At 40.0% G+C, this 264,230-nt stretch overlaps 16 protein-coding genes, 2 long non-coding RNA genes and 1 other non-coding gene across 34 annotated transcripts in view; 11 read left to right on the forward strand and 8 right to left on the reverse strand.

The window, feature by feature from the left end:
- The window catches only part of pof1b (POF1B actin binding protein), a 12,754-nt gene extending 5,578 nt beyond the window's left edge, over positions 1-7,176 (reverse strand). The window contains exons 1-9 of the mRNA XM_056397374.1: positions 6,957-7,176; positions 5,317-5,347; positions 4,908-4,988; positions 3,870-3,962; positions 2,835-2,948; positions 2,353-2,505; positions 1,504-1,623; positions 1,221-1,352; positions 473-546 (exon numbers count right to left, since the gene is read on the reverse strand). Coding sequence (XP_056253349.1) covers positions 473-546; positions 1,221-1,352; positions 1,504-1,623; positions 2,353-2,505; positions 2,835-2,948; positions 3,870-3,962; positions 4,908-4,988; positions 5,317-5,347; positions 6,957-7,057 — 899 coding nt within the window. The 5' untranslated portion in view covers positions 7,058-7,176. The remainder of the gene's footprint in view (positions 1-472; positions 547-1,220; positions 1,353-1,503; positions 1,624-2,352; positions 2,506-2,834; positions 2,949-3,869; positions 3,963-4,907; positions 4,989-5,316; positions 5,348-6,956) is intronic.
- A 16,698-nt stretch (positions 7,177-23,874) lies between these two features.
- LOC130182263 (putative monooxygenase p33MONOX) lies at positions 23,875-32,310 on the forward strand. 3 transcript variants are annotated; one of them, XM_056397043.1, is made up of 9 exons: positions 23,875-24,034; positions 25,770-25,893; positions 26,061-26,126; positions 27,337-27,512; positions 27,624-27,738; positions 27,887-28,014; positions 28,953-29,056; positions 29,252-29,445; positions 30,848-32,310. In XM_056397043.1, the coding sequence occupies exons 3-9, from the start codon at positions 26,102-26,104 to the stop codon at positions 31,060-31,062; spliced, it is 957 nt and encodes a 318-aa protein (XP_056253018.1). In that variant the 5' UTR covers positions 23,875-24,034; positions 25,770-25,893; positions 26,061-26,101; the 3' UTR covers positions 31,063-32,310. The 3 variants fall into 3 exon arrangements, with proteins under 3 accessions (XP_056253018.1, XP_056253021.1, XP_056253020.1); XM_056397046.1 differs by having other exon boundaries at positions 30,851-32,310; XM_056397045.1 differs by lacking the exon at positions 25,770-25,893 and having other exon boundaries at positions 23,879-24,034.
- A 1,220-nt stretch (positions 32,311-33,530) lies between these two features.
- Positions 33,531-46,888, reverse strand: LOC130182260 (rho GTPase-activating protein 24-like). Of its 4 annotated transcripts, XM_056397034.1 has the most exons (11): positions 46,757-46,888; positions 46,058-46,153; positions 45,673-45,758; positions 39,777-39,890; positions 39,405-39,612; positions 39,167-39,299; positions 38,907-38,980; positions 38,516-38,637; positions 37,923-38,157; positions 36,774-37,706; positions 33,531-35,959 (listed from the first exon to the last, which is right to left on the reverse strand). In XM_056397034.1, exons 3-11 carry the CDS (start codon positions 45,689-45,691, stop codon positions 35,719-35,721), a joined length of 2,079 nt encoding a protein of 692 aa, XP_056253009.1. In that variant the 5' UTR covers positions 45,692-45,758; positions 46,058-46,153; positions 46,757-46,888; the 3' UTR covers positions 33,531-35,718. The 4 variants fall into 4 exon arrangements, with proteins under 4 accessions (XP_056253009.1, XP_056253007.1, XP_056253006.1 ...); XM_056397032.1 differs by lacking the exons at positions 45,673-45,758; positions 46,058-46,153; positions 46,757-46,888 and adding an exon at positions 45,333-45,657 and having other exon boundaries at positions 39,167-39,296; XM_056397031.1 differs by lacking the exons at positions 45,673-45,758; positions 46,058-46,153; positions 46,757-46,888 and adding an exon at positions 45,333-45,657.
- LOC130182261 (dual specificity protein kinase CLK4-like) lies at positions 46,885-58,048 on the forward strand. Of its 8 annotated transcripts, none has more exons than XM_056397035.1 (14): positions 46,885-46,988; positions 47,624-47,785; positions 53,232-53,346; positions 53,521-53,650; positions 53,974-54,133; positions 54,622-54,688; positions 54,863-54,979; positions 55,198-55,364; positions 56,158-56,252; positions 56,424-56,544; positions 56,684-56,766; positions 56,857-56,936; positions 57,400-57,490; positions 57,580-58,048. In XM_056397035.1, the coding sequence occupies exons 2-14, from the start codon at positions 47,695-47,697 to the stop codon at positions 57,733-57,735; spliced, it is 1,473 nt and encodes a 490-aa protein (XP_056253010.1). In that variant the 5' UTR covers positions 46,885-46,988; positions 47,624-47,694; the 3' UTR covers positions 57,736-58,048. The 8 variants fall into 8 exon arrangements, with proteins under 8 accessions (XP_056253010.1, XP_056253012.1, XP_056253011.1 ...); XM_056397037.1 differs by having other exon boundaries at positions 57,583-58,048; XM_056397036.1 differs by having other exon boundaries at positions 54,866-54,979.
- A 3,536-nt stretch (positions 58,049-61,584) lies between these two features.
- On the reverse strand, positions 61,585-64,082 carry LOC130182848 (glucose-dependent insulinotropic receptor). The gene is made up of 2 exons (XM_056398022.1): positions 63,417-64,082; positions 61,585-62,488 (listed from the first exon to the last, which is right to left on the reverse strand). The coding sequence occupies exons 1-2, from the start codon at positions 63,979-63,981 to the stop codon at positions 61,800-61,802; spliced, it is 1,254 nt and encodes a 417-aa protein (XP_056253997.1). The 5' UTR covers positions 63,982-64,082; the 3' UTR covers positions 61,585-61,799.
- A 3,360-nt stretch (positions 64,083-67,442) lies between these two features.
- On the forward strand, positions 67,443-72,380 carry LOC130182815 (uncharacterized). The gene is made up of 3 exons (XR_008829751.1): positions 67,443-67,581; positions 68,722-68,838; positions 69,962-72,380. It is a non-coding gene; the product is annotated as an uncharacterized LOC130182815 (long non-coding RNA).
- A 715-nt stretch (positions 72,381-73,095) lies between these two features.
- slc25a14 (solute carrier family 25 member 14) lies at positions 73,096-90,274 on the forward strand. Of its 2 annotated transcripts, XM_056396846.1 has the most exons (9): positions 73,096-73,275; positions 73,857-73,961; positions 75,254-75,392; positions 76,434-76,528; positions 81,178-81,263; positions 81,883-81,978; positions 82,829-82,953; positions 83,182-83,395; positions 83,701-90,274. In XM_056396846.1, the coding sequence occupies exons 2-9, from the start codon at positions 73,898-73,900 to the stop codon at positions 83,740-83,742; spliced, it is 861 nt and encodes a 286-aa protein (XP_056252821.1). In that variant the 5' UTR covers positions 73,096-73,275; positions 73,857-73,897; the 3' UTR covers positions 83,743-90,274. The 2 variants fall into 2 exon arrangements, with proteins under 2 accessions (XP_056252821.1, XP_056252820.1); XM_056396845.1 differs by lacking the exon at positions 73,096-73,275 and having other exon boundaries at positions 73,293-73,961.
- A 4,489-nt stretch (positions 90,275-94,763) lies between these two features.
- On the forward strand, positions 94,764-98,700 carry btg4 (B-cell translocation gene 4). Its single transcript, XM_056397657.1, has 4 exons — positions 94,764-95,107; positions 95,933-96,070; positions 96,827-97,100; positions 98,164-98,700. The coding sequence occupies exons 1-4, from the start codon at positions 94,935-94,937 to the stop codon at positions 98,374-98,376; spliced, it is 798 nt and encodes a 265-aa protein (XP_056253632.1). The 5' UTR covers positions 94,764-94,934; the 3' UTR covers positions 98,377-98,700.
- A 2,670-nt stretch (positions 98,701-101,370) lies between these two features.
- Positions 101,371-107,841, forward strand: LOC130183051 (heterogeneous nuclear ribonucleoprotein A/B-like). Its single transcript, XM_056398364.1, has 9 exons — positions 101,371-101,459; positions 102,595-102,785; positions 103,049-103,217; positions 104,074-104,232; positions 104,413-104,544; positions 104,860-104,962; positions 105,255-105,404; positions 105,730-105,823; positions 106,773-107,841. The coding sequence occupies exons 2-8, from the start codon at positions 102,619-102,621 to the stop codon at positions 105,801-105,803; spliced, it is 954 nt and encodes a 317-aa protein (XP_056254339.1). The 5' UTR covers positions 101,371-101,459; positions 102,595-102,618; the 3' UTR covers positions 105,804-105,823; positions 106,773-107,841.
- A 665-nt stretch (positions 107,842-108,506) lies between these two features.
- On the forward strand, positions 108,507-108,579 carry trnav-cac (transfer RNA valine (anticodon CAC)). Its single transcript has one exon. It is a non-coding gene; the product is annotated as a tRNA-Val (tRNA).
- Positions 108,580-109,743: 1,164 nt separating this feature from the next.
- On the forward strand, positions 109,744-116,244 carry orai2 (ORAI calcium release-activated calcium modulator 2). Of its 2 annotated transcripts, none has more exons than XM_056398229.1 (3): positions 109,744-109,928; positions 112,143-112,378; positions 113,544-116,244. In XM_056398229.1, the coding sequence occupies exons 2-3, from the start codon at positions 112,148-112,150 to the stop codon at positions 114,117-114,119; spliced, it is 807 nt and encodes a 268-aa protein (XP_056254204.1). In that variant the 5' UTR covers positions 109,744-109,928; positions 112,143-112,147; the 3' UTR covers positions 114,120-116,244. The 2 variants fall into 2 exon arrangements, with proteins under 2 accessions (XP_056254204.1, XP_056254203.1); XM_056398228.1 differs by having other exon boundaries at positions 109,761-110,151.
- Positions 116,245-134,016: 17,772 nt separating this feature from the next.
- bckdk (branched chain ketoacid dehydrogenase kinase) lies at positions 134,017-149,180 on the reverse strand. Its single transcript, XM_056396978.1, has 11 exons — positions 147,836-149,180; positions 145,717-145,785; positions 145,491-145,601; positions 143,376-143,423; positions 141,485-141,604; positions 141,085-141,183; positions 140,551-140,624; positions 139,758-139,886; positions 138,678-138,767; positions 138,305-138,460; positions 134,017-137,404 (listed from the first exon to the last, which is right to left on the reverse strand). The coding sequence occupies exons 1-11, from the start codon at positions 148,079-148,081 to the stop codon at positions 137,260-137,262; spliced, it is 1,287 nt and encodes a 428-aa protein (XP_056252953.1). The 5' UTR covers positions 148,082-149,180; the 3' UTR covers positions 134,017-137,259.
- Positions 139,853-144,112, forward strand: LOC130182234 (uncharacterized). Its single transcript, XR_008829693.1, has 3 exons — positions 139,853-139,975; positions 141,446-141,651; positions 143,363-144,112. It is a non-coding gene; the product is annotated as an uncharacterized LOC130182234 (long non-coding RNA).
- A 671-nt stretch (positions 149,181-149,851) lies between the features above and the next one.
- On the reverse strand, positions 149,852-159,740 carry lrwd1 (leucine-rich repeats and WD repeat domain containing 1). Its single transcript, XM_056396977.1, has 16 exons — positions 159,693-159,740; positions 158,461-158,582; positions 157,982-158,216; positions 157,246-157,365; positions 156,954-157,100; positions 156,770-156,862; positions 156,071-156,448; positions 155,411-155,525; positions 155,143-155,243; positions 154,613-154,823; positions 154,064-154,136; positions 153,496-153,639; positions 152,825-152,931; positions 152,518-152,679; positions 152,035-152,144; positions 149,852-151,795 (listed from the first exon to the last, which is right to left on the reverse strand). The coding sequence occupies exons 2-16, from the start codon at positions 158,538-158,540 to the stop codon at positions 151,643-151,645; spliced, it is 2,229 nt and encodes a 742-aa protein (XP_056252952.1). The 5' UTR covers positions 158,541-158,582; positions 159,693-159,740; the 3' UTR covers positions 149,852-151,642.
- Positions 159,741-160,532: 792 nt separating this feature from the next.
- On the forward strand, positions 160,533-164,061 carry alkbh4 (alkB homolog 4, lysine demthylase). Its single transcript, XM_056397388.1, has 3 exons — positions 160,533-160,659; positions 161,922-162,110; positions 162,517-164,061. The coding sequence occupies exons 1-3, from the start codon at positions 160,543-160,545 to the stop codon at positions 163,036-163,038; spliced, it is 828 nt and encodes a 275-aa protein (XP_056253363.1). The 5' UTR covers positions 160,533-160,542; the 3' UTR covers positions 163,039-164,061.
- Positions 164,062-165,047: 986 nt separating this feature from the next.
- On the forward strand, positions 165,048-182,139 carry LOC130182184 (E3 ubiquitin-protein ligase CBL-like). Its single transcript, XM_056396864.1, has 15 exons — positions 165,048-165,681; positions 167,627-167,874; positions 169,710-169,856; positions 170,214-170,370; positions 171,435-171,556; positions 171,750-171,887; positions 172,597-172,684; positions 172,974-173,105; positions 173,869-174,078; positions 174,355-174,471; positions 174,820-175,109; positions 175,681-175,848; positions 176,632-176,738; positions 177,129-177,314; positions 177,603-182,139. The coding sequence occupies exons 1-15, from the start codon at positions 165,538-165,540 to the stop codon at positions 177,962-177,964; spliced, it is 2,616 nt and encodes an 871-aa protein (XP_056252839.1). The 5' UTR covers positions 165,048-165,537; the 3' UTR covers positions 177,965-182,139.
- An 832-nt stretch (positions 182,140-182,971) lies between these two features.
- Positions 182,972-242,549, reverse strand: mcama (melanoma cell adhesion molecule a). Its single transcript, XM_056396865.1, has 18 exons — positions 242,480-242,549; positions 233,131-233,211; positions 230,553-230,705; positions 200,868-201,001; positions 199,557-199,782; positions 199,381-199,451; positions 199,163-199,250; positions 198,533-198,712; positions 196,929-197,056; positions 194,634-194,778; positions 194,255-194,370; positions 193,979-194,120; positions 193,017-193,147; positions 192,247-192,388; positions 191,442-191,477; positions 187,068-187,197; positions 186,310-186,427; positions 182,972-185,567 (listed from the first exon to the last, which is right to left on the reverse strand). Exons 2-18 carry the CDS (start codon positions 233,195-233,197, stop codon positions 185,565-185,567), a joined length of 2,010 nt encoding a protein of 669 aa, XP_056252840.1. The 5' UTR covers positions 233,198-233,211; positions 242,480-242,549; the 3' UTR covers positions 182,972-185,564.
- Positions 242,550-249,958: 7,409 nt separating this feature from the next.
- Positions 249,959-257,482, reverse strand: LOC130182331 (ion channel TACAN-like). Of its 2 annotated transcripts, none has more exons than XM_056397174.1 (12): positions 257,314-257,482; positions 256,009-256,127; positions 255,258-255,389; positions 255,011-255,070; positions 254,826-254,921; positions 254,019-254,108; positions 253,747-253,812; positions 252,530-252,591; positions 252,075-252,167; positions 250,922-250,986; positions 250,703-250,771; positions 249,959-250,518 (listed from the first exon to the last, which is right to left on the reverse strand). In XM_056397174.1, the coding sequence occupies exons 1-12, from the start codon at positions 257,389-257,391 to the stop codon at positions 250,405-250,407; spliced, it is 1,044 nt and encodes a 347-aa protein (XP_056253149.1). In that variant the 5' UTR covers positions 257,392-257,482; the 3' UTR covers positions 249,959-250,404. The 2 variants fall into 2 exon arrangements, with proteins under 2 accessions (XP_056253149.1, XP_056253148.1); XM_056397173.1 differs by having other exon boundaries at positions 252,075-252,170.
- Positions 257,483-257,584: 102 nt separating this feature from the next.
- styxl1 (serine/threonine/tyrosine interacting-like 1) overlaps positions 257,585-264,230 on the reverse strand; it is a 9,766-nt gene continuing 3,120 nt past the window's right edge. The window contains exons 3-8 of the mRNA XM_056397175.1: positions 263,128-263,227; positions 262,739-262,872; positions 262,222-262,367; positions 262,017-262,120; positions 261,363-261,475; positions 257,585-260,296 (exon numbers count right to left, since the gene is read on the reverse strand). Coding sequence (XP_056253150.1) covers positions 260,165-260,296; positions 261,363-261,475; positions 262,017-262,120; positions 262,222-262,367; positions 262,739-262,872; positions 263,128-263,227 — 729 coding nt within the window. The 3' untranslated portion in view covers positions 257,585-260,164. The remainder of the gene's footprint in view (positions 260,297-261,362; positions 261,476-262,016; positions 262,121-262,221; positions 262,368-262,738; positions 262,873-263,127; positions 263,228-264,230) is intronic.

A 264,230-nucleotide genomic window follows, 5' to 3' on the forward strand; every position in this document is an offset into this window, starting at 1 on the left:
CACACACACGCACACGCACACGCACACACACACACACACACACACACACACGCACACGCACACACACACACGTTCAGGTATGTCTCGAACTAACATTTTGTTTATTTCCTTACAGTAATTTCAGCCTGAAATATCTTGAATATAGGAATTCAACTTTGACTACCAGCAACTACCTAATGAAAGTTTTATTTTTTTTATCTTTTATAATTTATAGTTTATTGTTTTCACTCATTTTTTTCCCATTATTAATCAGTCTTTTAAAATTTATAAAAACTTCAGGAAACACTGAAAAGTGTTGCAATTTCTAAATTTCTAAAATTTACTATGACGTTAAGACAAGCAAACGCAGCTACATTTCACTCTTACTTAAACAGTTATTGATCATCAGAATAGCTAACTAATAGATTCAGTTCAGCTCTATAGTACAGTGTAGAACATGTAATCTGGTCATGTGTAATCTGACAGTTTGTACCTCTTGGTGATGATGGTCTTGGTGACTTGGTTCTTGGCGCTCTCGTTCTTCTCGAGCATCAGCCTCCTGATCTCCTGAGGGTCACAAGAGGTCAAAGGTCAACAGATGGGACAAGTACAGTGTGACTAAAACAACTACTACTCACTAAAACTTTACATCCACATTTATTTCCTTTGTCATTTTGTATTATCTCGTTATCTTGGTACCAGAGAAGCCGACTTATTTTTCCTCTCACATTTTTCCCTTCGGCTTCCCCTCTCCGCATAAATGCAAATTAACTTCATCTTAAAACCATCGCCGCTTCCCTTTGTGTGTGTGTGAGAAACTGTAACCTAGGTATTTGACGCCGGCACCCTGAGGTGAAAAAACATTCCTGAGGTTGAATTAACTGACAATCTGCTTCTGCAGAGACGCTGCTCAAACAACGGTCAGAATGCGGTTGGACCTGAAAACCGACCAGTGACATAAATTAAATCATGACACAAGCCTGGATCAGGTGCACAAGTATTTCTGTAACAGCAAACCTGGTGGCTTGGTTTTTATTTACACGCTTCATTCCAGGTAGGTCACGTGTTTCTTTCTGCATGACCACACACACACACACACACACACGTTCATTCAGAGTTTAGTAAGCGATACCTTTATGGTTATTATATTTTCATATTCAACTTAATTCTCTCCCTGAGCCTCTGTGAATTAGTCGACTGTAACAACAAGAGAGACAGTGTCGGCGTGTCGTGTTGCAGACCTCCTCCTGCCGGGTGATGGTGCTCTGCCGCTGCTCCAGCGTGGCGAGCAGCTCCGAGATCCTCAGCTGAAGACTCTTCTCTGAGGACGACCTGTCACCGGTGACCTCCGTCTGGACTCGTGTGATCTGGGTCTGGAGGCAGAGCGCAGACGGACGAGGAACGTTTAAAGTATGTAAATGAAAATATTCTGCCTTAAGATCTGATCTGTCAGACCCCAGAGGGAATTTAAAACGGCGTTTTCAGTCTTTTGTATGTTACACCGTGGTCTTGTCTCAGTCTCACCCTCAGCCTCTGTATCTCCTGGTCTTTCTCTTGTCTGATGGAGTTGAGCTGCTCTTTGTACTGACGTGACAGCTCCTCTGTCTTGATGTGCAGGGTGGAGCTGCTGCTCTGGCCTGCGAGCTGAAGCACAGGAGGACGAGGAAGAAACAGAGGGAGAGAGAGAATCATCACATCATTGTCGCAGCGTTGATATTACCTGCCTCCTGATTTTCTTATTTTCTTTTTTTAAATCTCAATATTCATTATTCATCTCATCTTCCTCATGAAGATTTATACATTTCAGATGGGTTTTGTCACATAAATCATCACCTTCCAGCATCATCTACTGTCACTTTAACTCCATTCATATGGAACGTTTTCTCTAATATGGAAAAGAATTAATATTCCTTCCGCTCGTTCTCTCCCACATGAATTTTATATTTTCCAAATCACGCGGCCAAACACCTCACACATGTCTCTATCAGTGTGGGGAGTTTGGTTGAGTCTGTACATGACTGAACAGTTTTTTTTTTTCCTGATCATTTTGTTAAGCAATCATGTCAGAACTTCATCCTCATGCTGACTGATTTATTTCATGAAGGAAAAAGAATTTGGCTCGTAAAGTTCAATGTAACTGCAGTCGGTGATCAAAGAGCATACTGGTTTTACCTGCAGGTTGCACTGACGTGTGAGCACATTTTTATATCATGTAACTTTATTTATGAGTCACTGTTTAGATCAAAGAAACTTCAGATTGGTTCAGCACTTAAATATGACATACATGACAAAACCGACAACTTCTGAGGTCTATTTTTCCAGGTGGATGTATATTTGGAAGAGAAAGAGGAGGTGGGACGGGTGGTGCTTTACCTTCTGTCGGAGCAGCTCGTTCTCCTTCTCCATCGCTCTCATCCTTCCCTCCAGCTCTTTGATCTTGAACTCACGGCCCGAGTCGGTGTTTCGGCTGCTCATCAGCTGACTCTCCAGGGAGCGCTGGGATGTGCAGGTTTCCTTCAGAGACAGCTGGAGGACGACACACACACACACACACACACACACACAACACACACACACACACACACACACACACACACACACACACACACGAAGGTTATAATGTCCATTTTTTGGTGATTTTGGAAGCTGAATTATGATTATATGTATGTAGTATTTATTTCATTTTTAATCATACAGGATCAAATTCAGACTCTGAGTATGACACTGCAGTTAAAGTTTAGATAAGAACTGTTTCTCTGTAATGCAAAACTTGATGTAATGTTACAGGAGAAGTTACTGCCATTATAGTAATGCACTAGTTTTTTCTTTAGTAAGTATAGACAGGTGAACTGTACCTGGAGCTGTCTGTTGTTTTCTCGCACGGCCTCCAGGAGGCTGTCATACTGCCGAGCCTGGTCTGCTTTGAAACTCAGGTCTCTCTCCAGTGACTCCTTCTCACTCTCCAGACGCTGCGACACGAGAGACAGGCAGAGGGAATCACTCGCATCTCCATGGTAACGGTAAGACGCTGGTACATGTTTTAAAAGTCGAACAATCAGATATTTCCTCTACTATTGTACATTCTGTATCATAAGAAGAAGAAAACATTATAAAAGATTGAGTATAAACAACAACAATCTATTTATCTTTTTATCTATTTGTTTAGTTTTTTTCTGTTTGAGCTGCTAATTGTTTTTCGGAAATTCAAACACACAATAAGATAATAAGGCTCCACCTCATTGACACTGGTAGAAATGAGCTGTTATTCTCTGGCCTGAAGCCTGAACATATCTGGTGTCATTTAAAGCATTTCATTAACTCACACGAGCGTGAGCAGCTCATGGCACAGGATGTGGCGACGCGCTGTTCCCGCCTCTCACTAACTGATGTGGATCCATTTTACGTCCATCGTATGTACGACATGAATGTTCTTTTGAATGCAGGATTTTTACTTAAATCAAAGTATTTATATTGTGGTATTATTACTGTCACATAAGTGATGGTCCATGAGTGCTACTACAGTATAATAAAGAAGCAAAAGCATTTTACCATGACTATTGTCAACTACTCTTCCCTTCTTTAATCTTTGTGATAAATTTCTGGAGCAGTTTGGTCGCGTTTCTTGTCTTGTCTTGTCAAAGCGGAGGATCCAGCTTCTTTGAAAGATCAAGTTACTCTTAAGAGTCGACAGCTGGACCACACACACACACACACACACACACACACAGTTCTACACTGAACTGTAATGATTATATTTCCCCTGTTTACTGAGATGTTTAAACCCTGGAGGCGTACGGTGTTAAAATCTACGTCATGGTGACAAAAACAAGGACCTGACTAAAGTCTCTCAGCATTTCTTCAGACGGGGATGTTCTTCCTGCAGCTCTTACCCGCAGGTCCTCGGACATGTGGAGGAGCTCCTCTCTCAGACTGCTGAAGGTGGACAGCAGCAGACGCATGCTCTTATCAGCAGTGAGACGAGTCTGATGCAGAAACACACACACACACAGTAATGAACATGTAAAGCATCATACTGTCATGTGCAGCCAGATACCGCAGCTCTGAGGAATAACACTGATAAAGTTCCAGACACAGATATGAAAGCTAATGTTTTACAGTCATTAATGAATAAATAACTTTAACCACACCTCCCTGTTTGGCATTAATAAACAGCATGAAATGAATGGTTTATAACAGATAATTAAATGGTTGTAAACAAAATATTAATACCAACATTTGTGTTCATCATATAACTCCTCCTTTATAACTCCTCCTTTATAACTCATCCGATTAAGCCACCATTACTGGAATATAAACAGCTGATGGGTGTTGGGAGTTGTAATCATAGATAATTAGTTTTAAATACATTGCTAAACAATTTTAAACCAGCCTGGGAATTATATGTACACGTGTATGCAGAGTTATAAATAATAAATTCTTTATAATACACTGTGAAGGCTTTGTTCTGTAATGATATATCATTATATATGATTCTATATTAAAGATTTGTTATTCTTCATTCATTACTGAAAATTACACCTGCATAATACTGTGCTAATCTGCATTATAAACCATGTGTTACTATATCAAAGTTTGCCCAGACAAAGAGACACGCATGTTAAAGATAAAGCAACTGAATAATAGATAATAAACAACAGTGATTCAAATCAGAGCAAAATATAAAGAAATTTTAAAAAGGAGATTAAGATTTTGAAAACAGTCAAAGGGGTTGAAGGTTCAGCATGCACACTCTTCGTGTGTGTGTGTGTGTGTGTGTGTGTGTGTGTGTGTGTGTGTGTGTGTGTGTGTGTGTGTGTGTGTGTGTGTGTGTGTGTGTGTGTGTGTGAGAGAGAGAGAGAGAGAGAGAGAGAGAATACAGTATCTCAGACACTGGTCTGATAGGTAAGTGTGTTTAATCTGTCACTCACCTGCAGCAGGTAGCGGATTTGTTGTTTGGTCAGTTCAGTGGTTCCTTTGGGAATCAAAGCCTCCACCTCCTCTTTCTCCACCTGAACACACACACACACACACACAAGTAAAACAACTGAGTAAAATCACACCATTGGAGAATGAAGAGAAATCAAATTTCCACACATCTAAATTGATTACTTGTATTGTTGAGAAAGTGTTTGCTGCCTGAACTACTGGAGCAAACACACAAAGAATCAAACAACTAAACAAAGGTGAGAAAATGTTCTAACATTGAGCCATTAAACATTAAAGTGCTGTTGTTTGTTTCTCCATCCTGTTTGTTTTTGCATTCCTAGTTTAGTGATGAAGTTGTTTGTGTTCGCAGATTTATTTATCAGATGTGAGTGATGCAGGTCTGTTTCTCACCTTGTCACTGCTGAGATCCAGCTTGTGTTTCCTGTAACACACAGAGAGGAAAGACAAACAATGAGGATGAGAGAGCGACAACATGACTGGAACAGACCTGAGACGTGTGTGTGTGTGTGTGTGCGTGTGTTTGAGTGTGTGTGTGTGTGTGTGTGTGTGTGTGTGTGTGTGTGTGTGTGTGTGTTTGAGTGTACAGGGTTCACTCAACTGATTGTGTCTCAGTGACTCAGAGTCTTAAGTCAACAGGGTCTCAACCAGACACTGAGACAGAGGTGGGTGTGTTTTATGTATTTATCATATTGTGAGCACAAAAATGTGTGTGTGTCACACACACACACTACATAATGTTTTCCTGTTCGTCCTAGGTCTGAAATATTGCATCCTCCCTGAGTTCAATAATGCCTGCAGTTTTGGACGGGATTATTAAATGAGTAGTCGATACATCTTGTTCCTTGTACAATTACTCTGTTATATAACCTGCAGGTGCGCTGGCCACCCCCACCCTGCCGCAGGCTGTGGCTGCTCACCGCATTTAGAGGATATACGCTACAATGATGTCCGCGCTTGTGCCAAAAGAGTCTGCCAGATTATCAGGGCGTGTGCTGTTTGGCAAAATATGGCACAGAGGATCGGCCTCACACCAAACAAAATGTTCTTGATCCACCCCGTGCTTGTGGTTGAGGTGGATGTCAGGATCGTAAAGAACCATAAGAACCATCATTTATATGCATCAGGATTCATGAGATGCTTTGCATTGAGGTTTGAAAGTGGGCGTATGGGGGACGGGATATGAGGCTGATCCATGTGCGTGCAAGTTCTTTGTGATTTACAAAAGGAACACTTTTAGTTTGAATCCCATGCACTGTTTTATAAATGAGGCCTCTGGTAGTCGGATACATTCGTTGTTGGTTTGGTCTTTTCATGGGATTTGGAGGATTAAGACTTTGTGGCTGATGTCTCATTCAGGACCGGACCTGCCGAGTCTGCAGAACCAGTGTGAGGTAAGAAACTGCAGCAATTACAAGGGCAGGAAATCAACCGAAACTCGCCTCGGACCTGTTGGAGCTTGCCGCTCAGGATACTAACGCCAAACCATGCGTCTATCTCCATGGCGATATCCCACAGCTGCTGACGAGGAATCTATTTGCCTATTTGCCAGGATAATAGAACTAGACCGTTAGTGATATCATCACATGAAACTCTGTTCACACCCAACGAATCCACAGGAAAGCAGGAAAATTGGCGCCTGTAGCAGGATATCCAGGCCCAGACCCGCTACAGGGGCAGTTTAGTTCTTGTCTATCTTAAGCTGGACTGTGGTGCAATGAATTCTGGGCAAATTAAGACTTTTTTAAAATAAAAAAAAATGGCCAACCGAAAAACAGCTCAGCTCTATTTACCCCAGCAGAAAATATTTGTCTTTTGGAAGAATTCAACCGTTACAGGGACGTTTTACTTGGGAAATTCAGCGAAGAGTGAAACAATAAACACTCTGACTTGCATTCGACTATGAGCAAAATTAAGACTGGACCAACACTACAGACCAGTCTGAAATATCTTTGTGAAAGCGGCCCCAGTACAAATACCACCTGCCTGTGACGCCTCACCTCCGGGTTTGCTGAGTAACTTCTATCACTTACTGTCCGCGGATCTTGGACACGTGCTCCGAGATGCAGGAGTGGATGTCGCAGTTCTTCCTGTAGACGTCGGCCAGCAGCTCGCCGAAGTAACGCGTGTCCATCTTCGCCGGCTGAGGCACCTCCTTGATGAGGATCTTTTCTACCGGCTTCTGCTGTATGACGTTGACGATCTCTACCTCCTCCACCTCCACCGTCTCCTCCTCCTCCTCTCCTCCTCCTCTTCCTCCTGCAGGGAAACACATTTTTAATTAGTCTGTTAATAAGTTCTGTTTGAAGTTAGCACTATGTCTAGTTTCTAGTTTTAGCTCTTGACCTCCAGACTTCTATTAGTTTCCTATCATTTTACTACAGTAATTATACAGTATTACCTCCAACAAAGGAGGTTCTGTTTGTTTGTTTTTCAGCAGGATTACAAGCAAAAAGTACTGAACCGATTTGCACATAATTTGATGGTGAATGAGCCAAGGAAGAACCCATTCAATAATGAGACAGATCCAGATCATTTACTAAGAGTTAGTCTGGTGTATGTTGACATCGGCCTTGGTGAAGGTCTGCGCTCTCCGAGTCCTCCTCTAGTTGTTTGTCTTTGTTGATGAGCCAAAATATTCTCATGTACATCATCTGTCTTGTGTGGACAGACACAAAAGAACTCCCATCAGAGCGAGCAGCGCCAGCTTCTCATTTAGAGCAATCTGTGCTAGGTTCAGATTAGATAACATCTTTTCGGCTTTGCAATGAACACAAGGACCGAGACTGGGTTGCAACCATGTTGTTGACAATCGCCAGTTTAGAGGAATTACAAAAATATGTGGACGGTTTTCTGGTTGCAGGCTTTCATCAGATTTTGGAACCGGGCTGGAAGCACATTAAGGGAAAGCGATCGTATTCGGAGTTTCAGTTTATCACAGAGGTGTGAGATGCAGTTAAAGTCAAGACTAGGTAAGGGGAAAGCCTTGTCTTTATGGATCTGGCTTTGTACACAAGGGCTATTATCATGACGAAGCAGGAAAGGTTCTTGAAACTATCCACCAAGTTTGAAGCACACTATTATCAGAAATATTATTTTATGCTACATTATTCAAATTTCCTTTACTGGAACTAAAGAACCTCGACCAACCCAAGAAAATCAGAACCTGAGGACCCAGGACCTCCAACTGCCACACTGTGCTCCCACACTCCTACACCACCTACATGTGATCTGAGCCAAACACACCCATCACCTGCTCTTATCTACATGTGGCAACAGAAACAATTGTTGCACAACCTGTTATCTAACGCCACACTGAGCTGAGCTGCTGTGTGTACTCCTCACACAGAAAGTACCTTCACTCTCTTCAAACACCCCGTCTGTCAAACTCTTAAGTTTGCGGACAGACAGGTGGTAAACGCCGGCATTGTTCATAATGTTTGTATTGTCTTGTTTCAGGCTCTTTTCCTCTGTCTTCGTGTTCTTTGTTAGAAAGCTGGTTGTTAGCACTTTAAAAATCATTTCCTCTCAGTTACACCCACCAGACGTTGACAACCATCTAGGAACAACGAGACGATATTATCGCTCACGTCTGAAGCCTTTCAGTTTAGGGAAGATCGGAGTCCTGAGTGAGATTAAATCTCATAAATAGTGAGGAATGAAGTTTGGCGCTTCTTTTTCTGTGTGAAAGACTGGTTGGTTGACAAGCCTGTTTGTTAATTGACTCTTTTGGCCTCATTTAACCCTCATCCTCAAATTTATTGCAGGGTGCAGCTGTTTTTGTTGCAGGGTGTGTAACGCTAGCCTTAACCCTACCTGTCCCTGTAAATGTAATATATCATTAGGGCTGGTGGACGGGTTTCAAATATAATAATGACATATTAATGACTTGCTCTGGGTCTGATTATAGACATTAATGTTTCTGTTGAATTAATTGCTCAGATAAAAGCAGGTGCATGATTTTTTTTTTTTCCCTAGCATGAAAAATTAGAGCATCTGTGTCCCAGGATGCACCTGCTTTAACATAGTGGGTGTTAACTCTCACATTCATCCCAGCAAACATTTTAACACTGAACATGCACAGCACTAAATTAACAACCATAGCTGCTATATCTACATCAATATTTGAAATGACCCTAAAGATTTAAAGGAGCTATTTGTAAGTTTTGCTATCGCTACATAGCTAACGTTAGCATTAACAGCTGTTTACTTACCAGTGTTGGCAAGAGCTTCAGCCATTGCTGTGTTTACAATACAAGAAGTTATAATACGTTCTCTGAGCAGCGCTACTAGTCTGCACGCTACAGTGACTCGGTATCGGGAAATGAAGAGACAGTCAGACCAGGCCGGGACTAGCTGGTTAGCATGCTAACTTCACTACAAGAAAGGAGGTGATAGAAACAAATGCAAAACAAGAGGGTTGCTTTCCCCCGCTGGAGACAGCTGCATTAAAGTGAATTATTTATTATTGTGTTGGAAAAATCCTGAAGCAAAACCAGCGTTGAGCCAGTTCAAGGCGGAGTTTCACTTAAGATAAAATCCAGGATTTTCAGTTAATACTTGTAATGGCAACACTAAATGATCCTGATAGTAGTTTGCTACTCAAATGACAAGGAAATGTATAGGGAACTATACATATAAAGAGATCCATATACAGTATCTTTCTGAATTGAACAAGTCATCCATGCTCAGCTGGATAAATTAACCTACATAGTTTTATTTGGTTTTTTATCCTGGTTTCACCTCTGGCAAAGAAAAGCTTTGTCTGATGTCTCGTCTTCTCAAATATCCAAAACTGTGCTGAGCAATCAAACCAGATTCCACAGGAGCCGGGGGGGGGGGGATCAGGAGCTACAATTTCCCATCAAGGGAAGTTAAACACTATTGTGCCATTGGAGGGCCACCAAGACCCACACGGAGCCTGGCGGCACTTCAAGATCATGTTCAGTTTTTGTTGACACTGTGTATGAGGGGGGTTCATTGTGCTGAGGGGGTTTGTCCGCCTCTGCCAAAAATCATCTAATTCCAACTTTTCAAATGTGAAGAATTGCTGATTTTCTCTGTTTTATATCAGTGTAAACTTAACATCTTTGTCATCTGATGATGTCATCTTGTGCTCTTGGTGATTGTGATGGAGATTTTCCTTACATTTCATAGATATAATGCAGCCAAACATGTCACCACCACCACTCCTGATATAGTGCCAGCAAAAACTGAACATTATATTCTTCTTAAATATAAGGTTTATTGCAGGATTGTTTTGTTTGTATCTAATTGCTTTAGACCGATGTTCCTGATAAACTGGTAGTTCAGAAAACAGTTGCCCTTTGTACCTCCCGTAGCCACGACTCATGCAGCAGGGTCAATAGCAGAAAGACTAAACAATGATGTCACTACTACCAGGAAACACTGGCACAGGAGTTACATTCACATTGAAAAAAAAAAAAAAAAAGAAAGAAAGGAAGCGCTACAGGAGGGAGGAACAAAACAGGCGGAGGTGCAGCTAAAAGGCCTGAAAGATCACAGATCTGATTCCAACACTGAAACCAAAACAAGCTCAAGTATTGTAGACGGGAGTAAACCCCACAGTGAGCACAAAGTGACACTAAAAGAGGCTGTTAGGAATTTGATTCCTGCTGGGAACCTGTTATGTTGTTCGGGGACAAGAATGCTTCTTTTGTCTGCGCCTAAAAAGTCAGTGTTTTACTTTTGCAAGTCAAATCTGACTAAATCACAGTCAGTGGGAACTCAAGCCCCTTAAAACAAGTGTTCTTTCTATCCAGACATATTCACTTGAATTGAAAAGTGGTGGAAACCTGGATTCAAACCTCACAGCAGGACCAAAGACTTTTTTCACCAGGAGCTTTTATCTTCATTCTTAAACATTAAATGCAAACTGAAGAGACACAGGGAGGGTAAGTTAAGTGTACACATGTGAAGCCTATGCTCACATGGAGGTGGGTGTGTCCCAGCGCTGCAGGGCTGTGGCTGCCACGGTTACATGCCTGTCATTCCTGCAGTGAAAGGGAGAGTAGAGACCACAGACAGACCTGAAGCAGTCTGGAGACGAAGGGCGAGGAGGACCGGCTCGTTTTCACCAGACATACCGGCAGCTTCCAGCTCTGACAATGAGTTGGTGGTTAAACTTAGCATTTATCCCACTGTCATATGTTAGTAAAAAAATATTGGACCTTAGACCGTGAATATCGTAAATGAATTTCCTGACAATGGAGCTATGTAAGGTTAACAGTCTGACCTTAATGTGCATGTGGTGTGTCCAAAATAAAAGAGTTCATTCTCTGCGGAGCTGGAACTCTGCCAATCACTTCTCTATGAGTTTAATTCTGTGAGTAAGGTCTCGGAGGTCACCACTATCGTCAGGATCAGGAAACATGATAAAAATGCCTCGGGTCGACTCTGACAGAGTTTAACATGCAGTTAACCTGCAGACGCGAAATTCCAGGGAACCTCCGCAGAGCTGAGCTCATACTGCTGTGTAGAATGTGAGGGAGGAAAACAACAACCTCATAGTGAGAGGCCAGTGGGTTAGGGTTGCAGCAGAAGAGTGTGTGTGTGTGTGTGTGTGTGTGTGTGTGTGTGTGTGTGTGTGTGTGTGTGTGTATAAAAGGTAGACTGACCTAGAAAAGAGTGACACCACAGAGATAACAGAGCAGCCCTGGATCCAAGGAAGAGCTTTTTTTTTTTTTTTTGCAAAATAAAAGTTGTTTTGCATAAATCTTTAACTGAAATGGCAGATTTCAGATTCAGCAGATTTTCAGATCAATAAATTAGAAAAAGACAATGACAAATTAATTATTTGCAGCCCTAAATATCTGTAATAATCGTTGTGTAGTAAAAGTGTGGTAATATGCACATGAAGTCTCTTGCATGCAACAAAACCAGTGTTGCCACTCCAGTTGAAGAACTACAGTAAGAGGTTGAGATAAGTTTCATGTTCCTCTGTGATATGACCTCAGGTGTTATTTACAGGTAAATGTTGACAAATAAGGAAACAAAAAGCAGAGCAGCAACTTCCTGTTCAAACACAAACAAACGAACCAATCATCACCAGAACCTGACTGAACCCAAAGGACCAGTAATCTAATATCTACACCCAATACATCATCACATCACCTCTTCACCATGTCAGGCCCTCTGTGGTGTGTGTGTGTGTGTGTGTGTGTGTGTGTGTGTGTGTGTGTGTGTGTGTGTGTGTGTGTGTGTGTGTGTGTGTGTGGATGTAGGTCAGTGAGCCAGGCTCTCAGGACTGAGTAACACTAGAGGTTGTTATTGGAGAGAGAAGAGTCACCTTACTACACAGGCTCTTTGTGTGTGTGTGTGTGTGTGTGTGTGTGTGTGTGTGTGTGTGTGTGTGTGTGTGTGTGTGTGTGTGTGTGTGTGTGTGTGCGTGCGTGTGCGTGTGCGTGCGGGGGGGTCCAGTATTTTCCAAAATTAGAAATGCAGACGTATAAAGATACAAGGGGGGAAAAAAAAATGTTGATTTATACTGAAAAAAAACAAAGAATTCTTCCTGCACTGGCAGATTTTTATCACTTGTTTGAAGAACAAGACGGAACATGAGGGAAGAATTTAATACCTGTTTTTAGAAGGTTACATGATAGGATTCAAATTTTCTCCCCAGTGAAGTTTTCCAGCTCCTGGCGGATCCTGAGACGTTCCCTGCCCAGATGGGATATGAGTTCTGGGTCTACCCCAGAAAAAATCCAGAGGAAGGCAGCCAGGAGGCGTCCAAATCAGATGTCCGAACCACCTCAACTGGTTCCTTTCTTGCCTATAAGACGGAGTCCAGTCCCGTCGTGTGTCCCCCCCCCCGCGCAGTGAAGATCTCATTGTATCGGTCTTTATTCGGAGTCTCTACTCAGAGCTCCTGACCATAGCTGAGGGTCAGAGCGCAGATCAACTGACTTCATCAGACCGTGATCTTCAACGTGCATTGGGGCGGTTTGCAGCCGGGTGTGAAGCCGCCGGGATGAGAGTCAGCAAAATGAAGGAACTGACACACCTTGTGATCTTGTTCACGAGTGACGCTACACTCTGCCCAGCTTTGCACGAAGCCAGAAACCACTCCAGTTTTTATTTAACTGCAGCCAGTGATTCAAACCAGAGGCCGCAACTGTTCAACTCGAGACCGTGTCACCTGGTTCTGAAGCATCAAGCATCAAACCGACAGCACAGATTCCTCTGACACAAAGTAATCAGCAAGTTTATTTAAATTCAGATGTTGAGTCAGGGAATAAAAAAGCAAAACAACCCAACAGGGACTCCACATCTGTACAAGCAGGATGTTTGTGGATTTTCTAATCTGTGTTTTCACGGACTCCTGCTGTTCTAACCTCTAAAGTTCATGTAATGATTGGACAGGTGCGTCTGCAACACCTGCTCACAGCATCAAGCCTTCCACAGACGCTAGTTATGTAACAGAATTCTGATGGGAACTTGCTCCTTAGGGCAGTGACGCAACATTATTTTGAGGCCAGTTTTAACATGAAGGACATAAAGGTACAAAATGATTTGTTCACCACATTTTTCTAGAAACCAAAAGGAAGCGCTCTGATGAAATGCCAAGCGAAGCCTTTCCAGCAGCCATTATCACAGCTGGATGTACTCCAGGTGTCACCATAGCAACACATTTCGGCACTGAAGGAAAAAAAAAACATCAATCAAAGAGGGGAGGTTCTGTGTGTGTGGGAAAAACCACCTGTGGTAGTGAGATTAGTGTCAGATGTGGGGCAGCAGGTCGAGCGATCAGACCCAATCAGAGAGCTGCAGCTGCAGATGTGTTAGACCCGTTACGCAGCATTGTGAAATAAGCACATTTTCACCTTCTGCAGTACTGAGTTACGCACCGACCAAAACAAACACATACCGCCATTTTACCAACGATGTGCAGATACAAACTGTTTCTACCACGAGGCCGTAACTCAGTGACATCAGCGGCGTGATGGCTTCAGAAACGCAGGCGTTTATCAGCAATAGACGGCGTACAGATGCGATAAGACGAAAACACACAGATAACTCCCCCCCGGCTGTGTGAACCTGAATGAACACAAGTCAGTGAGCTCAGTCGACTGTTTGTGTTCATCAGGAGATGGGAGTATCGTTTATCTCCCTCACAACACTGTAACAAGAGAACACAGATCTCGTCTCTGAGCTCTGATCTGAAAAACATGGTCGCAAACCCGTAAGTCAGGTGCAAATCTTGCAAGGTTTGAGTGAGTTGTTGAAGCTACAAATCAACTCCCGACAGATACAGAGTAACTTTATGTGCAGGAGAAGGAGGAAGGCTGCGTTTGGCTCAGAAACTAGTAAACTTTAAAAACATGCCGTCCCACCAGGTGTTCTTGCCTCTCGTTCACTGTCCTGTAATTAACTCTGAATACTTCACATACCCTGCAGTGGTGAGAAAAGCCTCTCAGGAAGCAGCTGATCAGAGAGGCACACAAAAACACTGAAGCTCAGCTCTCAGATACAGAGTGTCGTGCAAATCTGACAGCAGACGCTTTAACGTGCTGCTCGCTGTGTGGGGAAAAAAAAAAAAAAAAACTTAGCAAACATGTCCGTCAACAACAATCCTACTTAGTCACACTTAAACCTGAACCTTTCACTCAACTCAACAAGCTCCTCTCTCAGCGGAGCAGTGACACTTTGACCTCCACGACACTGACTGTTTACACAGCGTGGAAGATCCAGCGCGTCACTCCTGCTGCTGTCGCTCTGGATCATATGAGAAATCACTTGTCAAAAATTTTAAAATGCGCCTGAGCCACAGATCGACAAACGTCCTCAGGCAAACGCTGCTGACGCACGATGTTGCCTCCGCTGAACCTTAACCATCAACTGAACAGAGTCTAATCATTTGTCAATCACAATAAAGTGGTTTTCTCCAGTGCTGCTGCCACAACAGCCTCCGCTCTCGGTACCAGGCTGCAGGGATTAGTTCCCATTGAGCCATAAGAGCATAAATGATGTTGCGTGATAAGTCCTGACATACAGTCATTATTCCAGTTCAGAGCCGAAACTATTAAAATCGATTAGTTGAGCCAAAAATGTCAAATATTCTCAGATTGCAGATTCTCTGATGTGAGGATTTGCTGCTTTTCACAGCGTTATATATTTTTGTGACTGCACAAATAATCGAATTGCAAAAATAATTGATGGTGAAAATAATCTGGAGTTGCAGATTGAGATGGAGGCCAGGGCTCTGTGCAGCCCAGCCAACTTTCTTCCACATTAAAACTGGGAAAACCGTTTCTTTATGGCCCCAGCTTTGTGCACGGGGGTCGAACACAAGCGGCTGCCACAAAGCTGAAAGCGCACTACTGTCTAAACGTCATTATGTGCAGTAGCATTAAGATTTCCCTCCACTGGATCGCATGTGCCCACATATGGTGTAGATGCGATATTGAGAGAAAAGCAACAGCTGTGTTGTTTTTCCATTATTTGTTTTGCATTATGGAAAATCCATACCTTACTGCATAAGAATGGATAATAAAGCCCGTCTCTGGTAGGTGATTTACTTTCTAACATGTACAGTTCTGTACAGACCTGAAATCATCTGGCAACAGCTGCAGGCAGAGCTACAGCCTGATCTGTAAGGAATGTGTCGACCAATCACGGGAGAGGAGGACTGAGCGTGACCGTGTGTCATGGTTCATTTTGCTCAAAAGAAGGAAAACTGTTTAACACAGTTCAGTTTTTGATCTGCCACGTCCACCGAGGAGTTATTGTGGAGAATCAGCTGATAATAAATATAATACAAGGTATTTTTTTATTTTTGTGTTCATGTCTGACACACGGAGATGCTGTGTTTGTCTTCATCTCTGTCGGCCTCTGTTGTGAGATTCAGTTTCTCAGAGTTGGTATTTTTTGGCGTTGTGAGTTCACCACGCCTTCCACTCTGACAGCCATCGCTGATCCCCATTGTTAATAAATGACGGTGTTGATTTTAGCAACATAGTTTTCTGTCACTGTCGTCAAAAGACTCCAAGCAAGACCATGAAAAAGCATCAACCTGGACGGTGTTGTCACATTGTCGTGGTGTCATTCTTTGTAACGGCTGACTGCAAAGGCAAAATCCACGTATTGTGCGTTTATAATTCTAAAACGTCTTGAATTGTAAATGTATCTCTGTTGTTTGGATGTAGGCAAAAATCCAAAGAAAACAGCGCTGTAACGCCACATTATGCAACTTGTGAAACAGGTCCCATTTGTTTTTATAAGTAATGACAACATACAGTTTGTGGTACTTCACCTCACCCCTTCATACAGTCATGTGGGATCCTTCCAAATCTCACAGGGTGTGTTACACATCATCCATCTCTATCGCTGCAGTTTAACTTTAAAAATGCTAAAATTAGTTTTCTCATGAAAATGAATTTGGCCTTTTGTCATTATACTTCATGTTATGACAGCTGTTATTTGACACCTTTCGACTCTGTAAAGCACTATGACTGTTCACCAACGTGAATACAGTTTAATATTAGCTTGTCGTCACTCTGCAGTTCCCGCCTAAAGCTCAGTGGGAATCAGTCTGACGGCCCACATTATTTTCCGAAGTTGTACCTGACACAAGACCGAGCAGAGACCGAGCGAGCTGCAGCAGAAACGGATTAGAGGCGGCAGCGAGTCCAGCAGACGATGACAGACGGGGGAAGATTAAAAACCTCAGAGTGTAATTACAAGGCAACTCTTCCCATAGTTCAAAAGAGAAGAAGATGAAGAAGATGAAGAAGCAGAGGACACCTTGTCACGTGCAGTAAATGCACTTCATCCAAAAATAGCACAAAAATTCAGCCTATCACTTTATCTGATCCTTGTTCCCGTTTGTTGCAGTTTCGTTACGGACCTTTGCACAGACAGTGCTGTTGAATCGTGTTTAATCTCTTATCTAGTCCTTTTTTTTTTACTCTGTTTTTACTGTACTTGGATCTGCCGCGTTGTAAAAGGTTTTTCCTCTTGTAAGACAATAAGGAGAGGAACTCAACTGAGCTGAGAGCTGAAACAATAGTGCATCACCAAAAAACAAAGAAAAAAAAAAGAAAAAGCTGACCACAACTTGTGACAATTTGCTGCTTTTCTGTTTCACAACTAAAGATGTTCATATGTTTGGACTGTGAAGCCGACACATTGGGCTTTAAAAGACTGGAATGGACATTTTTCATTATTCTCTAACATTTTATAAACTAAATAATTCTTCTGAGAACTAAAGATAGCTAAATTGACAATGAGAATAATTGCGGCCTTTAAGTGACAACTATGCTTACACCAGTATGAAAGATATTTGAAGACCTTCCTCTCAGCAGACACCACCTCTTTCGAGGACGGACTGCAGATAAGACCGTCGCTGCCACAAATGAATAAAAAGCCAATTGTCATTTCTCTGTAAAAGCGGTGAGGTCTTTCTCCGAAAACGGCATCAAAGCGCCGTGACAGCTGCTGTAAATCAGAGAAACCTCCCTGTTTTGACAACAGCCATATATACATGACGCTGCAGGTTCAAATCAAGAAGGAATGCACGCACCCACAGCAAAGGCCTGTGGGAAGTGGCCGGACACACCCCGAGTTTATACCCACCCTGAATGGTTTGTCAGCGTTGCGACAGTTGTGATTATGAACAAAGTGTTGCTGTAACAGTGTGAATGCGGGGGCTGGGCGGAGCTGCGACGCAGGGAACATGCGTGTGCAGAGAATCACCCGCGGCTGAACTGAGGAGGTTCATCACGCTTCTGTTCCCATGTCGAAGGTTTCATGCTGATGGGTGTGTCTGCACAGAGCCACCAGATATTTTACTTTCTTTCTGTTCTCCGTCTTCTACAAGATCACACTTCACACCGTGAATCACAACGCAGGCTTTGGTTTTTACCAGAAATGTTGAGCTGAAGACACGAGATCAGAGAGATGAGGGCAGCTCAAGCTTGTACAGGAAACCCAGGGAGCACGGTGGTGTTGATTTGCAGGTCTAAAGACATCCAGACCATCCAGTTATCATCAAATCTATCAACATATTTAATACTAGAGCCAAACGCTGCTTCAGTTAAACATTTTCAGGCCAAAAACACCCAGAATTCTCAGCTGAATGTGACCTACATATAACATCTAGGTCACGTTTAACCATTTGGTAGCATCCAAATTATGTATGTAGCACCAAATATTGAAAACTTCAAGTCAAGTGTTTAAGATCTTAATCTAAATGTAACCAATTTCTGTTGTTTTATTCAACCCCCGATATTTGAGAAATCTCACCTCTTTTGTCACGTGGAAAAAAAGGAAGTTTTATCAAAATAAAAGTATAATTTTGGTAGCTAGACTAAAGTCCTACACACGAATATGATAAATGCATTTTGAAACAAGATGAATGAAATGCTGCCCTTTCACAGTCTGTACCTGCTGGACTCGACTGCAGAGCAGACGCAGCTCTTCTTTCCCTTCAGTTTACAGTGTGGGATTATCTTTAACTTGCTGCGACAAGTTACAGGCTCATTTGCCTGAGAGAAATGGATGTTCACAAAGGCCGTCGACTTCTGTGTCTGTCAGTGGAGCCTCCGCTTGAAGGATTTTTATTTTGCTGACATTAGATGTTTGCTTTTTCATGCTAATCCTCAACTTTATTTGCATATATGTTTGAGTATCTGTATTTTATCACAAAATACACAAAGTAATAAATAAGAAAAAACTAAACTAAACTAAGGCAAGGCTTTTGCTCCAGTGGGGAGAGACTAAGTGAAGGACGCATATTTGTGCAGTTGCCAGACTGTCTGTTTTGCCGAGGCTTCCTGGTGAAATTAATTTGAAGTTCTGTGTATAGTGTTTGTGTGTGTGTGTGTGTGTGTGTGTGTCCTTGCCTCCTCCTCAACACTTGGCTCGGGGCTCTTGGACGACTGGCTGAACACTGACGACTTCCCACTGATGCTCTGAAAGAAACAGACAAAGAAGAGAGCGTCAGATTGAACCAGAAAATAATAAACCTCATGTTTCTGGCCACTAGATGAACAACATGCGCAGGCATCATCTTCATGCTTTCGTCTGACAGAATGGTTTAAAACCCACATCAAATTGCTTCTGACTCGCAAATTAAATATATTAAAGCTTCTCATTGAGAAATCAATCAGGTGCATCTTACAGTATAATACACAACTAAATCTATAAGAATTTATTTCCTAGTAAAATGAATGGATTTGGAGAGAAAAGAAACTTTTTAACAGTGTGACTTGACTCTTGGCTTGGGACATCTCTTGGAGGACTTGAGACATGACATGAAACTTCATTAACTTGGGACTTGACTTGGATGTGTCTTTGTGACATGGTTTGAATGAAAACTTAGACGTTTTCAGAGACTTGAAACTTGTTGTTGTTCCTCGTCCTAATAGATCCAAGAGTTGACATGTAGTTTTTTTTTGTTTTTTTTTTAAATTACTAGAGACTTGACTTGGACTCGTTTTGGATGACTTCAGAAACAGTTCTAGTTGATGCTGACTCCACCTGATCTTATATAATGCTCCTTTAATTGTTACGTGGCAGCACAACAAGACCTCAAACACTGCTACTGTCACTCACTTGTTTCTCTCCCAGGCAACACAACACAACATCATCAAGTTTAATTCTTATTAAGTTGTGGCCAAAGACATTTCTGACATAACTGCTGTATTGTATTCTGACACTGGCCTGTCCAAATTACAATGGAGCAGAACTGAAACAATTAAAAATATTTGAAAATCTCAACAGTTTCCATTGGGAACAAAACTGTCCAATGTAAATTAAAAACAATGCGTGAACTGACCCTTTAAAAAATGTGCTGCATGCACCTTTAACCTTACATATTTTACAATTTAGAGCAGAGTGACCTCATGGCGGTGTGAAGAGGATGTTGGTACTTGGTAGTAGCAAAATCGAAAGTTGGACCTGAGCCAATAACAATCAAAATAACTTCAGACGAAGTAAGATCACATGTGTATTGGCCAACCAAAAAAAACTGTCCAGCAGATTTGCCTCTAAAACCAACATAGTGGATCACAATGTAAAATACAGGCCACCAGTCGACTAAACTCAATCGTATATCATGGTGCATCCAGGTGGAAGAATGTGTTTGTCTTCAAATGTCTGGGTGTGCCGCCGCAGCACAGTCAGAACGGGTGTGGCATCGCTTCTCAATCAAACACCTCATGAGCATTTATCTCTGACTGCAGTGACTCAAACAGCAGGAGTAACTCAAATTGGTAAATCATCAGCGAGTACTGACGATATTCTGCTGCACTCAATAAAATGAGCTGAGCTGAAGAAACAGGGGGAACTATTTTTCTATAAAAACCAAAATACAGGAAGCAGACTAGGAAAAAGTGGGAGTGAGGATATTATTCAAATGTTTTTCAGCCTACAACAGAGACCTTGTGTAAACCGTCCCAGGGGCGAAGGCCGAGGCATTCAGGAAGTGATTAACAGCTCAGGAAAGAGTTTGGTGGGGGAGACTTAAGCAGGTGCAGGACCAGATTGGTGCCGTGTAAAAACTTATCAATGAGGAGATAACTCAGATAAACTGTTCACTTAGCTAGAGCTCATTCTGTCAGGAAGATGCCAAACACTTTCAAACCCAGTGAGTGGAAACTGGAGACTAGTTATTCAGTGTACGATCATGTATGACAAAGAAAAGCATCACATCCTGATATTTGAAAAGCTGAAACCAGCAATTATTTAACTGTCAAATTAACCGCCAAGTGATTGATTAATTGACAGTTCCAGATAACATACAACAAATGTCCCCTGCCAACAAACATAAAGCAAAATTTTGCTTTATTGAAATGTGACACTTATTTTAGAATAATTTATATATCGTAACAAAAATAAGAAAAGGTCAGTTTTCTACTTTCTTAAGTAAAGATTTCATGTCTTCATCAGCTGAGCCGTGTGTCCGTCATATTCACCTGTTTATCTCTGATCAGAGGCTGTGAAAATTCAAAGCGCACTGCCAGAAATAATTAGTCAGTGCTACATGGACAACATGCTCACACTGCTAATGTTCTGCAACGGCTGCAACGTGGTTCACACGCACACACTGTTCTCACCCTGCAGCCGACCACTTTCCCGCTCTGACAGCTGAGAGTGAAAAACTAATGCATTATCTGGGGCGTTTTAATAGCAGGTGGGTGTGATGATTAACTCGACTGACACACGCACTCAAAACAAAAGATACAGAGACTGATGGCGACATTAACAGGAATCGATTACTCAAGACAATCCAGGGAAAACCCATCAAGTCTGGACTGATCCTCACGTTCAGCCAGAGAGGAGAGGATCGCAGAGCGTCACAGAGACCGGACAACACCTCTCCAAATTCTGTCCAATAAAAGAAAGCTGCTCATGAGTCCATGTTGAGGCAGCTTAAAGCAACAATGGGAGGATCAACCTAAAGTACAAACACTACTTTCATGTATTAATACAATCGTAAATACTACAATCAAACCATAGAGTATTTTATTGAAACAAACTAAATGGCTGGTTGACTTGCAGCCTAGAAGGGTCTCACATTGACTCAATTATACAATAAGATCTGTGTTTATTTTAAGTCATATTTTTGTTTATTCACATTTAATTTTCCATATGAATGAAATATGTATATTTAACACATATTTATCCATTTATGGGGGTAATAAGGTGGTTTAAAGGTGGTTTATTGGTGGCATACACAGTGAAACTTTAATTCTAAGAAAACCATTGGGCTGTAGGAGTTGCTCAAAGCAGTTTGGATGAGTATGTTGTCTTTCAGTTTCACTGGCAGCAGGTTTAAGCCTGTAGACTCTTTCACTAACCAAATAATATGAGCTCTGCTGCTTGAAAGTTTTGTTCCCGCTTTGTTTCTAATATTGATGGTTATAAAGCCAGAATTTTACACTATACATGTGTGTTTTTTGTTGCTAATTGTAGGATATTATCTTTAATAATAACTATATGTGCTGTCTGTTCTGTGTTGTTTTTGCTGTTGATTGTTATAATTACATTATTTACGTAGAGTCAAGAATTAGCATTAGTTTCATGCCTTGTTCTAAAACTATGTAATACTGCATTGTAACTATCAAATAAGTGAAATAAAATGAAAATAAACTCACATCCCTCGTGCTCTGCTGCAGGTAAAGCACTTCGGACTCCTGGCTGCCGACGCTCAGGTGAGGCATACTCTGCAGGTACACCGGGGACACACACTGCATCATGGGCTGAACCGTAGGCTGCTGCATCAGGACGTAGGACTGCTGCTGCATGGCCTGCTGCATCGGCATCAGGTACCGCACCGTCTCGTAGGAGCCGTTCTGCACGTACGGCATCGGGGACACTGACCCGGTCGAGATCACCTTTCCGGTCACCGTCTCCGGAGACGCCACGTTCACGGTCCGGTAGGTCCTCGTCGTCGTCTTCTGGCTCGTCTGGAGAGACATCTTGATTGATCGGCGGATCGGATCAAGTTAAGACCCCCCACGGAACACAACAACAACAGCAGAAGAAAGTTGGAGGTTTTTCTCAAAGCGGAGGTGAAACCACTTCAGGCTCCTCGGGTTTTTTTTTTTTTCAGCTGTCGCGGAGCGGAGAGGTGAACCGCCCCAGTTTAACTTCCTCCTCTGCTGGGCAAACTACAGAAGTAAGTCCGGTTAGAGGAGTCCTTCCATAGAAAGCTTAAACCAGACTGGTGAGGGAGGTGCTCCGCTCTGCATGTCCGTGCATCGAGAGGTGGGAGGGCCCAGAGACAATGTAGCTCACAGCTGGCACAAAGTTCAACCTGACACCGCGGTGAAAATTAGATCACACTTTTTATTGTGTAGTTACAGGAGGAGGGAGTTTGGCTCCAGGTCCTGACCCTTTGTGTACGTGTGTGCGTGTGCGTGTGCGTGTATGTGTGTGTTTAGTGCAGGTGCTCTGGTTTCCTTCCATATTACCAAAAAACATACAGGCGCAGTGGACATTTTAATTGTTAAAATGAGTTCACCTTGTCATAATTATCTTTTATTCAGTCAGATTTACTTCATAGTGAAATCACCCGCAGGGGGTCAATTAAAGGTTATTTAGCTGAGTCAGCCACTAGGTGTAGACAAACCTCTACCAATCACAGACAAGGGACCTGTTGCATGGTTGAGCACAGGTGCAACTAACAGCACAATAACCAAGATATTTGCCTGCAATTCAGTTTAAAGAAAATGAAATAGAGCACTAAATTATGTACAATAACTAAATAAATAAAGTATATTGAAATAAAGATAGAAATTTGAGATAGAGCCATAACATGATTATATTATGCACTACACAGTGATAGTAATATGCAACACATTGTATGTTTAAGTTATGAATAATTTACACATATACAAATGACTTACAGAGAGAGCTCAATCAGCAGCTTAATCTGAAATATGACATATGATGGATTGTGTAATAAATAAAAGTCCATGTGAGCCGGATCCACCTGTTAAGCTGCACCTGTTGTCGGCCCCATCTGACCCCCCACCTACAGCCCTCTCAGTATGTACCCTGCTTCCTCCAAGTTCCCATTAAGTCCAGTGCAACCAGAACTCCTGTGCTGGAACAACACTTTATTTGTCAATACTTAGTTTGCAGTAATTTGATCAAACACAACTTTATTTAGGAATACGCTCCACATGACTAACTAAAACTAGAATATTAGAGGTAAAAAAAAATTGAATAAAATAGTGAATAACACAGACAGATATAATCCTAAAATTGTGAAATAATCAAATAATTTCTTATGAAATTGTATTTCATCCTGCTTATTTTCACAATGATAGGTTTTTTGTGCATGCTGGCTTACTAAAATAAACTGCACCATTATCAATAGTATTGTTTATACTATATTGATTACACCTGCTTTTGTCGCCATGGTAACTCAAACCGTGAGAAAGGTCTAAATGCGTTTAACCCTCCACTCTCGCGATATGCAGCGAGAACATCAACGTATTGAAGCCCTCAATCAGGAAACGTCTTTTATTTATCGGACAATAATGGCAGCTACCCAACGACTCCGTTGTTCTCTACGCGGACAAGTCGACATCAGAAGGTCGCCAATGTTTCGGAGGTCGCTTTGAAGCCGCCGTTACACCCGGTGAGAGAAAGTAACGTAGGTTATGTTGCCGGTATACCGTTGACAAAATGTCGTTAGCCTCCAGCTGTTTGGCATGTCGTTGTCCTTCAACGCCGGCTAGCTCCGTTATCTCTCGAGCTTACCGGCGGCCACCAAACTGCACTCAAAAATAGATGGATTAAAAGAAGCAACGTCTCTCGGTTGACGTACTTAAATGTTAAAACTCGATTTCAGACATTTTACGAATGTTTAACAGCCAATCTTCAAATCGGGATGATAAAATACAACATTCAGTGGCTGTTTTGGTTAAAAAAAAAAAAAAGAAAAGAAAAAAAAGTAATCCAGGCTCCTGTGTTTCCTCCCTCGTCGAAACCGAAACGCACATCAACAGTTTACAAGAATTGTACATTAGCCTGTAAAAATTGCTTGGAAATAAACCTGCGTAGGTAATTGATTTATTTGATGAATTGCAATGACATCATGTCAATCTCAAAAACGCCACGCGGTAATGTACCCGTTATCCTCATTGTGCAAAACCTTAAAATGCTGAATTTTTGAATGAGGTTTTGCGTATACGGGTCTGTGGCCTCTATCTTGAACAATGTCTGCAGAATTTGTCACATTATCTGCTGTAAGTTAATTTTATTTGAGTTTGTGATGCTATTGTACTAAATGATTAAGTTTATAATATTAATTAGATAAACAATAAATTGTTTATATGGCGCTAGCAGCTTGTTTAGTTCACCAATGCTAAGCAGTCAAGAATAATGTATTTCGAAATAGAAACCTCATCTCAATATATCCATTCATATTTGTGACCGTTCAAAGGTGCTGGTGGTGTTTCTATGTGTGTATGCATATATTATTGTGCATATGTATTTCATAGATATTCTCTGGCGATTGTAATCGTTTATTCCTTGATTCAGAGTGAAATTATACGAAATGTTGAGTTTGAGATAAGAGCAATGTGTCTTGTTCAGAAAAGGCTCGCAGCTTCTACATGATTTCATCATTTAATTGCTAATAAGTCTGCTGTACAAGCTCTAACCCCCACAAGTGAAGTTGTGAGCTTTTATTTTGAAGTGAATCTCTGGTCCCTGTCATGGATGCAGCGCCACTGGAGTTACGTAATCCAGCCTGTCTGCCGCCATCCTCTGTAATAATCCTGCTTGCACCCATATTATAACAGGGGATAAACTCCCTTTGCCATACATGTTGTTATTCTTATAAGTGTTCCTTTTTTGCTACATCATATACTTAATTTTTTATTTGTTGAAGTGACCTAAAAACAAAACCTAGTTTAACATCTTTAACTCTGCCAGTCTATCCAAACAAGAACATTAATAGTTTTAAACCCACAGATGTAAATTTTATTCATGTTAATTTGCAAAGGCTGTCAAAATGCAAGGTTTAATTTTGAATAGAAATGTAGAAAATTATGTACAGCACATCTCTAATATTTAAGTTTGATGGAATGATGCAGCCATACAAAACCTGGTGTCTTGAATTTGAATTTTGTATCAAATTTGGAAACGGCTAAGTAAAGAATTCAAGAAAAATGTCATGAAGTTTGGCAAAACATATTTTCTTTTGACAGAAATCATAACAGAACATATTAGTGAGAAATTAGGTTTTAAAAGAACGAGGCAAAAGAGTGAAAACATGTTCTCCAAAGTCAGAGTAAACAAGGGTTTGCCTCCAAATGAAATGGATGAGACTGTCTCAAGGTTGACCTTTTGATCTTATGTCTCTTTAGTTGCTTCCCTGGCCTTGCTGCTCACCCACAATGCATTGCCAGAGGCTTTTGTGTGTCTCAGACATACCAATGTAACTGTTGCCACCACTCCATCTTAAGCACACCACAACAACACTGCAGAAAGGTAGGAGTCCATTGACCGTTATTTGACTCTGTCTGTCTGCATCTCTTGTTTACTGCTGCTGTAATATAAGGCAGATGCTCTTTCATTCTATTGTTTTCTGTTAATTACATCTGCTCTGTATATAGATGGAATAATAAGAAAACCTCTCTCTGTCTTGTTTTGTCCAGGTCCTGTCCTGGTTGGTCTTGTTCACTTTCAATCTGAAATCATGTCTGGCTCAGGCGACTTACCAGGTGAGTAGTGGCAGTAGTTTGGGAAACACCCCTTACTGTTTCAGCATGACAAACCCTATATGGACAAAGCCAGGGCCATAAAGAAATGGTTGTCCCAGTTTGGTGTGGAAGAGATTCAGCGCAATCAAAGATCTTTGGGATGAATTAGAAACAGTGACTGTGAGCGAAGCCTTAATTTCTAACATCAGTGTTGGACTTCACTGATGCTCTTGTGGCTAAATGTGAGTAAATCTAGTGCAAAGTTCTCCAAGAAAAGAGGAGGCTACAGCAGCAGATGGCCATGATTTTGGAACAGCATGGTCGGCAATGTTTGGATGTCCACTAGGGCTGAACAATATGATATGAAAAAAAAAAAAAAAATCAAATTGCAATTATTAAACTGCTGCTCCTGTAATTTGGGTAATATGATGCCCTTCCTCGCCTCATTGTTCCTCCACTTTCTGAGAAATTGCTTTTAGTTGGTTTTTGTTTACCTCTTTTGTTGCTTGACTAAATCCTCCAGGATGTTTTGTGTGGGCAGACGCCAGAAAGCAGAATTCTGGTTTTCAACCACAGACTGGAAGGAGACAAATACACCAGAAAATACAGACTAACATGTTGCGTCACACAAAGCAGGGGATTACACAGATTGTTTTGTCTCTCACACCAGACAAATGTTAGGTGACCAGAATCGCACACAGTCACAGTGTGAGTCACACATTGATTCACAGTGAAACACACTGTTTGATCAAATGTATTTATATCTGTAACTGCCTGAAATGAACAAGAACAAAAAGATGTGGTCTCATGGTAGCATGTAATTGGAGCTTCCAGCTGTTGCAGTCATTTCATAACGGTAAACCAATATGCACTGAGGATTTATAAACCTACTAATGCTGCGTGTTCCTAGGCTCAGGTTTCCACATGGGAAAACCTACCAACAGGTGAGGCAGGTAATGTCTGTCCCACCTAGTGCCCATGAGTGAGCAGCCATAATTTGCACATAGTAGCCCACTGCCGTGATCTGTAGTGCTGTAAAGGGACAGATATCGACAGATAGGAAGATATAGAATATTGCCAGCCTTATAATTTTACTTGTAGAAAAACTTAACTCTGTATCTGAAACCTCCATAATCCATTATCGTGAGGAAGCCTCTGAGTTATACGCTCCCAGTTTCACAAAGTGAAGAAGAAGCTGTTGTTTAGTTGCCGCTGTCGTTTGCGTCCGCAGCCATCGAGGGTTCAGGGATGGGCGGGATGAAGCTTCCCATCGGGATGACCCGACGAGCCCTAAGCTACGACGACAACCTGGAGGCCCCGATGTCCACGCCCCCCCACGACATCAGCATCAACACCCTGTGGAGACGACCCATCATTCCAGAGAGGAAGTTCACACAGCTGGCTGAGGTGAGACACAGCTGTCTTCTCATTATCATCACACATTTTGTGATCATCGTGATGATGATGATGATGATGATGATGATGATGATGATGATGATGATGTGTTGTTTCCACCAGGAGGATGAGAGTGGTGCGGTGAGTCATTCTACAGTGCTGGACAGCGCCGCCTCCAGGTCACCAGGCGTAGTGAAAACCAAGGCGTCCTCCATCATCATGAATTCCCTCATCACCAGTATGTTACATCTATTTATGACAATAATATACTGTTTATATTTACCCTGACACAGACCTTGTAAATGAAGTAAAGTAAATAGAATAACAGGAAAGAGATACTGTCACTTTAATTCATTACTAAATGTATTAATTCTCTCTCCTCTCAGAGCAGACTCAGGATAGTATGTACAATTTTGAGCAGAGGGCGGGGCTCACCGACAACAGCTACACACCCCACAAAGGCCTCACCGCTGAGGAGACGAGACACCACCACCGCATACCCGAATCCCTCCAGGTAAAGATAAGCAACTTTAACACACACACACACACACACACACACACGCTACAACCGAGAAGCAGCTGATTATTTATGATAAAGTGGGTGTTCGGGCCAGAAACCGGTCCTGCGGAGAAACAGTTTAATGGGCTCCACTGGTGGCGGCGTGCTGCTTCATGTTCTGGTGAGACATGAAATAAATTTAGAAAGTCCAATTTGGATAAAAGATCCATTAGTCTGAAGACTTATCAGATGCTGCACAGCAGTTTATATCACTGAGAGACAGGATTTTACAACTCTGGAACGTTGCCATGGAGACGATCGTTTTATCTTTCATTGGCTGACAGTAGAAATGTGATCTTGCAATTAATTAGATGAATGGTGCAAAATTTCACTTTGTATTTCTATTGTTTCATTCTCTTGTATGTTTTTGATTTAATCCCCCTGAACGCTCCATGTAGAGGGGCTGTGTAGTTGTAGGATGGCTTCTTAATATGAATTTCATGACAACTGCAGAGCTCTGGCGATGAAATGTACCTCCCTGTACATCTACAATTTTACTCACTTACCCATATTTTACTCTTATCCTGTGTTTTATTTGAAGTGTTGATCCATAGGAAGAAATATTTGTCTGTTCTATGAGTTATCTAATAAAAATATAGCTGATTTCAAGTAAACACTCAGAGAAACCAAATCCTGCGAGCTTGGATGGTGGGTCCAGGTGGGTGGGGCTTGGTGACTGCTTTGTTGTGACATCACAAAGTAACAAAAGTGCTGACGGCTCGTTTTAAGGCTCAGTTTCTGAATACAGGCTGTGTGCATTTCTCTGTGGAGGCTTTGATACTTTCACACTATTGATATTGAACCTAGACCTGATCTATAATCAACACAGACATGGAAATCTACAGTTATACAATATGGGACCTTTTTTTTTTTTTTTTGTTATTGCTCTTCAGAAACTACAGATCCAGAGCATGGAGGCCAGAGAAGAGCGACAGAACTCCTCCACTCAGTCCACTCCATCCAGCACACCACACAGCTCCCCAAAACAACAACGCAGGTACACACACACACACACACACACACACACACACACACACACACACACACACACACAAACACTGTCCTGTGGCCTAAATCCTGTTTGAGTCTGTCCATCCTGACCCAAAAAAAGGGATTAACTCTGAAAATCAATAACAAGTTAACTGTATGTTTGTGTGTGTGTGTGTGTGTGTGTGTTTGTGTGTTTGTGCAGGAGCTGGTTCAATAGTACAGGTTCAGAGCATAGCATCAGCTCCTCCAACAGCAGTGTGGACTTGGGAGGAGGAGACATGACAGCAGCAGGAGGAGGAGGAGTGGGAGGTGCGGTTGAAAAGTGGGGCATCTTCACGCCCCGGCCACTCGTCCAGAAATCGACCTCTGACCTGGGATCAGACTCTACATCTGCAGGTGAACAGCACTCCCTCACAGTGAGACACTAGATCCTGAACCCTGGTGTAAGAACAAAACCCCAGAAAGTTTCCCTTTTTTCTCACACCGAAACAGCCACATTTAAGTTCATACAAGTTTAATGATTTTGTTCATTGTTTGTCATAATTCCCATGACGTCATTTTTTCAAATTTGATCAAATAAACCACACAGTAAAAGCTCAAATAAACCACCGTGAACACAGCTGCAAAGACTCGCTCATGTTTGCATGATCGTAAACAGAAACTCTGTGAAAGGTGATTTCAGGTTCACGGGTGAACAAAAACGACCTTCAGACCGACGGTAAATACTGACTTACATTTGGAGCTGACAGTTCAGTGAGTCTGTTCACTCATTGGCTTTTGCCAAAAGTGGAGAAGAGGTTCTCCGCTTCCCACTGACATAAAAGCCACATCAGTTTTAGATCGTTGACGGCTACTGAGAAACAACATCTAGATTTTTACATGTGGGACGTTTCAGTTTGTTTGGAAACTATCAAAATCTTTTTTCCAGGATGACTTTCGGTAGGTAATTTACAAAAAATGATAGAAGTTTAGTTTGAGGAGAGAAGTAACGACGGAGAGAAAGATCTGTAGACTCGACTGCTTGATATAATGTACAAGGCTGGACCATCGGTCCACATAAATATGCATAACTGGAAATACAGACAAACAGATTATATTGATGATTTTATCTATTGATTGAATGCCTAATTCTAACTAGAATTTTAGGAATTAATATAAAAAATATTTTTTTGAACAGACATTAATAGATGAGACACTAGTGCTCTCGATTATTGACATGATCTTAAAATACATTCAAAAGACCTTTTTAAGAAATATCGTATTTTATCTTCAGAAAAAGTTCAACTTCAAAACTATTCATGTTACACTTTTCAAAGCCAGAGTTACAAAGTGTCTCACAGTTACAAAGAGATGATAAAAAGCATGTGAATAAAAGAACTTATCGCAGCAAGAGTGTATCAATGAAATGCCTTTGAGAACAAATAGAAATAGAAGGGAAATTTTACAAAAGAGGATCATGTGTTAATGTGTGAATGTGTGTGAGTAGTATAACATTTTAATTAACAATGTTACATTTTAAACATTTATGAACTCTTCTTTACACAAATTACATTCATTTATTTTTTTAATATTATTAAATTTAAATTCACTAAATCTTTCCTACTGTAATGTGGTTGTAGTATTACATTGTAATCCTCTTACCTAGTTAAACCAAAATTTGTCATTGCAGAACACACACACACACACACACACACACTCAACCACACACTCACACGCTCAGTCACATTCAGTGTGTGAAATCAGGTATGAAGACACACCTTGAAAGCCTTGTTATCTAAATCCTTTTCTCTTTTCCCAGCAGGCTTTGCACTGCAGGCGTACCGCGGGGCGCAGAAGCCGACCCCCATGGAGGTGATGAAGTCGCAGGCCACGCGGCTGACTGACAACGCCTCCGCTCAGAGGGTGGCCCCTCCCAAAATGGAGATTCCCACAGTGGAAGGTCGGCGGCAGGGAGCGCGACCACACAAGCTCAAACCCAGAGACATGAACATCCTGACGCCCTCCGGCTTCTGAGAGGACACACGACATCTGTCGAGGCTGCACGTCGCCCAGACGCTAAAGGTCCCATGAGATGAAAACCTCACTGTTGTTTCCATGTGTCCCTGTGTGTACTGTCACACAATCTGTTATTACTTTTAAAATATGTCGCAGTGCATTTCATTTATTACTAAGACAAAATCATTTAATCTTCAGTCAAAGATTTTATAGATTTTGGGGCAAGTTTAAAGTAAAGTGTAAATCCTGCAGGTCTTACAACTACAATACGTCTTATATATATTATCTATATTCATAGTTTTATTATGTTAGCATGTTCTCAGATCTCAAATTACTTTAATGGTTAAAACCACAAAGCTAACTGTTGCTAGCAGTATATGCATAGGTTAATATTTGCAGCAACATCATCAATATTGTTCGTATGTTTGTCCTTTGACAAAGACTTAAACATTTCTTGCTTTCATGCTGATGTTGATGATATTTTCCTCCTCTTCCTCTTCCTCAGTTAGCTTGGAGGTGAAAACTTGCAGCTGTGCAACCTCCAAATTATTTCATGGGACCTTTTTAATAGCAGCTCCGACATTCAGATAACCACTGAACTGTCCACCATCTTCGCCACTAAAACAATTATGGATATAATAAAAAATTAAATTTCCCATCTGCACTGCTTTTAGGCGTATATAGTGTTGCTTGGCTGTAAAATCTTACTCTTGACATTTCTCGTATTCTTCACTCTGTTAACTGTAACATTGATCTGCAGCACGGTGGCTGAAATAGAGCATGAATCTGCCCCCGAGTCTAGATAAGATGGAGGGAGACTGTCAGAAGGTGAAGATGATGGTGATCCTGTTTTAAAATGATTCCCTGTAAATGCACTTTATCCCCACTCCTCCCACCACAGACTCGATCAGCGCGATTATCCAACCTGACCCAAACCCGACTGTTCCAGGATTCAGATTAATGCAAGCAAACGTTCTCTGCTTCAGTGTTGATAGTCTCAACATCTTTTCATTCATATTCTTAAAGGGGCATTTCACTAAGCAGGGTGGAGAGAGTAAATCTAACCAAATCCTAACCAACAGAACAAAAAAACACAAAAAAAAAAACAAAAAATCCAAAACAAGTTGTGAAAAGTTTGACTCAGGAAATGTAGGAAATTTGGCAGGCTCCTGCTCACTGAAACGTTCCACTTGTTTGTTTTGTAACAGTTTTATTAAGATGTTTTAATGTATAGATGAAGTTTTTTTTTTTTTTTTTTTTTTTAAATCTACTACTGTAGCAACAGATTTTATTTCGTTGGGATCAGAAGGAAAAAAAAAAAAAGTGCCCACCTGGTGTGTGTGTATGTGTAAAAACCAGAGCTACATGTGACTCGCACACTGACGCCGCCTGCAGGTTTTAAGGCGTCTCGCAGTGTGCTCAGTCTACATGTCTGCCTCAGTTTTTTACCAGCAAATATGAAGGATGTTTGGGATGAGTTTTGGTGCTGAGCCGCTGCAGTGTGTGCACGCTGGCTGAAGAGAGAGCTGGTGAGATCACCGGCTGCGTCCTGCAGAGATCTTTGTGGGGTTTTTTTATATAAAATAAAAAAGAGGTTGCTTTTGGTTGTAAAGATGAATCCTGTCATCACATTGTGAGGAAATGACGGGGAATAACTGAAAAGGTTTTATTTCAGAAACTGCAGTGATTAGTTTCTTCTCTACAGTTGTAGCTTTGCAGTTAATAATTGATTTTATATGCAAGGTTTCTGCAAGATGATGTGTATGAAGCTTAAAGAGTGACTATGATTCACTTGTTAAATGAAAATGTAGTTCCTGGCTCATAGTTATTATTATTATTGCACTTTTATTATTAAATGGAAACAGTCTATTTGCTGGTAACACAGTAGATCCCGTGTGTAATGTGACCCAGCAGTGGAGAAGTTTATCTGTTTAATGGAGTCACCTGTAACTCTGCTGTGGTGTCAGTCGGGTGTCGTGTGGTCCCTTCTCATTGTGTGTGAACAATCCTAAAAGCTGGACACAGAACAAAACGTCACTCCAGCTGCCAGCGGCTGTAAATATTAAATGAATATGACTGTTTTCTGCTCAGTTAAACGTTGTTATGTTTCAGAGTTTGTGTTCACAAGTGCTTTGTGTTTTTAAAGTGTGACGCTGGTCCCTTTAAATCTCCTCCCTGTCTGAAGCATCACGTCTGAATTTCCTCTGTGTGATGATGTGACTCTGTAGTACAGACTGACTGAATTATTGTATGTTTCTCTTTATATGTTCATTTTTTCTTTTTCAAGAGACATTTTCCTTGATTTATACAGTCTCTTTACAGTTTATTTTTCTTTGCCAAAACAGTTTGAAATTTGAGAATAAATGTCTCATCACAAAAAGAAGTGCACAAGTGAAAAAAGTTTGTTTTGTTTTTTTTGTTTTTTTGCAACATTTTGCACGACATTGCCACTGTTTTCTTCCACTGAGTTTGACATAGCAAAACAGTTGAAGTTTAGCTGTTTATTGTCATATAAATATTCCCTGTTGATCTGTAGTTCTTTATTTCAGCCTCTAGAGAGCCTTACTTCACCACCCAGTACCAACAGTTCTCATGTTGATTCATTATAACAGGCAGTTATTAGGAATAAAGAACAAAAACAGGTACATCTTAAACAAATTTGCGTGTAAACAACTTCTTCCACAATGAAAGGTGTATAATGTCTTTGTGGCAGCATCTGATTGGATATCTGCTTGTTGTTCCTCCGTCATCATTCTTCCTGTTGCGTTCAACAAGACAAATTAAATCAGATTGTATTTCTCATTCTGAGTTTCCCAGCAGACCTCAGTGATTTACCAAGTAAAGCAGATAATCTCTCATTTTATAATCAGCCATCTCCACTGGACACATGCATGTTTGCAACTGACAAATACGCTGAAAAGATTTACTGATTAAATTCTGTGTGGAAAACCCAGAGTTAGTATTTTATCAGAGAAGTGTCTTCATGCAAGAGTGAACAGCACATTGTGGTACCTTCATGTTTGAGAGGGCTCTTGTTAAAGTTCAGTGTTTGAGAACAAAAACATCTTCACCCTGCTTCTGTTGGAGTTCAGTCTCAGTCTATTTCCTGCACAGAAAAAAAAGTTTCTAGTTTCTGAAAAAACGTAAAGTAATTTAGTCCAACATCCAGTCAATATTATAGCAAAAACCAGTCTGGTAGCCAGCGGGGAAAACATCCAGTTGATTCAAAGATCTTTGTCTTAAAGTAAACCAGGTTGCTCTAAAATACCAACTCATGTGATGCATGAACATTGATTGTGATTGATTTTTTTTTTTTAAACAACTCCACATTTCATCAGAGCAAAGACAACAGTGTATGTTATAAATATACCCGTTGACTTCGGTCCTGAGCTGTGAAAAACCAAAGAACCATGGAGAACCTTGGAGTTTCCAAACATAAAGTTTTCTTCATCTTGCATCATGTGAGCACTTGGTGCATGTAGGAAATGCTATATCACTTGAAAATGAAATATCAGTGTATTTTGAGATTTTGAGAAATCTTTCCCACGTGGAATTCAAACTTTCCATTTAGATGGTAGAAACTCCAAATCGTCACCTCTCTGATTTCACTGTAAGATTTCATTTCATTTCTCTGAAACCCAACGCAGACTACACAACTTTGGCGATGAGTCTCCTGTCCCACATGTTTTTGAGAACTGAGACTGAAACCCTCCTTCTTTTTTTTTCTTTTTTTTCTTCCAGAAAGGAATCGACGATTTTCTCCATCACTAAACTTTGTCTAGGTCGAGTCGTTCTGGGACACATCTTGACCTTTGCTCTTGAAATGTCCCAACAAGTCGGTAAACATCAAACATGTTTGATTGTGTCGTAGCCAAAAGCAGGAAGCGCTTGTTGTTGGAGTATCTTAGAGACAAGTCTGAGCAGAAAATCGTGACAAAGGGCTTCAAAGAAGGCGAAGACCAGTATCACTGCTCTGTCTTATGTAGCCACAAGAGATGGACTGATGGACCGACTCTGATTTCGATTTATGACATCTGACATGCACTCCGGACACAGTTCCCTCCAGATGAAATAATCCTGTAGTCAGTACACCTCGTGTGAGATCAGTGGTGTAGGTTGTGAACCCCCCATGTCAACAACAACCGTCTGGGACTAAACATCTTGTAGTGTGAGCAGTGCAGCAGCTCTGACATCAATGAGAGTCTTACGGTCCAGACCAGCTTTCAGTTTCCAGTTCTCCACCAGATCTTTGCTGTTCAAGAATGATTTTGGATGGAATCTGGTTTCTTATAGGATCGTGTTGATTAATAACTAACCTCTGCATAAAGAAGGACACGCAGTTTCTCCAGTCAACAAATCCAACAGCTCCACAACTAGGAAGTCCAAACCGTCACAGCACAGGTGAGGATGCTCGCCAACATCCAAAACTGCTTCTTCAGATTGTCTTCTGTATCCGGCTGTTTCACCTTCAGGTTTTGATGCCTTCATGGTCTGCTTTAATGTTCAGCTTGCAGTTGGATCTCCCGTCATCGTGGATCATCTTCTTCCCCTCACTCTTTCAAACTGTTTATCCATCCGTCCCTTTCGTTGAGCTCTGTGCAGCGATCCTTCCCTTCCTCCTCTGATCCAACCATTAACTTCAAAGAATTTCTCTCTTTCTCTTTCTTACCATCCTCAGAGGCTCCCTCCTCCTCTTCCTCCTTCACCTCCTCCTCTTCTCCTGATCTCTCCATACATCTGGAAGAACAGCTCCATGTCTCTCTGCAGCGTGGAGTTTCGGCGGTCCGCGTCGGCCTTGGCTCGCTCCATATTCCGAATCTTGATCTCGGCGACGCTTTGGCTGCGCTTCTGCTGCTCCAGAGTGACCCGGAGAACGGCAACCTGCCGCTCGAGGACATCATTGCAGCGCTCCAACCTGCAGCACACACACACATACATACATTGGGGTTGAGTTTAGGGCTCTGTGCAGGCCTGTCAAGTTGTTCTACACCAGACAGGTAAAACCGTTTCTTTATGGAGCATTGTGCATGGGGGCGTTTCTGCCGCGACTCAGAGGACTCTGAGACACCAGTAAAGGTTTCTCTTTATAAAGATGGCAAAAAGCAAAATCCAAAAACAGGCAGGTAATCCAAAACAGGCATTACAGGTAAGAAAGGCTGGGACACTATGGAGTAGTAAGAACAATAGACAATCTGGCGAGGAATGAATGGAAATGAGTGATTGGGGGAAATGAGAAAAGGTGGGCAGGGAAGAGTCAGGTGGCAGAAAGGCGGGAAAGCCGGGGGTTACTGCAGGGCAGGAGGGAGTGGCTGGGTCTGAAATTGACAGAAGAGTTAGTAATATGGAAAAGGAAGGCAGAGAAAGAATGAATGAATGAGCTGTGACAAACTCCCATGTTGAAACAGGAATAGGTATTTCCAGACGTGCACACTATTGTCTGTAATATCACTGAATGCTGTAGCCTTACGATTTACCAAACTTGGACATACGGGGAATAGACCAGAAGTATGTGGACAGGGGTTTCCACACAAGTTTAGTTGTATTGTGAATCTACAGTTACTTCTGCATATGATCATTTTGATAACAATAGAAGAAGACATGACTTCTCTGGAACTACCAATCTCGAGAAAGTTTAACTAAAAGTAAAAAGCTTGTGTGGAGGACTAATGTTTTTACAGTGCGAGATTATTGATGAGGATGCCTTATTCCTTCTTGTGCTGGTGTCTCACCTCTGTATCCTGGCCTGGTACTCGGCCTTCTGCTGGGCCATCTGCTTCTGCAGCTCAGCCAGGAGTGAGTGAGCCTCTCTGGGCTGTGACTCAGGTTCAGGCCCCTGGAAGTTTGGAGGACCAGAGGGGAGGAACACCTCTGAACTGCCTGTGCTGAGAAAGCTGTCACTGAGTACAGAACAGGAGGCGGGGGAGTTAGGGTGGTGGATGCCATCATCATCTTCATCGTCGTCGTTGTTGTTGTTGTCTTCATGGCCGTGTTTAGCCCTGTTTTCCTCCTCTGCTACCTGACTCGAAGGTAACCTTTTAGGTTTCTCAGGTGACATGTCGGGACTAACGGCTCCTGCAGCATTACCGCTCTCGTCCAATGGTAGAACCTCACAGGAGGACCACGAAGAGGAGGAGTCCCTTGTTCGCCCAGCTTCCTGTAGCTCAGCTTCCTCTTCACAAGTTCCAATACGGCCTCCAGGATTCTTGGTTTCAAAAGCTCCTCCAGGGACATCCTCCATCCTCTGATGTAAAGCCACTCTGTCCATGTTGTCGTAAGCAGAAGGGGTACTATCCTCCTGAGCTTCGCTGCTGCCCCTACTAGCTGTTTCTGGCACTGCAGCCGCTTCCTCTGCAGCACTAGAGCTCCAGAAACCAGCATCTGCCTCTCCGGGGCCTGACCACGCCTCTGCCCAGCCCATTAGCGTCAGTCTGGGCTTGGAGGTGTCAGGAAGTGGGTCTTGTAGATGGAGACTGGTTGTAGAGGCTTGAGCATTTGCAGGAGATGGTCCTTGGCCAGCATGATGCTGGTGATGCTGAGGGGACTGACTGGAAGAGGGCAGGGGGTAGAAGCAGTTCTCTGGGTGGGAGGAGGTGTAGCGATGGCCGAGGAGTCTCTTCTGGGCCCAGGACGAGTCTGAATTGGCAGCAGCAGAGTAGATACAGCTACAGGAAGCAAGTAAAAAAAGAGGTTGGACTATCAAGATGATCAACTCAGGGACTTTTCACATCAAGCAAGGACTACACCACAACAGTATGCGATAAAAGTTTGTGTGCATGTGTAGTCTACCTTCTTCCCAGGTCTTCACAGTGGAGGTATTTGTGTGAGATGTAGTGAGTGTTGGTTGATGGTGAAGCTTTGCTAGCGCAGGTCTGTTGTACCTGGGGTTCTGTGCATCTGTGGCGGGCTGTCCCGGCTCCCTGGAGCGCTCTGCGATGAGAGGCATAGACAGCTGGCGAAGGCAGGGCGTCGGGTGAAGATGAGGCTGCCTCAGAGCGCCCGGTGACGCATGCGGACCTCCCGGTGGATGGGTGGAGATGTGTGGCTCTACTTTGGCAAACAGAGACTCGTGCTCTCTGATCAGCTCCAACATCAAGACATGGACCAATGCTGCGCCTGGGACACAGATAGAGATATTAAATTTCCTTCAAAGAACCGTTTACACCCAATATCTTTTCACCATGAAGCGCTAGCCAGCTAAAAATGTTTGCAGCTCACTTGCTTGGATCCAGAGTGGTTAAAATGGACTGAAATGGTGACCCAGTTTCATTGTGAAAAAAAAAAAAATTATATAAACTATAATATAATATAATACTAAACATACTGTAGAACATATGCTAAGTGTGATCCAATTTATGTTTTTGCCATGTGATATTACAGATGCTACATCAATGTTTTTTTTTAACAGGACATAATTTTTTTTAACATTATTTCATTATTTGTATGGAGCTGTGGGTCAGCTTGTTCTGTCTACCTCCCATGATGCTTTGTGGGTCTTCAGCTTTGGCTCGAAGGATGTTTGGCCCAAACACAGTGGCCAAGTTTTGGTCGCTCATCTTGTTGCTGCCAGAGTAACTCTGGACCTCGTTCAGAAACCTGTACACACACACACACACACACACACACACACACCCTCACTTAAGCAAATAAAATAAGTGGTATAGGATGTAGCTATGTAAGACTGGTGTTTGTGATACACCAGTCACGATTCCCTACTTACTTGCTATTGTTTTGAATACTGAATTCATTCAACAAATGTATGTGCCATATTTAAGATTAACCATTTATATCCACTTCTTCCATTAGTTATCTCATAGAACAAAACAAATAGTTGAGAATGAAAACCTGGAAAGGATGGGTCTTACTGGCAGATGAAGTTCAGTAGGTTGAAGTTTGCAACTGGCAACTCATGAAGAAGATTCCTCAACTCCCCTAAACCCTGAGGGAAGACAAAGGGAGAAGGAAGAGAAGAAGAAAGAAAGCAAAGACACAAGAAGGAGGAAGGGATGCTTTTTTCTTCTTCTTCTATTGTTGCAAACACACTAAATCAAGGTGAGCATGTTGCTGTCTGCATGTGTATGTGGAATTTAAAATGTTTTCAATGGTCATATATAGCTGCAGTTACCTGTGTGCGGTCACTCCTCAGCTTCTGTCCACACAGCAGGAAGTCCTGGTAGCAGCTGTGAGGAACCAGAGGCTCCGGCAGCTGTCTGAGGTAGAGCTTCAGTAGTGATGCCACGGTGTGGACGTCTGTGCTGCTGCACGCAAAACACAACGAGTTAACTTTTTTTTATTTTTCACAAAAACCTTTTGAAGAACACTTGATCACAAAACCGTAGAGACAAAAAGCGGACAGATTGCACCTGTCGAAGGACGGCCTCTCCCCTGAATCGAAAGCCTGCTGCAGCTCTTTCACCAGACTGGCCTGTCCTGGCTGACGAAACAAGCCCACTTCATGGAGGCCACGCTCCCGGATGAAGGTCACACACTGCTCCACCACCAGAGGAACCAAACGCACCCCATAACGTCGCTCATACAGCACCGTCTCCTCCAGACGCTGACCAAAGACCCCTGCAAGAGAGGAAGATTATAGCGAGATCCTCTCTGGGACCAAGGTCCACTTCATCCAATCAGAAACAAGATGACTTAAGCTGCTGCTGCTTTCTGTGTAATGTTTCCAGAATCAGAAACCCATGGATTATTTTAGGGAAAGAATCCAAACATGGTGTGTTCACCTGTAAAAGGGATCCAGACTCCCTTGTTGAGGCTCTTCAGCCACTCGTCACCCTGACCGGCGCTGTTGGACAGGAAGAAATACGAGCCTGGGCTGGCCAACACATCTCTGTTACCTGCGTACACACAAACATGGCCACTTTTAGGGGTCAAGCCTCAAGTTTTTATAACAAGGTCAAAGTGCAAACTATGATGAAAGTCTGCGTTGACCACGGCAATGAAACAATGGGAATAGATTTGTGTGAGTTCAATTTTGATGTAGATTCAAAGATTCATTTTCTCCAAACTACTTGTTGATTTTGATTTAGGCAAACAAAAGTAATTATTATTGATTTGCAATCAAAATCTATACTATTATTATTATAAAATATTATAATTTATTGATTGTTGAGTTCAGATTAAGAAAAAAATGGGAAGAGAAACGGACAAATTATTTAAGCATAACTGCAAAAACAGAAAATGTGAGAGTATGGTTTATTGCTAATGAAGTAGCTGTGATGTTTAATGATGTATAAGCAGAAGAGCCTCGATCTAAATGAACAAGCAGTTTCATGTTTGACCACAAGGTGGCATTATTTCAGTACAGTTACTGCAGCTGCCAGTTCAATCACCACATGAAGTAGTGTAAACTATAAGCACAGCATCAGACCAAAGCAGAGAAAAGCTTTATTCTCTGTGATGTATAATTCAACTTCTGCAACATGAATAAATATGCAAATATCTGCCAGTCAGTTTGCCAAGCACTAACAGGGATTACTTTGTTTTGTGTTTTGTTATCTCACCATCCCATAGACAGTGGCAAAGGAAATATCAGTGACATAACTGAACACAATCTGCAGCTTTGGATCAATGTGAAGATCAATGTTTCTGAGTTCTCAACACACACACACACACACACACACACACACACACACCACACACACACACACCATAAGCTCCACCCCACCCCATCTCCCTGTCTTCATCTCTCTATGGTGCACAGACTCGTTAACACACTTTGCTCTCTTCTCCCCCATGTCCCATCATGCCTCACTGTCTGTCCTCCTCAAAGTCACATCAAGCACACATGTATGTATGAAGCACATACATACACACACACACACACACACACACACACACACACACTGTCACCTCAGATAGGATCCTAAAGACCCTGAGTCAGCATTTAACTGGTGTCACTCACTCAAGGGCAACACACACATACACAGCGTTCTGGAAGGATTAACAAATAGTGTGTGTGTGTGTGTGTGTGTGTGTGTGTGTGTGTGTGTGTGTGTGTGTGTGTGTGTGTGTGTGTGTGTGTGTGTGTGTGTGTGTCACCTTTGTGGCCTGTACTGTCATGTTTCCAGGACTTGAAGCAGCTGAGTCCCATGCTGCAGCACTCCTGCTCCAGTTGCTACGGTAACGGTAGTAGATGCTCAGCCTAAATTACTCCGATGTGACGATGTGAAAGTTCAGGAGGAGAGACACGAGCGGTGCATAAAAACTGCATCGATTTTTTTAAGATCTTTTTTTTTTTTTTGTCAGTCTTACGTCCCTGTCAGAGTCTCGGTTTTATCCAGCAGGACTTCAAGTGTGGGAAGATGTTGGTCTTGAACACTGTGGTAGATGTATGACCATAAGTTGTTGTTGCTGGGGGGGGGGGGGTCCTTAAATAAGAGACATTCTTGATTGAGGTTCCACGTATGTGTCAGCGTGAGGGATGGATTAAGGTGAATGAAGTGTCTTTTTGGAGCACACGGTTACAGAGAGGCCCTTGAGGTTTAACCTTGAATTCTTGGTGGATACCGTCTGAAAAGAGCTTGAAGGAGAGGTTCAGGTGGATGGAGTGTCTTAAAAAGAGATTCCAGTTGGATAACGAGAGGTTCCTATGGATCGTAGAAGTTAGAGATCCTTAAAAAAGAAAGGGGAGAGGCTCTGATGGAAATTTAAATCTTAAAGACTTCCCAGTTCCAGGATATTAAACTTTAAAAAGAGGATCTTTGTGGATATTCTGGTAGATATGCAAATCTCAAGTTGGTGTACATGGACACAGAGCCTTACAGAGAGGATTGTAGTAGATAGAGAGCTTTACACAGAGATTTATAGTTAGTTCATTGTAAAAAGGCTTGTCCTTGATATATGTCTTGAAGAGAGGTTTCTTGTGCGTGTGCGGCCTCAGAGAGATTTTAACCTCGACCCAGCCTTAAAGAGAGACCTGTGGATGCAGGATCACACCTTCAGGAGTGGTTTACGGTGGTGAGTCTTCAAAAGAGTTGCCATGTGGAAACACACTGTAAACAGAAGATCTTCGCAGATAGCAAAGGACTTTGAGGAGAGATTCTTTTTGGATCGGCCTTTAAGAGAAGTTCCTGTTGAGTATGAGAGAGAATAATGTCCCGGGATCGGACAACTCTTCTCCGACTATTCTTAAAATCCCTTTCCCTGCTCTCCGTGGAGATCTCCATTTGCCATGGATACGCAGACGGTGTCAGTCGATTTATCTCCCGGACAAAGGCAACATTTTCCAGCACGTAGTATTTCCAGCCTCCTCTTCACAGGAGTCATCTCTCCAGAGCCGCTGAATGATTTCCTGACAGAAAGTTCAAAACTTGAGAGAAAATGATCACTACATACATGCTACAAAGGGTTTCCAGACATCCATATCCAGAACCCCAGATACCCAGTCTTCATTTGTCCTTTCGATTGCTTTAAAGAGGACAGACTTTGTGGAGAATGAACCTCCTCACACCAGGAGCCGGTTGTCTGACTGTGCTTGCTATCGTTGCAGTATTTCATGATGACCGTCTCACTGTCTGAGACACTGGATCAGCACTATTCCACCTGTTTCTGTCTATTTCTCTCTTTTTATATTATATTTTCTCTCAGCAGCTGACAAAAAGTAAAACCATCCCGAAGGAAAATTCGTCTCGTTTTTTTCTTCTACCGCCGGCGAGTCAAACCAGTCCATCGTCCATGAGGAAAGATCTTAGTATTCCCCCTTGTATCCTCCCACCCTCCTTCTCCTTGTCTCCCTCTCTGTGTCCTTTGCTTTATTAGCTCTTTAACTGGACGTCCTGCTCCATTACCAGAACACAGTCTCCGCGTCTGAATGTCCACGTCCTCATCCTCCTCGTCCTTCTTCTTCCTCCTTCTTTTTCCTTTCTATATGTCTCTCCCGTTGTCCATCTCTTTGTCCCGTCTAGCATGTCCTTCTCTCTCAGTCCCACCATCTCACTTTCTCTCTCTCTCCCCATTTCCCAGCAGTGTGTGTGCCCCCTTGTTGCCCCCCTCCCCATTTACCTCATCAATAACCATGCTCTGCAAGTGTGTGTGTGTGCGTGTGTGTGTGTGTGTGAGGCCTGTGCATTAGGAAAATTGGTTCTCTGCGACGCAGCGCTGTTTTACCAAAGTAATCACAGCTGATGGTGAGAGAGAGAGAGAGAGAGAGAGAGACAGAGAGAGACAGAGAGACAGAGAGTGAGAGAGAGAGAGAGAGAGAGAGAGATGATCTGGCTCAAAGTCTGCGGCTGCTGAAGTATGGTCTGCTACAGCAGACACACACACATACGCACACACATACGCACACACATACGCACACACACTGTCACCATGATTCAAGTGGACATAAAAGCGAGAGAGGCTGGTCGGCCCAGTCAACTTTTGAACTCAATTAAAGTATGAGGAGCCTCTCCCTCGCTTCCTCTCTCTCTCAATACAGTTCAATTCAATAAGCCTCATTGGCCTGAAGTACAATACAGTATATAGTACAGTATTTTGCTAAAGCTTTGTTATTAATCAATATAAGCAATCAAAGATTGCCAATCGTCCAGGCTACAGGGCAACAAGACATATCACCAAAAGTATGTGGACTCGTGCACATCACCGCCACATGTATTCAATCAACATCTTATCCCAAAACTATGGGCGTTAATCTGCTGCAATAACAGCCACCACTCTTCCGGTTTCAGGGTTTACACAAGAACCTGGCTGCAGCGATTTGCTCCACTTCAGCCACAAGAGCATCAGCGAGGCCAGGCCCCGATTTTTGTCTGATGATGCCTGGCTCGCATTTCCGGTTCATCCCACAGGTGTTGGACGGGGACGAGGTCAAGGCTCTGTACAGGCCGGTCAAGATGTTCCACAACCAACAGGGAAAATCATTGGGCAGCACTTTACATTACAGCTCGGTTATAATGTAATATGTTATTACCAAAGTGGTACAGGGCGACAAGAGGCCAAAAACAAATGTCAAAATACTAAATACAAAATTATTTAATAATAACAAGTAATATTTTGGAAACAATATGATAACTTAATAATAATAAAAGTCATATCAGTTCAATATTTGGATTTTTAAAAATGCTAATAAAGGTAAAAAGAGGTAATCATCAAAAGGTGGTAATTACCATATTAAATTATCCTCCCTGAGCTAGCTAACGTCAGCCGCTTAGCTTGCTAGCAAATGTTAGCTGTTGAAGTTTGCTCTACCTTAAAACATCTCCTGACTCAAACATATGACTATAGCTTCACTTCATTTCACATGCGTCTAACAATGACATATTTTCATTACACTAAGATAAGCTTTAAAAAAATCCAAAAGTTTGTGCAGCTCTATAATAATGTTTGTGTGTCTGACACATAGCTCAAAAGTCTTTGACAGGAAAACAAAAATAGGTCATTTTAAGTGCGACAGACTCACAGCCCAGTAGATATTAATACTATACAGTAAGTCTGCCTGTCTGTGCGTCTGATTGACTCAGTTCTAATCACAGCTGAGAGCTTTCACATCTGTCTGTCAATACAACTGGCACTGGACTGCATGCTCTTCATTACAAAGTGCTGTGTGTGAATGTGTGTGTTTCTGTATGTGTATGTGTGTTCGTGTGCTCTCCGCTAAATGAAATTTGTCGCCTCCTCTCCTCTTCACTTTAACTGCATGTCTGTAATAAATCACATGCATGGAAATATTTCTTACCTCTGTCTCTGTCAAGAAACACTGACCCGGCTACTTGCATCTCCCAGAGTAAACACAAAGTCTGGCAACAGCACCCCCAAGTGATCACACACAATAACTACAATTTGAATCACTCAGCGTTTTTTTTCGATTGCTAACAAGCATTGGTCAATACATGCATCTTTGACAAATATCTAATCTCACCCCCAAAACTCAAACCACCGAAACCCTTCATAAATGTTCAGTTCTCCCTCAGAACGCAGACTCTGTCGCTCATAACACACTGACCTAAGTTTGAATGATTTTTCACATAAATCAGTATTTCATTATCGAATACGAATAACAACTTTTCACTAAAGGTGTTACATTCCCCCCGTAGCTGAATATAAATGATTGTGTTTATGTGCTGTGTCGCTCTTTGGGCTTAGTGGACATCTGAGGACCTGCAGCCAGACCTTCAACCTATTAGTCCACCTGAGTTTATGAGGACTGAGGAGCCACACTTCCCTCTCTCTCTCTCTCTCTCTCTCTCTCTCTCTCTGTGTGAAGAGCTATTTGTCAGAGGTCAGATATTAGGCCTCCCTCTCTCCTGCATTTGGCCACAAGTTCTCATTGACATCACATTTTATATCTTCTCTGGCGATGCAGCGCGGAAAGTATCTTCTGGAATGTCGAATCGAGCCCTGGCAGTCTTCAGGAGAAGCGTCTCCACACCCTGCACTCATGCCATCCAGTAAGGACATCTGGTCATGTGGATGGTGGTCATAAACCCTCCACCTTGGGGTTCAGGAAGGGGGAGCATGGAGGCAGGAATAAGCGAAGTGGTCTAACGCCACATTATTCCACACGAAAACGAATATTTTCTTGCCCCTTGACTTCTCTCCTCCGCTGGCACAAGTCGATTATGTAGGTCATTCAGTCTCTATTGTAGGTGCCAGTTTGTGTAACAGCAAACCACTCACTGGACAGTGCAGCACACATTGAGATGTTAGCTCCTCTCTGGCCTGGGACATCCTGGGTTGGTCTCTGTCCAATCACGTTTCTCCCCCTGCAGCATTTTTGACAGGTTGAATCAACAAAGGTGAATGTATGTACAGTTTGCGTGTCCATCTCCATTACTCTCTAAAAGATAGTAAATTCAGTTTCATAGTGCTTTATATTGCATTTATGCATAGCTGTGTGTGTACCTTGTGTTGTTATTGAACAGACATCACCTGGGCATTATTATCGATACCAGACTTCTCAAAGTAACTGCTGGATTTATAACATATATAAAATGATATGATATAGTATATAAAATTGTACATATGCAGTCAAATGGCATGCTGTTGGATGTACAGTACATACTGTGGGAGTCAGTCAGTCGTCACCTGCAGCCGCTGCCAGGTTGACTCCACTCCACGTTCAAACTGCTGCACCTCGGCACTGATGATGTAACTGCAGCTGATTTTAAAACACCAGAAAATATTTACTTTGAGGATCTGTGAGGCGTCTGTCTATCTGCCACATCCACCTTGGGATTTCATTAAGCCACAGTGTTTTGATGTTAATTTTAGCCTCGCTGTCAGATTTAGCTCTGTTACAGGTTGTAAAAGTGTGTTCAAATGTTTTATAGAGAAATCATGACCTGTAAAATATTTTATAAGTGTAATACATCATAAGGTGCCTGGTGCCTGAGAGGTCTGTGAAGCAATCATATTTCATGAGTCAAAGCAAATAAACAATGGAAGATGTGTGTGCAGCAGCTGGATAAAAAAAAAGAAAAACACATTTCCACAACATCATACTGTATAGCCTAACCTCTTACAGCCCACCTGATCTAAACCTGATTTACATCAATTTGCATTTGTCAATGTAATGAGCTTATAACAGAAGAACTGTAAGGCCAAAATACATTTACGAGAGCTCATGTGAAAGGTTACATATTTTAGTTTCTGAAAATGTGCTTGCTTTGCATGTGACCACTGAAACCTGTGGTGCATCTGTGTCCATTGGGGAAAGATGTTTTGCTACTGCCAGCGATAGCATTAACAGATGTTGTCTTACCAGTCTAGAACCAACGTTGCGAATTCAGCACCAAACTTCATTCCTTTACTCGCCTGTCTCCTGTGGTGGAAAGTGCCCCCTTTCTTTTCTTCTATTTAAGTTCGCATGCTAACCAGCTAGCCCCGGCACGTCTCGTCACTTTCCAATAGCGAGTCACAGTAGCGTCCAGTCTGCCCTGAAGAAGTAGCGCTGCTCAGAGGACGTTTTATAACCTCTTGTCTTGCCAAGACTGGTAAGTGAACAGCTGTTAATGCTAAAACTGGCTACGTAGCAGTGTCAAAACTTTCAAATAGCTACTTTTAAAAGGTTTCCTACTTGATTTTTATTTATTTCTCTTTAATTATTATTATCAAGTGGGTTTTATTTTTTTTTTAATGTTCATTTTATGTCTGCTCCATGTGAAGCACTTGTTGCATGTTATTTCTTTGTTGTACTGCACGTCCCGATGAAAGGTGCAATACAAATAAAGTTGATCATTTTCATAATTACTATTATTAGAACAGTTGTGACCACGGATCTTATGTAACACTGTGTTTACATGGAACCAACAGTCATGTAGGAAATGTGAGTTGAATGTGTATTTAGTCTCCTGTATCATTTATGGAGTACATCATAAAATCTCGTGCATCATCCTGCAGTTCCAGATCGGACACAGTACACGATGTTTTCTCCTGTGGAATGAAAGAAGAGCCCCTGCAGGGTCAGGCCATGGGTTGAGGCAGGAGCAGCTCCCCGTGTCCCTTTTCACTGCTGCTGGCTTAGTACTTTACTGCCTAGAAGTCCGCAGGAATGTCCACGTCTTGGTTTTCTGTGGGTCATAATATTTTATTGCACCTCAGACACCATTTCTGTCTCCTTGTTTGGCAGCTATGCAGCGGGGCAACAAGTGTTTTGCTTTCCCACTGAGATAAACTGGTCGAGAGAAGAAGAAGGAGGGTATGCTGCTCCAACTGACCAGCAGGAGCCCAAATAGCACAGAACTAGCAGAGAAGAGCAACAGGAGACATCACAGCTTCAATAATAAGACAGGTAAGCAGAAAGATCACTCTCACTAAACAGCGATATAAGAGCACCTCTCTTTGGCTCAGCAGGGGTTTGACAGGAAAATAGCAGTGATATACTAAATGTTTTTGACTTTTGAGATTTCTTTAAGATGAAATCCCCGTTTGTCTGGCACAGCTTTATTTACTGTAGTACTGTTCGTACGTTTACCCAGCATGTCTATTGAAAGCATTGTCTTGGTGAGACATCTCCATTTGAACATTTTTGGTCTTTTAACCGTGTACAACTTCCAAAATGGTTCAGGACAACAGGACAATGCAAGACCTGCATAAGGTGTAAAGGAATTTGTTTGTTTATCATTCACCTATACCATGACTATTTGCATGCTTTCACTTTGGGACTGTGACGCTGTATCCTTAGTACGCTGCATGAATGAACACACTGCACTCTGCAGAATGCAGTGTGGTGAGCAGGCATAGTGAGCATTGTTGGAGCTGTGGGTGATGGTCAGTTTACAGAGTCAAGACTGATGTTGGATTTCATCTAAGTGTATTTTCGGCCTTATCAGATGAACTGTTAAAATACAACTGATAGGCCCTGATAATCCCCCTCAATTAAATCTATCAGTCACCTATCTCAACACTTGGATTGAATTTAATCATATTACATTTAAAGTAGAAGCTTAAAGAATCAGCAGGTCCAGAGCAAAAAGACAACGACAATTATAAAAGAAAAGATACAGTATGACAAAAAGACAAGTGCTTTGTGACAGAGAGGCGAGGCTCTGGACATTGGCAGATCTCTAGCAGCATGGTTTAAATACTGCAGATCAGGAAAAAAGCACTGTAGCATAGTATTTTGTTGCCCTGAATACAGGACAAGGGACAGGAAAATTAAGCTAAAAGGAAAAGCTACAACACTTGAAACATCAGCAGAGAAGTCAACCGTGCAATCGTCCTCCAAAGAAAAACATTAGCATCCATCATTTCAGCAAATGCCCCGTCTTCACTTTACTTACATTTAAATGACCAAAATCTCTGGCGGCAGTGACTCTTTAACCTGTGGCAACAAAGGTCCTCTTACCCACAATGGTTCCCTAACCCAATCAAGGCCCTTACATGTGTTGCTCTGGATGGTCACCAGGCTTACAGCTCTGCTTCATTGGTCACTAATGGAAAGATGCTTAGTTTTGTTTAATAAAATCAGAACATTTTTAACATCATGTAAAAATCAAGGGGACAAGAACCGATCCATATGGGACACCGCACAAAGGATTTACTGAGAAGAAGGAGTTCTTGACCCAAAAAAGAGAAAAAGAAAAGTCTATTATTCAAGAAAGACTTAAACAATATAATGAACATTCATATAAACTATAAAAGCAAGTTTTGGATAAATCAAGTCTTGTTGGCTGCAGTTGGAATTGGCCTCCCAACAGCAGCTGTATTAGTACCTTGTCGTGCCTATTAAGCTTTATGCGGAGTGAAATCCTCTACACTACTGGCAGTGGCCTGTGAGTAGTGAGTGTTGGGCGATCTTAAGTGAGTGACAACAGTCCTGCATGTTGTCAGCAGGATTGAGCCGTCCTTAACGCAGTCGATCAGACACAGCTGAGCCGGGGCGGCGTGGAGAGACAGAGCTATTCCTGAGGAAGGGAGAGAGAGAGAGGGAGGAGGAGAACCCTGCTCTGGAACGACAAACACTCCTTCACATTGTTGGCTATAAAAAGCAAAGTCCCTTGGCGTGTCATAGGCCAGTCAACCAAAACATGTAAATATTTTAAAAGAGCACAGTAAATATGTATGTTTTTCTATACTAAAAGTACTGTATATTGTTGATATAATATGTGTTAAAGGTATTTTACAGATGTGCCCTTCTGAGGGTATACTTGCAATGTATCTTTGGTGTTTTATAACATATATAGTGTGGTGGTTATCGATATGCTGTAAGTGTGATCTATAAACACCTAAGTACACAACTGAGATGTTAATTTGTACGTAAGGAGTAAAATTTTTCATTAATTTACCTCAGTAAACTTATTGAAAGTAAACTATGTTTATAGTTAATCTTAATTTTTTTATCCTGGTGGAGGAATATGAAATTATACTGCTGTGCTTGTATGTTTACCCATTGGTGTTGGATATTGTTCACTCACTTTACCTGAATTTCAAAAGATTCATTTGTGAAAAGACAATTTTTTTCAACTTTTTTACTTTCTGCAACTTGGAAAAACTGTGGAGAGACGGGAATATTTCAATCTGCCAACTTCTACAATTGTAGGCAGCACTGACACTTAACTTCTCTTGCAAGGGGAAAAAGGGACATAGCGAAGGCGTAGACGTACAGCAGAAGCGGAGAAGGAGGTGATGAAAAGATGAATAAGAAATAAGACGGAGGGAGAGAGAAGCTCCCCCGCTGTGAATGGCATGTCTGCTATTTGTGGAAGAGGGACAGCGAGAGGTTTTCGTTGCACGAAGATACAGTAGAAGCATTGACAAGGGTGATGACCACGGTCCAGTGAATGTGACGAATCTGCGTGCCATCGCATTTGATACCGTAAACTGTGAGGTTGTGGACGTGCTGTTGTCAAGATGTCAATCACCAACGGAAAATCTGATTTAGCCGCTTGAATTAAAAGACGAAATTTTATAATTTTGTTATTGTCCAACCAAAACCATGATCTGATTTTACTAACAAGTTTAATCTGTGCATCCAAAGTCTGATAAAGCTCATTCCTCTTTGCTCAAAGAGCTCCGTCATTGTCCAAGCACTGTTAAAACCACCTCGGTGAGCCACACTGTTGTACTGGGCGGTATGTTCCCTCAAGGCCATGAACATGGTCACGCTAGTTTATTTTGAGCCAATCCCACGAACACTGCCCAGCTGCTGGAGGAAAGTACTGGAGAACTAAAGGCTGAAAATAGGCCGTTAAGATACAGTGGCAAGAAGTATGTGAACCCTTTGGAACGACCTGCTTTTCTGCATTAATGGATCTTAAGATGTGATCTGATCTCTTGTAAGTTACAAGTATAGCCAAACGCAAACTCTTCATTGAACAGTAAACATTCACAGTGATGCTGGAAGAAGTGAGTGAATGTTAAACACTGGTCAGAGGCAGCAAAGCCCCAGATCAAGATGCTCCCTCCACTCTGCTTCACCTCCAGGATGATGTTTTCATGTTGGTATGCTCTGCTCTTTTTACTCTATACAAATTGCTGCTCGTTCTTCCCAAACAATTCAACCTTATTTTCATCAGTCCATAAAAGTTCTCCCAGTGGTGCTGTGGAGTGTCAAGCTGCTCTTTGGCAAACTTCAGGCATGCATGGGATGTTTTTTTGGAGAGCAGCAGCTTCCTCTGTGGTGTCGATGGCAGGACACCAGGATCCATGCAACTACGCACCATGATCTGTATATGGTCAACTCATGAACAGAGATGTTAACCAGCTCCGATGATTCCTTTGAGCCTTTAGCTGTTACTCTGAGTCATCTTGACTGGACGCCCACTTCTAGGGAACTAAACCATCTCCATTTATAGACAGTTTGACTGTGGACCGTGGACTTTCCAGCTAAACGCAAATCAACAGCTCTTGATCGTAAGTCTTCTGAGTTAGTATCTCCAATCTTGTTTCATTGATTTGACTCTTTGATAACTCCTGTCTGCACTTAGTTCGAAGTTGTTCATATACTTTTTCCAACCCACACTGTGAATGTTTGACTGGTGTTTTCAGCATGGACAAACTATTTACTTCTGATTGAGTCATGTTTGCTAAAAACTAATGTCCAGCTGAGTAATTCTCTAGTTAACATTTTTAAAAAATGAAAGAAAATATTTGTGATCTGTTTTTAAGTGTTAAGTTTTCAGAGGAAACCAACAGACATTTTTCAAACTGCATTCATGCATTTCTTCCTAATATGTTAATGTAATTGCCAGGTGTGTACAACTCTCCTCTCTTTTGTATATCTTACTTTGTCATATCCAATGACTGCTCTAAAAACCTAATTTCCCCACGGGGACCATTATAGTTTCATGTTTTCTTCTCACCCCTGTGGAAGCGGCCTTGCTCGATGGGGGGTCGTAACTAAGCCTCTTCCAAAAGGCCAGGGAAAGCCCTGGAGATAGCGACACCAATAGGTTTTTAGGTTGGAGGGGCCTAACACTATGTATAGCTTTGAAGCATTGAAAACAGAGAAGAGGGCATCAGGGGCTGAGGAGACAGGGAAACCTTTACCCCCTGTGGATCAAGGGCTTTGGAAGCAGGAGGGTTTGAATATCAGGCAGTGCACAGAGGACGAGCTGTGACGTTCCTGCACGTTTCTCCACGGCCAAACGTGACTTTTCAGTTTTTGTTGATATTTTGTTCCGAATTAAATTAAACATTTCTGCTTTCACAAAGTGAAGCAGAACAACAGAGGACAGAAAGAGGAAGACGCTGAAGAGTTTCTGAGCTTTACTCGTCGTTCAGGTGCAGCAGCAGCAGATCTCGTACGTTGTAACGCTCCCCTTAACTATTTTTACAACCACTTTATTTGTATCAGTGTGGAACAGTATGTTAACACGGGTGTGTGTTTAGATATTCAAGGAATGTGTTTTTATTCTTGTAAGACAGAGTTGGTTGTTGAGTCTGTCGGTCCGGTTTCATCCAGTGATGTATCTCAATAATTACTGGATTGATTTCCATGACCCTCTGATGATACCCTCCTTTTTATTGTATCAAACATTTCCATTGAGACGCTAAAAAGACTGACCTAATTCCAGTGCAGGCTGAATGCTAATGCTAATGCTAGCAGGCAAAAAGTGAGCATGTCAAAGGGAATTCTTTCATTTAAAAAAATGCTATATTAGTTAACACCCTACATTAGCATACTTTATATTATCATAATAACATGCTGTACATAATGCTATGAGTAATGAATGAATCATTTTGTTGACACATTAATCAGCTCTAGACCAAAGTCTGTATGTGCCCGGTTTTTTGGTGAATGGTGAGCTGAACGTATCCAACTAATGATGGCAATGAAGCGCCAAAAAACTGTTGACAACCGCCAAAAAACATCAGAAGAAGAAAGAGTTTTTGTTGTTTTGTTTTTTTTATGGTTGCACTGAGGATTTACGGCACCAGCACGCAAACTGAAGTCATAGCACATGTTTCAGCTAGCAACCAGAAACCAGTGGTGGAGCTTGGGAATCTGTTTTATGTTTTTGAACTGCTGCATCATTTGGTACATGTAGGATAAATAAAATTTCCTTTGCATCTACAGTCTACCTTTACTGCACCTCTTTTTTTTCACTTTCTACATGCTAAAGTACAAAGTTAACAGATGAGAGTTCAGCCAAGTTTGACAATGCAGAGCTGAGTCTGATCAACAGCAACCACAGGGGATAGACCGGTCTGATTTACTGTGGCGCCACTCTCAGGTCAAACTTCCTCACCTCACATGAATAAACCCTCTGCCTGTGTGTTTTATCTCTGTCCAGTCATCGGCAGACCTCCAGAGGCTGGAGAAGAGGGAGCAAAGCGGGATCACACAGCCCAGCGTGTTCTGCAGTACTATGGGAAGGAAAGACAACGACTGTGGGTCCTGGAGAGGAGGTAAGATTATTAACTTCCACTCATGAATTGCTCATTTTACTTATATGGATGTCTAGCGCAGCTCACGCTGAGTCAGTATGTGGGAGCTTCTTACTCAAAAATAACAGAAGTACTCAACAAATAAGTATAAAGTAATAGTAATTTACAGTGACTGTTTTAAATGTTTTCACACAGCAGGAAATCACTTGTGTCTTTCTCTCTGATGGTAGATGGCGACGACCCCAAAATAGACTTCCACACTGACGAAAAGGCTGGAAGCTTCGACCAGCGCCCACAATGCACCACCTCAGAAACTGATAACTCGGTACGATATCCGTCTTCTTGTTTATCCTCATTCTCTCTAATTCTGTTTGGATGTTTTGTGTTTCAGTATTTTCTTTATTTAATATGTGGAATTGTTTTTGTGGCTCTTTGACACATGAGGACAGACTTGGGTTTTTCTTCCTCTTCTTGGTAGTTTTCAATCCTCTGTGTGATATAAGTTCAAACTGTCTTTTTTTTGGTGATAAAAATGGTATATAAATGGTCACCTTATCTTTCTTGTGCACTGTCTTATCCTCATGTTCACCTCTACGTCTGGAACACGACCGCCAACACCTCTTCCGTTTTGTCCAACATTCAACTCAGCCCGTGGACAACTCGCTCCACCTTGAATCTGCTTCTCTCGGTGACAGCGCCGTCGGTGCCGGTGATGATGAGGTGAAGAAGAGTCACAAGGGAGGCAGCTGTGAGGACGACGAAGAGGGCCACCTGGTCTATGACGTCGGCCTTGTGATGAAAGAGAGATGTACTCAACACCTTAATTTATCTGAATGTGTTTTTTTGTCCTTGTTATTTGATGTGGTGACTTTCTAACACGGCAACATGAAGGTAACTCTGCATTCACACCACCAGCCACTCCAGAAATAGTTTTCTGTCGCCTCATTGTCTTTGTTGGTGCAGAAAAGTTGGCCAGAGGTCACGACACTCACATCCTTCAATGCTTACGAGCTAAGATTTCTACAGCAGCTCCAGCTGGATCACTGTGGTTTTTAGTGGTGTGAACACAGACTCAGCCAAGAAAAGTACATAACGTTTTTAATTTAACATTAACTACATTCATTTGGAAGCATGTTACAGCCTGAAGTCGGTCTGTATGTTCTCAATCCTGTTTATTTTTGTCCTCCTTCAAAGATCCTTTTGTGATTTTTTTTCCCACTCACCACTGCGAGACTCTTTCAGTACATTGCTGCTTACGCTGCTGACCCTCATTAATGTCTGTGTGTTTCTCCCCAGATGAGGTGGTCTCTACACTGGGAGCAGGAGCCTTTGGAAAAGTGGTGGAGTGTATTGATAGAGACAAGTAAGCAAACCAGAAGCACTGTAATCGTCGTGTTAACTGAATGCATCATTTTCGGGGCATTAGTGCAGTTATTTATTTATTTTTTTAAGTCTTATTCTGAGAGTGTGTGTGTGTGTGTGTGTGTGTATGTGTGTGTGTGTGTGTGTGTGTGTGTGTGTGTGTGTGTGTATTCAGCAGAGATGAGCATGTGGCTGTGAAGATCGTGAGGAACATCGAGTGTTTCCGAGAAGTAGCGAGGTCTGAGATCGCAGTGCTGGACGAGATCAACCACCTGGATGATGACAACAGATTGTGAGTGTAACTGCAGCAGATGTTCAGAGTAAATCCTAGAAGGCTAATTAGTCTACTACAATTATTACATTTTACCACGTATAACTTTTATTTTTTAGGTAGGTAAGGATAACTCGGTTTTTGTTTTTAAAGTGATATAAAAGCGCAAAATAAGTTTAAGACCAATTTGTAAAGGCCAGGCCTCATGTTCATGGGTCACTTCCTCTCTCTCCTGCCAGCGCCTGCGTCAGGATGCTGGACTCGTTCGAGCACGAAGGCCACATCTGCATCGTGTTCGAGCTGCTCGGCCTCAGCACCTTCGACTTCCTGCAACAGAACGAGTTCCTGCCTTTCAGCGTGGAGCAGATCAGACAGATGGCCTTCCAGATCTTCAGAGCCGTCTGCTGTGAGTCGAGTCGAGTGTGTGTGTGTGTGTGTGTGTGTGTGTGTGTGTGTGTGTGTGTGTGTGTTTAACAACTTCTTACCAGCCCTGTGACCTCTGACACCTGACCTGCTCATCGTGGGTAATTTTTCATGGTTGTCGATCTTGGAATTGGACATTCTTTGTTCTTAGTGGAGGTTGTTTTTATCTCCATTTGTTGGTGACATCATCCAGCAGCAGCCAATAACATAAAAGCCCTGCCATCTTGTACAAAACACGGACAAAACAGCAGAAATATCCAAATACAAGAAGGTCCGAAAACAAGCACTTCAATTTTCAATTAGTTGTAATTTATTAATAAGTTTTTTCAAGTATATGTAAAAATGTATTATTTAAATATTTAAATGTTGTATGTTTTCTTGGTTTTACTCAATTGTGATTACAATGTGACTGTTCCAGGAAAAAGAATGAACGATAAATTTTGGATCATGATGAACATTTTTTCATTTACTTATTAGATTTGTCATGATATCAGAATTTAACTACACAATCATCGTGACCAAAAGAAGAATTTGAAAACAAAAATGAACAGTCAATTTCTTCTTCATCTGTTTGTTGTGTGTTTTGCCTCTTTTTTGTCAAATGAATTAGACTGAAATATGAGTGTAAGGAGGTGGAGCGATCGTCTGTAACCTCTGACCGAGGAATGCAAGAGACAAAATCAGAGCGTCGCAACACGTTCACCATTTTAGGATTTCACTCTCGCTTAACAAAAAAACAATTACAATGTGTGGTATTTTTTTTATGTGTTTTACAGTCCTGCATCGTAACAAGCTGACGCACACAGACCTGAAGCCAGAGAACATCCTGTTCGTGTCCTCCGACTACGACTACAAGTACAGCGATGAGACGGTAACTGTCAGAAAATACCAACTCAAGCTTCAAAAGTTCATGCTGTCATTTCAAGGTTTGCCAAGTATTAAAGGGTGTTTAGCTGTGTGTGTGTGTGTGTGTGTGTGTGTGTGTGTGTGTGTGTGTGTGTGTGTGTGTGTGTATGTGTGTGTGTGTGTTTGTTTGTTTAAGGAGAGGAAACTGAGGAGTCTGGATGTAAAGGTGGTGGACTTTGGCACCGCCACGTTTGACCATGAACACCATGAATCTCTGGTGTCAACACGCCACTACCGAGCTCCAGAGGTCATACTGGGTAAACACACAACTCTCACACAAACACACACACACACACACACACACACACACACACACACAATTACCAAACTGGACTGGAGTTGAGCTGCAAGTTAATTAATCCACGTTTTTATTTTTACCTGTGTGTTTGTTCTCAGATCTGGGCTGGAACCAGTCATGTGACGTTTGGAGTCTGGGCTGCGTTCTGATGGAGTTTTACCTGGGACGCACACTCTTCGCGGTACACACAAACACACACACACACAACACACGCGCACGCTGGCACACACAGAAACAGCATTGAGACCTTGTGCTTTTCTGTTGTTTCAAGACTCACGACAGTAAAGAACATCTGGCCATGATGGAGAAAATCCTGGGACCGATTCCTCCCCACCTGCTGAGAAAGACCAGGTAACCACACACACATACACACACACACACACACACACACACACACACACACACACACACACACACATTATTTATACCTATTAAATCTTCCTTTTCTGCATGTTGCTGACACTGCAGAACAAACAAGCACTAACAGCAGTTTTATATCCACATTCCCATTTACTACTTGTCATATGAGTGCATCAAGATAAACTGGTGAGGCTAATTATCTATTAAGGTGCCATTAAGAGGAGGGCGAAACGAGATGACATGATTAAAAGTCTCCAGTCAATCCACAAATGATTCAAAACCATGTGGAAAATGTGATGTAAATATCTACATCTACTGTATGTTTGGTTCATGGTTCATCGGTCCGAACAGATCTGATGAAGCTTGTTTGATGTTTAAGTCCATTTTCTATCAAGTTTCTATCTGTCACCTGTAACCAACTACAACCCATGTGTGTGTCCTGTGTTGTGTGTAGGAAGCAGCATTACGTGCACAACCAGCGTCTGAACTGGGACGAACAGAGCTCCACCAACGATTACATCAGGACACACTGTAAACCACTCAAGGTACACAGCACACGTATCAGCCAATCAGCTTGAGGCCGTGAGGTAGAGTTGGCAGCAACAGGAAGTGAGAGTAAGTGTCTGTCTCTTAGCAGTACATGCAGAGGGAGAAAGAGGAGGAGCGGCAGCTGTTCGACCTGCTTGGCTGCATGTTGGAGTACGACGTCTGCAGGCGGATCACCCTGGAGGAGGCGCTGTGGCACCCGTTCTTCAGCCCACTGAGGACGCAGAGCCATCAGCGCAGTTAGCACACACACACACACACACACACACGCATATTCAGCATCTACCTCAGACTACCGTCAGATTTCAGCATTGTGATTACTAAACTATTTGGGTTTATAATTCTGTATTGACGATTGTTTGGTTGATTGACATATACAGTCATAATATCAGTTGTGGACAGCAGAGCATTCCTGTTTATTTCAAATACATTTGCAGTCTGCATGTCATTGTAAAAAGTCACTTTTAACGCAAAACAATTCCATGTGTTCCTTCATTGATTCTCAGTCACTTGTGTCAGAAGTTTGTTAATAAATATTTTGCATTTTGTTGTCTCAATTCTGTTTTATACAATGAATTACTACTGTTATTCACCTCTGCTCACACGTCGTCAGACGTGGGTAGAAAAGTCTCATTAATGTTTGAGTATCAATGCCTTGAAGTTTGTATATTAAAGGAGCTGCTTGTAAGCTTTGCTACTGCTACATAGCAACATTAGCATTAGCAGCTGTTTATTTCGCAGCCAATGTGGCGTTTATGAGACAAGAGGTTATAATACATTCTCTGAGCAGAGCTACTTCTTCAGGGCAGACTGGAAGCTACAGTGACTCGGTATCGGAAAATAACGAGATGGACCCATGGGCTGGGGCTAGCTGGTTAGCATGCTAACTTCAGTAGAAGAAATGAAGTGATACAAGTAGAAGCAAAACAAGCGGGTTGCTTTCCACCACTGGTGGCAGCTCTTGATGAGTAAGGGAATGAAGTTTGATGCTGAACGTGCATGTTTCTTTTAGACGGGAAAGTAAACACCTGTTAATGCTTATGTTGACTGTGTAGTATATATATGTGAAGTGTAGTACAATAACAAAACCTACATGTAGCTCCTTTAAATTTGGCCGTCATTTCTATCACTTATAATAATATTGTTCTCACCACTCATCACTTAAATCTGGGAACATGGCAACATTCCCTCAACAAACAGACAGACAGCTGATGAAGTCTTGTAGTTGGATTAACAGTAAACCACTTCATCTAGAGTTCAAACAGAAAATTCTGAGGTTTCTTTAATAATCCTTCACTGCACAGGAAAAGTGTGCACACACAACTATTACAAGTTGTCACAAGTCAGGTACAGGCAACAGGGAAACTGAGGGCATCTGGTGGAGAAAAGAGACAAAATAAAACATACACCCTGCACAGGTTTCCTGCTCACATTTAGAGTTGCCAGTTTACCTGCATGTCTGAGATATGATAATTATCAATGCATAAATGTAGCTGTGATTTTTTCTTTTTTCTTATTTTTCTTCCTTTTGGTCTCCATATGTATAACACACCAGAACTCCTGATCTTGCTTCTTGTTCAGTTTGTATTTTTTAATAGTGTAGTGTCTAACCTTATCGTAATTTACATTGGCTAATAGTGAGAGTGTTGTCTATATTCATGTAACGTTTTGTAGAGAGGGTAGGTGTAATAAACCATTATTGTTATGTTTTATTTCTATGTGTAATAAGGACAAAAATAATCTGAACTGAACTGAACATTCATAGAGCTAATAAAAATATCAAAACTATACAATCAAGAAAATTATAAAAACAACTCAGTACAAATACCAGAACTAAAAAAGAGGTTTCACATCTAACCTTCCCTGATAACCTGTCTGATCGTCTGACTGCTCGTGTTTCCTCCTCTGAGTAATGAGGAAGTGATGGCCAAAACTACAAAAAGAAAAAGTCAAATAAGAAATGTGTTATCCCAACAAGACAACAAACCACAGAACCTTTTTAACAGAATGACATCCAAAGGTAAATTAGCTCCATTTCCACCCAGCTGATTAGACTTTATGTCGACACCACAGTCTGTCATGCGGAAGTAAATGTTGGCCATCTAACCTGGAAATCCCTGACATCAACTGATTTAACTGCTTTGTTGATTCAGACTGCTGACACGTAAAGTGGGCGATATTTATCAAGATTCAAGCAGCCGAGGAAGTTTCCATGACTGAATAGTTATCCAGCTATAAGAAATTACATGTGCAAGCAGATAAACAGCGGGCTCGTCTGCTATCTGGGAGACATCAGCTTAAAGCTACTAAATCACATGGATGTAATAAAGCAGCATAAAACGGCCGAGGCCCATAATTTGTGTATAATGTTGTGGGTTCCAGTCTGTCTCATGACCTTTGCTGTGTGTTGTTTGTGGTCTGTCCTGCTCCAGTTTTCTTGGCACAGAAGAGACAACACAAATCTGAAGCCAAAAAACTGTGATTTGTTTGGGATGTAAATTCTGGAGGATAAGACTGAGCTTCTTATTTTGTGGTGGTAAACCGAGAGTTCATGAACGTAGCGTTGGATTTGGTTTTTTAGATGATGGTCAAAATGATGCATTAGTAAAGCCTCTGTAGATTGTGGTATTTGGAGAAGAGCTGCAGAAGCTTTCAGCTAATTCTTCACACTTTAAACAGGACGCAGAACTTTAGCTGAGCTGCTCAGTGAATGTATAACTTTACTTTTTAACTTCAGCTTTGTCTGTTGTTATTACTGGTTGCTCTCAGTGCATGTTGAATGTTGTATTATGTTGAGATGCTTGTTCTATGTGTTTGATGGTTTTCTTTTATTAAGTCAAGCCAAGTACAATCAGAGCCTAGAACCTGCTCATGCCTTAAAGGCAATACTATTTAGCGACAAATCAGATATAGAAAGTCAGAAAAATGTGACACGTGGCTGTTGACATGTGTGACTCTGAACGGTAAAGTATTTACAGGACATGTGGCAGCGCTGTGTGACACCAGATGCTGTCAGGGTTGACATACATAACATACAGAGTCAAGGGCTCATTTTATGGAGTATATCAAGTCACCAGTCACGACAGTGTCAGTCAGAACCAAAATTCACTCTCTGTTACTGCAGAAAAATAAATAATTGGTAATTACAATTTTTACCAACAAGTACACAGGTCAAAAACACCAAGGAAGTGTATTCTGAGTTCCAGTCATCAAGGTCATGAGAGAGCGAAACCAAGGCAACTGGACTTGTGGAAAAATTAATTTCAGTTTAGGTTTGACTTTACTTTCTCCTTCATTTTCAACATTACAGCCCTCTCTTTGTGGGGGTTTTCCCTGGGCTGCAAACAGGCAGAATCCTCAGTACATCTCTGTGGAAGATCAGACTTGCAGTGAGTGAGCATAAAGTCAGTGAAAGCCCCTCGTACACTCACTGGGACATGACTAAACCCTCATGGACATCTCAGTGGCGCATGCTGAAGCCTGTGAAACTGGATTGTTGAACTTCCTGCCTCCTGCTGCCACTGTCCTCTGACCCCTTTAGTCCCACAGGGAACTATCTGTACATTTTACTACACTGATGTCACATTAATGAGTCTCCTGCCCCCTGTCACCTTGCCACAGATCGTCTGTGTTCTTATCACTTAGCAGGTAAGCTGACTCGGGGCTCTGCTTTTGTTAGAGCTCCTTCATTTTCTCCTGCAAATAGGTTTGGCTTCCCTGTGGGTTTACATAAAACCATTTTAATTAATAGACAGCTCATGTTTTTTGCCCAGTCTGACTTATTTGTCTCAAATTTCATAAAATACTTTGGTGTGTACAATATAATTGTAACTAAAATAAAATCTATCAAATAGTTGTTGAGATATTTCAGTCTAGACCAAAGAGGTGGACCAACCAGCAGACCAACACAAAGCTAGCACACTGCACAAGCATGGCTAAAAAATAAGCTGCAAAAAAACTGGATTTCCTTGAATGCCACATGATATTTATCATTTGTTCACTGTCAACATATTTTACAGATACATTAGTACTGAACACATGATGATGGATGGATCAAAAACCACAGTAAAGGAATTGGGAGCAAAAGTTTTGAGTTTAAAAACTTTATTAGTGGTTTGGTCTCAGGCCTGAAGGGACTGGGTTGAATCGGGCTGAGGCCCAGTAGGAGGACTAAAATCGTTTGTATGAATTATGAACAGTGTTCCATTTCAAATTTAATATTTACAAATTTAAACACAAATTTGAAATAATACTTAATAGTAATATGTATTAATTTTGGCTTAAATACCTCTGTTTTGTTAACCTCTTTCATAAGTCACTTGTGGCAGACGGTGCCGCAGTCTGAGCCTCATTGTTGCAGGTAATTGGCAACAGTGCGGGGTTAACGGCATCTAGACCAGAAACACAGGCTTGAGGCTGCACAGGTTGCTGATGGCCGTATCTGTCTGTGGTACCTTGTGATCCAGCAGCCAACAACCTGCCCGTAAAGCAGGAAAACATGGCTGCTAACTGCAGCCGCACCTCCTTTTGCCAAAAGGCATACACCAGGGGGTTGATCAGTGAGTTTGACAGTCCCAACAGCCACAGATAATTCTCCAGCACGCCAGCGAGTTCACAGGTTTTACACAGAACGTGGACTATGCACACCACAAAGAAGGGACACCAGAGCACCAAGAAGCAGCCCACGAGCACCGCCACCATCCTCAGGGCCTTGACGTGACTCCAGTAACCACTTCTCAGCTGCTGGTGCTGGTGGTGATGTTGATAATGCTGATGGCCGTGGTGGTCAGCCGTCCTGGAGCCTGCTTGCCTGACTTGACAGATCTGCTTCTGGTGGCTGCAGGCGATCTTCAGGATGTCCAGGTAGATGTAGACAAACACCGAGAGCACGGGGAAGAAGCACAAGCTGAACAGGACGATGATGCCCACTTCATGAATGACGGAGAAGAAGGCGCAAAAGCCACTGTAACCCTCCGCCTGCAGCTGCCGCACCATGACTAAGTAGCAGAGGACATGGGTTAACGGCTACGTACACACGGGTTATCAAGAGAACAGTCTTCACACAAAAATACAACTTAACATTCAGGAGAAGTCCCCCAGCAGCAGTCATTCAGGAGGCCACTGGATACTGGCTCCGAAAAAACCATGACTGTATTGAGGGGAATGGGAAACCCTGTTGGAGATTATCTCTTATTTCAAATCAGACCAAGGTGGTTTCACCCTTAGATGCATACCTAAGGTCATACTACATTACATCCTTTCTAGATCATTAATTTCATTCAACTCAACTCTCTGTTATAACTGAAGCTAGAGTTGCTCAAAAGCAGAGGGATGTAACCCAACAGATACTGGACATCAATGTAACATAAGGAAGTTAGACCCTAACGACTCTAAGGTCGGACAGACTTTAAATTCAGGTTGATGTCAAAACTCAATATTGGCTAATTGACATTGTGACGTTTAGCAGATGTTGGGTTTTGCCGACCACTACAATGTCGGATGTAAAGATGGAGTTGGCATGAGACGTTTGGAAGACATTGGATTTACTTAACAACAACTTAAACCCAAATAAACTATCAAGGTCAGATATCGAAGTTTGGTCACCCGATGTCACATTGTTGGTGGCCAGCTGCGTGTTGGCAGCCTGATAACCAGACGAGAGATGACAAGTGCCCAGTCACTGACAGTCAGCTACTGTTAGTATAATAGATAAATGGTATATTTTATAGAAACAGCAGTAACCTCCACATCTTCAACATCATTGGTACATCTGGAACTACTTAACTTGGTCTCTGGTGGATGACCATTTGCTAGGACAGATGTACTGTATCACAAAATACAGGCTCTTCATTCATCTCAACAAGACCCCTCAAGCTGAAGTAGTTTTAACTTTTGCAACAGTGCAAGGCAACATCAGTTTCTCACCTGGCAGGAATCCCACAGTGATGGCGCTGATCCACAGAGCCAGCAAGGACCCGACTGCCGTCCCCTTCCCAGACAGGAGAGAGTATCGCAAGGGCATCTTGATGGCCGCGTAGCGGTCCAGCGAGATCAGGAACATGGACATGATGGATGCCGTGCAGGGCGAGGTCACAAAGGCCATCCGCATCAGACACCGGTTCTTCCCCTGAGCAGGAGGCGTGGCGTTTGTGGGAAGACCAGCAGTGACCTGGTTCTGAGGGATAATGTTGTTGTTGCTGTTGAAGTCTTCTGTGGCCAGGCCAGTGATGGCCACACCCACCAGGGCGTCGGCTAGAGCCAAGTTGAGGACAAAGCACCAGCTCTGGCTGCTCTTCTTAAGGAGCAGCTTTAGTAGAGCGAGCGCCACCACCAGGTTGGTGGAGATGATGAGGCAGGCGGCGATGCTCAGGATCACGCCCATCATGCGAGGCCTCACTTCGCTTTGGTTTGTGGACTGGTTGGAGTCTATGCAGTCAGAGGTCATGTTGACGGTGGGCTCAGTGCCTGCTTGTCCAGTCGAATATAACATGTTGACGTCAAAAAAACCAACAGACTTTAATAAGGTGAAATTCACAAAGTGCAGTTGAGACGCGCTGACACTGTTTTAATCAGAGTCAGTTTTATCCGTTACAGTCGTTGACCATCATAATACATAATGTGGCTCTTGCAGTAAATTACAAACAGAAAAGATTTGCACAGACGTTCAAAAACAAACTAGGTTAAAACTTTGAGAAAAACTGACTGTAAATAATGTTGTGAAAGACTTATACTGAACTATCAAATATCATATAAAATTACTTGCTCCAGTAGCTTAACATGTGACTGCACTTAAATGGAAAAGATTTCAATCGTCAAACTGTTTTGTTGAAGAATCTTCTTGGCCAAACTCCTCCTGTTATTCCAGTGTCTTGTGACGGTTCCTCACTGACTGATGTCAAAGTCCTAGAAACTTGTTCCTGAAACATCCAGTCGATCTCACCAGTCTCATCACCGTCCTTTAAATCTCCATCCCAAATGCAGTAGGAGAGAAGCACTCACAGTATTATCAGCAGGTCTCATTTGTCCCCTCCCCTCCCCTCACACACACACACACACACACACACACACACACAGCCTATAGACCCACACACACACACACAACTCCATAAACACATACGTAAGTACCTTCCACTGCTTATCCGTTGCTGTTGCTGCGTCACTGGGACTGAGATTGACCCTTGTCCCAGCCGCCTGCCTGATCCCTCCCAGGCAAGAAGATCTCTATTTTTAATAATCAACTCACTTTTATTTACTTTTTAATCCAGAAGATTTTTTAAACTAAGGCTTGATCACAGTAAATGTTATACAGAGAACCCATTCTTACTTAATTTGGGAATTGATAAATGAATGAATGAATGAATGAACTGGGCTGGTTCAGAGTTATTTGGAGAGGCTTTTAGTTTGATAACTCGTGTATATTGCTCGCTCCATTTGGGACTGTCACTCATTGAAAACTGAAAAAAAAATCTAATTTGTGTTGTTTGGCAAAGTTTGTTTCCATATGTGTAATGTGCTTATTGTTGCCCCTTGGAGGAAAGAACACCTGCTACAACTGTGTTTCTCACCGACCATCAAGTTGATGTTCAAACATTTCCACCTCTGCCAAAGGTAAAAAAAAAACTTTTTTTTTAAAATTCTGGTTTCTATTCAAAATTTGTATCTGCAAATTAAAAATGTGCATAAAACAACTTTTTCAGGATGCATTTAATTGATTCCTTTGATTTTTAAAAACTTTTAAAAATCAGTCAGTTCTGGTCTTTCATACAAGGCAGTGAAACACAGTATCTTTAGACTGAGTGTAATAAAGAAAAACTGTGCACCACCCTGTGCACTGCAGCAAGCTGAGCACTCTGCAGGTTGCAGCTGTAATGTAGATGAGTGTCCTACAGTGGTGCAGTGATAAACAGTAACAGTGGAGGTTCTGACTTTTCGCTGAGCGCGGTGTAAAAGAAAAAAACCGCCCGGGAGCTCCACGATATTTGCGCGTGCAGCTTCAGGTTTACTAAAATTCATTCAGTGTTATAAAACACACACAGCTACAGCCGTGTTTGTGTGCCATATAAAGCTGAATGGGCTTAGTTAAACTCTAACCCTGCTTGGCTGCCGTCCCATTCAGGCCCCAGGGGAGACATCTGGCATGATGGGACCATTTTCCACCAGGATTCACACACAAATAGATCTGGCTAATGATGCTCGCTCTCTCTCTCTCTCTCTCTCTCTCTCTCTCTCTCTCTCTCTCTCTGTCTCTCTCTGTCTCTCTCTCTCACTGCAAAGACTCAAAACATGTGGCATCACATCAGCTTCTCAAACTGGTGAGCAGCAGCTACAGTATGATATGAGAGAAAGTATCAAAGGAAAAACACAAAACAGAGTGATTTGAGACTTCCCTAAAGACTTTAAAGTGGTCAGTGATTAGTCATGCTTGTGAGTATAGCATTGACCTTTTAGCTTTGTCTCAAGGAAATAGTATTTCACTTTTGGTTACATAAGTCAAAATATTTCAGGCTAAAACAGGATGTCGGAGGCGGCCACACACTCAAGGATGGACTCGTCATTGATAAGAATTTCAGAAAGTAAAAATTCAACTGAAAATGACTCATATTTTAAGAAAAGGAAACACATTTTCCCCTAAAATGCACACCCACCACTTACAGGTTTATTCAATTGCAGGTATTCTATAATGAAGGGAACTGTGAAAATAATGGAAGTTTGCAAATCAATATTTTTCTGACATTTGCTCATTAAGTGGTATTTTTTTCATTTCACTTATATATAAGTGTCAGCAGAGTCTCTTCAGAGAATTGCTTATGATTTTTTTGCTAAATATTGTAAATTGTGTTCATTACATTTGTCTGCCAATTACTCAATAACATAATAAGACAATTTAAAGTATTAGTCCAGGTATGGTTCACATGCTGCACGTAATATAGGCCTGAATTAGGATCAAACACATGTGACTACCAAGAGAAAAGGATGTGTCTCTTTACTCCAAACCAGCAAATCAGGGTTTTATGTCGAGGCAGAGAAGGTTGAGGAGAACAACAAGCAACGAGATTCAAAAAGCTGGACCATGACTAAGTGTTTAGCTGAGTCGACAGTCCGGCAGTGGTGGAGTTGGAGCTCGGTATTTACAGCAGAGGTGATTGGAGATGATTTGCACTTTGCAGCCTGACACCTGCACACCCTATCCCACTGCTGTAATCAGAGCACAACACGGGAGGGGGGGGGGGGGTCGTGACAGTGACGTGGTCGCAGGGTCCTCATATTGTGCATGCGTGCGACATGTCACATGTCAAAATGTCTGCTGTAAAAAAAGGTCTATGATTTGTTGATTTGTTTTGTTGATCCTCTGACTTTAAATCTAGCACCATCATCAAACTAACAACATTCCCATCAGCTTCACGCGTACTTTTTGATGAGTGCTAATTAGCAAATGTTAGCATTCTAACACAATAATTATGGTGAATCAACATTACTTGCTAAAAATCAGCATGCTAACATCATCAGTGTGACGGATGTTAGCATTTAGCTTATAGCATTGCTTACTGTGGAGTCTTGTGAAAAATGTGCGGATAGTTAACTGGACTTTGGTAGAAAATTTGAATGTGTTATGTCAGTCTGACTGTTAAGTGTTTTCACACCTTCTCAGTCAGTCACACAAACACATCCTCCAACTTCAACACTGCAGTCCCAGCCAGCCCAGAGCAGCAGAGCACAGTTTCACCGGGTTCAATGTGAGTCCACAGCAACCTGAGAGGAAAGATCCTCTTTTTATTACCCCTCTAATCGCCCCCTCCTCCCTACCGACAAACCAAAATAGCTCTAACAGACACACAATGTAGGAATGTTATTCACCCCTGCTAGACCTTTCAGGACCTTTCAAAACAAAGTGTGGGTCAGCAGTAATTGTGCCCAGTGCCCAGCAGCACCCAGGGAGCCGGGATCCTGTTTACACCTCTGCCAACGCCATCCTCCACCCGCTGTGACGGATACTCGTAACTCCACCTCAGCCTGGGATCTGGTTTGAAGGAACAAAGTGAGGAGTTCTCCAGTTTTGGAAGGAAAACGTTCTTCGTGCAGGATTGTTAAGGTGATGATGATGATGATGATGATGTTATGTGAGTGATGCTGTCGGGGTGATGATGATGATGATGATGAGCGGGGGTTCAACAGGAGCAGGGTTCAGCTGCCAGTTCCTGTTGTTGTTCCACATCAGTGTGGCCTGCAGCAGAGTTTGAGTTGTGTCAGAGGTCTTGAGGTTGTCTCAAGACCAGAATCACAAATTTAATGTCCCCTGTGTTTACTTGTTACTTACTTGTTTCTTTCTTTAACCCTGCTGCTTCAATTCTGTTCTGGTCACACAGAGGACGGCCTGTGATGGGTAACTTAAATGATCATAGTGTAAGACTGTAAGATAATGTTTTTACAACCTATTTTAACATAAGTTGGGAATGTAAACCTCAGTAACAGCATTTCAGGTGGTTTTAGAGATCAGATCATCGAGCTGGTTAAACTTCAGTGTCCCCCAAAGTTTGTTCTGAACTTGGCAAAACTACATTTTTATACACGTTAGACAAATTTAACTTGGAAACAGTGCTGTAATACCAAGCACTCAAACGCCTCATTAAAAATGTCTTAACAGTTTTAACTAGTCAAGTTTTCACTTTTCCATCTCTCAGTACTATTGTGTGAAAGCTGTTAATTATTATTTATGTTCTAACTGTGCTGCTATTCTGACCAGGTCTCTTTTGTAGACAGGTTAATGAAAGTCAAGAGACTTCCTGGTTAATTAAATGGTAATTAAAATACATATAATATGGCTTCCTATAGCCAGCTAAAAACAACACATCAACCTTTTGCTATTGTTGTCAATAGACTTCTGGACAAAACTGCAGACTTGAGCATTTTGTTGCTGTTTTTTTTAACTTAGGCAACTGAGTGAACAAATGGAGTCAGACTCGTAGTCTGTAAAGAAGAAAGGTTTCATAATAAGTGCATTCTGGATGTATTGATACTTCAGACACTTTGAATTCTTTGGTAGAAGGCCAGACCTGAAAAATAACATTTCAAGAAAATGTCATTTTTCTCTGCTTTGTGTCTGTGCACAAATCAACAACAGTGGTTTTTTTTTAGTGTTTGGACCAATATACAGTACATTTCCCTGTCATGTCTTATCTGTCGTATGTGAAAGTGATAGCAGTGAGCCTGTTTGCATTTGTGTCCCTATCAGACTGAAGATGTCTTTAAAGAGGCGGCTGCTGTCCATGTTGTTGTGCTGTGTTTACTGTGTGGCCTCGCTCTTCTGCCTCCACCCGAACCGCAACAACTGCTTCTCTGTCGGAGCTCGGTGAGTGTATGTGTGTTTACATATTATACATGAACAAACGTATTTGTTACATTGACTGTTGTTCTACAAACCCATCGTGTTGTACTTTGGGAAGATTTCAGTTTTTCTGTCTCCAAGAATCGTCACCTTAATGTGGTTTGTGTGTTCCGGTGATCCTGGGAGCCGTGTGGTTTGGTGGTAACAACACATGGTAGGGTCTCCCAAGGCAAATTAGTCCCAGGGGAGAGGCCAGACTAAGAGTTATTCATACAACCTGAAAGACATTTTCTTTTTTGGAAATTTATCACCTAATCTGAACCAGGGAAACCGGGGCCCCTTCCCGGAGTCAGACTTGTGAGGGCAGCTCACTGGCAAACATCTGGTGGTCAGGCCTTGACCCATGATGCTCAGTGCAACTAGATATAGTTGGTAAAAAGGAAAGGTCACCTCTACACGAATACAAGATGGCTGCTCCATCAGTGTATGGGTGTGATGTATGGGTGTGATGTATGTATGAGTGTATAAGTGAATGGGTGAATATGGGATGTATTGTAAAAGCGCTTGCAGTGCAGTCCATTTTCCCTGAGTAGTTCTTTGTTATTGGACTTCTGTGCTCCTCATGAACTGGCCATAACAAACACTGTGTTTAAGCATTGGGTGGTTGATAAGTTCCCACTGTACCTGAACGCCCTAGGCCTGAAATCAATGATCAGTTTTGTGATCAGATCATCAGATCTGCAGCTGTATGTCTTGGACACTCAGGTGACAAGAGGAGCAGAGCTGTCAACTGATCACCACCTGGTTGTGAGTTGGATCAGGTGGTGAGGGACAGACCTGGTAAACCCAAACATGCAGTAAGGGTGAGCTGGGAATGTTGAATGGCAATGTCAGGATGAGGGAGAGAGAGATGCAACAAGGTCCCCTGCCGGACATGAACCAGGATTCTTGCAGGTCAAGGGAAGTGTCTTAACCTCTAACCTATGGGGGCTTCCTATCCACAAGGTTTTGATTTAGTTTTAATCTTTATTCTGTGTTCCTTAAAAAATCCACTCTATTATGCTCCCTGCTGCTCTTTCCCTTCAGTCACCCTCCCTGTTCGCCTGTGTCTTCATCCTTTACTCTCACTTGTTTTCCTCTCCCTTAGGAATCTGGTGTCAGTCGTCCAGCAGCTTTACCAGCGAGTCATCCGGCTGCTGCGCACCACTCTGTGATCTTGTGTTTGAACCAATAACCTAACCCTGACCCTGACCCTGTCCTGTCGCTGCTGCGGTGGCTCTGGCTGCTGCGGCTGTCGTCAAGTATGCCCTCCAGCAGAGCACTGACAATTAAAAAGAAAAACAAGAAACAGAGGAAGAAAGATGGTGTTGCTCTACTCTTGGACTGTAACTCAATATTACCTGAAGTCACCTGCCCTGATCTGCTCACTACTGCATTTCTCTGACTGTATTTTAGCTGAGGAAGAGGAGAGTGTCTAAAAATGTCTATTTTTCTACTGATGAATATTAACATTATGGATATTTGCTGCATGAGCTGCAGGTGAGGTGGAGAGGGCATCAACTGTCCTCTTTTAAATGCATTTTGAGGGTTCACTGGGAGCTTGGCTGCTCTGCTGTTAACTGCACATGCTGAAGAATGTAGCTTGAAGAAATATCTGTGTCACTGGGAGGATACTGGTTGAAATTCCCGGACTGGCTAAAAGAATCTGTCATATGTGAAGGAGCAAAGTGTGAGTACGCAGTTCAGAGTGAAGCTTAAAATTAAACATATTAAATGTCCTCACAGGTCCAAAATTTGGGAAAACTCTTAATTAAGAAAAGATCTGAGAGGAGACCAGATCCAAAGGTGACCCGAGGACGGTCATAATCAGATCTGATTCAAAATGTGGTCGACCTGAACAGAACCAAATTGAGAGAGAGCTCTAGCAGCAGTAAGATGCTCCACCAATTACGGAGGAGCCACAGTCAAAAAAAGTAGAAATACTGCAAAGCACATCTGCAAGGATCCACTTGGGTATGTGACATATTAACACAAGATCCATACCCATACAACAGCACCCTACCTACACCCTGTTAGACTGAATACTAGTTGGACCTCGCTCCAATACTAGGACCTGTGAGGGCGTATACTCACAAATACAGATACTCCATTACAACACATGGCTTGTGCTTTGCAAATATGTGGAACAGCTGTAAGTGAAACATAAGCATCAGACAAGACAGCTTCCATTTAAAGTTGCCATAATGCCCTCCACTGTAAATGTACTGGTGAAATTTGAATTTGCCTAGCTAGAGACATTCTCTGTAAAGCTTCCTGTATAACAAGGCTGCACATGCAAATGACAAATTAGGTAAACGTGTGCAACGTTAGGCAACTAAAACTTCTTTGAGGGTTCGTTGACCCAATTTACATCCAGTATTTTCTTACTTACTTACAGTGGTTGCACGCTGATGCTGTTGTTTTGGATTTAGTTATGCAGGTTTCAAGATATCTCTGAGATTTGTGCCTCCATGCCGATACAATGGAGGTAAATGGAATTTAGTTTGTAAGTCTCAAAGCAATGAAAAATTACATTTAAAAAAATCCAGCAGCAAAATGTCTATCCAAACTCAACACACAATACACAAAATACTCTGGATAATCCACAGAAAACAGTAGTTTTTGTAGGGACTATTTCTTTGGAAGAAGACAGCCTGAGCCTACAATGACGTTGCTCGTCAGGAAAACATAAAAAAATAGGTTGTTTCGAGCTGTTTGAAAAAAACTGCTGATGTTTTGCTTTGATGAAGACAGGCTCTAATCCTTTGCATAGATGTTTAAAAAGATGAACGGTGCAGGAAACATGTTTGGTCACATCAGATGAGAGATAGGTTAAAAAGCTGCCGATTTGAATTTGTTTTGCTGCAAAACTGAGAAAGGGGAAGTGAATGAGTAAAAGCAGATTCAAGTAAAGTTAAAAGTATGACATCTGAACTTCCTGTATAATTTTAAGTATCTAAAGCAATACCTATAACAAGCGTTTTAGTGCAACCATTCAAATTAAAATTGGAAATGTTTGAGTGAAGTGAAGGGGCTACAATATTCTGTGTTGCCTGAAAAGATGTTGTACTCATTGTGGTGGACAACGTTTCTTTTTCACACTTTTGTATGAACTGAGTGAATGTGTTAACAACTCCACAGTGGAGGTTAAAACTAGTCGTTTTTTGTCAAGGTGTTTGCTTAAATTAATGAAATTAAGAAAAAATCCAGTGGCTGTTGACCAATGGAGTGTAAACACTGGGATATGAAAATTATCCACTGAAGTGATATGATTAATGACCTAACCTGAAGTCCCTTAACAGTGTCTGGAGACTTTCAGTTATTTAATGATTTAAATACTGTAGGCAGTATACTGTATATATAAATATACTGTAAACACTCCAATAAAGCAATAATAAATAATATAAATCAACAATAAATCTGTCGTTTAATTATTTATTATTTATATGGTTATGCCGTTGTAATGATGTTTGCAATAACCACTGCCTCAACATCAGTTATCCACCAGAACTGAGAGCAACTCTTGAATTGAGGCAAGACTTATAGTGTAATTATTCAAAGTCTTTTTACCTTAAACAAGAGAGTGGAGTCTGAGCCATGTGTGAGCTTTTTTTGGTCATGTGATACAGTTACTTTATAGCTTTCATGTTACTGAACTGTACTAAACTAAAAGTGTTGTGTGCAAGCCATTTCCAATAAACTTTTAAATTGAGTGAGCAAGTTGGGATTTACAGTGTAGGCTGTGCATGAGGCAATGCAGCTTACCGTCCTTACCGTGTGACTCACATTTAAACCTTTTTTCACCTCTTACACTACAGTTTGCATTCTTTATCCCTTTTCTTCCATCTCTTAATACTACTTCAACTGCTCCTTCATACAAATTCAGGCCAGCAACAGTTTAGTTTCAGCTTGTGCAGAAGCCAGCTATCCCACTGGGATTTCTTCAGAAATTGCTTTTTCTCATTTTTATATGTTCCTCTATATTTTTTATCCACTATGAAGAACATGATATGCTGCTCAAAGCTCTGGGAAAAGCTTGTGATGTTTCTTTTTATGTCAGAGTCCTATGTCCACATGTAGTTATGTGATTCTTATTCAGGTCATCAGTTTTTTATTATAATTATTAGGTTGTAAGTTTTCCTACATTACATTGATGACCGTGATGACCTTGCTTGGAACAACGCAGTTTGTAAACAGGGCATTTTATTTTGAAAGTATTAACGGAAATCCTCTGTTTACCATTTCTGGTACACTTGACATTAGCTGAAATGGGAAGCTAACAGCGGGCGTGAAGTTTTCTGCTTCCACTTTACCAAAGTCAAGTCATGTATACGTGTTAAATCATGGAAAACCAAGTCAAATAGCAGGTTGCGATATAGACATCGACACCGCAGGCACGTGACGTCTCGGCTGAATGTAACGGTAACTAGTTGCTAATCGGTAACCTCGCTAACAAGTGGGCTAGTAATTTCCACAAGTGTTAGCTGACTAGCTGTTAGCCTAGCAGGAGCAATCTGTTTCGAGCTAACCGTTGGAAACAGTTGGCACGGACACCTCTATGATAAAGACTGTTAAACGGCACGGTTGTTCGTTATTAAAATCGCACATCATAACAAGTAGGGTGATTTATACTTAGTTAATTATGTGTTGATTTGTATGAGTATATTCGTTAACGATAATAAATAACTTTAATTCTAATTACACTGTTGCTGTCACTGTCAGTCATGGTTTGTTCTCCCCGACACACCAGCCAATCGAATCGTTGAAATGCTAGATTGACAGAACTAACAGCCAATAGCAACGCCACAACAAATATGATGGCTCTGTTAACAGTGTTCGACACAGCGGGCGTCTGTTTCCGGCGCAGTATGCTGGGATGCTGATGCTGAGGAGCTTCGTTGATCTGTAGCATCATTAGAGCTCAATGTTTCTCGACATGTTGTATTGCCTGAGTTTGCATCACTGTGTTGACCTCTGCCTGGGCGGCCTACTCTTGTTTTTAGCGGGGCTGCAGCAGGTGGAAGCTGCCGCCGCCGCCACGGAGATGACCAACTTGAACTGGAAGCCGTTCATCTACGGAGGCATGGCCTCGATTGTCGCAGAATTCGGTACGTGATGCACCACAACATGCAGACGCCGACCGAGATGTATGTTATTGAGATTAGACGCTATTATGAAACGGCAATGCATGATTTATGGAAATAAATCTTTTATATTCCGTGAATTTGCAGCCATAGAAAAATTCTGCACCAGCAACTGCTGGTAGCACAGGCTTCCAAACGGGAATGATGCACCTAGCTGAATTAATATCAAACCTTTGTGGTGCACACCGCATGCATTGTACTGCAACTGCAAATGTACATAATACATAAAGGTTAGGTCAGGTTGTTGGTAAATACCCATACTGCTTATTTTATAATTTGCACAATACACAATTGCCTGCTAATTTCATAATAGCATTTAACCTGGCAGGTACCCCTTGTTTTCTTGTTTAAGGTTTTATTATTACATTTGAATCACACAGTAAGGCAACTACTTAAAACAAAAAAAGTTATTAATTTATAGATCATCCCTTGAATGACAAAGATAGTTTTACTAGTTATTTTTGTCTGTATTCATCTATTATGTTGTCATAATTTTCTTGTGTCATATGAAATGAGAAAGGAAATATGACATTTTCAGTACCTGGATATGGGTTACAACTGGGGAAAGAGATTAAAATATATAATATGTATCATATTAAATGTAGCCTCACTTCCCATTCCTTCATGAAATTATTACAACTATTGATTTAATCATCAGCGTCCCCATTGTCACCTCCATCACTGTTATAATTATCATAGCTACCTACCTCATCTGTCGATCTCATACTTCCCTGATAACACTTCCCTGATAACATTGAAACACATTTACCTATCTCACTTGCTCTCTCTCTCTCAAGTGATTAATATCTTCAACAACCACATACCCAAATCAGTTCACAACCTGTACCCCTCCTCTCTACCAATTTGTTGTTAATGGTTTATGTCTCACTGAAATTATTTTGTCTTGATGTCTGTGTTTTTTGTTCTCCACTTGTCTTTCAGTTTCTGTCCATGTCAAGTTTTAGTTGTCACATTCCACCAATAAAATAAAATAAGATTTTATGTTTTGTGACTTGAATGTATTGATAATGTGTGAGTGGTGAAAACTGGAGCTACCTGGTACTATGAACTAGTTTATCAATATTGTGTGAGGTTTTTCTACTTATAATTGAAAGTTACAAGCCATGGTACAAATGCAAAATATCCTGTACTCCTAATCAGCATTTCCATAAATACCTTCTTTTTTTTTTTTACAGTTAATATTCATTATTATCATTTTTCTCTTTCTTCTTTTTACTTTTTTTTTTTATCCTCAGGGACATTTCCCATTGACCTGACTAAGACTCGACTACAGGTCCAGGGTCAGTCCCAGTACACGGAGGTGCGCTATAGAGGCATGTTCCACGCCCTCTTCAGGATCGGCAAAGAGGAGGGCATCCGAGCGCTATATTCTGGGTATAAAACATTTTTTATGGCTCTGGGGACACAACACATTCGGTGTTTAATGTGGGCACTGTGGTAGATTTTTCAAGACCAGACCAAGTACATGCTGTTTTGGAGCTTATAAATACTGATACTGATGTGGCATGCCTCTATTGCCTATTAAGTTTTACATCAATTGAACACTAAGTGGAGAAGAATCACTGCTGTAATTACTACTGAACCAGTGCTATTTTGGTAGATCTGCAATAAATACACTATCACTGACAGGGATGTGGATGTCATCAATGATGCTTACAACACAGGGGCAGTCCATTACTGCTGTTCAGTTGGTGGGAATATAATGAACAGGCTGTGATATAGCGTTAATTGCTTAATGAGGTTAATTCTGTCTGCACAATATGTTCTGTGCCACTTTACCAGAGAACTCCTGTCTTTGTTAAATACACATCTGCTTCAGAATTACTACTCACCACAGTTTCCCACCTGAGGAGGGCTAGTGTGCTTTAAACTAAGATTCAGATCTTAAGTATAAGTCCTGGAGACTTAAGAGTTTCTGTAGAATTTCAGCAGTGGGGACTCTTAGGTCCAGAACAGTGAATACAGCCTCAGATGACTTGTTCCCAAGGTGCTTTCAGTTAAACTCTAACATGCTGTTTAGTGAATCTAGTTACTACTTCTTGCTCCATGCTAATGGAAACAGCATGTGTTCAATGCAACATGCAGTAATGAGCTTTGCACAGAGAGCTGTTTTACTTTGTGGGTGGTTGAACTGCGGATCTGAAAGGAGCTCAATGGGGCAGAGAATGTATTCCATTTTGAAACAAGATAAGAAGGAGCTTTTTTTTGGCTTTTAAAGCAGTGGGTGTGAGTAACAGACAACAAGCCTGGATGTCACACTCCGCGATGAAACTGAAATTTTGAAGATTTGCATCCTAAGCCAGGTGAAAAAAATTTGGCTGAGGAAAGAACAGTAAAGCACCCTCTCCTCTTCTGCACCTGCGTTCTGTTTATCCACAGAGTAAAGGTTAATCAACATAATGTACCTCTCCTCAGGATTTCCCCTGCTCTGTTGAGACAAGCTTCTTACGGGACAATCAAGATAGGAACCTACAACTCTCTGAAGAGGCTGTTTGTCAGTCATCCAGAAGGTGGGTGTCACTATTTCTCCCTTGAATATCCTGTATCCTGTCTTCTTCCTTTCTGATAACCTCTCCTATAAACTCTTTCATCTTAAGGGTCTTCCATTCTCCCTACATTGAAGGAGACTGGCTTTTTTATTCACAGGCTTCAGTTAGTGTGTGTCACAGAAATCACTTGAAATCTCGGAAAGCATTTTCGACTACAGGATATTGGTTTTGCAAAAACATTCACAGACAGTCATTTGAGCTCGGCAGATGGCCCAGCAGTGAACTATGGGTTGTAATTTGAATGATACTGACAAAGTGCAGAGCGTATATTAAATTAACAGTCATCCCTGCATCCTGCCTCTGTCTGGTTTAAGGCTGATGCAATCTCCTGTAAAGTATGTGCAGCATTATAAGCACAACCAAAACAAGTGAGCACAATGGACAAAACCCCTGAGAGCCAACAACCTGAACTGACTAAGAACGGTGAGTATAGCAGCAACAGATAAACACTGGCAATAGTAGCAGCTAAGTCATTTTCCTAAATTTCCATTTGATCCAGTGGTCAGGTGGTGTTATCCAGAGTGAAGTAGAGGAAGGTGCATCACAGCATGGTTGTGGCAGTTTAAATGATTGCATACAGTTTAGATCATGGGTTCATGGAATAACTTGCTGCTGTCAAGTATTTAATTTTAAGGATGCATCTTGTCAAAGTATTGTATTGCGTTGTATTAGGTTTATCTCATTACCATACCAGAACGATGTGTTTAGTGCTTTAGTGGAATAATAAATGCAAAAGTCACGCATTTAAAGTCAGCCTTACTGTAGTTTTTAAAATGCTTCTTAAATCTTTTTGGCCTTCAACAAATCTTAGTATGTTTCTAAACTTTAAAAGTCTCAGAGGCAGGTGAAGCAACACATTTATTTGGGACTCTGCTCATGTTGCATTCTGCTTCTTCCTCGACAGTCATTTCTTTTTTCTTCTGTTTGGGCTTGAAACATCTTTTGTGCCTCACACAGCACAAACCCCTTGCGGGTCTTCTCTGCTTTTTGTTTGTGATGCGACACTTTGCATGCGTGTTGGGTGTTGTGGTGTCTGGTGTGCTCTTGTTTACAATGCAGATATGGATGAAAGTGAATAATATTTTTGTTTTAAATGGCTTGAGGTACAAGGTGGTTAGACTTTACCACAATTGAGTATCAATTCAGAAATTTAGAAAAAAGATTTTTCCTCTGGGAACTAATAATGTATAATCACATCAGCTAATTGTACCATCAGAATCAGTCTGGTATATAATGTGGGATCAATGCACAAACACATGAAGTGCACAGCAAGTTACCCTGGTGATATTGGTGCAGTGCCATTTATCCTTACCAAGAGATTTTCACAGAACATATTTCTTTGCACAGCACCAACACTGTGTGAGCGTCTGAGTGTGCAGCTGAAAGCTGTTACAACAAGCTTTGTTGACCCGGCTGGAAGCAGAGTGTGTTAACCTGCCGGCACTAATTTGCAAGCTAAATAAGAGGCAAAGAGCTTCCAGGAAGGAAGGAAAGAAGATAGGAAGGATGGGAGGAAACAAGGAAGGAATGGATGGAAAATAGTGAAGACAGAAAGAGGCGGGTAAGGGATTAAAGAGTGAGTCAGATTACGTTGACACTGCAGCTGGAAGCGCTCCGATGAGCTTTTCACCCTGCTATCTGACATAGATTTGATATGTTTTAAACAGTCTGAGGCAGAAAATTTTATTAATACCATTAACATGGAAGTAAACAGACCTTAAATTAAATCTTAAATCATTTTAGACAAAAACTCAAATCACTCAGCATTTAAAGTTGTGCAGCATCACTGAAATATGTGCAAAAGCAGCCTTTAAGAAAGTGAGCATTTGCTTTCTTTTTTTGGACCAGTTGTCAGACAGAACAAGGCCACCTTTGACACAACACAATGACAAAATGATTAATTAATAGAAAAAAATCAACAGATTAATAGGTAATGATCATTAATGATTACCATGAGATGTTTTGTTTCCATGAATAATAGCTATGTAATTGGTAAAGTTTGTAGATTTATTGTAAATCATGCACAACCCATCACAACCCTTCTATTTAAACTTTGTGCACCATGAGGCCAAAACAAAAGAAGCAGAGACAGAAAGAAGCTGGTTCAACAATAGAGATGAAACTCTGAAAAACCTGAGAGTGGATTAGTTTTTGTTGTCTGGAGCTCAAAGGATCACTTCATACTGTGTTGACAGACAGAGAGCCACTTCAGTTATCAGCCATAATGGGTTCGCCCAATATTTATCAGCAATTGGCTGGTGCCAGCTTGTTCCTGAGACTCTTCCTTCATTCCCTCTTTGTCTGCTTTTTTATTTGTCATCTCTCTTTTCCTGCTGACTGGTTCCCTCTTTATCTGACCCCGCCTTTCACTACCACTGGTCCGAGGTTGTTCTTCCCTCCACTTCCGCTTGTTTTCCTTCACTCCCTCTCTTTCCTTCTGCTCCTCTCAATATTTAATGGCTAATTAGTGTACATAAGCTAGATAATATGAGTAATGGAGTAGATCAGGGTAGGAAAACAGAAGTGAGTGATTAGAGGGAAGGACAGGGTGATGTTTTATTTTGTCTTTCTATCACTTGACCTGGCTCTGTCTAAAGTGAAAAAATGCACCTGCTAACACCAGGATGTATCTTCAAAAATGCAAAATTGACTGTTTTTTGGAGGAGATGCACGTTGACACTATTTTTAGCAAACAGCAGTTCATTCATCCGCCCAGTCCCTCTGTGCAGCATCTCTGACTGCAGTGCGAGTTGCCAGATATAACAATGAGAGCAGGTTTTGCTCTCCATGTACCCAGGATGGCAAAAAAAAAAAACTTGGCAACCACCTGCTACCCGTCTCTATGCTAAGCTAAGCTAACAACATTGTGGTGCCAGCTCTGCTTTCAATGCACAAACATGAGATTGAGCTAAGCAAACAGACGTATTGCCCAAAATGTTGCAGCAATTCTTAAAACAGTGGAACAAATGTGTCACACTGTTATAAGCTACATCATTTAACTTCCAAAATAGGCTGTCAGTCGCTTAGTTCTTTGCAAATGAAGCATAAAATTTACCAATAAAACAGGGTAAATGTCTTGTGCCTTCAGTTTACTTATTGAAAAAGAGAAAGAGAAAAGGGAGGTTTTAAAGATGAGGGAGCAGGGAGGGAAACTAATGAAGGAATTAAGTTTTTTTTTTTGTCACAGAGGCTTAACTTTACTTTTTTAATGTGTGCATGTTTTGCCAAAATGCAGAGCACTTTTTTATTTTATTTTTTTGTTTTTGTTGATTGTTTGTCTGTCCACTCTGCATGCCCTGTGCCACGATGGTGCCACTGTGTTTTGAATGCTTGTTTTGATACAGGCTTGGGTTTGCCCTGTGGTTGTGGTGGGATCGAACGCCCGTTCCCCTGCCCAAAAAATGAGCGGCGTTGAGGAGCGCCACACTAACTGTTGGTCAGATTGATCAAGGAGTACTGTAACTATTGTTCCAAACTCAATCCATTATTATTTTGTCTCCTCCTCCTCCTCCTCCTTTTTTCTTACTTTACTGTAGACTCCATACTGGGTTACTACTAATGAGATCCACCACTTTCTAACTCTGACAAACTCTGCAGAGGCTAATTGCTAACAATGGTTTCTTCTTATTTAAAGTCATTGTACAGTGTGTGCAGTCTCTCCAACAGACTTATAATTCTCAGTGTTTATTGTGATCTGCTTGGAGTGCCACACAGGTGGAGTTTTACACATTGTGTGTGTGTGTGTGTGTGTGTGTGTGTGTGTGTGTGTGTGTGTGTGTGCGTGTGTGTGAGAGAGAGAGTAAGTTTAGACTCTTTGAAGGTCCATCAAATCCAGCTTTGTGGTCAACCACTTATGTTGATCATGATAAAGTTAACTCCACCCATGTGGATGCTCCAAGTGGATTAAAGCAAGTGTGAACACTGATAATGATAATCTGACTATCACTTTAATACTACAAACTACTACAAACACAGAATGAAGTCAGGTCCTTGTTGAAATCACTTCACTGTAGATACTTTTTAAGTCTTTATGACTTCATCTTAGCGTTTTCAGACTCTACTCTGATCCTAAATTTGTAGCTTTGCTTGGATCCAACAGGATGTAAAACAAGAAGTTTTTTTTATGTATACTCTTAACGTGTCACTTTCAACACACTGTCTTGTTTCGGTCAGAGCAGACTAATAATAAAAAAAGATATAGTCAGTTTTATTTATATAGCGCCAAACTGAAGTTATCTCAGTCTTTTCATGTAGAGCAGGTCTACTCTTTATAATATTATTTACAGAGACACAACATTACACCATGAGCAAACACTTGGATACAGTGGTGAGGATGAAACACTCTGTATTCCAGAAATAAATAATATAACAGCGTCAGGGCATTTACACAAATGTTTTGTCCCAAGCAAGATCAACTAGTGGATTGAAAGTGACACACTATTTCTTAAAGTGGAGAGTCTGCATCATGATTTTATTATGTATGGGAATGACACACTGTTCCTTTAGACATCTGTACATAGTGAATTATAGGCTAATCTTAGTTAAATTGTGTTTGTGCGCTTTTGGCTGTGTGTTTTAATTAATATAATTCCTTGTGTCTTTTCTGACAGATGAGACCATGGTCATCAACGTCTTCTGTGGTGTCGTGTCTGGAGTCCTGTCCTCCTCTCTGGCCAATCCCACTGACGTCCTCAAGGTGATTAATGCTGGGGACAAGGCTTAGACTGAAACATCTGTTTGGAAATATGTTAAAGCTTTGCTTATTTAAGCCTGTATTAAATAGTAGTTAAATAAGTAGCTGTCGGGGCGTCGTGTAGCGTAGTGATCTAAGCAGGCGCCCCATGTGTAGAGGCTACAGTCCTCGCTGCAGTTGGCCCTGGTTCGAATCCCGCATCGGACGGCCTTTCGCTGCATGTCATTCCCCCTCTCTGCCTCCCCGTTTCCTGTCTCTCTCCACAATACTATCAAATAAAGGCATAAAAAGCCCGAAAAAATATACTTAAAAAAAAAAAAAAAATAAGTAGCTGTCATGGACTGCTAATATGTTCCTACACATGTTCCACACAGTCTTAACTATGTGTCGAAATTTTTGATTCTTTTCCGATTTAGTAACTTTTTTATGTTTCCATTGTTTCTTACATCAGGTTTAATGTACAGAGTTTCCCTTTTACAGAATAACTGGTGTGGGGCAGTGCCCACCAAAACAGCTACAGTTGGACCAAGAAAATAAAACCAGCGACTTTACATTGAAGATGACACCTGACGGAAAAAGTGTTTTTTGTGAACTTTTCTGTTTGTGTCTGTATTTGTCCCAGATCAGGATGCAGGCTCAGGGCAGTCTGCTCCAAGGCAGCATGATGTCCAACTTCATTAACATCTACCAGACAGAAGGCACCAGAGGGCTGTGGAGAGTGAGTGCTGGAGTAATCTGTATGGGGATGTGGATATGTTTATGTGTTAAGAGTGGTGGATTCTGAGTGTGGAAATGTTTTTCATTCATTTAACAACTGCTAACTGTATCCAGCTTAACAGATCAAGTCAGTTAAAGCAAACCAAGTAAGTTAAAAACAATAGTTGGACATTTTGGAAAATCCACTTATTCACTTTATGACGTAATGTTGGATGAGAAGATTGATACTCTCTCCTTTCTGTCTGTTAAATATGAAGCTATATGAAGGTGCAACCAGCAGCTGGTTAGCTTAGCAAAAGTTTCCAGTCTTTGTGCAAAGCTAAACTAACCAGGTGTTGGCTGTAGCTTTATATTTATGCATGAGAGCAGGAGCCATCTTCTCATAAACGAATAAGTGTCTTATGCAAAATGTCAGACTTTTTATTTAAAGAATACTCGATGGGGGCGTCGAGTGGTGCAGTGGGTTGAGCAGGCGCCCCATGTGTAGAGGCCACAGTCCTCGCTGCACTCGGCCCCGGTTCGAATCCCGCATCGGACGGCCTTTTACTGCATGTCATTCCCCCTCTCTCTGCCTCTGCATTTCCTGTCTCTCTCTACTGTGCTGTCCAATACAGGCATAAAAAGCCCCAAAGAAATATGCTTTAAAGAATACTCGATGCTCAGTTGCTGCCTTTCCAGGAGTTACACAGTCAGTACAGAGATAGGGTTTGTTTAGCCTATCTTAGCATATAAGTGATCTATATCTAAGGCAATATGTAATATGAGATTGTTGAATGTCGATTCAGCTCTATACAATGAGTTGTACTGTGATATTGCTACAGACTTATTTTCTTCATCCTCCTTTTCCTCAGGGCGTCATTCCCACAGCGCAGCGGGCAGCCATTGTCGTGGGGGTGGAACTTCCTGTCTATGACATAACGAAAAAGCACCTGCTTCGCTCTGGCCTCATGGGAGACACCATTTTGGCACATTTCATGTAAATTTGATTATTCTTAAATGGGTCATGGGTGGGCATGCTGTATGATTATGAAGTATATAGTGTTTTAGCAGTGATGAAAACTAAACTGGAAATTTGTGGCTGTAATATTTTGTTTATCAATTTGGTTTTGTTGTTTTTTTTAAAAGGAGGAGATTTGACCTTTGAATGAAACTCAGCTTTGGCCTTGTCCCTTAACCTTGTTCCATGTCTGTCTGTGTGTAACAGTTCCAGTTTCACGTGTGGCTTGGCGGGCGCACTGGCCTCTAACCCTGTAGATGTGGTCCGCACTCGTATGATGAACCAGCGAGTCCTGTCGGGAAGCCCCATGTACAAAGGAACACTGGATGGAGTGATGCAGACGTGGAAGAACGAAGGCTTCTTCGCTCTCTATAAAGGATTCTGGCCTAACTGGCTGCGACTGGGGCCTTGGAACATCATCGTATCCTTTAAAACCTGCAGAGTTCCTTCAGAGGTGAGAAAAACAAACAGACGTCCAATTTGTTGCCACTATTTGAATATAGTCTTCTTCTTCTTTTTCTCGAGTAAATTGAAAGTAAAATAAAGGGAATTCTCTGAAATATCCATTTTAATTGTCCATGATATGGTATAGCTGTGTACACATGACCATGCAAAGCCCTGTAGGTCAAAGTTGGCTCAGCAAAGGTCTGGCACACTCAGATTGCTCATATTTCAGAGCCCAGCTTGCACTCTGAATCCTGATGTTTTCCTTAACACACGTCTCAGTTCTTCATCACCTTCGAGCAGCTGAAGAAGCTGCCGTTTTAACTGGAACAGGAAGTGGGACCTCGCTGGTCTGCGAGACTGTGTCAGGGATGAGTGGAGTGTGAGCACGGCAGCACCTGGAGTTTTGACACCAGTATTTTCACACTCCCCTCCAAATCCATTCAAATGATACAACACAGCATCGGTCATCTGCCCATGTTCATCAAAATCTTACACTGATTTCTCCTTTTTTGTTTTTAATGTTTTATTTGTTGTCACTGGCTCTTTTTTCATGCAGTTTTAAGGACTGTTGCTTTGATGATTTAATGTCACCCCTCAACCACCTCTAACACTCCCCAGGCAGCTAAATGTCTGCTTGTAGCTGAAGGCTGAATGTTTGGAAGACTAGTTTTATACCCTTGAGCTGATGAGAAAGACAGGGTTTACCACTGTGGATTGGGTGAGTGGAATCTCATGAGCTTTGGCTTAAAAAAAAAAAGAAAGACAGGACAGAATTGTTTCCTCATTATTTATACACACATCTGGAAAAACATAAGAGATTAATTTATTAATACATTTAGGCATTGCACGTACGACTGCACAGTTTGTGGAATTTGGTAAAAGAAGAAAAGAAAATTAAATTGAAAAATGAATGATGTGTAGAAACCCTGTGTTTTAAGGGCACAGGCGCAGCATGAAATGTGGTAGGATAATAACTGTTGAATGTTGAGGAATTTGCATGGAAGAGTTGTACAAATGACAAAGTGACTGTTACAAGTAGTTACTGTACTCAATGAAAGATGCCCAGCAGCACTCCACATGAGTGAGGCTGATACCCGGCGAAATATTAGGATCTTTTTGCTTTAGTAAGGTGTCAGAAAAAGGTGCCACAAAGCCTCTGAAATCTTACAGTGCAGTTTGAATATTTAAGTGGGTCATTTGCCAGAAAATCACTCAACACATAAACTTCTGCATTAATCTAAAAACAACTTATGTTCTATTTATTGTTTATTTTTTGTTGAGACATATTAGAACATAATCATCTGTGATCTTAAACAGAACAATCAGAAACCTGAACCAAAGCATCTATTGAGAAAAGGGAGACACTTTTGTTGTCTTATTCATTCACAACCAAAACATCTTTTTTTTATTGTGAAGGAAACACTGAATCCAGATGAGTCACTCCTATTGAAGTTTTGTTTGTTCTTTTAAGTTTATTTTTGCTGTAGAGATTTTTGTTTTTTGTTTCGTTCACCTCCGGTCTGCTGCAGTATTAGGAGGTAATGAGTTGTGGTTTGCTGCCATATGTCATTATTGTCCCACAAGATAACAATCCAGTACACAATGTAAATGGCTGTACAGACTCATTCACACATAGAGGTGGATGCATTTTATCTTTGGCATGTCCTCTTGTACATACGATGCCTTGTTGCGCTATTTTTACTGTCGTGTGTGTCGTTGGAGGTAAAGTCAGGATATGGATGAAAAAGAGGCAGCTGCTGTGGATCGAAAGCAGAGAAGGAGGGGCCTTTGTGCCAAATGTGTTTCCACCAAACTGGGTTCAATTTATCTGCAGATGATTCTTTTTGTTTGCAACTACTCCGAGGCCTTGCAAAATGTGGTTTGCAGGAGAAACTCTGTGCTGGAAGTAATTGAAAGTCAGTGTAGTTAGAATAGACTGCTTGTTTGAAATTTGAATTTTTGTGAAACAAATTATCTGAACTCAGCCCATGTAAAACAGACTAAATGTTTTTTAGTTATGGGAGGCCATAAATAATATCTTAACAGTAATCATAACAAGTGCTATGAATCAGTCGCAAATATTAATTTTCCCTTCTTGGACTTGCTCAGTACAGGAGTTTAGCCTCCACCACAGGTGGCCTCGCCCTTTCATCCACATATTTTGTGTGTTTTTAGTACTGTTGAGTTATTTTAGAAACCGGTTAGGTGTCTCAAAATTATCTTGAGATTGAGACAAGTCCTCTTTCTTCTGTTGTAAAGGCACAAAACCTGTTGAATTCTATACTGTAACTGACACATATTGAAAATACGCTATAATTTTGATCTTCATAGCACTTTTTTCTGGCAAACTGCTGTAGGCAATGATGCTGGTTGATTGTATTCCCTGGTCTGTTAGGTGAACCAGCTTGGCTTTATCTTATATTTCATCCATTCTTCTGTTCTATCTTGCCTTCATATACGTAATTGGATTTTGTGAATTATGTCTCGCCGATAGAGAGTAAAATTTCCCAGGAGTTGTTATTTGGACCAACATCTGACAGTGTATTATTTTTAGCTGTTACTACAATCCAGTCAAGACAGCCTAAGTCTTGTCAACAGATCACAGCAGTTTTAGTTTGCATTTTGCCATTTTTAAGTGTACTTCATTTTGTCATGTGTCCAGTGTGAATCCGCAACTTACACAAAACATTGTTACAGCACATTGAGCTGCTTGGACACAACTCAAAACTTTTGCTTTTGCTGTTTTGAGAGGCCAGTTAAGGTTTTGAGTGTGTGTTGGACTCCAGAACAGTATGTTGAAAAATGTGTATGTCCAGTGTGTTTTTGCCTTTCTGATGAGCCCGGAGTCTTGGTAGACCTGCACTGTTACAGCCTTACACTTTGCATTGACCGCCTGATGATGATGCTACTCTATGACAATGTTGCTCCTGTGCCGATTCTGATGCCTCATTACCACATTGACTGAGTGGGTTTTTCAGTTTTCTTTGACTGTCCACACATTGTGCTTGCAGCGCTCAGTACTGAAGTTAATATTTTAAAAAGCCAGTTTTAATACATGTTCTGATGTGTTCTGTTACCTCAGCAGTCGTGCTTTCCTGAGCCATTTTAACTGTTTGCGAACAGTGTCTCATATGTAGTATCACAGTTTGAACCGCTGCTACCCCCCAGTTCATCCGTTAAACATTTCCCTTCCTGTAAACTGTGTGCAGAGGGATTCTGACTTGGTTTATGGGACGTTTAATCAGCTTTGTCGAGTAACCATAAATTGTCAGCTGGGTTTCAGGTGAGTAAAAAATCTGCTCACACTGTACGGGACACAGGCTGAGGTCAGAGGTCAGGTGGAGATGCGGATAATATTTGTGTAAGGCTGTCACAGATAATACAGGTACATGTGAAAACATAGTTTGGCCTTTGTTTTTGGGTTCCATCCACACTGAAGCAACTGAAGATGCTTTCAAATGCTGAGATTAATTAACAACCAAAGGAGATGAACGAGAAAGAGACTTTACTGTTTTATATCCTTTAGTTCCAAAACAATTAGTTGATTAATCGGTCAACATGGTCAAAATATTATTATATTGCAAACAGTTTCATTTATCAAAGCAGAAATTTCAAACATTTACTGGTTTCTGCTTCTCATATGTGGAAATTTGTTGCTTTTATTTGATTTGTATCACAGTAAATTTAATGTCTTTCAGACAAAACAAGCAACATGAAGATTTCATCTTTTGGTTGTGTTTAATTCTGATTGGCATTTGTCACAAATTTCTTACATTTTATAGATTGAACAATTGAAAAATAAAAAAAGATCAACAGATACATCAATAATGAAAATGATTAGTTGCAGCTCTAATTGTTTTGGCTTGGCAGCATGAATGACAAACCATGAGAAACGTATCTGAAGATGTCAGTGTGAATAGGAACCCTTCAGGAAATAGCACTTTCAGATTTATACATATTAGTGTGGACATAAGTTACAATAATATACCAACATAAATGTACATTGGAAGTTTAGTTTCTGATTTTGAATACTGGTGAAATGCAGTGGAGGTGATGCAGCAAATTGAGATACAAGAACATACACACATCTCAAAATTGTTAATCAAGCTGTAAGTTAACCAACAACTTGCTTTGTGCACACGTTCACACATTGTTGTGAATGTCGATGTTAATGTGATATTTTTACAACTTCTGTGTCTGTCATGTACCTATTTATGGAAACCGTCAAACTGAAGTAGAGAAGGCCAGCACAGCAAGGGATCCAAATAAAAGTCCTGTAGTTTAACTCTGTGATTGTTTGCTGTGAAAGTTGTCAACTTGATTTTAGCACCATTTTTGGGAATCATTAATGTTTTAAGCTCATGCAGAGTTTTATCTATTTTCTAATTATTTGAAAAACATCTGCTTCTGACTGTGTTCAGTGAACGTGAATACAGTTCAGCTGATGCTGCTTTCCATTCCTGCTTTTATTCCTTTCAAAAGTATTTAATGGTCACGCTATTTTTTAGTTTTTCTGGGGTTTTTTTGTTGTTTGTTTTGTTTTTTTGGAAACATTTTTGTGTTTTAATTTCAATTTGTTTGTTACCAAGTGCTCTGAGTCGACCACAATAACAGCTCTTCACTTATTTGCCTAATAATTCATTCCCTTCGCCACCATTTTATGTTCATGGCAAACAAATCGAGCTTCTTTGATGTGAACAGCGCTTAGGAGAATATGAAAACCAAAAGAAAAAGAAGAGAAATTTTTAAGTTATTTACTAGTCTGTAGATATAGAATGACTACTGTCTTTTTGACAGAACAGTGTCCTGAATTATTCTGAAAGGAATAGCATGGCATTTTTGGAAATTTGGTTTTAAACAGCAGTCATGGTTTTACGCGCCAATAATGCAAATAAGAATATTTGTCAAATTGTCCATCAGTTCCTTTTATGAGTTTTTAGTCCCGGTCGCATCAGAAAGTGGTGCAGTGAAACAAACACCCCCCACCCCCACCCCCCCCAACCCCCCCACCCCCCTGTGTGGCCTTACTTTGAACACGTCCATTTCCTTAGTCTCACACCAGTTCTGTGTGAAATGTGTTGGTGGCTAATAAACGAGCATGAAAGTTCACTCTTGACGTTGGGATTTGTAGCGCTGTGATGTAGTGTTGTGGTCTCCTTCTCAGCGGGGGCCCTGTCTTTAGGATGTACCAGCAGGGAGCTTACGTTGTTGGTTTGTGGTAAGTGGCGACTCACTGTCACTTCATGACTCTGTTGTGAGGGAGTCCCACTGTCCTCTCTGTCTTGCCCTGGTCTTAAGTCAGGGCTCTAACTATCCATTCGTTGTATTGTGCTCTGCATTTCACAGTCTTCATCAGCAGATGGGGGTTTTCTCAGTGGAAGCAGATGTTGAGTCAGGAATATTTGGGCAAAGTAGTGGCTTAGCTTTAGTTTTGACACCAGTGTGAAATAGAGTCTCAGTGTTTCTATCCACAAAACTGCTCTGTGGCCCTAGTCATTGAACACTTTTCATATGAAAGCTTTTTTTAATAAAACATTCATGTTTTTTTGCATAGAGAGGAGCATGTGGAAATTAGGGCTGCACGATATGCAAAAAAAATCAAAAAATCATTGCAATATTTTGGCAGTTATTGCAATATGAGTCATTTCAGTTGGCGTGATCGTTTTTGCATTTCATTTTCACTGAAATGTTTTAAAAATTATGATGTGATTTTTGCTGGAGCTTGTACCAAACAAACATGTTCCCTTACATCTGGAGAATATGCCATCTCTGTAACACCACAATGCTTATGGTGCTAACGATGCACAACAATGTTGTGACACGTTTTACCTTTATCAAAAAAATTGGAGCTTTTGGAATTTGGATACTGCACTTGGCCTAATTGCGTTTGCGATTAATTGTGCATCCCCAGTGGAAATGTTTTGCTTTTTTTTTCTCCTTCATATATAAGCTGATTGTGATTGTGCAGCGCTTTGTGTTTATGAGAGAGAGCTTGTGATAAATAGAAACAGAGTCAGAAAAGAGTGAGAACTTCTGCAAAATGTTTTTTCCACAACAGTGTGTGCCATGTGGATGTTTTTTAAGGTTTGATCTTTAAACACGTCACATATTCTCAGCAAATGGGGGTTTCTATTGATTATTTGATGCTTTTCTATTGCTTTCCCTTTCCCCTGCAGTCTGTTTTTCTGCCTATGACTGACGTAAGTCTGTTGGTTTTTACATTTTGTTTTGCTGGCTAGAGCACCGTTTCCCTGTCTAACATTGAACAAAACTAACACACTGTTACACTGATCAAATGACGAAGATATTCGCCATTAATTTAGTATTGGATTCCGGCCAGTCAGCATCATTCCTCCTGATCAGAGCAGAAAAACAGCCTGAGAACCTGTAGATTGACTTCAGTTATTGTCTCTGGACATGTAGCTGATACTTCATAAATGAATTCGTCCTGTAAAGGCCAAAGTAGTGCACCCTTTATTACAACCTTCATGTAGGTTTGTTTTTGGTGTCCCACTTCCATCAAAATGCTGTTTCAGAGGCTTCAGCTCAGGCAAAGTGTTTCATCTTTCTGATTTTAAAATACTTTTAGTGTGGAAATTGTTGACTGACAGATCTGCATCTGTGTGGCAGTCTGACAGGATAAGAAAATCTATAAATATTTTTGTAAATTTTCTCATCACTTCCACTGATCATTTGCACTTTGGTGTCAGCTTGTACCATTACTGTCTATAACCCTTTCGCTTGTTTACCCGATGAATTTCTATGGTGGAGAGTACTTTTTTTTTTTCTTTGACAGAATGGGTTTGGCTTTATATAAATTAAATGTTCACTCAAATAAAAATATATGCTGTGATTGTTTCTGTATCAGTTTATTTCTTTTTGCTCATACAGTTGGGCAGGTAAAATTCTATTTTAATATTTATTGTGCATAAAAAATATGAAAGTTGGAAAATCGGAGTATAATTTTTAAAATGTTTGTTGAGTCAGTGGGCTCATGGTCATGGTCTAAAGCCCATGGAGTAAGTGCATTTAGGGCAGGAGGCTTAACCACTTTTGCTAATTTAATGGCAGAAAAAATGGCCGCTGCGCCAGGCCCATGGTTACAAAGGTTTGTACTTATTGTCTCTCAATTAATCGTGGGAGTGTTTTGGGTCTAACATGCAATAAACCAAATCAGTGCCATCTCCCATTCCTTTTTAAAGCAAGGCACGCTTGCACCGTGGCAGACTGTGATTGTGATGGCGCAATGTTTTACACAGAAATAGATTCTATTTGTGTTGGCTCTTACTTAATTTTGAGTTTTACAGTTTTCCAAATTCAAAATACCAAGAAGTTCACCTAACTTATAAAGATTACTGCCACATTTTTAGGGGGGTTTATCTAGTAACTTGATTTTGGTCAATCGAGCTCTAAAAATTAAAAATAAAGAATTGAAAAACATCAAATGTGCTTCACAGTGTCTGTCAGAAGAGTGGCTCTTTTTTCATGCTTTTCATGCTCATGTTACACTAACTGTTCGCAGATGCATAAAACATTTCCACAGCAACTTCAGACCACAGAAAAGTCTGAAGTCGGGATCATTGTTGATCTTGAGTCATGAATGCCACACTTCCATGAAACCTTTCTTCAGTGCAAGAAAGGTCACCAAGGACTGGACGATATTGTGGATTACTTTGCAAGGGCCAGGAAAAGACCCGTGCAAATGATAAGTACAAATCTCTCCGGCTGATCCAGTGATGTACTGAGTTAGTCCACGTGTTAAAAGTCAACGATTGTGTCGCAAAATCTTTTGAGAACCACGACGGTGTGTCACAAAAGTGCTGAAGCAGTTTAGAAAAAGTGAAAATGCTTGGACAGATTTTAATAGTACACTTAGTAGTAGAGCTGGAACTATTAGCTATTGATCATTGACAGAAGTATTTCAATAATTGTTTTAATTGTATTGATTAATTCAAACAGGAGACCAGGAACAGCTTGTCCCCCCGGGGAGGGGACAGAGAGAGAGAGAGGGAGAGAGAAAGGGAGAAAGTGCTTAATGCATCATGGGAGTCCCCCCAGCAGGGTGGAGGGGTCTGAGAGGGGTTATCAGTCATAGGAGTGGGAGCTCCCTCTGCAGCAGGCCTTGAATGGCTTCATAATAGCTTTGCCCACAGATGAGAAGAACCTGGCAACAGCGTTCTTCCTCGGAGGCGGAGGGGGATCCGTCAGATGAGACTTCAAGGCCTCGACAACAGTATTGTCAGCATCCTCGTGCTGCGACGTTATGGCTTTCAGGAGCTCCTGTGCAGAGCCGAGCTGCTGACACAGGTCTGTGAACAGAGCTTTGTAGATCTTCTCAACAGTTTTTTGGTCCGAGCGCGAAGGGATGTCAGCGATCTTGATCTTGTCCATTGCCTTATCTCTCAGATTCTTGATGGCCGTGTTGAAAGCGCCCTTGTGCAGTGATGTGTGGGCCTTCTTTAAGGCGCGCAGTAGCAACCCTGTAAGCACCAGGATAATCAGTGCCTGCTTTTGGGCATCATCTGACATTGTTGCATCACGAGTGTCGGACGAGTCATTGGGCTGATCTTCACATGGTGAGGCTGGACTGACTGACTGAGAATCTACCATGTCTGAAACATAACTCTGCAGCATGTCAACATTGGCTAGTACACTGGCATCGTCGGGTACTTCAAAATCAGAATATTCATTGTCTGTGGTCCAGCCTGAGTCCATAGACTCAAAGCTGTCTTCGAACAGCCAGCCATCGCAGTCCTCAAACCAGTACCCTTCAGTCTTTTCCTGAATATTTTTGCGGCTAAAGTCAGTGATCTCTGTTAGTATATCCATCACTGCTTTGTTTGTGGTGGAATAGTTCACGTCACAGAGAACCTCCTCTATGACCAGATGTAGTCTTTGGCTTTGTTTGTCATGCAACAGTGAAGTGCTGCTGACCTCTACATTTCTGATCACCGGTCTGCACTGGCAGCTGCCTTGGATCAGGCATGTTAGTGTTTTAGTAACTAGAACAATCATGGAATGAAGAGTTTCATAATAGATGCAGTTACACTCATAAGTCTTGGATCTCAAATGTGAAGTGCACGAGCCGATTCTCACAGCTATGCGGTAGTTAATTCTCGCCGTCACCTCTCTTGCAACTAACCGGATGAAATCGGTTAAGCTCTCACAATTAAATTTTTTCATGTTGATGCTCTCGGCAAAACACTGCGGAAGGGTGTTTTTCATGTTAGACAGGACATCAGTCTCGTCTATTCCGAAGAAACACCGGGCTGAGTGCACAAGTGTGAATATCCGCGGGGCTTTCCTGTGCCAGTCTGAAACAGTTAACGTAACAGCTTCCTGGATCATCGTGGAAGTCAAATTAACAATGCGCTGACATAACTCAATCAGCAAAGGTGTGGACACACTTCGCCCGCCAAATTTGAGCTCATTCTGGAAAATTTTCATCAAATACTTGATATCTGGGGCGATGTAGAGATCACATGCTCTGATTTCAGGGAATTTCGCATAAGCAGTCACTGCGAGTGCAAATGTATCCATGGTAACTGTCTCTGATTTTCTTCTGAAATTCGGCAATAAGTTTCTCGTGTGTTTGCTGTGACTCCGTCTTTGCTATTTTCTACCTATATAGTTAACTGCTCCTTTTTAAGTACTTCTGTTGTGACGTTATTAAGACGTCACCCAATATCTGCGTTAGATCAAAGACAGATGACGTCATAAGTAGATGAAGTAATTCGAATTGATGATGTCGCACCATCTTTTTTCTTTTCTCTTCTTACTTTGAGGTTTCTATGTAGATCTGTCTGTGTTCACTTTCTTTGTTGTTGGTGAATTTAAATAAAATGTCTGTTTTTCTTTTAGACAAAAAAATAATTGAATTGTCGAGAGAAAGCAGCACGGTGTCACCGCACGAGGAGCAGAATTAAAGACCTACGTCCAAATTAAAGATATTAATCAACACACAGCACCCCAAACACACTTTCAATGGTACATAGTGTTGAATTTACAATTAAGAAGAGACTGAGTCCCTTCACTGTGTAGCTATACGATGTGTGCAAAGTTATTATGGAGAGCAATAATGAAATGAGAAAAGCAGTTATTCACTATATGATGTGAGAGATCTGCTAAACATAGGCTAAGACTTTATTTACATGATGTTCTTATATAATCTGAGATTGGACAAGCTGGTCAAAAAGGCTGGGTCTGTGCTTAGCAAGAGTCTCGACTCACTCAGGACTGTTGTGGAGAGACACATGCAATGTCAGATGGATGCCATCTTAGTCAATACCAACCATCCTCTCCACAACATTCTGGCAGGACAGAGAAGCAGCCCCAGCTGCAGCAAACGTCTATCTATCTATCTATCTATCTATCTATCTATCTATCTATTTATCTATCTATCTATCTATCTATCTATCTATCTATCTATCTATCTATCTATCTATCTATCTATCTATCTATCTATCTATCTATCTATCTAATCTTGAAATCTGAGTGGGACAGCTCACAAGTAGCGTATTAATAATAATAATGACAACAACAATAATAGTCCAATAACTATTTATAGAAGACTTTTCATATGAGATATATAACTCAATGTGCTTTACAATAAAAATGAAAGGACAGTAAACAAGGGCGAATAGAAGGACATTGAAATTAGATGATAAAAAGACAGTAGATGATAAAGTATAAATGAAAATAAAAAAGCAGAAACCAGTAGGAATAATAAAATATTACATATGAGAGAATTAATTAAAAGCCAAATTAAATCAACATCTATTATAGGCTACAAGTCTTTCAATTGACTGCTTCATAAGACCAGTGGCCTAAGAGTAGTGCAATAATCTAATCTCTCTGAAATAAAAGCATCAATAAGTTTTCATTTTCAATTCATTATTTCTTAAGTGACAGAAAGCTGTTTTGGTCACCTTCCTTATGTGTAAAGTAAAATTTAACTCTGTCTTTAAAATAACACCCAGGCATGGCACTTTACATTTACATTAAATCAAACTGATTTGAGTCAAACCAGAGTTCAATTGCTTTTATGTGGAGAGATAATTGTGAAACTTGCATCAAAATCATGCAGAAATTTAGTGTTTTTTCACTGACATTTGGGAAATTGGAAAGTTCTGCAGAGAGGCTCAGTTATATGATTTTCTAAGCAAACACTCACATACAGAGAGAGAGAGAGAGAGAGAGAGATGGGGGGGGGGGTAATTAAGTCAACCAGCTTCAGGTGTGCCAGCTTATCACACAGCTGAACTGTGGTTTCATTAAACCACATGAGAATCTAAGGAGGGAGTGAACTTTTAGTGTCTGAGGTATGTGAGTTGCTGGACTCATGCTGCTTCCAGTTTGTCCTGTTAGTTTTATATGTTATCTTTATTTTGCTTTTCTGTAGCAGTAGGATCATCCTACACATGTTTTATCAACTGAAGAAGTTTTTAACAGTAACAGTTTGAGTTTGCTGAGTCTGGTTGGGTTTGAGTGAGTGAGTGTGTGTGTGTGTAGCCATGAAGGAGGAGATTGCTGCTGCTGTCTTCTTTGTGGCTCGGCTGGTGAAGAGATATGGCTGTCTGGATAATGACAGCAGGGAGCGATTTGCTGCCGCCCTCACCTCTGTTCTGTTTGAGAGCTACAAGAACCACTGGTACCCAAACGCACCCACCAAGGGACAGGCCTACAGGTCAGTAAGTGTTTCAGAAAAACAGGAAGTGTCAAGTTTTTGTTCCTGTTTGTCACTGATCTGAATCCTTTCCAGCTTAAAAATATAAGTTCACCTGCCGACTTTAAAAATGTGAGTGAACTGAGTAGTTCAGTTGTTGTTGTTTTGAAAATGTAAAACCAGCTGAGTTGCTTTTAACTGAAAGAGTGGATTAAACTTAAGATATCAAGCCACTACATTGAACTGTTTTGACCATTGGCTTTGTTCAGCAAACTTTGAGCCAGTTCTGAGACTTTTTCCCACTTGGGTCTTAGCATGCAGCATCATCCCATAATTATAACTTTTACCATTCAGCAGAAGTTACATACTTGTGTGTCCAGTCTCAAAACCCTTAAAATCCACCGGTTACTGAAGAAACAGTTGCTATGAAACCTGTAGATGCATTTTCTATATGATCCAGAGTAAAGGAGCAGATTTTGCTTCAGATTTTTAAAATGTTTTTAAACTGTAAACTATTGTAATCTACTTTCAACAGTTTGCAAGGGAGTATTTCTTCAGCATGAAGTCAGAACTGTTCAGTGAGTAACAAGGGGTTGGGGGTGTTTCTGAAAATACTGATGCTTTTTTTTTGTTTTTTTTCATTGCTGTGAGCACTAAAAATAAAATTTAATTTACCTCTTTATTCTGGGGTTGAGGCAGGAATCTCTCACTGATCTAAAAATCTCTACAAATAAAAAATTACATTGAAATTAAATGAAACGCTGCATATTTTTAACAAGACTTGTGAAGCTAACATTGCTGAGGCAGAGTTGTGTTTTGTGCTGACCGTCGCTCTGTGTGTTTCAGGTGTCTGCGTATGAACCGAGTCCAGCTGCAGGACCCGGTGCTGCAGCAGGCCTGCGAGCGCAGTGAAGTGTCATACGAAGATCTGGGCATTCCCCGGGAGGTGACGGTGTGGGTCGACCCTGGAGAGGTGTCCTGCAGGTCAGGCCACTTCACTCTGTAGTGCCAGGATCTCACTTGATAACAAACTCAGAGAGGAGGCTCATTGTGCAGCTCTTCAGTGGGTCTTTGTGCAAAGATTGCATTTAAACTTTGTCCTTGACAGACCTGCTGCTTTGTTTCAGGTTGTGCACAACTTCAAAAGTCAAAATGAGCCTCATGTTTCTGCCCTTACACCAACACTGCACTCTGTTACCTTACTGTTGAATTACTTATATCTCGGTAACGCCTTGACAGAACTTCTTCAAATTTGGCGCAATCATTCATTAGGACTCTAAGAGGACCTGATTAGATTTGGGTGGTCAAAGGTCACAGTTATCTCACATTCTTCTGGCACACTGACCTCACAAAACACGTTTTTGGCCGTAACTGACAAACTCATACGCTAATAACAAAATTTAACTCGTATCTACAAGGATAAAATTAGGTGATAACATTTTATATCCAAATGCTCTAAGGTCGACTTCACTATGACATCATAATGTTTTGTGGCCATTATTCAATGCTGTAACTCAGGAAGGGGAGATTGTGATCATACTTCCTGCAACTTGGCTGATTGGTGGAGAAATACAACCCTGGGGCAGTAATTCTAGTTCAGATATGAAAAGCAAAAAATTGCTGGATTCATAATGGTAATAGTTTTTGGGTGACATACATGACGCCATGTTGGAGGCCACAGTGCTCATGAGGTGACAAGATGCAGCTTTTATTTATTTTATTTTTTGTCCATTCCTGCAGGTACGGTGAACACAGCACTCCGTTCTGTGTCTCCGTGGTGGACAGTTGTCGGCGTGGTGATGGGGAATTTTCCCGCCGCATCCATGATGCCGTGGAGCGGGCGAGCCTCGACATCCAATCAGGAAGCTCTTCAGATGAGGAGGATGGGGGTGGAGACAACAGCATGAGCAGTGGCAACGTTGGCCCATCAGCTGTCTGCCCTGCTCCGGTCCTACCCACCAACCCTGAACCCAAAACCATCCCAACTGTCAGCAACCCCAACAGTGTATACCGGGTAGGTTAGATACGTGTGTTAATAATGCCATGCACTTTTTAAGTATACCATAGTTACAACACACAGAAATTGTAGAAAGCAAGAATTTGTCACAGCACAAATGTCACAAAGTCACACTAAAAACAGAAAATATGATTAAGATTGAAATGACAGTCCCTGAGATCATTTATAAATATTAAAGATCCTAATTGAACAAAGCAGAAACGGAGACATAAAAAGCATCTTCAACATTTTTAATTCAAAGCATTTTCAATTTTGGAGGTTGAACTTTTTGAGGGAATTTTCTGCTTTTTCCTTGGAGCAGTCAAAAGAGCAGCAACTATTAACCTGCTGTATTTTACAGCTGGAAAGAACTGGTAGTTAAAGATTCCTCACAGTAGTCAAAAGTACTGAGATCATTTCTAAGTAAAAGTACTAATACCACATGGACATTATAAGAATACTACATTACAAATAAAAGTCCTGCACTGAAAAAAAATTAGAACATGTAAAGAAACTACTCTGTGAAATGTGCCATGAGTCTTGTGTTGTTTATATTAATTGGTTCCTATTGATTCATTTTTAAGCAGCGTTTTACTGTTGTAGTTGGTAGAAGGTGGAGCTGATGTTTAAATTTTGATCATTTTCTCAGTTTGTCGTCACAATGCAAGCGTATGCCCAGCGTGAAACATTCAATGTTTTTGTCCAAATAAAATGTTACTAAAATAGATTAAATTATTAAATGGAAATGCAGCACATCTTCACATTTCAGAATCTGGAATAATGACATGTTAAATATTTGAGGTATTTTTGAATAAATCATCAAAATAGTTGCCAAATGTATCAAATGGTTGAAGCTCTACTTGCACAAACTGTTGGGTATTTTCATCTAAAAACAAAGCATCATATTTTGTAAAGTAACTGTAGTAAATATAGGTAGATGTAGTACAGTTATTTAATAAAAAAAAAAAAAAAAAAAAAAAAAAAACTCAAATGTAAAGTGGAAGTATAGAGTACGTGTGACTGCTTAGTTCCACCACTGGTCTCTTGCTTCACCGGCCTCTCACCCTCCTCTCCTCCTCAGTTTGTTGAGTTTTCTTCCGGGGCCCCTCAGACCTGGCTGTGGGAGAAGCGGAAGGCCTTTGCTGGGGACACATTCCCACCACACGCTCCTCCAGCTGGAGGTCCGACCTCCCAGTTCTCCAGCCAAAAAGGCTTCAAGTCCCACAGAGCAACATTTACCTTCAGTGGGCCTCGTGTTGACAAGTACCACTGGATCAGCAAATCCCGATCCTAGAGCGAGCCGTGCCTTCAACCTAGAACCAGAATCGGGTTGCTGCTCAGGACTGGAGCCATGATGCTGGATCAAAGCACCATGTGAAGAGAAAAGTGTCAGGATAGTTGATGTATCTTTAAAGTATAAGAGTTTATTATTCATACATGTTTAAAGTAATAATGATTTAAAGTACTGCTATTTAAGTATGTTTTTAAACTTTGAAATATTCAAGTATTTTAATTAAACCCTCCTTTCTGAATGTGTTTTTTTTAAACTAAAACTAAAGTAAATGTGAATAAAGTAACATTGGCCTGTCATTGAAAAGAAATAAATGTGTCAGCTCTGCTTGTTTTTTTCTAAAGTATTTCCTCTATTTCATGTTTTGGTCCATCTTTCTAAATGAGGATACTCTTTGATAAATTAGCATTTTGGCTAAAAAACAAAACAGCATTAATGTAGGATGATTATAGAGAGACCGTTGACAGGACAGCTAATACAGGTTTGTGTTTTGTAGCCTCTTATCTAAATACTGCTGCCAGGACATTTTTCATCTCGGTAACTGAGGTTCTTTATTGGTTAAATTAAGATTAATGAGGATTTCACTCTTTTTCCCTGAGTGGCTGTGTATGGTGGTGGTTGTACTGGTAGTGTAGTTAGTGATTGGTGTGTAAGAACAATCAGCTAACAACACTGCCTGCACAGCAACCCCAATCACAATCATCCCCATCAGGAAACACTTTTACAGGAGAGAAAGAAAAAAAAAAACAGATTTAACATCACTTGTTTTTGTGTGACAGATTTAACTTTAAATGACAGAGCATCCAGTCAGGAGAGTGACGGTTGCAAAATCCATCTTCTTAGCTCACTAATTAGCATGTTATTCCTTGTTAAACTGACAGTAAACCCAATTTCATGACCAGATTACTGCCAGTGGAGACTCCCAGGAGTTACTGATCCCAGCCAAGAAATAGACTTGTCACAATTCTGAAAGTATCCAGTCACCAAAGTGTAATACCATTTCTCTATTCACATTTTTTTTCTTCATATGTTCATTTTTGCTGTCAAGAAAAACATGGAAAGTTCAATAGAATACCAATTACAAAAGAGATGATTTTAAAGGACAACAAAAAAAAATCGGTTTCAAGTAACTTACCAACCCCTGAGCTCTGCCATCAGTTTCATGCTCTTTCACACTGGGAATAGTTTCTTTTGTTCCTCTGACACTGGCATTTAAACAGGTTAATATAAGCAAATATTAATTAGGTCATGGTAATCAAAATTCTTTGGTATATTCAATTGTTTTGAACTTCATTTCAGTTGGATCTTCGCAAAGTTCAGTCACAATGGAAGGAAGGTGAGGAAGCAGGAATCTGATTGGTCATTAATGACTGATGACAGTGAGATGAAAGGCCGCTGGTCTCTGCTGACTGCAACATCACATTGCACACATTGCAATCACATACTGAAAGCTCTGTCCATGGTTCTATGATTGGATAAGCAACACTTCAAAAATGTTTGCAGACATGTAAACAACTGCATTGGAGTGAATCATTGCTGTGCTGTATAAAATGTGTATATATGTGAATGGGTGGGAGCTGTGTTCTTACCTGTGGTCGCTGCAGTTCTAGCAGCTCCGTCCACAAGTGACCACAACTGGAGAAACACAACCGTCTCCACAGCCACACTTTACTTTATTGTGTGTATGTGTGTGTGTGTGTGTGTGTGTGTGTGTGTGTGTTTGTGTGTGTGTGTGTGTGTGTGTGTGTGTGTGTGTGTAAGCCCATATCTCAGGTCATGCCTCAACTTGCCCCTGGTTGGCAGATATAGTCGATGTTACCAGGGTGAAGCAGTCAGTTGCAGCAAAACACTCACCCTGAGTCCCAGGATTTGCCAATTTTGATGCCTTTCTCACACATTTATCTATTAATGTTGGCCTCACATTATTTGGTGCAGACTGAAAATAAATTTATTTTATTTTTGCTACTGTCATACAAGAGATTTGTCATTTGCTATCTACATGAGAGAAATTAAACTCAGCATCAGAGAAATCTTTTTTTTTCCTCCTGTGAAAAATTAACACTGACTTCAACAGTTAAACAAGACGGAAAATACATCATATAACCTGGTCTGGGACCTTTTCAGGGGTTGTTAAGTTACTTAAAATGGATAAATAGAGAAATTACACTGTGGTGACTGTATACTTTAAAGAAGAGAGGAGAAGAATTGAGAAATATGGCGATGTACACTAGAAAGACATAAGTATGATCACATCACATTGTAATTCATATTGACCATGAAGTTAAAACATGAACCCACAGTGATACTGGGCCTAAACCACAACAGTAAAGCACATAAATATTTCATATCAACCAAATATTTTATATATAGACTTTTTGGACAATACACATATTCATTATTTTTAATGCAACACTTCTTAACAAAAGTATTTCAGTTTTAATAATAATACACAGGCTTTTTAATTTTTTATTGCACACAGAGTAAAACAATTAAAGTCAGTGAGGTGTCAGTCGGTCCTAGTTTTGAGGGGCTGTTATGAATTTTTCAAACCGCCCCACAGTGCTACTTGATGGTGTGAGATTTGGCTCTGCGCATTGTGTTGCAATGAAATGCCCCGCTACTGCTACCATCTGTTTGGTCACAGATATTGTGTTTCAACAAAACTCTGTTTTCCGTGCACACACTACAACACCAAGCCGGGTTTTTTTGTTTTCAGTTACACACGCCGGAAGCCATTTTGAAAAAAAAAAAGTTTCGTCGAGCAAGCATAAAAATAAAGGTTATCCGTTGTCATGACATTAAAAATGTCGCTTTGCTCCTGAAACAACTGAGAGACAGTACCGGAAGGAGCAAATGAGTTTGGCTGTTTATTTGCTGTTTTGTCATCAAAGTGCGGGCAATCAGCCAATCATGTGTCGCCTTTATTCGCATAAGCGTACCTGGTGTCCAATCACAGACTTCCTCATTACGACGTGCCCTAGCGCTTGGTCACATCCGGTCGTATATATGATGCCACGAGTTAGCGGCGAATTTGGAGAGTGTCCATTTTGAACAGCAAGTCGGCGTATCTGGTATTTTCACTTAAAGTAAGCACGTTCTCTTATTTTTGTTTGCGAATTGAAATACAGGCGGGGACGTTCAGCTCAGTCTAGCGACTAATTTCACTGTGATATTTCCCTTTTAGCCTAGTTTTATCTTTGCAGTGTCCACTTGATAGCAGCAAATCAAGCTAGCCGTCTGTTAGCCGCAGTGGTGCTAATGTGTTTTAACGCGGTTATTACATTGAATGAGAGGCTTGCCTAACGGCTTTTGTAAAATTGAAGCACTTATGCTTTTTGAGCGGCAGTTGAGATTTAACTTTAACCAATTACTCTAATTTTACTGGTAGTGCTTATTTTATTGAGGTCCAGCTATCTAGCTTCTAGCCGGGCCTGCACTCGTTCCCAAGCGGTAACGAAACGAAGCAAAGCGCGGTCCGCTTAAACCCCCAACATGGAGATTCACGCCAGTTTATTGTTGGATTTTGCCTTCATGAACAAATAAACATACAACAGTGTTAAATGTTATGAACTGCTGTCACTATATTGACTTTATGCTAGGTGTACAGTTTCAAACATGGATATATTTTATAAAGAATTACATTAAGTAACATAAGAAACTATAAGTTAGTTAGCATTGAACCCCCCACCCCCCCCCCCCCCCACCCCTGAAACTAGCTTTCTATAAACTTTCACGGCGTTATATGCACTGCTGTGATTTAAAATTATGAAATAATCATAGATTAATGGTTAAACAATGCAACTCGAATTTCTCAGCACCGTCTGCATTAAAAACGTTATCTGTACATTAATTGATATTGTAAATAATTGTTACTTGAAGCCCCTCAAGGCTTGGTCATGCCTTAAGAACCTCAAACAGGTTAAGAAATGTAATGAAAAATTATGCATTTTATATCCTAAAAGAAAGCAGATTGGTATTTAAACTATTAATTCGTTTGGATAAACAAATATCAAAAGTCTAGTGATCAAAATACAGTCTGTTATTCATTGCAAGCTGTTTTCCCACAGGGCAGTTGTATACTAAATCTTCTTTTCTTTTTATGTTTATGCTGTTTGTACTTGTTATATTTTAGGATGTGGCATTTCAATTCTGTGCTGCTGCATTGCCTACTAACTGTTAATTCAAATAAAGGATTACTCAGATCATCTCATCCTGTTGCAGTCTCTTGAAGATCCCACCATCACAATGTCAGACACTGAGAATCTGCTCATGGAGACATCGGAGCAGAACGGCAATGAGGGAGAGGAGGACCAGAACGGTGCTGAGCAGGAGCTGATGGGTGGAGAAGATGGTCAGGACAATGGCACAGATGGAGGCAAGATTGATGCCAGCAAAGGAGAGGAGGACGCTGGGTGAGTGGTTTCAGTTTACCTTGGACTGGTCACATTCAACTTGTATGAGTACCCCTTTGTGTTCAGTGAAATTATGTCATGAAACATAAAATAAACAACTGAAAGCTGAACTGCGACCTTGTTAGGACCTTGTCGACAACAGGATAATAAGAAAGCAAAGTAATGTAAAACTAGTTAGTGTCTGTATCAGCTAAGGCTACCTTTGTAATAACCTGTGTACAAGAGTGAGAACTTAACGGTGCAATGTCCCTGTTTGTTTGCAGTAAAATGTTTGTGGGTGGTCTCAGCTGGGACACGAGTAAAAAGGACCTGAAAGATTACTTCAGTAAGTTTGGCGAGGTGTCGGATTGCACCATCAAGATGGACTCCAACACGGGGCGATCTCGAGGCTTCGGCTTTGTTCTATTCAAAGACTCTGCCAGTGTGGACAAGGTGAGTCACCTCTGCTTACCTGACAGCTGTTTCTCATGCAATCGCATCATACCAGTGAGTTATGGTATGTTTAAGATCATGCAACTATAGCGTAAAGGTGCTCTTTGACAAACTTCAGGAGTGCAAGCTCCATTGATACCTTTAAGCCTTAAACTGTTACTCTGAGGTTCTTTGTTAATGTTACTGGTGATATGTGTTGAGCTGGACACCACTTTGAGGGAGAGTAACCACAGAACTGAATCGTCTCTGTCTATAGATGGTTTATCTGACTGTGGAGTGATGAATATCTAAACTCTTTGAGATGACTATATGACCATTTCAGTTTCATGCAAATCAACAATTCCTGATCATAAGTCTTCTGAGATCGCTTTTTTTTGTGAGGAATGGTTTGTATCAGCAGATGCTTCTTGTGAACATCAAACTCAAAATATGTGGGTTTTTAAAGTCAACATGTCTCTAACCCACACCTCAAATCTTGTTTCATCGATTGGACTAAAGGTTTTATAACTCCTCACTCCAGTTAGCTTCTGTTCATGTCATTAGCCGAGGGTTCACATTCTTTTTCCAGCCTACACTGTGATGAATAATATTTTCTATAAGCACAAGAACAAAACAATGATTTGTGTGTTATTAGTTAAAATAGATTGTTTGTTCATGATTGTAACTTGGATGAAGATCTGCTCTTCAAAGGTGTGGTCAGATGTTGCCCTGCCACTCTAAACTGTTCTTTCTGTAATAACTTAAGATCTCACAAGGTGCAGGAGCATCATTCCTTGTTGTTTCTCCATCAGTAGTTTAATTTCTGTGTGGTAGTGCTACATGTTAATGACAATAACAAATGTGTACACATCTACAGGTGCTGGAGCAGAAGGAACACAGACTGGACGGACGTCAGATCGACCCCAAGAGGGCGATGGCCATGAAGAAGGAGCCCGTCAAGAAGATCTTTGTTGGAGGTTTGAACCCTGAGGCGACTGAGGACACTATCAGAGAATATTTCGGGGCATTTGGAGAGGTATGTTTTTCTAGGCGGAGCCAGAGAAATCATTCATTTTAATTATTGGAGGAGACTTCAACAACAAGATGTTTTGTACTGATAGACTGGTTTTTGTTTACCAGTAAAGCTAAGTGAAAATGCACACATGTATTGCTTTTGACCAAACATTTTACCTCCACCCTCTCCTGCTGCGTCCAGATCGAAACCATTGAGCTTCCCATGGACCCCAAATCGAAGAAAAGGAGGGGTTTCATCTTCATCACATACAAAGACGAAGCGAGTGTCAAGAAGTGTCTGGAGAAGAAATACCACAACATCCAGGGAGGCAGGGTATGTAGACACAAACGGTGTTACTTCAGCACCTCTGGGTGATTAATGAAACCACTTTTCAACTGGAAGGTTGCTGGGTCTGACCCATCATTTTTCCTGCTGCCTGTAGGATGCTACGGTGTGTCCTGTGAGGGCTTGCTCTCTTAGTGAGGAATGTGTGGTTGTTTTTAACTTAAGCCCACCACAAAGCCAACCGTGATCTTGACCGCCTACAATTTTGAGATCAGTCCTGCTGTATTAAGGATTTCGTTGTATTGTCCACCCCTGCTTAGTGGGTAAAATTGGGATTCAAACTGTATGTTTGCATCTCCTCAGTGTGAGCTGAAGATTGCCCAGCCAAAGGAGGTGTATCAGCAGCAGCAGTATGGACAAGGACGTGGTGGCGGTTATGGAGGCCGGGGGGGCAGGGGCCGTGGAGGTAAGAATGAGGAATTCCCACCTTGTCTCCTGATTTTGATAGATGGTTAGTTTGCTTTTGCAGGGCTCTGTCAGTCTGCAGAGGCCAGAGTTTATTTTGCTGTATACCATGAATGTCTATCAAATAAGCCCTTTCGCAGACATTCTGATCCAAAATGTCTTGCATTCCTTCAGTGACTTTTATTTTGGTAGAATCTACTGTAACCTGACCACCAAAAAAAATGAGTGGTTGCAGTTGTCAGAAAAGTTGTTTTCAGACGATTGAAACAAACGTTTTAACCACTTTGTCACAGGTCAGAACCAGGGCTGGAACCAGGGCTATGGAAACTACTGGAACCAGGGATACGGAAACCAAGGCTATGGCTACAGTGGCTACGGCAGTGGTTACGGCAACTATGACTACTCTTCTGGTTACTATGGATATGGTCCTGGATATGATTACAGTAAGCACAGGCAAACTGTCATATGCAGTCCTTCAGTCAATCATGGATATGTGGATTTCAACATTGTGATCAGGAATTCACTAGGCTCTGCTTCTGTAAACATTGCCAAATTAATACATTCTGTTTGTCTATTTATTTTTGTCCCTTCATTTCCTCCGTGCTCGCTGTTGCATGCAAACGGGGATACACGTAGAATTATTAATAAGCAACCTAAGCGATTGGCTTCAGTCTGCCAGACTGCGAGAGTGTTGGACTATTCAGGAATAATTTTGTGTGAAAATTGATATCAGAAATCTGTTGCTAACGCGTCTTTTCTCCATCTCAGCTGACCAGGGCAATGCCAGCTACGGGAAAACCCCAAGACGGGGGGCACACCAGACAGGCTACAAGCCATACTGATGATCACATGGTATTGCAAGGTATGCCATGGCTGTAACTCCCTTCCTTTTACATACGGTCACATTGCCCACAGACAACTGAAATCCACCTGAATGAAGTCAAAGTTCAGTTTTAGGGGTGATGGAGCAGGTTAAGTCTGTCCCATCTTGCAAAGCACCAGAGGTAATAGAGAAACCTTGAGGTTTTTGTCCTCATCAGACTTGAAACTTTCTGTGCAAAGGTTTCTAAAGTAACAGTGTAAGATTTCAGCATAATTTACAAAACGCTGTTGACTGCCTTTCATGTTGGAAAGCTATGAGGCCTAAAAGCTTTGTAGGAGTTGACTTGCTGTTTTATTTCATTTTCAAATTTACACTTATTTTGGCTTCTATCCCCGTGGGTCATGACCCCTTGTGTTCATCTTTGTTCTTCTTGTGTCTTCCTGCATGAAATGTCCAATCAGTGCCAGGCAGCTGAAGTTTGTTGTCTGTTGCTTTGTTGTAGTTTAGGTCCTGCTCTGACTCTGTACTATTATGTAATACACAGAAAGTACATCGTCTTCTCAAAAAGTTCTGTTGAATAATTTGGGGCATTTTTAAGCCTTTTATTATAGATGAGAGGTGCAGCAGAGGTCCTCAGATGGTCTAGAACCATGGGTGGTGTCTGAACCCCTAACGTACTGGGACACCAAATATTTTGTTTGTTTGCTGGTTGCTTAATGAGATGCTCAAGATATTTGATAGAAAGTTGAGAACATACGTCTTTATCCTTTTTTTCCTGACTAAAGGAGGCCTCAGACAAAATATATAGCTGACATATTCGTGTTTAATCTGACTTTTAAAGGTCTTTGTTTAAGTATCAAATAGGACAAACATGAATAAGAATGTCTGATGCTCTGATAGAATTGAATTTCTCTTCGTTCATCTTTGAGTTGTGTGTTAAATGTATTTGTTGTAGACAATGTGACTGAGTTTTGTGTCATTCCCCCAGGGCCCCCGTGATCCAGTGAGACCGACTGCTTAACGGACACACTGGGCCTAACTCGACCTCTTTTATGACAGAAGACCATTTGTACAGAAAACATCCGAAATGTAACTTTTCCATGTTTTTTTTTTTTTGTTTTGTTTTTTGTTTTTTTTTGGTTTGTTTGTTTTATTTTATTTTTTTTCTTAATCCTATCATTTTTAGGTTTTACTTTTCCTTTTGGTGTTGTTTTTTTGTTTTGTTTTTTGTTTTTTTTTTCCCTTCCACATTTCCATCAACGGAAGTGTAATTTTTACTGTACTTTTTGGTACCTGTTTTGATTCTAATGTATTGTAAGGGTTGTATTTTACATGTTTGCTGGCTTTACAGGTTGAAAAATCTTGGCGCTGTAAAGGAGCTTTTTTGACAAATAAAAACAGTTTTCAGTAATTTTTTTTGTTCTGATGCTTCCAGATTTTGGGGTGGAAGATTAAAAAGTTGTTGAAAGGGTTTAGAATTAAAATTCAGTTGTCAAAATTAAAGTCATCATCGATTACCCTTGGTGTTTTGTAACAACGCAATCTAATGATCTGTTATAATGAAGGATGTAAGTTTAATAACTTCAAAGGTTTTTTTTTTTTTTTTCATATTCCCTTAGACAAGACATTTGACTTTTGATTTGATTTTTTTTTTTTTTTTTTTTTTTTTTTTTTTAAGCCCATTTTATTTGCAGTTCAGTATACCAAGAGTGAATTTTAACTCAAGTTATAATTATAATGAAGCGACTTCCTGCAAGCCTCTGTGTTCAAGTTTCTCTGAATTTACCAGGGAAGCAACATCTGAAAATAAGCAGATTTGGGGGATGTAATGGATAAAAATGACTCAACCACATGTAACTGTGGACCTCTTGTTATATTAGAACAAACAAGTTTCTATCCTGGTTTAGTTTGTGTTTTGTAAAGTGTCTTTTGATTTTAGAAATACGCGCTCTCAAGTTTGCTGTCTGCTTATTTTTTCTGGACTGACTTCAAACCTATGGAGTCTCCTCAGTTAGTGTCTCTGGCAATTTATTAGTAATAAACATTCTTGTTTGTAATGATTTGTGTATTTCTAATGATTAATGTTACTGCTAATGATCTGAGTCCTAAAGATTAGAAAACAAGCAGCTTTTTTGTTTTATTAATTCCCATGCTCAAATAGAATCTCTCAAGTGCACAAGAAAATGAATCCTGTTCACAAAACTCCCACAGAGGAGATGTCGAAAAAGGACCAAAAGCTCCGGTAAGTGGACATACAGGCCTGAGAGTGAGGTTAGGGTAAAGGTCAGGGGTCACCACAATAAGTAGAGTCTGGGTATAGGGGGGTATAAAAGTCAACAGTAAATTTCTTGTCTATAGATGTTTAACAAAGTTGACTATCTTTAAGGAGTTTGAACACATTAATTTGCTGTAGTGGATCTAAGTGTTGATCAGGAAATTCAGCTCTGACGATGGTGCGTGTGGAAAAAAGTCAGGGTCATTCACTCCTCTGAGGAAAATAATACTATGGGGCAGTTTGGATGATTTCAATGTAGTGTGAATGTAGAAACAAGCCAAACAAATCAGAAAAATAATATCTGTCGCAAAGAGTTGACCAGTAAACAAATTTTGTGAACCTTAGTGATAATATTTTCGTAAATTAATGTAAACTATTAATCATACTTAATTACATACAATAATTGTGATGATAATAAGAATGGAGCCACGGCTATCGTGAGTGTCGGTTTCCGTAGTGTAGTGGTTATCACGTTCGCCTCACACGCGAAAGGTCCCCGGTTCGAAACCGGGCGGAAACATTATTATTAGATCTTATTTTGATAATGCCAGTGTTTTACAAACCCAATCCATAAGTAACATGTCTTGGAAAGTCAAGCCTTAGCTAACTGGGAGTGCCATTTATTTATAACGCGCAAAACACGTGGGAGCTATTAAGTGATTGTTTTATACATTTCATTTTATTTTCCTACTTAAGTCCTCAGAATGCTTCAAAAACATTTCATAGTCAAAAGAAGAGCTACTTAAAATGTCCTTGTTTGCTCTGGAATGGAAAGTCGTTTATATAAGAAAATTATCAACAAGTATTTTCATAGAGATGCCAGAATCCAACTCAGGCTACTACCATACCTTATGATCCCTCTGCAACCAGTAAATTATTTTGTACTTGTAAAGTGATGTTCACAAATAATTCAAAAGTTTGTAATTGCAAATCAACCTCTGTAAATCTGTAAAATAAATCTGCATGACAAATTCAAGTTTGTGCGTGTTGAAGAAATTGTGCTTGTGTCAAAGAGATTTGTATTTATCAAAAAATTATGTGATTCAAAACTATGAAAGAACCTTCACTGAACCGTAAAGGAAGAAATGGTTTAGTCAACATCTGTGTCCTGATACAGAGCAGAAAACTCATTCAAATTCTGCACTCAAAAGTTCCCAGGCAGTGTGAGACAAGTTACAAGGGTCAAATTTGTTGTTGTCTTTTAGTTTTATGTGAATGAGGACTCTTGTTTATTGTATTGTTTAATTAATAGAGACAAAAACAAAAAAACATAGAGGTTTACCATGCGGATTTTTCCCCCATTTTTATTGAACATAGTACAAATTCAGATACCAGACATCTGGTAATGTCAAATGTGCAAAAAATACACAAGTACAAGTAAGTTTACATATGTATGTATATGATATATATATAGTATAATATAATAATTGAAATTACCTTTGTTGAGCCTTTCCTCACACGGAAGTGTGCGGTGTTTAATCTTAACTGGGTCGGGGCGTTACCATAGACTGTATGGGCGTAACTGTAACTCTAAGTGGGCGTAACTTTAAGTATTGCAGCCTATGGACGGATGCTTTTGCCGCTTTTATTTTTATTTGTCATGGAAGTAATAAGTGCGTTTATTGGCCATTCTTGCCCAATCATGAATGTATGCAGCTAATGCGGCATTTAAATATGTCTATATTTTTTCCTAAATGTAAATCTTTAGTGCTTTTATTTTGAAGGCAACACGCCCAACCGGAAGCTCTCCTTTAACGACTTAAGTTTTGCTCGCCTTCTGCGGGTGATGGTTCTCTGGTCCGAACGAACTGAACCGAAAAAACTGATGCTTGGTTAACGTAGTTAGCATTCCCAGAAGCCATTACCCAGGTAAACTAAGCATGATAGAGTGTAGTAACGTTATTCCACACCCTGGCTCGAGAGTGCTGGAGCGGAAAGGAGGTATTGATTCTAAGTGCAACCCATAAGCGGAAGTTGGTGAACCAAAACACTTTTCGTGGTCTGGGCAGTTCGTTTATTTGTGTTGTGCAGCGTGGGGAGAGGAGCTTCTTGGAGTTTGTCTCGGTAACGTAAAAGGCACTTCGGAAGACAGGTGAGATGTAAAAACAAGTCTAACTGTATCAGACAAGCAACGTGGGTAGAAATCGTGTTGATTAGTTAGCTAATTTAGCTAGCTAGAGGAGTCGGTGCCAAACGTCTGAATATTTGGATATTTAAAGTGCTGCTTCTAACCGTGACGAGTGGACATGATTTCAGTCTTATACATGCAGCAGAGACTTTTACATTAATGTTAGCATTGTTGTATAGCCGTGGAAGATTAGCTCCCTGTTAGCTCAACCCGGTAAACGGATCCTGCTAACTTACCATGTTCTAAATATACATAGAGTCACAAAGATGCACTCATCAGCTGAACTGAACTGTTAACCTCTGGGGTTACTTGTAATGCATCACTTAAACTTAGATACACAGCTGTTTTTGAAGTTATGAACACCAGCCAATTTTTTTTATCCAGTTTATTTTGAAACCATAATACTACAGCTACTTGTATGTCAAATATTGCCACGATAAATGCAATGCATGAGATCTCCTCCCTGTCTGGCTCACTGTCGTTTTTGCTTTGGTGGTTGGTTGTTTTTTAAGGATGTACAAACTCTGAAAACTTGTGGTTTGTGTTTGCACAGTTTGAGCCTTGTGGTTAGCAGAGATTAACAGCTAGTGGGGGGGGGGCCTGAAATGTCAGTTTCACTTTATGCGGCCAGAAGTTTCAGCATTCAATGTCCTTTATCACTTCATCATCAGCATTTCAGTTAATCTCAAAGCCGTTGGGTGGGGTTGAAGTCAGGGCTCCGTGCAGGCAAGTCAAGTGCAACCACACCAATTTGGGAAAACACAAACCACTGGTTCGCTGATTTTGCTCCGACAGCATTAGTAAAAGTAAAACATTGTTGTGACAGACAGACTTCGTGCCCCAGAAGAAGTTCACTCTAGCTTGTGGAATTATTTGTGTTTTCTCTTAAAAGGGCCCCGAGTTATTGTTGAACATGGAGCTACAATGATTGATGGGCAGGAGGTCACATAACACAGATTGCACTCTGGTATAACATAGAATTGGGGATTAGAATTGAAATGATGACTTCTGGTAAAAATGTCACTCTTTGTGTATGCATTTTACAGTGATTAAGAATTAACAGTAAAGCAATAAAGTCACTATAAACAATTCTAAACATTAATTTTGAAGCATATAATTGCTTAACTCACCAAATGCTTTTTTAGTTAGGATTAATAAACAGCGATCAGTCATGTAATCATTAATGATGATGTTATTTTCACTAAGTTGTTTGATGGTATTTTTAGTGGATCATTGTGTTTCCCTGTTGAGTTGTGTATATTTGTATAAAGACCCTTTAGGGACAGAAGCTGGCAAACTATCTTGGGCTATAAATGCTGTGGTATGTGGCATTGAGCCATGTTATGTACTTGTCCCTATAAAAATAAAGATTAAATCATATCAAATTTATCGCTTTATTCAGAAATAACAGGATTGTTAGTAGCTTGGTACAGTGCACAAGCAGATATTGATAAGTTTGGCCTTCCATTTAAATTGCACACAGGCTGTATGTTAGTTGATGGTTGTGGTTTTTTCCCTCCGCCTCTTTTTTCAATCATCATGAGCCAGAAGAAATCATTTTTGTAGACTGATCTGACAAGAGAAGGTTCTCTTCAGCAACGTATTTATTTACTTTGCTCATAAGAAATTATAATCAAGAGATTAACGTACTACAGTTCAGCTGCAGCCTTTATGTTCATCTTACAGTACTTCTTACGCTTAAAGTATTACAGGACTGATACCAGGTTTTGACGAGTAAAACTACTTCCACAACTTTTACCTTTTAAAAGTGGCTTATTCAGATACAAGTAAGACATTTTAAATGTCCATTGTTTTTAAGCAACAAGGTTCATGTCTGAAACTTTATGTGGGAAAAAGGAGTCTTTTTTTATGTGATTTATGGTTTTAAGTTACGCAGCTTGCCCTTAGGAGGAGCCACAAGCCAGCGATGACACTCTCACCTTTTCCCCCACCAGGTGCCATGAGCAGTGAGCTGAATGTGCCTATGGGTTCCCCGGCCCCAGGGGTCTCAGAGCGGGCTCCAGATGCTGGAGGGATGGACTACAGGGACTGGGTGCGGCGCAGTTACCTGGAACTGGTCAGCTCCAACCACCACTCAGTGCAGGCCCTGTCCTGGAGGAAACTGTACCTGAGCCGGGCCAAGCTGAAGGCTTCCAGCAGAACCTCTGCACTGCTCTCTGGCTTTGCGATGGTCAGTCATGTTCACTTTTTTGACCAGCCTCAGTGCAACACTTTCACTTAAAAGACCTGGCAGCTTGCTTCTCTGTTGTGTATCTTTACTGTCAGCTTGTGGTTTCTGTTCATTTCAGCAACACTTGTGTGATTATAATTCACCACAGCATGATGGTAAATGCATGTGTGGGCAGGAACTGGTTTTAAATTTCCTGTTAGTGCATTTTAAAATTTAACTGTTTATCCTCTGGATTTAATTTTCTATCAACATAAGTCATAATTATATTTCTTTATGGCCACCAACCGTCAGTTGTCTACCACCTGAGCACTGAGGGTTGGATTACAGCTGTGCTACCACATAAAATATATTTTTGATACACGAAACAAGCCTGTGTTTATATTGGTGTGCATCATAAATATGTTGGACACACAGCATTTTTTTTCTCACAATGGTTTCATCATTTTCATAATCAGTCAATTGTTTCAATAATTTATGAAGCAAAAATTACAAATCTTCTTCAACTTGTGACCTGTTGCAGCTTGTGTGTGCATTTTATTCTCTGTTGTTTGTATGGTGGATGGCTCCAAATACAGTAAGATCCATAAGCTTCAGCCACTGTTGTTGTACAGAGGATATTGTTTATGCTCTGCTATACTGACCCACAATATGAAGTTTAATTTTCTTACTGCTGAATGCTTTATCAGGTTTCTGATAATGTAGTCTGCGGCTTCCACTTGCTGTTAGTGATGCTAGTAACAGAATCTTAAGCTCTGTGATTGGATGACTGCTGAAATTTACCTTTGGAGTTGTAGTTGACTTCTCCTCTTTAGCTTTTAAGTCCACAGGCCTTTTTAATCAAAGGACCACCAACCAGGAGCAGCCTTGAAGTCCATTGATCAGTCATCTAACATTGGCTGCAGAAAATTACTTTTCCCTCCAGAACTTACTCCCTCCAGAAGTAACTCCTCCTTCGCAGCTCTATCACTGGTGGACTATGTTCTGTAATGGTCGTATGTGAAACATGTTGATCTGAGCCGGGTTAAGATGATACCAGAGGAGCTAGGAAATTACGGCATTTAATGAGTTTGTGTACATATACAGTGTCTTTGTGTGAGCCTTATCTTGTTGTGAAGTACACATGGACATATCATGACCATGTTATTCATATCTGTGTTTGTTATAGGTGGCCATGGTGGAGGTGCAGCTGGAGATGCAGTACGATTACCCTCGTGAGCTCCTCATTGCCTTCAGTGTGTGCACCACCGTGCTGGTGGCAGTGCACCTCTTCGCTCTGCTGATCAGCACCTGCATCCTCCCTAATGTGGAGGCTGTCAGCAACATTCACAACCTCAACTCTGTCAGCGAGTCGCCCCACGAGCGCATGCACCACTACATCGAGCTGGCCTGGGGCTTCTCGACAGCTCTGGGAATCTTGCTGTTTTTAGCGGAGGTGGTGCTCCTCTGCTGGATGAAGTTCCTGCCTGTAGACTCCAAAAAACCACCCACCTGCACCAGCACGCCAGCCACCGCTGTGGCGAACCTCACGACATCCCCACCCGTACAGAACAGCGGCTGGCAGGCTGCGTTGGCCTCCACAATCATCATGGTCCCAGTGGGGGTGATTTTTGTGGTGTTCACCATACACTTCTATCGCTCTCTGGTGCGCCACAAGACTGAGCGCCACCACCAGGAGATTGAGGAACTGCACAAGATTAAGGTGCAGCTGGACGGCCACGAGAGAGGCCTCCAGACTGTGTGATAATATGATGGCAGCTTTAAGAACTTCCCTTTGTATCCCATATTTATCGAGCCCTCCCACTTTTCCGAAATTTGTTCTTTTCGTTTCAATTTGTTGTTCATTGTTATTGCCTTGGTTGGACTCTGGCCGTGAGCCTTAAAGCTCCTCACTTTGCAGTACAGATGGCTTATACGAGTCAGACTGCTAATTTATTCTTAAATTAAAGCGACATTGTAGGATTTGTGCAGTGAGCTTCTCTTTGTTTTGATCTGAAATCTGTTGGTCAAGGATAATGTAAAAAGGTTTACAGAAAAAAGGGCTAATATGTTTTATGTGCCATTTTGTTTTTGCCATGTGTGCATTGTGTTGTCATGGTAAGGTTGGGTGCAGATTCCATTTAAGAGCCAGTGAAGAATTTATGATCTCTCCTTACTCCTTTTTAGCAACAATGTAGAAATGATTTACGTCTCAGACTTCTCATTTTGCTGGCCTTACCTTTCACCAGAAGAAATGGCCACCGGCAGCATAAACTAATTAACATTAATGCCATAAGTAACTTGCCATAAAGCCAAAATGTAACTTGGGTATTGTTTGATTATTTTTCTCTCTGCAAGCAGGTGTCTGTGCACGGCCAAAGATTATGTGTAGACAAAGAAGAACCACTCTGGATTATCATCTGATTACGAGTGGACTAACCGGTTTTAACACCGAGTGGCGCCATCATGTCAGTAGTGGAAATCTCCTAGTTAATTAACTCATATGACATCAGTAATTTCAGTCAGGGTGTCCAGTATTTGGAACAAGTATTTCCTGAAAAATAAGGAGTGCTGAAGTAAGTTTTACATTTTTAAAATTTCAGGGTGTGAATGAAAGATTCAATCAACATTTCATTTTTTTATGCCTCTTATTTACTTTTGGAAACCGCAAGATTATTTAGACCACCACTAAAAACAATTTTTGCCTTCTCAGCCTATAAAGCTGATCACAGATCTGATACTTTTACTCGTAGATGTGTTACTTGCAAATGTTGAAATGTAAAATACTGTCAACCCCCCCCCCCCCCCCCCCCCCCCCCCACTTACCCACCCTATTGCATGGATGAGGGAGAACCTGCTCCTCAGTCAGACTCATAGTTGACATAAAAATGAGCTTGTTTTAACTGTAAAAATGTCGAGTCATGCATCCCACTTTACTCCCTTCACTTTGCTGTATTGTGACTTACTGAGTGTATTCTTACACCATGTATGTGCATGTTTGGTACAGCATGGTGAGAAGTGACCGCCAGAGATGGCAAACTGTTGTAAAGTCTTAAAAAGTGCTGCATTCTTGTAAAGCAGTGGGGAGGTTGGTGTCACTGTGTTTTTAGGTCCAAACTCTCACACAAGCCTCAAATATTTTTTGCCATTTTTTTTCTTCTGAATAGCTTTTAATGTCTTTTACAAAGACCACAGACCCTGTGTAAAAGGTGTCAAACCAGTCATATCTGCATACTGATGCCGCTCAAAGTGCTTAAATATGAATGTGTTACTGTCCAAATATGGTTCTGCCTTACAGAATTATTGCCTTTTATGAACTGCTGTTTTCCGAAAGGTCACAACACAAACTGATTTTGTTTTTCTGGAAATGTACTTAAGCATGATGCAGTTTAAACTGATGAAGTTTAAACACTGAGTCGGATTGAGGCTGGAGAAAAGGTCAAAATAATGAAGAGTATGACATGGGGGTGGAAATGGGAACAGTCAGTGTACCACATGTTGTAATCAGTCTGACCTTGTGACCTCCAGTTTATGTTTTAAATATTGGGGAGAAGAAGCAGGATTTGTCAGTTTCTTGGATAAGGTCTGTTACTGCGTTTAAAAAAAGAAAAGAAAAATGTATCAACCTGTTACCACATTCCAAATAAGATGACTGACCAAAGTGTTGCTGAGTTTGTTTGTTTGTTTGTTTGTTGCTTCTCAGAAAAGACAAAAAGTGCACTTGTAGTTTAGTTGTACAATGAATGACTACTGGGGTTCTTACCGGAAAATATCTCGCTTTGCCTTGTGTTTGTGGATTAGTGCTTCTTCAATGAAAACTGCAAAGGTCATGGAGACGACAGCCTGTGAATAGACTTTTAAAAAAAAAATAAAAAATATATTAAAGTTCTCATTGTCTCTTGTGTATCTGTAACCACTCAGCCATTAAAACAGAATTGAGGTTCTGGGTTGGAACCCCAGGTCTGGGACCTTTCTGTGTGGAGAATTTTGACATTGACATTTTATGCCTAACTATACAATGTGATTTTTATGACTGTTAAGACCATACTATGAGACGTCTTTATGCCTCACGACGTTTTAATGACTTTTCATACCTTACTATATCATGACTTTTTCAGGAATTTTCATGTCTCAGTATACTATGTGGTTTTTATGAATTTTTATGCCTTACTATACTATGACTTTTTACGCCTTACTATACTATGCAGTTTTTAGCACTTTTTATGCCTTACTATACTATGACTTTTTTATGACTTTTTATGCCTTACTATACTATGACATTTTTATGACTCTTTATGCCTTACTATACTATGACTTTTTTATGAGTTTTTACGCCTTACTATACTATGACTTTTTTTATGACTTTTTACGCCTTACTATACTATGTAGTTTTTAGCACTTTTTATGCCTTACTATACTATGACTTTTTTTATGACTTTTTATGCCTTAGTATACTATGCAGTGTTTAGCACTTTTTATGCCTTACTATACTATGACTTTTTATGCCTTAGTATACTATGACTTTTTTATGACTTTTTATGCCTTAGTATACTATGACTTTTTATGCCTTACTATACTATGACTTTTTTTAATGACTTTTTATGCCTAACTATACTATGACTTTTTATGCCTTAGTATACTATGCAGTTTTTAGCACTTTTTATGCCTTACTATACTATGACATTTTTATAACTTTTTATGCCTTACTATACTATGACTTTTTATGTCTCAGTATACTATGTGGTTTTTATGACTTTTTATGCCTAACTATACTATGACTTTTTATGCCTTAGTATACTATGCAGTTTTTAGCACTTTTTATGCCTTACTATACTATGACATTTTTATGACTTTTTATGCCTTACAATACTATGACTTTTTATGCCTTAGTATACTATGCAGTTTTTAGCACTTTTTATGCCTCACTATACTATGACATTTTTATGACTTTTTATGCCTTACTATACTATGACTTTTTTATGACTTTTTATGCCTTACTATACTATGACTTTTTTATGACTTTTTATGCCTTAGTATACTATGCAGTTTTTAGCACTTTTTATGCCTTACTATACTATGACTTTTTTATGACTTTTTATGCCTTAGTATACTATGACTTTTTATGCCTTACTATACTATGACCTTTTATGACTTTTTATGCCTACTATACTATGACTTTTTATGCCTTAGTATACTATGCAGTTTTTAGCACTTTTTATGCCTTAGTATACTATGACTTTTTTATGACTTTTTATGCCTTACTATACTATGACTTTTCAATGACTTTTTATGCCTTACTATACTATGACTTTTTTATGACTTTTTATGCCTTACAATACTATGACTTTTTATGCCTTAGTATACTATGCAGTTTTTAGCACTTTTTATGCCTCTCTATACTATGCAGTTTTTAGCACTTTTTATGCCTCACTATACTATGACTTTTTTATGACTTTTTATGCCTTACTATACTATGACTTTTTTATGACTTTTTATGCCTTAGTATACTATGCAGTTTTTAGCACTTTTTATGCCTTACTATACTATGACTTTTTATGCCTTAGTATACTATGACTTTTTATGACTTTTTATGCCTAACTATACTATGATTTTTATGCCTTAGTATACTATGCAGTTTTTAGCACTTTTTATGCCTTACTATACTATGGCATTTTTATGACTTTTTTATGACTTTTTATGCCTTAGTATACTATGACTTTTTTATGACTTTTTATGCCTTACTATACTATGACTTTTTGATGACTTTTTTATGTCTTACTATACTATGACTTTTTTTAATGACTTTTTATGCCTAACTATACTATAACTTTTTATGCCTTAGTATACTATGCAGTTTTTAGCACTTTTTATGCCTCACTATACTATGACTTTTTATGCCTTACTATACTATGACTTTTTTATGACTTTTTATGCCTTACTATACTATGACTTTTTTATGACTTTTTATGCCTTAGTATACTATGCAGTTTTTAGCACTTTTTATGCCTTACTATACTATGACTTTTTATGCCTTAGTATACTATGACTTTTTATGCCTTACTATACTATGACTTTTTATGACTTTTTATGCCTAACTATACTATGACTTTTTATGCCTTAGTATACTATGCAGTTTTTAGCACTTTTTATGCCTTACTATACTATGACTTTTTATGCCTTAGTATACTATGACTTTTTTATGACTTTTTATGCCTTACTATACTATGACTTTTCAATGACTTTTTATGCCTTACTATACTATGACATTTTTATGACTTTTTATGCCTTACAATACTATGACTTTTTATGCCTTAGTATACTATGCAGTTTTTAGCACTTTTTATGCCTCACTATACTATGACATTTTTATGACTTTTTATGCCTTACTATACTATGACTTTTTTATGACTTTTTATGCCTTACTATACTATGACTTTTTTATGACTTTTTATGCCTTAGTATACTATGCAGTTTTTAGCACTTTTTATGCCTTACTATACTATGACATTTTATGCCTTAGTATACTATGACTTTTTATGACTTTTTATGCCTAACTATACTATGACTTTTTATGCCTTAGTATACTATGCAGTTTTTAGCACTTTTTATGCCTTACTATACTATGACTTTTTATGCCTTAGTATACTATGACTTTTTTATGACTTTTTATGCCTTACTATACTATGACTTTTTGATGACTTTTTATGTCTTACTATACTATGACTTTTTTTAATGACTTTTTATGCCTAACTATACTATAACTTTTTATGCCTTAGTATACTATGCAGTTTTTAGCACTTTTTATGCCTCACTATACTATGACTTTTTATGCCTTAGTATACTATGCAGTTTTTAGCACTTTTTATGCCTCACTATACTATGACTTTTTATGCCTTAGTATACTATGACTTTTTTATGACTTTTTATGCCTTACTATACTATGACTTTTTGATGACTTTTTATGCCTTACTATACTATGACTTTTTATGTCTCAGTATACTATGTGGTTTTTATGACTTTTTATGCCTAACTATACTATGACTTTTTATGCCTTAGTATACTATGCAGTTTTTAGCACTTTTTATGCCTTACTATACTATGACATTTTTATAACTTTTTATGCCTTACTATACTATGACTTTTTATGTCTCAGTATACTATGTGGTTTTTATGACTTTTTATGCTTACTATACTATGACTTTTTATGTCTCAGTATACTATGTGGTTTTTATGACTTTTTATGCCTAACTATACTATGACTTTTTTATGACTTTTTATGTCTTACAATACTAAAACTTTTTTTTATGACTTTTTATGCCTTAGTATACTATGCAGTTTTTAGCACTTTTTATGCCTTACTATACTATGACTTTTTTATGAGTTTTTACGCCTTACTATACTATGACTTTTTTTAATGAATTTTTACGCCTTACTATACTATGTAGTTTTTAGCACTTTTTATGCCTTACTATACTATGCAGTTTTTAGCACTTTTTATGCCTTACTATACTATGACTTTTTTTATGACTTTTTATGCCTTAGTATACTATGACTTTTTTATGACTTTTTATGCCTTACTATACTATGACTTTTTGATGACTTTTTATGCCTTACTATACTATGACATTTTTATGACTTTTTATGCCTTACAATACTATGACTTTTTATGCCTTAGTATACTATGCAGTTTTTAGCACTTTTTATGCCTTACTATACTATGACTTTTTTATGAGTTTTTACGCCTTACTATACTATGACTTTTTTTTATGAATTTTTACGCCTTACTATACTATGTAGTTTTTAGCACTTTTTATGCCTTACTATACTATGCAGTTTTTAGCACTTTTTATGCCTTACTATACTATGACTTTTTATGCCTTAGTATACTATGACTTTTTATGACTTTTTATGCCTAACTATACTATGACTTTTTATGCCTTAGTATACTATGCAGTTTTTAGCACTTTTTATGCCTTACTATACTATGACTTTTTATGCCTTAGTATACTATGACTTTTTTATGACTTTTTATGCCTTACTATACTATGACTTTTTGATGACTTTTTATGTCTTACTATACTATGACTTTTTTTAATGACTTTTTATGCCTAACTATACTATAACTTTTTATGCCTTAGTATACTATGCAGTTTTTAGCACTTTTTATGCCTCACTATACTATGACTTTTTATGCCTTAGTATACTATGCAGTTTTTAGCACTTTTTATGCCTCACTATACTATGACTTTTTATGCCTTAGTATACTATGACTTTTTTATGACTTTTTATGCCTTACTATACTATGACTTTTGATGACTTTTTATGCCTTACTATACTATGACTTTTTATGTCTCAGTATACTATGTGGTTTTTATGACTTTTTATGCCTAACTATACTATGACTTTTTATGCCTTAGTATACTATGCAGTTTTTAGCACTTTTTATGCCTTACTATACTATGACATTTTTATAACTTTTTATGCCTTACTATACTATGACTTTTTATGTCTCAGTATACTATGTGGTTTTTATGACTTTTTATGCCTAACTATACTATGACTTTTTATGCCTTAGCATACTATGCAGTTTTTAGCACTTTTTATGCCTTACTATACTATGACTTTTTTATGACTTTTTATGTCTTACAATACTAAAACTTTTTTTTATGACTTTTTATGCCTTACTATACTATGCAGTTTTTAGCACTTTTTATGCCTTACTATACTATGACTTTTTTATGACTTTTTACGCCTTACTATACTATGGCATTTTTATGACTTTTTATGCCTTACAATACTATGACTTTTTATGCCTTAGTATACTATGCAGTTTTTAGCACTTTTTATGCCTTACTATACTATGAATTTTTTATGAGTTTTTACGCCTTACTATACTATGACTTTTTTTTATGAATTTTTACGCCTTACTATACTATGTAGTTTTTAGCACTTTTTATGCCTTACTATACTATGCAGTTTTTAGCACTTTTTATGCCTTACTATACTATGACTTTTTTTATGACTTTTTATGCCTTAGTATACTATGACTTTTTTATGACTTTTTATGCCTTACTATACTATGACTTTTCGATGACTTTTTATGCCTTACTATACTATGACATTTTTATGACTTTTTATGCCTTACAATACTATGACTTTTTATGCCTTAGTATACTATGCAGTTTTTAGCACTTTTTATGCCTTACTATACTATGACTTTTTTATGAGTTTTTACGCCTTACTGTACTATGACTTTTTTTTATGAATTTTTACGCCTTACTATACTATGTAGTTTTTAGCACTTTTTATGCCTTACTATACTATGCAGTTTTTAGCACTTTTTATGCCTTACTATACTATGACTTTTTTTATGACTTTTTATGCCTTAGTATACTATGACTTTTTTGTGACTTTTTATGCCTTACTATACTATGACTTTTCGATGACTTTTTATGCCTTACTATACTATGACATTTTTATGACTTTTTATGCCTTACAATACTATGACTTTTTATGCCTTAGTATACTATGCAGTTTTTAGCACTTTTTATGCCTCACTATACTATGACATTTTTATGACTTTTTATGCCTTACTATACTATGACTTTTTATGCCTTACTATACTATGACTTTTTTATGACTTTTTATGCCTTAGTATACTATGCAGTTTTTAGCACTTTTTATGCCTCACTATACTATGACTTTTTATGCCTTAGTATACTATGACTTTTTTATGACTTTTTATGCCTTACTATACTATGACTTTTGATGACTTTTTATGCCTTACAACACTATGACTTTTTATGTCTCAGTATACTATGTGGTTTTTATGACTTTTTATGCCTAACTATACTATGACTTTTTATGCCTTAGTATACTATGCAGTTTTTAGCACTTTTTATGCCTTACTATACTATGACTTTTTTATGACTTTTTACGCCTTACAATACTAAAACTTTTTTTATGACTTTTTATGCCTTACTATACTATGCAGTTTTTAGCACTTTTTATGCCTTACTATACTATGACTTTTTTATGACTTTTTACGCCTTACTATACTATGGCATTTTTATGACTTTTTATGCCTTAGTATACTATGACTTTTTTATGACATTTTATGCCTTACTATACTATGACATTTTTATGACTTTTTATGCCTTAGTATACTATGCAGTTTTTAGCACTTTTTATGCCTTACTATACTATGACTTTTTATGCCTTACTATACTATGACTTATTATGACTTTTTATGCCTAACTATACTATGACTTTTTATGCCTTAGTATACTATGCACTTTTTGGCACTTTTTATGCCTTACTATACTATGACATTTTTATGACTTTTTATGCCTTACTATACTATGACTTTTTATGCCGTAGTAATATACTATGACTTTTTTATGCCTTACTATACTATGACTTTTTTATGACTTTTTATGCCTTACTATACTATGACATTTTTATGACTTTTTATGCCTTACAATACTATGACTTTTTATGCCTTAGTATACTATGACATTTTTATGACTTTTTATGCCTTACAATACTATGAATTTTTATGCCTTAGTATACTATGACATTTTTATGACTTTTTATGCCTTACTATACTATGACTTTTTTTTATGACTTTTTATGCCTTAGTATACTATGCAGTTTTTAGCACTTTTTATGCCTTACTATACTATGACTTTTTTATGACTTTTTACGCCTTACAATACTAAAACTTTTTTTATGACTTTTTATGCCTTACTATACTATGCAGTTTTTAGCACTTTTTATGCCTTACTATACTATGACTTTTTTATGACTTTTTACGCCTTACTATACTATGGCATTTTTATGACTTTTTATGCCTTAGTATACTATGACTTTTTTATGACATTTTATGCCTTACTATACTATGACATTTTTATGACTTTTTATGCCTTAGTATACTATGCAGTTTTTAGCACTTTTTATGCCTTACTATACTATGACTTTTTATGCCTTAGTATACTATGACTTTTTATGCCTTACAATACTATGACTTTTTATGCCTTAGCATACTATGCAGTTTTTAGCACTTTTTATGCCTTACTATACTATGACTTTTTTATGACTTTTTATGTCTTACAATACTAAAACTTTTTTTTATGACTTTTTATGCCTTACTATACTATGCAGTTTTTAGCACTTTTTATGCCTTACTATACTATGACTTTTTTATGACTTTTTACGCCTTACTATACTATGGCATTTTTATGACTTTTTATGCCTTACAATACTATGACTTTTTTTATGCCTTAGTATACTATGCAGTTTTTAGCACTTTTTATGCCTTACTATACTATGAATTTTTTATGAGTTTTTACGCCTTACTATACTATGACTTTTTTTATGAATTTTTACGCCTTACTATATATACTATGACTTTTTTATGACTTTTTATGCCTTACTATACTATGCAGTTTTTAGCACTTTTTATGCCTTACTATACTATGACTTTTTTATGACTTTTTATGCCTTAGTATACTATGACTTTTTTATGACTTTTTATGCCTTACTATACTATGACTTTTCGATGACTTTTTATGCTTACTATACTATGACATTTTTATGACTTTTTATGCCTTACAATACTATGACTTTTTATGCCTTAGTATACTATGCAGTTTTTAGCACTTTTTATGCCTTACTATACTATGACTTTTTTATGAGTTTTTACGCCTTACTGTACTATGACTTTTTTTTATGAATTTTTACGCCTTACTATACTATGACTTTTGATGACTTTTTATGCCTTACTACACTATGACTTTTTATGTCTCAGTATACTATGTGGTTTTTATGACTTTTTATGCCTAACTATACTATGACTTTTTATGCCTTAGTATACTATGCAGTTTTTAGCACTTTTTATGCCTTACTATACTATGACTTTTTTATGACTTTTTATGCCTTACAATACTAAAACTTTTTTTTATGACTTTTTATGCCTTACTATACTATGCAGTTTTTAGCACTTTTTATGCCTTACTATACTATGACTTTTTTATGACTTTTTACGCCTTACTATACTATGGCATTTTTATGACTTTTTATGCCTTAGTATACTATGACTTTTTTATGACATTTTATGCCTTACTATACTATGACATTTTTATGACTTTTTATGCCTTAGTATACTATGCAGTTTTTAGCACTTTTTATGCCTTACTATACTATGACTTTTTATGCCTAGTATACTATGACTTTTTATGCCTTACAATACTATGACTTTTTATGCCTTAGCATACTATGCAGTTTTTAGCACTTTTTATGCCTTACTATACTATGACTTTTTTATGACTTTTTATGTCTTACAATACTAAAACTTTTTTTTATGACTTTTTATGCCTTACTATACTATGCAGTTTTTAGCACTTTTTATGCCTTACTATACTATGACTTTTTTATGACTTTTTAATGCCTTACTATACTATGGCATTTTTATGACTTTTTATGCCTTACAATACTATGACTTTTTATGCCTTAGTATACTATGCAGTTTTTAGCACTTTTTATGCCTTACTATACTATGAATTTTTTATGAGTTTTTACGCCTTACTATACTATGACTTTTTTTTATGAATTTTTACGCCTTACTATACTATGTAGTTTTTAGCACTTTTTATGCCTTACTATACTATGCAGTTTTTAGCACTTTTTATGCCTTACTATACTATGACTTTTTTATGACTTTTTATGCCTTAGTATACTATGACTTTTTTATGACTTTTTATGCTTACTATACTATGACTTTTCGATGACTTTTTATGCTTACTATACTATGACATTTTTATGACTTTTTATGCCTTACAATACTATGACTTTTTATGCCTTAGTATACTATGCAGTTTTTAGCACTTTTTATGCCTTACTATACTATGACTTTTTTATGACTTTTTACGCCTTACTATACTATGCAGTTTTTAGCACTTTTTACGCCTTACTATACTATGTAGTTTTTAGCACTTTTTATGCCTTACTATACTATGCAGTTTTTAGCACTTTTTATGCCTTACTATACTATGACTTTTTTTATGACTTTTTATGCCTTAGTATACTATGACTTTTTTGTGACTTTTTATGCCTTACTATACTATGACTTTTCGATGACTTTTTATGCCTTACTATACTATGACATTTTTATGACTTTTTATGCCTTACAATACTATGACTTTTTATGGCTTAGTATACTATGCAGTTTTTAGCACTTTTTATGCCTCACTATACTATGACATTTTTATGACTTTTTATGCCTTACTATACTATGACTTTTTATGCCTTACTATACTATGACTTTTTTATGACTTTTTATGCCTTAGTATACTATGCAGTTTTTAGCACTTTTTATGCCTCACTATACTATGACTTTTTATGCCTTAGTATACTATGACTTTTTTATGACTTTTTATGCCTTACTATACTATGACTTTTGATGACTTTTTATGCCTTACTACACTATGACTTTTTATGTCTCAGTATACTATGTGGTTTTTATGACTTTTTATGCCTAACTATACTATGACTTTTTATGCCTTAGTATACTATGCAGTTTTTAGCACTTTTTATGCCTTACTATACTATGACTTTTTTATGACTTTTTACGCCTTACAATACTAAAACTTTTTTTATGACTTTTTATGCCTTACTATACTATGCAGTTTTTAGCACTTTTTATGCCTTACTATACTATGACTTTTTTATGACTTTTTACGCCTTACTATACTATGGCATTTTTATGACTTTTTATGCCTTAGTATACTATGACTTTTTTATGACTTTTTATGCCTTACTATACTATGACTTATTATGACTTTTTTATGACTTTTTATGCCTTAGTATACTATGCAGTTTTTAGCACTTTTTATGCCTTACTATACTATGACTTTTTATGCCTTAGTATACTATGACTTTTTATGCCTTACAATACTATGACTTTTTATGCCTTAGTACACTATGCAGTTTTTAGCACTTTTTATGCCTCACTATACTATGACATTTTTATGACTTTTTATGCCTTACTATACTATGTCTTTTTTATGACTTTTTATGCCTTACTATACTATGACTTTTTTATGACTTTTTATGCCTTAGTATACTATGCAGTCTTTAGCACTTTTTATGCCTCACTATACTATGACTTTTTATGCCTTAGTATACTATGACTTTTTTATGACTTTTTATGCCTTACTATACTATGACTTTTGATGACTTTTTATGCCTTACTATACTATGACTTTTTATGTCTCAGTATACTATGTGGTTTTTATGACTTTTTATGCCTAACTATACTATGACTTTTTATGCCTTAGTATACTATGCAGTTTTTAGCACTTTTTATGCCTTACTATACTATGACTTTTTTATGACTTTTTATGCCTTACAATACTAAAGCTTTTTTTATGACTTTTTATGCCTTACTATACTATGCAGTTTTTAGCACTTTTTATGCCTTACTATACTATGACTTTTTTATGACTTTTTACGCCTTACTATACTATGGCATTTTTATGACTTTTTATGCCTTAGTATACTATGACTTTTTTATAACATTTTATGCCTTACTATACTATGACATTTTTATGACTTTTTATGCTTTAGTATACTATGCAGTTTTTAGCACTTTTTATGCCTTACTATACTATGACTTTTTATGCCTTAGTATACTATGACTTTTTATGCCTTACTATACTATGACTTATTATGACTTTTTATGCCTAACTATACTATGACTTTTTATGCCTTAGTATACTATGCACTTTTTGGCACTCTTTACGCCTTACTATACTATGACATTTTTATGACTGTTTATGCCTTACTATACTATGACTTTTTATGCCGTAGTAATATACTATGACTTTTTATGCCTTACTATACTATGACTTTTTATGACTTTTTATGCCTTACTATACTATGACATTTTTATGACTTTTTATGCCTTACAATACTATGACTTTTTATGCCTTAGTATACTATGACATTTTTATGACTTTTTATGCCTTACTATACTATGACTTTTTTATGACTTTTTATGCCTTAGTATACTATGCAGTTTTTAGCACTTTTTATGCCTTACTATACTATGACTTTTTATGCCGTAGTATACTATGACTTTTTATGCCTTAGTATACTATGCACTTTTTGGCACTTTTTATGCCTTACTATACTATAACTTTTTTTATGACTCTTTACGCCTTACTATACTATGACATTTTTATGCCTGACTATACTATGACTTTTTTTGATTACTTTTTATGCCTTACTATACTATGACTTTTTGATTACTTTTTATGCCTTACTATACTATGACATTTTGATGACTTTTTATGCCTTACAATACTATGACTTTTTATGCCATAGTATACTATGCACTTTTTAGCACTTTTTATGCCTTACTATACTATGACTTTTTTATGACTTTTTCTGTCTTACGATACTATAACCTTTTTTATGACTTTTTACGCCTTACTATATATACTATGACATTTTTATGACTTTTTATGCCTTACTATACTATGACTTTTTACACCTTACTATACTATGACATTTTTATGACTTTTTATGCCTTAGTATACTATGCACTTTTTAGCACTTTTTATGCCTTACTATACTATGACTTTTTTATGACTTTTTACGCCTTACTATACTATGACATTTTTATGACTTTTTATGCCTTAGTATACTATGACTTTTTTATGACATTTTATGCCTTACTATACTATGACTTTTTTTTATGACTTTTTATGCCTTACTATACTATGACTTTTTACGCCTTACTATACTATGACATTTTTATGACTTTTTATGCCTTAGTATACTATGACTTTTTTATGACATTTTATGCCTTACTATACTATGACTTTTTTTTATGACTTTCTATGCCTTACTATATATGACTTTTTATGCCTTACTATACTATGACTTTTTATGCCTTAGTATACTATGACTTTTTTATGACTTTTTATGCCTTACTATACTATGACTTTTTGATGACTTTTTATGCCTTACTATACTATGACTTTTTAATGACTTTTTATGGCTTAGTATACTATGACTTTTTATGACTTTTTATGCCTTACTATACTATGACTTTTTATGACTTTTTATGCCTAACTATACTATGACTTTTTTATTACTTTTTATGCCTTAGTATACTATGCAGTTTTTAGCACTTTTTATGCCTTACTATACTATGACTTTTTACGCCTTACTATACTATGACATTTTCATGACTTTTTATGCCTCACTATACTATGCAGTTTTTATCACTTTTTATGCCTTACTATACTATGACTTTTTATGCCTTAGTATACTATGCACTTTTTATGCCTTACTATACTATGACTTTTTTATGACTTTTTATGTTTTACAATACTATAATTTTTTTTATGACTTTTTACGCCTTACTATACTATGACATTTTTATGACTTTTTATGCCTTACTATACTATGACTTTTTATGCCTTACTATACTATGACTTTTTATGCCTTAGTATACTATGACTTTTTATGACTTTTTATGCCTTACTATACTATGACTTTTTATGACTTTTTATGCCTAACTATACTATGAATTTTTTATGACTTTTTATGCCTTAGTATACTATGCAGTTTTTAGCACTTTTTATGCCTTACTATACTATGACTTTTTATGCCTTACTATACCATGACATTTTTATGACTTTTTATGCCTTACTATACTATGAATTTTTTATGACTTTTTATGCCTTAGTATACTATGCAGTTTTTAGCACTTTTTATGCCTTACTATACTATGACTTTTTATGCCTTAGTATACTATGACTTTTTTATGACTTTTTATGCCTTACTATACTATGACTTTTTTATGACTTTTTATGCCTTACTATGCTATGACTTTTTATGCCTTAGTATATTATGACTTTTTGATTATTTTTTATGCCTTACTGTACTAGGACTTTTTATGTCTCAGTATACTATGTGGTTTTTATGACTTTTTATGCCTAACTATACTATGACTTTTTATGCCTTAGTATACTATGCAGTATTTAGCACTTTTTATGCCTTACTATACTATGACTTTTTTATGACTTTTTATGCCTTACTATACTATGACTTTTTTATGACTTTTTATGCCTTACTATACTATGACTTTATTTATGTCTTTTTATGCCTTACTATACTATGACTTTTTATGCCTTACTATACTATGACTTTTTTATATTTTTTTATGCCTTACTATACTATGACTTTTTATGACTTTTTATGCCTAACTATACTATTACTTTTTATGCCTTAGTATACTATGCAGTTTTTAGCACTTTTTATGCCTTACTATACTATGCAGTTTTTAGCACTTTTTATGCCTTACTATACTATGACTTTTTATGCCTTAGTATACTATGACTTTTTTATGACTTTTTATGCCTTAGTATACTATGACTTTTCTATGACTTTTTACGCCTTACTATACTATGACATTTTTATGACTTTTTATGCCTTAATATACTATGACTTTTTATGCCTTAATATACTTTGACTTTTTTATGACTTTTTATGCGTCACTATACTATGACTTATTATGACTTTTTATGACTTACTATACTATCACATTTTTATGACTTTTCATGCCTTAGTATACTATGCAGTTTTTAGCACTTTTTATGCCTTACTATACTATGACTTTTTACGCCTTACTATACTATGACATTTTCATGACTTTTTATGCCTCACTATACTATGCAGTTTTTATCACTTTTTATGCCTTACTATACTATGACTTTTTATGCCTTAGTATACTATGCACCTTTTAGCACTTTTTATGCCTTACTATACTATGACTTTTTTATGACTTTTTATGTCTTACGATACTATAATTTTTTTTATGACTTTTTACGCCTTACTATACTATGACATTTTTATGACTTTTTATGCCTTACTATACTATGACTTTTTATGCCTTACTATACTATGACTTTTTATGCCTTAGTATACTATGACTTTTTTATGACTTTTTATGCCTTACTATACTATGACATTTTTATGACTTTTTATGCCTTACTATACTATGACATTTTTATGACTTTTTGCGCCTTACTATACTATGACTTTTTATGACTTTTTTATGACTTTTTATGCCTTACTATACTATGACTTTTTATGCCTTAGTATACTATGACTTTTTTATGACTTTTTATGCCTTACTATACTATGACTTTTTGATGACTTTTTTATGCCTTACTATACTATGACTTTTTTATGACTTTTTATGCCTCACTATACTATGACTTTTTATGCCTTACTATACTATGACTTTTTATGCCTTACTATACTATGACTTTTTTATCACTTTTTATGCCTTATTATACTATGACTTTTTGATTATTTTTCATGCCTTACTGTACTATGACTTTTTATGTCTCAGTATACTATGTGGTTTTTATCACTTTTTATGCCTTATTATACTATGACTTTTTGATTATTTTTCATGCCTTACTGTACTATGACTTTTTATGTCTCAGTATACTATGTGGTTTTTATGACTTTTTATGCCTAACTATACTATGACTTTTTATGCCTTAGTATACTATGACTTTTTTATGACTTTTTATGCCTTACTATACTATGACTTTTTGATGACTTTTTATGCCTTACTATACTATGACTTTTTAATGACTTTTTATGGCTTAGTATACTATGACTTTTTATGACTTTTTATGCCTTACTATACTATGACTTTTTATGACTTTTTATGCCTAACTACACTATGACTTTTTTATTACTTTTTATGCCTTAGTATACTATGCAGTTTTTAGCACTTTTTATGCCTTACTATACTATGACTTTTTACGCCTTACTATACTATGACATTTTCATGACTTTTTATGCCTCACTATACTATGCAGTTTTTATCACTTTTTATGCCTTACTATACTATGACTTTTTATGGCTTAGTATACTATGCACTTTTTATGCCTTACTATACTATGACTTTTTTATGACTTTTTATGTCTTACAATACTATAATTTTTTTAATGACTTTTTACGCCTTACTATACTATGACATTTTTATGACTTTTTATGCCTTACTATACTATGACTTTTTATGCCTTACTATACTATGACTTTTTATGCCTTAGTATACTATGACTTTTTATGACTTTTTATGCCTTACTATACTATGACTTTTTATGACTTTTTATGCCTAACTATACTATGAATTTTTTATGACTTTTTATGCCTTAGTATACTATGCAGTTTTTAGCACTTTTTATGCCTTACTATACTATGACTTTTTATGCCTTACTATACTATGACTTTTTTATATTTTTTTATGCCTTACTATACTATGACTTTTTATGACTTTTTATGCCTAACTATACTATTACTTTTTATGCCTTAGTATACTATGCAGTTTTTAGCACTTTTTATGCCTTACTATACTATGCAGTTTTTAGCACTTTTTATGCCTTACTATACTATGACTTTTTATGCCTTAGTATACTATGACTTTTTTATGACTTTTTATGCCTTAGTATACTATGACTTTTCTATGACTTTTTACGCCTTACTATACTATGACATTTTTATGACTTTTTATGCCTTACTATACTATGACTTTTTATGCCTTAATATACTTTGACTTTTTTATGACTTTTTATGCCTCACTATACTATGACTTATTATGACTTTTTATGACTTACTATACTATCACATTTTTATGACTTTTCATGCCTTAGTATACTATGCAGTTTTTAGCACTTTTTATGCCTTACTATACTATGACTTTTTACGCCTTACTATACTATGACATTTTCATGACTTTTTATGCCTCACTATACTATGCAGTTTTTATCACTTTTTATGCCTTACTATACTATGACTTTTTATGCCTTAGTATACTATGCACTTTTTAGCACTTTTTATGCCTTACTATACTATGACTTTTTTATGACTTTTTTATGTCTTACGATACTATAATTTTTTTTATGACTTTTTATGCCTTAGTATACTATGCAGTTTTTAGCAGTTTTTATGCCTTACTATACTATGACTTTTTACGCCTTACTATACTATGACATTTTCATGACTTTTTATGCCTCACTATACTATGCAGTTTTTATCACTTTTTATGCCTTACTATACTATGACTTTTTATGCCTTAGTATACTATGCACTTTTTAGCACTTTTTATGCCTTACTATACTATGACTTTTTTATGACTTTTTATGTCTTACGATACTATAATTTTTTTTATGACTTTTTACGCCTTACTATACTATGACATTTTTATGACTTTTTATGCCTTACTATACTATGACTTTTTATGCCTTACTATACTATGACTTTTTATGCCTTAGTATACTATGACTTTTTTATGACTTTTTATGCCTTACTATACTATGACATTTTTATGACTTTTTATGCCTTACTATACTATGACATTTTTATGACTTTTTGCGCCTTACTATACTATGACATTTTTATGACTTTTTATGCCTTAATATACTATGACTTTTTATGCCTTAGTATACTATGACTTTTTTATGACTTTTTATGCCTTACTATACTATGACTTTTTGATGACTTTTTTATGCCTTACTATACTATGACTTTTTTATGACTTTTTATGCCTCACTATACTATGACTTTTTATGCCTTACTATACTATGACTTTTTATGCCTTACTATACTATGACTTTTTTATCACTTTTTATGCCTTATTATACTATGACTTTTTGATTATTTTTCATGCCTTACTGTACTATGACTTTTTATGTCTCAGTATACTATGTGGTTTTTATCACTTTTTATGCCTTATTATACTATGACTTTTTGATTATTTTTCATGCCTTACTGTACTATGACTTTTTATGTCTCAGTATACTATGTGGTTTTTATGACTTTTTATGCCTAACTATACTATGACTTTTTATGCCTTAGTATACTATGCAGTTTTTAGCACTTTTTATGCCTTACTATACTATGACTTTTTTATGACTTTTTATGCCTTACAATACTATGACTTTTTATGCCTTAGTACACTATGCAGTTTTTAGCACTTTTTATGCCTTACTATACTATGACTTTTTTATGACTTTTTATGCCTTGCGGTTGTATGCCTCCATCACTCAATTTCAGATTACATCGCTGTTTATCCAGCTGACCTCCAACCACCAAAATCTAATCAATTCATCCTTGAGGGCAAATGAACATGAAGGGAGGTCACAGTGACACTGACCTTTGACCACCAAAATCAAATCGGTTGATTCTCGAGTCCAAGTGAATGTTTCTGCAAAATTTGAAGAAATTCCCTCAAGGCATTACCGAGATATCACGTTCACAAGAATGGGACCTGAAAACATAATACCTATGGCCCTGGCTGCAGCTAAACTCCAGTTGACAGTCTAGGTAATCCAAGGGCAGGAGGTCAGGAGGTCAGGGCTCTGTGCAGACCAATTAAGCTCTTCCACACCAAACTGGTTTATGGAACTGACTTTGGGGTTTTAATGCGTTGTATTCCCGGCGCGAGCACACAAATGTGTGTGAACAACGGTTCAATCATTTCTTTATTCTTGTAAAATCTCCTGAGTTGGTGTCTGGAGAAAATTCAACTGATCACAAAGGTTTAAAATAAAAAAAGAGAAGATCACTCAGACTTCCTACCAAATAAAATTTAATGTCTAAAGAGTCGTCAACATAACAGAAAACATGTGGGAGAAGCTACTTTCAGTCTAAAAGACAAAACACTCCATGGCAGCACATCTTGTCAGTAACATCACTCCAATATTTGGCTTTGAACTAGAGGTGATGAAATGATTTTTTTTGTTGAAATTACAAAAATGAAAGCTGGAAAATAAAAATAAAGTTTAATATGTTACATGTCCTCTACCCGCTTCAAAAACTAAAACAAATCTCTTAATATTTTCCCAAAGAATATTTTTTCAGTCCACCTGCACTTCTCTTTTTAGTCCAGCAGAGGGCAGACAGTGCACATGTTATGCTTCATACAAGTCACCGCCTGGTTGCCAAATTAAAAATGTACAATCCACCTTCAACATTTTACCAGCAACATTTTGGAATAGAAAAAAAAAAAATCTCAGAATGATGCTGATAATCTGTTTATGTTCCTCAAAAAGCACAAAAACCTTAAACCATGTTTACCAGCATCTGGCAGCTATGTGGTGTTAACCTCTCCCTCCCCTGCTTCACATGCATAAGCTACATATATACTACATCTTCACAACCTTCAAAGCCACAATAAAACACATTAATTCATATACACGGCCTCGGCAAGAACACATGTACAGATAATCCAGGCCGTTCTCCATCATTCAGGAACTGTGAATTATACAGGGCTATTTTGATTTTCATAAAATGGCTAAATAAATACGAGCCTCTCACAGATTAAACCAGATTATGTTTTGATATTTTACAACCGAAATAACTGGTTCACTTATGTTTTCACAGTGTCTCCCAAGGTAGAATCTCATTTTAACTCAAGGAACATTTTGAATGTAAACTAAAAAAAAAAAATGCACAAGAGACATTTTAAGTGCAAATTCAAAAGAACCTATTACTTAATTTGTAAGATATAAAATGTTTCAGAATCTTATATTATTCTTGTTTTCTAAAACAGAAAATAGTCTCATTTTCTCACTATTTAGTCTATACGATCTATGTGATTCTAAAGCTTTTAAGACATAACTTTAGAATAAAAATGAACCACTCCAGGCCAATGATATGACCAATAATCAACAGCAGAGTGTTTCTCAAAAATGAAAACCTGTACAAAAAAACTGCTTTGAATGCTAATGTTTTTAATGCTGATGGTTTAAAACTTCATAGATTTCCTATCCTGTTAATAAAAGCTCCAGATTTCCGATGATCTTTCAGATAAAAAGATAACAGTATAAGGTAATATAATAACATCTGCTCCCAAAAGAGATAAAACTGAAACGCAAATGTAGTATTCAGGTTGATCTGTTGGTGCCAATGGGGGAATGTTCAACAAAATGTGAGGAGTGCTTGAGGTGATTATCTGTTGTATAAGGGCAAAATTTCTAACCCACATGACTTGGCTTCCTGCAGTGTTATTTGATTCATTTAACTCGAACCGGAAACTCAGAGTGGCCAGGGTTGCTAATAATCTTCGGTGAGATCACAACTTGAGCTGTTCATCACTTTTAATGGGTGCAGCCAAGTGCAACACCACAAATGCCTTCGAGGAAATTAAGTGTGTGCCCCTGTTTGTAAGATGAATTGCATTGAAACACACAAAAGACAGAATCCTTGGAGAAGGAGATGGGAGAGGGAGTGGGAGGCACTTTCTTCAAGTGTGGCCATTTGAAACATGTATAAGCCCTTTAGCCTTTAGATGGGGTCGGACAACACCTCGTACAACCTGGTTCAGGTTGATGTGAATACTGATGATAACTTGAGAAGGTAACTTATTAGGGACCTGGACATTTCTAAACAGGAAGAAAAAAGGTCAAAAAATCCCCAAATAAAATAAGAAAAAACATTAGATGTAGCGGTTTGTTGTCTTAAGCTAATCAAGTAGTGGAGATAATGGACCTGAATAATTATTAGCAACCTTAGCTCCCATGGATAACAGTGCAGAAACCCTGTCTTGAAATATGACTGACACTTTCTGAACATAATCTAAAGTCAGATAAAACAGAGAATAAAGAAGACAATATTACATAATACTTCTCTGGTATATTGTTACTCTGAAAGTTGATACAATAAAGTCAAAAACTGCTATGATCGGTGCAAATGCTAAGCAGTACAACAGGAAATTTACTCATTGTGCAAAAAAAAAAAAAAAGCTCAAACTAATGAAAATGACTGACATGGTGGGTGAACCGATGAAGGCAACGAAAAGAAAAACATGAGTATTGTAAAAAGTTGGCATGCAGTTGAAGCGTCACACAGTAAGGCAACTGAGCATCTCGGGTTTGGCTTCCCCTGCCTGAAAGCTCCGCACATATACTGCTGAACAAAGATGTTCATCTCGTCGTGTGTTCTCAAAACAGAACAAGAAAAACAAGTGTGTTACGTTAATGAGCATTCGGTGTTTTGGCAGTTACTTCTGTATTCATCAGCCGCAGCTGTGCTCAGAGAAGGTTTTGTAGAATATTGTAAAAGGGCTGAGGTTTACAGCACATGCTGGCAAACACATCATCTTTAATATGAGGACGCTGAAGTGAAACCTGTGTATCACTGCCAGCTTGTGCAATCTTCCCTTGTACACGTTAAGATTTTGAAACAAACAGCTGAAAACATACTGGTAGGATCTATTCATTCAAACTATGGTTGTACTGATCGTCATGGAACATGTGAGCAGCTCCGTGCACCTTGAGGAGATTCTGACATCGTTGCTGGAGTGTCTCAGAAGATTCTTTTTTTTTTTCTTTTTCTTTTTTACGTTTATCCATCAAAATGTCTGCTCCTATTCTGAGGCTAAGCAATAAGTAACTTCAAAGGGAACCTCTTTAAAACTGAAGCTCGTTTTTTTTTTCCTCTCTCATTAATATCAATGTCCTCTATTATGCACAGTTTGTCCTATTAAGCTAAACATTCATGAGTTCATACACCCCCCTCAAAACTTCAAGAAGACAAGCCACAGTATACAAAACACATAGGAAAACAACAGAAATCATCAACTTGACAGCTAACATAGCTTATAATCAGTCTAAGGCAAAACAAAACAAAACAAAAAAAGAAACAAGTAGTGGGTTGGTGAAATTAGGAGCTTTCTGACAACATACTGTGCATGCTCTCACTCTGTGGACCAAAGTCCTGTAGTCCATGCTGTAGCCTCGGTGGAAAAAACTCTCTGCACTCCTGCATGGCCTGATTCCTACGTTGGGATCTAAAAGGATGTCCGGTGGGGAGCTTTACACTCTGAAGCTCTCTCCCTTGCCGTCAATGTGGCGCAGACGCAGGTAGACGTCCGTGCCAATGCCCTGCATAGACTGTATGGACAGAGAGCCGCCCAGGTACTCAGCATAGGCCCGGGACGTGGGCAAGCCGAAGCCGAACCTGCCGGACAGACGGACACAGACAGCAGGTTTAAGATGGCATCGAAGCAAGTGATACCTGAGCTGCACCGATAACTGATTCACGCTTCACTGAACATGATCTGTTGTTAGCAAAAACATGGATACAAATGTAGATGAAGGGGCGAACGAGTGGGAAATGCCACCTGCGGGTAAATACGGGTGGTTATGGGATCCATGATAATGCCAAGGATGTCGTGATTTGATTAAGTCCAAATCTCCACTCTCACTGCGTCTATAAATTAGAAAATGTGCATTTCCTTGTACCAAACCCTGCATTTACACTTAACCACCAAGACGCATTAGAAACAGAGAGAAACTCCACTGCTCAGCGACATTACCACCACCCTGGGTTGTACCAGGTTTGACCTGGGTTTTTATGCACGTAGCCCAGGAAAACAGATGCAACTAGGTTAATGATCTGGCTGTACATGTGTGGACAGGTATAAAGGCCTGCAGCATGATTGTTACACATTTCACAGATGTGGTCGAGACGCAACGGCTGAGCAATAATTTCAATAAGCCAACAGTCTGACTCACACGAACGAATACGTGACAGAGGAAAGTGTAACTTGTTACACCATTTGTCCATCATAATATTTTCATACGCAAACTGTTCACTGAGCCCTCGTTCGTTATAAAGGAGCAGTTCTTATGTTTTATATTTTATATTATCTGTCTGTATGTGTAAATAACACCTGTATCGTGTGTTCAGCCGTATTGAAACACCTGAAAGTGACAGATCAAAGCTTTAGAAGAAGAGACTTTTACCAGAAGGAGATGGTTTTGAATGTTTTGATAAAAACCACTTCAGGAACATTAGGAGCGAGTTTCTTCTATTTCCTCTGGTAAATACTGAACAAAGACATTTTCACATTCTTACCCATGCATAGGGCTGGACTGGTTTCCGCTGTTGGTAATGTTGTTGAAGAGGTTGCTCATGCGCGGATCCTGTGCACTCTCCTCAGCCGTGCTGAAGTGGTAGTCCATCACCTTGTCTATTATATTGTGAGGGATGCCGCCGCCACGGTCTGAAATCCTGAAAGGAAAAGAAGCTTTGAGCACAACAATAACTCTACCACCGTAATGTCCTTTTCTTTGATTTAAATGCTGCTCTGTTTAAACGACTCCAAAAAACAGTCGTATTATGTTTGTCACAATTTGAATCCTGTTCATTTAAGGCTCTAAAATTCACTAAATATTGCTGCAGTTGTTCATAAAACCATTCGGAGTTCAACTGACATTTTATCACTCACCTGATGACAAAATCAATGTCATTATTGGCAATGGTGACGACCACATCAGGCACATTGTATGGGGTGTCCAGGTGGCTTTCCATGGTGGCCCTGAAGAGACAAATAGACGGACGTAACGGAGAGTAAAATGCTGAGTTTGCAAATTCTTTTAGACATTTGAACTATGGCATGTTGTATTTTCATTTCGCTGTCGACTGTAATTAGTCACATTGCTGACAATGTGACTAATTACAGTTGATGAATGAACCCTCACTTCCTCAGAGTTTGGCTCAAACTATGTCTGTGTTCAGTTTTCATGAAACAAAAAGGACCTGTGAGGCTGACGTGTGTGCAAGCTGGAATCTTCTTCAGTCTCTAAACTAATTACGATCTAAATCACAAGAGCCTGTGAACGACCCCGTCTCTTCTGCGTCTGTCCTCTAAACCACTAAACAAGATGAATGATGGGAATGTGGCAACATGCAGCTGCAGCCAAAAACTCTCCCAGCTCTGATCACAGGACTCGCTCAAAACAGGAAACAGAATGCAAAATGAAAACTACTGCTCATCCTCAGCACTCGAAGACAGAACAACACCGATGTTAATAATGGAGATTATATTTTACTGTTGGATAATTCTGGAGAGAAAAAGACTCACTCCATTTTACTGATTCCTATTGGTCAGTTTGCTATTTGCATGTTAAAGTAATTCAATTTGTAGCCGCATTCAGATTGAATGAGATGAGATGCTTATGCTTGTATTCAAAAGTGTTTCTATTCCACACATCTTAAACTCCTGGGGTTTGTAGTTCCTATAAAACACCAGTGATGCAAGATGATACTCTAAGAAAGTTCAGATATTCCAAAAATCTTAAAGAATTTGGAGAAATTGTTTCCATCTTTGCCCTTGGAGAGTAACTTAACACCAGGCTGAAGCAGTGTTTGGCCTTTTACCAGCCCATACCCAGCCTCACAGAAGTGTGCTCTGTGTAGTTAAACCGCTGGAGGTCAGCAAAGGTAAGACTTTCAGCGAGGTGTCATGTTACTCTTTAAAAAGGAACAGAGAGTCAAGCTGGAGATGAGTAATTGCTGGTAAGGTCACCTCATGGCGTTCTTGAGGAGCTCGGGCAGGATGTAATCCAGCGGCAGAGGGATGAAGGGGAAGCGAGCTGCCACGTGTCCGTTGATCCTCACTCTGGGCGAGTTGCCGTACTGGTGCTCACACAGGCGTCTGCCGGAGAAGAGGAACGCATGACAAACTGTTCCACACAGGTCGTGTTCACTCAATCCCTTTTTCTCTGGATCACATCGATTTTACAGGTATTCATCAGGTATTCCTGTTGTTGTACACTTCCCTTGTTCATGTTCATCTAATCTCAGTACAGCTAAGGCTGATGGGAATGTCATTAGTGTGGCAGTGATTTGGTCATAAACCCGAGTGCTGCACAAATTAAATACTTGACAGTGCCAGATTAAAAAAAAGAGAGAAACTTTAGTTAATCTTAGCTATGTCAGAGATGTGTTGATGCAAACGTATTGTAATTGGAATTAAACTTTACAGGTGCTGATTTCACTGCCCCAAACAATAACAACAGATAAATCCATTATTTCCATGCTGTTCACTGATTATTAGTCCACACACAGAAGCAACTTTCCCTTGTGAACTTTCTTTTGAACTCAGTAAAAGTCACTGACTCCCAAAAGGGCATGTGATAAGATTACAAAAGGTAAACACCAATGATAGCTCATATCTCAGTCACGGCTGCAGGTGCTAAAACCTGTATGTTCCTGAGAGTCTATCAGATGAACTCTGACTTCTCTCAGTCAACAGAGCGCTCAGACAGAAAGTCATCTAAAGGTGATAAATAAACAAAGCTGCGTGGCTAGACACCCACCTGGCAAAGTCCACCCACTTCTCTATGATCTTTTTGGGAGACAGACGTCTGCATATGATCCCGACAAAATCAGGCTGAAACAAAAACAGAAACATGTTGAATTTTAGCCCAATCAAACAGGATTTACTGTACTTATTTTCTCTCTCCTACTGTACACTTGCTATTTAGTCAATGAATTCAGTTGCAGTTACACATTAAAATCCCATTTAAATTGCCAAAACAAACATGGCAGCTTATCTGATGTTTCCTTTCAACTGAACGTAGCCCCTAACAAATGGGCTATTTCCTCCTGTTTGAGTAATGTTTCCTAAAAGCTCCGACTCTCAGCCCTGAGCCCATTAACGCATAAATCTTTGAATAGTCATGAACTAGTTCAAAGTATTGGGAGAGACAGGTTTTAGTCAGACTTTGACAGGGAAATGTAACATATAGAATAGTAGAACAACAAGTAACCTTACTCCTAGGCTCAACATACATCCTGCTCTTAACCGTTCAAACGTTTAAAAATCATTTGAATCATAGAAACAGATGTACATTATCTTCATTCAGGGCAAGATGGTGCGTGGCCAACATTCGGATTCCCAGACGAGAGCACAGCGTTGTATCCAGGAAGCTGCGGATGATTGTCTCATCCTGAAAAATAGAGGGGACAAAAACGTCTTGATGCTTCACAGCCAAAACTCACGTCCAATTCATTTCCAACACCGATACAAAAAACTTGAATATTTTCTACACTCACACTGATTTGAAGATCAGATTAGCAGCTTTTCATAAGCAAAACCAGTCGATATTATGTGCAGAGAATGAGGTTAAAGGTCTTCATAGGTTCATAATCATCATTATTTCCAACATGGGGTTTGTCCTGCAGTTAACACTGTGGCTCTTTAACCATGAGGTTTTCTGTTCTGAGAGTCCTGGAGGTGGCGGTACTCACCTGGATGTGTCTGCGACACTCCCTGAAGCCCTGGGCGAGCATGGTGACCACGTCTTTGTGGTCGTCCAGCAGCTGCTGCACCAGCTTACAGAAACGAGCCTCCACGTCCTGATCTTTGATCTGTCAACAAACGAGCACACTTCATATCAAACCGTCACAGGCTTAAGGTAAAGTCACTAGATTATCTTAACAAGGAACATGTCATATGCCATAAATTCTCAAATACCGTCCAAGGCCTTAATTCATCTCACCAGCAGAGCCAACCACACCCACACTAACTTATTTTAGAGACAGGACATCATTTCCTTTCTTGCTGTTTAATCAGCAGTGGTTAATAAATATGTCTGCCAAACCTTAGCTTGCGAAAGGAGCTATTTAAAGCTGTTTACCGAAGTGATTGAGAAAATTATTGTATCTGCTGTGCCAGTTTTCCGCAATCACAGACAGCCGGAGGGCAACCTTTGAGGTCAGACTGACATGTCAACGTGAACTTGTACAAATACAGAGCAGGGCAGAGAACATGCTCAGCGGGTCTGTCATTGCTAACGGTCTTACATGTACAAACACAGGAACGAGTCGGCACGTTTGCCTTCTTTGCCAGCATCTCCACGAAGACAAAACAGTGAAGTTAAAAGTCGAGGCCTGCGCCGTTCACCGTCGCTGCCAAGAGATAACTGAAGAGGCCTGACCCACATTCCACACTGTGCATATGTTCTGTAACTGAATCCACTGAGATCCTCACCACTGAGATTGTACAAGTTGCAGCTTTTGTCAGTTAAAGTTGCTGAATTATCACAATTTGTGGTATTAAATGATTTAAAACCTGCAACTACAACACAAGTGACACCCGAGCAGCACGACGGAACACATTTTGATCAGATATTATTTACAGTTTAGTGTCTCGGGCCTCCAGGCACCTTACAACCGCCCAGCACTGACAAACATACACGCATACATAAAGCGAGTTATTGCTTCTCACAGGTTTTATTGCTATTTATCTTTCACTCTTATCTGAATTCAAACATCTTTTATTGCCCTTTTTTTCTTCTGCTGCACCCGAGCACCAGAAACGATGTCTCGTCGCAGCTGAACTGACATTGAAATTTGAAATGTTTCCAGTATGCACTTATTTTTTCTTTGATTATTTTCATAAAATCAGCAGTTTCCTACGTCTCTACAACATTGTATAAAAAAGTCACTTCAACATCATTTTCAACACAGTATTTCAAGCATATTAGGATGTTTTTCCAAAGAGAAAGTAATTATGTTATTTATTACCCTTTTAAGAATGATTCAGCAAATGGCTGGGCTGTTTCGCTGATCTAACCGACTTAATGGCTTTAGCACAGCCAGCAGTGTTGCAGCAAACTGAGGTGTAAACGTTCGACACTCTGCAGAGCAAACTCAATGAAGTTTCCAAAGAATTAAAAAGATAAAACAATCTCCTTTCTTGTGTGCAATAACTTTATTTCCAAATTAATCTAAGACAATTTTAAGAATCGATCATTTAAGTGATCTAAAAAGTAAAAAATACAAAACATAAGGCGGCTGTTGCTTGTCAGATGTGAGGGTTTGCCTCTTTTTCTCTGTTTAATCTATGTTTGTAAATCAAAGAGCTTTGGGTTGTTTTGGTTTTGGATGTCGTACATGATGGAAAACGTAATTGCGGTTAGGGTTTGGTTTGTCTGCAGCTCTGTCTCAACAACAAGTTCATGATTGGCTCAGTGCTGAACAGATCAACCAATCCTGGAGTCGCAACATGCAACACAAGCAAAATGTTCACACTTCCTGTTTATGGTCATTAAACTCCTGAAGAACTTGAGCTTTTGACCCTGTTTGTTTGTGTGTGTGTGTGTGTGTGTGTGTGTGTGTGTGTAGGTAGGACACTCACCGGGGGAAAGTCTATCAGCATGTGGTAGGCTCTGATATACAGTTCATGCTGTAAGAAAGGAGAGGACAGATGGAGGCTGTAGTTAGACCGATTCTCTGTGATCGTCCATCCAACCAGAAATCATCACACCACCAGCACCGGCCCCTGACTGGGCCCCCACAGCACAACTGATAAGTCCACATGTGGCTTACATTTACAAAACATTTCATGATGCTTCGATGTGATGAATTTCTCTGTGTTCACAACAAAGCCGAACAACTCCTCCCCAGAAACTAAGCTTTGCTCCTCGGTTACATCTGAGTTGAAACCGACTTGACGATTTCAAGCTTGAATTCATGGTCTGAACTTGTATCAGTTGAAACTCAAAACCTGCTCCAACCATTGTTTCCTTTACGATAAAAGAGCTGAGTGAGAGTGAGTTAAACCACCCTGACCTACATTACAACCAGTGGCATTCAAACGGAGCTATGCTTTATGCAATCAGAACAGAGGAGCTCCGTGATGCCAGAAAGGAAGGAATCTAGGTGAAAGTTCATCAGCAACAAGACATGCAGAGGCGGTGAATTGGTTTTGAAGAGCCTGCTTGGACAAACAGAGAGTGAGAGAGAGAGAGAGAGAGCACAGTGTTCCCACATGAAAACGAATGAGAAACTGAAAATAAAAACATTGCATGTTCATCCTGATCTGGTTTCATTTAGCTGCTTGTGTCTGCATGAAATAAAATCTAATGACTATGTTACATTTTCAGAGTCATATTTTTCTAGCTGTGCACATTGTGTTGTGGGTTTAATTAGCTGAGGTTTTGGGAGACGCGTGTATGCGGCTTGTGAGGCCTCCAAAGAAAGGGGTTTAAAGGAATTTTGTTTGTCCAAAATGGCATTTGAAAAACTCAACAGCAATGTGTCTTTCCAGGAACAGGGCCCCGCTTGCTCTCTCTGGACAGATTTCGTTGGAACGACCTTCAAACTGTTGAAAACAGGATTTGTTCAGGAGGGGCAGAGAAACATTTCAAAAACAAGTGTTGTCCTTAAGTATCACCGGTTCACATGACAGGTCCGGACCACTTAAAAGTCTAAATATAACAAAACTGGTGAATCAGACAAATTCACTTTTCACAGTCTCTTGTTTGTGGCACTAAAGAACAAATTTGTTCCTGTGAGTGATTCTTGTATGATGCACAGTGGGAGTCAGGTTTTTGTGTATCCAGTGCAGTGACACCATTTCATTCAATAGAGGTGAGTGAATGTTTTGTTGTAACGATGGATCTTGATTAAAGAGAAAATCAGAAGGGTTTCATTCTAGTTGATTTTTGTGTTTTCAGTGAATCAAACCTTTAAAATGACAGAGCTCATCATGCCCAGAATACTGAATAACGACGGTTACATCTGCTTCCAGCACACACGTAATGTTATATGTCATCTATATGTCATCTATATATAAGTGCTTTCAGACAGCGAGCTGCCACTGTTGCATCTGCACTGATGTTGTTCTGTATTTGTAATGGGCAGATATCCCACATATCTTACAAATAACCTACATGTTCTCATCCATCACACAGCTTAATGGAACAGGTTGTACCTGTAGCTTTAAGAAAAGCAGTTTCCATGTTCTGATAATTTTACCCATAAACAATTTTTATATTTTTCCTTAATAGGAAATAGGACAAGGAAAGGAAAAGATAATAGGAAAGCATAAAATCCCGTAAAAGCGTGATAAGACCATTTCATCCATATTGCACACTCTCATCAGCAGGTAACAGTGCATTTTAACCAGTGCATTTCTATACTTTACAAGTTGCCTATCATTCAACCACTAACACTTCAACATGTGGAGAGGACGAGACGGGGATCAAACCGTCAATCCTATGATTATTGCTTGACCTACTGAGCCACACCGGCCCCATCCTACCTGAAACAATGGAGGCAGCAACAGTAAATGCTCGCTGTGTGACAGCACTTCCCTCTTTCGTCCAAAGTTCAGTCAAGGCTCTCCTGTGCAGTGTCCTAGTTGTCACTTTCTTATTATAGTATCTGCTGCAGGACGGATGCCCCCTCGCTTCATGTGCAGCTTCACACTGTAGCCAGGAGCAGTGCTGGGTGAGAATTGCATTCTTACCACTTGCAGAATGGTGGGGTTGCATCCAATGATGAAGGGCAAACTCCGGAAGCCCTTGATGCGATGAGCGATTCGTACAGGCAGCTCCTTGTGAAGGTACTTGGCACTGCTCTAAGATCATACAGAGGCAGTAATGGAGAGCAAGTGAGTGAAGAGTCACAGAAATCAAAGAGCCTCTCATTACAGGTACACTCAGCAGTTCTCTCAGTGTGGCTTAAATATTTACCAAGATGTGGTGTCCATCCGGAGACTTCCCAGAATACAGCAGGGTCGCTAAGGTCAGTCGCACTGAGGCCTGAGGAGACATTAACATGTACGATCAAATACACATTCACAGTCAGAAATGCAGGTGACCTAGAAAGACTTTCTACTGTAGGTGTTTTTTATTTAACAAAAGGAAGTTCTCAAATCTTAAATGTTGTCTAAACACAAGCAGCTGTACAAAAACTAACCCTACATAAAATACAGTATATATACTGGGCTCAACTCTTTAATAACCAAATTCAAAGTTACATTTAGTTATACGTTCATGTCAAATACAATCCAGAAATGCCCAGGCTCCATTAAAAATAAGTCTAAGTATATTATCACAATTTTTACCCCAAAGGCAAAAATATATATTTAAAGCTACTAAGTACGTGACTCACTAATGGTCACGTAGTGTGGAAGAGAAACCTGCACCAACAAACAGTAAGTGGTGATTCACTATGCAGTCACTGGGTACCAGGGAACTGCTTAGGTCATTGATTCAAACAACGCTGTTACACCTACAAGACAATGATGTGCAACATGTTTCAAAGACAGTCGATGACAACCAAAGTCTTCCCAGAGCTAGATTAGAAGTCTCAAAAAAAAATTGCATTTGTGATGGGATAGGCCGAACCACATCTGGAGGCGGTCTGTGTCACATTGGGATCCGATTTCATGTTAACACCAGGTGTAAACGGGGCCTAAGTGACACACCTTAAGCCAACAGCTATGAATTTTACACGTTGTGTTTACTGTGTTATAACAGTGTGAAAAGGTAAAGTCAAGTGCAGTAATGGCAGGAGTGTGCCTCTGTGCCCAACTGGAATGTACATGTGCTCGAGGTACAAGTGGAAAATTTGACCTGATTATAGAACCAGATCACAAGGTCGCCAGATATGTACGGATTTATTCTCTCGGGACCATGAACATCCACAGCAAAGTCGCTGCAATCTTATTTAGCAACTGCACTTTTCATTCGTATCTGAAAATGCTGAAGTAGGGGGTTTTGTCTTATTTCAGTGTTAGTTCATAACACAGCTGCACATTCCTTCCTCATTTTACTGTGAAGAAATACTAGTGTTGTTTTGTTTTGCTTCACACTGAGTGAAAAAGATGAACTGTTTGTCCAAAAATTGGTTAAGTGTGTTACAAACTACTGAGGCATCCATGTTCTTGCCAGGAATAAAAAACTCTTTGGAAAAAAATGTAACAAAAGTGAACAAAAGAAGGGAGGAGTTTTGACAACGAAGGAAGGAGTTTGTTATTGGAGAAGAGGAATCCATGTTTGTCAACATTGTTCTTTGAATACTTACAAGCGTTGTACATTTCTATTTCATTTCTATTGACTGATTGTTTGCTAGTTAGAGGAGGAAGAAATGAAAGATCTAGCACAGCGGGAAAGGACTTCGAGGGTCCGTGTTTCTTTAAAAAAAAAAATCATTTATATATTCAATAGACGGAATATTTTAGAGACTGGAAAAAACAGCGACATCGTCATTGTGACTTTTCATTGGGTCAACTTAACCTCTGTAGCTGAAACTTAACACCATCAACTCCCCTGCTCTTAATCAGACATCTATAGTATAGTTCAAATGACAGCTTTGGGTTGACAACTTTTATTCAACATTGGTGATGTTGTGTCGCCGGGATTTTCAACATTGTGGTGTTAATTTGTCAGAGATAAACGTTTGTTAGCTAGCTAAACATTATGTCCTCGTGAAAAACCGTGATGGTGCATTCCAGACCTCAGGAGAAAATTGGTCAAATAGCGGTTAGGGCTAAAGTAACGGGTTCGGCGACTTTGGATTATTAGAAAAAACGGTGCCAGTTGGAGTGAGAGGTCGAGGTCCATCCACTCGGACTTGAGTGGTAACTTTAGATTTTAGATTTAAATTGGCTTAGAACGCTTACTGGCGCGAATCGGTCATCAAATTGGGACAAACGCGTATGTACTGCCTTTTTGTGTCCCTGAACGCAGCGCAAACCGAGCTAACAGCTAGCGTTACTGTCAAGCTACAGCTAGCTTACTCCCTCGTTGCCTCGGCAGGAGGACCGGGATTTCAGAGGAGTAAACTGGCATAAACTCACTTTCCTACCTTTTCTGCGGAAACGTCGATTGCAGATTGGTTGTAAAACGATGTGACAGTCTTCGACCGCTCTCTTGCCAACTCTGAAAATCCCTGCATCGAGGACGTGGACCGAAATCTGTGGCTCTCCGTGTTTGACATCGGCGATACTGTTTTGGTGACGGGGGCCAGGAAGAGGCTGCCGAGCCTCGGCCTGGCCCTGCAGGTAGCACCGCTCAGCATCTCCACCGCTATACCCGCCAGTCCCGGACGCATTTGGAGACGAGCTCTGTGTGTGTGAACAGGGCTGCCCCGTTCCCGTACAAGCACTAAGTGTTATGGCTGCTACGAGGCCATTAGGGTCGAGTCCTAATGGTGCACAAAGGCACGGGATCTGAATACAGTAGAGAGAGAGGGTACAGAAAGGGCTTTGTAAGCATTGGCCAGTGGGGGAGAAAGCTGAGGCGACGACATGACAGCTGAGCCAATCAGTCAGACAGAGGCGGAGCGAAACAGCATCAACACCCCCCCACCACCACCCCTATTTCCCCTACTGTACTGTACTGCAAGGGGCAGCTGGAGCTGTTGGTTAAGAGCAACTCCGAGTATTTTAGCCGGCATGTGGCTCAAGGGGACATGGGGAGACACAGAGTAAGATGCAGTATGTTTGCTGGTACACATGCATGTTTACAAAATCATGTTTGTTTTCCCTCAGGCCCTATCCCTGTATTTATTCCCCACAAATACCTTACAAATAAGTGAAGTACTACAACCTGCAACTTTATTATTTGGTACTTATTTCAGACATAAATAGAAAACTCTCAGGTAGTGGCTACACTCACAACGGCTTTACACTGCAGCAATTTTCATGCTCCATTAACCTGTTAGGGAGCCCTGTGGGCACTCTAAGCACTGTGCAGTACTGACTAAAGATTTTAGTCACTTATCATGTTTAGATTTAGATTCGTATCAAAGATCTTATCTTGTCAGTCGCAATTTCATTCTGCAACGACTCCAAACATACTGCCAGTCACAAGGAACTATCTTCACGGACAAAAAGAACAAGGAGTCTTACTGCAGATGATCTGGCCTCCACAGAGCCCCTATCTCAACATCATGGAGTCAGTCTGGGATTACATGAAGAGACAGAAGACACTGTTGCATGTTGCATATTCTCAAAACAATACAATAGCTCTTCTTCTACCTTGAAAGATTGTCCAGTGCAGTGTACTTAGGAGAATAAGTGCTGCTCTACAGGCAAAGGGTGATCACACCATACATTTTGTTTAATGCACATAGGTAATGAATAAAAAACTGGTGTGGCAACCATGTGGCATTTTTTTTAAACACATCCTCATTTTACTTTTTTATTTCACTTCAAGATCATGCCCCATGATATTCATCCTCCTCATTTTACACTGAATTTGATCAGGAGAGTGTATGTGTGGGCTGCAGTCATCAGTTTTAATGACCATTGTTCTCCATTCACTGTTTATCAGTTATTGACTTGTGTCTTATCTAGTTCCAAACTAGATTTTGACCTTGACCAGGTAGATTTATTAGTTGTAGTGTCTCAACCCAGGTCCACATTACTTTATAGTTTAGTTTCAAGTAGAGCTGGAGGATAAACCTTGCAGGACAGGTGAGTCTCACAAAATGCCTGAGGGGAAAACCCAGGACATAATGAACTATAATCTATTCCAATTCATTATAATTACTAATGAAGTTGTTACTTCAAACATCTATGCCTGTATGTCCGCCACTCACTCAGCTTTACTAACATTTTGTCATTCTTGGCATTAAAAATGAATGTCCTGCTAACTGGTCTCAGCCCTTTAATTATTCAAAAGATCTCTTGTGGTATCTATAGTCCAAAGATGCAAGCAGATGGCTGCCTCACTCACAGAGGTGAGGCACAATTTCACACGACACAGACTCATTGTGACTATTAAAGGGTATTTGTGCTGCCTTGTGATCTATTACACAGCCGATATTATGCTGAATGAACGGAGTATAGAGCAGCTTGCAGGGGAATTAATTAGAAGGTGTGATTGAAGTGTAATTTATTTGAGCATCCTGGTAGCCTAGTGGTTAAATGCCCCCAGTTTAATTGTGGCCCGGGACCTTGTAATATAGTAAAAAAGAAAAACAAAATCAGATCTCATTACAATACAGGGTACAGCCCAAATAAAATACACTACTCGACCATTTATAAAATTCAGTCCTTTTATCCCCAATTGCAAATCATATATTTTTTTTTTTTAATTAAATGAAAAAAGTTCACATGTAACTTCACAACACATGGAAACATGGCAGGTTGTAAGCACAGTAGAACTACTGTGGGATATAAATGGCATTTATACTGTTCAGATCAATATAATTAGACAGCAGGAAGGAAGAGGATGTACTGAATCTGTTTCGTAAGCGGTCAGTCGCCAGGATGCATCTCCACTCTGCGTCTTTCATCTTCACAGTGAAGTCAATACTGCTGTTTATATTCCTTAATGTTACCAGAGCATTACAGAGTAACAGTATACAGTACGGTCCAAACCAAGGTTCATTCAAATACAGATGTTAAAAAAACCGTACATTTGAAAATGAAAGAAAAAAAACATATTAGGGCAGAAATTGCACAAAAAAAAAAAAAAAAAGACTTCCTGAAAATTAGTTTCACTTATCAAACTCGCATTTAGCTGCTAAATGCTCCACCATGTTCTCCAGCTCGTTGCTGTTCGGTCTCTCTGCAGGTATCGTACAGTGTTATCAGATCTTGTTTTTGACATGAGGTTGACGATAGGGAACCAAAACAATCAAAACAATGAGTTGCAACATGCTAAAACACTGGCGGGCTGAAGGAAACTGCAGAGGCTGGTGATATTTATCTGTGGGTTTATCAATATGAGCGACACCTTTTAAATGTTGTAAATATCTTGATATTTCCATGTTGGTTCTTTGAACACAAGTTCATAATGTAATAATGAGGCACACTACTAGAAATCATACTGCAAGCATGAAATTAAACTGTGCCAAATAAAACCACACATTAAAGAGACTATAAAACAAGATCTAACATGAACATACCTGAGGCCAATTACAGCTGCATTTGCAGCAAAGGTTGCTTTATTTTGTATAATCAATTACACTTAAATAGAGTTGTTATGGTCTGCTACACATTTTCTGACAATTTCAAAGTTGAGTTGAGTTATTATGTGGAATGATTACACAATTTTTTTAACTGATACCATGTTTTGTGGTTTTTGGATCTGATCTGGATCTTTTTTTTTTTTATAAACTTTCAAAATAGATTAAAAAAATAATTGTGTCACATGGCAACAATCAGTAATTCTCTTGCCTTGTTTATACTACTAATCGCCTGCAGTGGTGACTCTTCACTATAAAATTCTGCAAATTAAAAGTTTTACTTTACTCTCAACATGAGATATTTTCATATAGAAAATAAAGAATATTGTTACTGTAAACCTTCAACCTATCTGGCTGATACTTGCTGACAGATATAACTGCAGCAGCATCATAAAAGCCACTTTCTCCACAAAAACTGAAGAAAATGATCAAAGAACAAGATCTCACAGAGGATCTGTCAGTCTGTCTCTGTTTGACAGAGTGGTATTCTGTTGTTTCAGAAAACACCCAGTTTGGTTGTTTACTCTGACATACGAGTTAGGTAATGGTCCGTCACATTTTCAGTACTGCATCTGAAGTACTACCTCACAAATACCAACATTTGGTACTCGCTAGTGATTTTTTTTTTCAGTACAAAAACCCTTAGGATCTGCCTGACTTCCTTTAAGTTACTTCACAGTCTCATGGCTGTTCTGCTCAGGAGGACTCCTCCCGTTTCCACACTATCACCATATTCTTGTCACTGAGGGCCACCAGGTAGCGTAGCTCAGGGTCCATTGCTACGCTGTTGATGGAAGGGCCCTCTACTTGGCTGAGGCCCTTCCTTACCGGCATCGGCCACTCCAACACCTGCAAAAAACAAAGAACAGTCTGTAAATTGTAGCTGATGTTTACCGTGGAGATTTTGGATAGTCATTTTACTGTTTACTGTTTGTTTTCTTTTACAAATAATCTTGGTCAACCTGGGGGTTTGTTTACAACCTGTCTGATTGCTTTATAGTAATGTAACTGTGTTAAAAGATATCAGCACATAACTCGGTCGCTACTATCATAACCAATATAAAAAGACATTGAGAGGAGAAGGCTACCTCAGTGGGCAGTATGGGTTTCCCCATCTGGAAACTGTTTTTCTGCAGTTTGGTGACGTGGTACGTCCACAGCCTGCCTTTGTCGTCACCACACACTATGTAGGCTTGGCCTGAAGAGAGGGGAATGAACACACACACACACACACAAAGCAGATCATCAAACTGAGTTCAGAAAGGCTTTTTTCTCTGCCACTCAAACACAAAGCTCAGGTCAAGCCTCAAACTGAGTCACTGGCTTGTGGCTGGACTGAAGCAGAACACACTGTAACAAAGCTTGAAGAGCACTTATGTCCTTGTGCTGACGTTTGAAGGCAGGGTTGTACCACTTGTATCAAGTTATTTTCCTATTAGAACTGCAGGCAATATAGTTTGACCAGAACTCTTTGGTGCCCCCTTTCTACTCCAAGTGCAACAACAGATGATTGAAGATCAAAAGCAAAATGAGAAATGCGGCTCTGCCGATGCTCGAAGATGTGGACTTACCCGGACAGGTGTTGAGCGCCAGGTAGGGAATCTCAGTGTTGGTCCACTGCAGCTCAGCGAGAACCACAGCACACACTGTCATGCTCTTCTTGTCAGGCCGCTGAGCCTTGGTCCTGCTCCAGCTCCACAGGTAAATGGAATCATGCATATAGTTTTTGGAGGCTAAAGGATCATAATGATGAAGTGCAACAGAGAAAGAAGAGAAAAAAAATAAATAATTGAAAAGTTAGGGGCATGAATTTAAAAAAAAAAAGAGGGCACAATATGAGCAAGGGTCATATTTTATAAGTACTGCAAGATCACTTACCCACTATGTCATCAGTAAGAAAACTTAGGCCGTCAACGGTGTGGTAGTCGTGGTCTTTGTCTTCCTTCTTATATATGGGGAAAGTTATCTCCATCTCCTTGGACCGACTGAGGAGAAGTCAAACACAACATCACACACCGTAAGATAACGGCAGCTCTATCTGTTTAGTTTTACACACAGTCAACAAACCCAGTGTCAGCACCAATCCAATCTAAAGGTTAGTCACTGCAGAACTGACAACAGATCAGAAAGTTCACTCAGGTGAAAATTAAAATTTTTCTGAATCAAAACAAAGAATGTCTCCTTTGTGAAAACCATTATACACTCTACTGTAACGTCAGCATTTCATTGTGGTATTCTATACTCATATTCCAACATGTTTCACCTTTAAAACGAAAAGGTTTTTTGTCATTTCGGTGCACAGAAGGAGAGGCATCACAAGGTGAGTAGTGTTTTGTATCAGTGATGGATTTTAAAGCTTTTTTTGTCCTTGAATCTTTAATTAATGACCATTGTGAGTCCTAATGCATTCTTATATACACAATAAGTATCTGCTGCTTTCTAAAAGGCCTGGATCAGTCGTTTTGTAATATTGCCTCCATTCTAACTAAAGCTCTTCAGAGCAAACCGAAACTCATAGATACAAGAACACACACAATAACAGCCTTTACCTCTTTGTGCTGTTGTTGGTACCGAGCTGTGTGTTGAAGCAGTACAGGCCATCCTCACAGGCAGTCAGTACCTGAGCGCTGGGGGAAGAGGGAGGGAGGCAGATGTGCAGAGGGGTGGTACTGATCTCCAACACCAGCAGCTGACTGGAGGGACGCACAGAGCAGAAATATTCTCAACATCACAGCCTGAACCTCTCACCTACCGTCCTGGACCCGTTACATCATCTTCAGCTGAGATTCACGAAAGACTTCAAAAATTAATTTTTAATTCTAGCAAAGAACTCGAAGTTTGTGAAGATACTGAATGTGTTACCAGTAATATGATGTAACAAGATGTCAGGCGTGTATTTTTTTCCAATCAAAAGACCTGTCCATACTATGTATGTATGTACCATATGAGTTATGTATATGTAACTCATGGTACACACCCCTCAGTGCAAACTGAAACTAATAGAGCTAAAAACAACATTAAATAAACAATTTAAAAAGAAGCAGTATCAACTTTCTGATCAAAATGTTGCTAAAGACAAATTTCTAGGTAGTGAATTATTCAAGCAGAAATACTCACACAACTTTGAAGTTGTACTGGCTGTCCACTCCACCGATGTCCCACATTACTATCTTGTTATCGTATGATCCCGCTGCGAGAGGAAAGGTGAAGGATGAATAAATACTTGCTAGCGACGCATGGAGACTGTTTGTGAAAGGACAGTAAAGTATGTCAAGTCAGGCATGAACCGACCGTGGCTGCTCAAAACTTCACAGGTGCAAAAAGGACGACAAGAAACGATTCAGGCTCTGTTGGGTAAATAGTGCCATTCACCTTATTTTTCCTTTCCAAATAAATTAATGCTAAACTGTAGCTTACTCACAACCCGCCCAATTGTATTTCTGACCCCATCATAGAAATGTCACCTTATTCTCGTCACCCCCCCAATTAACTTGGCGAGTTCAATGAAAAGATTACTGACAGAAACTAGGGTCAAAACAATGACACCGAGACTCAAGTTGTAATTAATTGGGGGTCATCCTTTCATCTGTCTGATGTTGGACGTCTGTCAAACAACCAGCTCTCTTAATGTTGGCTGTTTATCTGTAAGAAGAAACCATGACTCACTGAAGAGGAAGTTTCCCTGGTGGTGGTTGAAGCGGAGGACAGACAGCGCCTTGCGGCTGGCTCTGAACTCCCCGTAGGCTACGTTGTTTCTGGGGTGGATCAATTTGACCAGTCCTCTCTTTCCACCTGCCGCCAGGATGCTGCAATGTTGAGCCGAGGCCCCGCCTCCTCTAGACATCATCACTGTGGACCAGGCCAGCGAGAAGAACTCCTGTGGTGAAGAAAACACAGATACAAACAACATCAGACAAAAATCTAAAGCTTTTTTTGTTATATGAAAAGTCAATTTTATTCAGAGATTATGCCACCTGTGCTGCAACAGTTTTATCACACCTGCCATAGACCTGTAAATCCTGACAATAAGAAATCTAAACTTAAATTTATGTTATTTGTGCTAAGTTAATTCCGAACAGCTAAAGAATATGAGCACACAACACTCACCAAAGAAAATCAGGGAGGTTATTTCCTTTAATTATAAATTATGTATCTTGCAATTATCGGAAACCTATCTCATAATAAATGGAACAGACCTCGCCATGAACTTTGTACTTCTTCATCACCATCCCCGTTTCACAGTCAATCACACAGAGAGAGTCTCCACCACAGGTTGCAACCAAACGGCTTCCTCCACCTGTCAAAACAGGAAAAGAAGTTTATTTGTTTTCCTCCTGTGAACATAGTTATAAGAGAACCTTTGAAATTAATTTACATCTGGACAATTTAAACCTCCTTTAAAAGGCCTTGTGGCTGCCCTGATAAATGTGAGGGAACAGTTTCTCTGAATATGGTCAACTGTACCGGTGGAATCTGGCAGCGGCTGGAAAGCACAGGCCCACAGCTGGGTGGAGAAATCCTCAGAGTTGTCCTGTTTACTGTGGCACTGGAGGACATGCAGAGGCTTCAGACACAGTGGCTGCAGAGAGGAGGAAACATGGACAAACAGGAAGATGGAGAAAGGGAGATAGCAGAGCAATGGGAGGAAAGGACTTTAATGACATGACATTCTGATGATACCAAAAATTGGGCATTCAGTGCTGAACAATGAAAAGAACAGTCATTTTAGTTTAGCGTGTCAGCACTAAACACAAAGTGCAGCTAGTTTTGCAGGTTTTGCATCCAATAGTTGTTGAGATATTTTAGTCTGAACCAAAACAGTGGACAAACATGCTAAAAATACAATACTATAATAAAATGTAAATATGAAATCAAATAAAAAGTGATACATTTCTGATCCTTCCTCTAAAACATTTGGATTTCTCCTCAGGGGACCATGAAACAACTGTCATGAAAATCTGGACAACAGTTGTTGAGGTATCTTGGGTTGCTCTATGATCAATAGATTTAATCATAGACATTTAAAAGATTAAAGTTATTGGAGCTCCAAAAACAGAACACACCAACTTTAATGGCATCAGTAATAACACAGGGTTAAGTATTTAATAGCTGTATTTACATTACCTGTGTCTTATTGCAGTTCTGTAATGTAGACAGCATGTCAGTGTCTCTCTGCAGTTTTGTGGCTTTTTTGTTGACATCTTCCTTCTGTTTAATCTGAGCTCCATCTTCTGTGGTTTGTGGCACCTTTGAGGCTTTCCTGGGTGTCTCTGCCCGTGTCTGCCCTCTGGTGGGGGTAGAAGGAGGCTGAACTCTCTTGCGGGGGCTCATCCTGACAGTGTCGGCCTGAGTCAGAGGTTTGAGGCGGAGGCTAGATTTGCGAGGACTGTCTTCAGCTGTTGAGACTGGGAGATCTGCACGCAGCCTTTTGCGAGGCATCAGGCTTATGTTGGTGTCCATTTCTGATGTGGTATTTTTCCTCTTTGTGGGAGTAGAGATTTCCTGAAGAATAGCAAACAAATACATGGTATGAACTTCAAACCAACTCCCGTACTAATCACTTACAGGTTCAGCATCATATATTTTCTATACTGTTTCTTGAATACATTATGCACCACTGCACAGAGGTTTGAATTTTCTCAGTATTGCCCAGTGACCGAAACACCAGATCAGATCTATAATGAGCTGAAGCAGCAACACAGCAGCATGGAGGAAGCCACCAATACACTCTGAAAGCACTGTACAGTTTGAGGATCACAATGACCATGCAGTCAGGTTTGCTACAGACATCATGTTAAAACTGGTCATCCTTCAAATTCTTACACAGTTCTCTTTTTTATCAGTACACTCGCTGCTCTCCGGTTCCGTCTTTGGTTCTGTCAGAGAACGCAGGAACTCCTTAGCGAGAATCTCCACCTAAAACCAAACAGAGACACAGTTACTAAAAATGACAGAAGGCAACACAAGAAAAATCTCACTCACAATGTCTGTAACATCCTGAACTTACCTTCCATTTGGTGAAGTCAGTGACTGAACTGGGTCCAAATTTAATCTGTTGACGGGCAGTGTTGACAAAGTTTGTCTCCAAGGTGGACATTTTCTCTGCTGTCATGGGATCTGGGAGAGTGAAGCTCTTCTCCCAAAGTGCAATTATCTGAAAATGACCAAAGACAGTTTGTACAGTGACAGAAGGAAGAGCCTGCACAGTAAAATTGTGCTGTACTGCCACATTTACAGAGTAAATAAAATAAACATTGGATTACTGACATAACAGTCAAAATAAGAAAGTAGTTTCATACCCGCGTCCTCAGGACCTCACTGTAGACGCCGCGCAGGTGGAGGGCATTAGCACCGATATCTTTACCGTTGTGAATCCTCAGGTTGGGCAACAACACCATCAGCTTGTAATTATCACTCACCTGAGGAAGAAAAGCAACAAAAACTGTCAAGCCTAAGACCTAATGAGGAGTGCTGAAAAATACATAAAAATGCAAAGTTATACTCCTTTTCCATCCTGTGAAATTGGCCCGAAAAAAAATGATGTCAGTCTTTGCAAATGGAAATGATCTACGCTATATTTGCATTTGGAGCAGAGATCCGATCACAAGTGGTCACTCCAGACACATGTTAATGCCAGGTGTGAATTGATGAGCTGTCCACTTGTGACTGGATCACCCAAGACACATGCTAATGCCAGGTCAGATAGAGCCGGAGCTGACATAATAGACAGACAACCATTCACAGCTACAAGCAATTCAGAGGGTTCAATTCAAAATTTGCATGTCTTTGAACTGTGGACGGAGACCGACACAGACACAGCCAGAACATGCAAATGCAATTCAGCCGGCTCGTGGAATTAAACACAGAAACTTCTTGCAGCGAGGGGCCACTGCTGACCACCAACCCACTGTGCCATAAAAAAGATTTGTAGTGAATGAGCTAGCACAATGGTATGGTCCTTTTTAATATATAATAGAGACGACAAGACGAGTGTGAACATGACATTTCTGCTCAAGAATTACTGTTAGCCCTCACAGTGATATAAAGGTTGTCCTCCGTCTTGAGCTCTTCCAGACTGCTTAGAGACTCCAGAGTCGTAACATCCTCCATCTGGTTGTCGCTGAGGTCCAGGTAGCGAAGTGCAGGCAGCTTCAGGTTCTTGGGCATCTCCTGCAGTCCGTTCCCAGACAGATCCCATCGCTCGAGGGACTGGAGACGGGACAGCAGCTTGACTGGCAAGTCCTGAACCTTTAGCCCGAGCTTAGATAGACTGAGGAGCAGAGAGCGTGAAGTTAGTGTTCGGGTCAACATAGTGTGAAATCAAATCAAATACAGGGTCACTTAATGATTATCTTAAGACCGCTGTGGCAACTTTTCTTTCTTTTTTTACCTCAGTATTATTTAGGGACTTCTTGAAACTCATAGGCATTAAATAACACATATAAATAAAGGGTTCATTAGCTGAGACCTTCAGAACAAACACTAGCATAAGGAGAGAAAAAAAGCATGCTTACTTCAGTGTCTTGATTTGCTCCAGTTTGTTGGTTTGTGGAGAGCCTTTCTCCAGTAGAAGTTTCTCAGTTATTTTCTCCATTGATTATCCGTAGGGAGGAACACAACTCAAAAAGAGAAACAACTGTAGAGGAAGGATGGAGTATTACAGAGTTAAAGAAAGAATAATGTCTGCGTGTGATGTTGTCTGTTTAACCCCTGTTCAAACCCAGACTTGAATCTTGCTGGCCAGAAGTGCTCTGTACCCATAAATGACACGGGGGTCTGCTGACCACACCTTGACTGCACTCATACATTGCTGGTGAGAAATTCAATCCCTTGAAGTCAGAAAAACAGCCCTTTAATTGTAGGAGTATTAAAAGGCACCATACAGAGTATCTGACCACTAATGTTATGTTTCGATGGGCAGATCTCTGTTTTGTTAGTAAAGAGTGCTCTTTTAATACCAACACAAGGACACATGGGTGCGGCAATACACACCCCCTGTTGACGGTTTCACACAACTCCACCAGTCATACAAGACACAGTGAACTGTTTATGTTTAGGCCTTGTCTCTTTGTCTCACTTGGTTACTATACTATGGATTGTAGTCAACCATGTAAAACTCTACCTTTGCTCATCTTTTCTTCAAAATGACTGCCTTACATAAAATGACTGGACTCTCAGTCTTCTTTTTAAATCTCCTTGCTCTAATACATATAATATTTACAGTGGAGTGTCAATGTTTTCCTTTCTATGGTACATTGCTTGGGATGCTCCTCTGTTTAACATTTTTCTTTGTCTTATAGAATCTGTTTAAAGAATAAAATGTTTCCTGCAATATGAACACACCTTCACTGAATGTATATCAGAGAGTTAACACAGAAAAGTGTCACTTACTTAGACAAATAACCAAACAACCCTCAAGAGATTCAGTCATAATTGTAGCCTTAGTATATTATCAATAGCGTTTCAGATACATATTTAAACTCGTTTTTCATGTAACATTATGTTATATTTCTTGAGGTAAATCGTGTTAATTCAATGCGAAATGTTTTTCTTACAAACAGCAGTTCTTAGTTAGCCACGCTGGAAGCACCGACTTCCACTCTCTGTGTATATAAGCTAGTAAGTTCGCATTATAAACAATAACCCAATTATTCTTGACTTTTAGTAAACGTCCAAACCGTTAACTTACATAAGAAAACATCAGGTTCATGATTTTTGTTTTAAATTCGTGGATAAAATTGCTTACCGATACTTCAGCGACTTCAGTGAACTTACTGCCCCTGTAGAAACCGAGCTTTCCCGGGGAAACTCTACGTACATCCGGTGGGCGTGGTTAATATATCATGTGTTTTTTTACCCTGAGCATAAACTGCCAGGCAAATTGTATTGCCCCCAATTAAGGCTGGATTACCAACCAGACAAATGCCCTGTGGCCCAAGACCCCCAACGGCCCCCAAAACACCCTGGTAAACATTTGGGTTTATATAATATAATTAGAAGTACTATAATAACTATGTCAGGTCCTCTATCCTCTATCTATCGAATACACTTATTTATGAAATAGTCTCGACCATGGACCCTGGCATTCTAGTTTTAAGACTTTTTGAGCTTATTCTGTGGATATGTCTTGTGTTATTGATTTTTTTTTATCAAACTGCTTCCCTTTTGTCCCTGTGTTATGTAATTAAAACAGAAAGTGTGTGTCAGTGTCAATTAGAGAAACTAGACATTGTCAGTTGCTACAGGTCAGCCCTTAAATCTTTGTCCTTATACTGTATTATTTGTTATGTTATTTCGTATTATGTTTGTTAATTTTATCAATTTGTACATTTTTATTCTTATTTGGTTATTGTTTTATAAGATACTGCTGTTTCTATAGATTCAATTCTTGTTGTAGAAATGTTGGATGGTTAATAAAAAATTACTCTCATCTAAAAATACTTTTACTTCTCACCTTTTAATTTTTATTGTCTAAAATCCTCAAAAACTCACTAATTCATACAGTTGATGGTGAATGCGTACACAGGCACCGTTAGGTGGCGATATTGTTCTGTTTAGTAGGTTAGCAGACTATCAACAACAGAAGAAGCTACAGGATGATGGCACCTGATAGCAGTGACGGTGCTACTTCATGTGCTTGTAAAGGCATCCGGCGGTGTCTCATGTGTGAAAAGTTGAAGGGAAAGGGACAGCTGGAGGCGAGTGAACCTCAGGTAAATATTTTGGACTGAAAACCATGTTTTACTTTGTTTTTATCAGCAGGAAAGGGACGCAGCCATTGCTAGCACTGTTCGCAACTTAGTACGGGTGCCCTCACGGGACAAACCATCCTGCCTCAAACAGTTATTACAGAACTACAGTCATAACTTCTAACACAAAAATACTTGCTGACTTACGTCTTTAACTACCAACTTTTCTCGTTATAACAAGATACACTGATATGTCAAGCCACCCCGCACTAAGCTACCTGGTTTCATTTTTCCATATTTATTGCCATGTGCCCTCTAGAAAGCAGTGGCAGAGGATGTAACCAGAACATTAACTTAAATAAAAGCATTAATTCCACAATGTAAAATACACCATTACAAGTAAAATTCCTCCATTGACAATATTATTCAAGTTGAAGTATGTAATTATAGTCCGGAAATCAAAAGTAAGAGTATTCAATGTAGTAAAATGTCTGTTACTGGTGCGTTAATGTGTGAACAGCATTTTGCTGTTGCAGCTGGTTGAGGTGGAGCTCATTAATAACTATTTTTATATAGGACCGAAACTAATGAGCTTGATTGATCTTGAGAATAGTGAGAAATGCACATCACAATTACCCAGAGACGAAAGCAACACCTTCAAACGTCTTGTTTTGTCAACCAATAGTGTTGTTTTTTTAGTTATTAAAATAAATGTGTGGGAAATCCTCAAATTTGAAATGACAGAGCCATGAATTTTTTTATTTTGCATGAAAAATTACTTCAATCATCATCACAAATTTATTCTGTCACTTGACAAATCAATGGATAAACTAATGGTTTCAGCTTAACTTGAACATACTGTTGAGATGTCAAATCTATAACAAAGCATCATATCTTATAAGCACTTCAGCTGTTTTGTATTTAAAAAACCTTAGTCTGTAAAGCAATCATATGAATGTAGTTGAGTAAGAAGTCACATGAAAAGAAGATACTCAAGTACCTAAAATTTGGTGCAGTGCTTGAATAAATTTTTTGTTTATGTCAGTACACTGTGGACTTATGCTGCTTCACTGCATGACTTTTTTACATTTCACTTCCTCGACAGGAAGTGGCTAAAGTTGAGCACCTTTTTTGAGAAAGACATTAATTCAATACAGTAAAATTGTGGTTCATCATCAAGACAATATCAAGAGTGCTATGTCTTGGTAATGTAGAGCAGACGTAACATAATAATAATAATTATTATTATTAAATATTATTATTATACTTTTTTTTTTTATGTGAAGGTTGTACATCATTTCCACTACAATCCTGAGACGGGGCTTGCCATTTACAAAGATGCTGAGGCTGCATCCTTCCCCTTTCCTGGTGTCTTCCTGTGGGAAAACTTCATATCAGAAGAGGAGGAGAGGGAGCTGATAAACACGATGGACCAGGATGTGTGGAATCAGTCCCAGTCTGGTCGAAGGAAACAGGTAATGTGGAGCATATGAAATCAATATTTGCTTGTCTAACTCTGCAGATTATAACATATAAATCTAAATTGTTAGGGCATACCAATATGTGTGTAACATCAATACATTTGTTATTAAAACATTATATATTATATGTAAATTCTCGCAAACTTAATGTCAGTACACACAATTTTTATCCTCATTTTATAGGGTAATTATAATTTAGGGATGTTTTATTCAGTCAGTGACACTAATTACACACACACACACACACACACACACACACACACACACACACACACACACACACACACACTGACACAGGTGTATCCTGTCCCATTCACATAGATATATCAACACTAACAGGAGAGTCAAAGGTGACTATCAATCATGAAATAAACAAAATTCTCCTCTCCTATTGTTGCAGGACTTTGGTCCAAAAGTGAACTTCAAGAAAAGGAAAGTGCGTGTGGGCGGCTTCAGTGGACTCCCTGCTTTAAGCCAAAAACTAGTGCTCAGGATGCAGCAAGAGCCAAGTCTAGCAGGCTTCCAACCAGTGGAGCAGTGCAATCTGGATTACCATCCTCAGCGAGGCTCCTCCATCGATCCACACCTAGATGACTCCTGGTTGTGGGGGGAGCGCCTGGTCACCATCAACATGTTATCAAACACTACACTAACCATGTCGCTTGAACAGGGTCTGCCTGAGTTGGGACTAGGAGAGGAAGTCCGTGTAGCTGTGCATCTTCCTCGCAGATCTTTAGTCGTGTTGTACGGTGAGGCGCGACATAGGTGGAAACATGCAATTCATAGGGAGGATGTTCACGAGCGCAGAGTTTGCAGCACTTACAGAGAGCTGTCTGCGGAGTTCTTACTTGGAGGGCAGCAGGCAGAGCTGGGAGTTCAGCTGTTGAACATTGCTTTGAACTTTCAAGGAACTCCGATATAAAGTAATCAGATGATGCAAAGAAAGATTGTACTACCAGAGTCTAGACTACTTGCACATGTCTTGGACTGTGTCTCATTTCAGGGGTGCCTCCCTAAACAGTCCTTCTGTGTCCTTCAGAGGGCTGAGGGTTGTAGACTGAAGCTGTGCTCCCTCCCCAAACACGACAGTCTACAGAGGAGTCACAATACAGTCGTCGTCAGTTCCTGCCAACTTCAAAATCGACCAGTGCACAGTGGATGTTGGAATATGCAAATTTAGAAAGGATACAGTGGCTGTGGCTCGAAATTAGGGCAAAAGAAGAAGAAGAAGGAGGAGACGACCACACATCTTTGCTGCTTTTAGTGCAGCCTTAGTCTTGAATTGTGGACTTAAAAAAAGAGGTGGACACTGAAGCGGACTCTGGTTCTTTGGCTATTTGACTCGTCTGGTCCCAACTAATATTGAAACTATCATTGTGTTTGTCAGAAACCTGTCGAAGGCAATTTAAGGGACTACAGGTTTTGTTGGACGAATGGAATAATATAAATTTAGTGATTAAATTGTAGGGTTTTTTTTCAGGGTTTCAGACCTGCTGTCCTTCACAAATGTAACTGTTAGTATTGTTGTTAACAACATGAATAAGCAGTTGATGCCAGATACAGAAATAAAATATAAGAAACTAGACTTCTAGTTACATAGAAATATGCTAATAGAATATACTGGTTACCAGTCTATTACACTAATATATAAATGCGTGGAAATTGAATTAAAACTTTCAAAGTCACAAAAGTGAATCTAAAAAAGTTCTGTCACCTGAAACTACTCTGTACTGCAGGTGTGCTCGTTTCTCTTAAATTATGCTTAAATGGATTAGTGGTTACAAACCCTCGATCTGAAGCTGTTTGCACAGTTTGTACAGGACAAGAAACCCATGCAGAAGGAGGTCCAAAGACTCCAGACCAGCTGTCTCTAGAGACAGTATTTTCTGCAGTCCTCTCTCTTTTTCATCTTTGTATTTTAATAAAAAAAGAAAATTTAGCCCAACACACTTTGCTTCACTTTTTCATTATTTAGAATGTGCATTTACATTTACTGCAGTGGTGACTGGAACTGGGGTGTCACAGATTTCAGTGCAGCGTGTCCGTGCTTGGCTGTGACTCCTTCAGCTGTAATGTGAGGAAATAGCCAGCCAGAAGCAATGCTGGCTCCAGCTGGACCGAGGCCGAGCTGCTGCAGCCACTGCAGCCACTAAGATTCATCATAGTAATTAAGTGGTTGTTGATGTGAACGTCATCTCTCTGCTGTGCTGCTGCAGCTCACATGTTGTCATAGACACCTTTAAAGGACCAGACCAGGGCTCTATGTTCTGTGATTTAGGTCCTCTACTACTGATAATATATCATTTACAACTCACTGCTTTTCAATGCATGTTGCAGTGTTTTATGGCTCTGAATGCACCTCCCAGGATGCAGCTGCTTTCCACTGATGTCACGACATTGTTAACAGACTACTATCCTCACACCCACAAACAGTTTAGAGCCACCAGTTTACCTAGTCTGCTAAATAAAAATATTTCTCCTCCTGATTTTTATTTCTTTATATGGAAAGTATTACTGAAGGTTAACTGAACAAATAACAAATGAAAAATCCAAATAATTAATAAATAGTTTTCTGGTCAATATCTTCAGGTTCATTGGGGAGACTTGTTCCTGGATTACTCAGTATTTCTTTTTGTTAAAATTAGCTTCACCTCCTCTAGCTACAACATTAAAATGCTGCTTACACGTGAATGCATCAATAATAAATCCGGTATAATATATAAGTAATAACACCCAGAAAAAGGCCATTCTCCTTGAATATACATTTACTTTTGAAACCATCTTACTCTGTTTTATCATGTATTTTTTTTCTCTCCTTTATACTATTGCTATTTTTTATCTTAGTAAAAAAATTAAATATTTGCATACACCACTCCTACACAGACCTGATCGACAAGTAGTTTGTCGCATTTTCCTATCACAGGTTTGCTTGTTCACAAGCCATACCTTTATTTTGAAGGTTGCGGCCGGACATCCTTGTTTACTCTAGCTGCTGGCTTGTCGTTGGCTGAAACTGCTGCACAACCTGTTTGTTGATCGCTCTATGTGGCTTATTAACACCCCGAGTCTATAATAAGCCGGGTTGATATCTCAGGGGGGCTTTGACTTGCCGACGCCAGGAAGAGATAGCTAACTGTCTGACAGCAGACACAACAACATAACGACTATGTCTTAAGCTTGTATTTGGCGACGGAATCACACAGAGAGGTTTTTCAAATGTAGCTCGTTAGCTAGCTGCGTCGCGTACAGTGTACACACAGCCTTTTTTGTTCTGCTCTAGGACAGTCTCTGCATGACAAATTATTACCGATGTTAAGTATAGAGCATAAGTAGCGGGGTGTTTTGCCGAAAAACGTGTCAAGAATAATTCCTGGTTGTCAGCCTAAGCCCCGGGGCTAACCCCCGGTCGCCGACCGATTTAATGGCCGGAAATCCGAGGAGGGGCGCCGGTCTCATCGGCTTGATGAAGGACGCCTTTCAGCCCCACCAGCAGCCTATCCAGCCTCACCAACCTGCTGTGGTCGATAAGAAAATGGTGGAGAAATGTTGGAAACTCATGGATAAGGTATTGACAATGTTCTTAGAGTAAAAAGAAATCGTTATAAACATTTATAACATGGGACCGAAATTGTGAGTATTCACTGCCACGTCCCTCCTTTTCATGATCATTACCGTCAGAAATTGTTTGGACATGACCATTTTAGACCTGGACTTTTATATTAGTTATAGACATATTTTACCTTAACCTACTGTGAAACTGACATAGTATCAGATTTAGTTTCACACATCCACACAGAAAGGTATCTTGACATTCAAATTGGCAAATAGACTCGTGGAGATGTATGTAATCTGTATGGGAACATTTAATCCCAAACAAATAAGTACAACAGAAGTACTGAAGTGCAATAGTGTCCCTGATCCAATATCCAATTGGGATAAATTATAGAGAATTGGGTCACTGTGGCAGTAATCTGTTGATCATTTGCCATGGACTTTAAAGGGCTCATAGATATCCCTGAGAGAACACGCTATAATTGGTATTATATCAAAAGGGAGCTCTGTGTGTGTTGTGTGGGACGAAGCTTTGTTTTTTTTTTTCACAGTATATCCTTTGCTGATTGTCACTTTAGTTTATCTTAAACACAATCCTAACTGTGTGAGACAGAGGAGAAGAAAGTAGAGAGAGATTAAGAGACAAGAGTTCACAAGAGATTAATTCAGGAGGGCTGGATTATAGAGGAGAGACAGCATGCGATAAAAGACAGTACGGTGTAACATTGCATGCCTGCGCTGTGCAAAGACGTGGCTGTGCTGCCTCATTTCACCTACAGTATGATGTGTCATCATGTCACATGGCAAGGCGTGATCCCTTTTGCTGTTTTTAAAACTTTTTATACCTGGTTTAAACTTTATGTTTCCTCTAAGGACTGTGATAATATGGTAATAGTGATTATTGCCTGGCAGTGGAACTGTATGGTGATATCAGGTTTATGTTGGAGGTTTTTAGTGAGTGGTTTTATCCGATGTAATGTATAAGAGTGGAATAAATGGTTGTGTTGAACACTGCTTCAAGTACTTTATGTGCCTTTTGCATACATTTTTCAAATTGTTGCATATTGATATCAAAAGTATGCAATAGATTTGCTGTAAAGTGTCACGTTATGAACAAAAGCAAACATTAAAAAGTACGCAGTCTGCACAGAGCTGTAAACACCCCCCCACCCCACCCCACCCCCACAAACCATCATTGTTCCTGTTTTTTATTGGCCAGGCAGAAAGTAAAATGCTAAAAGAAACTGCTAAATTGAGCGTTCAGGTTAGTGTTTACGCGCCTCATGTCACGATGTTTGAAGAACTTTGAAAGCAGACAGAATCGATATGTTGGTATTTTAAATGCTCTCATTCATGTTACAGCCAGCAATATTACTGCACAAGCACTACTCTTATTTTTGTCCCTCTAGTGCTGGGTCTTGCAGGACAAATCCAGTCTATTACAACTTGAGTTTTGTTTTCCAAGCACTGAGCATCATTCTCATCCATTCTCAAAAAAAAATCATAAGATGAAGTTAAGTGCTGAGCTGTGGGAATATGGCAATATCACTATAACAAAGTCAGATTAGGCAGGGATCACAAGCAGTCAGATAATCTCTTGTAGTAAAGTGGTAAAATGATAAAGTGGTAAAAAGATTTGCCAAACTGTCTATTGTAAAGAGTCATCACAGTTTACTGACCCAGTTCATGTTCCAGTTTTGACCTACAGCTTGTGTTGCTGTGTTCCCAGATCCCAGCAATTACTTTAGTGAGTGTCATGTCATCATAAGTGATAGAAATCAATACTAAGGAAATTAGACCCAAGTTCTAATAGACCTAAATGATCCTTTACAGATGGTGATATCTATTGATCAAGAGTTCTCCATAACTACAGACCAGGGGGCCAGATTCTCAAAGGTTGTTGTTATGCTGTTTGCATGTTAGATGAGTCTCAAAGGGCCATTGTATTCCCTGTCCAGGTGGTGCGTTTGTGCCAGAACCCCAAGGTGGCATTGAAGAACAGCCCACCCTACATCCTGGACCTGCTTCCGGACACCTACCAGCACCTACGCACCATCCTGTCCCGGTACGAGGGCAAAATGGAGATCCTTGGGGAAAACGAGTATTTTCGCGTGGTCATGGAGAACTTGACCAACAAGACTAAGCAGACGATGAGCCTTTTTAAGGAGGCCAAGGAGAGGATGTATGAGGAGAACTCCCAGCCCAGGTAAGCTTATGTCCTGATGAAATGTCATCCATCCTTGAGGGGGGGTAAACAGGCTGTTACATCAGGATGTGGCAAAGAAAAGAAGCTTTGAAGCGGGGGAATTGTTTGGGTCACTGACAGAGGTGTTACAGATTGAGAAATAAACCCTCAAGATCATTATTGTAGGATACTACACAAATTAGCTCTTGCTGACTGTGTTATAAGTGTTTGGTCTAATCATTAATTTACTATGTCTTTAGAGAACAGAGTTGCACATATTATTGATTGAGAATAGGTGGTCTCATCTAAACACTGAGTCAAAACCTTCGTATGTATCTAGTCCGTTGTTATTACAAGGTAGAGGCAAACCTTTTCCAAACAACTCTGTGTGAGTCCTCTGTCCTTTTTGTCTGTGCTACTGTTTTATTTCCATGACACTGTGAGAAACAGATTTTAGAAACGTGTCAGAGTAACTCATTTAGATCGCCATGGCCTAGTTTTTGAACAGCAGTTATTCTATTAGTCCAACATTAGGTTGGCAGTGACCTATTGGTGTAATTATAGTACAGGCTTGGGCTTTAACCACTACATCTAAGGAAAGAAACAGACAGACGCTGCTCTGTCATATTTCTTGTGATGCCACATGTCTATGTAAAGTTGCTAAAAAGTTTTTCCACACACCATTTTTGTATTTTCCGTGAAGTGTAACTCATGACGTTTGGCGAAAGTGGACCAGATGTGCAATCTGATGCAAAATCACTCGACTGTATGATAAGGGTGTGATTAAACTGTCGCAATCACATCCACTTCCTCTGTTTCTCAGAAAGCCATTACTAAGCGAAAGTTCATCCTTCCTCTGAAGCAAGCTGATCTTTATCAAGCGTTTCTACATAAATTTTGTGCATCAACAACTGTGTGATTGTATGATTGTTGTTGGGGCTATTTTATACATATATATATAATGTAGTTTATATTTAGGATTTTTTAAACTGTATTGGATTAGCTAGATTATGTGCTAAATCAAAAGTCCATCAGCATAGGACCTTTGTTGCACACTGTGCTTTAGGGCTACAGTATACCACAAGTGTAATCATGCTACTCCATCCTTCTGAATGTGTTTTTGAAACTAGAAAAGAGTGGGTTTTCTGTAGCTGAAAAATAGTGGTTCAGTGCTTAACAGAATGTAGAAGTCTCAAATTAGCAGCTAAAAATGCAAGGCCAGCGGATTGGTAAAGGTCAATAGTAAAAGCTGTGAAGGGCCGCAACTAACGCTTATTTTTCCTATCGATTTATATGCTGGTTATTTTCTTGATTCATGTCTTTGTCTGCAAATTTACAGAAAATCTCCATCCCAGTATCCCAGGGTCCAAACTATGTGCCAACTTCAAATCTCATGTTTTCTGACCAACAGCCGAAAACCCAAATATATTAAGTTTACAGTGCTATAAAACAGAAAAAAGGCAGAAAACGTTCAAGAATGTGGTCAAGTTTTTCAGCTTACTATAGGTAAATGAATCACGAAAACCATAGAAGATATTTAAAAGTGGAAAGTCTGATTCAGATTTTAAAGTAGGGAAGGTTTTAACATTACCATCCTCATATAAACGGTTTAACAGCATCTCTGTGTGTTGAAGTACAGAATGGTTGTGGTTGACTAAAAGCATTTGGAGGAATTATTAAGATCTACACTGTAAATAGTGTCATTTGTTTGATAATGGATAAGCACATACACACATGTTTGTTAAATAACTGTAATCTTTCTGACTTGAAGTGATTAAAACTTAATCTGATAATGTCCTGTACTAACTTGTATTTGTTTCTGTTTTTCCTTCTCTCTCTCCTCTCCTCTCACTCAGGCGAAACCTTACCAAGCTGTCTCTGATCTTCAGTCACATGCTGGCAGAGCTGAGAGCCATCTTCCCCAATGGCCTGTTTCAGGGCGACAACTTCAGGATCACCAAAGCTGATGCTGCTGAATTTTGGAGGAGGTCATTTGGGGACAAGTGAGTTTCAACTCTATCAAACTAATTTAGTTTGGTATTTTAAAAGTTAATATCACGAGTTTGTGTTATTTATTTGTGCTTGTAAACTTCTGTCTGAAACTATCAAAAGTGAGTGTTAATAATGCATTAACTATGCAAATTTGCATCTGTAGTTTCTTGATTAGAACTAATTTAGCAAGTTTGTATGTTTGATTCTGTCTGCGTGACTCTGTTAAAGCCCGCCTTTCACAGTTATTCTGTTTAATAAGTTGCTGTCTGAGCTTTAGGTTTTGAGATTGTGATCATGATGGTAATCAAACCACGGTGACGGGTTAGGTTCATATAAAACCTGTTACTTCTGTGACCCCACTCTTGAAGGACCATTGTGCCATGGAGGACATTTCGTCAGGCTCTCCACGAGTTTCACCCCATCAGCTCAGGCCTGGAGGCCATGGCCCTGAAGTCCACCATCGACCTCACCTGCAACGACTACATCTCAGTCTTTGAGTTTGACATCTTCACCAGGCTCTTCCAGGTAAGGCTCATCACGGTAGAGTGTTTTGGGGATGTTAAGGTATCCACAAGTCCATGCTTTAATTCAATACAAGGCAGGTTTATTTATGTAGAATTCACAAGTCTGAACTCTACCTTCATGAATTCTTCATAAAACCTCAATGTAAATTAAGAATGACATGACAATAAAAAAAGGATGCAGTGTGCAATTGTAGCTGTGGTCTGACATCTCAGACATAACATACATTTGGTTTTGACACAAGAGTATCAGTTTCGATCATCAGTCTTTCAGTGAGTCCACCTCAAATCTCTGCTGTGTGGATACAGAAGTAGACAAGATGTACTCTGTGTGGAAACAGAAAGTCAGGACATTTTCATTTTCATCAAGCTTGAAAGCTGCTGTGCTGCCGAAGTTTGGATTTGAGCAAAATCTGTGTCTTGTATCTGCAGCTCTGTGTAATGTGATCCTGTTATTTGGGCATGTTTAAGTTTTGAGTTCAAGCTAACTGAAGGAAGCCTTTGTTGCCTGCACCTCTTAATTTTTATAGGCTCAGTAGTAACCTTTAATTATTTATCATTAACGTGACTAAATTAAAGGTTGTGTTAAATTTTCTTGTAAACAAAAGTCATGTTTACATTTAGAGTTACAGTGTTATTGTTAAAATCGGCTTTGTTACATCTGTGTTTTTATTGCTTGTACTTCTTTCCTGTCTTTGTTGGCACTTTGCTGCGTTTCTTGGCATGCCACCACTACTTGTTCATCAGTGGAATAATGTGGAAGCATTGGAAGGAATGTGTAATGTGTCACCTGAAGGCTTGTGCGTGCATGTGCATCCACGAGAATGTCTTTACGCGTAGTGACCCACTCATAAAAGCGTTGCTCTGTAGTGCTAGTAGCTATCAGAAACTCTTTTTTTTATGGCTTAAAGACGATCAAATGAAATAAAAACTTAACAGTGAGACTTGATGAAAGAATTAGATTCCTTCCTGGATATTTTAAAATATGTTTTTGGGCAGTAAAGCTGAACAAAAAACAAGTGTTTTCCATATCATGAACGTTTTTATTTGTGTTCATGTGTTTTGTAGCCATGGTCGTCTCTTCTAAGGAACTGGAACAGTCTGGCAGTCACACACCCTGGTTATATGGCCTTCTTAACCTATGACGAGGTCAAGGCTCGACTGCACAGGTTCATCCACAAACCTGGCAGGTGAGACACGGACGAGCACTTTGAACACTTAAAAAAAAAAAATCCTTTTAACCATTATTCCGCGTGGTCCAGAAATACATGGAACTACAGAAATGAAACTCTTTTGGATGAATCCAACAGTCTGATTCCCAACTGCATTGAACATGTTATTGCAATTGAACGCTGACTGTGTTCAATGCTGTCTTTCTTTCAGTTACATCTTCAGGCTGAGCTGCACCCGGCTGGGCCAGTGGGCAATCGGCTACGTGACAGCTGATGGGAACATCCTGCAGACCATCCCCCATAACAAACCACTTTTCCAAGCCCTCATTGATGGATACAGAGAGGGATTGTGAGTCCCACTGCAACACAGTATCAAAGCACCAATTTATATATTTTGGGGTATAGTATTTTCTAACCCCTGCTTTATGGAGGGGGTAGAAAAGATTAGAGATTGCTGTAACCACTGCAGAATTTTTAATCAGCATATTGAGGGAATGTCATTGTGTTTCACTGTGTTAATAACAGGGGACAAGAAACTGAAAGGGCCTGTTCTTTACACACAAACCAGCAGCAGTTTGTTTATTAAGTGTATCTTTTTAAACATGTTTCTATTTCCTGGAAAAAAAAAACCAAACATTTATTTTCATTGATGAATTGAACCCAAATAACAAACTTATAGAGAATCAAGACTGGAAGTTATTAAAGCTCTGTAATAACTTGGCACAATAAGGACAGAAAGTCAGAGTCACAGCTGCAATCTGTTCAATAACTAAGTGTGCGCTGAAGCCATCTTTCAAATTTGTGACTACATTGTTTATATGATTTGTATTGATTACAGACACGTCACTTCTGCTCTACAGTTTCACTCCAGTGGACTAAATTTAAGAGCAGGGGATTGTGAAAGGGTCTTACGCACAGGGAATTATCCCAAACACTTGTTTTTTTTTTATCGACTTTCAACTAATTGTTTTGATTTTACGAATAAGTTGTTAATTTTATATGATACTGAGCTGTGTGTGGATAGGTGTGTGTGTTTAATGTATGTGGTTTTTCTCCAGCTATCTGTTCCCAGATGGCCGTGCTCAGAACCCAGACCTAACGGGGCTGTGTGAACCTTCTCCACAGGACCACATCAAAGTTACTCAGGTTTGTCTGTTTCTCATGTGAAACCCAGTCAACCAATTTCTTGTTCCTGTGCGAAAGCAAATATGTGCAATAGTCACACTGCAAAAGGTGCATTAGGCAATTTAGAGCCACCATGTTATGCTGTGATATGTAGACCATGGTACTGGCCGATAGAAGCAAAAAAATAAATGATAAATTCTGAGTAAATTTGAATAAAACCATGACATGGCCAGTGAGTGTTAATGACTACAATCTTCCATATAAACAGCCCGTGTCTCCTCTTCTTCCTCCTCCTCCTTCGTCCCTGTAGGAGCAGTATGAGCTGTACTGTGAGATGGGCTCCACTTTCCAGCTTTGTAAGATCTGTGCAGAGAACGACAAGGATGTGAAGATCGAGCCCTGCAGGCACCTGATGTGCACCTCCTGTCTGACTGCCTGGCAGGTGAGGCTGTCTACTACACTCCATGAAGTTTAATCACACTGGTTTGTCGGAAGTGAAGTCTGTCTTTCTTTTCCTTGCTTGTGTAAACATTTATTTAAATTCAGCTTTGATTGGATTCAGGCTTTTTGTACTAAAATATTCACATTTACTGAAAATGAATATTGGCTCCTAATATTACTTATCTGTTCTGGCCTTCATTTTCCTCAGCTGCAGAGAAAACCAGGCAGTTTGAAACAAGTTTATATTACATTACATATTGTATAACATTTCATTAGAATTTCTTCTGTTTTATACTTCCTCATATTTTAGTAAGACACTTTAAGGTTTTCCTTTGCCATTTTTAAGTTACAGTCAATGAAACTCAACACTTCCTGCACTTATGCTTCACAATAAAAGCCTTCTAGCTGCTCAAAGAGCATAATCTCACCTGATCCTCAGAGGCTTTTCATTTGAAAGGTATACAGAAAATGCTGAATTTCCCTAATGACTTCTTTAGTTAACATGCATATCATGAAAAAATGATTGTTTAGTTTTGTACTGATGGGACATGTTCTTTGGGATGTACATTATGCTGAATTTACCTTGTGTTGACTGTGGATTTACATGATAAAGTCCATTTCCATAGCATTATTGCCATAAGTGCAACATCATAATGTAGCAGTAGGCCTGTTATATACTAACAGAATTTAAAGCCTATGTAGCTGTTACTCTTAATCTTACTCACTGCTCTTTTTCTCTCTGCTCCCGTGTGTGTACATATCAGGAGTCGGAGGGTCAGGGCTGCCCATTTTGCCGATGTGAGATTAAAGGCACAGAGCCCATCGTGGTGGACCCTTTCCACCCGAAGGCCAGCGGGGCTTCCTTCGCTGGTTTCCAGGGGTCCAGCAGAGCAGAAGCTGCTGGGAATGATGAGGAAGAAGATGATCGCCTGGAGGACCAGCACCTTGTCATGAGTAGGCTGGCCTGCACCAAGGTAAGAGGAGCACATAAAAATGGTTAATATGTCAGGAGGTACACAAAGTACACAAACATCAACCCGACAGATACTCACCTGATTAGATTTAGTCCCAAGAATCCACGTGGGATCATTTTAGTCTCTGCTGACTCAATTACCTGTTATAGAACTGTCTTTATTCTATTAGTTTAGATTATAGTACCAAAATTGAAATGTCACTGCCGGTTTCATGCAACATCTCTAAGTGTATGTGTGTGTGTGTGTGTGTGTGTGTGTGTGTGCGTGTGTGTGCAGGTTGAGCGTCCACCATCTCCAGTGTCTCAGCTGCCTCCAGTGCCCCCCAGACTGGACCTCTTGCAGCAGAGACCCTCCAGCTCCCACAGTGCACTGGGCCAGGGAGCCACAGCCAAGGTAAGAGTGTGTGTATGTGAGTGTGTTGACAGCGCTCTTCCATTTCCCACAACCCTTTAAGATATCACACATTCTTTCAAATGTACCTCATGTAAGCACACATGAATGAGGAAGTCAAGTTCCTTGCTAAATGTTGGTACATGTTGGTAATCATCAACTGTGTGCATGTAACATAAAGGTAAATGGTGAAGCCCGCTCACCAAAACCTCTGTTCTACTGCCTGCCTTACTAATTCAATCCAAGGAGGTGTGTGTGTGTGTGTCTGTGTGTGTGTGCGTGTGTGTGTGTGTGTGTCTTCACATCTCTGCTGGATAATAACATCACCATCCCCTCCCACCTTCTCTCCAGATGGCAGCCACTCACAGAGACAAGCCTCTACCTCTCCCTCCAGCCCTGAGAGAGCTCCCCCCTCCTCCCCCTCCGGAGCGCCCCTCCCTGGTCGGCCAGGACTCCAGAGTCCAGAGGAGACCCCTGCCCTGCACCCCCGACCAGCCCGCCTGGGCTTCCAACTACATGGTGCCACGTCCTGCAACCAAGGCCCCCTCAGCCCTGTCCTCCGCCCCTCAGAGCAACGACGCCAGCGGAGAGGGAAGCAAACCCCAGTCAGCCACCAACGCCGTCTACTGTCTGGCTGCAAGGTATGGAGAGCTCTGCTGCTGTGAGGTGCAGGGGATAGACAGGAACATCATGGGACAAGAACTGAGGAAGAGTGAACGGCTATAAATGGATGATTTAAAGTTATGCTATCATGATGACAGAATTTGGATACCGTCACTACACAAAGAGGGAATAGGGAAAATGACTTTTGGTCCATTAGAGAGAACCTCCTTAACCAGCCTCACTCTCACAGACAGCCACCTTCACCCAACTGGCACAACTGCAAGTTAGAAGCAAAAAAACACAAGGAAATTGCCTGAAAATATTTTCGTCCTATCTTATATCAAAAAATATATACAGTATTGCTAATTTTATTATCTGCTCAGGGGCAAAGAACAGAAATGATATGGAATCCAACAAACAACACAAAATTTTGTTCACAAATAAAATTCATAAAGATTACGTTCACATCAAATCGTACCAGTGTCTATAAAAATCTGTTCGGCCGTTTAAAGTTCTCTGTCCTCAGATTCTTGTAAATGAATCTGATTTATTAACTACAAAAGAATAAAAAGCTGAGACTATCCCATCATGCTTTGTGGTTTCTATCAGGTCTCTGCCAGCCTCAGCGGTGATGAGTGGGGAGAGGCCGTCGTCAGACTGCGAGGAGAACGAGTACATGAGCCCCACTTCTCTTCCAGCCACTGGTGCTCCCTGGGTAATAACAGGCTCCTTGGTGCCTCCACCACCGGCCCAGGCAAACCAACACAATGACATCAGGTAAACACATCTGCCAGCTGCACATTCATGCTGCCAGTTTCCTGTTCTGCCGCATCCAAAATGTCTTCTACTGCTGATTTTGTTCATAAGTGCATGGATAAGCAGGTGCACAGGTGTTGCTGAGAAGGGGCCGGGTGAGCCTATATGAAGAGTGGTCGCAGGACTCTGGACTAAATGCTGCAATAATGTATCTGGAGCAGTAATTTTTATGTCCACCAGGGCGCTCTGGAGCTTCAGTTTTGTTTGTCCAGGGATGCCCCGTTCTCAAACCAACAAGCGTCTCGCTCTCTACTTATTCGCTATTTTCAACCCCCTTGAGTAAGTATTTCAAAGCAGATGAGGCAGAAGCAGTGCCAGAGAAGAATTTCTCTTTGATGAAATGATGACAGAGTCCAAAACACAGGAGCAGAATCCACACACCGCAGCGAGAATGAATAGAAAAACTTCTGGTGTGTGATGATGTTGTGATCCTAAAATCGGATATTTCTGAGGCCGACTGGGAAAAACGAATTTCTCAAGTTATATTATCAGAGGAGGTGAAGCAGTGTTGCTCATATTATAAGCAGAAAGGAGTTTTATTCAATATACTAAATATTTACTGTTTTGTTGCAACTGAAATGTTTCCTTAATCGTACAATGTTCTTACTCATATATTGATAATATGACTTCAGACGTGATTGAAAATTAATTTTTGCTTGACAGACTTTTTGCTTGAATAACTAATAATACTGTGGCTCTCGTAACAGAAATGTTTTTCTCTCTCTCTTTGTCTCTTTGTCCCAGCGGAGAGGCGGCTGAGAGTGACTCTGAGGACCCCCAGGTCTACGAGTCCATGTGTAACATCCAGGCCCAGGCTGGTTCATCTGAGACAGCACAGACCTCAGATCTGGGTAACAACACACCAAAATCTCTTCTTCTTCTTTTTTATTCTTGCACCAGTATGAGCCTGGCACTGAGCCCCTAACACAAGGACTCAAATACATTAATTCACTATTACTGATTATTTACTGTCACACATTAAGAGGAGATAACCTCATTATTTTGAATTTATTTCATATAGAGAAAGAAGAACGGTGTTCCTTTAGAAAAATGTAATAAGTGATGTGTTAAAGTATAGATGCAGTGTCAACATGAACTGAACATTTCAAGCAAGGTATTGTTTACTTCATAGATATGGTTTCACATCGTACAGTTTTCTTTTCTCTGGTCACTCGCCGTACGTGATCTGTGTGTTGTATTATTAACAACAGGCGCTCATCATTGCTGTGCTTGTTTTTCAGACCTCCCTCAACGTTCGGCCGTGGACTCCCAGGACAATAACGAGGAGAGCGGTGTGGAGGATGTTTACGAGTACGACTGTCCCAGACCGATCGTCCCTCCGGCCCCCACCAGAAGAACCCTGTCGGACGTCAGCGGTCCCTCAGCTGCCTTCAGCAGCCTCAGCCTGGATGGTGCAGTAGAAACAAGTATGTATTTCTACAAGTTTTCATGCTTTAAAAATAATCTTCTGTCTTGGGCTAAAATGCAACTAGTCCCAGATTTGCACTATAAAGACTCTGTGTAGTGCAAGCCCCTCAATCATGCTGTTTACCAGGTGGAGCTCGTAGCTCGTAGTAAACGGGTATGAAACCTGTACAGGCCCGTAGTGCAACCAACTAACCAACAAAAATCAAAAGCCTCTGTATTCCCCTCATTTGCTTAAATCTAACTCAGTTCTCATGGTAACTAACTCATCTGCTTAACTGTGTTTCCAGGTACGTTTGCACCAGTTATTGACCCCCCTGTCTCCCGTCCCCCGAAACCTCTCCCCCGGCGAGCCAACTCCGACCGACGGCCTCGGCCTGTAAACCGTGAATATTCTGCTCCGCTGCCAGACCTCCCTGGTGCCTCCTCCTCTGCCTCGGCCTCTTCCCCTCCTCCTCCTGCTCCTCCTCCTCCTCCCGCGGGCCCTGGGAACCTGGCCCTCAATGGGGAGATTGAATGCCTGATGTCCCAAGGCTACTCCATCCAGGACATCCAGAAAGCCCTGATGATCGCCCAGAACAACCTGGAGACGGCAAAGAACATCCTGCGCGAGTTCGTCTCCATCCCCTCCACGGCGCACATCGCCACATAGTCGCTCCAGTGACGCTCATCCTCTCGGTCTCGTCTCTGTCTCCACTCTGTGCCATTATCATGGATAGCATTTACCAAGCACTTTCCTGCAGAGCCACAAGTACTTGCCAAAAGGTTTTACTCAGAGGAGCAATGCTGCGTTCACGTCGTATCAGAAGACGAACAAGATAACAACGGCTACATCAAGTTTTTAATCCTTGAACTACCCACAAAAAGTCCTTTTTTTGCTTTTCTAAAAGGAATTTTAAGATGAAAATATATAATTTTGATTAACCTGGGCTATTGTAATGACATTGCCAAGTAGTCGACATTGAAACCTCAGAATCTCGAACTTTTAGTTTGTTTGAAGGAGCAGCTCAGTCGTAGAGGCACACAGCAGATCTGATACGACCTGAACGCAGCATTCACGGAGAGTCAAAGCCTTGAAGGTGAGCTCTCTGTAGCGAAGCTTTGACCCCCCCGCTGTACTTTGCTGAGGTCGACTCGTGCTGTGGCAGCGCCCCCCTCCCCTCCTCAGTCTGAGTACCTTCTCTCATTAAGCTACGTGTTGTTGAACAGTCGAGGCATCGCTGTGTGTTTGACTCAGTGTCCCGCTGCAGGCAGCCGTTCAGTTTGGTGCTTTACAAGCTTCTTGGGCAAAATTGTGGCGTACGAATATGTAGCGACACGAGTTCGGTCGGAAATTTAGTGATTAACTCCGTGGCGTGTGTGTGCGTGTGTGTGAGTGTGTGTGTGTGTGTGCGTGCGTGCATGTGCTCATGCTGAAGAATGTGAATGTTCAGTTGCAGTGCAGTATTGCAGGGCTTCATGTCGTACGCGTCACTGTGGCTCGCTCCGTTTTCGATGGTTATTCGACAAGTTGAACACGACTCCATATCTCCTCGCAGCTCCCGGATCAATGATGGTTCTATAATGAAATAACAAGTTTAATGTTTAAGTACTCTCATAACGTGTTGTGCTGTGTGTGGTACTAACAATGGCAGAATTTTTTGAGAAGTTCATTCTTTCATTTAATTCCCTGGTTTCCTGCCGCCTGCGGAGGTGGCCTGTCACTGAAGGCTGATTTATTTAGTCAAAAGCTTATGTATACTCATATAGTTTCTTACTAAAAAAAAGTGAAAAGACTTTAACATGAACTGTTAGATTTCCTCTTACATGTTTATGAACCCACGTTTCAACCCAGAACAGCTTCACTGGGTTTAGTGAAAAATCAAATTGAAGGGATTTACACTGAGCTCTAAAGCAAAAAGACTGAAGGTGGTGTGATGTCGCGTGGACTCAGGTACTCAGCATTAAGCCGGGGTTGTATGTACTGATGAATGAACCGATGCTGAAAGGACACATAGGGATGATGTAATAATGTTGGCAGTGTTGTGGACTCATGACACCTTCTTACAGAAACATTCCAGTGATTCAATTTTCTTGCTTTTTGTTTCCTTACTCGCATTAGATTTACCACATAACTTGTTATATTTCATACTTTTAAAACCGTTTTGCACTTTTTTCCCCACAAACATCATCAACTTCCTTCTGATTTCACACTCTTCAGATTCGGTTACAATGATCAGACGTATTACATTTCAGTCACTCAGCAGCTCGTGAAAGTCGTTACAGGGCGAATGTCGAAGATACATGTTCGCTGGTTGGTGCCCAAACCCTCGATTCAGTTTAAGATCACATGATTAGATGATTAATCGATTAGTAGATCGGCAGAAAAGTAATCTGCAGCCATTTTGATAATCGATTCATTATTCAAGACAGTTTCTATTGAGCAAAAATATCAGTATTATCACATTCCATAGTTTCAGCTTTTCAGTTGTGTAGTTGCTTTATTTATTCGTCTTTGAAGACGTCAGCGTGGGCTTTAGGAGATTATAACAGGCATTTTTTTATGGACATTTTATAGATAAAATGAATAATCGAGGAAATGATCAGACTATCAAATTATGCTCTTGTTTCTGACAGAGTTTTGTTGCTGTAGCAACAGTAATGTCAGCTGGTCGGTCCAGACTGAAATATCTCAACAACTATTTTGATGAGTTTGATGAATTGCTATGAAATTTGATGCAAACATTCATGGTCCCCAGAGGATGAATTCTACTGACTTTGTTGATCCTCTGACCTTTAGCGCCACCTGCAGCTTAAGTTTGTACTGTAGTAAGTTTAACTGTACAAATACCTGCAAAACTAATGACACTCCCATCAGCCTCAGCTCTACTTTGTGTCCAGTAATTTTCACATTAAACATTGGGCTTGTTATTGTGAGCGTGTTAGCATAATGACGTTAGCAGTAAGTACAGCCTCACAGAACTGCTAGTTTAGTAGTTTTTTTTCCACCTTAAAAGTTGCTAAAGAGATTGCCGACCATTTAGTGAGAGCGTATCATCAACAGTCTTTCTGTAAATAATTTAATCACCTGCTGAGTGATGAAATGAGTTTGAGTTGGATCAGGACCGGTCCGAGTCTCGAGTCCTCCATTCAGAGTCATCAAGTGCTTCATTCACATCCATTCTCTGACTAAATATCCAAATGAACAGTAAACTAAATGCTTGGGATAGGGTTAGTTCTGACGTGGTGGACTTCACTCAGGCGTTTAGATTAGTTTCCAGTGGACCAACAGGCACCACACCTTTACCTTGATGATACATCAGCCTATCAGAGGGCTTTTGATGTCATCTACACGAGGGCTTGTATATTAACCCAACCACAGGCACATTTAGAGCAAAGATGAAAAGATGTCAGAGTCATCAAAGCAGGGAGTCTCATTCATCTGATCTGAGTGCAGGGCCACATCAGTGCAGAATACAAATGTGTAGTAAGAGAAGCTCCATTCACTGTAAAAGAAGGCTGTTCCTTAGTAATGTGCACATATAGGAACACAACCAGATACAAGACGGGGCTGAGCTTCTCGTTTCCACTTTCACAGGAAAACATGTCTGATGTTTCCTGTTTGACTATGGGTGCAATTTCTCCTTTTTCTCTTCCAAAATAGATCTGCAGTGGTCACATGATTTCTGCAGTAAAACACACACAGTAAATGTGCCTTCTGTCAATCACAACCTGCACATGACAGCAGAGAAACCAAAATACTTAACTCCACATTTACTGCTTAAATGAAGTAGAAATCTACACGGCTTCATTTCATTCATTCCTGACAGTGTTTTGTCTCTTCCAGTAACAAAATATTAGGAGTTTGGAGTTGGTTCTAAACATGGGGCCATTCGACAGAATCACAGGAGGTATCAAAAACCGATAATTACAGTCCAATCAAAAATATTTGAGGGTTAAATAAATATAGTTATTACGGACGTTTCCCATAAATTCGGTTGATAAAAAATTGTGATCAAACTTTTTAGAACATTGAAAACATAGTGCACCCTTGTGGACAAACTATGTTATAGCAACAGTTTCTAAATATCTGTAATCAGATCATTGTCAGGGTGGTGCAGCGCATTTAACAAAGGAGAAAAAAAAGTGATTTAGTTACAGAGAAGTCTGCCTAATGTCATTAAAGTACTTCAGATACATTGATGTAAAACAAAAAGGAAATGCAGTAAAATGAGCAACAGCTCAAACCATGTTGGAACAGTGAAGTGTAGATTGATCACATCCCTGCAGACCGAGGCTGAGGTTGGCGAGTCTGGCCTCTCACTTTTCTGTCTTGCTGTCCATAGAAATCTTACAGCTTTAATTGCCCCAGACCAAAAGCATTTCAAAGCAGCAAGCTGCCCCTTCATGTTGCCCCCCTCAGCTCGTTTTGATATCCAGAGGATGTGTCGTCAGTCCTTTGGCTTTGTGCTCTCTTGATCTCAGCGTTTGAACACTAACAGGGACTAACTCTTGACCATCAAAGTGCCGCTGTGTGAGGATACACTTGAGGCTGACATCACTGCCAGAGGCTCTGCTGGCTCACACAACACACACACATACAGTGTACACACACACACACAAACATTTCCCCTCAGAGTCACTGGTTAATGATTTATGTGGTATAATCATGTTAACTAGCCTTTTCAACAGGAACTTGCCTACTAAAAAGTTGTCTTCATGGCTTCGTTATTGCCTGTGTAAATATGATTTTATTTATTGTCTTTTTAATATCCTCAGCATTCATTGTGTTGCCATGTTTTCATGCCTAAGCCATTAAGATTTTTAATTAAACAGTATTTTCTTTAACATTTGATCAATGTGGTTTGTTCGTAATGACTTATGGTTCTAATTCACTGTCTTCACCTCATCTGCAAAAGTCCAAAGATATTAACATTAACATACATGCACCTGTAGTAATGTCCTGTGGTAAAGTTTATTAATAGTCAATAAGTCTTATTTTGACGATAAACGATTATAAAATTAGTGACGCTGAGGACCATGCACCAACTACGGTAAGGGATGGGTGTAGGTATATTTTTAGTATTCATTTCTAGTACTTGGTCTCAGTGCATCAGTAAGCGTCCTCTTTAGAAGGCGTGCAGTGTGATCAATACTTACCTAAGGATAAATAAAATAAACGGTGCATTTTCAGATGTCAGCGTCATCAGTAAAGGCTAAAAGTATAATTATATAGCATTTTATACAACTATTCTCCTTCATCTCAAGAGGCTAGCATCGTCTTCACCTGGAGTTGTACCCTTCATGCTAAATGAACAGAGGAATGGCTGATTTGTTTTGCAGTGAGACGGGCAGCTCGGAGATTGCGGTGCCTGAATTCGTTGCAGATGTGAGCTGTGTTTTCTGTCCTTCCTTCCTCCACGCTCCAGCTGGAAATCTGAGCTACTGCTGGAGTCATTTCCAGCTCGTGTTGACAGCGGTTTGGAGGCAGCGCTCCTTCCTGTCTCCTCACTGTGGGACTGCGCCGCGCGAACACAGAGCACACTGAAGTGGCTGTTGTTCTGGTTCATGGTGAGCCCCTCGGGCATAAGAAAAGCCAAACAGTGATTATAATCCAACTTCTTTCATACCGCTGCAAAAAATAAATAAAAACAAATCAAAAAAATAGAAAAAAAAACAGTCTCTTTAAATGAAACATTTTTATTTGGCATTATTTTCTTGCAAAAAATATAAAAAAAAAACGCAAGCATTAAAGGATCACATGTACAGTACTTAATTTACACACATTTAGAAAAAAAAAAAACATGACTGCAATGTTTACTTTAAAACTTTTTTTTTTTTCCCACTGATGAAAAATCCAGAACCACAAACAAAGAATGTCATATTTAAAGTTAAACTGAGAAGACGAGGTGCAGATTTACTGTCTAGATCAAATCAGAAATACCAGCCTGCACGCATGAGGCGGTTGGTGTTATGGCTTTGTGCAGCTCTTCTAAACCGCAATGACAGCATCTCATTTCTTGCCTGAGGACGTCCTGAACCTGGATATTTCTACAACTTTAACATCTCAACTCAGTGGAGGAAAACAAAAAACAAAGATTACCAGAAAACATGTCACTACTTTGTTAATGTTGCAAGTCATCGGGGCAATGTGGCGCTCGGCAACAAAAAGTCAAAAACCTTTTCACAATAACCTAAACAGTGAGCGATCAGTACGTCATATTCACAACACGGGCCTGAAGCAGCACACCAGTGTTCGTTCACGTTTCAGCCGATTTACTATAAAAATAAAAAAAAAATCAGGGAGATGAACCTCTTTGCTGAACATGCTGTAGCTGAGCACCCTTTGTGCCTCTCAGCCATTATTACTGTTGAGTCAGAGATAAACAACCGCTTTGCTGAAACAAATCTCTGATGATCTTTTAAAAGCCCAAACTTGGCTTTTTGCTAATTTGTCATTTCAAAAACACGTATTGCTCTTCTAAGGGGATTTCAAGAATCCACAGAGACTCTTTGACCCGTCTGGATTTGGAAAAAATAAAAAAAAAGAAATAATGTGGAAATATCTTGTATAAATGAATGTACAATGAGAACAGAAAAATGCAACTGATAATACAACTTTTCACTTCAGGAAAGTTTGTTATTTTTGGACTTGTTTGATCCTATTTTGATCCAGATGGTTTGAAGATTTTCAAAACACCTTCAAAACAGCAGCAAGTGTTGCGTAATGACCTGGATTTTCTAACTGCCCACCCTCCACACTCTTAGCTCTATGACTCAAATTTAGTTATAATACAAAATGGAGCTGTTGATTGACATTATATGTGTTCCTACCTTCCACAGCTCTACATTAGTTTCAATCTTTAAAAGAAACAACAATGAAACTTGCTGTGGAGGTCAGTCATCCATCAGTGTTTCATGATAGAGATTCGTGGTAATGCAGAGCAGATCTTTCTAATCAATCTGCGGTAAAAACTGCATTATCATGGCATAACATTGTAACTGAACAGAAAACTCAGTGATGGATTATCAAATTCAAGCAAGTTTCCAGTGTCAGTCTGTTGATTCTCAAACTGGAAACAAAAACCAGCGACGGCCTGAATAGAAAGAAATGATTGTAGAAACTGTAATGATTGTTGTGTGTAGTAAAAGGCTTAAACATGCATAACACTGAAACACGTCTTCAGGCTCAACTACCTCTTAGTGGAAACAAAGAAAACACACAGAGCAAACCAAAGAAACAAACAAAAACAAAAATTCAGTGTATGATGCATTCTCAAAACAGGCACAGCAGATCACTAACCTTTGACCTTTTCACCTTCAGTAACAGTCCAAGGCCACCACTAACAGGTCTGTACACTACATGTATTTACAAACAGTACAAGGGCTTGACAGTAGTTTGCAAAAGAAAGGCAGCCAGTGTGTGATTGACAGTGTTTATAGATGTTATTACTGTTGTGGGTTTCTTGCCTTTCAAGCTTTAGTGTCTCCTGATGGTTTCACTTTTCCCGCAAAAAAAACAAGACACTGTTGCTTGAGGAAATGTCTCAGATTTCAACATTAATTTCTACAAATATTGGAGTCAATCAATAGTCAAACTGAAGCAAACACACCGATGAGCCTTCCCTCAGTGTGACTGTGAGCTGCCGCAGAGGAGCAGCTAGTGTTTTGGTCTCTGACGTCATGTCCCGTCCTGAAACTCACCTGGACCCATGAACACGGATCAACATGCACATGACCCAGACGCTACCAAGAACTGAAAATCTGAGTGCCAAAATATCTTAAATAACAAAATATATATAATATATACACTTTCATAAAAAACAAAAACAAGAGTTGACGCTGCGTACGAGACGACGTCATACACACACTGAACAACAGCCAAGAGTTGAACATAGTTGGAGGAAATAGTACAAAACAAGTGGAGGAACTGAATGTTTCAGGAAGCAAACATTCACCTGAAAGGAAATACACATCTGTACATACATACCTGTGTCTGTGTCTGTGTGTGTGTGTGTGTGTGTGTGTGTGTGTGTGTGTGTGTGTGTTTGTATAAGGTGAGCATGGATGTGGTTGTGTGTTGCTATCTAAATCTACTGAATACTGCTGAGAACAAAGCATGATGGGGGAATGTCCGGACAGTGGGGTGGGTGTTACCCTGCAGGTCACAGATCAGTGGGCGCCTCCTCTGCTCCAACACACACACACACACACACTGACTTCATGTGACCTGCCTCCTGCTGCACGACGTCACTGCAGAACCGCCGCGGACTTTACTGAGGGAGACAGAGGAGGACGTCAGCGCAACGCAAACTTCTACACAATATTTTAGCTGCATTTTTGTAGATTTGTGTGTAGATGTGTGTCGACACGCTGAAAACAACCTCTCCAACGAGAGACGACCAAACTGTATATATCGTCATGCCCCAGGTCCTTTTAATTCTCATATTCATTCTGCTGTGTGGCTGCTACTAGCCGTCATTTTAGCCACATTTAACAGCCAAGCAGGAAACATTAAGACACTGGAGATAATATTGAAAAACATGAAAGTGTCTCTTCGAGCCTCAAACACTCTGTTGGTGCTCCTGTGAATCTAAATCAGGTCCAGACATGCTCATGTCATCAGTTTGTTTTCTGCATGTTGGCAGTTGTTGCAGGTTTATTTATAACCATTAAATAATTGATGGGAAAACCCCTTAAAAAACCACTTAAATTATTAATATTAACTAATATTATCCCAAATACACCACATATTCAACTGAAGTGGCGTCTGCGTAGTGGCGGTGAAGTGGCTGTAACTGAGCACACTGTTTACCTCTAGCGCCTCCCTCAGGACAAACTTTACACTGTAGCTTCACTACTAAAAACAAAAGAAGCGTAAAGGTGGGTGTATGACGATTGTTGTGGGACGTAGTGGATACGGCAGCCTCTAGGGGACACTAGCAGGTCTTTTGAGTCCTGTTTTTTTTTTTTTCCCATTGTGAAATAATGACACTATTCATCCACCACAATAGTTACCTTGTCGCTGGGGCCCTTTTTGTCTCCGTTGACGGCCTTTAGCAGGACGGCTTCCTCATTCTTTGTGTTGCTCTTCATCTCCACAACAATGTCATCTTTGGTGGTCTTCTCTTTGGTACTGTCAACAGAAACAACAGAAACAACAGTAGGCAACGGAGGACTTCACAGGTGCGCTCGGTTCTGAGGAACAGACCTGACCCACCCCGAGGCTCTCCGCTGTGTAGTCGGGTGAGTTCGGGCCTCATTTTACTGACGAGGGTCTGGAGTCTGTTTCCAAGTGATGAGAACTAAGGCCAAGCTTATTTTTTTTAGGAAAATCAGTAGCCTAACACTATTTAAGATATTAAATAACAATGTAAATCATCAAAATTTGGTTCCCAGATATTGAACAGGTGAGAGCGTTGAGCTTCTAATTTTCACTCAGTGATAAAATCGAAGCACAGCTTTCATCTCTAGCTCTGTGCGGTGATGTCGTCAGACAATTAAATCAGGATTTTAGCAGCAGCTTGTAGGTGACTGCTGGTTAACACGTAGTCTTAATGTTGTGCGTATGTGAGCACAGAGAGGAGAGAGGCAAACGGATAAAGGTTGAAACCGGACGACATGAGACAGAATGCAAATAACCTACGACGCCGTCCAGTGCAGAGAAATAAGATATATCCGGCTTTGCCTTCACAGACGACACATGTTCAACACATCAAAAAGTGTTGTGTGGTTCTGCAGACATTATAGACAGATTTAGAAGAGACAGTACTCACATCTCCTGCTTCCCCGAGCGTCCACAGGGGATCTTTCCCTTCTTATGAAGGAAGTAGAGAACACTTCCGAGGATGGCCAGCAGCAGCAGACACAGTATGATCACCACTATGATGACTCCACTGCCCTCAGCTACACAAACACACACAGACAGAACGGAGACGGCGAGACAAGCGCGCGTTAGTTTCGTTGCATTCCAGGCAATACTTCTCATCTCACAGTTTGACAGCAGTGATGTTTAGAGCTGATTGTGGCCGCCACGAACGACAGTGACAGTAGGTAGAGCCTTGGCTTGACTGTTGAGCAGCCAAATAAAACTACTAAGATCATGACTCTCCACAAAAAAAACCAAGTCACATCTGAGCATCAACTTCTGGACGAAGGTCTGAGGGGAAACAGGCTGGATTCTGTGTATTTTTTACTTCACCAATTTTACACATAAAAGTCAGTTGACTATTCCTGTGGAGAACTACTCCGCCGGTGAAAACAGTTGCGACCGTTGTATAAAGTCTTCTGTGTCTCTCAGCTTGAGATTAATGGTATAACACAAAGCCTGTGATACAAACTGGGGGTGTGAATTTGAAAGATCTGCGATGTTTTTTCCCTCGCACACAGAGTCTGATAAAAAACATGCTGTTATAGGACGTGTAGGAGTCTCTGTAACTTGACTCACACTTTCCAAGCTCTTTGTCTCTGGCACGTCTCCCCTACTTTACAGCACAGCAATACTAGATTGCTGAAGTGCCCTTTTTAAAATAAAGAAAAGGTCAATTCCTCACCTTCAAATTACACCACTTCAACCAAATTGTCTCTTAAGCGGCTTATTTAACAAAGTCCATTTCCTCATGCATAAGAAATAATTAGCAGAGCGTGAAATTATGTGCGTTACATTTCAGCGTTATTAAAGTGACAGGATGCTGCAGCGCACAAAAGTGTGATTTATTTCTCTCAGCATCTGTGACCTTAAGCCTTCATAACTGACCTTACATAGATCACATTATCCATCCAGATCGTGAAAAAGCTTCACTTTAACTTTATAATTAGCTGGATACGTTTGTTTTAGAGGCTCAATTCAAAAGAAAAACTAAAATTTTTGCTCAATTTATCATTTCAAGCCTCGTCTAATATTCTTATAGGGACTGGGAAGTTGTATTCCTCTTCGTAGTCTAATTGTCTAATATTTTTAATTAACTTTTCTCACTTAACATCTAATATCATTAAAATATACTTAGTGGAAAAACAATCTGTGTTGGGCAGGTGTAAAGTAACAAACACTAAATTTTACATTACTACTTGTGGAGCAGGGACAAACTATTCTTCTAGCTGGTTCTGAATGTCTTCCTTGCCCTCAGGATGGAGCGCTACTCTGGTGCTATTCAGTGGTACTGCCGGTTGAAAGCGATTATGCAGCTACTAATTAAAACAGTACTAAGTCAGTAACCCCCCCTCCCCCCATGCAGGACATTTGCATCCACAATTTGCTGATATTTAGTGGAATCCATTCTTGCCTCTATCCGTGCAGCGGCTCCTGTGCCACCGGCTGCCACACAGCCCCAAGGCAGAATATTTCCACCCCCATACCTAACAGTTGGCAAAGGGGGGGGGGGGGGGGGGGGGGTGTTACTAAGTACTGACTTAGTAAGGTGCCCAAACTTTTGTGCATTAACATTTGTTTGCTGCAGGGGTTGCATTTACTTGTTTTGACTAAAAACAAAGTTTTAAACACGTCCTTTGTCCAGAGGTCCAAACTTTTGCATCGCATTGTGATTTTATTTTGTAATTTCAGTCGGTGCATCCTGTGCAAAGCTTCTCTAAATACACAGGAAGACATGTATTTGCTAGTTGTTTGTAATAATACACAACTGTATTCATGACACACCAAGATCAAGACTGCCACAACCAACACAGCAGAAAGTAAAGCTGTAAACAAGCGATTCCATCGTAACCAAAGTGCAAACAAAACACTGGGCCGCTATTGGTCAATTGTGCCCGTTCACTGCTGTTAAACTAACGTCAGTGTTTCCAGATTCGCAAAAGGAGCGTGTCCAAGATGATGATGATGAAAGAATGAGAAGAAAATCAGTGTACTACTACTAGCACAGAAAAAAAAAAAAAATCAGAAGTCATGAGACACATTGTTTTAATTCGCCAACATAAAAGTTTCCCCGACTGTTCCATCTCTCCATGGCGTGATCACGCAACACCTGAGATGAACTTTCCTCATTAACCCTCCTAACCATGTGAGTTTGTTTGGTGAATATTTTGCTGGAAAAAAACAAAAAAAAACAAAAACACAGAAAAAACAACAGAACTGAATATTTTGGCCATTAATATAATATAATATATATATAAAAAAGAAATCACACAAAAATGTAAATTTCTCATCCCTAAGCTCATAATTGTTGCAGTAAAGTTTTGAAAAGCCTGTGGATTTGAGTAATTAAGAGGCAATCCGGTCGTTTGGTGCAGCTGGGAGCTCATTTTACATTTAGATTAGAAATTTCAAATCAGGAGACAAAGACGTGAGCAGAGAGGTGGAACAGAAGAAATACAGTACATCATTGTTTTCACTCTCGAATTTTGTTTCTCTTGGAGGTTTCACATAACAAATATTACCGTTTCCTCTTCTGAACCAGTTTGTCACCGAGTATCTGAATAGTGTGGTAAACAGGTACAAAATACAGAAGGGTAAAATATAGTACGTATGTATCGTCCATTGATACTGCAACAATTTAAATCTAGTTTTAACAGGACTGTTTCACAGCAGACTTTCTGTCACGGTAGGAAAAAAAACACAGGTGTTGCTAATAACATTAACGATGGCTCTGCTCAGTTCAAGTGTCCCAGTGAGACACAGTGTGGCAGTGAGCCCGCAGCATAACTCTGCCATCATTCATTTCATTATTTACAACTGTGCTTTTCCTACTGCAAGATGCCTCAAAATGTCTCAAACTATAGAAAGAAAAGGCCTATAGTGTAACATTAGGCATAATATTATCAACATTAAGATCACTGCATTAAGCTTGCCTCCTGTTTTAAGACTTCATAATTAAATGATACAAATGGATTTCTGGCCACAACCCACCAAGATGATGATCCAAGATTTCTCCAAACTTGACAGAGGTGCTTTATGGAGTAATTTATTTGTTTTTCTTGCAGATCTTTTATGTAATAAAGGAAAAGTAAAAGCTTTTCCTGCTCAGACTCAGTCTCCCTCTGCCTGGACTAAATGTACAACTGGAGTGAAACCTCACAGAGAAGACACAAAGACCGAGTCAAGCTCCTCTTTTAAAGCTTTTACCATCTTTTAATTAATTCTTGAGTTTCTGGCAGAGTGGGGGATGCTGCTCCCACTGGAAGAAGAAGTCTGGGATCTGAGTCCCAGTTTATCATAGAAGTTATATAAAACCATATACATTTACTCATAAATTTACTATCAGTTGGGGCAGAAATTATTTTTAGCCTTCACCTACAAGTGATACTATTATGTTTTGAATTATCAAGATCAGCTCTGCATGAACTGAAGTCACAAAATCTGAGAAACAGACAGCGCAGCGCTTTTTCTGGTTCTCAGTGTCACAACACAGTGATGTCATTTACTATTAAAGTAGATCTTCTTCCACTTCTGGTTGAGTGTGTGTAGAAACTCTCTGCTCTGAGGGACTGTACCCGTGTTTTTATTCCACTCAAACTGACTGTGTGACTCCTTAAAGATATTCTCAGTGAATAATTAGAGAAGCAAGCAAATATTTATTTCCTGAGAGGAACACTCTGCTCTAAATGTACTTCACATTGTTTTTTTGTTTTGTTTTTTTACGGGTGCCCATTGTATTCCCTGCAGGCTAGTGAAGATTTTAAGGGTATGAAGTGACGGCTCAGATAAAGTCAGAAAATTGCCTCATAATAATGCCCCTCTCCATACTTAACTGCAGTTTTTCCTGGTATGTAAAAATCCACTATAAAACACGAGACTGTCTGGAAAAGTCAGTAAATGTGAGTCACTGTTTTGTGTCTAACGTGTTTTGTTTGTTTAAAAAAAAAAAAAAAAAGTCGGATGTACAAATAATGTTTTATACCACTGCAGAGCATTTGGTCCAAGACTTATAATGAATGTTGTGCTTGAATTTGCTGCTGTTATGATTTTTCACACTATATCAAACAGAATATTCAATATGCCCACAGGCCATCCTAAAGATCTGCCAGCAAACCAAAGACAGTCCTGTTCTAGAGTCTCTGCATGAAAGTCATAAATAATGGATGTAGTCCTCCAACCCTTCATTGTCACAGACAGAACTCAGTCTAAAGTCAGAGGCAGGAGAGACCTTGAAAGAGGGAAAGTTTTTTAACATGAAGAGACGTCAGGACGACGGTCTTACCAGGAGAGAAGGGAGCAGTTGTGGTGACCCTGGGAACTGTGAACAAGTAGAACAACACTTAGAGTGGGCAGCTGTCCACCAACATTACCCCAATACACACACACACACACACACACACACACACACACACACACACACACACACCATATTCAATTTGATCCCAGTTGCTTTGGTAATTACACACAATCCCATATTCCTCTGGAGGTGACTATGTGTAATGGCGCCTACAGACTGAAGATATAAATTCATTGCAGGCCACACGGTACAACATGGAACTCATCAACTTTAGTACGTCAACTAATTTTGGGGTTATGTAGACTATGTAGAAACGAGGCAAGTACAGAATAAAACCTTCAGCGTGTCATCCATCTGCACCGTTACAGTGGTAAACAATGAATGCGTCATTTCATGCTGCATTCCTATTGGTTGGTTCGTAGACGGTCGTAGCAGCAGTCATATTGTGAGACGGTCATCCTGTCGGAATTTGGTCTCAGACCATCTTTGGTTAGGATACTCTTTCGTAGTTCTTTCGGCCCCGTCATGTCTGATTAAAGCTCGAGATGAAAAACCCCGCTGTGGCCCCTTCACATGATGTAGGAATTTTCCAAACTAACACTGTTTAAATGCAAACGTTAGATTGTTGATGATTTCTGCTCTACAGGCCAAGGATGCAAGAAATCACACGGTTTCAGAATATTAAAAAATAATTTTTAAATCATTTCAAAACCTGAAGCGGTTCCCTCTCCACCCTGTTAATCCACATCATGATGCACTCACACAGTGAGAGAGAGAGAAAAGCTCTTACTGGCTTTGACGCTGAAAGCCTTCACCTCAGTGCCCATGTCATTGGAAGCGTTGCACTGAGCGCTGATGTCCGAGGTGACCTTGACTGACACCACACTGTGGGTCATGTGCTCGTTTGCCTTGCTCACCACCTCGTGCCAGTTCTGCAGAGACACACACACTTTGATGATGGAAATAACGTACATTTCTCTCTTTACAACTCTGGGCATCAGCTGCTATTGGCAAATGAAGGTCATCTGACTCCAAAATACTGCTGGTCGTCTCGAGAAAAAAGATTATAATCTCATGTTTGGCCGAGGAGACGCCTCACGTGACGAGCTGCAATATAACACTATACAGTAATGTATGTAAAAGAGGTTATGATCTAATAACTTAAAAAAAAAAAAAACAGACCAGGAGTCTGCCTGCAGATCTACTGCTGGCTATGTTTCAACTTTTACAGTTTCACTTATTTCAAAACCTTTACAAACGTGTGTTGACATCCACATTAGTTTTTGCTGATTTTCCATAGATTCATATTCATATTTGTTGAGCAGCACATGGTTTCCTTTCAGAAAGTCATGTGGTCAATTTAACAAAGTATAAAACTTCAATATAAAATTTAAGAAATGAAACTACAATATTAACATTTGGTTTGTAACTACCACTGCAGTAATGTCAGGAGTTTAATTCAAAATGGGACAAATGTTCACTTCAACTGTACTTGAACACTGCATGCATGATGGATTGCATGTTGTGAAGCGTGTTGGCGCCGTGAGTTAGAGCGGATACCTGGCTGCCGATGATGTTCCAGGAGATGCTGGGCAGCGGATGGCCCTGAGCCTCGCAGCTCAGGTTTACCACTCGGCCTGTTGCCTCCTCCATCTGCACCTCCTGATCCATGCCCACCAGCTGGGGACCACCTACACACACACACACACACACACACACACACACACACACACACACACACACACACACACACACACACACACAGTATTCAATGCGTCTGCCATTAACAAGCCTGTTCTGCTCCTGATCTGCTCCTGTTTTAACTTGCTGTTACTATAAACTCAACGCCGCCTCCATGTTTACCTGTTGACTTGATAGATTCAAGATCATGTACATGCACTAATTCCACCAGTACAGCAGCAGAGTCACATCATGCTCACCCCTGCTGCTGCTCTGAGGTTTAACAGAAATACTGAGCTACTGTCAATGCAACTCAACACTTCCTGCACAGATGTTACACATTAAAGGTCCTCCTGCAGCCTGAAATGGCACGATCCGCCTCTTTCCTGATGGGTTTTTAATGTGAGAAGAAGAAGAGGAAGGCCGCACTCATTACTCAAATCCTTTTTTACCTCAAGTTCTAAAGATCAACATTTCAGCACACCGCCTTCTTTTAAATAAAGCCCAACAGGTACCTGGCTGACATTTACAGTAACTAGCACAGGTGTTTCAAATCAGAGTTCTCAAGGTCATTAACTTGGAGGAAACAGAAATAGAGTTTGTAGATAGGCTATTCATTAAAAAAGTCACACAACAAAAACAATAAAGTAGAACTTTTTTTGTGCATTAGAAATACAAAGAAAATGGATGTAAAAATTACCTAATGACAAAATTATTTGTTTAACTTTGGCTGTGTTTAATGTTGAAAGGGCATCAAAGTGTCTGTACTGTTTGGAAACTTCTCCTGGTGTCACAAGAGAAGTTGGTGAGTTGGTGGGGGGGTGGGGGTGGGAGGAACTGACCTTGGACGATGATGTGAACGGAGCCGCTGGTGTGCAGGGCGGGCAGGGAGGGAACGGTCACCTCACATATGTACTCTCCCGTTGTTTCGTAGGTGACGTCCTGCAGGTGCAACGTGTTCCCCTTACCCACCTGCTTCCCATCCTACACACACAAACAATTAGAAGAATTGAGCATTCAGCTAGTCTCAACATTTTTCTATCCCCTCACTGCCTGCTCCTTGTATGATTGTGAAGCTGATGTAGTGTAATCTGTGCTAAAGTCTAGAGTGTACGTACTTTGTACCAGACAGTGGATGTTTTCAGGGAGGACAGAGCGTTGCAGGTCGCGGTCAGATCCTCTCCTTTGAGCATGAACTCCGAGTCTTTAGGAACCACCACGGCTGGGTCCAAATCTGCAGACGACAAACACAGAGAAATCAAGACACAGAAGACGGCGTCACAAGGTTGAGTGGAATGAATTCAAAGGGGAAAGGAACAGTTCGTATTTCTGTCAGAGACTGAGGTGATCAATATGAATCTCATGTCAGTGCATTAAATATGGAGCAGACTTTCTCAACACAGATCTGAAGCAGGGGAAAACAGCTCGCCCAATATATGTTATGTTTTACATGTATGTGTTTGTGTGTAAGTTTCTGCAGGTGTGATCGGTCCTCACAGTGCACAGTGAGCTGCATTTCTCCTTTGACCTCGGTGTATCCGTCGGAGTCCAGAGGGCGACACTGGTAGATGCCGCTGTCTTTCCGCGACACCGGTGCCAGGATCAACACGTCACCTCTGCTCTCCAGGTCATCGTCCGGCTCCTGCAACACAGACTGTATCTGTGACCTGGTTCCATACTGTGAGCATGTTAAAGCAATGAAAAGCGACGAGGAAAGTGAGCTACGTTAGCATAACTTTAGCATTACATAAAAAAAAAAGGTGACTGAGTTCCTTCAGTTTTGTGGAGAGAGTGTTTGTGGGTGGAAAACAGCTGATGAATCAAACCCGCCCACTCGTGCATCATGTAATCTTTGGAGTTCTCTTAGAGAGCGATCAAACACGGTGAAAATCCTGCTTTGGTTGCCAGCCTAAAATCCTAGTTTTCCCAAATGATGCATGATTTCATCACTTTCAACTTTAAAAATAAAAAGCTGATGACATCTGAAATTTATTGCCAGAAGCTGATGTCGGTTTCAGGAATTATTTTTTTTTTCTTTTCAGTCTTCTATTCCTAGTTTCGGCCATCATGGCAACACAGCTGAGATGTGGGGACACAGCTCCAAAAGCAGCCACAATTTACATCAGAATCCATTAGGGCAGCAACCACAAGCGGTCAGACTCTGAGACCGTGTTTAAGCAAGTCCTAAATATTTAAGCCTAATATCTAAACCTGCTTACTTTAAAGTAACAATGAAGCACACAACATGTCTGTTACACTTTTCCCTGATCTGTAAAAACTGTGAGTCTGTACAACTATGGTGAGTATGTTTGGACAAAACTGAGCCTAGTGGGCATAAACAACTGACAGTGTGAGCGATAACGTTTGACTGGTTCATCCATTTCACTGTCCCTTGGTCCAGAGTGAAATATCTTGACAGCTACAGGATGGACTGTCATAAAACTGACTGTAGTCATACATCTTCTCCACAACATCAACTGTAATAACCTCCCACAGCCTGATACCGTATATACACAATGTCTCAAAATGTAATTGGTGGCATGACAGTGGAGGACACGGACACAGAAATAAAAGCACATTCACTGATTGACCTGAAGATTAATGAGCAGATTATTATTGATCAATGAAGGGACAGGACTCACACAAAGCTGAGGAGCAAAATCCCAACAATACAGAGTCAGGCTAACCTTTTTTTGAGTGAACAAAGAAACAAAAGAAATAAACACATATTGGTCGATAACACAAGTAACCTAAATATACCTCAAGACACAAACCACATACAGCCCCGGACCTCTTTAAGCATTACACAGGATGAGGAGAACAGTGGGCCTCTTCACTGAGTAACAAGAGCACATTCATTTCTAATAACACACTCAATATCATAAGAGAAACACGAGTGCGTAAGTGATTTACTTCCACATTTTGGTGTTAAAAATGATGAACCCACCATTTAATCTTCTATTGCCTTCACACACCCTCTAGTGCCACTCTCAGGTCAAATAATAATGCAACATTTTCAGGAGAAGGGAGCTAGCAACCTTGCCAACTCTCAGTTCGCAAAATAGTTGCTAAAGGGACAATAAATTCAGTTTATTCAAAATGTGTTTGCATCATAACTGCAAATGATTTGTTTTGTGGAGCAGTTAAAAGTGGATAATGCAACACATCAAGAACAGGACGTAATGATCTTATAACAGCAAAATTCCTTTTCATCCATATAACAATTGTGTTTTCTTTTGCGTAATGAGCCCGGCAGATTGAGTCTTGACAGACGTTTTGTCTGGTTAAAGCAGTGTCTAGCAGAGTAACTGTCTCCAGAGCTCAATTCATTTTGTTTTGAGAGAGTAAAATATTGCATAACACACACACAAAAAAAAAACACAAGAAAGAACAAATGCATTTTTTCTTCATCGTCTTTCACCGTAAAAATTACACTTTAAACTCTAAATCCGTTGTTCCAACAACCACAAACCAAACGTCCATGACTGCCCAGTTATGAAAAGTTAAAACGGCGGTCAGCTGAGTTTTTTGTATTGTCTGCACATACAATGGATGTGTGTCTGACATGGGAATGAGTCCTACCCATGAGCCCCGTCAGTGTGGCCTCCGGTCTCGGACCACAGCCTGGATCTGCAGGGTCAGAGCTGAGAGAGCCTTCACAGACCTTGCACACTCATGTCTACATGGGGCCCTGTGAGCTCTGCATATCAAAAACATTCCCTACATGTCTCCTGTGTGTCACCCATTCTCTCTTGGGGAGTTTTAGGGTGAGAAAAGACCCTCCATTCTTACTTGTTCTCTGCTGAAAATGAAGGGCGGCGGGGGGTTGCCATCACCCTGGCAACGCAGCTCCACAGTATCCCCCTCTTTGACCAAGCCCTGGGGCGACTCCTTCCACAGCTCCACCATGGTGGTGGGGTCTAAACACACACACACACACACACACACACACACACACACACACACACACACACAAAATGAAATTAAGCAGGCTTATTCAGCGAGCTGCTAAAGTCACTTTAACAAGGCCATTTCCACAGCGCTGACAGCACAGACTGAGTTTGGCTCTGCCTGCCACAGCGTCCCTACAAAACTGTTTCAAACAACAATGGGCCAACAGAGGAGAGAGGAAATAATGTGGCTGTTAAAATGCTTTTGGATGATGGGAATTTAAATTAATATGTCATTACTGAATATTTCAGGGTTTAAAGAGGTATTCGTGCGATTCAGCTTTGCATTTCCTTAGAAATTAAAGAAATGCAAGCAGCAAAGACCAGGATAACCCGACAATTATCAAGCTCCAAAATGCTTTTATTCTGACCACAGAAAGCTCCTCCACAGCATTAAAAGACTTACTAAATTGCTCTTCATGAGTAAAATTGGTGGAATTCCCCTTTAAAAGACAATCTGTTGTTTCTGTAATTGGTTAAGAGGGAAAATAATCTATTTTAAAATTACAATACTGTAGAGATTTTCCTCCATGACAACAGGACACAGGCGTCGTTTGGAGGGGAAAGAAAATTAGCTGAATAAATAAGAATATAATAAATAAGCTGAGCCGTGAACCTCTAACATAACGCTGCGTCTTCTTAAATGTTACACAGACATTAAAAAGTTATCACCAAGACTGTTATGGATGCGTGGGTTGCAGTGTTCCTGATGTGGCTCATGAATTATTCCAATAACAGCTTGCAGGTTTGACCAATGCATTAGCATCTGCTACAGTCAACTGAAACATAAAAATGACTTCCAGCAACAGTCACGCAATGATATGCAACAAAACACAGAGGACTGGATTCAATACAAATCAACAGTCTCTACACAACACATGTAAAAATAATATACAGAAAAAAAAAAATCACAACAGCAAGTATAAAACAATCAATGGAATTAAGATAAAAACAGGATTAAATTCTAAAGTCACTATAAATTAATGAGAGAAACATAACTTACTACAGTATTGTTTTAAAATACAACAAATTAGAAATATACAAATTACAGAGAGTACAATGTTTAACCTGAAAGTTTCTAATTGAGAGTAAAATTATATTTTTAACATTCCTTTTATGTTCCTTAAATCTATAAATATTTTCCCTGTTTCATTTTCATTTCTTCTGCAAGAAGATGTGAAATTAGAACAGACAACTTCAGAAACAAATGTCTGTAGAAAAAAAAATCTATTCGTCTTAACCCAGGGAGAGCACGGAAAAAATAAGTTTGCTTCTATGCCTCTTAAACCTTAACCTAGCACAATGAAAAGAAAAGAATTTGTAACTAAAAGCCTGAGTGGTTGCTGTAACTTCATGTGGCCTCACAGCAGAGGAAACAGTGAACTGACCGAACTGAGGTTGGACTTCCCAAAGATGACAGGGCTTTGGAGGAATTGTGTTACTCACAGTGAACAGTGATGTTGACGCTGTTGGACTCGACTGTCCTGATGGCTCCCGGGACAAAGAAGCTGACCTCACAGGAGAAATGGGCGTCCTTGTCCTCCTTGACCACCTTGTACTCCAAAGTGCTCTGGACGGAGTAGAAGCCACTGTACTCCCGGGTCACCAGGATCAACACGTTTACATCTGAAGCGTGGACAATATACATCAGTATGCTAACAATAAAAACATGTTTAGCAGGTAATATATATACGACAGCTGCCATTTTAGCTTAGCAGGTTAGCTTACTAACATTTACTACTTAGCATTAAACACAAAGTACAGCAAAATGTATTAAGATTCATCCTGTGGAGAACATGAACAAATGTACCAAATCTCATAATCTGTGTGAGCCAAATGACAGATATCCCCATAACATGGCTAAAAAGATCCCAGGTTTCTGAGATGCTTTTGGTTTTTACAGTTTGGTGTATGTAGAAAAGATTTCCCTGCTCCAGAGCTGTATGAATGAGCAGAACCCTAAATTACAATAGGGAAAAGTCACGGCCTTTAATTAAACCAGGGGGAAAGACAGGGCTGCTACCTGGCAGACCCTGTGACACAGACACAGCGGGTCCATCTACTGTTTTCACTTACGTCCAGGTGAGGACATCAGTGGCAGGCTGTTTCTGTACCAGGTGATATTGGGTTTAGGGAAGCCGTTCTGAGCCTCACATGACGCAACCTGGATGGAGAGTCACATTGACAAATCTTCAGTGGAGTGCGGGAAACTCAAATATTGACAAACAACAGACTTTACATCCTGAAGATTATTGTACTGGTCGCTCTCAGCATCTAAGACTAAGTGGACTCACCTTAGACGGCACCTCGTTGGTCACAGATATTCCAGCAGGGACACCCTCGATCACTGGAGCGTCTGGAGGAGCTGAATGAGGAAAATCATCACTTAAGTTTCATGAAACAAAGATAAATCTTTATGACATTCTTAAGATTTTATTTTACTTTTCTTTTTTTTTGGTCACTTTCTTACCAAACACCCTGAGGTGGGTCTTGCCCTCTGCACTCCCGGCAGCCAGCCCATTAACCTGGCAGAAGAACTCCCTCTCGTCTGAGATCTGGACGTCCTGGATGGTCAGAATTCCCTGCTGATCCGAAGTCACCTGGATGCGACCGCTGTATTCTGTGTTGTTGTCCACCACCTGCTGATTGCTGTCGCCGTAGAAGATCCGCTTCCGGGAGCTGTCACTGACCGCTCTCTGCGAGAAAACACACAGTCAAGACACACTTCACTTTACACTCAGCATCTCAGACAAACAGCACTTTAAGGTTAAATCAGTGGTTGATATTGGCCAGTGTTGCCTCAAGGCATGATGGGTAAAACATGTGTCCAGCTGGTTTCTCTCACACTGACTTAAGCTTGGTGTCGGACAGGCAGAGCATCAGGCTGAGCGGCATCAGATGGATCCTGATGCGTCTGTGTCAATGTTATGACATCACGCAGTTTTTAATTTTGGATAATGGTTTAAATAAAGTTCTAGATTTCAATAGTTTCCTGTGATGGAATGATGTTCCCTCTGTTTTCTATACCTTTGGGTCATTTAGCTGTGCACAGGCAGAGTTGAGGCACATTACCCCCCCCCCCATCAGGATTAGACGCTAGACTCAAATGTTTCCTTATACATTTTTATCAGCTGTTGGAGCTTAACTCTTCTTACATATATATAAACATGAGTTGTACACAGTTTATATGTGATATCTATATCATGGATTTAGAAATGTAAATGTTTGTGTCTCGTGATCTGTTATTAAGAGCCATGAGAATCTTTAAAAAGCACAAACTTGTCAGTGATCATGTAAATAGCAAGTCTGAGAAAGCAGGAAATACCAAATGCCTTTTTCACACACTGATTTGTAATCATGTTTGTCTATTAATAACCGAAGATGACCTTGACATCCCTTGTGTGCGCTGGAATTCCTACTGATCATGTTCCTACTGACTAAGTCTACATTATTCCTGCTCAGCACCCTGGTAGATGAATGAGCCTGTAGCCTATAACTTTAAAAAAAAAAAAAAGGGTTAGTGAGCATCCACATCAAAGAAAATCATCTTAAAATCTTTAAATCATCTTAAAATTAACAAAGGAGAGAGTCTAGGTATGTAGGTCTCAGCATTTACCCTCTTATTTCTTCTGTTTGGACAGATGAAATGTGGTGCTTCAACTAGAAAATGAGCTGGGGTTGATGATTCAAATTATTGAGGGGGGTGGGGGCAGCCCTACCCAGTACATGAGCAGTTGGATAGACAGTGTCAGTTTTCCACAGTGGGTCCAGCAGTACTCACCACAAACCACTGGATCATGACAAAGCTGGGCTCATTGTTGGCGTCAGTGAAGCTGTACTGGCAGGGGATCTGAGCCGAGTCACCCAGGTACGCCTCAACACTCTCATGCATCGTCAGCTCCACCTTGGCCCAGGCTGAAAAACACAGAGACATGTACATAAATCAACTCCATGCTTTCTGCGGGTGCTGCACCGTGGTCCCCGTATAATTCATGAACCATTCAAAACAGTAACAAACTCCAAATAAAAAATGGAATTCACTGTGACTTGAACCCAACATCGGTTCTTTATATCCAACTTTAATTTCGACTCAATCCTAATCTAATTCTAAACTGCCCTGTGTTTGGCAAATGAATGACTTGTCTTCCCAGACAAACCTGGAGCCAGTCGGCCATGTTAGCAGAACATAGAAGAAAAGGCTTCTTGTCCGCATAGCATAATGTTCATCCCCTTCTGCCTGGCTGACTGTAACCACAAAACCACATCTTGGCCAGAAAACCAGTTCCCTAGGCATCATCGAGAGAATGCAGGCATAGGAAGGCTAGCCAGTTTGACACTGGGCTGTTGAGTCAGACAGCCAAGAGCTTTCTTAGCCATGTTGGACTTGGCTGCTGTTATAAAGGGGCCAGCTCACACAGTGACAAAAGAAAACAAGATGGCACGAAAAAAGTCCATTTTCCCTGTTTAATCTGGTTCGGAGTTGGTATGCAAGATGATAAAGGGTACGCGCCCCCCCACCCCCCACACTGCCAGGTGTCACTGTCACTGATGTTCAGTGGATTTAATCTGTCGTGTGTTGTTATTAACTATTTTGGAGTAGTCTCTCACGCTTCTGCTTACTCTCACCACTTGATTTGTCTGCAGGACTTTTATTCATGAGCACAGCAAAGTACAGAAGTATCTCTGTATCTGTCTGTTGCTTAAAGTTGTGGCTCCTTTCCTTGAAGACTGATCAGATCCCTGCAGTCCGCTCTTCGATCTCTGCTTGAGGCTAGCAGCTTGAGGCTATATTAGCTGCTGTTAGCGTAACATTCCCAAATCTCTGATCAAACTGTAAGTGGTGGAGTTGCATTGTGGGAACGTACGCACCATTTTTTGACAAGAAGAAAAAGACAATTTCTCTGGTTCTGCTGCATTAATTTTGATTGTGTTATAGAGGTGCAATGCGACATACATGGAGCACTCTTCTACAGAATTGAATGCACTTGGTTCCTTTATACTCGTGAACTCTACAGAATAAAGAACATCATACAAAACACAAAAGTGAGAAACAAGCTTTATTGTCTTGAGGCAGAAATATTCATATTTTTTTCAGTTGTATTGTGTTTTCTGTTATTAGTATAAGCCAAAGTCTTGGGGCACTGTGCAGCTGTATTATCTGGGAAAATATACATTTAGTATTGTCTAATACGCAGAGGCAAGAAGAAAACAAACAAAACACACCCAGGGACATTCCAGTTGTTTTCGACAATTTAATGCTTTTCAAAAATAAAAGGAAAACAATTAGCAAGAGCCAGACCTCAGTGTCCTCATATGTGTTTTCAGCGTTGGTTGAAACAGACCATGCATGAAAAAAAGCTTTAAGAGTCCAGTTGCCACCCTGCTGCCCCCATTCAACCGGCTGCTCCCCCATCACCATCACCCCCCCTCCGCCCACCAAGCACCAATCATTTTCACAACTCATTTTTTTTTCTGGCTGTCCCTCCCTCCTCTGTCCGGGCCTATGCTCAGCCAACCATTCCTTTTAAGACAACCGGCGCGCCATTGTTCCCCCACCTGGGTGGATCAGACCCCCCCCCCCCCCCACACACACACACACACCCACCCCACCCACCCCACACACACCCACCCCACCCACCAGTCAGCCAAAAAATGCCATTTCATCCCCAGAGCTTAAAAACTGTTACTTCCTGGAATATCTATGACCAAAGGTTAAAAACAGTTCATCGTGTACTGAGGTGGTTGTTTACTACGACAAAGATAATGTGAGACGGCTTTTAGACAAGAAGCAGATTATGGAGACTGGAGAGCAAAATATGTCACAGAAGTCAGTGCAAAAACTGTTTTGTCTCTTTGGGGCCGTGCTGCTAACTTTTCAGCTAATCCGATTAGCACTGGGGGGCTGCTGGGGATTTGGCTTCCAAAGCCAACCTGGGACCGGTCTTATCTGTTCCTGTTGTGACTTTATGCTGCATGGACTAAAGCACAAACACACACGACCCATGATCTATGGACCCTGACAACCAAAACTGCTGCCTGTGGGTGTGGGTGTGTGTGGGTGTGTGCATACATTCGTGGCTGTCTGCTGTCTGTGTCTGGATGATACAGAGCTAATTCATTCAGAATATTTGAATGTGTTGACAGGATCAGGCTTGTGACTGGACAGGACCCCAAATGACCTGTCAGAGGGATGAACAACAGAAGGGGACAGAGAGACTTTCCCAGCTCAACAACAAACACAATTACATCTCAAATGGCAGATTAACTTCTCCACTAAGAGGTAGATTTCGTCACAAAACGCTGGTTGTCTATTATTCAGTCTTTATTATGTCATTCTTAAAATAACAGGATTATAGCAATTAAATTAAACCATCCTGAAAATCACTGTCATGATATGGTTCATGCTCATGTTTGAATGCTCTCCTTCCCTACATCCTCTCCTTTGTGATCCAGAAACTGATTTCAGTGCTGCCATCGCTGCACTGGTGTCAATACAATATCTTTTATAGTTTTATGCAAAATCCCTTTCCTCACCTGAAGCCAAACTTGTCAAATGATAAATCTTGATTTCTGAACAAGCGGAAAACACAAATATCAGAAATAGCAAAAAGGTCGTCAGCACTCGCATTATATTGTATAACACTTTTTTAAAGGCTAATGCAGCAGCTATTTAACAAGGGTCACACCCACATGGTCTCAGAAAAACTGAAGAAAGCCTTGGGCTGAAACACGTCCACTTCTTCCTAGTGCCATCAGTAGCTCAAAATGTTCACTTCTCCTCTCACTGCGTCTTCGTTGAATTGGCACAAAACTGTACAGACTCTCATGGTTCTCAGAGGATGTGTCCCAACTAACTGACTTTGCTGATCTTCAGTTATTTGATTGTTTTAAATGAAATGTCTTGACAACTACTGGATGGAAAGTCATAAAATCTGGTGTACACATTCATGTTCTTGGTCTGTGCTTGGCTGTTGGACTGACGTTATGATCAGGCCACTTCTCATGTAATGGACACTGACTTTTTGTCACAAAGTAAAAACCCGGCTTCCCCATTTCTGTTCCCTTCCGCCTCCTTCTTTCCTCCTTTCCTCACATCTCCTTGGTTCCTGGAAGGAGACAAATAGTACTGCTGGATGAGAGGAAACGAGGACGAGCAAATGCCAAATGTAACACAACCTGCCTCCAAATTAAGACCACATTTCCCATAAACACCAGTGGACAGAGACCGCAGTCCACAGAAGCACAGACGCACAGCGGCTGAATGCATGTCTGCATGACAGATCTCACTTGGTGCCACAAATACAATATCAGGAATGATTAGAGATTACTCTAAAATAAATGTTATGCAACACTTTTAACTCCTTGAGAACATTTACAGAGAAGCTTGAGTGTGTTATAGGGGACACAGACAGAATTAAGAGCACAAAGATGACAAATAAGTAGTTTTTTGTCCTTTCATTCAAAGGCAAACACAGACAGACTCACACAGTACTTTCACAATACAAATCAGACAAACAACAGGCATAATGAGGGGGCTACTTCCAGGACAGCCTCTGCATACAGTAGCTCATTATGTGCCCAACAGGCAGACAATACCCTCAGACGCTAACTAAAGTGGTCACCATTATTGGCTTCCCCATTTGATTAAGGTTGTCAGCTTAGGCCTGCAGTAGATCTGCAGCTCTGCCACTGATAAGAGTCCAAATCACCTCTGACACAACAACCCGGCCTCATTTACTTACCCTAATCCTTCACATGGCTGATGAACCATGAAATGAGACTGAATGCCTCTAAGAACATGAAAACGTCCAGTTATAAGTGTTCTGTAAACCCCCGTGTTCACTGGGGCATGTCAGGCTGATTTTTGAGGAGATGTGTAGAAAACAATAAAAAGACTGGAATATTAATATATATAAAAACGTGGTGTCTTCGGTTTGAATATTAAAATATGAAGATCAAAGACATTTTGGAACAAGCATATACAGTGGGGTCTGACAACACTTTCCAATTCAAGTGAATGGAAATTACATATTATGCATATGTAATGTCATACATTTTATTCCACATACATTTTGGAAAAAGAAAATCTGCTTTTTTGAAGCTACTTCTGAGAAAAAGTAAGAACTGATCGGTGTTTCAGAGTTTTTCAGGACTCCCTGAATAAAAGTTGTGTGCAGACACTGAGGGTCCCTCAGAGGATGGAGGGTGTAAAAAGCTAGCATGTAAGTGTGGATGACAGGGAGGAGGATTTCTCAATACGCAACCCTGGTGTGGTGTCGAACACCTGGGGGACACAGTGTACTGCCTGACATCAAAGACAGCACACACACACACACACACACACACACACACACACACACACACACACACACACACACACACACACACACACACTCGCACAGTGAAAGCACACAGCCCTACAGTGGAGATGAGAGCTCCTTGTCCTACTGATATGGCAATGGTTTCAGAAGCAGCATCTGGCACAAATCTCCCAGCAGCCTGTTCCCTGAGTGACAGGGAGTGGCAGCGAAGGGCCCGGCCTTTATTCTTTCACATAGAGAAATAAGGAAGTGCTGGGAATCTCCTCAAAGGCACCTTATGCATCAGTAACCCCCCCCCCCCCCTTTTTTTTCTTTCATGCAGCGGAGCATGTAGCAGATCCAGGTCAGGAAATGTATGGCAGTAGTCAAACCTTTTGCACCTGGTTTGTATTTTTCTGGCTCCGAACAATCCCCCACGCACCATGGTAGCTGCAACTGAGGTTGTGTTTAAGCGGATGAGACAGCAAAGTGCAATTCTGGTACTCATTTGGCATGATTACGGGCCACCTTTCCCAAGTGCAAAAGGCAATTTGGTTTTATCTGGAGGAAGCATACACACACAGCCTGGTTCCAGATGATTAAAATAAATTTGGTGATTGGTGATGGAGGATCACTGACCAATCAAAGCTTCATAGGCAGGATGAAGAACGTGGAACAAAGCAAGCTACCAACCTCCAGCCATAAAGATGACCATAGAAATGGCTGTTGACCTCCCCCAAAAACACAAAACATCCTCCATGTATGTTGTGTTTGGCCACTTTCACTTTGCCGAACAATTTCTCATCTTCTACAGATTGAAGAGCACATCACAGTACAACCTGAAGAGTTGTACCATGATGATTCTTTAATAGGTTAATTCTGTGAGTGATTCCTGCCAGTTATGTGTCTGCATGTCATGGATGTGCTCAGTGAATCTCACCGTTTGTTGTTGTGGCCTGGTTGTCGCTAAAAACATTACAACTTATCGCACACAGAAAAAGATGTACAAAACTTCTGTGTGATTTGATTTGCTGTGCTTAACACAGAGGGAGATTTTAACAGGTTTTGACTCCACTTTAAAACAGTTATATAGACACCAGCTATCCTCTTGTCTTTGGTGGTTTTTCCTCTATCTTTATTCAGCAAGTTCTCTAAAATGAACATATTTGGATTATAGTGTCCACAAAATGCAATCTGTGTTTCTGAGTTAATGCTTTCAAGAGATCCATTGAAGCCCCTTTGGCATCTTAACTCTCTTAACCTGCGCACCGCATGTCTTACAAAAACATGTTGCCATGCTGAATGTTTCTCTACTTGTTTTGCGGGTTTCACTAGATCTTCCATCCCCTTACAAACCATCCGCCAACACTGGCTTTTAAAGAATTGCTAATCATTCCCGCTGGTTAGCAACTTCTTCAGCAGCCACATTAATTTTTCATCATCACACCCAGTGGGTGAGACTTCATTAAAGGAGAAACATAAATGTTTTATTTATGCTTGTATCTGATGTTCAGCAGTGAGTGCGGCTTGTTCCTCGGCATCCACCGCTCATCAATAGCCCCCCTCCGGAGCTGCTGGTCTCTGGCACGCAGGTTGCTCCACAGCCACAGGATGGCTAATTAAAGGTCAACAGGCTAAACACTGTATCTACATCAAGGGGGGTTTCCTCTGGGTATCAGCAGAACGAAAACAAATTTGGAGAATAAGCCTGCAGAAACACAGTTTACTAGAAACTCGACCCCACGGCGATAAATAGAAACACAACATAAATACAAATTGGGCCCAATCCAACTATAACACCTGTAGATGTACAACTGTCTACCACCTTACTGCTAGTGCCTGAATACAGTCACTGAAACTAAACTAGGAACCAGGGCAGATGCAGTTTCCACAATCCAGAAATACCCCTGACCACAATGCTGTAGTTCTGGGGAAATGCTGAATTTAACTGTTTGTTTTCCATTTCAAACATAAATATCAATTTGAGGATACATGATTGGATTTCCTTGCTCTAAATGGATTGGTATCTTTGGACAAAACACCAACCACAAGTGCGCAGGACGTCCTGACCTATTGAGAAATGCGTGCGTTAAACCACCCACCTTTGGAACCATTCGGCTCGATGAACTTAACATTCATCAACATGTCAAGTAATATGACTTAACTGAAGGTAGGCAAAAAAAAAAAAAAAAAAAAAAAGACGTTTTGAGGTCGAGAGAATCTGGAAACGACAGTGATTCCTTCTTCGTCTCATATTAAAGTGTGTGAAAGACGAGACATTAAGGTAAGAGGGGCCAGGTACGAGGCCTCCGCTGTTATTCTAACACTAAAAATAGGAGACCTTTTTTCCCCAATCAAACCTCTGACGACAGCAGACTGACTCGCTGCTGTACTCCAACAAAGGCCTTCTTATCCCCGGCCCTGTGGTCATCATCACAGTGCCGAACATCCTTGAAAGCTGCAAACTGGGTGCCAACTAAAATCAGCTTTCCTTCAACCCTCCAGCAGAAAGGAGCTGGCCTGAGGTAATCGCTTCCATTTCGATTCCCAGAAACCAACTAACTTTGAATAAAACAGTCATTGTTGTGAGAGCATCAGACCTGTTCAATACTATTTCTTTTGGCACTTTTGCCTCTGTTGGATAGTTGGCGATGTAGATTCAGACGGGAAACATGCGGAGAGTGACGGTTATGAAACAATGGTAGCTGGCCAGAATCAAACTGGTTATATGATATGTCTTTACGACCGAGCTCCAAGAAGGACCCCTACAATCAGTACTATTTCTCCTACAACCACCAAAAACACCATGATGTAGAATATTTGCAGGGTTTTTGCTCGCTGCAAATACACAGAAACAACAGAGTACATTCACACACACGAGAGTTTGTCAAGTCAGTGAGCACTTTTCAGTTTAAACTACTCACAAACCTTAAGAAACAAAAATGCAGGCACTCATAAACAAGACAAGAATTTTGTTAATACTGTAAAATGAATGTCACATCCAGGCCAATCTCTGCTTCTGTAACTCAGCTTTCCAGTACACTCCTATCTTCATATGGGCCTGCGCTAAATGAATATGCTTCACATCACATCAAAGAGTAAACACCAAAGCCTTTTTCTTTTGGTTCTGACCTCAATAAATATTGCTAATAAAATTTTCATAAAAATTGATTAATTGGTTTAAAATATTCAAGGAGCTGCCATACACTTACACTACAGCAGAAAGCAAGAAGCAGAGCCTCCAAAAACAGCATGATGAGAAATTCCTCTGGTCAGCATAATCACTAATGTAAACAGGCTGAATCTATTCAGTGGGAATATGATGATGTAGCCTCCCATTGTTTTTTACATAAAAATCTTACACAATTAGCTTCACTGGTGATTACGAGCTGCGTCTCTATCAAACACACAGAGAAGTCACAAACACTTCCATTGCTCTGAATGCGTGTCTTGTGTGTGAATTCACATTGGTCTGAACTTTCTGCATTGTTGTGTCTGTTTGTATCATCAGACTTTATTAGCATTTGAGCAGCGCCTGTCCTACAACAAAGGCCTGTTTGTGCACTCCCTCTCCTTTTATCCCATGTACCAGACATGAGGCGAGCTGTCGGGCGAGCGTGCCACACCTAATTCACCAGGATCAAAATGGCGAATCCCAGCCCCCCCCACCCTCAAATTCCCCCCCGCTGAGAACCTTAATGCTCTCAAAGAGAATATCAGAGTGATCACAGGTGCACTGCTGTGTTAATGAGGAGGAGAGGCTACTCCCTGTGCCCTGGCCAGTCCTACTAACAACAATCCCCCCCCCCACACACACACACTGTTGTTTATTTTGACTGTATTAAATAATAATCTCAATTGTGTGAAACCCACAGTCCGAAACGATGCATTTCCACTGAGACAGGCCAGGTGTGAAAATGGGCAGCGCTCCAATCATCTCACAAACTGAAGTGCGCTTTCAGAATAGGATGACAGAAACCTGGACCAGATACAATGAATATTCAGGTGAAAAAGCTAATTAAATTAGTAGAAGAACATACAGTAAATGCAGGTACATGATATCGCGCTTCTATCTTCCAGTATCGCGATACTGGATCATTATTAAATTGGGTGACGTTTCTCCTAAACTGTTGGCCTAATTAACAAAACCAAGTTTAGAAGATTTAAGAAAAAGAGAAAACAGAAATGATATAAGTTTTACACTGTGAATCATAAAACAAATGTAGGCACACTAACCACTGAAAATGGTTAACATTAAAATATTGCCACTAAGCCATTATATGCCAGTCTAAAGATCCTGACTTAAATGAGATGATATATCAGTGTTTGTGTTTCTGCGGGCAGAGCTCAGCGTTGACTGCTTGCATGCATGCCTGCAGCTGTTCTGAAACAAGAGATGAAAACTGCTGATATGGGGGGTCTGCGTATGTATGTGTGGGTTTGTGAATGTATGCCTGTACTGGAATCTTATCAGCCAAATCACTGAGCCACTCTGCAGCTGTTGGACCACAGAAGAGATCACAGCAGATTCACAGGAAACAAAGACAAAAAAAAAAAAAAAAAAAATAGAAAAAAGGAAAAAGATTTTAGGCTCAGATTACACTTGTGGATGTCAGTGTTTTTGTGTGGTTAATCAGTAAAAATCATTTGTTTGGTGAGCTGTGAGATGTTCTCTGGCTGGGTGAAGGACAATTACTTGCAGGTTAAGGAGAGTGCAGCCCAGACAGTTGCAGGCAAGGCAGTCAGGGTGGGGGAGGGAAACTTGTGGAGGAGGGCGGGGATGGGAAGCAAACAAAGCACATGTGGGCTTTAGCTGCTACTGGATAACTGCAGGCTTTCAGAAACACTGCACATAGTACTTCATGTCCAGCGCAGTGTCTTGACGGATGAATCTGCATCGTGCTGCTGCAAACGTTGAGACGGGTTTCAATTTTTGTGCATTGTTGCTGTTGCCCTCTCTGTAGGCACCAAACTGGGTCCATGTGGTGAAATTAATGAGAGGGCTGAACTTTATTTCATGCAGCGTTTATGTCAGTCTGAACACTGCCAAACGCCACAGACGGGAAGCTGGACTCATACAGGTTATAGGAGGCAGATTAGAACGATGATATGCAAGCGTCTTTGTTGCCACCACCACCTCAACAATTGAGAGGATTTCCCAGAGTGCACTGCTTGTCACAAAGAAAATCAATTATATATTCCAGATTTCTAATTAAAGTTCACATTGACGTCTTTAAATCGCTTGTCGAACGACTAAAAAGATTGATCATTTCTCAAATTTTCTGTTTATCTCAGTTAATCAGCTAATCATGTCAGCTCTGCTACTTATATACTGTTCTTATTAAGACAAAACGTAAAGTGCATATGAAGCTGTAGCTGTGTGCATGTAAACACAGTATGTGAGAGTCAAAGGTTCAGACTGTGTTCACCTTCACCGCAGCCTTATTGACACGTCTCAGATCTAAAAAGCCTGTATTTTCACAACAAACCTGCCCCGTATTTCACATCAACACACAGTTCTCGCCTGGAGAAAGTAATAAACACTTTGCCCATCTTTTCGAGCACGAGTCAGATGCCTCGCAGTCGGTCAGACACAATGTCAAACACAATGATTTATCTGTGTTCAGAGCTCATAACCAGCTGCATTGTTTGATATGAGAGCAGAGAGCAGCTTTATCTTGATCTCTAGACTGGGAGACTCCAGTTCTCAGGGCTTAGCAGACAATATCCGCCACTTGTTTTATTCACTTGGCCGCAGCGTGCCAAGACCTTGAGCCAGGGCTCTGGTTATGACTGGATTCCCAGTCGTCGGGTGGCAGTGTGTCCCGCTGCGCTGGGGAGGACGGAGGAGGTGGGCATGTCACGTTGACACAAGCAGCTGTGAACAATAGGAACGTCGCCCCCATTCCCATGCCGTGGAAGACGGGGGGGCAGCTGGGGAGGGGAGCTCTGCCGACGACACCTGTGGGCAGCCCATTTGTCAAGTGATTTGTGGGAAGAAGCGTATGAGCAGTGAAAAGAGAGGAAGGAGGGCAACTGAGGGTGTGTGTGTGGACGGATGAGGGGGGGATGGGGGAGGTAACTTAGAAGAGTATTATCACAAGACCACACACAATGAAATGCCTGTTGAACTCCCTCTCTAACACACCTGTGCGCCTATAAAAAAGCTTGCACTTCCTCTAACCCTGTAACTCATGCCACGTTGAAGTTCTGCCTAACAGTGAGAAATTTCTATTTTCATTTTAGTTAGTTTACTGGCCAACACAATTATCTTTCACATTCAAAACTAACCACCATGATTGGAAGTCCCAGAAGCCCCCGGTCCCATGTTGCACAGGAAAAGTGTGTGTGCACAGCTGTGGCACGGAAGTTAGTGTGTAAGTTTACGACGGACAGTTTTTAGTTTTTCTTCCACAGTAATCTGACTAACCTGAAGGTTTGTCTCAGGTCTGTCTGACTGCTTGAGTTTCTGGACTCTGTACTCAGCAAGTTTGTTGCTAGAAAGTAGTCAATGTTACTGATGAGAGGAACAATACAACACTACAAAAATAAGACGACAATGTGACCGTCATGATGTCTGTTTTTGTTTAAAGCACTCTGCCACAAACAAACACACAAACAGAACAAAAGGCACAATATTAATCAACATCAGCAGCTTGGTATTTAACAAGAATCTAAATGAGACAAAAGTTAGATTTTATGCTGAAACATGTATAAATTAACTTCCACAGACAAGCACACCGGGAAAATCCTCTGGCAGGAGCGCTCCTCTTTGATTAGGCGGTTGATCTTTTAACAGCATCCAATATCAGGGCTGAGGGAGTGGGGAAGGATTTGATATTTAAGCATCTCTTTATCCTCTCCCTTTTGAAATGTCAAGTTCAAAGATCCAGCCCAGCGGCCTTGATCTGTGAGCTAAGACGACCCAGAGAATTGGCCGACAACTCCGAGCCGTCATCGCACGGCAGAGACGACCACAGCTTTGTGCCGAGTCGCAAGACGGTACACATGGAGTGTTATTAACTCTGATTATATTAAAGTCTGTAAACAGGCTTTTGATGTTTGTTCCTTTTGCTCCGGTCAGACCTGCTTAATCGAATCAAAGCAGTGTTTTCTCAGTAATGAAATGCTCATTGGATGTTTAAGCCTTTTCTAATTGAATTTAACTTATTCAATTAGGACACTTTCCCAAGCAGCATCTCTCATGTAACACTCGTATCCCACAGTGTGTAAAGTCCTTTTCAGATTGTGTGAGTTATACAGACAAATGCAAAGAGGGTTTTGATGTCTGTGATGAAGAGAGGGGGATGGACATGCTGCTCCACCATTGTGAGCGCAGTTCCAGTGTCAGTGAGTGAAGCACTGCCAGTTCATTTAGAGCCAAACAGAGCCTGATGTCCTGCTGAACTGGAGCCAAGGCAGGCAATGCACTGAAAATAACACTAATAGGCCACAGATAGAGCCGAGCCAGTATTATGCTCTTCACCTTAGAACCTCATCGCAGTGCCATAAAAGTTATATTAACCCTTTACGTTTATCATATATGCCTTTTTAGCACTTATAAGCAGCATATGAACATTTCATAAATGCTTTGTAAGTGGCTTTTTTGTAGTTATAAGCAGATATTATTGTCTACAGCTCCTGTGGACACCTATAAGAAAGGTCTGGAGTTTATACTAATAATTAGAGACAATATAGTAAAACAGCTCATATAAAATATGTTTTAGAAAATGCTTATGGCAGATTGAGTCCACTGAACGATGAATATTGCTTACATAAGAAAGCACAAGGTGAGAACATGAAGGCAATTTAACTGCTGAGTCAGACTTTATTCAGAGAAGTTTTAAAAAGTTATAAAGTAGGTTAAAGTAAATTCAGGTTCCAAAGTATCAGCTCGTTTTCTGAGGCCAGGCTACATCTGTCACTACCAACATGTCAGCGCTGTGGACAGCGCGACTGCCTCTTATTAAAAAGGGGCGCTGCAGTGATTTTCCACATGAGAATCAGTTGACTCACCGTGGAGGAGTGAGACTCAACCTGTGGGAACAGTTGTATAATGTCCTCTGTCCCCTGATAATGTCATCTCAGCTCAGGCTCCAAGAAGTTTATAAGAAAGCCTCCAATATAAACTGGGGCGGTGGAGTTTGAAAGACCAGTCAGCGTGGCATTATGGGAAGCGTATGGATCAAGAGTTTCAGAAGCTTGACCAATGGGCAAGGAAGAAAAGTCAGGATGCCTCGATTTCATCATTTTACATTTTCCCTGCGGTACCCATTTAAAATCAAATATAAAACAGAAAGAGACAAACAAAAAAATATTCATGATTTCTCTTACGGTCAATTCTGATAAAACACCAAATCCAACAATGAACTGAGCCGTCTAACAAGTACCGTCTGTGCAGCCAAAACCTGACAGAGCTTTTAGTCACACAGGTGGGAACTGTGGTTTATCTTGAGTCAATTCCACAAACACTGTGCTAATGCCAAGAACAATCACTACAGCACCAAATGTGTATTAAACCACAGGTGGAAACAGCCTCCAGCAAATTCACAATTCCCTGTTTGAGTAACGTTTGCTAAAAACTACAGAACCAAGCTGTTTTAGGAAATTGCTGGGTTTTACTATACATTTCTGAGCTGAAGATTTATTTGTTTAGTTCAACAGACAGGGTGAGAAAGTTTTCTAATGGGGTTTAGGGTTGGACAAGAAAAATAAAGGGCATTGCCAAACTTAATCTTTACATTCAAAGTTTAAGTCCTGAGAGATTTTATCCTGTTTTTTGTATCTAATTTGCAGGATTAATGATGGATGGATCTGAAACGTGATTTTGTTCTTTTAACTGATGGCTTATCTCTGTCCCTCGCTCTTTCTGTAGCTCCGGGTCAGAGCAACACTCAATATCAGTCGAGATTCACTTACACCATCATCTGCCGACTGCTAACAGGAGGGGGTGGGGAGGTGAGGTTAGAGATGTATGTTGTTGTCACATAACATCGTTGCCGCTGGGTAACATGCACTGCATGGTGGTTAAGTTTATCCATTAAGATTCATCGATCTAAATGACAAATCCCAACGGGTGGTGAGATATAAACAGCCGATGGTCAGAACTGGTGAGAGACTACACTCGAGAACATGACGGATAGATCACAATCTACTGTACATGGATTATCTACGGCCATCTTGCTTTCTTACTTCTCCGCTATTATTGGCCATGTGTTATGTACCCTTTAACAAGCAACAGTGTGTTTTTTTTTTTTTTCAGGCCTGTCGATATCAGTGTTCCTGGTCTCTGCTGGGCAGCAGATGCCAAGCTGGCTGGAGGCAGAGGAAGCCCATGGCGTCATGACTCCTCCAGCCCTGCGGGGGGCTTTGCAGAGTCAGAGATTTCTTTAGCGGGTTTGCCGCTCGTCAACGTCAATTGGGTATTTTTGGATGTGTTTTCCAAAAAAGTAGTTGTATTTACTTATCTTCTTTTTTTAAATGAATGTATGTAGCTAGCTGATATATTGTATACAGTGAGGAACCTAAAGAAACAGAAACGAGCAGCTTATGACTGTGCACAACAGGAGCCATCATTTATTAAATGGGACCCTGGATGGGGTCTGTTATATCAATACAACTACGTATTAGGTAAGTATGACCTATGAGTATGACATATGCTACAACTTAAACACTAATCCATCCTCCACCTGGGTCTTAAAGCTGAACAAACTTTATGCAGCAGTTGCTAACATCTTTAGGGAAACTCGACTGTAAGCAAGAGTAAGCTGGAGAAAAATGTACACGCTCACTAATAAAATGTAACCTCTTATCTGGTCATCTAACTTTAGGACTATAGGCACACACTGAAAGTCGACACTCAAAAGTCAGAATTCATTAAAATGCTAAATGATTTCTCAACTGGGCTGTAACTAAGCATTATCTATTTTATTGATTAAGCTGCCATTTATTCTCTTGATGCATCGATTGCTGGTTTAGCCAGTAAAACACCCATCACAGCTTCCTAAAGCTCGAGGGGACGTCATCTAATATCTTCTTTTGTATGACCAACAGACTAAAACCCAAAGATATCCAATTCACTCTCATGTAGGGGAAGCAGAAGCATTTTAGCATTTGATAAATGAAAAATAATCAATCAATCAATTTATTGTTGCAGTTCTACTCCTCAGCATTACAGGTGTTAACTCTATTGTCTCTATTGTTACTCACTCTCTGGTCAGGGTCACTTTCACAACAGGACGAGAAAAATATCCCAGACATCCGTTTCCCCGGCAACCTCATCCACCTCCTCCAGTCTGCATGGGGTCGGGGGTTGTCCCTACCAGATGCCCCAGCCACCTGGAGGCTGCAGTCTGACACCAGGGTCTGCTTCTGTCACCCACTCATGACGTCAGAGGAGCTACAGGGAGAGCGGCTAAGATAAGATTCATGTTCTCGTCTCCACCTCGAGGGAGACGGAGGTTTTGCTGCTGTTCAGTCTTGCTGTCACAGCTGAGAAGTGCATTTAGGACATCTGAAAGTCACTTCCGAGAACACAAAGACTATTATGGGTTATTTGTCAGATCCTAAGAGTCAGAAGTCGCATAAGCCAACCTCCAGAGAAACTTCATTCTTGCCCAAAGTGTGCATTTACTGTGTATTCAAGCATGATTCAGCGGCACAACAGCCCAAATGCGAGTCCTGCTCAGCGCTTTATGAAATGTCAAATCTGACATTTAGACATGAAAGTGACACAACAGGAAGGTTCGTACTGGATGGATATCTGGTCATTAGACCTGGTCATGAACCAAAGTGAGAGGAAACATCACATAATTTGTACTACGCAAACCTGTTCAATGCACAGACAGACAAATGAGTGAGTGAGTGAAAGCAAGAAGTGTAAAAAAAAAAAAAAAAAAAACGCTTAAATCTTCCAGCCAACCTGCACAGACCGCACCAATAAAACCCAAATGTGTTTGTGGTTTATTTTGGTCGCATTTACCGTTTTGCCTGTGATAACACACCGATTTTAATTTGCTTGGAGCACAAAGCTGGCTGCCAGAGAGCTGGATAATCCATCACAGTAAGCATGATGTCTTCATTTGGTTCTGATTCAAGTTTTTTGTGTGTGTGTGTGTGTGTGTGTGTGTGTGTGTGTGTGTGTGTGTGTGTGTGTGTGTGTGTTCTCCAGCTACGACATCATTCTTCACTAATACTAGTCTTGGTACAGCTTTATCACATCCTTAATGTTAATATTAATTTATCAGAGAACTTCCAGGTCGGTTTGATACTGTATTTGGTATTTGTAATAAATTATATAAAGCCAGTACAACTTTTGAAATTATCTTATCTCACACAAGATATTCAGTACAGTCATTAAATCATCCATCTGTAGCACTGACTGACTTTGAAACTCAACTTTTGCGTCTCACATCAACCAGGAAGCGTCTTTCCAACAGATCAACACAGGCTTCATGTTTATCATCCTGAACCAATTCCAGACGATAGTTGAGAGAGTCTTCAATCCGATCTCTACAGTGCATGGGGTAGTACTAGTTTAGTGTGGAGCCTTGACACCTCTTTATTCTTAAATTGCAGTTGTAGAAAAAGAAGAAGCCCCACGGGGCGGATTCCAGACCCTAAACTTGAGCTGCAGAGGTGGATCACATTTCAGCTTTCATCAGACACATCTTCAAAAAGACACTGGCAGCCACTAAATTGCCTCAAAAGTCAACTCTGCACCACGGCCCCTTAAATAAACCCCGTCTGCGACTTGGACATCGTCCTTCATCCTTCAACTCTTATCTGTGAACAAAGCCTGTTATCACGTTCCACGTCAAGACCTGTGACATTTCGCAATAAAGCCCGCAACACGTCACCATCCAAGCTCTATTATAACCAAGCATATCGCGCCCTGAGAACACTCATGTTATTCCATCTGCGAACTGTGGAAGACTTTCACAGTTTCAAAGGACACATTTGTTTGATCTTTTCTAATTCAAATTCAGCTCATCTCACTTCAAACTGCCAGGCATCTGTCTAGAGTTTCTCCCACTCATCTACCCGATGACTTCTGGTAGCTGAATGGAGAGTGAAAAAAACGCACACAGAAAACTAAATACAAGGTTCTTATTCTAAGTTTAAAATTAATAAATATATCCCTTACTCAACCCCAATCAAATTCTCACAAGTTTGATACAGTAATAACTAGGACTGGGTATCGAACCCGAAGAGTACAGAATCTAGAAATTAATTAACTATTTTATTGAAAAAGTTATTGGATGCTGCTTGTGTTTTACACATTTCAATATAACGTGATGTAAAAGTTCATCCATCACTTCTAACTTTGTGTCAGAGTTTCTGAAATGTGAATATTTGTTGGTTTTCTTCATCATCTATGATAAACTAAACAACGTGTGACCTTGGGCTCTGTAAAGTTGTGACGGGCATTTGTCTGAAATTTTGTTAATCAAATGATGACACACTAAAACTAGGAAATAATCTGCAGATAAATAGATAATGACAATGATCAATATTTGTGTTACAATAACGAAGAGTAAAAGACGGACTGGAAACATTCCAGACAAATTCCACCGTCCAATCAACAGTTGCTGTTGGTTTTCCTCCGCCAGCGTGTTTTCTGCCTCTCTTGCTTCTCCTGAGGGACATTTAAACAAAGAGATCAGCCCTCTGGGGAATCTGGCAAACAACTGCCCCGAAACCGCAAACTGAACAACAGCAAAAGACAAAAATAATTAGGCCTGCACTATGAATCAGCTGAAGGGGAAAGTCCCACACAAAGCATGAAATGTGAGTTAAATCTGGGCCTCTACCATTGCACTGATTGTTGAGCCTCGGGGGCTGGGATAACATTTACAGACAGCACTGACACAGGACTCTGTAATCCTGCTCTATGCATAATATCATATACAGACACCCCCACCCCACTCCTTCATACAGAACTTATTTTACATAAGCACATAATGGGGACATTTTTTATTTGAACTAAGGGAACTGGGTACGAAGGATTTCTAGAGCGCAGAGTTCCACTATTTCAAAAAAAACGGCCTGACTATATATTGAGGACAGCTACTTTAAGATCTAAACTATTCAGAAGAAAAACAACACTGCCAGATGTACGTATGCCATATCCATGGCATGGCACAGCCCATTAGCAGAGAGAGGCAAACACCATGAAAGACGCTCTGGTAAGCCCCGAGGTCGTCATGAATATTCATCCGCACATGTACACACTGAACACAAGAGATGTCTTTTCATCAAAGTCGGTCTGGATTGAAAAAAACTGACTCTATTTTAATTTGATAACAGATGTGAATGCAAGTTGACGTGACAGGCAACTGGCTGGCACGGTGCCAGACATCCCTGAGCTTTATCATTTCACCTGGATGGCTGTAGAGAGGAAGAAGAAATACATACAGTCTAATAATATAATGGCAAGCACATTCCACAACATCATTTTTTCTTTCCTGATGAAATGAAGTCATTAAAATCTTAGTGTTTTGTGTGTTTGTATCTTTATGTCTGTTTTGTTTTGCTTTTTGAGTCTGTATTTATTGTGGAAAAATAAAGAACAATTATTATATTCTGGATATTAAGTCCATCCAGAATAAGAAAGTAAAAGTAAAAAGCAAATTGATCATTTCTAACCTCCCCCTGAATTAGTTAAAAAGTGGCCTATCCACACAATTCTTTGGCCCCAAGCTAAAAACCTGTAAGACTCAAGTGTCTCTGGTTGTAAATAACAACTCTGACACATTAAGACGTTATTTTTGGTGGCCGTCATAATAAATCACTCACACCATCAGGTGTTAACGCAGCCTCTCTTCTCTTTGCCCCTTAAATGTCAGGAAAGAAAAACACATTACCTGCTGTATTTACTATTGTTACTTTCGTCATAACTCATGATATCACTGTGCAACTTAATCCGGGTGACGAGCTGAACACTACACTCGATTTATTTTTTGCAGGCTCTTTAGGCATTCCCCAGGTGACACTTACACGCTGGCTGGTTTGCCAGTTTGACATACACCCTGAGAACAAAAGAAATCAGAGGACCTGCGCATTCCACGGGACAATGACGTGGGCCAAGGAGATGCCTTGAGCCAGTGCTGAAGACGAGTCGGTGGCATCTGCATTGTCCCGAGAAGAAACACATCTCCTATCCATTACAAGAGCGAAGACACGAGAAGGTTCAGGTGAAGCCTCTTACCAGTGACATAGTGCTGTGGTCACATTTCACACACACCTCAACCCCTCAGGATTTTAAAAAAAAAAAAAAAAAAAGGGGAATCTGTGCTTTCCATCTACCAGGAGTAATCTCATTATGGAGCCTTTTACAGCAAGTTATAACTCAACACACTCCCTAATTAATGGGTAACTTGGCTCAGACTGTGCTGCACTCCAGGCTGGGTCATTCAACCTTGGAGTCAGGGTATCCCATGACGCTGTGAGATGCACAGACAAGATTACAACTAATCTCAAGACTAGCACAAAGATATTTGGTTACGCTTATAATATGAATTTTCCCAAATGTTTGAAAGTTATTTCAGTTTCTGTGTAATCCAGCTCCATGTGGACCTACCACCTTTATGCTCATCAAAATCAGATCCCAGGAGATTAATCAGCCAGCCGATATTATTGACATCACAGATATGAGTATCTACATATATTGTCTGATAAATAACTGATAATAATAAAATGTTATTCCTTTAAATGAAGGGATTTCTCATCAACAGTAATAAGACACAGACTTTAAACAACATACAGCATCTTAAAAATGTATCATCACTTTAAATTTTCATTGTCATTAATTTCCAGTTTTTCAGCATGAGGTTTCTTCTGTACAGAATGTGCAGCACGCCGCGATGATCTGGGTTACATCAGATTTTATAATGCCAGAGAAAAAAAACACCTTTAGAGCCAAACTGAACTGGTCTTAAATCAAAATGGTTTTGTTTGGCATCAGGATTTCCTGTCCGTGATGATTTGGACACTTTGGGAGGTACAGACATCCAGCCTCTAAGAAACTCCATGTGGGTGGTATGTTATATAGTGCCAGCTTTACGTGCCAACGCTTGGTCAACCAAAAGAGCTTACGTGACATTAACTTAAATTTTACACAAAGATTCTTGTTCATGCTCCCAGAGATCCTAGTTGGTTTAAATTAAACACACTAAGGACGGTGAGCCCCAGCACCATATCACATATTTATTAAGTTAATCTCACCCTTTATCTGTGTTCTGCTGCTGTTTCAATCAGAACTGAGCAAAGTAAATATTCCCAGGCTCTGTCCACTGCACTTGAAAGGAAATAAAAAAAAAAAAGGCAAAGGAGGGGCCATGAGAGAGGTGTGTGAGGAGACAGAGGATGGGGGGGACAAGGCTCAGAAAAAGCGGGAAGAAGGCGAAGACCATTGTGGTGTACAATTTCTCTGTAACGTGAGCCCCTGCTTGTTGCCCCCACGCCAGAATGTGCCTTGTCCGATGGATTGGGGCGTCAGGTGTGTGCAGCTGCTGGTTAAGCTCTGTTTGCAGAGTAAAGAGGGAGAGAAGTGGGAAAAGACGGAAGGAAAAGCTTCTCAATGAAGGCGATACTGGTGGGTTTTTTTTGTCTCTCCCTCTGGCACCGATGGGACTCTTGCCAAGACTTGGATTGTGGCCCAAGAGAGTGCCATGTGTCCCACAGATGGGCCTTCTAAATATGAAGGGGACGTCATGTACAGATGGCCAATTTCGCCCGAGCAGAGTTTGGAGACAAATGGCCAAATCTGCTTAAGACTGAAATACTCCTAATGAACATCTTATTTTAAAACAAAGAAAACAGAGCTGTCTAATTCCATTTAGACATACACATCCTCCTGCGTGGTGTCACACATGCATGCATGTAACTGTCGTATATTTAGCCCAGATAATGAGTGACACTATAGAAAGCAGGACAACAGATGTCCTTTTAGTGCTCTTGCTACTACAGAGGGAACAAATTTAATATAAATACACTCAGCTTATTAAAAAGATAATGTGGCCACCAGATTGCTTCTTTGCTTACATTTTTACTCCATCCTGTTATTTATCTTTTAACCTTCTCTAACCAAAAGTCACATATTGTTGTCTGAAGACAGAGACAGCTTGTGAGTGTGCCATATCATATTGCTCAAGATACTATCGATCTAATTCTTAATGTCATAAAAAGCAAAAAGTAATATCTTGATATTAACAATATTGCATTGTGGTGACATATTTACGGCGCAACTAAATAGAGCGTCAGTTCACAAGGTTGAAAGCCAAAGTAAGTATGTGGAAGTGGTTTGATAACAGAGGCTGTAACATCACACGACAAATCATCTCATTACAAAATTGATCACAAGACGAGACACATCAGGATCTGTCTGATTCAGCTGAGGTGACGATGACTGATTGATCGCATCCTTCACCTTGTGGTAATTAATCAGCTGCATGCTTTTAGAGAGGATATTAATAATTCAAACTGCTGTGTGAGTTCTTTCTTGCACTTCTGCAGGTTGTTCATTCACAGCAGGTGTGAGACTGAACGTTTACTCCATCGTGATGATACACTAACACATACTAACACCTGAAAACGTTTTTCCACATGACCGCACACACTGGCAGCGTAGACAGGAAGCAGATTCTCTACTCTGCAGTTGGTTGTTGCAGAAAATACAACAAACAAGGAACAGCAATGTCAAAAAGTGAGATTTCTTTGGTTGGACCGACGCGGAGTTGGAACTATTACTAAAAGTTGGTCAGTTATACGCGGTTATATATGTTAAACGGTGGCAGGCAAATTCAATTTAGTATTAATTTAATGCTACAAATAATAATTAACTACATTAATGGGACAAAAAGTCAAATATTGTCTTGAAATTTGCAAAGGTGTGAGCAATCGACAATAGTTCTAACGATCATCGATCACTGATACCATAGTCAATCGGCACAACCCTAGTGGGAACTCACCCAAGATGCATTGAGGACGCATTTGAGATCCAATCACTCGGACCACATTGGGAAAAAATGCTTCCTGGGCCACACTGAAGAACCGCCTACTCTACTGACGTCCTCTGACACCGTCTGATTAGTCCCGCCACAGTTTCAAAGGCCCTGCTCGGACCTGGAGTTAACATCTGTCTCGGGTGATCCGATCACAAGTGGACAGCTCTCAGTTCGTCAGTTCACACCTGGCGTCTCCACATGCGTCTCAATTGACCACATGCGATCGGATCCCACTTCATGCCTTGTTGTTTTTAGCCAATTGTCAGACGGGTCTGTTGTCACTTTTCTTGGTACCAAATACTGCACTTCTTCAAATGGCTGCTTAAGGCTGGCTCCAAACGCGAGTCAATCCTCAGACTCCCATGGTCAACTGCCCAACTTTACAGCAGAAGTAAACATGTTTACAGCCAGGTACAAAAACTGTTTTGGTCTCTACGGCTAATTTCCTCCTTCATGACAACTATATGGGGGGGGGGGGGGGGTTTAATATAACTCATTTAAATTTTAAGCTTTAAGTTCTGCATGATTGGGGGCTTGCTGCTGGGATGCCCCCCTCCTCTTTCCACATTTTTGGTTTAAGCTGGGAGTTCGGCAGAGTCAGGTACTGGCAAGATGGCTATGATGGAACAGCCAACTCTGAGCTTCAAAGCCGCTCTTCAGAAACCTATGGGTGACGTCACGGAGGCTACAACCATCTTTATTTACAGTCGATGGTGTGCGTGAGAGCGAGCGGGGCACGGACGGGTTACTTGCATATAAAGCGGGGAAGTGAGATCCGATCACAAGTGGTCAATCAAGACACATGTGGAGACGCGTTTTAAAGTCAGGTGTGAACTGACGTTAGAGCTGTCCACTTGTGATCGGATCACTGATGACGCGTTTTAATATTAGTGCTGACCCATTAAGCTTATTTTTTATCATCATCTGGATATGTGTGTGTGTAGACCGCAGCTTCATTTGCCACAAACCTTTGCAAACTCATAGCTACAGTCTGAGACAGCAGCCCCCCCCCCCCCCCCCAGTAATGTTACCTGAAGCAGAGGGAGGAGCATGGAAAAGACCGATTAGTGACCTTTGTCTGTGTTCTTCATTCAGCTTCACTCTGCAAAACTGTCTGCACACTTCATTATTTGTCTATCGCAAGTAACATCGTCATCGTGAAATTGAACAGTGTCACTGCACATCGCAAATTTTTTTCATATCGCGCAGGACTAGTTAAGACACAATATAGCCCACCAGGACAGACTGGGGTTGTGTCATTATGAGCTGCAAAAAAATTGACATGCCTTTGGCAAAATTGGACAATCCAACCAGGTGAAAACATACCTCTACATTCGTCATGCTGCTCTTACAATACTGTGTACAAATAATCAACCCAGTGCAAGTGGTGCAGAAAAATCCAATATTTTGGGGTTCAAAGAGGCTTTTAAGTTTCAGACCTCTCAGCACTCTCCCAGCGTGATGAGAAAAACGGAGGTGGAGCCTTGCAGCTCTTGTTAAAAAATAAATGCCAAGAAAATAAAATAATTAAAATTCATCAACACGTGAACAACTGCAGCCGACAAATGCTGCAGACATTGTCCACGTTCCTGACACAGTCTCTGAGACCACTCCCTCATGGGCTCTTCACACCCTGAATGCACATGGACGTCCCTCCCTCTCATGAGTAATTTCCTACATTCCTCTTCTCGGTTGAGTCTGCTTAAACAGACATCTCTTGCTCCTAAAAACAGGTCCTATGGGTGGACTGTTCACCGTATAGATTTTTTGCTGTGGTGAATGATGTGCTTTGAATAACACCCAAGTGAGGGATGTTTTGGGCAGTTCTTTAGCAAGAGAGGTAGTCGATACAGGAGAAATACCCTCCCAGAAGGCCAGAGATCAAACTACAGAGGCAGCTGTTGGATATAAAAATCCCACTCAAACACCCAGCATCCACTGACTGCAAATACACTACACATGCAGGACAAGGCCCTTGAAAACCCTTCAGTTTAGGCTTAAGGGTGGATGTCAGCTCTGCTCCTGCCAGCTAAACAGCAACGGCTTTGATTTTCCAAAACATGTCTTGGATCTTCAGAGCATGCACAGGCTTTAAACCTCAGACTGAAACAACAACAAACACCAAAAAAACTGGGCTTTTAGAACAAGGTAAATACAACGAAAAATATTGTTATAAGAGATAACAATCATGTACAACTCATTTGCTTTAGACATTACATTTCTTATCATAATGAAGAAGCATATACATTGAACATATCTGCAAACTTTTCACTGCCAACAAAGCATGCTCATACCAAACATATACAGCATGTTTATATATGAACACGGTTCCCGGCTGCGGGTGGTGGTGACTTCAGCCATCGTTGTGTTTACAGTACAAGAGGTTTTAATACGTCCTCTGAGCATCGCTACTCCTTCAGGGCAGACTGGACGCTACAGCGACTCGGTATCTTAAAGTGACGAAGAAGTCCGGCCAGACCGGGGCTAGCTGGTTAGCATGCTAACTTCAGAAGAAGAAACCAAGTGATAAAAATAGAAGGAAAACAAGAGCGCTGCGTTCCACAGCTGGAGACAGATCTTGGCAAGTACAGGAATGAAGTCTGATGCTGAACTCGCAACGTTTCTTCTAGTAAAGAGCTGTTAATGCTTTTGTTGGCTACGTAGCAATAGCAAACAGTCCTAGCTCCTTTTAAGTTTAGGAAAGATGGTTAAATATTCAAACAAGCAACTTAAAAAAAAAAAAAAAAAAAAAGTGTTGAACTTGGTGTCTTGTTTTTAAGTTTGGTGTCCAGTAGACATTTCACTGTTCAGGCATCAGAACTGAGAAAGTCAGCTGAATATTCAGTGAGTGTAATGAAAAGAGTTAATTCAACAGGATCCATGGTATTTGAGTGCTCACCGAGCTCACATACATGTTAGCTGAATTACTTTACATGTCTATAGCAAGGCGCTATTATAATACCACAGGGATCAAACAACGCACTCTCTTTAATGAAAACAATGAGCCAATACATTAGATTATATGGCTGTCATGCCGGGCTATCACTCAGGCAAATGCACTAATCCCACATGAACAACTGCAGCCAACAGCTGCACACTTCCTGCTACATCCAGACATGCCCGGCAGCCGAGGAGCGCAGGCATCCGCAGGCATCCAGCCACAGAGACGGATGAAGAAGAGGTCAGGGAGAGCAGCCATTATTTACATGAGGAGATTGACTCACTGGGATACCTTCTGACTCATTTTTGGACACTTCACTTCTTCACTACTGCTTTACTGGCTACAAGAACACATGCTTCTATCTGCTAATAATGAATGACAAATGATGTCTAAACACTCACAGCCAAGCAAGAACTTTTCCTCAATATAAGAAAAGACATAATGTGATCAAAGAATGAGTAAATGAGTGCAAACATTTATAGCTTGACAGTTCTGGATAGTCTATACAACTTGGCTGTAACTCACAAAGTATTGAGTTTCCATACCCTTTACTTTTATTGCAAATTGTTAAGGGTCTATACGTTTATTTTCATATTGAAATAAGTGTAGTTTCCTCTTTATGCAGTCTGACCTTGTGGTCAAAAACATTTTCGAATATCTTAATTATAAGATTGATAGTTTGAGTTATAATTTAATGGTTTTAATTTAATTTTAGAATATCAATAAATCTACATAAATCACAACAATAAATTGAATTGGTTCCCCAAAGACTATGTGTTCAAGGACATAACACATTCACAGCATGTAGTGTAAAGCTAAAAAAAAAAAATAATATGAATTTTATTTTCATAGTTGATTAATCAAATTTCAAATGTCAAAATATTATGAAATGTCTTTAAAGTCTTTCCAAGAGCCCGAGGTTACATCTTAGGAAGTGTGCACAGATATTCAACTGAGGATAAATGATGAAATAAAGCAGAGGCACATTTGAGAGGCTGAAAGAGGAGATGGTTTGGCCTTTTTGTTTGATAAATGTCACATTTTTGAAGAACCTCCAGGCTGCTAAATATCAGTGATAAAGCTGATTTATCAACAAGAAACTCCAATATGTGCAGAATTTCATAAGTTGCGACTCTGAATCAAGTCTGGAGCTTATTCCACAGCAAAGTACTTTGACACCAATAACCAAAGATGACTTGAGACGGAATCAGAAAGCTCTCCATCAAGAAGGACGCGAGTTGTGTCTTAGAGGCTTCACTGAACAAAGTGGTACAAGTTGTAAGCCACAAAGTCCCTTGGCTCTAAAAACGCTTGTTCTCATCCATTAAGAGAAACTGCTGGAATGTTTTCACATACGAAAACTGGAAGAGACACAGGGGACGGGTTTTGTTCTGAATGTGCCACAAACAACAAAATTAATAGTCCAAGTCCTTAAATAAGAGCAGTGTTTGTTGTTGAGTGTTGTCAAAGTTGTTTGAAATGACGTCAGTCCAAACAATTAAAATGTAAACCTACCTCTACGTCATCTCACATTTAGTTTCTACCTGAGGTCGCTGGCTCAATTCATCTGACAAAGGGAGTATCCTGGTTACGATATTGTATTTTCTCTGGACTTGGAAAAGTTAACCACTAAATCAGTTAATCAGAAATAAAATGTATAACATGCAACACCATCGACAATATTTCGACAATAACGTTACTGGCTAATCAGTAAACCAAAAGGTAAGTAACACTAGCAATTTATTCAATTGATATTCAATGATTGATAAATTAGAATTAATATCATTTTCACTATTGTTTTTGGTTTAGCTTCTATGGCTTCTCCAGTAAGGAGCAAACACCATTTTCAATGGGTCAGGACAGGGTTAATGAATGTGACAAAGCAGTGACCAAATAAATGGTAAAAGCCCCCCCCCCATGGTTTAGGTTTGATAGTTAATTACCATACTTGTATATTAGTGTCGGTGTCAGGTTCATCTGGTAATTGGCCCGTAAATCAAAGCTAAAACTTGTATCTTTTGCTCTTGACGGTGTTTCGCACTAAACTACAGAGCTCACATTGATTGTAATGAAGACACATGTCACCAAGCACAAGAGTGCGGCTCGATGATATGTTTTTAATAGTTTTTAGACGAAAATGAAGATTTATGGCAGAAAGGAATGAGCTTTCCTCTCTGGCTGCAGATATTAGCTGAATCAGCATTATGATGATCTGGGTCTTTTTCGTGGGATTTAATGATTTTAATATGTAAAATGAAGAATACCACCTTACCTTTAAATGCAATTAGGCCATCATCTGTTTTATTTAAAAAGGAGATGTCCACATTACGTTGTGCAGCAAAACATTCTTCCCCCTTGGAGACTTGCAGAAACGTTACCCCATGTATCACTGCCTATGTTACCTGCTGCTATATGCTCGAAGTAAAAATACTGTATCAATATTAAACTGCAGCAGAATTTAATTGTTTCTGTCATTACAAATGCATCTGTATCATTCTTGTATCATGTCATGAACCATGTGTGTGGACATGAACTGAATCATTAAGGTCAGATAGATTAACCTAATTTTCACAACAACTGGTGTCTTGTTATTTTTAAGTTTACATCTAGTTAGTAAGGGGCGACTGTTTTGTTGTTTTAATTGCTAAGGGCAGTTTACACAACAAAAAGCTTTAAGGGTCCCTCAGAGCGCTGACATACACTGAAGGATAAAGCCTTGTTTGGTTGAAAGTATTTCATATTGGCATGAACTAAGTAAGCCCGTCCTTCGTGTCTACTTTGTGTTCTGTAAATGTCATCGTAAAAAGCTCTTGCCGCTGCCCTGATTTACTGCACAACACAGGCTGGACCACTTGCCCATTCCTGTAACACAACATGACCATTATACTGATGAACACCGGTTTGTTCAATCAATATAGGTTGGTGGTACAATGCATCAACCGAGCTACATGTTTGGGTTTGTTCTCATACTCAGGATGGGTCTATTTCCATACAGCAGAAATGCTTTTAGCCACAAATCGTATTCGAGCAAGTGCCCTTCAAGGCCCATTAGGGAGGAGGTCAGTTTTGACAGAGCCTGGCATAGAAGCTCTTTAGAGGGTCGGGCTCTTTATCAAGGGCCAACGATCTAATCCAAAAACAGACAGCTTTACTCCGTCTCCACGGGAGGTAGAGGGGAGATGAGGATTAAATAGAAGTAACCCAATTAAGACAAGGCTGATGGAGTAAAAAACAGGGATTTAAGAGAAAAAGAAGGATAAGGTCGGGACAGAGTGAGTGTTGTCCTGTTGCGAGATGCTACATGGAGAAGGAGGAAGGTTTTCCTTTATGCACAAAGCTTGCTTGAGTTGGGTAATCCATCAGTGAACATGAGTTGTGCTTTTACTGGTGTTGGGGTGGGGAAAAAAAAACGACTCACATAAGAGCGCCAATTCTTATCTTCCACTGTTCTAAATTGAATCTATCAATAGTAATGTTATAGAGAGGGAACTGCGGGGCACAGCGCAGCACCCAGAGGGCGTGCTGCTACCCTGCAGTTCACCTTCACCTACCCTGTGCGTGTCATCATGGCAAAATGTGGTCGTGGAGACACCTATTGTGGCAGCAACAGGTTTTGCTATTGTCACAACTGTGCAAGATACTGTCATGAAACTTCACAGGTGTGTAGTCGAGATCAAAGTGAAGGCCAAGTTCAGATGTGTGTGGTCCAACCCGTGTGTACTGAACACTCAAGTGGTAATGTAGTAACGACTACTGAGCACTCATGGGTGAAAACGTCAATCTGTTGACAGACGTCATCGCTCGTCTGATCCCATCACAAGATGGTCACTGGTTAACTAAATTAGAATTTAAAAAAATTGTTGTTTAATTAGTCGATCAGCAGAAAAATTTAAGCAAAAATGTAAAAAATTCTCTGGTTACAGTCACTTTAATGTGTTTCTCTGTTTTGCATCCTTATGGACTCTTGGTCGGACAAACTGATATCAATTAAAAAGGAAACACCATCACAGTGGTTCCATGCCACACAATTTATATATAAAAAAAACAAAACAAACAAACAAACAAAAAAACATTTCAATCAAAGTTGGATCTTCATCGAGTCAAAAAGCTTAAAAATGGATACCACACCCATACACCAATAGGCTGACAGGCTCTATGATGACAGGTGTGGCTCACCATCCAACAACCCACCCATGGTGATAAACATCTCAAAGCAATTAACAGCTCAAGAACATCTCCAGTAGACATCAGAGTATCAACAATACAAGTCAGAAAGGCATCAGACAAAACAAAGTCAGGTGCTTTTGAAGTTGTGACAAAAGACATTTGAAGACGTGACCTTGATCTCCGGGAAACTATGATGGACATTTAGTGGATTAATCGAGAAAGTAATCCGCAGATTAATCCAGAATGAAAATAATCCTTAGTTACAGCTCTGAACTTTTAACTTAAAAAAAAAAATGAATCCAAAGTCTAAAGATAAAGTCGGACTGTTCCTCACATCACATCGCTTTTATTGTCTGGTTTAACTGATGAAACCCATCAGAGGTCTCAGAGGTGACCACGCGCCGCCTCTCTTGAGAAGTGGGACTCTGCTAAGTTTGGTCCTGCGGTTCACATAAACTGCTGTGGGTTTTTAGATGTTCGCAGAAGTCGTATTAAAGCTTATAACGACTTACCCAGACTCAAAACACTTTATGACACAAGCCTTTAAAAAAAAAAAAAAAAAAAACCATCACGTCCCAAATGCGTGTCTACGCTCTGATTTAAACTGCGTGCTGGTCGGTTAATTAGCCCGTTAACAGCTTCAATTACGCAGTAATTAACAACACCTTTAAATAAAGTGCAACGGCGAGACTTTCGACTGAAAACATCCAAAAATAGGGGCTGAGATGTTGGAAAAATGGTGTTAAAAACACAAAAATTCAACATGCGTTTATTCCAACGTATGTAAATTAGGTTTGAAATTGCGCACCGAAGCGCAGAGCAACTAATAGGCACCAAAACACACTTTTATTCGAGAAAACTGCTCTAACTAAGTAAAAAAAAAAAAAACATTTGAAAATATCAGTAACATCTGGTTGGAGCATCTAAGAAAAGCCACACGCTGTATTCTCATTCAAACTCGTGTCAGCGGCTCCTTCACTAAACTTTACTGCTAAAAGAAAAAGAAAAAAAAAAGACGAGAAAACGGTGAATGTAGTTTGGTGTAAACTCACCGCTGCAGCCGAGGAGGCAGACGTGAAGGAACAGCGGTAGAAATGCTCCGCGTTGGAAAGCCATGTCTTTTTGCTGCTTGTCGTATCCAGTCCAAAACAAACTGAAGCTGAAGTGATGTGTCGACGAGAAGTTAGCCAGCAGCCCGGAGGAGACTGAGGAGGAGGAGGAGGAGAGAGGAGGGGGGAGGGGGAGGAGGAGGAGGAGGAGGAGGAGGAGGGAGCTCAATTAGAGTCTCAGTCTGGCGGGGTTCTCCTATTGTGGGGCTTTCTGTGTGTGGTGCTGCTGCAGCAGCTTATCAGCCTTTAACCTCCCCTAAACTCACGCAGCATACATTGCTTCTTGGTATGAAGTCCTTTAAGGTCATGACTAAATAAGCACCTTATCGTGCCTCCACACCTTTTAACCTAAAAAATCACATGGCCCGAATTCAGCGGAACAGGGACACTTTATTTGCATTTTCATAGTGGTTGAAGGTAATAAGCCCCTTTCACACATGAGGCTGAAATTTAATTTTGAAGGGGGGTAATAGTGAGGGGGGGCACACTGTAAACGTAAATACCCAGGGATCCAACATAGGGAAGGACTCCAAATTGCCTGAAAACCTGGTTTATTCTCTCTAAAATGTTTCATTAGCATTGTAAAACAAGTATTACTGTTGAGTAAATAATTTTACAGACTTTCTTGTATCTAAAATCCCCATAAAGCCTCTCGTGCATCAGTTTAACTATTGTGTTTTCAGGAATAACCAATGCAAATAAACCATCAGCAGCACCAGAAAACTTTAATAGTTATTATTTAACATTACGCCCTGTATTAAGACCAGTCATTCAATTTGAGAGTTTCTAGTATCTGTTTGAACCTTGCCTTTAAGTTCTTAAAGTTGTATTATTCTACTTCTGGTCTGGGGCAGAATGGGCCAGAACATGTTGGAAACTAACTCGCCTTAATTCTGCAAATAAAACATGATTCCACTGAAGTTGTGATTAATACAGTAATCCTTTCTCAGAGTAAAGGTCACAGTAAGATGACTCCCCACCTTTGTCTCATGCCACAACGCAGTAATAATATCATAGAGAGCATATGCTGCAGACGTAGTGTTATGAACAACTGCAGATGCTTGGTTTACAGGTGTGACAATGGATGCATCAAAAGAAGGAAGGACGCCCTCCGCTTATGTAGCGGGCCCAGCTCTCTCTACTACATCAGTGATATTGGAACATGAGTATTTTCATTTCGTACCGGTGGAAAAACTGTGCAGTTAGTGCTTGAAGGAATCGTTTGACATTTTGGGAAATATGCTTATTTCTTTTGTAAATGGGACTCTCATATCTACAGCCAGCAGGCGGTTAGCTTAGCTCTGTCCAACGGTAATGAAGTCCACCTGTACCAGCACTTCTAATGCAAACAATAATACCGACACAAGAGCGGTAGGCTATTGATCCTCTCATTTAACTTTCAGCAAGAAAGTTTTTAAGTACAATTTTGAGCCATCTGTCTGTTTTATTCTACTTTGTACTTCCATGTCACTCTGTATCACACGAGTATATTGTACAACCATACTAACACATTAAAATTTGCATACAAACATACGATCAGTAAAATCCTAAAACATGAAAATCTTACAAGTTAAAGGTAACGGAGGTCATCACAGTGCAAATACATGGGAATAACAAGCTACTGTGACTGAGACACCGATCTCACGCAGTTCTCACTTTTGTGGTTTAAAGTGTTGACACTTGACTGTGATTAACGAGACCGCAGCCTCGTGTTTGTTTGTTTGCTTGCTTGTTAGGCTGCACACCAAGTCGCCGCACCGCTCCTGACATGGATTTACTGGTACTGATGCAACAACTTCTACAGCTGCAGCACATGAACCTATATCACAAGCCGGTCTCTTATCTCTTGATTCTTTTTGGTTGCACCTCGCTCCAGGCTTTAAACCAAAAGGAGACTGTGCCTTTGAAGTTGTGACTTCTAAACTTTGGAGCTCTCGACATGTGATGTGAAACGCAGCTGAAGCCACACTGGTATAGACTTGAGTTTGTTTCATTTTACATCTACTTTTTTATGTATTTATCACTCTTATATTTTATAGTTTGATTGATTTTGAGACATCTGCTCCATAAACCTGTAACATGAATAAACTTTACTTAAAGTTGGTGTGTAAATGTTACAGCTAAATTCTCCTACCAACATATAAACCACAAACTCCCTTGGCTATCAGAAATCATACTGTATACACATACTGGTATCCTACTGTTATAAATCAGCAAGCCACCAGTAAAGACCATAGCAACCACTTTTGATGATCTATCAGCATTAAACACCTTAGCAACTGTTAGTTTTTCTAATACTTCCTGATGTTCTTGGCACACCCACACATCCTCTCCAGGAAAAATATAATCTAATTAATATTCTTCTTACTAAAAAGCAATCAAGACAATATCAATATTAGCATATCTTTCAACACTGCAGACAGTGTTCAGAGTGAGGACTGAGCAAAGGTTAGACACACTGGCCGCCTTCCAGTACAGTGAGCAAGGTTGTGGGTGTTTTCATCTCCAAGTGTAGAGTCACCTTGGTCAACAGCTGCAGCAGAAAAGCTTTCCTGGAGTTGTTCAGCCAGCTGTCCAGCGCCCGTCATGCATGCACCTACAGCTGTGGACACAACACGGACATTAGACATGGAGACGCAAATCCTGTGGTCACAGAACACTTATTAGCCCACGATAGGTTTAACAGAGAGTGCTTCAAAACACACCCAGTGTTGTGACTTCTGATGGACTCGTCTAGCAGTGATATAGCAGGAAGTAAAAAAAAAAAAAGAAAAAAGAAGGCGTGTACAGCGTCGCTTCTGATTATTAATCGTCACCAGACTGTACATCCAAAAATAAAAACAATTCTACTCCATGGATAATCACAACTGTTACTTCTTCAGTGTGTGAATGTATTATCAGAAGCCAAAACAACTGGATTTGTGACCTGCTGCTACATGAGGCAAGTTTGATCCCTTTGCAGATTATCATAAGTATAGGTAAAGCAAAGATGCCTTGAAATTTAATTATATTGAAGACAGCTGTGATTGATGAGTTTCAAAACGTTTGTCTTTCATTTGGTAAATTAAATTAAAGTGAGAAATACACAATAAAATGTTTGTTCTGTTTTTGTTCGGGTGTGGTTGTTTTTGGAGTAATGTAGAGATCAAATATCTGAAATGTATTTTAACCCAGTGGTTCCTCTGAAAATGAAACAATCTCTACTTCTGATTCCTCATCACAGGCTCACACGGTCCTCATGTGTTTTGTTTTTTGAAAAAGGAGAAAGTATCTGGTATTTCGCAACAATAAGGCAAAAAAAAAGTTAAATAAAACTTTTTAAAAAAGCACTGAACTTTGTTAATTCCAATTCGCTAATGTGACTGAAATACAGCTGAGGGCTCAGAAATAGCTACTAAGAGAGACCTTTGGGTTAAGATTACTTTGTCACCCAATTTTGAGTAACAGACCTTTAAAATTTTCTGTATAATCCCTTTAATCGTTTCGTGACCATGTGACCACTTTCTTTAGGACGCTGCAGGAAGTCTGCAGTCCGGGTTTTGAACCACTGCTCCTGAGCATTAGCGAACATTCCAGTGTGCCAGACTGACCTAGGACCTACAGTATATGAATCATAACTCAACCAGCATTTGTCACATCAAAATGAACCTAATATGAGCTTCATGCTGAAAAGAGGACGGCAGCAGCTGCACACATGTGTAAAAAGCGAATCTTGCACCTCATATCAGGGAATATTTGTTTTGGATCTGAGCCAAGTTCTCTCCACTCTGGAGGAAACCATCTCTCATATGAAACCTATCTAGCCCTTACTCATGAGACATGAGTCTAACCAGGCTCCTCATGAAAAAGGGGTTTTGCAACTGTTGGCCCACACATTTTCTCTTTTGTTAATGCCTGTAGCTCACTGTGCTCTGGCTCTTTCCTCCTCACCCTGAAGCATGCCCTAGATACCACATTCCTAAAGAAATCTAAGCTCAGGCCCCTTTTGATGTTTAAAGCCTTGCACCATTCAACATTTTTATTGAAAATCTCAAGATACTTTCTATCTAATTGATTTCATTGGTACGGGTTTATTTTACAGGTCAACTTTTCCAAATAATTTCTTGAAATTTTCCTGGAAAGATGTGGTTTGATACTGATAAGAGGAAAAATAAAGAGAAGGCTCTGAGATTGTTATCATAGTTAGTTCATTTAGTTGTTGTGGTAATTTCATTACTGACATCCAGATGAATTTCCATGACTCCAATTGAATATTTATCACTCATTCAAGTCTCGAGGTTGTGGCAGCTTAGAAATAAGGAACCGATCAGTCTCTATTTGACCCGTGATTCGTATCAAATCAAACGTCTCTTTCCAAGACGCTTCTCCAGGAGAAATAAATTGGACTTTACAGACCTGTAAAATAAAGTGCCACCATTTATTCTATCATCTTCAACATACTTGAGAATTTTAATATGGACCGCAACAGCTGGTACGAAACACTTGAAAGTGCTGTTCAACACGAGAAGAACAGCCAAACCTTTTCAAAAATGATGACATAGGTTTTGTGTAGTATTAAAGTTAAAAAGCCTCATTTTGAATACAGAAATACACATAACACAGCTGTTGTCATTAACCTGTAGTGATGACTGTTGGTAGGAAGCAGCAGTCCCTCTGTGTCGTAGACGTACGTCTGCAAGCCTGTGACTGAGGATCTGCTGTTACTAACTCCTGCCTCATTACTCAAATCTTTTTTCCCCCCCTTTCCCTTTTTTCTCTCTTTGGTCTGAAGCACAATTCCCTCTGCACTCAAGTAATTTCACTGCTAACTCTGCTGTTGTGCCGGGCAGGGTGTGGACAGGCATGTGCTGCGCCCGTGACAGATGGTATGGTCGGCCACGTCTTTTCACCTGCCATCAGAGAGGAGTTTCACCAGGAGAGAATAACATGCCGGATGTTCATGCGATCCCCTCAAGCCCCACACCACCCCTCTGTGGAGGCGCTCTCATAACTCAGCTTTGACTGGACTTTTTCAGTCAGAGCTCCTGAATTTTAAAATGTGTTGCCAGAAGACCTCAGGCATCAAGTCAATCTCTTCTTAAAACCCCCTCTCGTATCAGATTTCCCTTCTTTTTTAAAGTAGTAGTAAGTAGTTGTACCATTATCCTCATTGTTATTGGCATTATTTAGGGTACAGACTTAAATGTGGGAAAGGTGTAGCAACAATATTTCAATATTAATGCAACCTGAAAACATAACATGTAGCAGAATGAAGCAACATCATCGTGTCAGGTTTGTTTCTCTATGCTATTCAAATTCAACAAGGAAAAAAAAAGTTATGGTTTTGGTGCACTCATGTCCAAAAGTTTTGGAGTCATGCTGACTGTGGGTGCTGTTATACTGCAGTAAAAATCTATACTTGTCTCTTTAAATCTTGGCTCACAGACATGAAGGTTTGGGCCACACAAATATCACTGGCCTTTGGAAATGAAGGCTGTTTTATAAGAGGGGAAAGAAAGTCAGAAGCTCGTGTGAAAAAGTCTTTGAAGTGGGCAGTAATCCCAAACCCCATCTGAAATATTTCTTTTCGCCTGTAATGGAGAAGAGAGGCAGAAAAAAAAGAAAAGAAAAAGATGATTCCCCTCTGCCAAATCTTTCTTCTACTGTATTTTAAATCAGCAGCACCGCTTTGTTATATCCCTCCCCCTCACTTTTGTTTTGCTCCTTCTTTCTCTTTATTCTGGCCATCTCCAGTGTTGCTGTGCAGAGAAAGAGGGCACGGGAGGAGAAATAATGGTGTCACACTGAAGATTTAATGGTCAGACGTGATTAAAATGCAAGTATGTTGTTTACACAAATTCAATCAAACCTGAAGGAGGTCAGGTGTCAGAGGAGATGATACTCACTTTCCTGTCAACTTACTAAGGTCCACAAGAATCCCACAATCCCCCAAGTTTTTAATGATCCATCAGCATGTCAACTTGGCTTTTCAACTATTAACTCATTTTAAATTATTTGTGTGAGAAATGAGGTTGAAGATAAAATCTAATATACTGAAATTTGAGATTCAACCTTTTATCGATTGATGGGTTGGAGATGATGTGTTGTATTTTGGATTTAGCAGGTTGTAATGTATGTTTTGTATTTGTTGTCATTTATATTTTTCATGTAAACTTTAACCTATTATTGAAGTGTGTCTTCAAAAGTCAATAGCAATGTTTTTATTCACATGAATAATCAATGGACTATTTCTAAAGAAACTGGAAACAACAACAGACACCATCCCAATGAATGCAAAACAGGAATTATGAACGAATGAAGAGGTGTGAGAAAGTCACAGTAAGCTGTTACATGACGAGCTTTGGGCTATGAAGACCCCCCCACTCTTCAAACTTATCTTTAACTGATAAACCAATTACTGACTTTATTAAAACAAGGCGAGTTTGTTTGGCTGCACTATAAAATTATTCAGTAGTAGAATTAAACAATTGTTGTTAACACCAGTAACTTCAAGTGTTAGGCAAACAACCGGGACCAAAAACTTTAGGGTTATAACTTATAACTATATTGAATACTGTCATGAGATAACAAGCCTCTGTACTTAATCATCTACAAGCATTTCATCATTCAGCTGTAACTGGGAGACAAAGGAGTAAAGAAGTTGGACTTCACATAAACTTAAGGAGATTACTCCAAGGGTTTAGTATCACACCTCCATAAAGTTGGGAGATGGTAAAAAATTGATGCTGCAGAAATTGTAATAATATTGTGAATTCAGCTCCAAGAGCACTGGGTCCTACATTTCCCATCATACAGCCTGACAGTGTGTATTTATGATACCTTCTCTGCCCAACCTTTATATGCAAGACCAAGGGCTCCTCTAACATAATTACCATCACCTAAAATAATGATGACCACTGCTAATGTGTCAATCAGTTACACCAGCCTCTCTCAGTACATTCTTCAGACCAGGATGTCATGTTAAGTAACAAAGGGTTAAATACAGTATATGCAGCGTGCCGTGTACATGAATACTACACAAGTATAACTGTAGTGGCTTTGAAGAGTTCAAAATAGAAATGAAATAAAATTTTAGCCCTTGTGTTGGACGACATACGGGCAATCGTCCAATGGCATAAAAAAAGTCTTTGAAGTAGTCGAGAGATTGTACTCAAGTTTATCATCATCATCATCATCATCGTCATCGTCGTCGTCGTCATCCATTTCCCTGCAGCCTGGAGTGAGCCCACACACTGGCTGCTCTACTCACACAGATTGGGGGCAGAGTGTTTCACCACAGGGGTGCCAGACGAAGTCAAGGACCGGTGGTTTGAACAGACTCTGTCAGAAGAAGGGGTGGGAATGTAAAAAAAAGGACTCCGCTCACTGAAAAAATGCCAGTGCGCTTGAAAGGCATTTCTCCCCAATTTGAGAACCCGATTTTGAAATGTGGTTTGTGCTGAGCAAAGAAAAAAAAAGATTTGTCTATAACTATAAGAAAATTACAGCAATCACACTAATAAGGCTTCAAATGGGAAGAGGAGGATTGCTCTGCCAGAAACGACATCATTGAGGATTCTTGCGTGTGTTAACTATTTTTACTGCCCAAGCTGGTATTCAGACTGAAAATAGCACTGCATTAAAAAAAAAAAAGTATGCAAGCAAAGCTCACCATGTATCAACACAGTGCATCACACACAAAGACTTTAAAAGTTTGGCTAGAGACGATAGAAAAGAGAAGTGTTAAAATCTGCCTGGCTGGGCCTTTAATTAGCGTATTACCACACCATTCATGTTTACTGCTGTAGTGATTATAGCTCAGAGAAAAGATCCTATGATGTGGTGGTCTCATCACTGTTCTAAATTAACCTCATATGCGCAAGGCTGCTGGCTTCTGCTGCGACTAGGCTACATCTTCTCCTACTTGTCGGAGTAGCAGTAGCGTAAACTGGCAATGGGATAAGAGGAAAAGTCCAATTAAACTTATTTAACAGTAACTGCATGCCATGAGTTGTTGCGCTTCAATAAATGTTGCAGTGGCACATGCATTTCTTTGCTTTGTCACTTTTTCTTTTGTGCTGCATCACATAGATGTGTGTATCCAGGAACCAGAACTTTTCATCCAGTTTTCCACGTTAAGGAACATGTGGAAACATCAGTCAACCTCGGCATGCAAAGGGTGAAATATAGGACAATATGCAGTTCATGGTAGTAGTGAGGAATAGAGTTGGTGCATCAACACAAATCAGCAAAAAAAAAAAAAGGCCTAAGGTCAAAATGACAACATTGGCAGACGCTTTAATTAGAGTTGTTTAAAGTAATGACTTAAATTTGGATGAATGAATATGAAATGCATGATGTGCTCATAGAGGTATTCATTATTCAACAAAAATAATTTGATTTTTTTTATGTTTAAGAATTACGTATTTGTTTTTCCCTTCAACTATCTGAGCGTTAAACATTATAGAAGTGATCCCAGGGAGCATATATGCTTTTACCTTGCATTAGCAGTGGTGAAGTTTCCTGAGCTGGAGGATTTACTGGAACACTACGAAGAATCATTGGTTATACTACCCAGAGTTTTCTGATTGGATTACAGTTGTAGCTCTGTGTGTGCTTGTGTGGCGGCGTGTGTATGTGCACGTTTGTGTGTGTTTTTGTAAGGCAGAGGGCATAAATGGGTTATGGGACCTCTGGATGTTTTTGGGGGAGGGGTAACTGATTGTACCTCCTGCCATTGTTCAGATCTCATGACAGAGTTTGCCCTGAAGGGGGCCGTCATGTTACCATTGACCCCTTGGAAAGATTGTTGCCATGGCCACAAGACGCCTTAATGAACTAATGAATCACTCTGGCACACCTCAGACACATCAGTGTCTCATTGAGGGCACAAGGGGAGGGAGGGAGGTACGGGGCGGAGTCCACGACTCCATATAGACACAATACAGAGTTTGGTTAAAGCACTCCGAAGGGACCCAGGTGGCCAATTGCTCCCAAATGCAGTGAATCAAAATTCTGTCAGGGCAGCTCTTAATCACCAGCAGACAGCACACTTCATTCATTCTTCTCTGATTACATTAACAAGACATCTAGGACTGAGCCATCTATTTTCTACCCACATAATGGAGAGACTGCAGCCACCTTTGTGTGCGCAATGCTACTGCATGTGCAAATCTTCCCTGTAAGACATTCTGTCCGATACTCCATCAGAAAAAATAATCACATTCCACATTAAAGGAATAGTTCAACAGCGTTGAGATGAGAACGTCGATACCTCCCTCATGTCTGAGCAGGAGTCAGGATGTGGTTCGTCTAGCTTTAGGGGCAACTATACTCTGTCCGGAAAGTCCCCCCACACCTTTCTGATGCTGGGTCTTCTACTTTTAGTAGAAGATTTACATAGTGGAGCTAATTCTGCCAGGTGCAGTGACTGCGTATCCTGATGTCTTATGCTTATATGGTTTGGTACCACTGTGCCTTTACAGAGACAAACCAAAACCTGTGCTCACCAACCAATATCAGGTAAACCACGTGAGAGCTCGAGAAGCTGCACAGAATTACTGTGCAGATTGATAAACGGTTGATCGTCAAACAAGTAGTCACATCGCGTAATTCCCTCTAAACCACAAATTGTCGTTTTTACATTTCTGTTTGTGTACAGATCTGGAGCTGTAGTCTGACCCTGATGCAAAGGAAAAACAAGTACAACCCATACAGTATAGCTGCGCATCTTTAGGAGACTCTTTAGAGGCCGTTATGACAAGATGAGTATCACATGATAAATTAGCACAAGCTTCTTCACTGACTCTGATCACCTTCTTGTAGTATAAATAGCTGCAGCCTGATTAGCGAAGCTACGGAGAAGCAGCCTTTACAGATGCCTTTGACTGTCTCGCTGTGACCACTAGCTCTGACTAACCAATTTGCATATTGAGATACCATCGCAGTGCTTGCAGAATTCAGATAGCAAGAAAGCTTATTAACAGCAATTTTAAATGCAAAAGGCCTGATAAAAGATGTCATTATCCAGATAACATATCTAGATACAGATCACATGTTAATAGTGAGGTGGAAATGGGGTCATAAAGTGTAACCTGAAGATAGTGCTACAGACCAGTGGGAAGGGTTTTAAGCTACAGAGTTGGATGGGTTTGATACTACAGAATTCATTTTGATATTTTTTTTATTCTCAATAAAACATCACTTAATGCAGGTTTAACACTTATTTCTGTTAATATTGCAGGTAATTCTCTAAAGTGGATTAAAAACATAAACCCAGAAAGGGAGTGCTGCTCCTACAGCCAACTCCTCCATTAAACACACAATACAGACAGTTATAGTTCAAATGAACATTGACATTTCTCCCTAACAATAAACACTGTCGCTTTAATGGCGGTGTCTCTTGAGTAGTTACACATGTTCAGTAATCCTGGTAAATTTAAATCAAAAAAATAAAAAAAACAGCATCTGAACTGAAGAGCTGGAGCCTTCAGGCAGCTCTGATAAGGCAGCTTTCGACTCCCTCCCTCCTCAGCTACATTATGTCGACAGCCCTTTCAGCTGTTTACAGCTTCGCGGACAAGAAATAAGAGATTAACTGCTCTTTTCTGGGGTTTTTTTTTTCTTCCTCACAAGCTGAAAACCTGCACTTCTAATGTGTATTTACAAAATGTAAGCAATGTCTTCAGCAGACCCGGTCACAGACCTTTTACCTTCTCACACACTGATGTGAGATACTGTTTCTTGTTTATGCATTAAATGGTATATAACAGAGGGTCAAGACTGGCCCCCTTGAAATTGGCCCCCTGCAACTTGAGTGGCAACCCCAAGTGCAGTTGCTAACACCATTAACCTTAAACCATTCAATCATCCAATCACATAAAAAAGTCAACTGTGCAGTATTCCCAGAGCTGTTAACTATTCCGCTTCCCTTCGAAGTGCAGGTCAAAAGTGTGTGTAGGTTTTTATCCTCACTGATCATCAGAGAGTATTTAGCAGACTTGATTACACACAGTCCATTCTTATTCTGTATTAGTCATTCTGCTGCAAGCAAACACACCCTCCTCTAACCTCTTATTATTGGTTTAGCTGAAAGAAATTGTTGTCCTGGACATTGACTACAAACCCCATTGTTTTGTGCGGGTTTATTGTTCTTCTGTTGTACTATTGGTACAGTCTTTATGTTTTTATACAACTGAACTGCAACAGCAAATACGTTATGTAGGAAAAGTTAATTGCGAACAGATAATGTCTACATACACACACACGGCCTTGCAAATCTGCTGCTATTAAAAGAAAGTTACCTCTAAATGTAATCCAGCCAGCAATTACTGTTCCTTATTTGTATGAGACAGGGTTGACTTTTGTTTCCCTCCCTGAGCATCACAGACAGCTGTGAGACAGCAGTGGCCCTGCGGTTGCTTTGTCCAGTACTGTTTTTATAGTCTGAGGCATCTTGCAGCTGCCAGCCTTTAGGTTTGTACAGTTTTATTAGACTTAGGGTTTTTGTTTGGTGTTTTATTTATAGGGAGTGAGTAATGCTCTAGCTGCAATGTGCTAAATTTGGCAATGCTATTGTAGAAAGCCAGAATTACATGAGTTGAAAAATGTCGGCAATTGACTTTAAAAAAAAAAAAGAAAAAAGAAAATATAAACATTACACTTAACCTAACATCCCTGTTCAGACAGTTGCATCGGAAAGCTGGCTCAATTTTAAATGACAACCTGCACCCTCTGAACATTTCAGCTTCTTCCTTCTGGATGAAGTTTCATGGTCCCAAAGTGCAGAACAAAACGGTGCAAAGAGAGCTTTGTTCCAGCAGCCATCTCTCACATGAATAAGCTGTAGTAACACTGCATGGAAGAATTGTTAAATTAATCAATTCATTTACCTTGTGATGATGTTGTCTCTGTGCAGGAAACGGTTGATTGGTCTCTGCATTTTGTAAACCCACGTTGGTCTCCACCTATAAATTACACATCAGTCTCTTAGTGTTGCAATATAACTGACATTTAAGTTTTAAAGCCTAGTTTGAGGAAGTGGCACAATTAAGAAAAAATGTAGAATCCCCAAAAAAACCATAGTGTGGAAACATTTTAGAATATGACCAAATGCAAAATGGGAAAGACAATCAAATTAAAGTTGTATTCAAACTCAGTCTATGTAAACTAAATGTAAATGTATTATTTTTAATATCGTCATTAACATTAAAACATTATTCATGATTACACAGAACATGATAAACATCCCTGGTGCTAATTAGAAGGACTAGATAAAACACCAGACCAATGTAGCAATCAGTAACTTCAGTCATGACGCTCCAAATCAAATAGTTGGCTACTGAGCTCCATTAATCACTGGAGGGTTTTCTAAGACGGTCATTTAGGAACAGAAAGTTTGAAAGGAAAAAATAACAATCAGTGAATTTCATAGTTATCAAGCACATTGAGCGCTACACATGTCCACCCTTATTGAAGTAGAAAAAACTACAGCAAAACGTACAGGAAGCACAGCTAACAGGACCTTCTCTCCTTTAGCACTTTAGCAACTTAAAATAGGAGCTAATGCTACACTTGTACTGTCCAAAAATGAGAGCTTCAGCAACTAATGCTAAAGTTAGTAACACTGCACTGCTTAGCTTCACACTAGCCTTCTCCAAGAGTTAGGAGCTAAAGCTAGCCTTGTAATACTCGAGTTAGGAGCTAAAGCCATATCTTTGAAATTTTATGGTCAAAAATCTGAGCACCTTCATCCTCCACACTTACCATGGACTCCATTTCCAGTTCACAAGGGGGTTGCACCCAAACACTTCCCTCTTTTAAGCTCTTGCTGATGTCATCAATGATGTCATGGGTTATACCATGACTGTGGAGGTCGTCATAAGTTTAATATACCGTTTAAATGAGTATTTGTCTGATTTGGAGCAATTATACAGTTTGTTAACAAAATTACGAGTTTGCACTGCTGCTGTTTAGTGATAAAAGTACATTTTTGTCAATTAATCTTTGTAAATGAGACTTAAACCCCCTGAATGGTTTGAAAGTTTGGTTCTGCCCAGGCTAATTGTTGAGTGGAGACACTATATAACCAGTTGTTCCTTCTCTGCTGAGCGAGAACGAGGTCTGTGCAGGTGGGAGCTTTATGGTGGCTGTGTCATGCCTAATGCAAATAACTTTGATGCACCCAAAGTTAGCAGCTATTTTATTTTATCTATCTGCGTAGGCTGTATGTAGCAGTTAGTTTAGCAGCTACTATTACCTTTTCACTGGTGTAGTGATCAGAAATAGCAGCTTTTTGCTTTTCTTTTGACTGTAGCTGGGATTGTTTCATATTTATCCTATTCTATGTTCTTTTCTTTCTGTCCTGTCAAATCCTGTTTTCACCTCATCTGCACAGGTAGAGAGAACATGAAGCATCATTTGCATTTTTTTAGAGCCTTTGTTTCAAATGTGTGTATTCTCATTGCTGCTTTGTTTTGTTTTATTTGGTTGTTTACACCTCAGCTTAGCGTGGGAGCACATGATGATTTAAAAGGGAAATGGTAACCAGGGGAAACTGGAAATAGCAGTGACCAGAATTCAACAACAATGGCTGTAGAGAAAGGAACAATGACAGCTGCGGCAAATGGAGGCTTTAGACGCCTTTTTTTTTCTTTTTTTGTTTTGTTTTTTTTGTGCTGAAAAAAATGGAAACAAAGGCAATAAACAGGATGTTGTAAAGAAAAGCTTTTCAACAAGGCAACACAAGCAGTGATGTGATATTTTAAACCTGTCACAGCGGGGGGCTTTTGTGTTCCAATTTGTTTCTATGACCAACTTTGTAGCTTCTCAGCTTCAATGGGAAGCAACCAATCCATCATTAGTTTTTTTTTTTTTTTTTTAATATTTGATATAGGCTTCTGTGACAGACTCAATATCACCATGTAGAGTCTTAATGACCTCAGAATGAGTTTATATTGCACATTAAATTTGCTGTATTTAGGAAAAGACTATTAAACCGAGTTTAAATTTCACAGAGTTTCGTAAAGATACAGCACAACCTATGAGAGAAACCCCCATCATCAAAATACCAAATGAGTTTGTAATTATCTCTGTTCTTCCTCTAGAGTTCAAGGACTTGGAGAATAAATGCCAGGCAACCCTGACTCATGCTCTGGAGGCTCATGGTGGGTCAACACATCATTTCACGCTGTTTGTTGTCCCTTCAGTTGTCACCCATGTGTATGTGGCACCTATTAAATGCTAATTGTGCTAATTCAAAGTCATATTTTAATTAAGACAATTTCTTTTTAGGTCTTATTATTTCAAAGTGGATTCTGGGTGAAGTGAAGTTATGAGTCTTAAGAAAGGTGAGCACACACACACACACACACACACACACACACACACACACACAAAAGTAAATTGCCACACTTCATCACAAAATCACAGCTGTACTGTCACATTGACAATGCAAGTGTTTCCTTCTGCGACTCTCTGGACCTCTGTGTATGTGCTTGCTCAGTGAACGTGCTGCACCTGACACGCTGACTGCGCGCTGCGGGAGGCCGCGGGCTGTTTATTCTGCACGTTGCAGGGTGATTGTATTCAATCAGACACAGGACAAAATGTGTTGTGATCAGTTTTCTCTCGGCTCAGCCCAAATTGGCCATCTGGCTTACAAGAACACACGGTGTGTGTGGGAGTGGCCCTATTGACCCACTTCATTGTTCATCTTTTGGCCCCTGAGGGCTGAATATTTTCTATATGTGGGTCAAGGACTCTGTGGGATGCAGTTGTGTATGATGATTTATATGGAACCGCAGTGTGTTTTTAATTGTCTGTATTCGCTGTGGATATATTGATTTGTCTTTGTTTTCTGACTTAAACGAATTTGTCCACATTAGAGTGATTTGTGGTCATGGTCTTGACACCAAAGAGGAAGTAAAGAGTGCATTACGATTTCCATATAATGACAGTCATGTGGTAAACCTTCTATCTCCAATTTCCAGCTCATTGCTTGTAAATATTGTGATATTTGATTCACATATCTCACTTCCTAGAGAAATATCTTGCTCTCTTCAGCTGAAAACTATCTCCACAATGAGATTCCTGCCCTTCAGAGATGTGGAAAAGGTTGTAGAAGCGTGTCAAAACTGTCCTTTAGACTTGTACAGCTCTCTCCGTTCTGGCCTCAGTCACACGCAACTCCCACACTTCCAGCTAGAATGAAAACACAGCTGATAGATTTCCTATTACCTTATGAACCTACGTGTGGTTTCAGGACAGGCTCTTCTCGCTGGTCGCAGGTCCAATTTCTACCTGCTGATTTAATGCATTTGCTTTCAGGGATGTATTTGATTCACACAAAATTGCAATTGCTGTTGCAAACAAACATTGTCTGTGGATCTGTGGATTATGCAAACTAACTAACAGAGACACTGTTTTCTGGAAAAAGATATGTTGCTGCTGAATATTTAAATGTAGTTCCTCAACACTTTGGGAACCACAAACTAAATTCTTGTGGTGACAGAAATTGCACGGACAGATGTCTCATGTATGAAACGTAAAATAAAACCAATAGGAGGGATGTTACTAGGGGAAGTTTGGGGGAATCAACCTTAAAGTTAGTTTCACTGTCACAACTTATACTGTGTTCATTTTTACATTTTATCAAGTCATAACCTCTGCTCTGGCTCAGTGGATATCAGTGCTGGTGCCCACAACTGTTGTATGGACTGCCTTAAAATTCGGTGCACACATTTATGATCCCCAGAGTATGAATCTCAGTGACTCTGATGAACCTCCAGCATTTCATCTAGCGCCATCATCAGGTGAAAGATTTAATTCATCCAGTACTACATGTAAAACTGATGTCTTTCCCATCAGCCTCCACTCCGATGTGTTTACTGCTAATTAGCAAATGTTAGCATGCTCTCACTCTAAACTAAGATGCTGAACATGATACGTGTTCATTGTGAGCATGTTGCTGTTAGCATTTAGCTCAAAGCGCCACTGTGCCTGATCACAGCCTCACAGAGTTGCTAGCGTAGCTGCTCTTCAGTTTTTTTTAAATAAACATATGTGTCAAATTATCTTATGTTTTCAATGAAAATTAAATGATGGTATCATCATATAAAATATAGGCCTAAAAATGATTGAAAATGCAAATACATAATATATGTAATGTAGGCAATGATTGAAAATACTTTACTGTATAAATGGAAATATAATAAAGCGCATAATACAATAAATATTTAAGATACAAGAATTAGTTGTAAAGGTGAAAGTTGTTATGCAGAATAAAGGATCTTGTTGTCATGCATTCATAAAAGCAGGATTACATCTCTACATTGTATTGGATATGATATGGGCTACTGTAAAAGTTATCTTTCTTTCATCAGCACTGCGCTGGAGGGATTTTAAGGTCTGACTCCATTGTGACAAAGAAATATTTTGAGCTGCAAAAGACACTTGGCAGCACATAGCCTGTTCCAAAATGCTGTTTGATGGTTCAAAAAGAGGTAAAAATGTTAAGGCGCATGGCAAGCAAGTCTACTCCTCACTGTCTGCTTTTTTTGTGGTTGCTATAGGAACCTGCCGTCCAAACCCCCAGAAAGCCAGAATGTGTGTAATCAGCTCTACAGAGAGGGGGGGAAGTCCTGCTAGGGTTACTCCCAAAGAGCCGTGTTAAAATAAAGATGAATTCTCTTTTTTCTTTCACACTCTGCAGGCCATGAAGATATCTCTCTCTCTCTCTCTGTCTCTCTTAGATTTCTTTCTCCTCACACTCTCATTTAACAAGTGGATGTAATCATGTTCCTCTCTTATTAAATATGCATATTTAATTTGGCACTCAGTTCATGAATCAAGAGTGAAGGAGTTGCTGTCGTGGGGCTAAATTTACTAATGAGGAATGGAAAGATCTGACTCTCATAGCTCTAAGAACATAGAGCTGTGATTTCTATAGGGCCCTTATTTTGTTGAATCGTTCACTGAAATGATATGCATTTATTTCACTTCCCCTTCTCTGATTGGGTAAATAATCCAATCCATGTGCATGTATCTTGAGGAAGAATCTTCCAGACTGGCTGCTGCTTGTCTGGATTGTGACTCCCACTCTCTTCTACAGAGAGCGGGACATGTGCCAGAATTGAGTCAGGGCCTCAGGACATGTTCACACCTGTTTGGATTTATCCAAACCTCTGAGGATATTCTCCTTAAGTTCTTTTCATTTGGGCAGATGAGGACAGATGTGATTTTAAAGTCAGGTACACACCACAAATTAGATGCAAGACAACAGGTCAGTGATGTGTCTAATCACTCACTTCCCTGTCAAAGTATGTGACCTGGAGCAGGCAGCCGGCAGCAGAAGTTGGCTAGCACAAGCATGTAAGAGTTAAACACTTCCAGTGAAGAACAATATCCAGTTTCCCCTTTTATTTAACCTTACATTTACAGTAGCAGATAATAGCCCCCCCCCCCCCCCCAGAATTCAAGGAATGAAAGCATCACAAAAGAAAACAAAAACAGTATCTCTGTGAGCTTTCCAGTCTTAGACCTCCATGTGTCAGATTCACCTCTTCTGTCAGATGGAAGCTGCCCTTCTCTTCCATATATGCTCCCTGAGAGAAAGCTTCTGTATTTCGGACCTACTCAACCACAGATACCCCCTCCCCCCCCCACTTCGCCCTTCCTGCTGCTGCTAGAGTTGTTCCCAGGCCTGTGAGAGAAGGTGAGTGCAGATAAGAGGTCTTTATCTGGGTCCCACAGGGAGGCAGGTTAAGTTTGCGGTGAAGGTTTGACATGGCGGCCCGTCTGCTTGCTCTAGCTGTTGCCTCCCTCCTCCTCCACCTCCTGATGCGAGGCTCAGGCTCAGTCCCCAATCCCCATGTCCTTGGGCTCATTCTTGACGGCCCCCACTGCTCAGGCTTTAATGAGAAAGATGAAAGAGGTGCAGGCTGGGAGAATACCCAGCCCTCCTCTTCCCCATCTACCACCCCATTCACTTTGCTCCTCGTCACATTGGTTCAGCCCAGCCTCGCTCTCACTGGCCCTGCAGCACTAACTCATCCAAGACTTTTTGCTGGGGTGGGGGAGAAATTCTACTGTAATAAATTGGAACTGAGGCTGGTTTCCATTTTAAATTTTTCAGGTATTATTCTCTCTGATCTTATGTGCAAATTTCTTTCCATCCTGCTTTGTGTTCTGGCACTCTGCCTCTACTGTAGATATGTTTAAATCATAAAGCCCAAAAAATGCAGCTGTATCCAAACCTTTTCATTCTTCTCTCTATTATAAGATCCAGTGTTGTCTGTAACAATTTTATACTGGTGAAGATAATGATGGTGGTCATGAAGTTTTTATCATTGTATCTTCTATTTAAATATTTCTGCATGTGCTTGCAAGACATTAAATTCAAAACAATTCAAGTTATACAGTATATCAGCATTATCTCTCAGCTCTTTGGTTAAAAGTGCCAGTACTAGTTACAGTTACACACATTATACTCTGGATTTAAAGTCAGAAATCTCTTTGGCAGCATGAAAAGGTGCTTAATTATTTTATGCACTAAATTACATTGTAAGGTCTCTCTCTGGCACGGGGATACTGCTGTTACTTCTTTACAAAAAAAAGAAGTCGTCAGATTAACATTAAAAAAGTATCTAACTCCAGAGTCCTGAGTCTTCCCACTGTGGCCTGATAAGTACGCCAATTATTCTGAGTCATTCACTGATTAGTAACATTCACGTGAATAATAATCACTATATTTAAACACCTCCTCATCACTCAGAGTCCTGCAGCACCAGACTGGTATCACCCTCAAGAGACGTAACCCATCTGGAAAAATGAATCCCACATTCCCTGTAAAACAGGACTTTAAATAAAGAGAAGAGTGATGGTTTTTATCCAAAAACAAAAAAGATGTGTAGTTTTGATGGATGAAATCTACTCAGTTTATTTGCATAGACAGGATCTGGGTAGTGTTCCCTGTCAGCCGCTACAATTCAATGCTTTCACCTTGTGGCCATTTGGATGTAATGCAGTAATGCACAGAGTGCTTCAAATACACTTTAGAGTACATGTTTGCAAGGAGCAAGGTTTGTAGATTTTGTCCACAATCACATTTATTGGAATCATCATCAAGGATGGGACTGATCATTGTTTAAAGAGAGGTTTGAAAAACTGTGAACCCATCATTTAAATGTCTTTTGTTCCCCCACATAGATTTAAAAAAACAAAAAACACACACATTACAGGTAGGTATAATATGTATTAGAACATCTTAGCGGCAGCAGAGTGATAAGATAAAATATATTCACCCATGATAAATACAGTTTCCACCTGTAACCTGAAGTTACCTTCTGTAACAGAGAACACAAGAACAAGCGGGGATTTGAAGGAGTGTTTTATTGAGCACTTTCTGAAAGGCTAAAACACGGAGCAGCTGCTGAGCAACAAACTGTAGATTTCCCTAAATAAATATAACGCAAATAACATTATATGTTTATTCAGTAACACTTCCTTATCAGAATTGTAAAACTCTGACCAAAACAGACAATCCTACTGAAACAACCTCACACTATTACTTAGTAAGAACCTGCCACAGTTGTTTGGGTTTTTTTTTGGCCAATCACTGTGTTTAATGTCTTTGGCCTAAACACACATCATTTACCAAAAAATAAGAAATCAAAAGAACTTGAGATGAAAAGGACGTTGATAAAAGTAGCAGTGCATGTAAATGGTCCACAAGGACAACAAAAGTAACATTGACAGAGAGCTCTAAAGAGAATATTAGAGCTATGGTAACTGTTCCATAAACACATTATTCCAGTCTTTATAAGGTCTTGGACTTGTCCTGGTTGTTTATGTATTTCTGGTAAACCACTCCCAGCGTGGTGAAGAAGTTTCCCATGAAGAGCACCATGTAAGAGCAGCCGCACATCACAACCTACGCCACAGGAAGATGATGAACAAATACATCAATAAATAGCTCAGTCAGAGACTCGCAGAAATTTAAATACAGGAAGTATGGTATCACACAAGCGACTGTCTGTATCTGTTTACTGCACATAACGTAAAATGAGCCATCTAACTGAATGTTGCACATAATGACTAAATGTACATTAACAAACCTGCCACTCTTTACACTCTGGGAGCTGGAACATCTTGAAGAGTGTTATACCGTTGTAAAGCTGCCAGAACTGTAAGAGGAGGAACAGTCAAAAATCAAAGATAAAAAGAATTTTAATCTGAATCTCAACCTCATTTACAAATCTACAATCTTTTAAATTTTTTTAATAGAAATGCAAGTAAGTAAAGCAGTGAACACTGATAAGAGACACGATACTCACATGACCAAAGAACAGGAAAGGAAGGAGGAAGGTCAGGCCTCTCCACATCCAGGACTGGAAACCCTCTGAAGACCAGGAGAGAAGAGTCAGTGAGCTGAGATTAACTCCATCTGTCATTATCATTACACTCCAGGATATTCCTCCTGCCTTACTACAATTCATACAAGAGTGAAACACATAGACATGACAGACAGAAAGCATGAAGTAAAATAGATGCATAAAATAAATATTTTTGATAACGATCCTCAAGACTAAAAAATACAAAAATAGTGACCAATATGTGCTGAGTCTACAGCCTCATGTACTTAGACACAGTAGGACCTTGAGCTGAATGCAAACGTGCTTACAATAACAAGGCAGGTATAATATTTACCATGTTCTCCATCTTAGTGCATTAGTGTGCTGACATTTAGTAATTAGCACAAAACACAACGTACAGCTGAGGCTGATGAATGATTTAGTCATGAACCAAAGCGTTGTACAGATTTAAATTTTGACCAGACGATGGCGCTAAATGAAAAGTCAGGGGGATCAGCAAAGGACTTACCATTCATCCTGAGGGGAACATGAATACCTGTACTAAATTTTGCGGAAATTCATCTCAAGAGTTGTGGAGACACTTCACTCAAAACCGCAAATGCGAAACTGCTGATGGCGTGATATAAAAAAGCGATGGGATGGATTCATCCTCTGTGGACCATGAATGTCTGCAACAAACTTCATAACCATCAGGCGAATAGTTGTTGCGATATTTCAGTCTGGGCTAAAGTAGTGGGTTGATGTGCTTACCCACGGAGCCAGCCCTCCAGCCATGCTTCTGCTGTGGCTGACATGTAACTCGTGACTGCTCTCTGGTGGACAAACTACGTAACGGCACCACTCCTTTCTAAATGACCTTTAACACACCGTTGTCATTTCTGAGGCAATTTCTTGTTACATATCGGCCAAAACACTGCGTCTGCAACAAGCTACAGTTGGGAAATAACGTGAGCCTGGCCGGTTAATCGTTTGTCCTGTCCTGCTCTGTACTGCATGCTGTCAACTGTTAATGTGCAGATCTGTTGAGCTGCTTCTCTTTGTATTATTCCAGTCATTCAACTATAAATATACACCTAAGAAATTGGCGACTGACAGCAGTTTAGACTGGACTCACCAACTGTAAGGTCCATGTTATGTCTCTCTCCCAGCGCTCTGAGTCTGTACAAACAGCCGCTCTGGTAGTAGTACTGGAGAAACTGGACAAAGCCTACTTTGCAAACAGAACAGAGAAGAAGAAGAAAACAAGAACACACAAGTGCAACCATGACTTCATTGTTGGCCAAGACATCAGTCATGCAGAATGTTCTGTGTTATCTACCTAAGAGAAACAGACTTTTTTTTAAATGTTTACACTGAAATTGTATCCACACACACACTGATGTGTTAAAATAAGTAAGATTATTAAAATGGAATTATACGAGGAGGATTCAAGTCTACACTATCTTCATATCCAGTCGGCTTTGCTTCATTTTATGGGGTTACAAGAACACTGGCTACACTAATTATGTATATTTCATAATGTACATTAAGTAAATAGTGTGGAATTGGGACTCAGCTTGAATCTCTTACTTTGGTATAGACAGTATGTCAGGAATTGGCTCCTAAACATCTGGTAGAGAGCGCCTTCAGGCCTGCGAACAAAGACAACATCTGGTTAGAATGGAGCACAAACAAGACAAAAATTGATGCTTTTAATTTGACTTTGAATAAATATTTCTATTTCTCTTTATTCCCAGGCCACCAAGTCTATATATATATTTGGTGTTAAAATGGACCTAACATCTCCCCAAGCCAAACACTTCTCACTCCCCTCCCCAGAGCAGGAACAGAGATATTAACCAGCTCCAATGATACTTTTTAAGCCTTTAATTGTAACTCTGAGGTCCTTTGTTACGTTACTGATCATTCTGCGTTGTGCTTTTGGAGTCATATCAGTTGGATGCCCACTTCTTGGAAGAGCAGCTGCAGAACTAAATCGTCTGTCTGACTGATGAATATCTAAATTCTTTGAGATGACTCTGTGACCCTTTCAGCTTTATGCAAATCAACAATTCTTGATAATACGTCTTCTGAGAGCTCTTTTGTGAAACATGGTGACTCCAGATTTGATAACTCCTGACTCAAATTAGTGTTTATTGATGTCGACTCTTTAGCCCATTTTTTAAAATGCCTTTAGTTCCTTTTTCTACTGTTTAGAAATTATGAGCCACATTGTGTAATATGGGATTGTTTTTCTTATGTAATATCCTCACAGAGCCCTATTGTTGTAATGTGATTTTCTCTAATACTGGAAAATTTATTATGTATGCTTAAATTTTTAAGAGCTTAATAATGTGTTTACTTTTGTATTTTGAAGAGCTCATTGACTTTAATTTATTGCATACTGGAAGGTGTAGGTATCCTGTAATTGGGGGGGGGGGGGGGGGGGGGGGGGGGGGGTTGCTGTGTGAAAACCTATAGCCTTTATATGTATGGTGGTGTTTGCATGGCGTTGTTTGTCTCTGTGAATTTTGCCTGGTGAAGGTCTGAGGGACAAAAGCTTGTCTTAACATAGTGAGTCCATTTGATGGACCTTGTGCACGACTCTGGTGTCAACACTCTTTAATCCCACGTGTCTGTCACTGACTGAGACTATATTTGGTGCAAGAACTTTTTTTTTTTTTATATTACAACCTGATGGGAAGGTTTCAACACCGATCAGTCAATATATTATTATAGTTTTTTTTTGTACAGTTGTGAAAGTGTAAATCTTTTCCTTTTGAAGAAAAATGGACAACATCACTCACCAAGTGAGCATGACTCCAGACAGGAAGGTTGACACATAGTGATGGAAAACCCACCAACCCTTGATCCTGAAACAACATGGACGACTGACAATGAAGGATACAGAACCGTTTGTAGCACAGCCAGACAGGAAACCAGTAGGCGAGGTTATGGGGTTACAGGCTCAGGGTTTGAAGTGCCTCTCTATATTACGACGACCTCTGAACCTCTTTATGACCAGTTTAACTAATATCATTATAATTAAAATAGTTGAGACAGTCAATTTGTAACAGACCTTGAGCCGTTGGTGATGAGGATACTCTCCCGGATAGTGAGTGTGCAATAGTACCACACCAACAGGAAGTTGAAAAGGGCATCAAGGGCTCTGAGAGAAAAAAAAAAAAAGACACATAATGAAGTAAACCACGACCAAATTCAAATATGTAATAGAAATAATTCAACACACTCCTTCATTCTTCTCAGTTTACACCAGTCATACAAGGGGACGCACGAGTCCTCTGTCTGGATCTGATCTGCCACAAATCTTGTTCATAATAACCAAGTAACCAAATGTAAGGATTGACTATCAAAAAGTTTTGTATTTGTAATGTATTTTTTTTTATATATTATATATATATATATATATATATGAAAACATTGGCCAGTATATTGTTATTGGATTTTCATGTACAAGGTTTCACAACATCAACTGATATAAACCTCAACTGTGCACGTGCGTCAGTGCAACATGTTCGGCTTGATGTCAGCTGTTATAAAGAAGATGATTGGCTGTTTCAGGGGAAGAGCAAGGACACGTGTCATGCAGCTGCCATCTTTGGTGCTTAGCCTTAGTCAGGAGTCTTCAAGTGGTTTGTCTCCTTCCTTCCTTGTAACGTCTCTGACTGAGCGACATTCTCCTTCATCACAATAAACATGGGCACTGTAGTTTATTTTCAGCCGATCCCGCTAACACTGTCCTGCTGTTGTAAATATAGCCCCAAACGTGTATCAATCCAGGGCTGAGAATAGTTCCATTTAGTCACAGGGAGGCGGTCACTCAGACAAGCTCCGCAAACACAGACGAGGCATTTGGAAATCTCACCTGTAGCTGAACAAAAAGCGACAGGTGAAGGAGAACACGAAGAGGATGACGGTGAGGACCAGCTTAAATTTCTCATATTCGTCTTTGTAGGCAAATCTGTTGGGTGGAGCGGAGAGAGACAATATCAATGTGACGGTGACATGGCCGCACTTTGAAAGAGGAAAATTAACATCGGTGTGACTTACTTGGACTGTTTGTTGAGGAGTGTTACGTTGACGTTTCCTAAAACAAGAGTGAGGTATAACCTAAACGGGAAAAGGTGGCAGTCAGTCACAATGCTAACATCTTTAACATTAGAATCATTTTGTTTTTGAGATGTATTTACTATGCCAGTGTGTTTTTCCATGTTTGAAGTGGAAACAAAAAAAACCAACATACTGACAGTTTATCATGAAACTCTTCACAGAATGAAATCATATGACAGAATCAAACCCGTTCTTCTTTGGTAGAAAAGCTTCCATCTCGGTGAAAGCATTAGCTCTGTCTCTGATGGAGTCTTCGATTTCAGCGATGGCATCCACATCGTCTGGACTTAGCTTGGGTGTTGGATGTTTGTTTTTGCATCTAATAATGGAAACACATCGTGACGCAAACACTTGTTGATTTATTTCCTTGCAATTTTACCCAGTGCCCAGCACGGCGGCCACTGTCACTGCCCTAAAGCAGTCTCCCAGACTAACTTTGATTGGTATCATATCGACACTTTAATCTGATCATTTCAACACTCTTTTCTGGTAATATGCTGCCCCCTATTTGTCTGGAGTATAAATTCAACAGTTGGCCAGTTTTTACACACTGAACCCTTTAAAGAACTTAAAACATCCAATTAGCATTTCATATACGGCGCTGCTCATCTCATTTTCACGCCGTCAGTACAGATTGTGAATATCAGTTAGGTTGCTCCTAAAAACTGTTTTGATTCTACCTTCAGTAAAAGGTCAAAGACATCTTTGAGACGTAGTTATTTCAGCCCTTAGGGAAGGGGAATCCAAAGGTTTTGAATTTTATGAAATGTTATCAAATCCCATCCTTCCACATAAACGCTGCCAATGGCGTTTACGCAAGACCTCGGAGTCTCTGTGGTGAGTGAAATATGACTGAACTGCAGTTCCTAGCCAAAATGTGGGCTGCTCTTTTTTGAATTAGCTGAAGACGTTAATGAGTGTTCCTGATCAACACTTACTGCTCTAGCGATGCAGTGAGATCTTTCAGTCTCTTCCTCTGACGTGCGATGGCACCAGAGCAGCTGTCCTGCAGTTTGGCCACTTCTTCAAGTTTCTGTTTATATAGACGATGGGTGTCCTGAAAGAGGAAAAAAAAGTTTTCCAGAGGAATATATAAAGTTGTGTTTTGCAGTGCCAAAGTTTAATTTTTCATTAATTAACAAAAAAGAATTCCAGTGAATAATAATGTCCAACAGGTTCACATTTATCTTTTAAGGCTGCAGTACAGTTTGGAAAAGGGCTGTCATGTAAATAATCCAAGATTTATTTTTTAATGGGCTTAAATGTGCAAAAAATACCAGAGTGGTTCTTCAATGAAGAGTTATTGTTTGTCTTCTGTCATTACTTTAACTTTAATGATACTTTCCCGATTAAATTGTGTCACTGTATGTTAATTATTTGTCTGTTTACATTTTTAGAGGTGTGACGGCTTTGGTATATTTAAACAGAGGCTTTTTATTTCCCACTAAGCATGTGACTTTCAATGACTTTCACTCAGTGTGCTGCACAGTTAGCTGTGTTTAATCGTGATCGTCCACAAGAAGTGGATTCAAGTCTTTTTCAGTTTGTCTTTTATTGTGAAATACAGTGACAGTAATCCCTCTCCAACCTTTGTCTAATGCGAGGGGAATAATGAAGACCTAAAAACTGTGACAAAAATAATGTTATGGTGAAAGTTTCAAACAGTGATGACAGTGTGTTGATAAAACAGAGCTAAAACATTCCGAGATTTCAGACTGTGGGGACTTTCTTGAATGCATCATAAACACTTCATTACTGATGATAACCCTGATAGACAAGATAAACACATGGGTTTACCTGTTGATGTGGTTATTTATACAGGTGAGGCTGACTATGTGCGGGGGCCAAGATTTTTCTGCAACATCATTGCATCAGTAGAGACAAACATTTCCCCTTCAGTGGCATCTTTAGAGTAGCAGTTAAATTACAGCACGCCACATTTCCACATATAATCCGGTTTAATTCCTGTATGTGTATCATAGAGTCCTGGTTTAAGCCGTTAAATACCAACACAAAGGATGATGTGCTCTTTCGGTTGAGTGGCATTGATTCACATTGAAATCGACTCTACCTTTCCCTTACTTTTTGTTTTTCTCTTGGCTGCAACAGTACAATTATCTTTAGCTGCTGAGGGCGGATCCCACTGTCGCCTGAGTGCCCACCCACTCCAGACTGTTAGCTAAACACGGGCAGGAGCACACTTCCATAGGTAAAACCGCAGCTCGACACGCTGTTAAACTTACCTGAATTTGCTGGTAGCCCTTCTCTAAATCATCCCACTCGCGTAAACATTCACTGAAATCCGTCGGACTGAACAACATTTTCTAGCCTGACATCAGCAGACCTCCAGGAGTTGGGCAACACTTAAGATCCGCTGTGTGCAACAGTTGCACCGCTGTCAGTGTCAGAGCTACGCCAGAAAGCGAGAGTAACTTCCTATCAGGGTCTTCAGAATAAAAGCCTCAGTGAGTATTTTGGTGCCCACAGTTGGGTATTTATCAAACTTATAAGAATCACTCTCAGAGACAGCTGTTAAAAAAAAAAAAAAAAAAAGAAGTTATAGGCTGAGTGTGAGCAATAATATTTATCAAGTTACTTTTTAAAGCAATTCTCAAGTGATCACAATGACTGAAAGCGTAGAGGAATAGCCCATAAGATAAATAGACCCTACATCTGCTATATTGTATAATTAAAAAATCCTCACTGCTTATATATTTTTTTGTGTAATTTATTTATGTAAAATCTTCAAATCTACAGGAATAATTAACAAGGGAAACAATCTAACGTGTTTATAATGCATCATTTTATAAATAGGGATAAATAATAGGAAATTGGTTGAAATAGGAACAAAATTCTGCAGCAAGACATTCTGCTGATGATGGTTGAAGTACATCAGAGAATTCATATAATAATGAGAATCTAATATGACACTGACAAGTGGACACAGATATTGCAAATCTAATAAATAGCAGATTTATTCTCATTATTAGTTTGCACCTCTGATAAATGCCAAAAAGTGGTGTAACATCCTATGAAATGTTCAAATACAAGTCATAGACTAAAACTACTCTATTTTTAATTGTAGTGCTACTTATGTTTATTCCCATTCTTATTTAAAGAGACACTGAAAAAATAGAAAAGAATAAAGTAAATAAAATTTTACCTTTTCAAGTCTTTTAATTTGTTTCCCTTTTCTCAGTGAGGTATTCTGAAATAAATCAATTCTAGACAAACCACGTGACTTTATGATTGATTATACAGTCAGATTATGTAAATCCATGTTTACTTTATTTTAATTTGATATGTTGTTATAAATGTATTTATATATTTTTCTTTTTTCAGTACTGTAGATGAGCATGCAGCACCTTGACCAGGTCCTACAGATAATTTTACTTTACTAATTCTTTTAATCTGTATATTTGTATATATCTGAAATTGAATAAAGTTCCAGTCTAAAACATTTTAAGAATGGCAATCTTTGAGCTTTTATTTTTGAGGCCACGTAAAGTTTCCGGTTGTATCAACGCTAACGATGGTACCTTTTACAAAACCGCGTGCGTCGTGCTCACTGGACATGCTAATTTGCAGCTGCGTGGTCCAATCAGACGTCCCGTCAGTGATCTCGTTTGAATGTCTATAAGTTGTTTCCCTGAGTTCGGCCTGGTAGGCAGCACTACCGCTCCTATGAATTCAGCCTCATTCGCCGAGTTTAACCCCAGATTTATGGCCCTGAGCTCAGCCATCTATAACAGGAACAACCATTTGAATGACTCATGTTGTTTGTTCGGTTTCTACATGGAGGGCACTATGTCACCTGCAAGGTGACTTTCAGGGCGATAAATTACTCACTATCTGCATGTGGCCTATATTTTTAGAGCTGATGTTGTGTAACTCTGTAGACAGGGGGGAACTGTCATCTCCAGTATTGTTAGCACCTCTCATAGACCCATGTATGGACTCAAGCACAAAATGACATTTAGGACTGTATGAGGCTTGGAGGTTTTGTGAATGCAAAAGAGTACACAAGGATATAAGTATAGAAAGCACTAGGTGACACTGTCACTTTCTTTGTCCGTTTCTTTTTGTCTCCTCGCATTCTGTACACAGTTCATCCTTGCAGAGTTTTTGAAATGATATCATAAGTAAACAGAACTTAAATTTGGGGAAATGGTTTTAACATCCATGTTCTGTGATTAAAGAGGTAAAAGTGGTGAACAGACCACATGTCGTATTCATACCATATCATGAATTAAAATAATTCTGTATGTTACACCATCACATATACTTCATAATATTCTTCCCTCTCAGATGACAGTAAAACCCTTCATAGCTGTGCACTTGAGAAAGGTGTGCTTGTTTTCTACTGCAGCACACCTTCATTGCAGAACCATCATGCCTGCCAGGAGAATTTTTTCAAAATATAGACCCATTTCTCTTTATTAAAGATCATACAGTTAAGTGGGAGAAAGGATAATAAATCCCAGTAGGGTTGGTGTAACTGAGGTAGCCTTTATTATATTGTTTTCTCCCACACACTGCAATAATGTTTATTAATGAGTGAAATGTGCACTTTAATATAGCTGTTCTCCCCTTTTTACTCTTTAATTACATAGTATGAACGAGGTTTACACCATATGTCTCCAGTACTATCCCCTGTAGGCACTCAGCACACAGTATTTACAAAAGTACTTAGTCTAATTTATTTCTCCTTTCCTCTAAAATGCCCAGTTGTTACTTCTTTGTTCCCCATAGTCGTAACCATGGTAACTATTTTATTGGTACCTAATTCATACAAGAAAATTACACTCTAAATCCCAGGCTGCATTCTAAAGTATTACCAGGAAAAAAAAAATCTAAAACAATATGTGCTTGATTGTCGAGATGTAACAAGGCTGCATATGTAATCTTGAAATTCACTCAGTCTTGTAGAGCTGCAGCCTATGTTTTAAGAATAAGTCTCTTAATGGAACAACAGAAGAGATGTCCCTGGAATAATAATAATAATAATAATAATAATAATAATAATAATAATGATGATGCAATGCGACTGAAATCCGTTTTCTTTACTGAATATGAACTAGTCACATTCCTTTGTTAAAAATGCGGTTCAGACATATCGGTGACTTTTGTTCCCATGGTGTGAAGCTCCCATTCTGAAAGCTGCTGTAGAAACCCGGTGTTTGGCCTCATGGTGGGTTTACATTTGAGCATGTACTTCCAGGCCTCCTGAAGAGAGTCAAAACAACAGCATTATCTACTCTAAATGTAATAATATTCACATGCTTTCTCTCCATGATCCAAGTCAGCCTCTTGTCTGTGTTTAAAGAGTAGTTTGATAGTTTGGGAAATGTATATTCACTCTCTCTTTCTGAGATTCAGGTGAGAAGATTGATACCACGAAATGCAAAATATGTAGGTGGAGCCAACATTAAAATCACAACTTGACGCTTTTAAGTTTATGATTTTCTACAAATGAAACAGATAAAATACAGTATCTTTATGCTAAGCTGCGCTAATTGCCTAGCTTTCATTACAATCATAAAAGTATAAAAGCAAATACAGTTAACTTATCTGCTTGTAGCTCACAATAGGAGGGTCACAGTAACTCATCAAACTGTCGGCAAGAAAGCGAAAGGACAGAGCTGGAGTCACGGCATGGTTAGCCTAGCTTAGCATAAAGACTGGAAGCAGGGGGAAACGACTAGCTGCGACCTGTCCAAAATTCAACACTGCTCCAACACCTCTAAAGCGTATTTATCAACACACTGTATCTTCTTTGTTTAACACAAGCCTAAAAATGACAACTGGTGGTTTTTGGTTTGGTTCTGTAACCATTTCTTGGTGAACAGTTGCTGGACAGAGTGACAGTGTGCAGCATCACAGGTTGCCAGGTTTGGTACCACCACAGACTTATAGCTAAACATGTGCTCACTGAACATATCTGCCAAAGTGTACTGTAGCTGAGCACAGTGCACAGAAGTTCTGGATGGACGGATAAACTGTTCGTCAAGAAACAGATACAACATGTAAATCCCCCTTAAACCACAAATTGTCTTTTTTTTATACTTATACTAACAAGATACTGAACAATTGCATGTCCAGGGCTTTGAAAACTCATTTTCTGGCTCTTATTCCAGTTTGGAACAAAATCATCATCTTAAGAGTTGAGACTTTCAGCAGAGCTACATCTGCTTACTTATTACTTATTATCATCTAGAGATCACATTGTATGGCACATACTGTTACTGCATTCTGCACACACTGAAACCAAAACCGAATGAACCACACTTACCTCCAGTGTGTATTTGAGGTGGTGCATGAGAAAAGCAATGGTCAGAGCACTGCAGCGGCTTCTGCCCTGCCTGGAAACTATCAGGACACGAGAGCCCATGTTGATGTGTGACCCTGAAAACAGAAGATAGATTACAGAGATTATTTCAATGAACAAAAAACCTCTAAACCAAACCAATCCACATAACACCAGCAATATTAATGGCAAATTTAACAACAAAAAAAAAGGATCTTAATATGTATTAAACCATTTCATCAATAAAACTTGTACATAAAACCCCCAAATGACCTCTGACCTGTAAGTTTTTGAGTAAACAGGCACAGATTCAACAGATTCCTTAATGCACTTTAAAATAAATAAATCATGCAATCTTGTAAGCTTTATTATCTTCATATTTAAATGAATGGAATATCAGAATTTTGTGAATGATGTACAGTTAATATCACATTGTGTGAGATCTTGGAAATTAAGCATATACATGTAGGTGTTACACCCTTCTGCATTTTACATTTATATTTGTATTCTTGACAACTGCAGTTAACAGTGATGTGCAGAAAGCCCCATGACAGTTTTGCAGTTCTCATGGGAACATGACACTACAAACTTTTGCAAGGATTTAAAACAGCTTATTTAGTAAAGCATAGCGTGACTTACCAATAAAACTACAAATCCTTTCAAAATTTGAATACAAATCAGACTCCACTGAGTCAGCAACAGGGATGCTGAGGATGGTCTGGCTCCATTTTATTGACCTAGATCTGAACAAATCCAAAGGAAATTCAGAACAAACTCAACAGTAAAGACACATGACATCCAGAATTTTCTCTAATTATATTTTAAATGTTCAGTCCTGCCTTACTCCAGAGTGTCACTCAGTGAGATGCTGATGACAGCCTTGATTTTCAGGTCTTTGAGGATACTGGAGTCTGTGCCTTGTTTCTGGTCACCCATATACAGCAGTCCTGCTATGACCTCCACTGGATAAGTCTTCAGGTTTTCCAGCTCCTGAGACAACCCAGAAATATATTAAACTGTATTTATCTGCAGCAGTTTGAATCGTCTGATATTTTAAGGGAAAAAGATAATTACATATTGATTGGGATTCATAAGTGCGGCTGGCCTACTAACCTGGAAAAATGGACGAGTGTCCTGGGGCTCTCAAAATCTCATCTTAAACTGTGTGTTACTTGATGATTTTATTAATTGAATATTTGCACAGACAAATGTATTGTGAGAAGTTGTACCCCTAGAGTTTATATCAGTGATGGCAGATTCTAATTTATTACCTGATTTTGTACCACCTGGATGATTGACATGAGCCAGCACAGACTTAATTATGAGTGTATGACGCTCCAGGTCAGCTGTGTCTGTCTTACTGTGATGGTGTACATAATTTTCTCAGTCCTTAAGAAAGGGTAGAGCGCTGAGAACCTCTGAAAGCCTCCTCTCACAATGTGGACTGGATACAGGCTAGCTTTAGCCAGCACCTGGGCACATTCAACTGCTCTGCCTGCAATCACAGTCAGAACCCAAGTGATAAACATCAGTGTGTCGATATTGAATGGGAGCGTTTGCATTTGGGAACTAGGTTTTCAGAGCAGGAAAACTGTGTAAATACAGAAAGTACTTTGTTACATACAGAATAAAACAAGAATCTTTGGCCTTAGCTACACACCATTATGTTGCCCATTAGTGGACTGGTAAATCATCATTTTCAATACTCTCAGAGATGCTTTGGTGGAACATTTCCAGTGTGGCACCGTACCTTGCTCCTGCAAACAGCTGGCATTGCTATCATAGACCACCACGTGCTGCATACTGTCAACCTCCACAGCCACTGGCAGGAGGAATTTGCCTTCTGAATCCTGGAAAGAGTCACCGGGAAAGTTTTGATATTTGAAGCACAAAATAATCCGAGAAAAGATTAGGGAACTAAGAAACTAAGCTGTTATGCAAGGCTTGTCTTTTCATTTCTTAAACTTACATCCTCTAACCACAAATAAAAGCGGGAAGTGTATCCCTTTCCTTAAATATCACACCTTTCAAGAGCAAAACTACTCTACTAAACTACTAATTTTAGCTACTCCATTTCTTGTGGGAACAGATACAGTCTTAACATTTCATTACCATTTGCACCAAGTCAAAGTCGAGGGATGTAGAGTGTGTGATTTAGAAGGTAGTTCAAATGAACAGTAGGCTACATTAAGCCACTCTCAATAGTGGCATATAAATCAACATACATTGCAGCTGAGTCCGTTCTTTTTAATGTAATCAATAAATAACCCTAAATCTTAACAAAATCACAACCTGAGTCAGATGTAGAGTTCCTAATCTCTTCCAAATGAAGACAGAAATCATTGAGACACTTCCCAATTTGAGAGGGGGGGTCTCTCAAAATAACTCAGAACAACCCAAAACGGCACGTACAGTCTATGTCAATTTACTTCCAAGTAGTTATGCTAAATAAATGAAATATTTCCTTTCAGCTTTTTATTTATTTAATTTTTTAAAAACAGTTAGTTCCTACCAAGTAATTTGACTGGACGAGAGGCATTCCACGAGTGCTGACCTAGAGTACAACAGCACTGGGACTCTTAACTACATGTATCACTCCGCCTCACCGGTGTTCCATCAACCGTTAATTAGTGTTACATTCACAGTCGTTATCTATCTTAGATTATAGCAAACTTTGCAAAGATGAATATATTTCAGAAACAACATTTGAATTAAATGATGTATGATCGTTAGAAGAGGATGAAGGGACGAAGCCTGGATACTTCAGCGCACTCCTGAGGTAACGTGTAAACAAAGTGGCTAGCTAGTGTGCACTGTGCAGGTCGGGAAAATATTTATGTGCTGCTTAGCAAC

The sequence above is a fragment of the Seriola aureovittata genome, chromosome 15, assembly GCF_021018895.1.
Source record: "Seriola aureovittata isolate HTS-2021-v1 ecotype China chromosome 15, ASM2101889v1, whole genome shotgun sequence".
Lineage (NCBI taxonomy): Eukaryota > Metazoa > Chordata > Actinopteri > Carangiformes > Carangidae > Seriola > Seriola aureovittata.

Excerpts from the sequence above, each read along its gene's own strand:
- LOC130182263 (XM_056397043.1), top strand. The coding sequence starts at position 26,102 with ATGTCTGGCTCAGGCGACTTACCAG. Across the intron at positions 27,513-27,623 it reads AGTTCACACAGCTGGCTGAG|GAGGATGAGAGTGGTGCGGT; the intron begins GTGAGACACAGC and ends TGTTTCCACCAG. Across the intron at positions 29,446-30,847 it reads ATCAGACTCTACATCTGCAG|CAGGCTTTGCACTGCAGGCG; the intron begins GTGAACAGCACT and ends CTCTTTTCCCAG.
- LOC130182260 (XM_056397031.1), bottom strand. The coding sequence starts at position 45,453 with ATGTCCTTACTGGATGGCATGAGTGCAGGGTGTGGAGACGCTTCTCCT. Across the intron at positions 38,638-38,906 it reads CTACTGAACTTCATCTGCCA|GTTTCTGAACGAGGTCCAGA; the intron begins GTAAGACCCATC and ends GTGTGTGTACAG. Across the intron at positions 37,707-37,922 it reads ACAGATGCACAGAACCCCAG|CTGTATCTACTCTGCTGCTG; the intron begins GTACAACAGACC and ends TGCTTCCTGTAG.
- LOC130182261 (XM_056397035.1), top strand. The coding sequence starts at position 47,695 with ATGCTGCTCCAACTGACCAGCAGGAGCCCAAATAGCACAGAACTAGCA. Across the intron at positions 56,937-57,399 it reads CACCTGCTGAGAAAGACCAG|GAAGCAGCATTACGTGCACA; the intron begins GTAACCACACAC and ends TGTTGTGTGTAG. Across the intron at positions 57,491-57,579 it reads CACACTGTAAACCACTCAAG|CAGTACATGCAGAGGGAGAA; the intron begins GTACACAGCACA and ends TCTGTCTCTTAG.
- LOC130182848 (XM_056398022.1), bottom strand. The coding sequence starts at position 63,981 with ATGTTATATTCGACTGGACAAGCAGGCACTGAGCCCACCGTCAACATG. Across the intron at positions 62,489-63,416 it reads CACTGTGGGATTCCTGCCAG|TCATGGTGCGGCAGCTGCAG; the intron begins GTGAGAAACTGA and ends TCTGCTACTTAG.
- slc25a14 (XM_056396845.1), top strand. The coding sequence starts at position 73,778 with ATGTTTCTCGACATGTTGTATTGCCTGAGTTTGCATCACTGTGTTGAC. Across the intron at positions 81,264-81,882 it reads ATCCCACTGACGTCCTCAAG|ATCAGGATGCAGGCTCAGGG; the intron begins GTGATTAATGCT and ends TATTTGTCCCAG. Across the intron at positions 83,396-83,700 it reads TGGGGCCTTGGAACATCATC|TTCTTCATCACCTTCGAGCA; the intron begins GTATCCTTTAAA and ends CACACGTCTCAG.
- btg4 (XM_056397657.1), top strand. The coding sequence starts at position 94,935 with ATGAAGGAGGAGATTGCTGCTGCTGTCTTCTTTGTGGCTCGGCTGGTG. Across the intron at positions 95,108-95,932 it reads ACCAAGGGACAGGCCTACAG|GTGTCTGCGTATGAACCGAG; the intron begins GTCAGTAAGTGT and ends TGTGTGTTTCAG. Across the intron at positions 96,071-96,826 it reads CCTGGAGAGGTGTCCTGCAG|GTACGGTGAACACAGCACTC; the intron begins GTCAGGCCACTT and ends CCATTCCTGCAG.
- LOC130183051 (XM_056398364.1), top strand. The coding sequence starts at position 102,619 with ATGTCAGACACTGAGAATCTGCTCATGGAGACATCGGAGCAGAACGGC. Across the intron at positions 102,786-103,048 it reads AAAGGAGAGGAGGACGCTGG|TAAAATGTTTGTGGGTGGTC; the intron begins GTGAGTGGTTTC and ends GTTTGTTTGCAG. Across the intron at positions 104,545-104,859 it reads ACAACATCCAGGGAGGCAGG|TGTGAGCTGAAGATTGCCCA; the intron begins GTATGTAGACAC and ends GCATCTCCTCAG.
- orai2 (XM_056398229.1), top strand. The coding sequence starts at position 112,148 with ATGAGCAGTGAGCTGAATGTGCCTATGGGTTCCCCGGCCCCAGGGGTC. Across the intron at positions 112,379-113,543 it reads TGCTCTCTGGCTTTGCGATG|GTGGCCATGGTGGAGGTGCA; the intron begins GTCAGTCATGTT and ends TGTTTGTTATAG.
- bckdk (XM_056396978.1), bottom strand. The coding sequence starts at position 148,081 with ATGCGTCCGGGACTGGCGGGTATAGCGGTGGAGATGCTGAGCGGTGCT. Across the intron at positions 145,602-145,716 it reads CGGATGGACACCACATCTTG|AGCAGTGCCAAGTACCTTCA; the intron begins GTAAATATTTAA and ends GTATGATCTTAG. Across the intron at positions 138,461-138,677 it reads GACATTGATTTTGTCATCAG|GATTTCAGACCGTGGCGGCG; the intron begins GTGAGTGATAAA and ends TTTTCCTTTCAG.
- lrwd1 (XM_056396977.1), bottom strand. The coding sequence starts at position 158,540 with ATGGAGAAAATAACTGAGAAACTTCTACTGGAGAAAGGCTCTCCACAA. Across the intron at positions 157,101-157,245 it reads GTGAGGTCCTGAGGACGCGG|ATAATTGCACTTTGGGAGAA; the intron begins GTATGAAACTAC and ends GGTCATTTTCAG. Across the intron at positions 152,145-152,517 it reads GGCGCTCAACACCTGTCCGG|GCCAAGCCTACATAGTGTGT; the intron begins GTAAGTCCACAT and ends CCCTCTCTTCAG.
- alkbh4 (XM_056397388.1), top strand. The coding sequence starts at position 160,543 with ATGATGGCACCTGATAGCAGTGACGGTGCTACTTCATGTGCTTGTAAA. Across the intron at positions 160,660-161,921 it reads TGGAGGCGAGTGAACCTCAG|GTTGTACATCATTTCCACTA; the intron begins GTAAATATTTTG and ends TTTTATGTGAAG. Across the intron at positions 162,111-162,516 it reads AGTCTGGTCGAAGGAAACAG|GACTTTGGTCCAAAAGTGAA; the intron begins GTAATGTGGAGC and ends CTATTGTTGCAG.
- LOC130182184 (XM_056396864.1), top strand. The coding sequence starts at position 165,538 with ATGGCCGGAAATCCGAGGAGGGGCGCCGGTCTCATCGGCTTGATGAAG. Across the intron at positions 169,857-170,213 it reads AGGAGGTCATTTGGGGACAA|GACCATTGTGCCATGGAGGA; the intron begins GTGAGTTTCAAC and ends CCACTCTTGAAG. Across the intron at positions 175,110-175,680 it reads GTCTACTGTCTGGCTGCAAG|GTCTCTGCCAGCCTCAGCGG; the intron begins GTATGGAGAGCT and ends GGTTTCTATCAG.
- mcama (XM_056396865.1), bottom strand. The coding sequence starts at position 233,197 with ATGACGGGCGCTGGACAGCTGGCTGAACAACTCCAGGAAAGCTTTTCT. Across the intron at positions 194,779-196,928 it reads TCATTTTCAGCAGAGAACAA|GAGCCGGACGATGACCTGGA; the intron begins GTAAGAATGGAG and ends TCTGTGTTGCAG. Across the intron at positions 193,148-193,978 it reads CGTTCACATCATCGTCCAAG|GTGGTCCCCAGCTGGTGGGC; the intron begins GTCAGTTCCTCC and ends GTGTGTGTGTAG.
- LOC130182331 (XM_056397173.1), bottom strand. The coding sequence starts at position 257,391 with ATGTTGTTCAGTCCGACGGATTTCAGTGAATGTTTACGCGAGTGGGAT. Across the intron at positions 252,592-253,746 it reads TCTGGAGTCATGCTCACTTG|GCCTGAAGGCGCTCTCTACC; the intron begins GTGAGTGATGTT and ends CTTTGTTCGCAG. Across the intron at positions 250,519-250,702 it reads CAGAGTGTAAAGAGTGGCAG|GTTGTGATGTGCGGCTGCTC; the intron begins GTTTGTTAATGT and ends CCTGTGGCGTAG.